At 41.7% G+C, this 216,685-nt stretch overlaps 5 protein-coding genes and 1 long non-coding RNA gene across 16 annotated transcripts; 5 read left to right on the top strand and 1 right to left on the bottom strand.

Moving 5' to 3' along the window:
- The first annotated feature begins 7,366 nt into the window (after positions 1–7,366).
- On the top strand, positions 7,367–9,391 carry LOC147322383 (uncharacterized). The gene is made up of 6 exons (XR_015131075.1): positions 7,367–7,600; positions 7,691–7,743; positions 7,875–7,920; positions 7,997–8,065; positions 8,150–8,212; positions 8,367–9,391. It is a non-coding gene; the product is annotated as an uncharacterized LOC147322383 (long non-coding RNA).
- A 28,542-nt stretch (positions 9,392–37,933) lies between these two features.
- On the top strand, positions 37,934–67,462 carry LOC147322382 (gamma-aminobutyric acid receptor subunit rho-3-like). Its single transcript, XM_086306824.1, has 10 exons — positions 37,934–38,422; positions 45,955–46,067; positions 57,732–57,799; positions 59,184–59,407; positions 61,008–61,090; positions 61,249–61,386; positions 61,778–61,930; positions 62,909–62,970; positions 63,617–63,748; positions 64,890–67,462. Exons 1-10 carry the CDS (start codon positions 38,286–38,288, stop codon positions 65,190–65,192), a joined length of 1,413 nt encoding a protein of 470 aa, XP_086162950.1. The 5' UTR covers positions 37,934–38,285; the 3' UTR covers positions 65,193–67,462.
- Positions 67,463–70,321: 2,859 nt separating this feature from the next.
- On the top strand, positions 70,322–80,136 carry LOC147322381 (la-related protein 4B-like). 8 transcript variants are annotated; one of them, XM_086306818.1, is made up of 15 exons: positions 70,322–70,429; positions 73,001–73,138; positions 73,239–73,361; positions 74,385–74,433; positions 74,696–74,832; positions 75,120–75,223; positions 75,396–75,506; positions 75,719–75,988; positions 76,192–76,271; positions 76,348–76,548; positions 77,495–77,564; positions 77,636–77,731; positions 78,225–78,298; positions 78,509–78,578; positions 79,193–80,136. In XM_086306818.1, the coding sequence occupies exons 2-15, from the start codon at positions 73,042–73,044 to the stop codon at positions 79,211–79,213; spliced, it is 1,503 nt and encodes a 500-aa protein (XP_086162944.1). In that variant the 5' UTR covers positions 70,322–70,429; positions 73,001–73,041; the 3' UTR covers positions 79,214–80,136. The 8 variants fall into 8 exon arrangements, 6 of the variants coding, with proteins under 6 accessions (XP_086162944.1, XP_086162949.1, XP_086162947.1 ...); XM_086306823.1 differs by having other exon boundaries at positions 77,636–77,772; XM_086306821.1 differs by having other exon boundaries at positions 70,343–70,422.
- Positions 80,137–81,417: 1,281 nt separating this feature from the next.
- LOC147322380 (disco-interacting protein 2 homolog C-like) lies at positions 81,418–158,909 on the top strand. Of its 3 annotated transcripts, none has more exons than XM_086306816.1 (38): positions 81,418–81,865; positions 107,263–107,334; positions 107,960–108,064; positions 108,755–108,880; positions 111,787–112,056; positions 112,411–112,533; positions 113,450–113,596; positions 115,418–115,537; positions 117,260–117,457; positions 119,534–119,625; positions 121,409–121,519; positions 122,434–122,557; positions 123,913–124,022; positions 125,806–125,908; positions 126,045–126,109; positions 129,859–129,952; positions 130,088–130,207; positions 131,617–131,731; positions 132,185–132,324; positions 134,185–134,321; positions 134,402–134,610; positions 136,533–136,647; positions 136,901–137,102; positions 137,191–137,291; positions 139,312–139,392; positions 139,789–139,912; positions 140,008–140,129; positions 140,310–140,421; positions 141,876–141,985; positions 142,360–142,490; positions 144,306–144,474; positions 147,039–147,209; positions 148,423–148,484; positions 148,570–148,627; positions 152,775–152,849; positions 153,102–153,276; positions 153,359–153,482; positions 155,145–158,909. In XM_086306816.1, the coding sequence occupies exons 1-38, from the start codon at positions 81,787–81,789 to the stop codon at positions 155,395–155,397; spliced, it is 4,845 nt and encodes a 1,614-aa protein (XP_086162942.1). In that variant the 5' UTR covers positions 81,418–81,786; the 3' UTR covers positions 155,398–158,909. The 3 variants fall into 3 exon arrangements, with proteins under 3 accessions (XP_086162942.1, XP_086162941.1, XP_086162943.1); XM_086306815.1 differs by having other exon boundaries at positions 81,419–81,865; positions 111,766–112,056; XM_086306817.1 differs by lacking the exon at positions 107,263–107,334 and having other exon boundaries at positions 81,419–81,865; positions 111,766–112,056.
- Positions 158,910–161,176: 2,267 nt separating this feature from the next.
- LOC147322379 (uncharacterized) lies at positions 161,177–162,719 on the bottom strand. Its single transcript, XM_086305045.1, has 4 exons — positions 162,388–162,719; positions 161,981–162,263; positions 161,701–161,847; positions 161,177–161,599 (listed from the first exon to the last, which is right to left on the bottom strand). The coding sequence occupies exons 1-4, from the start codon at positions 162,717–162,719 to the stop codon at positions 161,177–161,179; spliced, it is 1,185 nt and encodes a 394-aa protein (XP_086161171.1).
- A 2,411-nt stretch (positions 162,720–165,130) lies between these two features.
- Positions 165,131–216,472, top strand: LOC147322378 (vasoactive intestinal polypeptide receptor 2-like). 2 transcript variants are annotated; one of them, XM_086306814.1, is made up of 14 exons: positions 165,131–165,591; positions 176,078–176,177; positions 178,743–178,850; positions 180,104–180,207; positions 202,870–202,967; positions 205,490–205,628; positions 206,683–206,833; positions 208,592–208,652; positions 208,885–208,954; positions 212,134–212,225; positions 212,661–212,799; positions 213,502–213,543; positions 213,644–213,734; positions 215,050–216,470. In XM_086306814.1, the coding sequence occupies exons 1-14, from the start codon at positions 165,535–165,537 to the stop codon at positions 215,100–215,102; spliced, it is 1,305 nt and encodes a 434-aa protein (XP_086162940.1). In that variant the 5' UTR covers positions 165,131–165,534; the 3' UTR covers positions 215,103–216,470. The 2 variants fall into 2 exon arrangements, with proteins under 2 accessions (XP_086162940.1, XP_086162938.1); XM_086306812.1 differs by having other exon boundaries at positions 213,644–216,472.
- Positions 216,473–216,685: the final 213 nt, after the last annotated feature.

Here is a 216,685-nt window from a genome sequence, read left to right as displayed (position 1 = left end):
TTGTAAGCGCGCACATTTAGTTTACTTATGTATTCATACTACTTCATTTCTTTGCTTTCTGACTAACCTTTGTCTTTTTATTTCTTACCTGCCATCATCCCTGGGAGTTGCCGGACAAAAGATGGTAGCCAGGGTTTGAAACCATTAAATACAAAGGAAGATAATTGGACCACACCACCACTTCCTGCTGAAGGGGGGAATGTGTGTTTTCTTTACTTTAAAAACAAAGTATTTGTATTTAATTAAATAGTTGAGTTTAGGGTTTAATGGGGTTTTTGATTTTCTTCTTTAGTGTTTAGTTTATTAACAAACTAGATTGTACTGCATCGTTTGTGATTTATGATTGTGTTTTGTTTGTTACCCCTCATGTGTCACAATGGTCTGATCAGCCATTATATATACCCTTGTATGTCATTTCATGTTTAGGTCAATTATGTATGTTTGGGCAGTCATTTGGGTTGTTAAGGTTGCAGTCGTTGCATGAGTTCAGTTTTGTTTCTTTGACCTCTTTTATGAGCTCAACATTTATTAGTAGTGATGGCCAAATGAAGCTTTCCGAAGCACTGAAGCTTGTATTGAAAAACGGTTCATTACTCGAAGCTTTTCAACACAGTCCTCTCCGGTGACATCTGGTGGTGAAAATTTTGAAGAGCAGCTTGAATCTGCAAAATAAAACGGACTGCTCAATTATCACTGCTCACTCAAGAGTGGAGTTCTCTCTGATATTGGGCCACCGTTCCGTTGCTTTGAACATGTAATTGGTTTTGTTTTCTCGATTGGGGGGCTGAAAAAAATGTAATGCGTATCTGCGTAATACATTTTGATCAATAAACTTTCCCTATTTAAACATGCACTATGGTGTGGCCTTTCTTTGCTCATAACTCCTTGATGTTGGTAAATACAATAAGTGAGCAATATATATAATATACATATGAGAATGCACAGCACATTATGGAGTATGCCCCTGCTGTGAAGTCCTGCCTCCATCTACTTGTCGTTTAATCACTGGACAGCTGGACAGGTTCATACAAAATATTAGATTAGGCCAATTGTCCTATACATATTTTTGACCTAGGGGTGGGATTGATTGTGAACTGGAAAGGGAAAATGCTTAGGGAGCTGAGTAGGGCTGCATCGTCACTGATTTGTAGAATCATTTTGATTCGATACAGGATCCGATTCAATTTGATTGGAATCTGGAAAGTTTTGCCTCAGTCAGAAATATTACAATTCTGATCATTTAACAGTATATATCCATAATTTCGTATCTATTAAAAGAAAGCTGACACATGTGAGACTTAATTAGAGATGTAAACAGAGAGTTATGAAACCTGCAGCTGCAGAAGCCAGCGGGGAAAAAAAGAGGCAAACACAGCGCGGACCCGCCGACACATCAAAATCTGACTCTGACGCGTCGGGTCCGCGCTCTGTGTTCACGTTTGTATGCAGAATCCGTAAACCTGCTCCCAGTTACTGTTTTAGCTGTATGGTGTTTGACGACATGTTGTGAGGTTTAACCTGAGATGCTGGCGTTTCAGGCATAATAACGTTAATTTACAAATCGACACGGGATTTTAATGAATCAATATCACTTTATTCAATTTAGCATGGATTGTAATCAGAAAGGCGATAATCAAAACCCACCCCTAATCAAGAACTTGCAAAGTAAAAACATGCTCTATGTCAGGTAGCCCTTTTGTTATTTACATTTAAAAAGAGGATTAGTGTTACTGTGCGCTGGCTGAGTCTGTTCCTTTTCTTAGAAATAGTTTCTCCTGCCCTGGAGAAAATCCACTTGCATGGAACAGAAGAGGCTGTGGAGTGCAGGAACTACACTGCAAGCTGGTAGATATGCAGGTATTCCTGGGTCCTGCAGACTATCACCTAAAAACAATAAACAAAATGATTTTCTAAACTGTAGCAATGTAATGTACGTATAGTGTCAAATACATTGTTGTAGTCTTCATTAGCTTTAATTCACATGGAAGTGTTCCTAAAGTCATATGCTGTAATGATATTTACATTATGAAAACATGATTTTGGACATTTCAAGTTTTTCACTTCGGCAGATAAAATGAATTGAGCAAAATCAACTCAAAATATTCCCACACGCCAGAATGTCCTCTCTTCCTCGCTGGCTCCATATCTGTCAGTGGAATGATCACCTCTTCGCTCTCTGTCACCATCAACACACTCCACGAATCCCGTGGATGATTCACTTCCTTATATCCGTTTGAATCAGGTACCGAAGCAGTTACGTGCGTAATGAAGCTTCGGACGTCACTGGTCACGTGACTTTTGCCAAACGAAGCAAGCCTCGACACAGTGCTTCTGAACCAGTGTGTTGTTTTTTTCGACACACGCTCCGGAGCGTCAGCTTCAAGCGGGCCATCACTATTTATTAGTCTTGTATATATAATTTTTGGGGGTTAAATAAATGGAAACTATATTTTTCTAATAATTCCTGGGCTCCTCCTGTTTTTCAACTCGGTCCATCACAAGAATCCAATCCACTCCCGATTCTACACAAGAGTCAGCACTCCGTGTTGGGAAATCTGAGCAAAGCTGGTCAGAAAGACAGGCAGGAAACAATCACTTTTGCACACAAGTAAATGCAACAAGGTCAAGAGCCAGGTACCATGAACTGTGTCAACATGTCATCAACACCCGATGTGTGATTAATGGCAGGTGTGTGGGGGACACAAGGTGGGAAATCTGTCCTACAATGCAGACAATGCAAACTGGCACACACACACACACACACACACAGCTTCACTCAGGCTCACATAGATTCTAGTGAACTCCTCTGTTTGTTGTCCTGTGGGACTTTTTGCCGACATGGTCTGTTACTGTTTGAAATAAGCAGCATTAATAATGATTAATATTCCTGTTGCAAAAATATTATTTACTGTATCCAGCACAAAGCAGAAGAGGTGAGCTTCCTTTTCATTTTTGGGGCTTTCCTCCTTTTTCTCCCCAAAGTAGGTTAAACATTTACTCCAATAAAATCCTTGCTGTAAAAATGAATTTTTACATAACACAGTACACAGGTAAGGTTAAGGTCATGACCTTAACCTTACCTGTGTACTTTCTTCAAGGTCCGGGGATTGACATAGCAAGATTTAAGTCCTTTTGATGATTTTCTTTTCTTTTCAAAGTCATTTAATGTGTCTTTGTTTGAAGTGTTTTCAGATCTGAATCCTCACAGTTCAAATCATGCCCGATAAAAATTTATTTCTTTTCACCATAACATATAAACACACACATAATTTATACATATTTAGACAGTGAAGAGAAAGGGAGTTCAAACATGATTTTTACTGTGTTAGGAAAATCAACCAGTTAAAATAAAACCAGTGTTAATTCAGATGTCTCAGTTTGTACCACAAAAACAAAAACATTGTCCAAATTGAACAAAATGCTGGGAGTTTCCCGACGGTACTCCAAATAATTGAAAAAAATTATTTAAATATATATCAAATTCTTGTAAAGTGACATATTTAAGCACACGCTTATTAAAAAACTTGCAAAAGATCGTTAGTGACAATTTCGAAATTATTTCACAACACTGAAATCTTGTATCTGATTCCAAACCTTCATGAGGCTGGAATGGGATCCAAGACTGTCAGCAAGTCGCTTGTCGACAACGTCACAACTGTTGATGCGATTATTCAAAAAGGGAAGAAATATGAAATCTTCATCAGTCTCCCCAGCTCCATGCGAGAGTTTGCCTCATGAGCTGAGGACAATCATGATAAAGGTGGTGGATCAGCCCTACAATGAAGGAGCTTGTCAATGCTCAGAAATCCAAAAAGACCTTAACACATACTGGACTGAAATATTTCCTCTGCTCAAGTTTACCATTCAATATCTAAATGATTCATAGAAGATTCAGGAGAAGGTCCTGAGGTCAGATGGAACCAAAATCAAAAATTTGGCAGCAGCTTGTCCTGCTTGAAGGAGAAATCGTAATGAAACTTAAGCTTTGAGTTGCCAAGCCATGAAAACTAAAGGATTTACAGAGTTTCTGGAAAGATGAGTGAGATAAAATTCATCCTAACATTTGTGCAAACCTTCAAGAAGTGACTTACTGCTGTGCTTGCCAACGGGGGTTTCTCTAAAATAGTAAGTCATGTTTTGCTTGTGGGGTCAAATACTTATTTAACGATATGCAATTTAATTTATATAATGTGTTTCTCTTCATTTGGTTTATATTAATTCTATTTTTATTAAATGAAGCTATTATAAAAACGAGACACTGTTCATGTACTTGTGAGCAAACTGACAAATTCAGCAGGGGATCAGATAATTATTTCCCTCGTATGTAACGAGATGTAAAATATTGAAAGCAACTTTCCAAATAATATGACTGTAACTGTGAAAACATCCTCATGTCAAAATCATCAAACTTTATGCAGATAAGATGTCAGTCTAATGGAATTAACTGTTTGTTTGTTTGTAATTAAAAAATGTGGAATGTATGGAACTACAGTTGGGATGGGTGCTGGGATACTCTTGAAAGGGAGCCTCTTTTGTTGCTTCATGACTTCTTTTGCAGACTGTTGGGAGCCTAACTGCACCCCCTCTGTCTAACTGTTACAGAGTGTGACTAGGTGTGAATATGTGTTTTTTAGAAGTATCGCAGTTTATTTCTAAAGGGATACATGTTGTTTGCGGTGCTCTATTTAAAACTATTGGCCTGTGAAACTTTTAGAAAAGTGAAATGCCCCTAAAGTAGTTAAATCATCTATGTGTAATCATCGAGTCTAACTGTTGCAGACTAGTAGATAATTATAAGACTAGTTGCATTAAAGCCACATTGGGGTTGATACAGCGCTAGTGTGAATATGTACTTTTAGAAGTATCACAGTTTATTTCTAAAGGGATACATGTTGTTGTTGATGTCAGTTTGTAAAGTGTTGTTTTAAAGCCTGAACTCCAGCTTGGCTTATTGGAGCAAGATGCCATAAAGTGAGGAGGGACACTACACAGTCATACATTAAATGCACAAGATAGACTCACCCTAAAGAATACACTGCATTATCTTATTTAAATGAGCCCATAATAAACACACTCTATTAAACAAAACTTCAAACTCAAAGTGGAGGGAGAACCTCAACAGGAAAGTGCTTTCCTTGACATTTTTCCTCCTCCAACCTAAAGTAAAACAATAGCAGACTTAATGAGTTCAGTAATTAGTCTTTTTTTAATACATTAATTTATTATGACACATTTAGAAAGAGGTCTAGTATAATTCATGAAACATGACTCTGACGATCACAGACAGATTAACATTAATCTCTCCACGTTAAAACACGAGCGTGTCGTTTCAGTCACATCATTGAATTATGTTTACATTCATTTTTATAACTCATCTTGTAAAGAGTCCTTTAAAGTTCAGTGATGTTAAGACAGCAGGATAGTGTGGGACAGGTTTCTTTTCACCTCTGCTGGGGTGTAAAATCTTCCACTAAAAATCACACAATGGTACAAATGTCTCGTTAATCTTTTTTTCTCCATAATAAACTTTTATACCAGCAGAAAGTGGCCAGAACGTTCAGGAGCTATTTTGAACGGACTACTGACAGTCAGTTACAAATAGCTTTGGCTTGCTAGCTGCTATTACTACACTGCTAAAGCATGTGGAGCTATATATGTGCAAACACCATCCAGATAACTGGTGTGTGAGATGACACCAGGTCTCAAAGCTATACACAGCAGGCACTTGGTTTGTTTCTGTTGTTAAATAATAATTAACAATAATTCCTGAGTATCCTCCAGAGCAGGGCCTCATTTGGTGAAGGATCGTGATCTTCAATATAGTTCAGAGCCTGTTTTTAAGGCGAAAGTGGGCATCTCGATCACTCAGAGAGTTTTCTGTGAATTTTTTAGTTGAGAAGAAGACATTTTTAGGCATCTCCACAAAAAAACATTTCTGTAAGAACACATCGAGTTCCTCGCTGTCTGGATGCAACTTTGGCTTCTGAAGAAGAAAGTATCCGTTCATGCAAGCACACAGACTTGCCAAACAAAAGTATCCAGTAGTCTTAGAAAATAGAAAAATAAAGTGAATCTCTCTAAGAAACTCCTAGTTCCTCTTCAGTGTGTAACAGTGTGAGTGCTGCTTGTGTTAGTATTTCGTCAAAGTCTGGTCTCAGGGCTGTTTTGTGGCACTCCGGAGCGCTGATTCTCACTTTGTGTCTCCATCTGAAACAGGAGAAACACAGGAGAAGGGTAAGAGGATGGATACTTGGTCTACAATTGAATCAGTGTACCTGGCTACAGCAGTTTACCCAAATAAGTTCATCTCTAATTATCAAGATACTGCATATTTATAAGGCTGTTAGTTTAAGATAGAAGAGCCTGTTTTTTCTAGACATGAGGATAGATCAAATTTGGCCTTTAAAAAAAGAAGAAAAAAAAACACACTCCAGTTCTGTTCTGACATTTGTTTAGGCAACAAAAGTCACCTTTGTACCAACCTTTGGCTGAACGCAGCTCAGTGGCCTCTTCTGGATCTTTGCTGGCCTCGGTGTTTCTTCCTGCAGACAGAAGAGAGAATATCAGCAACACTGAATAAATAAATCAGCAATGGCTTCGGCTTACAACATTTCTGTACACAAGGGCAATACACCTATGGCTTTTTTGCCCCCCACCCCCCAACAGCCCATTTAACTAGTTTAGGGTATTTTAACTAGTTAGGAGCATTTTGCTTTTTCTTTAGTGCTATTTAGGAGCAAATAGTTCTCAAACAGAGCACCACAAACAACATGTATCCCTTTAGAAATAAACTGTGATACTTCTAAAAAACACATATTCACACCTAGCCACACTAGCGCTGTATCAACCCCCAACGTGCCTTTAATGCAACTAAACCTCTAATTATCTACTAGTCACAAACACCCTGCAACAGTAAGACTTGTTGATTACACATGGATGATTTAACTACTTTTTTCTTTAGCGCTCCGAAAAGACACAGAGGCTAATAGTTTTTAAACAGAATACCACAAACAACATGTATTCTTTTAGAAATAAACTGTGATACTTCTAAAAGCGCATATTCACACCTAGCCACACTCTGTAACAGTTGGACAGAGGGGGTTGCAGTTAGACCCCCATCAGTCAGTGAGCGCTGTTATTTAGACATAGATGATTTAATTTAATGTTGGTTTATGTTGGTTTATAATGGAGCACTGTAACAAAAAATAATTTCCCCCAGGGATCAATAAAGTATTCTGATTCTGATTACAGTTAGGTCCCCAACAGTCAGCAAAACAAGTCATAAAACAATAAAAGAGGCTCCCTTTATCAAGAGCATCCCAGCACACATCCCAACTGTAGCTCCATTATCTTACCATCTCAGAGGTCAACTGAAACCATGTCCAACAGAGTCTCCAAAGGCTTTCCACCTTTCTTCTTTACAGCCTACTCTTTTATCTCTACATCTCAGAGGTCAACTGAAACTAGCCCCACCCATATAAAACACCCTAAGCAGACACCCTGTATTTTTCCTCACTACTTCACATTGACCCTTGAGAGCATAACACTTCGTTCATCAGCAAACCTAACAGCGTTCTTTTTAACATGGACAACATATATGGTAAGTAAAACAAGACTATTAATGGATTCTTAAATGTATACCCCAGTATATCATAAAATATTCAAACTGTTTTCTTTTTCTAAACAAAAGCCTGATTTTTAGGAGATCGGCACAACGGGACACCATACTTACACTTACACAAGGTTTGTGTTTCTTCTTCTTTTTTTAAAAACAGTCATCAGCTCACACAAAACAGTCTCATTGTTTTAGAAGCAATATTACCTGCTTCTCACATAGTAACATTTAAAATGTATATTTCTCTTTCTTTCTACAGGATCACAAAGCTATATTGGGCAAACTACACCTCTAAAAAACACAAGGTAAATACAGTGTTACACATGTTTTAAATATATGCGTGTTTGTTTAAACCTTGTATTAACTGGGCTTATCCCCCAGTCACAGGTTCAATAAGTTGTCCAGAAAAACCTACAGAAGCCGGTGCAATAAGACCAAGCCATACGCTAGGTATGTATACAAGTCTCTATACATGACGCTCAATTTAAAGGAAAAAAAAGGTTTTAAATATTTACAAATGTTCTAATACGCCAGGCCTGAGACAGAGTACACAGCGTGTCAAGAATCGGGGCCATCCGGAATAACGCAGAACAAAGTGTGAGTATAGGCATAAATAAATCAAAAGAGCCAAACACATCCTGTTTTTGAAATGATACACCATCTATACATACGTGTATATATATATATATATATATATATATATATATATATATATATATATATATATATATATATATATATATATCCACAGCGATCAAGCAAGAAATAGCAGCTAAAGTCAACCAACATCAAGAAGCAACACCGGGGAACTTGCAAGAAATAGCAGGGGATCTAACTAGTATCCAGCAGACAATAAACAATACCTCGGGTTTATTACATCTCATAAATACCACCGTTCTAAATAGGTGACTTTTAAAATCCACACCATGGATCCACCCCGTAAATTATTCAAACACAATGATGGTACCTCCACTCGAGCTAAATGGTTTGACTTTGACGCTTTTAACCAGGCGGTTGCACAATTAGTAAGCAACTATCAAGTTTTGCATGCAACACTTAGCAGTCTCGCTGCAGCACGCAGTGCTGTGACTAATGAGCGCGCTTGTCCAACTCATTCTGAACCCGTTGCTGATGATGCTGTTGATCAACCAACCGAAACACATCCAGATTTGCCTGTAGTTGTTGTTACTCAAGCTACCGTCGATTGTCTTATTACTGGGGCTTCTGTCACGCCTGAAAGGGTGTGTGCACCTAGCACACATGCTTATCGGGGTGGTGCTGACGCTACTGCATCTGTTGCTGCTGCTGCTACTGTAGATGCTGCTGCTGCTACTGTAGATGCTGCTGCTGCTAATGTAGATGCTGCTACTGTAGATGCTGCTGCTGCTACTGTAGATGCTGCTACTGTAGATGCTGCTGCATCACCACACAGCCCCTCAAACAATGGAAATTCCTTAAGTGTTAACCATTCACAAACAGGTGCTGCAGCAGTCGGACCCATTGTTCAGTAGTTTGTATCCGCACTCTGAGGGTCTGCTGAATTGTTTTTTAATATGGCACTTTTTGACGAACTGCAGATGATGAAATCCTCTTTATTGTGGAAACTGTCCCTAAGCTAATGTTGCTCATACTTACTAAGTTCCCTAGCTACTTCTTTACTATGTCAGTAAACTCTTTGAAAGGAAAGCTGTTGTAGATTTAAAGAAACATCTTAATTGAAGCGAAGGCTAAAAATTGGAATGAATTTTATGTGACTGTTCATATTAAAGCCAACAACAAGTGAAAATCCAAAACCGACTCCAATCCTTTATTAATGATCCCCCCCCCCCCCCCCCCTCTCTCTCTGTGTGTGTGTGTGTGTGTGTGTGTGTGTGTGTGTGTGTGTGTGTGTGTGTGTGTGTGTGTGCCCTCACAGAAGGAAGGTCACAGCAGGAGCTTTTCTCAAACGCATTTCCAATCAGTTTATTTTTTACAAGAAGTGTATAAATGTATTCTTTGCGATACTTTATAAATATGAAACTCTAAAGATTTTGAGTTCAGACACATTGTGAATCAAGAATCTAAATATTTGTGTCACAATGCTTTTATAGAAATCATTGTGACACAAATATTTAGATTCTTGAGGGGGCAAAAAAGCTATAGGTATATTACTACTGACAATGTCTGCTTCTGACCTTGTCACAGACAGGTAATAGTCAAATATTCCAAAACAGCACTTCCTTTCTCTTTGCCTGCTTTACTTAAGCTTGACCACAATGAAGATCAAGAAAAGATCTGAACTAGTGTTAAAACAGAGAAACAAACAAAAGAACTGGGTTAAAAGAACTGTGATGCACAAAGAACACAAAGCACTCACACAAAACTACTTAAAATGACACCAGATATCTGCAGTGGTGAATTCAAAAAGTTCAAAAGATGGAATAAAATATTCAAATTTTATTTTACTACTGCAGTAGACATAAATACGTAATAGTTGCTGCTAATTCCAAAGGCTGAAAATCCACTCACTGGTCAGTTTTTAGTTACACCTGAACAGCTGCCCCTTCCAGCTGAGCATCAAAATGAGAAAAGAAAGTGATTTAAGTGACTTTGAACGTGACCCAGTTTTTGGTGACAGATGGGTTGGTCTGAATATTTCAGAAACATTTGATCTACACATCCAGCTCCATCAAGAGAAAATATCCAGTGAGGCACATTTCTCTAGTGAAAATGCTTTGCTGATGCCAGAGGTCAGAGCAAATAAGCACTCATTACAACCAAGCTATGCAGAAGAGCATCTATTCACACAGGCGCTCCAACACTGAATGACAGAACAAAGGAAAAACATTGCCCGGTTTGAGGAGTCTCCATTTAAGCTGCAACATTTAGATGGGAGGGTCAGGATTTGGCATTAACACCATGAAAGAGCTCGCAGCTGACAAACCTGCTGCCACTGTCCAAAGCTATCATGGCAATAATGACCTCCAGCACTTTGCTAACTCTACGTCACAAAGAATTAAGCAACAGTTCAATGAACCTCACTTTTCTTTGTATTTAAATGATTCAACTATCTCCTATTATTGCTGTAATTTAGATAATCCCCTCGGTTAGGAGCTTTCCTAAAAGCAAAATTGACAGTTACCCAAATAGAAATTGGCTGTTGCAGCTCCTCCAACTAAACACGAGGATACAGATGACGTGCAACGCACAAAAAATTGCACCAATTACAATAACAAACTACAACATCTGAGTATGATATTGATTAGTGCTTTAAACTATACATCAAGTTGCAGTCAAAATGCGGTCAAGCTGCGGTCAGCGGAAAGTTTTCCCTCATGCTCGCCCTACTCAACATCAGGTGAGTACAACCACATTTATCATCTAACACACACCTATGCCCCACAACTGTGCACCGATACAGTGTGTGCATGTTAACCAACCCTTTTACTCCAAAAAAGCAAAAACTCATTTGGCTCCAACGGCTGGGCCCAGATTTCTTACCCAGATGTCTTAAATTGGTCAATATAATAAGTGTGTTGTGGTTTGATTAGCTGACGCGGTAAATTTCTGAGACAAACTTGAATTCTTTAAGATTAAAAAGTTAAATATTTGCAATAAAAACTCAGAGATTCATTTTAATTGGAGGTTAAAAAAACAGTCCAGCTTGTTTTAATCTATTTATGTATATTTATTTGTGTTTCTTTTAAGTCTTATGTAAAGGCCACCATTTCTTCAAACTAACTTCCACTTAAAACATCAGTATGAGAATCAGTTAGCGCTAAAATGTTTCAAGTTCTGAGTGCAGTAAAGTTGTTGTTTCACAGCTTTTCTTTCAACTGGAGTCCATCTTTACCTTTTAGCTTCCGGTAGACCAGAATCCCTCCCAGAGACAAAAGCAGTAGTCCAACCACCAGGCCCAGAATCCACAAATATGATGGACTGCCTTTTGTAGTGTTCTTATCTGCACAATGCAACAAAAATAAAAAAAAGTAACAGAAACAGGTTAATTTCAACAATACAGATCATTATACAAAACACTCAGCCTTAAGGGGTATTTGTTATACTCAGTTTGTTTTTTACCTAATTAAACACGGCCAAGGGTTTAAAATAATGAGGTGAGAATATGTTCAAGTCATCTCTGTGAATCAAAAGCTCAGGCTGAAGTTTGCTCTTAATGCTTAATATCCAGGCAGTTGTGGCTCTGTAACCTACACTACTGGTTGCTGCTCATGTGGTTGTCTCAGTCACACAGCTCTGGCTGTGATCACAGAAAACCCCGCCCACCTGTTATAATATTCATTTTTTGTGAGGGGCAGCCAATCAAAAGTAAATTGGTCTGAAAGGGGACGCGTTAAAGGCTTGTCGCTTGACTTAATTTGAACAGAGGGCCTTAAAATCATAAAATCAGCAAAGCCTCTGTAGTAGAGTCTAAGATTTTAAACTATGGAGCTGGAAGTGGTCATAATGGGGCTTCTTTTTAAAAATACAGTAATCAGCTGTTTTTAGAGAAAGAAAACAACATTACATATTACATTTATCTGTTTTTAAAGCCAAATAATGTAGCGTGTGGATGCACAGATAAGATCATTTATAAAAGACAATTAAAAATTATTATTAATTTAAAAAGCACATTGCTTAACCTTCGACATATCCCAGTGTTGGATGTTAGATTGTTGATTGTTTGATTGATGTTAGATTGTTGAAATCATTTTTGAAATCATTTCCTGTGTCTGTAACCTTACCAACAGGACTGCCGATGATGATGTCACTACGTTCAGTGTGCGTGCCGTACGGCATGGATAACACACACGTGTATCTGCCCGTGTGCTCCGACTCCTTGGGGTCCATCAGTCTTATTGAGCTATCTCCAAATGAGACCTTGAAGGGGTCCAGCTCCGCGTGGCTCTTCCAGGGCGGTGAGGAGATGATGTTTTCTGACCGGCTGTCATAGGTTAAGATGGTTGAAAGGTCCTCGCCATTAGAGAAAGTCCACTTGAGGGAGGGTTTGTTCATGTAACTGGGGACGGCGCAGGGAACTGTCAGGTCTGTCCCTGGAGATTCTCTTATTTCTACAGGAGAGACACAAATAGGATTACTGCCAAAATAAGGTACACGTTGCATCTAAAAAAAATAAAGTATTTTGCTGTTGCTTTGTACACTTTTTTACTCTGTTGGAGTGTTACGTTTCGGTGTGTCAGTGTTTTGTTTTTGCATGACTTATGTATTTCCTGCTTTACTTTGAAAGTCTGTGTTATCTTAGTGTGTTCAGTTTACATTTTCCCTGTCTCGTCAGTTCTAATTTGCCCCAGCTGTGTTTCCCTCCTGTGGTCCATTTCCTGATTGCTCCCTCTATGTATTTAAACCCTGTGTTTCAGTGTGTCATGGTCGCGATCTCCCCCGTGTTGTAAATAGTTTGGTGTTTTGTTGTAAATAAATAGTCTGTTGTAAATAGTTGTGAATGGGTTTGTTAATACTTTCGTCATGGGATATTTTCGTTTTGGGATTTTGGTGGAGAGCCTTCGTGGTTTTATTTTCCTTATCTTTGTTTTTCTACGTTGCACCCCGGTTGCCTAGGCCGGGGTGTAACATATGGGGGCTCGTCCAATCGCTGAGGGGTCCGAGGACCGCTTCAGCCTCCGTCTGTCTTCGCTGGAGGGCCCGGGGACCGCTCCAGCCTTCATCCGCCTTCGCTGGAGGATCCGAGGGACCGCTCCAGCCTTGTGCAGCTGGTGGGCTGCGTGTCCGTGTGTGCAGCTGGTGGGCTGCGTGTCTATGTGTGCAGCTAGTGAGCTGCTCGTCTGTCTTCGCTGGAGGATCCGAGGGACCGCTCCAGCCTTCATCCGCCTTCGCTGGAGGGTCCGTGGGACCGCTCCAGCCTTCATCCGCCTTCGCTGGAGGGTCCGAGGGACCGCTCCAGCCTTCGTCGTCTGCTGGAGGGTCAGTGGGACCGCTCCAGCCTCCATCAGCTTCGTCTGCCTTCGTTTCAGCCTTCGTTTGTCTGAATCAAACTTTTCACTTGGGGTTACATGTTTGATTTTTGGGTGGGGGGAAATGTTACGTTTCGGTGTTGTCAGTGTTTTGTTTTTTGCGTGACTGTCATGTATTTCCTGCTTTACTTTGAAAGTCTGTGTTATCTTAGTGTGTTCAGGTTACGTTTACTTGTCTCGTCAGGTCTAATTTGCCCCAGCTGTGTTTCCCTCCTGTGGTCCATTCCCTGATTGCTCCTTCTATGTATTTAAGCCCTGTGTTTCCGTATGTCATGGTCACGATCTCCCCCCGTGTTGTAAACAAAAAGTTTGTTGTAAATAGCTGTAAATGGGTTTTGTCAATACTTTCGTTTTGAGACACTTCCGTTTTGGGGATTTTAGTGGAGAGCCTTAGTGGGGTTTTTTTTCGTCTGCTGGAGGGTCCGGGGAACCGCTCCAGCCTTCGTTTGTCTTCGCTGGAGGATCCGAGGGACCGCTCCAGCCTTCATCTGCCGTCGCTGGAGGGTCCGGGGAACCGCTCCAGCCTTCGTTTGTCTTCGCTGGAGGATCCGTGGGACCGCTCCAGCCTTCTGCAGCTGGTGGGCTGCGTGTCCGTGTGTGCAGCTGGTGGGCTGCGTGTCCGTGTGTGCAGCTGGTGGGCTGCGTGTCCGTGTGTGCAGCTGGTGGGCTGCGTGTCCGTGTGTGCAGCTGGTGGGCTGCTCGTCTGTCTTCGCTGGAGGATCCGAGGGACCGCTCCAGCCTTCGTCCGCCTTCGCTGGAGGATCCGAGGGACCGCTCCAGCCTTCGTCCGCCTTCGCTGGAGGATCCGAGGGACCGCTCCAGCCTTCGTCCGCCTTCGCTGGAGGATCCGAGGGACCGCACCAGCCTTCGTCCGCCTCTGCTGGAGGGTCCGTGGGACCGCTCCAGCCTCCATCAGCTTCGTCTGCCTTCATCCGCCTTCGCTGGGGGGAGGGTCCGTGGGACCGCCCCAGCCTTTGTCGTCGCTGGAGGGTCCGTGGGACCGCTCCAGCCTTCATCCGCCTTCGCTGGAGGGTCCGTGGGACCGCTCCAGCCTTCATCCGCCTTCGCTGGAGGGTCCGTGGGACCGCTCCAGCCTTCATCCGCCTTCGCTGGAGGGTCCGTGGGACCGCTCCAGCCTTCATCCGCCTTCGCTGGAGGGTCCGTGGGACCGCTCCAGCCTTCGTCGTCTGCTGGAGGGTCAGTGGGACCGCTCCAGCCTCCATCAGCTTCGTCTGCCTTCGTCTTCAGCCTTCGTTTGTCTGAATCAAACTTTTCACTTGGGGTTACATGTTTGATTTTTGGGTAGGGGGAAATGTTACGTTTCGGTGTGTCAGTGTTTTGTTTTTGCATGACTTATGTATTTCCTGCTTTACTTTGAAAGTCTGTGTTATCTTAGTGTGTTCAGTTTACATTTTCCCTGTCTCGTCAGTTCTAATTTGCCCCAGCTGTGTTTCCCTCCTGTGGTCCATTTCCTGATTGCTCCTTCTATGTATTTAAACCCTGTGTTTCAGTGTGTCATGGTCGCGATCTCCCCCGTGTTGTAAATAGTTTGGTGTTTTGTTGTAAATAAATAGTCTGTTGTAAATAGTTGTGAATGGGTTTGTTAATACTTTCGTCATGGGATATTTTCGTTTTGGGATTTTGGTGGAGAGCCTTCGTGGTTTTATTTTCCTTATCTTTGTTTTTCTACGTTGCACCCCGGTTGCCTAGGCCGGGGTGTAACATGGGGTCTATTGGAGTACTGGGGTACGTAATTCTACTTTAAAATGTTCTCCTTTGTTTAAAAAAAAAAAAAATATCTCATACTGAGTCTTGGTGTAAACCCCTCAGTTCATCCATGTTGTTTTAGCTCCTCCCCTTTAACCCAGCCTTTTTATGATTGGCTGCCACTTTAAAAACAGAAGGTTTGAAGCAGGTGGGTAGGCCCAGTATGTAGTATATATTAAGTGAAGGGGTCAAAGACTACAGTTCTTTTGTTGTTCTCAGTGAGGCCTTTTGAACTTTTGGACAATCCTTTTAGGTAAAATATTATAAAATGTGCTTTTATGTAGCTCGAAGGTTAACATGTATTTGTAAATATTTCAAGTAGATGAGGTGTGCATTGGCAAGGAGTAAAGTCCTTGTGCAATTTCTACAGACTGACTGGTGTAGTAGAAGGCTGAATCACCTTGCAGACCTAATGGAATGAAGTCTGTTGGTTTTTCTTGCCATTTATGTATTTGTACTGTATTTTATTGTGTATTTAATGTTTTAATGTTTTATGAATGAAGATGTTTTACTTCTATTATGCAGTTGTCAGTGGGCAATGGACTACAAGTTGGTATTGTGTGAAATGTTTTAATCCAAAGAATTCAATTTGTTGTTTGGACCTTTAAACATATTTGGTGATTTGTCCTGAGCATACACCCTACAATTTTTGCTTCTAATGAGTCTATTACTATCATAAATGGAAATGTTGAAAGAAAGAAAATATGTTCCTCTATAAAATGATTTCAGCTTTATCAAATTGTCCCTCTCGTAAAGTCTGCAGGTTTACAGTTTAGCAACCGAGTGCAATATGAAATCCTTCCACTAGATGCTGTCATAACACTCCCCATGCAAAGTCTTCAAAAAGCCTGAGTGCATGTCATAAATCACCGTAGGAAATATGGAATTTTTTAACTTAAATCAACAAAACACAAAAAAAAATTACATGAACTGAAGAAATAAGTGAAAGGTCTGACTGCGGCATGTTTTCCTCCGTCCACAATGGAAACTGCACCCATCATGACAGAGAGGTGGAGTAGTGGAATATATTTTAACACACGGTGGCATCATTCAACTCTTACAACTATGAAGAATGAATCACCTCGCTGTCTTATCGAAGCAGTCCAGGTCTGTCCACTGTAGAGTCTGGTGACTTTGCAAATGTAGATGATGTCCGGCAGTCCTTTCAGCTTCTTGAGACGGCTGTCCACACTGTACAGACCCATCTTGTTAGGTATTATGCGCGTGACTGGTCTGAGGGATTCAAATGTTGGGGGTTCAGTCTCCCAGGTTACTCGAGGAGCTGGGAAGACATTGTTAACGGTGCACTTCATCTCCTCATAGCCACTCATCCTAGACTGCTCCAGGATCAGGCCTCGGATTGGGGCTACACACACACACACACACGGGAGGACATAAAAACACAACATGGTAAATACTCCCTAAGAAACTGCTTTAGCTGATATCATTCCTATATAGCCAACGTTGCACCTTTGTGACCACAATACACAAACACAGGGAGAATATCAGTCCATGATAAAATATAATAAAAGAGAATAGGCAAACTTAAAAAGACTGGTTTTAAATGTAGGGAGAATGTGATAGGTTGCGAATGTGGGGTGGCTCAGATGAGCAGATGTCATAATGAGATAAAAGAGCTCAGAGTTCAGGAAGCACTGTGCTGAAGAACAGAGAGGTAGGGAGGTGTGGGATTGTGGACAGACTTGAAAGTGAGAAGCAGAATATTAAAATTCATGTGATATTTCAGTGAAGCTGTTGAAGAATTTGAGTAATATGTTCTATGACATGGACCTGCTGAATCTGTGGTTATTTTGCTTGTTATTTTATTAGCATTATTAATGCATTGATTCATTGTAATAGCTGCAAAGATAAATGGAAAGTGTAGCACTGAGAGCTGTGAGAGCACAGTAATTTCAAATTCCTGTTTATGATCTGTACAAATGGTTTTTGACAATAAAGCTGACTTTGACCTTGACTTTGAAAGACAGTCTATAATAAAAACATTTATTTTACAATTCTTAGAAGTCTGAAAGTCAATATTTGGTATTAGCAAACACCACCGGAACTGTCTTGGGCAAGGTTTCTTATAATTTCTTTAAGTAGTCTTCAGGGATAGTTCTCCAGGCTCCTTAAACAAACAAATCATAACAACAGTTGCCTCAAGGTGCTTTCATTCCTGTCAAACTGCTTTAAAACAGAAAGAAAAACCAAAACATTGCTCCGAAAACAGTCAGGTACAACGTACTGAAAACAAATGACAAAGCAGCTGATGTGCAGCCTGGGGAACTATTGCTCAAGACCACTAAAAGTCTCACTGCTTTAAAGCAAACTCGAAAAACATAAGCAGTGATTCTTTTGCACAAGGCTGCATCTGGAATCATTAAATATCTAGTTGTGACATCGAATCGAAACTCACCTTCTATCTTCAAGATGACTTTTGCGTTGTGTTCACCCGCTGAGCTGTTTACGTGACACCTGTACATGCCCCTGTCCTTGAGAACGCTGTGCCTGAGCATCAGGGTGGCATTGCCGCGAGACAGCAGAGGTTGAAAAATGTGGGCCCGTCCGCTGAGATGATCATGATTGAAATACTCCTGATGATTGAAATACTTGTAGACCACCACGTCTTGCCTGAACCATTCAATGGTCTCGTTGCTGCCGGGCTGGAAGCTGCAGGGGAGCAGACAATCCTCCGAAAAAACGCACATCACATTCACATCTGGAGAAGAAGAGTGAAGATGAGAACATGGTGATTTTCATTGAAATGTTTGGGAATGAGTCAACATGTTAATTATATGTCACCAGACTAGGAATCCTCTGCAACTGAAGTAACTCAAGTTGAGATACAGCTTGAATTTTTCCTTGTCTATCTTAGTTTATGGAACTGAATAGCTAAAGCTGGGTCCTGCTTATGGAACACGGCCTGAACTTACATGCTATATAACAATGTACACTACAGACCACCTTCAGACAGCATTACTACAGTCTTTAATGACTTATCAAGACAACATGTTCACCCCTTCACACAAAAACTCAACATGCGCTCAGCAGATTACAACAACCCCAGAAACATGGAATATTTCAGTATGTTCTCATTCTGCGGTGTCACATAACTCTGTTTTGTCTGATTGCACTACAGAAACACTTTCTTTTGGCATCTGTGCTTTTATACAATATTGACCACCAAGAGTTCTTCTTTCAGCTGCTCCCCATTGATAATTGGTGGTGACATAAGTTGTACGTTTGCAAGGAGAGTGAGGTGTGGGTGTATTTTGCGCTCGGTGTCTCTTTTATCCCAGGGTTTAATCTTCACTCACTTTTAATTTAGTTTTCAATTGCTGTTTAGGTTTAGGCATAAGAAACAACTTGGTTGGGCCTTGAGAAAAACATAAACTGTCACTATAGTAATCTTCTTTCTTAAAGAAAGGACAAGTTGGGAGACACACCTGCCTCAATAAAGCCATGACATAAAAATAAATAAGCACAAAAGAATAGCACAAGGCTACTAGCACAAAAGAACTGTGCTAGTAGCCGTGAGAAAAATGTGTTATTTTACACGAAACAGGCTGGAAATCTTGCATTAAGTTCAGCACTTTTTCATTTCTGGATCTAAACCAACCAACTCTTGGTCCTTAAAGACCTCTGAAGAGAAACATATGGAAGAAATCTGTAATACTAATGATGTGGTTGTCCTTTCATTATTAAGCTGCTCAGGACATGACACATTATTTCTTCAAGTATGACGCAGGTGTTGCCAAAACAACAACAACCATGTCAAATCAAATCTGTTTTCAGACAGAATATCCCACTCGGTTTTTTTTAGTTCCTGTTCAGACAAAATATAAAGAAAATTTATATATAAAAGTATACATATATATATATTTTTTTTTAAAGTATATATATATTTATATATAAAAGGTTCATAGACCGTACTCCTCTGGTTGACCATCATTATTTAACCTGCTAGGCTCCAGGGGTTTTCTGAGCTTCCCCCTCAAAAATAAAATGCCCAAAATAAAAGGAGTATTTCTCTGCAATTACAAACTCTGTGTAAACAGTCTCGGTACCAAAATAAAGCTAACACTTGTGAGCTTTCATCAGAGGTGTAAATAGTACTGCCAATGTTATTATGTCAAAGTCACTGTGACTCAAACACAGAAAAACTAGATTTTTTATTTCCCTTGCCTGATTCCCTTAAAAATATTTTATGGCAAATAACACCTTTGAAAATGTGCTTTGGTTCATATTTAACTCCAGGAAATCATTTAACTGTTCTTTGGTGTCTTTGCTTTGTTTGGTGGGTGTAGAAATGGTTTATATGAGATTTTAACAGAGATTCAGAGGTTTCTGTGGCTACTACACATGTTGGGACTTGTATTTTTGACCCCGTGTTATAACCGATTAGACGCGATCGCCTCCCTTTTGCCCCCTGTTCTGGGGGCGTGGATGCTTAACTAGTTAAACACTAGCAAAACATGGTACAATAGTCAATATTATTCCCACTGCATGGCTGCTGCAATATCCTTTTTAACAGAACTGTATTATATGTGTATTCTTAATTTTATATTTGCTATTTTATTCTGGGGAATGAGTGATTAGTGCAAGCATGTATATGATTGCATGTTCTGCTGAAACGTAAGTTTTGCTCCACTTTCACTGAACAATGCCCAAGTGCAACAACAATAAAGGAGTCCTTATCTTTATGTTCATCTTTTATTTTATTCTTGATATTCATCTTTATCTTTATTATTTCACACCCCTCCAAAGGCCTGCTTTAGGCTTCTCAACTTAGACTAGAAGTACTTCAGGTTTCAGGGAGTGGTGCTTAATTGTGACGGTTAAACGTTACGGTTGAATAACTGTTGAGTTCAGGGCATTTGGGTAAGCAGTTTGCAAGAAATTTGCAATGTAATCCTACTTGTTTTCTACGCAGTGACACACAAACACACACTAAGTGATCATATTCTCGTATCTTTTTAAAATAGTGATACTGATACAAAAAAAAACTGGGTTACACTCGCAGCTCTGCACTAGTTCACAAGTTCCAAGAATAAGGTGCAGCTTAACAGATATCGGTATCATTCTGTTGATGTTTAGTTGGTTCAGATTCAAGGTAAACGACAGCCTGGCTCTCTGTATCCTCACCTGATCAAACAAGCCAAACTACAGGGTGGGCCATTTAGATGGATACACCGTGATAACATGGGAATGGTTGGTGATATTAAAGTCCTGTTTGTGGCACATTAGTATATGTGAGGGGGCAAACTCCTCAAGATGGGTGGTGACCATGGTGGCCATTTAGAAGTCGGCCATCTTGGATACAACTTTTGTTTTTTTAATAGGAAGAGGGCCATGTGACACATCAGACTTATTGGTAATGTCACAAGAAAAACAATGGTGTGCTTGGTTTCAACGTAACTTTATTCTTTCATAAGTTATTTACAAGTTTCTCTTTGTTCAGAGCCATTGACATGTTGAAGAGGTTAACATGTGAGGAGCGGACTGAAATTGGGTTGATATCTGGTGAACGCAATAACCGGGTCACTGCAGCAGATTTCAATGCAAGACACCTTACGAGACCACCCATCTCCTGTGCTACAGTCAGCAAACTGCTTGCTAAGTTTCGTGAAGCTGGTTCAGTGTCGGATTTGCCAAAATGTGGACGCAAGAAAACTGTCACTAATGAAGAAACATCAGTGGCTGTCCTAGCTTCATTCAGCAAGAGCCCACAGCGTAGCACTCGCCGCATGTCACTGGAGAGTGGCATTAGTCGAACATCCCTTCGGTGGATATTAGCTACTCACAAATGGCTCCCTTACAAACTCCAGCTGCTGCAGCATCTCAACGAGGATGACCCAGATCGGCGCACAGAATTTGCAGAATGGGCAAAACAAAAATTGGAACAGGACCCTCAGTTCACGCAGAAGATTTTGTTCAGTGATGAGGCAAACTTTTATGTGAACGGTGAAGTTAACAAACAAAACCACCGCTATTGGTCTGACACTAACCCAAATTGGATGGATCCCTCCAAGACTGTTGGAACAACAAAAGTGATGGTTTGGTGTGGTATATGGGGCACAACGATACTGGGTCCATTCTTCATCAATGGAAACCTCAAGGCCACTGGATATTTGAAATTGCTACATGATGATGTGTTTCCCTCTTTATGCACTGAAGCTGGCACGTTCCCTGAGTTTTTCCAGCAAGATGGTGCACCACCACATTATGGGTGCCAGGTCTGAGCATTCCTAGGTGAACAGTTTCCTGGAAAGTGGATTGGTCGTCGCGGGCCAGTTGAATGGCCCCCAAGGTCTCCCGATCTGACCCCCTTAGACTTTTATCTTTGGGGTAATCTGAAGGCAATTGTCTATGGTGTGAAGAGACGAGATATGCAGCACCTGAAACTACGGATACTGGATGCCTGTGCTGGCATTTCTTCTGCGGTGTTGTTATCAGTGTGTGAAGAGTGGGAGAAGAGGGTTGCATTGACAATCCAACACAATGGGCAGCACATTGAACACATTTTATAAGTGGTCAGAAACTTGTAAATAACTCATGAACGAATAAAGTTACGTTGAAACCAAGCACACCATTGTTTTTCTTGTGACATTACCAATAAGCTTGATGTGTCACATGACCCTCTTCCTATTGAAAAAACAAAAGTTGTATCCAAGATGGCCGACTTCTAAATGGCCACCATGGTCACCACCCATCTTGAGGAGTTTGCCCCCTCACATATACTAATGTGCCACAAACAGGACTTTAATATCACCAATCATTCCCATTTTATTACGGTGTATCCATATAAATGGCCCACCCTGAACAATAGGCACACTCACAAAAACACACTCTGGATGAGTTCCATCATCTTTTATTCACTCGCTCATCTCGTTGTCAGAGTCTGGCACATTGAGAGTTTACTCTGTTTTGCATTAATGCCCTGCAGTTTATGTTTAACCCCAAAATGTGAAAAGTGTACACTCATTGTGTGATGATGAATTTGCCTCTGATACCATTGTACACAGGTGTTGATGTGCATGTTTAAACAAAGTAGTCAGTGAGAGAGAAAAACAGCCAAGCTTTGGAAATAAAACACCAAAGAGGAGCATCGAGCACTACTGGATCATCACCGGATAAGAAACATTTTATTATCAAATATTCGTGACAGCGGCAGAGCGAGAAAGCTGCTGTTCACCAGTGAGACACGATCTTAACACCAATCTTTAAACTGTTTACATGATCTCAAATGAAACCTAAATCTCATTTTTACTCTTGTTCAAAACACAAAGTGGGAGTAACAGGAATGTCTTCATTTTCACTCTAATGGCATGAAGCCAGTGCAGGCAGGTGGGTTATTCCTCTGGACAGCAATGAATAGACTGCAGTAATGTTTACCACATGAGGTGACTCAAACAGGAAATCAAACTGCATTCGTGAGAAATACAAGTTTAAAAAACTAGCCTGTTTCTTGTTCCTACATGCCCTCCTGTCATATACAGTCAGGAAGTTTGAAGACATTCCTGAGATAAGATTTTTTTTTTTGATACACAAACAGCATTAATAATAAGAACAATGGGCTATGGCTCTCTACATCCTCTTGCAGACCATTACATGTGGAAACCATTTGAATACAAGCGCGCTGATCCACACAGGTGTACACACGAGTGTTCACTGCTCGTAGACTTAAATTACACCTTTCTTGGCTGCTACTTCAAAGCACATTGTGCGCTGTCTGTCCTGCGTGCTGCACAACAACATTGAATATTTAGTATTTACTGCTGTTTACACTTAGCTAGATTAATGCGATGGTGTTGTGTTTAGTATGTTGCTTTGGGGGGTTTTTTTTGCTTGTTTTCTATTCTTCTCCTCTCAACAGGTGATCCAGGAGATTTTTTTTCCTCCCCCCCTTTCTCACTGTCCCTCTCCCCTTCTGTTTTTCTTTTCCTTCCTCTTTCTTTCTCCCTTTCCTATCCCTCACTCATGTCTGTCCCGTCTGTAACATCTGAAAATAAAATAAAATAAATAATAAAAACAAAGGTCGATCAAATGGACCAATACGGCAATGCCACGATGATCCATTTGGCAAAATGAATCCATTGGGTATCCTTGTTGGTCTTCAGACAACAATTCTGACGGCTAAAGAACCAAATGGGACAGGCAAAAAAAAAAAAAAGAACAATGTTAGTGCAGCCAGTGCTAGTAACTCGTCACAACTTAAATGTCTCGGGTTTGGTCATTCTTTATGACTGCTGAGCTGTGATTGGAAGAACAAACAGCTCAACTGGCACTGAGTGGATTCACAGGGTCATCAGTGAACTCCACAAAAAGCTCGAGAAAACGAGCTTGTTGTCTGTTCTCGTTTGGACTTCCTTTATTGGACACGTACAGTTGCAATACACTTAAGTTTTAAAAACCTGCTCAGTGATCTCCTAAAACAGACCAAAGGCTGCTGTTTTTAATTATATGTCCAGAAACTGGAGGATTTAGTGCATTTGTCCCAGACTGTTTTCTACAGCGGATTAATGCATTTGTATTTAATACTGCTCAAACATGCTGCGTTTATTCACAGAGAAACCACTGAGGATTTCATCACCATCAGAAGACTATTTGAAAAGAGCATAACTTTTAGTTACCACTGATGCAGTGATATTTATGAATCCTTTTTTTCCACAGAGTATTATCATGTAAACATTGTTATCAGCTAATATCTGCCATTTTATTTGTCATTAGCCTGCTGGGAAATAACAGTGGGCGGTGTTTATCTCAGATTCAGATAAACTTTATTAATGCCCAAATAAGGGCAATTTGTTTGCAGCTTACCCACATGACCTACTCTCACACAACCACCAATCACAAACACTGTTCCATGTCAAGACAAACAACTATAAGGTCAATAAATAAACCAATAAATAAATACATTAAAAGAAAGAGTAAACCATAAAATTAAACATCCACAGAAAGATTGATCTAAATGTATCCTGTCAGCGTTAAGTGAGCTAACAGCTGAGAGAATGGAGGATTTTAAGTATCTGTTTGTTCTGCACTGGAATGTAGAACAAACAAAGGTAACAGCAACCTGAGAGCAACTTCCTGAACTCAGATGACAAAACATGTTGCCTGACGATGTGATTTTGGAGGAGGTATTAATAATGCTGCAGAGGGGTTTCTGTCCTTAAAAAATAAAAACACTGAAACAGCAGATAAAAGAAAATTCTTACAGCCTTTTAATTAATGAACAATAGAAGTTACATAAAATGTTCTTATAACATTAACAGAGTCCAGCCTCCTTTACAAATATGTTCTCTGTTGACCCTGTTTCACGATGGACTTTGTGTTCACATCGAACTTTAGTTGATGGTCAAAGACTGAGCCTGAGATATTTATAAGACTGTGCTATCTGGGCGTCCATGTCATGAACTGCATCGGCGTTATACTCAATGTTACAGAGTCAGAAGTCAATAATCATTTCCTTCAGATTTAAGTTCACATAGCTGTCATTGCACCGCTTCACAAATTCAGGTAAAACAGGACCAGAACCTTGAAGCAAATGCGAGAGGACAGAAGGACAGCGTCATCAGGAAACTTTTCCCGTAAGATGTCAGCTGTTGGTGTGCATAATAAGTAGAAGGCGTGACAGAACATAGCTGTGAGGCAAACTGGAGCTTGACACAATCCTACTGGACATTTGCTGGGACCTGTTGGGCTGTTGCAGTGAGAAAGTTTAAAATCAGCATCAGGTGCTGATCTGAAAGTTTAAAAGGGAATGCTCTCCATCAGATGATGAGGCTGAATCCTACTGAAAGCAGAAGAGAAATCAACAAACAGAAGTCCTGAGTCAGGACTGTGTTTTCTGAGCTGCTCATAGACTCTGTTTAATATAAAGAGGTTGTACTTGTACTTGGCTGATAAACAAATTGCAATGAACTGGTCTGGTCTGAGATCAGCCTTTATTTGAGTTGTTTTGTTTTCGGAGTAGGTATGTTAGTGGATGTCTTCCAGATTGTGGGGAATTGTCCACTATCAAGATACCACTGAAAAACTAAGATGATCAGCAGAGTTCAGAGTGTGCCCACAAATGGCATCAGGACCCGCAGCCTTTCTTAACCCTCAAAGACCCAAACTATTAAAAAATACCCAGAAAATTCTGATTTTTTTTAACTGAGATGTTTATTAACCCTTATAACAAAATCCACCAAATATTTTGTTGCTATATCACGTTTTGTTTCTTATAGATTTATTATATATTTTTGTATCACATTTCTTACACTGGGCGTTTTTTGCAACTTTTTGATAACAACAATGTTAATTTTAGACAAAAAGAAAGTTTTGTCCATAACATTTTGAAATTATGGCAAACATGGATCGAGGTCTCAGAAACTCAGGTATCAAATATGACACTAAGGGCATTATAGGATTAACTTAACCCTCCTAAATAAGGCCGTGATTTTTTCCTGAGATACTGTATCACAGTCTCTGTAAGAAGATTAAGAGGTTGTCTGTGAAGGTTCTCAGTCATCCAGGTCATCGTAGTCAAAGGAGCTTGCAAAGAAACCAACACCAGCTGTCTGCCATCTATAATCCAGTTTTGAGTTCCCTCCCCAGACACCACTCACATCCTGGGCCATCTGACCTCAGGAAATCACATGATAAGAGGTGGGGCCAGGTTTTACAATGCGCTCACCCGAAACCCTGGCTGATTGGGACCCACACCCAGTTTCACACCTTGGCTCAGGTGATTAGAGGATCATCAGGGGGTCCTTTTGTCCCTCTGTGGGGGGTCACCCCCACTAGGTTTAAATCTGGGACTCTCCACCATTTGACCTTAGAACTGAAGAAGCTTCTCGGATGAGAGGTGAAACGTCTTCAAGTAACTTAAAGAAGTCCAGACGCTTTTCTTTGCAAGCTCCTTTGTTTAAGATTAAGAGGTTCTTTAAATACAATTGTATTTCCTTACACGTCAGACCTTTCAAGGGAGAAAAGAATGAGATAACATTTTATCTGTGTTTGAACTATGTTGTGGGCCTTATCTGACAATTACAATTTATAAAGATATCTTTGCTTTTATTACACAAAAAAGAAAAGCAAATGAGTGTATCCACAGATTCCCATCAACTCTCCCTTAAGTCTGCAGGAATGAGGACTTCTACAGTTGTATTACTGACATATGACAAATGCCAACTACTTGCGCCTATTGTACAAACATAACAACCTCTGAATTTATTTCCTCCTCTGGAAACACCAACTGTTTGTAAAGCTTTCATCAGAACTCCACCTTCCTAATTTCTGAGAAAAGCACCTCCAGTCTACTTTCATTTTTAGTACTCCATTGCTGTAAGGCAAGGCAAGGCAAGGCAAATTTATTTGTATAGCACAATTCAACAACAAGGTGATTCAAAGTGCTTTACAGAGACATTAGAAACAAAAACAAATAAAAAGCATGATTTAAAATTGATTAAAACAAGCAAACAAACTAACTAACTAAACACACACATTTCACACCTGTTCGCGCGATCTGAACCCTTATCGTAAGGGGAGCTACCAGTCCTTCTGTGGACGAGCTACTTTCTATTTTAAATTCCCTGAATTTAAAATACCCAAGAGTACCCAAGAGTATGCTCAAAGCATGATTGCTGCTTGTTTACTTGGGTGAGATATGACGATCATACCACTGCTCCACATCTGCATTCATGTCCAGATAGAGAAAACAAGGGTTTGAAAACTAGGTGTACCAAACAAGGAAGTACTGCGGCACGCCACAGGCAGAGAGATCAGATCCTAAACCTCTTAAAACCATATCTTTTAAAGAGACTGTGGTCATGCAAAGCCATTAAGGTGAATAATTCACAAAAATATCAATGTCCAAAAAACACACTAAAGGTCTTCCAAGAATGAGTATCTATAAACACAAGGAAACACAAATATAGAAAAGAAACACCTTACTATAAATGCTTGTTACATTTCGGTGTTGTCAGTGTTTTGTTTTTTGCGTGACTGTCATGTATTTCCTGTTTTACTTTGAAAGTCTGTGTTATCTTAGTGTGTTCAGTTTACTTTTCCTTTTCTCGTCAGGTCTAATTTGCCCCAGCTGTGTTTCCCTCCTGTGGTCCATTCCCTGATTGCTCCTTCTATGTATTTAAGCCTTGTGTTTCAGTATGTCATGGTCGCGATCCCCCCCCCTCCCCCCCGTGTTGTAAATAAATAGTTTGTTGCAAATAGTTGTGAATGGGTTTGTCAATGCTTTCGTTATGGGATATTTTCGTTTTGGGATTTTGGTGGAGAGCCTTCGTGGTTTTATTTTCCTTATTTCTGTTTTTCTACGTTGCACCCCGGTGCCTAGGCCGGGGTGTAACATGCTAACAACTTGATCTTGCCAGTAAAAGTGTTTCAAATAGTTAGAGGAAAACTGAGGCTGTGTCCACATGTACATGTGCATTTCATTTTGACAGAAACTGTCCAGTATAAGCAATAGTCTCTGAATTCAAATTGGTATTTTAGTCAACTTTTTATTTATTTTGTTGTCTGGGGGATCAATGCTAACACAGCTCATTTGTATGAATTTTAATAAGACTTAAGGTAAGGGGTGTGGCCACTTTGACTGCCTGCTAGGCTTCGTTTCAACTTTCTGGAGTCAGTGAGCTGGACCTGTATAGTTAGCAGCTCGCTAAACAAGTTTGCTACCATTAGCCAACACCCTTTCACTCAGCTCTGTGGTCTAAATCTGCAGATTGCACTATTTCAAATGTGTAGACCACAAACCAATGGATGCCTCTGTCCATCTTTTATATGCAGTCTGTGGAGTGCAACTAAAAACTTCATTGGAAAACTTGTCTGGAAGAACTGCATCAGTAGGATTCAGTACACACTTTGTAAAAAAAATCCCACGTGGATGACAGGATTAAAGTTGGGGAAGTTGAAAGAGGGTGGGTGCTCAAGCGTAGTACAGATTGCCTAATTATCCTGCTCAGAGATGGCTTTTACCCTCCAGGTTCAGTCAGGGCGACTGTTGGGACAGGTCTGAGCCAAACCTGGAATCAGATCACTGGACTGTGCCAGGAGATTGTTTGTTTATTTGGGGGATTTTTCTCAAATTCAAATCCGTGTGTTTGCAAAATTGTGCGACAGTTACTGCCACTGCAACATTCAAATAACTGGAGGGATTAATCGTTGCTTTATCACTTGAGTGTTTCTTTCATCACCCTCTCCACCTCGGGCAGTATTATGATGGAATCTGCTGGCTCATGCTGCCGCTCTTTTGGCTCCTTCTTCCTTTTCTTGTAAATTTCCACTTCGGGAGCAGCAGCAGCGTACTGATTCAGACTGCTGACTCGCACCTGTGCAATGTAGCAGGCAGCTGACCTGCATGAATGCTCAGTGATATCAAAGCCGGCTCCTGTCACACAGTGAAATGACATTTTGTGCCCTTGCTGAAATGTTTGCAGTGAAACAAATATGTTCTCTCTATGTTATCTTTAAAGGGTGAAAATGGACTTCATACATGCATTTACTGAATGAAATAAACACTCAGCCTAATATAATTACGCACGTTAACTGATAGGTGAGCAGATTAAAACATTAAATGGGATTACAAATATTAGCAGTACAGTTAGCCCGACTTCCCCTCCACCTTGAACTTGCTTCTAAAATCTGATGAGTCAAGCCTTAAAAGTCCATTTCACACTATTCATATTCTTAGTTTTTAGATAGAAGAGCTCATCTAATGTGTTGTCTGTATTTTTCTTTTAAATAACAAATCATCATATCTCAGTTAAGGCCAATAGCTTTTGGCTTCAGTTACATGTGGCTCTCTAAAGCCTCGCTGCCTGCTTACCCAGTCAGCGTGGCAGTTCAGCGAGGGAGGCAGGAAACTGCCTGTTCCACGTTTCCACGTGGAATTACACAATCCAGAACTGAAAACTAGAAACTAAAACTGTCAGATCAATGAAACTTATAAGTCAAGTAAACTACAAGTACAGACAAAGTTGTGACATTTGGTGAGGGGTGTGCCACAGGTCCCAACCTCTCCCTCTGAAATGTTTGTGGTGATATGATTCTGCAGAAGTATTTTTTTTTCTTTTGGATGCTTAAAAAGATAAGGACTGCAAATATTACTTTAAGCACTTTTCAAAGCAGTTATTCAAATTTGTGAAGCCTTACATAGTGGAACCTTCCTCTTATGTCCCCTGTATGAAGTCACAGGAGGGCTGTCGACTCAATGTTTTCTCCATCAACTTTCTACAATTAATTTCTGATCAGATAGTCTGATTTTCAGCTGGGTGTAAAAACAGAATAGAAAAGCTCTATATGAGAACCAGTTTCATGGCCATCGCACTTTGAGCTCTGAGGCAATACACAATATTTTTAAATCACGGGAAAAGCATCCACATCCTCAGCACTTTGATATAGACAGCTCGGACGATGTTTACGAGGTCCTTCAGCTAGTAACAGCCAATCCCAGCAGACCACTGATACCAGCCAGCTAACAAACCAAATTTTGCTCACTGTCAGTTAGACTTCCTGCCTCCCTCCAAAGAGGAAGACAAATCAACTTGACCTTTTTGTAAAGTTCAGTTTGGGGAAGAGAAAATACTTCTCTTAGAAACACAGCTGAGATTTTAACAGCTAGCTGCGTTTCTAAGAGAAGTATTTCTTTCCAAGTTAGTTTCTTCAGACCAGATTAAAACCTTGCAGATGTCAGCAGCGAAGTCACAGATCAAAAGTGATCTCAGAAGTTAGCAACGTTGCTGTGAGCTGTTCAAACTGTTTCCCCTGTAGGTTCAGCTGCTCTTTCACTTGCTGTGGCCGGATTTTTTCCGTTCTCTGATGTCACAATTTAACTGAGAGGAAAAAACTTGAATCTGCTGCCTGACTAATCCAAGAGTTTCCTTTTCCAAGAAGAAAAATTTTGCAACATGCAGTTTTAAGATTCATTCATTCATTCATTCATTCATTCATTCTGTTTCTTCTTAACAAACTGGATCTGTGTATCAGGTGCTGCAAAGAAACCCTTCAGTCCTTTAATCCGTGTGAGTGGATCAGATTAAATGAAACAGACAAAGAGGCGTTTGTGTCTTACCTGGGGTTTTGTCCTGTGTGGTGAAGCTGATCCAGAGGAGGAAACAAGCCCAGGTGTATATCGCTGACATGATTTCCTTTCAGCTATGCGCATTTAAAACGCAAGCAGACACACACACATACAGTGTGATGGCACAGAGAAAAGTATTCAGGCCTTCAGTCCAAAATCCTTCCACTGAGTGATTCCAGCCAAATTTTGCCACTCTTCTTTTTTTCCTTTCAGCAGTTTTTTCCTTGAATCTCTCTGGGTGGTTTGGTGTAACACAAATACTGGGGAAAAGCAGGAGAAAAGGCATAATTAGAGAAGCATTCATGATAACATGGAAACAAAAAGATACAGAGTGGAAAACGTGACAGAACATGTTTTTAGGGAAGAAATTCATCAGGTTTGATGTTTTCATAAGAAAAGATAAGGACAATTAATTTATTCAGCACATTTCTTCACAAATTAATTCCACACAGTAGCTCATCTACAAGAAATGGGACATAAACAAGCAGTGAAATGTGCTGTTTCAAAAAAGTTCAGAGCTTTTTCCACATTAATAATCCCCCTTTAAACTAAACGGGCTGTGACTATACCTTAAGTTAAACTCAGCCTTGTGAAAGCTGGTTTAGACGAGTAAGATGGGCAAAGCAATAACCAGTTGTGTTTTGGTGGGGATCTAATGGGGCATTGGCAGGTTTGTACCAGTGCCAGTGTGGTTTCTATTACTCTTTGAACTCTAAATTTGTTTTGTTTGGGCATTCTCATATTACAAAAAAGAAGCCTACCAGACAAATAAAGAGAGGAGTCCATAACCTACCATAAAACCCACTACCCATTTACTTCACTGTGAACCAGATGAGGTGATTCATTGCATTTGTAGACACAGAGTCACTGCAGAAGCAGTGAAGTGGCTCAGTAATGAGAGAGTTAATTTCTAAACAGTTGGCGCTCATCAAAGAGTGCAGATTGCAACTCCCTCCAAAACGACGCCATGCACATTGTGAGCACATGTATCCAGCGAGGCATCTGGATCCAGGCTTGCTTCTTTAGATCAACAGGCCATCTCTCCCAGTTTTTCTTTTTGCAGTTTGATATGTATTTGATATTTATTTGACATAAGAAGCTAAGTTCAATTTTTCCTTATCTTTTAATGGTAAAGAAAACTGCAAATGGTTTCACAAGCTGAGCAGAGCTGAGACATTTGGTCGGCATTTGTGTGGAAATCTGGCCACAACTGTTTTTAGTAATCATACAAACAAACCGACGAACTAAATCAATCAAGACGTGAAGTACCATCTAAAATAAATGTTTTTAACCTTTTACCAATATAAACACAGAAAACATGGACATAGACAAAAGTGCATCATTTCAAATTAAGTGTGCACAGAAGAGACAAATACCAATTTAACAATAGTTCACCTGTCATCATTACCCAGCTACAAAGTGTCTCATATCTTATCTCACATCTAAGATGCTATGGTGTAAGTTTGCGCTGGCTGATTAGTTTTATGAATGAAGATAATGGACATATTATTATAGTCTTGTTTCAAAGCTGCTCTTAAATTACATAAATCGTTTTTTTCCCCACACAGACACAGAAAGCTCCAGAGTTTAGCTTCTCTTAGGCTTCAGAGTTGTCACACAGTCCTTAATGTGTGAAAAAAACTTGGCAGATGTGGTTCTAGTGTCTATATATGTGCAATAAATTATAGAAAAATAAAGCAACAAGTACTTACAGGAATTTCAGTAAACAGTAAACCTTATTTTAGCATTAGTCCAAAAAGTCAACTTTGTAAAGAGGTGAAGCCTGTCAGAGAAGTGGTGATGAATCAGTGGGAAAGCAGGGAAACACCAACCCCGGTGACTTACAGTGACTCAGCTCCAGTTCAGATGAAATCCAGCAGAAAGAGGAAGAGATAGAGGGCAAAGCAAGAACCGAGCTGATCTGAGCCTCCAGAGACTGAGCGTTAGCTTGACTGGCTCAACAGGTTATCTAGAGAATAGGCTGTACACAGACACACTCACACACGGAGGCACACTTTTCACCCTTCACACAGCACCGTCAGACACACACCCTCTGAATGGGTGGAGTTTGGTTGTAATTTGGCAAACACACACAAACACACACATCACACATGCACACAGGCTTACACACACAGGCACACAAGACCCTCGCAGCAATTTCTCTGCTTCTGCTGGCACAAAATGTCAGAGGGGTTTGTTTTCAAAGTCCAGAGCTGTTTTAGTGGGTGTGCTGTACCATGTGCTATGTGATGTATGCCAAAACGTCCAACCGTTTGACACCTGCTGAGGCAAACACACACACAGAGAAGCTACAGTGCAGCCCCTGAATGTTTGCTTCTAATTCTGGGCTCCAGTCTCGAAACAGAGCATCGGGGCGAAAGAGTCATATAATGATCTCAGTGTATGAACAGGCGATCCCTGTGATCCAAAGTATGAGTGTTAGGGCTGCTGTAAATGCTCCATTTTCCTAATATGGCCACTTCAGGCAGGCACACACACACACACACACACACACACACACACACACACACACACACACACACACACACACACTTTCTGTTCTGTTTAGATGAGATGGAGAGAAGCAAGCTGTTTGTAAGCCACGGCCAATCAGAGGACGAGGATGGACTTAAAAAGACGTGAGGTAAGCAGCTTGTTTCTGACACAGGACAAACTGAGGGGCTTCACTCAGACCTGGATTTCAGACACTTCTTTTATACTCTTGACTCTTTATGATGTTGTATGACGTTCTGTTTGTGAGAGGCAGCCAATCAGAACAAGGCTGGCTTTAAGGGAGATGTGTCAAACTGACAGGGTTCAGCAAGGCCCAGTAGAAGATAAACAGAGATTATTTTGAAGCATAGTGCTAAAAAATGTAGGTGGAAAGAAATCCCTTTTAAATGTACTTTTAAGTCATATTGTTTGCAGATACACTTGTGCTCTTGTCTTTTTCCAGAAACACACTTACTCACAGTCACACCTGGAAACTGGACACCGGCACAGCGAGCTCCTCTGCAGTAGAGTAGGGCTCCTGTTTCATGGGATAAAGGCAGGTAAGTGGTAATAAGTGGTGATAAAGTTCTTTTCCTTTATCTCTTGTGCTATTTACGAATAGAAACCTTAATCTGCATTGTGGACAGTTACACAGACGAAATGTCTGAACAAGTGCAGTCAGGCAGCAATTACCCTATAGCATAATCCGGTTGATCTGATATCCTCGTGTTGGTGTTGTTCCCAGATCATCATACTAAATGTTGTTCCAGGATCAACATTGCAAGTGACCAATCAGAATGTTGTGACGTCATACTTTTGCAACTTCGGGAAAAACCGGCGTGAAAAAAAAAACTGTACTAAAGCTGCGAGAAACCGCCTCTGTCTGCTGATCAACGGACCCTGACCCTAACCGTAACCCTTTAATAAACAGTAAGCAGAATTGATATTGTCCTTGCAACATTGGAATTTCATAAATGCACGAATGGCTTGGCGCGCAAAAGAATAACGTCACAACAATGTGATTGGTCACTTGCAATTTTGATCCTGGAACAACATTTAGTATGATGATCTGGGAACAACACCAGCACGAGGATATCAGATCATCCATGTCTGTATATGTATACATATGTATATTTAGTGTGTACATGTGTGTGTGTACATGTCTATAAATAGGAATAGTAGTGGTACAATAGCTATATCAAGCTATATAGTTTATGTCTTCCATATTTCCAACTATATCCATAATCACATACTGTGTATGCTACCATTGTATATAGTGTATTATCTTACTTTTTTTCATTGATTGTACTTATTTGTATTTTTGTATTTCCTTCTGATATCTGTACCTGAGCTGAGGTGACGCAAAAATTTCCCTGTTGTGGGATCAATAAAGTCTTATCTTATCTTATCTTATCTTATCTTATCTTATCTTATCTTATTGTGAGTATTGGATGTCATTAAAACATGCAGAGTGTGCATGGAAATGTTGATGAATGTGATTTAATGTGATGGATTAGATTAAAAAAGGATTCAGATCAGATTCTGCAAAAGAAGGCGGAGCTGTCCTTACACTCATGTTTGTTGTTAGTTAATGCAATTAAATGTGTCTGGAAATCCACAGAGAGTCTCAAAGTGGGCCCTTCTTCAAATTCAGCACCATCTTTATGTTTTATCGTATGCTGTTCATTCAGTGGTACGTTATTCCAATTAGCTTTCTGATATTGATGTTAGAAGCATAATTTTAAGACTAAAAATGTTGTAAACATTGAAATTGCTCATTATTCTATTAATAGTCACTTAAGAACAACCAGCTTTAAATGTTGGAGGGGGGGAATGATTAATAGACTCGTGTGGTTCTTGGAAGAGGACAGTACTACATGATCATGAGATAATGGTTATTGTATAAATAAAACAAGTAATGACTCCAAAGTCCTTTGCAGCACATCTCCCCACTCCAGGTAACGCCCCCATGCAGGTATTTACTCCATTACCATGCATCAGTGCAACAACACCGTTGGCTGGGTGTTTCCTGTTTTCACTGTCATAGCAGAGATAACTCAGGGTGGGAAAAGTGCCACATGAATGACATCCTTGACATTATGGAATTTTCTCATGCGCCTCTATCAGGAACTCATTAGCTATGGCTGACTGAATCTTTTCAGGCATTTGCGGCTCAGCTGGTAGATCAGAGTGTAATTACAGTGCCAGCGGTTTGTCCCTCAGCTCCTCCACCTGTCCACGAGTCCTTTATTAAGACAAGGAATCCAAAGCTGTTCCCAAGTCTCAGTTTCTTCCTGATTGTGTTTCCACTTTCAAGTTCTACTTTTGCCTTTTTTCAGGGAACCAATCATATATTAGATGGGCGACAAGAAAAAGACGAGGAAACAAAAAGGTGAACTTAAGGCAGCAGCTTTATTGCTGAGGAAATCTTCCATAAACCAAAACTCATAAAAAAAACAAACTAAAACCCTGAGCATGACAACTAGAAACAAAACACTGGGAAACTAGAAATGTGGAAGGAAGTAATGAGGGAATGGGAAACAGGAGGAAAACACAGCTGGGACTAATTACACATAAAGAAACAAGGAGAAGCGAAACTAGATATGCTGACATATGACATGGGACCGTCAGAGGAAAACAGACCAGACACTGAGACATGGAGACACAACTGACTGGGGAGACATGGAGACAAAGGTGACTAGACAAGGAACACAGGGAAGGCAAAGTAACAGAAACCGAAATCCTGGAAACTAAAAATAAACAAAGCAGAAAACCATGAATGACAATAATCTAAGAATATAAATTAACCAATAAACACAAAACCCTGTTAGTTGATCTTCATTCTTACTCCTTGTCCTCCAGTCTTTCTTGAACATATTTAATAATATCTGTTATCCTTTATCACAAGCATTAATTATAGATCGTAGCTCCATGATGTAGTTTTAACACATGTGTGGAGACGTGGAGACACAACGTGGAGACACAAAACCCATCCTCAGGGGGTCACAAACTACCTCAAGACCCAAATGGGAGGATTGCAAAATCTGTATAAAAATGAAACATGTGGATCCATCTGCAGTGGTAATGCCTCGGAGAATGTGGGAGCGGCCGCATACATGCACAGTATGTAAAAACGAACACAGACACTCTGACATCACACACACTGGTTTTAGTATTTTGGGCACCACCACAATGGGTCGGGTTTTTTGGAACCAGAAATGATCAAATTTGGTCAAGATAGTGGTGCAAGCATGGTTAGCACCCATACACTGTACAGGTGCAACACACAGTAATAGATTGTTAACATACAACAATTTCATTCACCAAACACTGGAGCACAGATTTTTTGGAGGCACCATAAAGCACTAACAACACAAACACAGTTTAGGGACAAATGCTAGAATACAATTGCCGGCTAGAGCTGCCTGTGACAAGATAATTGTCAAACAAGTGGCCACGCCCCTAACTTGAAGTCTATATAAAGTTTAAAATGGTGCAAATAAAAAGATTTAAAAAGAAAAAGAAAAACTATAAATAATGATAACAATAAATATGTAACTGTTAAATGAAACCATGTTGCAAATAAGACAAGAGATTATGTAGATTTAGACACTCAAAGCTTTGAAACTTTAAATTGGATTGTAGCGGGGTGTGGCTTGTGGTGCCGTGCAGGGAAGGTGGATGCACCTGCACGGCATCCACAGTCATACTCGCCGACTTAAACATGGTACTGGGTCCTGCAGTAGGGAGGTTTTTCTCAGTGAGTGTAGCTGGCAGAGAGAGAGAGCTGCAGCTAACAGTGTGTGAACAACAAACCATTATTAAAGAGATGCTGCAAAACATGAACGTGCACCTGGGTCTGCTGTCGGTTTGTTACATGGATACATTTAAATATTAAATGTTACCATCCCATAGCCTCACTTTGTTTGACTGTAGATCAAAGTGAAATTATTTTATTCAGTGATCAGGTTTTCTTGCCATGCACAGTTTGGACCGCTTAACTTGTACATATAAAACATATTGCCTCATACTTAAAACATACTGTGAATAAAATAATCTGTGAAAACACTGAGATTTGAGCTCATTTTTAAAACTCTGCTGCTCTGGCCAGGTTATGTGTCCAGGATGTGTAACCATGGTGATTTAGCCAGGCAGGTAAATAGAGCAGCCTTCATGAGACAGAAACTCTAATTTTACTCTAACCCATTTATCTCACTTTGTAGTACAGACGGTTACAGCCTGATACTGAAACAGTTTAGTTCCTCAAAATGGCTCGAGTTAATTAAAAATAATCGGTCTAATTAAATCAAAGGAGAACAAATGTTGTGAGAAGTGAAGCATTAATTTTGTGCTCTTCCTGCTTTAAAAACATGTTGCTGTGGCAGTGAACATTAACATTATTATTAGTGATATTAGAGTTCACACTTTTTGAGTATTTCAGACCTGCTGAAACTGTAAGAGGATATGTGTCATGTTGAGATCACTGAACTTTGACAACTCCCATGCAAAGCAGGAAATTCCCAAAAGTTGCTTAAATTACCCAAAACACATCATTGAAAAATGCAGTTTGTGTGCATTTCTGTGTTGCTGCACCGTTTGTGTGTTCAGGATTATGTCTTCCAGAGGTGTAAGCTGAGGAAGACGGTAGGTAAAGCGGGATTAGACACATTTCCCTCCACTCTAGCTCAGATTAAACCGCGGCTGAGCTTGATGAGCTATTGTTGTTTGTGCCGCTTTCAAACCCGTGCTTCATTTTCCCTCACAAATACTCCACCTATACAAAGTGGAGGTGTGCGCTAACCTCGTGCTTCTTTTGTCATTGTCCCACTGAGAAAATCCTGATTACTGATGAGTGTGCGTATATGCATGTGTCTGGCTGTTTGTAGGTTAGTGAAAGATTGCTGTGGCTGTAGATAAGAGGATTAGGGTGGAATTAGTGTCATTCCTCTATCGCCGCGAGGAATAGATTCATATCGATTTTAATCAGGGATAGAGAGATCCACAAAACTGCAGAAACAAACAGACTGGGGGAGAGAGAGAGGGAGAGGGAGTGAAAGTGAGAGAGAGGAGAGCAGTAGATGATTTGGAGGGAAGGCAGAAGATTCCTGGAGATCATCGAGCTGGGATGTTCAGCTGGAAACTTGGGAGCTGCAGAGATCTACGCTGCAGAGACACATGAATACTTCAGGAACTTCCTCATGTTTTTGTCCTGGTTGGAAATCTCACTGACGTCCTGGAGGTCTCTGGTTGAGGAAACGTCCAGCTGCTGTGGGATGTTTGACCAGCGTTAGTCAGCAGGACTGGAGGAGAGATGGTCGGGATGTTAGAGCTGTGTCTGCTTTGGCAGGGAAACCTGTGAAGAATGAAGGTGGACGTACTCACCTACCTGGCTCTGGCAGCAGTCAGCTTTGTCGCCATGGTGACTGGTGGCCGCAGTTCAAGCCGCAGGAAACACAAGGATGTCTTCCTCGGGGAGAACAGCAAGTTCAAGTTTGGAGGGTGAGACAGACTCGCTGTTAGATCTGTGTGTTCCTACTGAGGCAGTTTGAGCCAGTAGTGCAGATGAGATGAGAGCTGACTTATTGTTTGTGTCTTATTTTGCTTTTTGGGACTTTAATGTAGATGTGTTGAATGTGCCGTCCTGCTGTTGGTGTTCAATTCAATGCTTCAGATCTATTTATGCTTAAAAATGTCTTTGTCTACTTGATTCGTGTTGCAAAGTAATCCATGAGATGTTTCTTCTGATTATGAAGAAAAACTAGAACAGTAGAACAAATAAAGAGGCAAATAAAATAGTAAAAAGTGTCTCTCACAGCTTCCACTAGTTCCAGGGTGCATAGAGGGGTTAAACTCCTAAACACAGCCCGTTAAACGTAGCCGTTCAGTTTAAGTTCAAGATTTGATGCTATCTGTTTTCTCAGTGATGGAGGGAGGGCCTGAAGCCACATGACCATAAGCCCAACCAATCAGTGCAGATGCTTTTTCTTTTTTTGTGAATGTCTCCAATTTGTATTTTTGAGCCTGAAAATTTTGCCTTTTTTAACATCACAGATCACAGAAACTGTGGTGATGTAAACTGGCTGGCTGAAGAGGTTTCTGTTTCTATTGTTGTGTTGTATACACAGCAGAACTAACAGCTAAAATGTGATATGGGCCCTGCACAGGGTAGAAAAGGTCAGACTGAGGAGAGCTGCCATACGGTTTTATTGGTACCTAAAGGAAACCAGTTGCTGCTGGACTTAAACCATAAAGATCCAGCTTTATGGTTTAAGATCCTTTTTATTAATCACTTATAAAATATGAGAGGCAGGATGATTGCCAGTCAGTCACATGGGCAACACACAGTGATTGGCAAACATTCAACCCTATGGTCAATGATAGAAGTGCATGCATATCTCTGCACTGTGGGAGAAAATGCAACCTCCTCACAGAAAGGCTTCAGCAGGCTTTCAGATTTGAACAAGGAGCCGTCTTCCTAAGAGACAACACTAACCATAAACATCTAAAAATGAATTACTTTTAGTCTGCGTGAACAGAACTATTATATTACTGCCTGCTGCGGTGGCCTTTTGTGATGAGGGAGCAGCTGAAAGTAGCTTATGTGGCTTTGTATGAGTTTGTATGACATTGCTGAGTGATCTATTGATGCTTTATGAATTCTTTTCACTGTTACAGCAACACAATTATTTAAAGTTACTAGAGCTGACTGAGGAGCAGGAAGCTGAAGTTTCTGCAGCATCAGTTTAGGGAGAGCAGAGACTTACAGGAAAGTCTGTGGTTGTCAGGAAGCTGTGATTCACTTCTGAAGCACACGTCACAAAGAGGTTCCCATATGGGCTGCTGACTCTCACATCCCAGTTTTACAGAAAAACCACAGAGTCGGCTGCAAAGGAAATTTCACTTCTGTAGATTTCCTTTCATTTGCTTAAAATAAATAATAATGTGTAAAAGTAACGCCAAGGTTCCCTGCCCTTCACAGCGTGGCAGGATTATTTTTAGTTAAAAAGTAAGACTGCAGCACTTCACAGTTAAGTGGAAAAGCTGCTCTTTTTGCTTAGTCTGCTGTCTGCAGGAGCACCAGCCCACGGAGGAGTGACCACTGCAGGTTTAGCATATTGCAGATTTTGAAAGCTTGCATCTCAAACAGGTTTTGAATGGAAAAAAACCAGTAGCAGCCAGTTTTCCAGAATCAGTGAATGCAGCTTCTGTTCTGAGCAGCTCACGCTGTTTAATAAGCTTCTTCAGATTCCTGTAGGAGAACCAAATATGTAAACTGCCTGAATGGACTTCACTCTGTCTAACCTAACATACATTTAACACTCTGATTTCTTTATCTCAGCCAAATTCAATATAAATATCTACTCAATATGTACAGTAGTTTGCAATCTGAAGTACAATTTGTGCATAAAAATGTTTCCAAAGCATGTCCAAGCACAGACAGTTATAATAATATTAATGACTCTGCATTTATTCCATTTAACACACTTAAAATAAACACATAAAGCAAATAAATGCAAATGCAATAAAAAGAGTCATGCAATAAAGCAGTGACTGAGTTTGACCCTTTGTCGTTTACACCACCTGAGAGCTGATGTATGTGTTGCAACAGTGAGATAACAATATGACCTTGATCCATGTATATAATACCATAACGCAGCCCTCACTGTTTGTACAGCAGGTAATCTCTGTGAAATTAAAGTGCAAAAACAGCCGAGTGAGTACACAGCAGAGCTGAAATTACTGCGATAAAACTAAATCGGCCTGTGATTGATGTTTGAGGTCACACTAAAAATTTTCTTTTACGTACATATGTGTTGAATATATATTACAATAAATGTAAAGAAGGCGTAAATGAAGGTTTGTAAATGTAGCACAGAACTGCATTGAACACTTTCCAGTAATGCAGCAAATAAGCCAGTTTCCAACAGCGTTTCCTTTAAACGGAGAAGATAAAATCCCTAAATTAGATTTGATTAGTTGTGTGTGTGTGTGTGTGTGTGTGTGTGTGTGTTCAGTGGAGTATTACAGCGGCAGTTGTGGGTGAATCCTGCTGCTGACAGCAGGCAGCCTGCCCTCATCTGTCGCACTGACCTGTGCTTTTGTGTGTTCATCTATCTTTGTGAGGACCAAATGTTTCCAGCAGTAGCTCACAGCTTCTGCTTAAACTATTTTGCTCATTTCAGGCAAAATATTTCATTCTTGGACTCAACTTGAACAGCTTTGTATGAGTTACAGGGGACGACCCGGGGGTGTTAAGCTTTCACTGGGAGTGACCAGAAGGGACAAAATTAAGAGGAGTAAATCAAAGGGATGGCTCAGGTTGAGTGTTACAGCCCTCTGCAAACCCCAGCAGCATTCCAAGAGTCTAGGTGTTGCCTTAACTGGCGACACTTAAACCTGACAAGGTGTGGAAAACAGCATGCCTGAGTTTGAGCAATGCCTTCATGATCTCTGGGCTGTCATTTTGAGCTGAGGTTATTAAATACTTTATTTATTAAAAACTTATAAAATAAAACACATTTTTCTACAAACTCTTGTGTTAGTCTCAACATTATTCTTTTGAGCATAACAGCAAGACTGAGATGGGTTTAGATGTGCAGAAGGATGGATATACTGGAAATGTTCAAAATAGTTCAGCTAGGAAGAAGAAGACCAGAGAGAAGGTTTAAGGTTGTAGTGAAGGAGGAGATGAGACGCCGCTGTGGCGACGTCTAAAAGGAGCAGAAGAAGAAAGACTTTAAGACAAGTAGGAGCATTGTGTGTTGTTGAAAGCTCCTGAAAAAACTGAAACACAGTTGGTGCATTTTTAAGATTACATACAGTGTCCCTAAAGCCAGTTTAAGTAGCTAGGAATTGCACCACTAAAGCCCCCGCCTTCAACTGCTGCCCAATCCACAGAGCTTCTTTAAACTGGAAAGGCTTCAGCTGAGGTGGCTCCACATCTGATTAAGATGCCTCCTGGAAGCCTCCTAGCTGAGGTGTTTTGGGTGTGTCTAAATGGGTGAGGGCCTCAGGCTTTGCGCTCTTATGCATCATTTATCAATATGCTAACCTCCTTGTATGATAAGAACAGGCACAACTGTAACTGTATATATTTAACTAAATGTAGTAAAACCACTGTGCGCATCTATGAAAAGTACAATCCCTGTACTGGAAAGGTTATTTTTATTAAGGCGTAAGCATAACGAGAAGGGTTTTTTTTTTCAATTATTAAAAAGGAAATTATTATTTATCACTTTCATTCATGCTCATTATTAATACTCATGAATGCGTTTGTACCAGCATTTTCAACTTTAGCTGATTAAGGTAGAGTTTTTCTCCAGAAGCAGATCAGAGGCTGAGCTCAGGTTTGGAGACAAAGTTAGAGAAGTGAGGCTGACATGGTTGCGACATGTGCAGAGGAGGGAGCTGATACTGGTAGGGTGAGATACCATCTGTCAAAGAGAGCGGTAAAAGAACAAAGAAGATGAATGTCTTTCTGTGGTTGCGCTGTGACCTGTCGAGGGGATAATGCTCCAAATCAGCTGAATCAGACTGTGAATGTTGGTTTTTAAAAACAAAATATCAGCAAATAGTTCATTTTTTTTTAATCACAAAAGTAAAATGGACTGCTTTTGTCACTTTTTCAGTCACACACATCGGTGACCTTTGGATTTAGTATCATCCCCAAGGACATGCGAACCAGGAGAGGGAGGAATCAAATCACAGTCCTGCTAAAATCCTCTAACCTGCTCCGCCTGCTAAACCACAGGGACACCCACTGTGGCAACTTCACAATGGAGGTTTTATCCAACCAAATTTCAAAAAAAAAAAAAAAAAATTAAGTGATTTGAGCACAAGACCTGTACTTTCAAAGGCCATTAACGAATACTGAATTGTGTAGTTTTACAAAAAAACAAAAGGAACTTTTAGGGGAGAAAAATTTGTGTGAGTCAGAATTTTCAGTATCTGAATGCATTTCCTCCTCCAGCCTCTAAGATGTCAGGACTTTAGAGTTTTATGTCTAAAACGAGAACTCTTTATTTCATTTGAGCAACATTTTTTTAAAAACATCCAGGGTTGATTGTTAGTTGATTAAATTAGCTTCAGGCTTGAGATTAGCGCTACATTAGGTTTGTTCTGGCTGGATTTTGGAGTGTTAGTCAAGGTTAATTTAAAGGATTATAGAAATAGGATTTGGCTGAAATTATTTTTTTTAACCTCACAATAACAGAGGAATGAATATGTGTTTGTGTGTCTGCGTGTCCATGTGTGTTCTCCTTGATGTGTGTCGAGGTGTGTGATTTTTAAAGAGGCTTTTCATCCACGAGCGGAGAAGATCTCAAACAGCTTCCATCGCTTTTACCGCTGCATGTTCACCTTTGCACCGCACATCTGTGCATGTGATTACCACGTCCACACACACACGCATGCAATTCTGCATGTATTACAACTGAAAGTCAGTTATGCTTGAGCTATAATTACACTTTATGCATCCTAAATGTCGTCTCTCTGGGGCTCCCTGTTTGAATGTGGGTCCTGCATAACACTATCGCCTGCACTATGACTTTGTTCTTTGTCATTTGCAGACAGTTTCAACCAAAAACACTCGACACCATTGACAAGCTGCTACATAAGAACCTTGCAGAGTTCCTACAAGGTTGTGTGTGAAGACTCATTGTTCACTGCTTTCTCAAAAATCTGGTTAAAAGCTCTGTAAACATTTCAGCCACATATCACAGACAGCATCTGTCTCAGCATCAGAGTCCCCTCCATCCAAAATCCACACGATAAATCCAGAAGCTTTGGAAGTCCCCTGATATCAACAAAGCCTCACAACAACCTCATGATGAAGGTCATAAGTTGCATAAAACAAGAAAATCTTATTATATATTATCTACAGTTTGATTAGATTTAGACTTTAGGCTTCATAAGCTTTCTACGCGTGTGCTTATGTTTTGTTTGTTTGTTTGTTTCGTAAATATTTGAAGGCGTTTATCTAATTGTGTGGTACTTTGCGTGTCTCTTTTAAGCACATCTGTTTTGGATTGTTTGTATGCTTACATGTAAACATTATTTTCTCCTTGTGGTAGATTCGTGTCCTTTGTCTTGTGTGTCTCTCTGTGGTCCTTTGGGTTGTTTGTGGGTTCCTATGTTGTGGTCTGGTTTAGCTGATTTGTTTAGCATTGTGGTTGTTTCTTTTTTCGTTCGTTTGATTAGTTTGTGTGTTCAAATGACGTCATCTTGTTTCTCTTTTGTAGAAATTTTCCATTGCGTTGCAGTATTGCATGGTGTCACATGTGCCTCTGTGCTCTGTGCCTGGGGTTATTAAGCCTTACCAAATTGAGCATTAGTTCAGGCAGGCCACAAAGTCAAACCCACCTGCAGTCCAGGCCAATGTCACTCTGATCTCAAAGCTATGCAAGGCTATGCATCAAATTCTCACGTAGATTGTGTTGTTTAAGCTGCTTAAGCCTGCCCGTATCTGCCCCGTGTCTTTCAATCTGCAAACCACTTTGCAACCCAGCTGCTCTGAACTAATCCACATCTGGGGGAGATGAAAGGGTAGGAAAGCACACACAGAGCACACATACAAAATGTATCCATTTAACACTGTAGATTGAATTTTCCCAACATCCTCTTTGTTGCATCGCATGAGATTTAATATAAAACTTTGACAAAGACCAAGCAGCAGCCTGAGAGTCAGTTCCTCAAAGTGAGTCAATCCCCTCAGGCAGCCATGTAAATAAAAGGTCCGTTCTTACAGTAGAAATGAAACTGTGTACAGCTTGGTTGAAACAGTTCCGGTGTCACAGCTGTTCTGCTCTGGTCTCCCCTCATCCTGCTGTCCTCGAACAACTGAACCACACTGATAAATACACATTTCTGCAGGTGGAAGTAACGATCGCTTACTGGACCGGGCTCAATTATATGAGTATTAGTGTTGATGTAGCAGCTGTAGAAGTTTTGTTTGTCCTTGCTGTCTTAGCATGATAAACAATAGGTTTTTATTGTAAATTTTAATTTGATTATCACAGTCCGGATCCATGCTTGATGGCTTAAATGGTGATTCGAAAGTAGCCTAAGGTGTGTCCAGACAAAACAAACTGTGAGTGTTTTCAATTTTTATATATTATTTTATGTGTTATTAGATTTTTTTTACCATAATGCTATTCATATTATGATATATGTAGTTTAGTATTATATATGTTGTAGTTTAAATTCTAAACTACTCTACACTCTTTTTATACTACCGACACTTTATTCACCTTTCAGTCACTTTAATTTTAAAACTGTATATTCTGTGTATTTATTATCCCACTCTCATTGCCTGTTCTTATTGTCCTTATCGTCAACGTTATGCTGCTCTGTTTTATGTTAATTGCCCCTTGGGGATAAATAAAATCTTTCTGAATCTGATTCTAATATTATAATAATAACAAATGAATTCAAATAATACTGAAACTAATAATAAAAAGACTTTAGAACATTAAAAACAAAATTGAAATGATAAACCTCACTTTGGATACTAAACTGAGCCCTGTTGTTTTTGCCATGTACTGTAAACATTTTAAGCCTTTTATATTATAATGTGTGTTATAATTGTATGGAGGATTAGTCCTGACTTCTCCGTGAAGGCCAAGAAGCCACCTCTAATGGTCCATGCAGCTGAAAATGCTCATTATCTGTGTTTGACTGTTGACTCTCAGCAGCTGTGTTTATCAGGCCTGCAGTAGCATCGAGGTTGTTTTGGAACATAATAAAATGCTTTGTGTTTTAGTTAGATGGGGAATATTTGCGAACATGTGTGTGTGTGTGCACGTGTGTTATTTTTTCATGAAGCCCAGACATGCCTTTGATTAAGGTTTTGGTTTTAGAAGGGCTAGAGAGAACTGCATGATGGGAAGAACAAAGAGTAGGAAGAAAACTACAAATTGCATTTTTTTTTCTAATCAAAATGTGCAATTAATTCAAGGACATAACTAATCACTCAACATGATGTGTGTCTATGTGTGTGTGTGTTTACGTCTCTGTGTGTGTTCTCTCTGCAGACGTATTGACTACAAGCTGAAGAGGCAGGACAGCACCAAAACTTTACTAATAAAAAGTGAACAACTGCTGAGGATTGAAGAGCACGACTTCGCCATGAGACCAGGCTTCGGAGGTCAGGCGCACACACACACACACACACACACACACACACACACACACACACACACATAGCCAAAGAGACAAAGGCACTCCTCATTTCATCTCTGATCCCTGATGATTTAATCCGTTCCCTCACACATCGCCTAACAGAGAAAAATCACTCCTCGCTCGCTGTGGTTTGATGTGATGATGGCCATTGGGTCACACAAACAACGGATGTGATAAAAACAAAATATTACCCCAGCACTGACCCAGATATCACCATCGTGCAGCAACACCAGCATCCGTGTGTGTCTGTGTGTGTGAGAGCTTTGGAAATACAGTAGGACTCAATGTGCTCTCTCAGATGCAACTGTGCATGTGTCTGTGTGTGTTTCCAGAACATAATGAGTGTGTGTAGATGTGTGAGTCGCGGGGGTTCGAATGCATTAATCTGGATTATATTCCAGGTCTGGAGCAGATGGAGGGGTGGGCAACAAAGTGACGTCTGCAAAGAAAATCATCGCTATCAAACACACGACAATGCATTTATCCACACAGATGGTTCATGTGATTCCATCATATGAATTCAAATATTAATGTATGAACTTGGAACGCTCCGTGTGATCTGTATTGTATGTATATTAGTGCCTCTGTGTGTTTGCATTAAGGGATCAATGTACTGATGGTTATTATGCAAAACCAGATTTGGTGTTCAGCTCGAGTTCTGTGATTTTCATTGTTGACTTTTTAGGATTTTGTCAGATTTAGATTTGAGAGAATCTACTGAAGGTGCACTTTTTTATTTCGTCATCATCTTTTAAAAAACTCTTTAAAATAGACACTTAAAAAACTGCACTTCCTTGAATGTCCACTTAAGGCTGCTGCCAAAAGCGAGTCAGTGCCCATCGACTCCCATATTAAAATGTCCAACATTAGAGGAGAAATAAACATGTTTACAGCCTGCTACAAGAAAGGTTTTGATCTTTGGTGACAGCTTCTCCCTTTGTGGCATTTGTGCAGCAGGTGAGTATTTTAATGACTCGTGTGCTTAAATTACATTTAGGTTTAAAGTGTGGATTGGGCTTTGAATAAATTTTATGTAATAATTTCCCTTTCTGCTCTTTTTAGTCTTTTTTTTAATATTATAGTTTGTTATAAGGTTATTTTACTAATAGAGACCCTCCAGGATGTCTGTGCCTCAGATTTGGATTTTATTAGTTAGTTACTCAGCATTAATGAGCCGTGTCTGCACTGTATCCTTGCAATATACAGCAAGGACTGTTTCCACTGGTTTGATTTAATCCAAACCATATAAACAAACTCCGTTGATGATGAAGCCAAGCATGTGAGCTTAGAGCTGGTCGTGAGCAAGATTAATGTGGAGGCAGAAACGCATCAGGAAGCGATTTTGCTGGAACATCTTTGTGAAACTGAATATGCTGATCATCAAGAATGAGATTTCCATATTGGATTGATCAAGGCCTTGTTTAACAACAACTGGGGAAAGACAGTGGGTTTACTGACACAGAGAAGGTTCATGGATGCAGTGAGGGAGGACATGCAGAGGACTGCTGTGGCAGAGGAAGATGCCGGCGACAGGGTGAGATCGAGACACGGGGCCCTGTAGCGACCCCTACATGAGCAGCCAAAAGAAGAAGAAAAGAGGACAGTATTAATTTTGTGTATATGAACAAAAAAATCATCTTTGAGGCCACGAAAATAAAATCAACAATAATATCGTTACTGCCGCCTTCTGATGTAACACATCCAACGTGGAAACATTTTATTTTTAGACAAGAAAAAGTATTTTCTTAAAAAAGTCTCGAGCATCATAGTGTCAGTGATGACTTTTCTATCTTTTGTCATCAGCAGTGGGAAATGCGTTTTTCCATGACTTGACTTCTGGCTGGTTGACATGTTTAACACATAAATACTAAGATCAGACAAAGCCCTCTGCTATGGATGGCAGATGTTTGCATGTGTTTTGTCAGGATGGTGATTTCTCATCATTTAGATAAACTCTCTGTGTGGAACAAAAGCTTTAGTTGATTTATTAGCGCTGGCTTTCACACTAAAGGCAGAATTAAAAGAAGCCGCTGTTGACAGCTGTTTGAAGCCAAGGTTCAAACTGCGGTCTCCACCCGATCCTGAAAGGTTTGTTAGAGGTTTTTAACGTCATTATTTGCACGACCACAAAAGGCTGCGCAGAGTGAAAATCTAAACACAGGTCTTTTTGACGTTTTAAGGACAATGCAGGCATTTTTCTGCTGGTGACAGTCTCTTCCTTTAATTCTTCCACTGATCATTTTGTTCTTTTTATTCTTGCTCTAAACTTAACTCATCTTCACTCTGAAGCTTTTACTTTGAATATTTCCTGTGGGTTTATTTCATAGATAATCACAGTTTTTGTGAAGTTATTTTCTCAATTCAGGACTTTTAAAACAACAAAAAGTAAATGTAACCATGAATCTACAAAATGAACCGTGTTTCTAGGACACACCTTCACAGACACACAGCCTGCTTGCTGCTTTTGTATGTTCCTCTATATGCCTGGTCTGCCGGCGTCTTTGTGGTCCTGCCTGCCATTCAGGGTGGGAACACCAAACGCACCACTGTCTGCCCCATGGCCCTGCGGCATTTCCACGGACTATAATTTTATACAGAGGGAAATATCAGCATTTTTCTCCCTCAGATAAGCCTATAGCTTCTGTGTGTGTGTGTGTGTGTGTGTGTGTGTGTGTGTGTGTGTGTGTGTGTCTTGAGAAGCTGAAGAGCCAAAACCATCCCCTCCTCAGAGTCCTTGAAGGGCAGACCAAACTCCAGAAATACTCCTTATGGCATTTCTCGATACCTCTTTCTCATGTTTAGAACTTTTACTGTTTCTAAATCAAGGTCAACCTTTAAAGGATGTCTATAAACTTAAACTTGTCCCCATAAGCTTCACACATGTGTTCCAAATGACACGTCATGTTGCCAGATGCTTGCGATTTACTATGAGGGCTTGGATTATGCTGGTATCCAGTCAAGTGGTGCTATACTTTGGCTGCATCTTCCCGCTCTGTGCGCTCACTTGGCTGCAGTGTCAGGTACAAACCTGACATTTTATTGGCAGATTCATTGCTGCCATCATAACCACACCTCGGAGCATAAAACAAAAGAAAAGGTTTTGATTGCAGGTGTATCCAAAATATTTGATGACTTCTGAAACAAAGTGTGGCTGCTGCTGAAATGATAGATTATGAAAGCTCATTTAAATGGTTTTCTTTTTGTTTTGTTCTTCTACAGCGTGGAAGTAAATGTTCCAATACTTAATGTCTGTGAAGGTTCTCAGTCATCCAGGTCATCGTAGTCTAAGGAGCTTGGAAAGAAAAACGTCTGCATTTCTTTAAGTTGCTTGAAGATGTTTCACCTCTCATCCGAGAAGCTTCTTCAGTTCAGCTTCTTCAGTTCACTCTTTCCAAGCTCCTTAGACTCCAATACTTAATGATGATATGAGCTGAAATGGGATACAGCAGGATAGTCATATTAAATGTCCTTATATCACAGCCACATTGTTTTGTTGTGCTGTTGTTCATTAATACAGTAATCGGTAATCTCAAAAACATATATGGTCACACTGTACAGGACCACAGCAGGACTTTTGTAAGTTTATAGTTCATATTTTCTTTAGTTTTCATTTAAATTTAATTCAAGTCTGCCTCTGTCGCGAACCAGAATCTGATAAATTATTCAGACCGGCTTTATTTTTCTGCTGTAAATGTAATGAAACCTTTAACTCTTAGGCTACTGTTTCACATTTTCTGCTGCCTCTTTTGCTTCTGCCTCAGGAGAATATCTATCCTTAATCCTCCTTACAAAGCTCTGATTATCTCGGTATTTGCACAACAACAACAAAAAGTCGTGGCCATCACCTGACAGCATATTTGAGCGGAGACTAGGAATTCAGAGGGAAAATGCACCCTAACTGTACAGCGAGGTTTCCCTAAAGGTCAGCTGTGATTTAGGGCACATACACCGAGAATGTGCATAGAGACAGAAAACCTGTTTTCAAAGCCTTTTGCTGTAAATTCTGCAAATGTCTTAAAGTGTTTCAGACAAAGATGCAGCATTACACATGGTTAGGCTTCGGCAGTATGGATTCTGTAGTCTGACGCTCATGTTGTCTGAAAGCTGCCTAGAGATTCACCTCTTAATCCCTGTCCACCTCTCACCTTCCCCCTCGTATGATTGGCGCCGATGGAAAGTCAAATGAGAACACACATGCGGCGATGAGGCTCCAGAGAAACATCCTGCCACCTTAAAACTGCATTATGCCGCTTATGACTGCATGGATTGATCCATCTGCAGCGTTGTGTTTGGGGATTAGGGCGACTCGTTCTGAAACGCTGAACACACAAACATTATGGGGCAAAAAGCTGGCCGTTAAAGCTGCACCAGGCAAGGTTTCATGTTAAGCTAAATCTGGAGCAAATCACTAACCGAGAAAATCATAACACTACTCGAATAAAAGTCCAGAGTGAGATTTAGCGGCCAGCAGGACAATGAAAGGAGAGAGCAGAAGTGAGGTGGAAGTTTGCTGCCATTAAAGGTCGCATGTGGAAATATTCTGGTTTTAAAGGCGAGGTAAAGAAGCAGAAGAGCTCACAAGAGACGTTTGCTGATTGTTCCGGCTGATATCACCTAAAACCACCAAAGCACTGATAGCATCACAGTCTCAGTGTTGCTAAACCAGGCTCAACAGGGACTTAAGAAGATGTTTTCTCCCTCTTTCCTTGTAGCAGAGCTAATCACATGAGCTGATAAGAAAAAGAAACAAAAAATATGTTGTGCAGGTCAGAGAGGCTTTGTGACAACAAGCGTCCTGCATGAAGCCAACGAGGAAGTGGCAGGGTCATGGTCCTGGGTCTTTTGATCCAGTGCTTTGTGTTTTTTATTATTATAATCTTGTGTTCTAGTTTGCTCCTGTTGTGTACTGTGGTTTAGACTTTTTAGTTCTTTGAGTTTGGTTCTGTGTTCCCTCTGTTTAGTGTCTGTACCATGTCTCTGTGCATTTCCTGTTTTATTGTGAAGGCCCGTGTCTCATGTGAGTGTATTCTGTTTGCTTCCTTGTCTCGTCTTCCCTAATCAGCTGCGTTGCCGCCTGTTCCTCGTTCCCTCTTGTGTCTGCCTGTGTATTTATACTGTGTGTCATCTTGTGCTCGTCGCTGGTTCGTCTGTGTTAGTTCCCTGCGTCATTTCCTCGCATCCTGTGTTGTCTTCCCATTTTTCCCTGCGTCTCTGTGTAAAGGTATCAGGTCTATGTTTTGGTAGCTTGCCCAGTATAGGTTGTCTTAGGTTCTGCACATCCCATCATCACACGGCTTGTCCCGCTGGCCGTGACAGGCAGAAAACCGCCTGAGGCTGAAAAACAGTTCAATCCCAATCAGCAGCCTTTCATTTTCAGCCATCTCGCCTAAAACATTTACTGCTACTATTTGTTGAAACCAAATCTGAACACAAAACAGATCTTAAACACGGTAAACTTTATATCCTCCTTCGTGTATGTTATCTTGTTTACTAAAACAAAAGTGTAATTCCCTCCATTACACCTGTACTGGTGATGATACAGGTGTCTGTACTGCTAGCCGCATGCTAAAACTATCTTCTGCTAAATAAGTCACTGACTTCTTGAAGTTGATGCCTTTTGGAACATTTTAGAATATATCAGATAAGTGAAACAGCTTGTTGTGTGGTTATTTGTACCTGGAAGGTAAGACTGAGCAAAAGCTGTGCACAGCCACAGCTGGCCATAGCCACAGCTGGCTGCACGGTCACCCCTGAGCCATGGTCACCCCGTGGCTCAGGGGGTTGGGAAGCGTATCTGTAACTGGAAGGTCGCCGGTTCGATCCCCGGGCTCTCTGTCCTGGTCGTTGTGTCCTTGGGCAAGACACTTTACCCTACCGCCTACTGGTGTTGGCCAGAGGGGCCGATGGCGCGATATGGCAGCCTCGCTTCTGTCAGTCTGCCCCAGGGCAGCTGTAGCTACAACCGTAGCTTGCCTCCACCAGTGTGAATGAATAGTGGCATTGTAAAGTGCTTTGGGTGCCTTGAAAAGCGCTATATAAATCCAATCCATTATTAAAATGTGAGCAGATCTGATCTCCTGAAAGCGTGGTGGTGAGTGCCACACACCAAAACTGCATGTGGATTTTTTAATTCATCACCTTTTCAGGTCTTCACCCGTATAGAGTTATGCCCTTTGGTTTACGTAATTTTTCTGACACTTTGCAGCGTCTGAAGGTTTCAGACAGTTGGCCGGCTGGTTTCAGGTCTGCAGCATAACTGGTGGTCCAGGAAGAATCTCCAGCATGTATGCATCTTGTTTGATACAGTTCAAGAAGTCAGTATCATGGTTAGCACTAATTAGCAGATATTTGTGTCTGAACTCACACAGTCTGTAAACGTGTATTGCTAACCAAGCTTGGCAACCTTAGCTGATCATTTACATGCAATCACAAGGTAATGACCAGCAGCAGCTTCCAGAAAGGTCAGTGCCAAAGTGCTAAAAGCTGCAGTTTAGACTCATGTCACAAACAGGTGAACAAATGAGCAGTATGGCAGTCTTGCAGCAACAAAGTCTCATTAAGGGACAGCAGTCAAAACAAACAGTCAAGCCTATTTGCACACAGCTGACCAGAACCTATCCAAATATACATACTTTACCCAGCTGAAAAAGCCTAATGTGCTCAGCATACAACATAGTCAAGTACCTTTCGCATCAAGGGTTGGACTTTACTGCTTAATGATCGCATTAAAATGTTTGTCGGCAGCTCAAATAAGCCCGAACTTGACCTTGGTGTGCAGTTTTAACATTCTGGCACTCAGAGGTTTAGAGGATACATTTCCTCTCAAACAGCATTGAGGAAATTGTTCAAAGGTGTGAGTCTGTTCTACGTCACGGTGAACCATAACCATGTTTTTAATTACAAATGATCAGATGAGGACAATACAGGTGCAATTCCAAGAGTCCAAGCTCTTTAACACGGTGTTTAACAAAAAACTGTAGCGATAGCTTGTGCTGGTATTAGCTGATAGCTAATATTCAAATATATTAGCTGTCATTTGTTGTGTCATTTGTTGCTTTATTTAAAGAAAAATGTTGTTCAGATTTTTATTTTATTTTTTTATACAGTATCGTTACAATAGTTCTTCAGAGCTGATATCAAACAATAAGACAGGGTTTAGGTTATAAATTAGGGTTGAAGCTCCTTTGCATAGCACAAAAGTGGAGAATCAGCTGTGGCCTCGCTTTGCACGTCTGCCTCATATGTACTCGGACTGGGTGTGATGTGGGAAAAGGAAAGCAGTAAAGAGCCAGGAGAGGGAGAGCGAGTGACCTTCTGTTGCAGGTTTTTCTTCCTGACAGCAGTCGTTGTCGGGGCTACATTAAATTTTTGGTCTCCACTGGTTTTATTAAGTCACACAGTCACAGTGTGTGTGTGGGACTGTGCAAGAGAGAGTTTGTGTGTCTGTGTTTGTGCATACTCAACTTTTCAAAGATTTCCAGCAAGGCAGTTTATTTTGCATCTAAACTGGATTAATGCAACGAAAGAGCATCGCCGGACGAACTCTTCCTGAACACTGATGACTCATGTCTCCCACTGTGATGTTATCCGTTGGTTTACAAAGCTTCAATTTAGCAAATTTCCCATCTCAAAGGAAAAACATAGCCTGGGTTACTGTCCAAAAAGAACATGGTGTTGTGTAAAGTTTTAAAAAACTAATGACTCAGACCTCATTCTCCTATGAAGATGGTGCACAGCTGGCTGCACTCAGCGATCCTTCAGCCCTCAGTATAAAAGCTGGAGTAGAGGAGAGAGCTCTGGCAGTTTAAAGGTGGCTCGCCCTAGAGAAACATGTGTGCCAACCTTGTGAGCTGTTAGTAACAGTCACCTCCTGCCAGCACTTTAGCTTTTTGCTGTTCCACCCCCTCATGGCCTGGCTCTTTTTGGGGAGGATGGAACAGCTGTTTCTCACAGATACCTGGTGCAGTTTTAGTTTCAAAATTCTTGGTTCAAATAGGAATTTTTGGAAGCAGTGACACAGATTCTGCCTGATTCGCAGTAACAAAAAAAGCATCAAAAGCAAATATTTGAACTGGACCTTTTGTATTTTTATATTTTTTGTGGTCATTACAATAACTGTTCTGCGAGGTCTGTCAGTCTGCACTCAGAGAAAGTAACTTACTGTGTTTTAGGGTACAAGGCTTGTCACCAGCACAGTATCCTTTGAGTCAGTGGTGTCCAAACCCAGGCCTCGAGGGCCGGTGTCCTGCAGGTTTTAGAGGTGTCCTTGATCCATCACAACTCATTTAAATGTCATTGGGGGGGGGTCATAGACAGACAGAGAGCTGGATTGCATTTGTATGGAGGTGTGGTCTCACTCCTGAAATTCAGATAGATTATCTCCAAAAAATATGGCCTTAGTTTCAAGGTCTGAATAGTGACATCATTATTGTAACACTGCATTTGTTTTTGGTTTTTTGGCAACTAGGGAGCAAAACCTGAAGACTTCTGATCTCACATATCTGTGGGAAAATGGCCCCAACCTCTATAAACACCCCTCGACACCCCGTCATTCATTTCCGGTCAAACTGAATAAAACACTGAAGTTCATTAACTGTATTCTAAGTGTCAGAAAGAAAGATTGCCCAGGATATGCTCATTGACTTGATATGTGAACATGAGGATTCACAGGTAGCCAATGCAGTTATAAGTTTGCTGCTATTAAATGTGTTTCATTGCTATGAAAACATGTCAGGCAAAACTGCAATATGATGGGAATTTTTAAGACCACCTTTTTAACCACTCTCTGCTTCCAGCCTATAGTTATACGAATGTAAGTATGGCAGGACTTTGAAAACAATAAAGTGGATGATAGTCTTCTTCATTTAAAACTCTACTACTGTATATGTAGCTTGACTCATACTGAAGCTTTTAAATCATGAATTATGGAGCCTTATTCATGTCAAGAAAACACTACCCACACTAACATTCCACCCACTCCAGTCACAGTGCAACAGCAGAAATGGAAAGTTCACATATTTTGAGCAGTTTTGCTTGAAAACAGCTGTTTTCTATACCGTAACCTAGATGTCCTAAGACATTCCCATTTAATCTAAATTGGCCCGGATTAAATAAAGACATCTAAGAATGGCAACACACGCTAACAGGCTGAAAGAGTGGTCGGAGCTGGTTTTCCTTCTGTGCATTCTCCTCGTTGTTAACCTTTTAACATTACCTCCAAATGAATGGAAACATTTTTCTCCAGCAGAACGGCAGTGAAATCATTGTTGTTGCTTGTGGTCGGCGCAGGAATGAGCTGTTTTGTCTGCAGGTCGCAGCTGTGGATATATCCTAAAATTAACAGTACAGAATTCCAAAGGAGAGCACGGCCACTAGGCACTGTTATGGGATGGACAAACTTCTTTCCTAAACTTTGTCATGATTGCTTTGTGGAGCAAACAGTGAGCGAGTAACCATAATTTAAGTGCTGCTTTTTATGATCATTGGTAGGTCGCAGAGCCCTCCAGCTATGTGTGTTCTGCTTGCTTATGTGCGTTCAGCCTTTTTAGGAGCCGTTAAACAATCTGCTGATGAGGAAGATGGGGTGGGGCGGGAGAGATGAAGACAGATGTCAATGGCTGCACAGGTGAGTTGGTGCCAAAGACAAAGGATGTCACAACACAAAATGAGGTTTCCAGGTCAGGACGGGTGATTGGATTAAAGCAATAAACGAGAAGTGACTGATCCTGATATGCTGTTAAATTATTATCGGTTTTTATTCTATCCCATCTCACTGTAGGACATCAAACAGACACTAATATCTTTTCAGGCAGGCTTCCGGTGCTGTTAAAAAAGCCTCTGCCTTAAACATACCAGTACTGAGCCCACATTAAAAATAGTATTTTTATTGTTATCACAGGATAGTTTTCTATTCTTTTTTTCCTTTAACTGTGAAGGCATGTGGATTTCTATGAGCTGTGTTTCTGTTTGCACTCCACTGTGTGTATTATGTGTTTCACTAAGTGAGAAACTTAAAAAAAATTTCAGTTGACAAATTAGATCCGAGATTCCAGGATCGTCTGTTGCTGTCGTATGACAGTATGGTCCAGCCCTGCAATAACTGCATGGATTCGTCCAACTTTATTGCTTAGAATTTTTTGTTGACAGTTATATTACATTTGTCTTTATTGCAATTTGATAATGTCAATTAAAGCTGCAAGCAGCGATTAAAGGGCCCTTGCACCTTGGTGCATGCAAACATGGGTGTGTTGCAGTCGAGGCATTTCCTGCATTCGTGTGGATGTTTTACACCCTGGATTCTGACTGACAGCAGCACAACCTTGTTCCTTATCAATTCCTGTGCGCATTATCTGGCATTCAGGAACCACTAATCATGTGTCATTGATGGAACGCACAATAAATAATTGTGTTTATTGCCAAATGTTGTTTTTCTTTTGCCTCCCAGTGGTGATACAACTGTGGCACCTAGATGTCTCCAATCTGAGGTTTCTATCAAAAATGTTCAGTCTGTCCTAAACTTGACAATCTACCTTTGAGTTATGAGATGATTTGTCAAATGATAGAAATACAACTTGCTGGCAAGAACATGCTTCAACAAAACCACAGCTCATATTCATCTGATTAAATCTGTGGGTGGAGTTTGTGTCCTGGGTTTGTGGGTTTGTGCCTGAAAACAGCAAAACTGTCCTGGGTGTTGATTCAAACCCAGGACTTTCACAGCCTTTCTGTGGGGAGTTTGCATGTTCTTCCTTTGCTTCCTCACACGGATCAAAGACATGCCTCTTAGATGTGGATCCTAAATTCTGTTACAGCCCGAGGCCTTTCGTGGGGTGTGTGTGTGTGTGTGTGTGTGTGTGTGTGTGTGTGTGTGTATGCGTGCGTGTTTGTGTTTTGATGCAGGAGACTGCAGGAAGTGCCAGTGTTTTGCGAGGCTAGTTAAATGTTGGTTTTGTGACTCTCTTCTTTGTTGCAGCCAACAGGCTGGTTGTAACTTGACTGTTGATGGTGTAAGTAGCTTGGAAAGGAAAGCGTCTGGACTTCTCTAATTTTCTTGAAGACTCTTCACCTCTCATCCGAGAAGCTTCTTCAGTTCTAAGAGCAAATGGTGGAGAGTCCCAGATTTTAAGCCCTTTGGGAGTGTCCTTCTCAGAAGCTTCTCAGATGAGAGGTGAAACATCTTTAAGAAAATTAAAGAAGTCCAGATGCTTTTCTTTCCAAGCTCCTTAGACTACAACAAAACTGGATGACTGAGAACCTTCACTGACATGTTTGGCTGTTGATGGTTGTTAACCCTGGAGTAGACGATGATGAGGGTCCAGGGTGTGTCTTATCCAGTGACAGCTGGGATAGGCTCCAGAAAACCTTAAATTAAATGGGTGGTGCTTTAGAATCATTCTGTCACACCCACTTGCGAAACCCATGAAATATGACCCATGTGTCGAGTCTAAGTTTATAACTTTTTACGGTTTACACCATTCACACACCCCACTCACACACAGAATTGTGACACCCATAAAATATGTGCAGAGGTTGAGCTGCACAGTTCTGACTGAGTTTCTTTACTAGCACTGATAAATAATTTATGAGTTAATGGCATTAAAATGAAATACTTTCCATGCCTTTGCTTTAGGTGCGCCCATCCCCGTAGGCATTGATGTGCAGGTGGAGAGCATCGACAGCATCTCAGAGGTCAACATGGTGAGGATTTTTAATGGCATGTCACAGAGGAAAGGACCCAAATGCAAGATGTCACAATAAAAGTCCAAAAATCAAAAATAGGAAAGACAAGAAATAGCAAGATCCATACATGAAAGGTAGGGTTTTGAAGGAAGGCGAATAAAAACAGCTAGATAACCTGATTTAGGAAAGTGGCAAATAAATCCAATAGAGAAAAAAGGAAGCCCGGGAAGTGAGAGGATAACTGAACACAGGAGATACTAATTGGACCAGTAATCAGAAAGGGAGTGTGACTAACAGGAATGAAGGAAGGTCACAAGTAAATAATCATAAAAGAGGCTGCCTAAATATATTCCTGAAAATGTTGGTTAAATGTCTTAATACAATAGTTTTTACACTGTAAAATAAATAAACAGATTAGTAGATTAAATAAACTATTGGGGTGTTTAACAGAGGTTTGCAGAATCAGGGCCAAACAGCTGGCGCTGTTCTTAAAAAGGCCTCAAACCATTTGTGTCAAATGCTGAATGGAGCCTGTGGCCCAGATATGGCCTAAAAAGAATCCAGTCAGACCTGCTGGACTGCTCTGCACACAAAGAGGGCTTAAATTATGAACTTTTCACTGTATTTTAGATCAACAGGCTTTATGCTGCCAACAGTGGCTCAATAATTTACACATTTACTAAACAGGCAAACACTTCCTGCTTTTGTCTCTCCTCCCAGGATCCCTCTGGGGTTGCATCAGGAGGGCCATCCAGGATAAATATATATATATACATATATATCTGCCAAATTAATCACATAGATCTAACCAGTGTGTCAACCTCTTTGTGCATTGTGCTGCAAATCATTAAGAATTTATTGCGTTTTAGAGTTTGGTATTAAAAGCGCTGCCAGACCACAGCTAAATAAGATCATATAAGTCATTCTGATGAGCCAAAAACAATGTTCCTAAGACAAATTACACCAAAAGCTGTCATATTTTTCCCTTCTTTCATAACCTTTCAGTAAAAATAAAATCATGTAGACAAACTGAACTAAAGAGATTCCTTAAACTGTAGTTTTATGACTTTATAGTTTTATGACTTTATAGTTTTACTGACGTCACTGTTTGTCAGTTGACTCTCTGGCTCTTGATCCCTCAAGTGGCCAGCTTTGAAGTCAGCGCCATGTCTAACTTAAAAGTTCTTCCAGCCAAGAGAGATGAATGAGAACAGGACGGTGCTGCAATGACAGCCTGATCTAAAACAATGGAAGTGTTGACACCAGGTTCAGGCTCTGCCTGGAACCACATTTTCTGAGCCCCCAGATCTCCCATGAATTCAAACTTGCTTGAAAAACATGAATAAAAATTAAAGAAACATAAGAAGTATATGTTTCTCTGGTGTGTGTCTGCCGTCTGTAGGACTTCACCATGACTCTGTACCTGCGTCACTACTGGAAGGACGAGAGGCTGGCGTTCCCGTCTAGAAACAACCAGAGCAGGACTTTTGACTCCCGGCTGGTGAAGAAGATCTGGGTTCCCGACGTCTTCTTCGTCCACTCCAAACGTTCCTTCATCCACGACACCACCATGGAGAACATCATGCTGCGGGTTTACCCTGATGGAAAAATCCTCTACAGCGTCAGGTAGAGGGCAGGTGTTCAGGTGGATGCAAAAGTGTTAAGCTGCAGAGAAGACGATGAAATCCTCTGAAGCTTAGTGCAGCCAATGTTTACTTTATTAAATATATGTGGTGTCAGGAAAACATTGATTTATTAGGGTTTTTTTCATATAATAAAATAAGTAAGTAAATGTCACGGTCCGGGGCAGCGGCCGTGTGAAGAGTGGAAAGGAGGACTCAGATGCAGCACTTACTCAGATGTGAAGGTGATTTATTGACAATACTGAACATAAAGTGGAGATGGCAAAACAGAACTAAGGACGAACTAAACTGGGAGAAACTACACAAAGGGAGTGGCAAACCTGAACATGAAGGGAGAACAGCAGGGAGAGCACGCAGGGGATTCACCGGGTATGAACACAGACGACGCGACGAGGAGCAGAGGAAATCACACACTATAAGTACACAAAGAGACACTGGGAAATCACACACAGGTGGGGGAAACAGCTGGACCTGATTAACCTGACGAGACAGGGGAACACTAACACCAGGGACCAACAGAGGGAGCACAAACCCAGAACCCAGTGTCTAAAATCCCAAACACAAACCATCCCAAAACAGCCCAAGAATAATAATGAAAGTAATAACAATAAAGAACATAAACATAAAGTCACTGAGTCATGGTTGCAGGACCATGACAGTAAAGCATCCCATCTTACACTGTGCATGTCTGTAGCATCCCTTATGAACCAAGCGTCCCTTAAACTATTCAGAAGCCTCACTGATGGTTTATAAGATGACCAGGAATTTCATTAGGTGCACCTGTTCTACTGCTCATTGACCTAGACATCTGATCAGCCAATGACGTGACAGTAACAGTGACATGGCAACCTGCTGAAGTTCAAACTGAGCATCAAAATGAGGAAGAACGGTATTTAAGTGGCTTTAAATGTGACATGAATGTGAAGGTGATTGTCTGCAGAAGACAACACATGCTTGAAGCAGAGGGGCTACAGCAGAAGAGAGAAGAGAACCCGATCAGCTGCCACTCTGCTCAGCTCTGCCCAACGGGAAACTCAGGCTACAATTCACAGACAATAGGAAAAATATGGCTGGTCTGAGAAGTCTCAATTTCTGATGCAACATTCGAAAACGGCATAAATGTACAGATCATTCCATCTCCACAATGACCACATCTCTATGCATGGGATGTGTTAGAGCAGGAGATCTGATCACGGATCTGCAGCCAGCTAATTTGCAGGAACGGCGGGAAGCTACCGTGTCAACAGCTTCACACAATTGGACCAAAATCTCTGAGGAACAAATTTCTGCCACGAATTACATTATTTTCTGAAAAAAGGAGGTCTGGTATTAAGCAAAGTGTAACTATCTGAACTATCTGGTGAGTGTGTATCAGATGTGACAAACTGACAAAACAGAAATTGTTGCAGCTAGGAAAAAAAACCTTCTAGATTCCTGCTTTAATCTTTGTTTCCCTGCCCTATTTTCACTTTTCTGACTCTACTTTGGTTTGCTTGAGTTTCTAGGGAGTAAACTGTAAGAACGAACAGTCAAGGACAGTTGCAGGGGAAGCTGTTTTATATCTGTGTGTGTGGGTGTTTCAGGGTCACTGTGACGGCTCTCTGCTCGATGGACTTCAGCAGCTTCCCTTTGGACACACAGAACTGCTCGCTGGAGTTGGAGAGCTGTAAGACGCATTCAGTATATACACACAATAATAAAAACTTCACATTCTTTAATCATAAAGTAACACATAAATGAAAGGTGGATAATGTCAGCTGACCTCAGTTCTTGTCTTTCTTCTGTTTTTCATCTCCCTTTGTTTCTAATTGTTTCTCACTGTAGACGCGTATAACGAGAATGACCTGATGCTTTACTGGAAGAATGGCAACGACTCTCTGAGGACGGATGAAATCGTATTGTCACAGTTCTTCATTGAGCATTTCCAAGCCTCCAGTGGCCTGGCTTTCTACAGCAGCACCGGTGTGTATAGCACAGGTTGTGTACCTGTAGCATCTGCGGGTACTCACGTTTAGAGACAAAACACAAGTCAGATCATTATGCTCTAAAGCAGGGTCTCAAACTCCAGTCCTCAGAGACCAGTGTCCTGAAACTTTTCCATGTGTCCCTACTGCAACACAGCTGAATACAATTAGTAGGTCATCAGTAAGATTGTGTCATAAAATAATGGAAGTGGGAGCAGATCATATTCAGTAGTCACAAACATATGGACACGTCTGTCTCTTTACTTGTAGATATATTCTTTTAGATTAGAGTGCTTTTAGAGACTTTGGGATGAACAGGAACTCCAACCTTATCATCAAGTGTCACAGTTTGCTGAAAAGACTGAAGTTTTTCTGTCTCTCTTTGTCAGGCTGGTACAACCGTCTCTTCATAACCTTCATCCTGCGGAGGCACATCTTCTTCTTCATGCTGCAGACGTACTTCCCCACCATGCTGATGGTCGTCCTCTCCTGGGTCTCCTTCTGGATCGATAGACGGGCTGTTCCTGCAAGAGTGTCTCTGGGTATCATTCATTAAGCAAATCCTAAGTACAACCACCTCAAATCCCAGTCTTTCTGCTCTCTCCTGGCTCTTTAACCACATTTAAAGAGGCACATTAAACCTGTAAATAGTGCTGTTTCGTTCTGTTCCTTTATTGGGGTGAAGCCTAATGACTTCAGTGATGCTCTAACATTTTATTTTACACCATCATTGATCTATTTTATCCTACACTGCAAGACCAATGATACTGCCAGGATAACATTTATATGAATCTAAAACCTACTGCATCAATATCAATTTGACACAGTTGATGGATATTTTTGATATTTATTTGTATTTTTCATCACATCTTATACAGAGTTATATAAACCACAGAAGACAGAAAAACCGGGTCAAGTTGAAGCAAGTGTATTTAGTTTGTTCTGAGTCAAAGTTGCAATATTAACAGGTGGAGTGCTAAGTTGATGCTAGCAAGCTCCATCTATAAACTGTGTGAGTGAGATACCTGTTAATTTGTGCTAACAGACCAATTAAAAACTAGGATTTCACATCCTCAGACTGAAGAACAAACATCATGGATGCTCTGTACTTCACAGCAACATGACGAACACAATCACAGTCCACAGGTTCACTTCAATGACTCCAGCTGGTGGAGCCAAGGCTCAGCAGACGGTTACCACCTTACACCTCTGTGTGTCAGCACACCTGCTCATCAAAGTTATAACAGTAAATGGATGGGTTCCAAAGAAATGTCACCCTCTGAAGAGTTGCTGTAATCACGTGTATCTAAAGGCTTTAACGTGGCAGTCTGTGGAGGAGGATTCATTTTGAAGCCAGCCTCAATGCAAATTTAAAGAACTGCAGTTTTTGGCTTCTTGGTGTCTACACTCATGTCCAAAAACAAAACAAGAACAGCCAGTCTTCACCAAACATCACACGTTATTTGAAAGAATTTGAATGTCATATGTGAAGTCTGTCTGTGTTTTCTCGTCCCCTGCAGGTATAACCACAGTGCTCACCATGTCCACCATCATCACAGGAGTGTCCGCCTCGATGCCTCAGGTAACAGCTGTTTGTGAGAGTTCAGCAGGCCTATGTTGGCTCTGGGTGACCAAAACAGATGATCAGAAAGGAATTTAACAGCATATCAATGCCAATGTCAAATTTCTTTTAAATGTTTTGCATTTGCAGTATTTTTATTTACCTTATGTGAAGCGAAATAGCCCAAAAGATCCTTCTTTGACTTAAACTGAACAAACTTAATCGTGGAGGAAAAGTGCAAAGATCAGGATCATATTTGGGAACTGAAAGTTTCATAATTTGTATAAACACAATGCCGTTTGCTATTTGCCATAATGCCATTTCCTAAATATGTGATAAAACCAACAAAAATGTGTTATGAATTTACAATATATACATTTTGCAGCTTATCTTTAATATTGATAAAACTAGAATTATGCAAAATGAGGAGCTGGGATGGCAATTTTGTCACTTTTTTCTATTTTGTAACTAAAGTAGGAGGATATACCATTGACTGTACATTGCTTTGTTTTTGTTTTTAGGCTTTTTTATAAAGTCTGTTGAAACCCCATTTTAAAAATGGCAACAAAGGAAAAAAACAAGGTTAAAATATAAATAGATAAATGACAAAGGGGTGAACCATATTAAATGTGGCCCTGTATATGTGAAAACGTGCGATGCTTTCCAGGTGTCGTACGTGAAAGCGGTGGACATCTACCTGTGGACCAGCTTCCTGTTTGTCTTCCTGTCTGTGATTGAATATGCAGCTGTGAACTACTGCACCACTCTGGAGGAGATGAGGAAGATGAAGAGGGGGAAGGTCAGCACAGGGGGGAAGGGGGATTATTACTGTGCAAAGAGCGAGGCAACATTTTGCTTAATGTCTCACTCTAGTGGCCAATCAGGGCCATTACATGTGCTGCACAGAACCCTCCAGCTGCCTCTTGGATCTTTACTAAGATTTACTCAAACTTTGAAATTTTCGTGCAAAGCGTGAGAGCCTTTTTGGAGCCAGAGTATCGATTCAATTCAATTTTATTCATACAGCGCCAAATCACAACAGTTGCCTCAAGATGCTTTATATTGTAAGGTAGACCCTACAATGATACATAGAGAAAGACCCAGCAATCATAAGACCCTCTTTGGGCAAGCAGTTTAGCAACAGTGGGAAGGGAAAAACTCCCTTTTAATTGGAAGTAACCATTGGCTGCAACCTTCCCTTTCATGTGTGTGAAAAGTCAGTCATTGAGTCAATAGGTTTCAAGCAAAGTGGCCTCTCAAAGCATTAACAAAGTACTTCAGAATGTGGAGCAGAGTTTAAGGTGGAGCATATTTTTAAACAGCTGAAATCACTACTTTATTATTTGAGTTGTTTTAATCATAAATATCAAAAATTCAACCTAGCTTTTAAAATATGAAAATCTCCAGCCGTTACTTTCTTCAGGAGGTTTTGGACTGTTGAAGGACTCAAGAGAAAAAGAATCGTCCTGGTGAAACACTGACACCTTGTGGCAAAAGCAAGCATTACGTTTTGCAAAAATATCTTTAAAATGTCAAAAGTAGTTAAAAAGAAACTGCAGTCAGGTGAACATTTCCTGTCATTTCAAAACATCCACAAGTTTTAAACTGCTTTGTGGTGTTATTACCTTTTTTTAGTAAGTATCCGACATAATCAATTCATGTTGGAATTTGGATTTCTGTGTAAATCTGAAACAAACTAAGTGTCCACTGATGCATTAAAACGGCACATGTTTGATCACCACTCAAATCTGATTTAGAGAAATGATTAAAACGTTTGTCTTTGCCACAAAATGGAATTTTTAAGAGATGTCCCCCTTTTATTTATATATTACCTCTTTGCTTTTAAAGATTAATCCTCGGATTGTAATTCAAGATTTTTGAGTGCCGGGTCTCTGTCGGTGAAATCTCCACCTGCTCGTTTCCTTTCTTTGCCTTTAAAGATCCCATCCACCTTCAACGCCAGTCAAGCAATGGCCTTTGACGGGTGTTTCCACGACAACGATATTGAGCTGACTACATTCCCCCGTCTGGCACCCACCTTGACCTCTGACCCTCTGACATCGCCAACCCAAAGCTCAGACATGCGCCCCACGGAGGGGACTCGGCTTCGCCGGCAGCGGTCTGTACGTGAAAACGTGGACCTGCTGGTCAACAACAGCTACATGATCGACTCGTACTCTAGACTGGCCTTCCCTCTGTCCTACCTGCTCTTCAACACCATCTACTGGAGCATGTACTCCTGATCCAGAACCAAATACTCTACAAATTGAGTCTGAGTGCGGCAGAGGAGATTCCTCATCTCGACAGAGGTCCAAAGAGACTTCACTGGAATGGCGCTCGGTTAGAGGGGCCTCAGCTACATCCAGCTGATGTTCTTTGCTGAAGAGCTGAGATACAAACCCTCGAGGACCCTCAGCCTGAGTACGAACTCTGTAATTGTGCATTTATCTCATCAGAAGGGCTTCAAATCCTGAGAGTCAGACTTTTTCTGTTTGGACGATTTGTACATGTGTCTTTTCTTTTTTGTGCGTCATCGTAAAGGTCATATCAATATCTGCTATTGATATATGATATCTTTATCGATTTCTTTAGCTACAAGATATTAAATTAGACATAAACAGCGTGACTGCGTGCTTCTTAAAATATCAGAACATCTGCACATGTTTGAAAAGTGTAATTTGATGTGTTTCTTGATTAATTTCTCTCTTGTTCGCAGTGTTGGAGTGTACGGGCAGAAATATTTAGCTGGATGCATTTTTATTTGAGAAAAAAATATGGCTTATTACATATTTGCGTTAACAAGAAAATATTGTTAGGTACAACAGGTGGTGGTTGGGTAAAACAAGCAGTATAGTGTAAAGGGTTAAAAGTTGTATTTTGTTAACTTGTCCTAAACAATAAAACAGAAGTTTTATGTAAAGTTGTCAAAAGATCGATTTACGGGTTCTGCAAAAACTTGGTATTATGGTTGTACCTGGAAAAAAAATACATGAACTATACTAAAATTTTGAGTTTTAGTGTTTGAGCGTGCAGTACGTCTTCTTCCTTAAGGGCCACCTCAGCAAGTCATCTGTCTCATATCATCCTCCACTGTTGCAGCAACCATGTCCTTCACCACATACATGACTCTTCTCTGCAGTCTTCCTCTTGTCCTCCTGCCTCGCCGCTCCATCCTCCACATCCAATTTACACAAGGCCACAAGCCAGTATATGCATAGTGGAGATTCCAAGCTGATGATAATGGAAAGGCATCTGTTGATATATTATACTCTATAGCTATATTAATCTGGGGCATCCATAAACTGGCAGCCCATTTTGAAATCTGAAAAATGTCTACAGCCCACCTAACCCCTCAAACTCTACTTTGGCGTGATCTGACCTCGTGTTCCACACCATAACATATGCATTGTACAAAACGTTTGTGAAATTAACAGTAAAATTGTGTAAAATCTTGACATCAAAAAAGTGTAAATAGAAAAACAAAGAAAATTTTAATTTACATCAATATTTTCTAAATAATCCATTTACTTCTATAAAATAATGAACCATACAAAACTGTTAATTTTACAGTAAGAATATGTTTTAAAAATCGTGTCCTTGCTGTCGTAACATGACAAAAAACTGTTTTTCTACATGATAAAGAGATGCTGCTAGTAAATAAAAGAAATATGTCAGCACGAGTCTTTAGGCTTAACCTGTAGTAAATAAATGTAAAAAATGACAGAAACTCAGTCATGTCTGAGATATTTGACCTTATTATTGACAACAAGTTTACTATCTGACGGTTTATGGTCTTAGATGCCTGTCCTCCATGGTTCTACAAATCATGACCGCCCTCTTCCAGCACCGTGTCTGACCTCATGTTCAACACCATAACATATGTGATTATCTCTTTTTTTTTCTTTGTCTGAATTGTTTTGATTTTCTGACAGTTTGCTTGTTGAGGTTGTCATTAAGAGCCTTACTTGGGAGCTGACAGCCAACTGCTCTGTAAAAATTACAGGTTTGTGTATATAAGATCAAAACAAAATAAAAATAAACAAATAAAAGAGATTTTAAAAAAGAAACAGCATATATTATAGCATAGGTGTCGAACTCCAGGCCTCGAGGGCCGATGTCCTGCAGGTTTTAGATGTGTCCTTGATCCAACACAGCTGATTTAAATGACTAAATTACCTCTTCAACATGTCTTGAAGTTCTCCAGAAGCCTGGTAATGAACTGATCATTTGATTCAGGTGTGTTGACCCAGGGTTAGATCTAAAACCTGCAGGACACCGGCCCTCGAGGCCTGGAGTTTGACACCCCTGCATTATAGGAACACTGATGCAGAGATAAAATCGAAAAATAAAGAGGATTAAAAATGAAAAGCTATTTTTGACTTTTAAGGTTAAATATAAAAGGCAAATTTAAATTGCACAATAGAAACATTTTTTAAAGGGTTTTTTGTTTGTGTATTTGTTAGTTTACATTTCCCCCTATCCTCGCCCTTATCAGAACCAACTAAAACGTGAAATGATAACCTAACCCAGACCTTCCCAAAGTGTGGGGCCCGCCCCCTAGTGGAGGGGAGTGGGTGGGGCCGCCCCCCTAGGGGAGGGGAGGGGGGCGCAGAGCCATGGCAGGGGGGGGGGGGCGCAGTGTGAAAAGAAAAACCAACGCTTGGACACTGGTAGCACGGGGCGCCCACCAGGGGCGGAGCGTGGGGGTGGCTTACTGGGCTTAAGCCCGGGTTGTTTTGTCAGAAGCCCGGGGTCTTTTGGAGTGTAATTTTTTCATAGTTAGATGCCTGGCTGACAACTGTATAAAACAAAAAGTACACACAATATTCGAAGCACATAGTGCACACTGTGGGAATTTACGACTGTGCGTGAATCCCCCCTGATATTGGTATGATCCGAGCTCAGGCACTAAGCGACTGAGCGAGGGGGCGGGGCAGCTGCTACCTGTTAGTGCGCTGTTGGAGAAACAGAGCCAGCCATACTAAGGAGAGCTCTCCTTAGTATGGCTGGCTCTGTTATTTTATATATTGTGCTTTGTATGTTGTTCAGTATATTTCTATGCAAAACAAGAGGGATTTCAGTACACAGCAGGATATTTACATTTGTAACCAGATATTTACATACACTTTATGGAGAAAACATAAAACATTTTTACTGTACAACATCAATTTAGAGTAAACTTTTGTTTTAGATAAATATTGAAATATCTTTTGAATTAGTTAAATGTCAGAATAAAGAGAGAGAGATCTGTCTATTTATTATCACTTTCATCAAATTTAGGAGTACATATACACTAAGTTTGTTAATTAATAAGAAAACTCCAGACGATTCCATTCTGAGCTGAAGAAGCTTCTGATAGGTTAGTAGAGTCCATGTGAGTAAACTGGTGGCACAGCTGTGGATGCATATAAGGCAAAACACAGAGCCTGTTTCTGTGACATGGGAAAATCAAGAGATGTCAACCAAAACACCAGGAAAAGAACTGTGGAGCTCCATAAGTGTGGCTCAGTTTGAATACAATTTGGTGCCATTTGCTATTAAGAAATACAGATAGTTTCTCTCTTTACTCTTAAAGTTAACAAATATGTTTTTATATTTATCAATCTAAAAAAATAAACATTTAGTCTGATTTGATGTTACAATTAAAAAAGTGTTTGTTTTGATCTGAAGAGTTTGTAAATATCTGTATATTTGATGATTGTCAGCACAAAGAGGGAGAGAGAGGAACAGAGAGAGAGAGCAGAATGAGGACAGAACAGAGATGAACAAGAGCAGGTGAGGCACACATGTTAGTCAAATAGTTGTTTACCAAAAGTATCACCGTATCATAGGTCCTCATGTATCTCGTACCTAGTGTTTCTTTTTAGGTTTGCTATTTTTCAAATTCTATATTTATTAAGTTATGCAGGCTTGTTTGCACAACAAGGCCAAAATAATTATATAAACTTTTCTCAATCTAAATATTGTACTTTGGTAGATTTAAAAAAATAAGTGTAGTGCAGGTCTATGATGATTTTTAGTGCTACTATCATCTAGTTCTGATTCTGGTTCTGTCTTGGTTAAGTCCTCAGTAGTCCTGATTTTGAACTGTTGTAGTCCTGTTTTAATTCTGGATCAGTTCTGGGTCTGGTTGAATTGGGGTTTAGTCCCTGTGTCTTGATACAGCCCCGACTTCGTTCTGTCTTGCTGCTTAATTAAAAAACTAGTTTAAGGTGTCCTGCATGTGTGATATATATATTTCCCTATATGAAGTCATTCTTTTTTGAACAAAACTCAAAACAGAGCCTATTAATCTTTCAGTCATTTCTAACCCCACCCCCCCAAAAAAAAAAAAAATCCCACATGCATACTACCCTTTAGGGCTAAGCCCCGGGTGTTTCAAATGTCTGGCTCCGCCTCTGGCGCCCACACAAACGCAAAGCAGGAGACGAAGCATCGCTGAATATGTTTCCAAACCAACTTCATTCTAAGACAAAGACTAGAAAATATGGTGAAGCAAATCTTCCCTTTGGCTTCACCTGCACAAGTGCTGAGGTAGGTCTCCCCTGCAGAATTGGTTTTCCCTGCATCAGGAGCAGCGCTGGGCTCTTCAAATCACGGACAAACAGGATCCCACATTCTTGATTTTTAGTTCACAAACACTTGTTGTAATGACTAACTACTCCTGACATTTTGGAGATGGTAGCTCTTTATACAGTAAAGTTACAGCGGGATACATATAATATCAGGCTGATCCTGCCAGACATTTCGGTGTTTCAAAACGCCGTTTACGTGTGGACGAAACAGCTGCGTTTTCAGAAATACCCGTGTAGGTGCAGACGTAGCGTAAAAGAGTTAGTAGATTATTTTCTTACTGCCTGTAATTTATTGCAGATTACTTGTATTTGCTTAATTGTTTACTAAATGTTTGAGGTGTGAAATAAACCGCAATGGAGCAAAATATGGGCGTGTGTGGTTGGAGGGTGCGTGCGTGTGCGTGCGCGCGCGCGCGGGGGGGACATTTTTCTTGTAAAACAAAGGGGGCACAGCAAAGAAAGTTTGGGAACCACTGGCCTAACCCAAATTTTATTAAGATAATATCTCTAAATATCAACTTAGCTTTGCTTTGCAATTTTTTAAACTTTATTTCATTTTTTCATTTATTTAGTTTTTGTCAATAGTTTAAATATATATTTTATCATTTTTTACAATATCGAAATATGACAACATACTATTATGAATAGGCATTATCATAATTTATATATTCATATTCAGACGGATATTTAACAGTGGTTACTTTTCACAATTGCATAAACATTTGGTGAGAGTATTACAAACATTTATTTTTTATACAGGAGTTAAAGTGAGTTTATTGGAGGGAATAAAAGTTGTTTTTTTTTCATTTTGTAAGCACGGTTTCCATGGCAGCCGCAAAGTTCACGGAGCAAAATAACTTAAACCTGCGGAAGAAACTCCACCGGGAGCAGAGCAGAGGTAACGGGTGAGTTTCTGTCTCACATGATGAAAACACCTCAGAGACGGTGAGCTTATTTGTGTACAAGCTAAGCTCCAGCAGTGTGACATTAACGAGGTTAAATGTATATTTCATCGTTTTTATATCGAAATATGACTACATAGTATTATGAATCTGCATTATTATATGTTATATATTTATATTCAGATGGATATTTAAGAGTGGCTACATTTCACAAATGCATAAACATTTGATGAGAGTATTAAAAACATATTTATTTCATGTCATACTGGCCGTTAGCACCGTAAACGTTAAAGTTAGCTTCACGGACGTTAACAGTGGTTAACAGTTCTTAACGTCCACGGTTCGTGTTAAACGGATGAGGCTCTGATCCCTGCAGAGGTGTGTGTCTTTAAAGGCCGGTGTGGTCAGTTTCACTCCGCCCATCGAGGCTGATTTGAGGCCGGAGCGCAGAGACGTAACATCAACACGCCCAACTCAGAGACTTTGAGTTATTTTTTAGATCAAGGTTTATCGCTAAGGTTCATGTTCAAAGTGCTGCTTTTTATTAACGTGTTTTTCGAAAGTGCTAAAAACACGTTTTAATTCAGCCAGAGCCCTTTTTCCTGGACCTTTTATGAGTTTTGGGATTTTTCTTTTATTGAGGCAGTGAGTATTAAATATGTGTGGGGATGTTGGTGAAATGATGAGGCACCGTGCACAAAAACACGTATCTGGGGATATGATCTACTTTGTATTGCCTTCTTCATTTGACACCGTGTAAGCAGAGATGTTGTTTTCTAATCAAACTGTGATATGCATGTTGTGTCTAAGTGGTATTTTGCTCTGTTTTTGTTAGCATGAGCTCAAAGATGGGGTTTACATGGGACAGGACGGTTTTAATTATTTCAATGTTTTAACTAGTGATTGTTTATGTATCTTCCCCAAATTGCAGATCCTGATTTATTTCTATTTACAAAAGAAATGTCTGGAAATTTCAGTCTTTTTTTTAATTTAAAAGTTCAAAAATTGCCTCAGAATTTAGCGTGTGGAGGAAAAATAAGTCGAATTTGCCTTAAAATCTCTAGAAAATTATTTGATATATGAAGCCAAAATTTCACAGCAATCATTTTATACATGACCAGGTTTTAAACCATAAACTTTTCAGGGACATCAGAGGTGGCTGAGCAGAAAAGGTTGTGAAAATGTGATGATTTGAGATGTAATGACCCTCATCAGTTCAGGTGTATTTATACAGCACCAGCTGAGCAGTCGCCCTGAGGTGCAACAACAATATTCATTTGGGTCTTTATCTTTATACCCAATTAAGCAACCCACTTATGAGCGATCACTTGGCGGGAAGGAAGAACTCGGGGAGTGGCAGTGGTCTCCCATGACAAAGTGGAGGTTGTGGGGAAGGGGAAAAAAGGGGGAGCATAGGGAGGCAGGACAACGCACACTATGGGGGAAAGAGGACGAAGAAAAATGAAGAAAACTCAGAACCACTGAGATTTCATTTTCAGGGCGCGTAGATTATTTTTTCTCTACACTATTAGAAATAATTACAGTAGAAGAAGAAGACAGACTCACCCATTTTTAAAGGTTTTCATTATTAAGTCATCCTGAGATCAGTGGTTTCAGTTGGCTGTGGACAACCACACACAGCAGCAAAGAGGACTACACCTTGGCTACCTTAGACCCCAATCAGATCGATGTTTATGCTTCAACTTCATCTTACGAGATCCACTTCCTCGGTCATGAACCTGCTGCTGCTCCTGAGGAGGTAGAGAAGGAAAGAGGTATAAGTGATGGTCTCTAAACTGCTGGGAGACGATGCAGACTCCTTCATCTGTCTTCTCTGCCCCCACTCCTGGATCGAACTGGGTCTGGAGGTGAACTGGAAGGCTGAGCTCAGAGGGCGTCTGAGGCCGAGCCTGGGCAGGGTGAGAGCAGGAAGTGTATCGACACAGCAAATCCCAGAATCTGTCTCAGAGCTCCAATCCTCTATGGCTCTGCTGGGAGCTTATCCCTACAGCACAGTGATGCCTCAGGGGACCTGCATGTGGGACTGGCACACAGATTGCATTCAGTCTGTACGTGTTCACTCAGTATGCCGACTGACTGGGCTGAGCGATAACATTCACATGCTAAATGTTTGAAGAAAAAGCCTGTAAGAACAGGATTTGGTTCATGTGTCGTGGTTTCATTCAGATACAGGCAAAAATTGAGCTACCTACAACTGGAAGCAGCCATTGTGCATTAAAAAGTTACATAACATGTTACTGTTCATACAAGTGTCCTTGATGCATAAGCACAGTCTGACTGAACGGTGAGGTACATAAACTTCTGTTAATGCTTTGATATCACAGGATCACAATTAGTAGAAACATTTGAGTTTCTACTAAGTGGATACAAGGTTAACATTTGAGCTACATTTCTTTTTGGCTTCATGGATTTTGTTGATCTTTGTTACACCTCTGAACCAACACAACAATTATTCTCTGCCATCTTCTCTGTGGTTCAAATAACAAAGGTGTTGTATTTGTAGGTTTTAATAGGCTCATAAATATGGTGCACATTTATGCATTTTTATTATAGCAACCTGCCACCGCTCCAGGCCTCAACAATAATCCTGAAATATGGACCACAACAATTTTTACCTGAGCTACCCTGACTCCGCCTACCAGCAGGTTCAGCAGCCATGGCTGGTCCATGACAATCTGACCCTTCAGGAAGGTAGGCTAGATCTGCTTGTTTTCCATACACAAGCATTTTATTGGCTGCTGGATATTGTTCGGTTACTATTTATTATTTGGTTATTTGTGTTCTTTTTAAGGATATATACCAGTGTTTCAGCAGGAGAACATGGTCCTGGGTGATCCTAACGCACTGGAATATCAGACACTGAGAGCCGACACTCACATATTTAACGGAGAGTCCTGTGACCCACCTGTGACAGGTACAAAGCTGAATTAAGTTTCTCTTTGAAGTCCATCCAGCTGTGTTTTTAAAATCCGGTATTTCTCACACACACGTTGGCTTTACTTGGGCTGCGAGCTACGTTCAGGCAAAATGTGTTTAAAAAGAGACAATTTGATTCAAAGCTCCCTTTATTCTGAAATTTCTCAATTTCCTGACCAATTGGCTCATTGGGCGTGTTGCTGTGGCACGGTGGTTAGCACTGTTGCCGCACATCAAGAAGGTCCTGAGTTCAATTCCCCCATCAGGTCTTTCTGTGTGGAGTTTGCATGTTCTTCCCGTGTTTGCGTGGGTTCCCTCTGGGTACTCTGGCTTCCTCCCACAGTCCAAAGACATGCAGCTTGTTTCTGTGTTAGCCCTGCGACAGACTGGTGACCTGTCCAGGGTGTACCCCGCCTCTCGCCCTATGACAGCTGGGATAGGCTCCAGCGCCCCTGCGACCCTGAAAAGGATAAGCGAATGGCGTGTTACTGTTGTGGTGGAATCATTTAGCTACTCCTCCAGAGGGGATCTCCTCTGGTCAGGCAGACCCCCAACAACTGGAAACAGTAGTCCTCGTTCTGCTCTTGAGATTATCACCACCTGCAGGTGGAGAACTAGATCGTGTGCTGCTATGCTGAGCTAATGGAGGCACAGTCACAGCATGAGAGACTCACTGGAATAGGAGTTTAGTTGTCACACAGTATGTACATTTAAATACAAAAACAGGAGTTAATCATCTAAAAGCATTGTTCCTTTAAAAAGCGTCCTTTTGCGACACACAGGCACACAGATCAAGGGTGATCTAACTGAGGGGTTAAAAGTTAAGAATAAACAGCATTAAATATACAGTGACCTATTTAAAGGTTAAAGAACTGAACCAAACAATTCCTGCTGCCTGTTGCTTTTACCAGCATCAGTTCAGTCAGTCGAATCGAAGTCTGTGGGAAACACTGAAATTCATCTTAACAAAATCTCTCAAATTCAAAGTGACAAATGGGACCAATGACTTCTGTGATTTCAGATGAGATCAGACAAGAGCTGAGGACCGTTTTGGAGTCCTACCTGAACAGGTATTAGCTTTGCACACATACCCCCTATTTTACAGATCCACTACTTGTAGTTGGTACAAACTAAAAGACATATGGTTTAGTATTTTTGCTGTGGTTGTAGTTTAGTTTGACCCGTTTATAAGTGCACTTATATGTAAACCTAAATACCCGAGTGGGACATTTAAATTTCTTTAATCTGACAATATATGCACTGTGATCTTTGGTAACCCCTCCATCGCCAGCATGTATCAGTGTTCTCAGCAGTTCTTCCGTCCCTCCTCAGAGAGCACCTCAGCAATGACCTGTTTCTCAAGACTCAGATGGACAGCAACCAGTATGTTTCCATCTCTGCTCTGGCCTGCCTCGACCAGATCAGGAATCTCACCACAGACCTGGACCTCATCTCCGATATTCTCAGATGTCAGTGTTTGTTTCTGTGGGTATAGGTGGAGGCAGAGTAACAGTTTGTGTCAGTTTTGAGTTATAATATTTAATGTACATGGATCAGACTTTATTTCCTTTGCTACAAAACCACGGGATCGTGATAGGGATTAGTGAAGAGGAACGTTTTTTTGTTTTTGCGTTCAAAAACTAAATCGGGTATTCTGACGATGCACATTAGAAGGAACTGTTCTAGTGTAGAGATGAGAGTGATGAACGTGGTTTATTGTTGTCCTGAAACACACTCTGCTGCTGTTCTCCCACAGCCATGCCGCTGGTCCAGTTTTCCCCGTGCGGACAGAAAGTCCGGCCCAGACCTAGCCGGTGCGTTTTAATCCTGAGGGAGATTCCTAACACCACACCTCAAGCGGTGAGACTGCACAAAATACCCCAACGCAACCAAAATCCTCAGTTTTAGTTCAGGTGTTGTTCTTACATGTACCTGCACGTGCGGGGATAGAGACGTGTGTTGTTATTTAAAGGAGTTTTAAAGGTAAATTGTGTATGTTGGCAGCGTTTTTGATATTGCTGTTGCTGTGCAGGAGGTGGAAGCTCTCTTTGAAGGGGAGAACCTGCCTAAGTTCAAGACCTGTGAGTTTGTGAGCAACGATAACTGGTTCATCACCTTCAAATCAGAAGCCGATGCAGAACAGGTAGAAAAGGGCCGGTCGAGGAGAGAAGTAAATTAGCTGCTGCTTTTTTTGGGCACATTTTTTTGGCTAATGCCATTTAGGTTTGTTATACAGTCAATATCTACAAATATGACTACCTGAGAGCAGTCCTGTTAAAAAGTGCTCCTGTTAGCCTTCTTTGTTAGGAGATCTGATAATACAATAACTGAAATAATCGGAGTCCATGTTTTCAGACCTACAAGTACCTCAGAGAACAGGTTCGAGTGTTTAAGGGAAAACCCATCATGGTGAGGATAAAGGCCGAAACAACAGCAGCCATTGCTTTGGCTCCCACTCAAAGCTTCCGACACCCCCAGCCGGACCAGTGCAACAGCTATTATGGCTTCTACTCCCCCGCTACCACCTACCAGCAGTCCTGCCAGACCCACGTGTCCACACAACAGCTAAACGAAGTCCTCGGTGAGGTGTGGGCTGCTGCATCTGGATACCAATACTGGGCCGAAGTGAGTTTGTTAAAGATGAATTTGTGCCTGGAAAATGTATTTATGACACTTAATTTTATTATCAGTGTTAAACAGATTAGCATTTTTGTTTTTGTTCATTTCCTGTGATTTGTGGATGTCGTTAGTGTTAACGTGTTGTTTAATGTGTGTGAGGAGCTCTCTGGCTCCTCCTCTGATTAAGCGGTTGTTGTTTTCATCATTAGCCTCCTCTACTGATGAACCACTTCGTGGATGACTCCACAGCAGCTTCTGCTTTCAAACCGTACCACCCACACAGCCACAGGTAGCTCCTTTTTATCCTCTTATGTCATGACACTTTATGATGTCATCAGTGTGAAGACTATTGTTTGTTTCTTCAGGAGAGGCTCGAGATGGTCAAACTGTGACCGTTGGCAGTCCCAGCAGCCTGCCTCCTCGCACTCATCTGAGCAGCCATCTGATCGTTTCTCTTCTCCCACATGGCCCGGTCAAGGACGGTCACGCGGAAAGGTGCGCCTTCCGAGTAGAGGCGGAGGAAAGGAGCCCAACAAGCAGGTCACGTCTCCCACTGAGCAGGGAAGGTAACAAAAGATCAGTCCAGGTTTCAGATCTCTCTTTTTTTATTCTCTATTATTCTCAAGTCCTGCTATGCCCAGTTCATTAGTATAGTTCATGTAGTGAAGATAGGATATGACATAAGGGCATGTTTTCTTTATACTCTTACTGTTCATTGAGTTCAGAGACGGGGTTAAAATGGTAACCTCTTCCTTCTGGTTCATTTCACACTAATATGAAGTCAGATGGAGCGGTAACTCATCGGACAGTTTTGGCACTGTTATCATGGAACCCCGCAGCTAAAAATAAACTCAGTCATGCTCCACTTTACTCCCCCTAATGTCCTTACTTTCTTTTCACAATAGGGTCGAGACACTGTCCACGAAAAGTTGTGTTTAACAGATAGAAAAAACAGCAAACAAATAGATGTGTATTCTCTGTATGATATTAATAAACCAGGTCTTAACCTTTGGAAAATGTACTTTGAAGGGCTCAGAAAACACAAGAGAAACCTAAGAAGTTCTCTCTTTGAGTGCCCTGTCTCTTTTATAACGTCTCTGCCATAATCAGCTCGTTTTGAGCAGACACAATCGCGCACACATTCAGCAAGTGTGTTATCGTCTCCTCTTTTCAAAACAGTAACTCACTGACTGCCTGTATCAGACATGTTCAGGGGAATTAAAATCCAGATTAAGCCAAGAATTATGCGTATGGCATGAACCTGACCTGGAAGGGTGGAGGTTTGACAACAGTAGCTTCAAAGATAACAAACTGTAAGCAATAAAAAAATAGAGCAGCAAAGACGAGTTACAGCCACAGTAGGCTAAAAAGACTCTATTTAAACGTCGTCATCATCAGGTTCTCAGACTATAGGCAGACCCCTGTCTGTCACATTTTTTACACTTGTAGGACGCTTGTTCTTTAATAAAGTTATAAAACAGATGTTCGTCAGAGCTCTGTGTTTCCCTGAAGGAGAGGAAACTTCAACCAGAGGAGGAGAGCGACCGCAAGGTCCTGGGAGCGACCCACTCGAAGCAGTCAGGTAAGTCACCACTGAGCGTTGTGTATGTGCACTTTGTTCAGAAAGCGTACTGACCATTTCTGTTTGTGTAGAATTCACAGAGTCAGTCCCCTCCTCGTCAGCCGTCTCCCCATTTTGAGCTCACAATGTTGAACTTCCCTCTTCTTCCTCCTCCAGCCTCTACCATGGCAAGTCTTCCTCCAGCTAACAGTAACACCAAGGCAACCAGGTCCCTCTGTATTACACACACACACACACTGCTCACCTGGGCTCATGGCCGTCAGAGCAACTGAGGCTCTGTTCACTGTCAAACTCCAGCCATACTGACCATATGTGGACAAAGACACAGTGTCTGTAACTGTGATGTTGTCTGTTAACGTGTAATCTGACCTTCTTGTTCTTTAATGTAGCCTTTGGTTTGCACCTTGGCTGTAGTTTGACAGTTACACACCTGCCTCCTCAAAGATGTTCTTGATGTTTAGATGTTGTTGTTTGTCTCAACCATGGATCGCTTTAGTCGTCTTCTGTGGTCTATCAGGCTCGTTCATGTTGTGTCGGTCAGTGCATTCATTCTTTATAAGAATGAAGCAGATTATCTCGATTGTCACATTATGTACTTAAAGCACATGAATGAACATGAAGTGATGAATAAACAGTGTTTTGTTTTTCTTTTTTTCACAGAGTGAATTACAAAGCAGCAGCTCCTGCGCCTCAGAGGCAGCGCCTTCACAGCAGCCTCAGCTGGTCTCAGAGCAGTGAGTATCTCTGACACAGCAGCTGCACGCTCTGTGTTCTGTTTTCACATGTAAGGTGTCTATACCGCTCACTGTTACAGTTGATATGATTAACAGTCTATGGCTCAGGCTTCTACAGTTATTTCACTTTGGCTCATGAGATATCTGAAAAGTAGAGAAGCAGCGGTTTTCCAGCCGTCTGTGCTGAGATAGTTGTGTTTGTGTTTGCAGGGCTGCGAATGAAGCCTCAGAGATGACCACTGAAGAGAAACCAGTTCAGCACACACAGGAACCAGTAACTGTGAGACTGCTTTTCAACGTCTTTGTGGTGTTAAAATTCATTTTCTTAACTGAATTACTATTTCACTACATAACTTTTATCTATACTACAGTATTGGAATCTTTTTATTTCAATTAAAGAATGAAGGAATTGGCGCAGACTTGCTTCTGCATCATTCCAGCATGTCCGCTTTAAATGCTGTTCTGCACCCACATCTGTTAGGTTCACCTACCAAACACTTGGAAGGAAACAGGAAGCCAATTTTTTTTTTTTTTTTTTTTTTTTTTGATAGCTGGTGTTTGGTAATTCTAAACTGTACGTTAAAAGCTATAAATCACAAAAAGGGGGTTGATGGCTACAAAAGATAAAAATACAACAAATGAACTTTTGTAAAGGAAGTTAAAAAAAATCAAAAGTAGCACAGGTGCAGAGTGTTAGAGTCATATTTCATTTTATTTTTTTAATTTAACCTTTACTTAACTAGGAAGATCCCATTGAGATTAAAAACGTCTTTTTCAAGGGAGACCTGCCCAAGATAGGCAGCAGCAAGTGTCTCACAGTTACAAAAATGACTCAAACACATGTTGTAAAGCTGTAATAGTGAGTTTGACCCCATCTTTACTCTGTTTGGCCAGGAGTCCAGGAAACTGACCTAAGCTGAGGTCTGCAAGAGAGGCTTATGCAGTAAGTCGGGTCCTGCCTTCACAGAACTGGGGTGATGCACCAGAGCCAGCACAGTGGAAACGCTGATGAAATGAGATTATATATACTACACTGAGTAACACATTTAACCTTTAAATCGCCTTAATCCAGGTCTGGATGTTTGGCGTGGGCAGAGGGCTCCGACTGTTTGGCAAAACCAACTTTTCAGTTTTTTAGACGGGAAGATCTGTAAAGTTTGATCTGCTACTTTCATTTCTGTTTTATTTCTTGCTTTGTAGTTTAGGTCTGTTTGTTGAGAGTGAGCTTCCATTTTGTTGATTTCTTCTTGCTTTCCTGATGCATCGCCAATTATTTTCATCCGGTTTGTGTGTGTTACATGTTTTCTTAGTTGTACAGGACGTTCCGCCATGATTGTGAACTTATTTTAGTGCTGTTGTTTTATTTCTCCACCCATACATCTGTGTTATCTATGACTGCTGTGGACACACATGAAGCCTTTTCCATTAATATCATTGCTGATCAGCTGTATTATTTCCATTTTTAGATACCAGAGAGCTGCAAGGGCCAGTGTGTTTAATGGGATCTGATTTGATCTTTCTAGTTCTGGGATTAAATTGATCAAAAGCATGTTTCCCTTACTTCAGAAAAGTTTTATTTATTTTAAACAGGAGTGCATTTCTTCCCTTTTGGCTGGGTGGGTACTTACTGTGTGTCTAGAAACAACATTGTTTCAGCACTTGAACTGTATGTGAGAACTTGAATTTGATTGTAATGAAGCCATTTTTCTTTTCTTTGAAATATAAAGTTTTAAATGTTAAACAGATGTCATGGAGACAGAGTGGGCACGGTTGTGGAAAGTTATTTTGTACAGACTGTACACATTGAACAACTATTAAAGAAGTGCCTTTGAAGTTAAGTTTGTGTATGTATTTATTCTGCTCTATCCGATCACCCTCTCCATGATTAACATTTAAATATAGTCGGCACCCTTTACGTTAGTTCCTTCTTTGGACCAGCAGATGGCAGAAGAGTAACATCACAACACTCATTACTCCATTATCTGGCACCACCACTTGTTTACAATGAGGATGATTTGATTCTCAGAAGGCTATAGGCCTAATGAATGAGATGAAGAATACTAATGAAACACACAGCATTCTGCAGACAAATTGATGCTCAGTTATGTGTCACAGGCACATTATGCTCATTCAATCATACTGTGCTTAATTGAAGGGCGCTTGACCTTTAATATTAATGATATTATTCTGCTGAGGCTCAGTTTTCACACACAAACATGGAATATAGAACAGCCACATTAAAAGTAATGGCTAATGAGAGAAGGAGAAGAAAAGCTGTGCTAAACTGGAAAAAAAATCACTACCCAAAATGCAGACAGCGGTTTGACTTAAAACTTAACAAACATGACTAATAAATCTGCACTTTTAGAATGTAAGCTATGCAGTTTGATCAGGCAGCGCTTCCTTAGTTATTCAAAGTTATTCAACTTTTGTTTCCCAACAGAAAACTGTTTTAGAAATCTACGATGTAGTTTCTAATAATTTTAAATTCATTAATTTAAAAAGTGAGTAATAAAAATAAAGTTGGCACTGAAACTTGATATGCCACAAATTTTTTATTGTAGAGTTTCAGCTCTACAATTTTTTCCCTCAAAACTTTGAGTGTTGTTGGGGTCTTTGAATTGTTTCTAGGAACCAAACAACTTTCATAATATTAAGGTAAACAAAATTTGCATCGCAAAAGACAAGCAGAACAGGCACAAAGTATTTCTAGGTGGTAGAGTAAACTTTTCTTGAGTGCTTTTTTGTGTATCCTAATTTTAAACCATTTAAATGAAAGAAAATATAGGTTACGCTTGAATGTTATGTTTTTTTGCAAGAAATCTACAAATAAAAAAATTGCAGTTTTTATTTTAAAGGGTTCAAAATGAATACAAGTGAAATAATTACCTAATGTTCCTAATGTGAAAGAAAAAAAACATTTGAACTTATAAATAGTAATAGATTAAATAATCATACAATTTTTATTTATGTGTAATTAAACCAGGAGTTTATTTATTTATGTATTTATTGTGCCACTTTTGGGCTCCCATACAGGTTCATTTGGGCGTTGTAGGTGTGGTTGGTTGATGCGCCCCCTGCCGGTGATGAGCGGAGCTCCCTCCCTTTTCCCTCCTTCCTCCGTAGAGTCACGTGACACCAGCGGCAAGAAGCTGCAAACGGCTCTGAGACCGGGGCTGCGCGAGCCTCATCATCATCATCATCATCACCGCCACAACCGCCGCAACGACAGCATAGAGAGCCGACCGAAACCGGGGTCTTTACCGATTCAAGGAGCGGGCGTCATGGCGGGCCCCCGTTAAACCAAGAGCCACATTTATCCTCTTTGTTCTCGCAGTCTTCACGCGCCTCCGCCGAGGAGGGGCCGCCAGGAGAAGCTCTCCTTTTCCGAGCGGAGGAGAAGGAGGAGGAGGCAGGAGGAGATACAGCAGCGGCGGCAGCGGAGGTAACAGTCGAACCGGGGACGTGCTTAATACGGTACGAGCCGAATGGCGGACCGCGAGGCGTCGCCGATACCGCTGGAGATCCGAGCTCGGCTGGCGGAGCTGGAGCTGGAGCTGTCAGAGGGTAAGAAATGGATCAAAAAAACACGAGGGGTGCGAGGGAGAAAAGCCTCCCCTCTCCTCCCCCTCCTACTTCTCTTCCTCCTCCTCTTCCTCTTTTCTCTCGTTATCACGTTATCTCATCACCATCACCATCCACACCGGGAGCCCGTACCTACTAACGGAATCTAACCGTTCATTCCTGCGGCCCCGTCCTCCACCTCCTCCTCGTCCCCTCCCGCTCCTCCCATCCAGATGTTTGTCAGTCAGGGGACCGGCCTGAGCAGCTCTGTGTGGCCGGGGGAGGATGAGGGCTGAGCGGGAGCAGGCTGCGGGATTCTCCCGCTGCTCTTTGTCTCAGCTGCGGAGGAAACACACACACACATACACACACACCCGACACGTCCTGTTCGCCCGTTTTGGGTCCGAAAATCGAGCCATTGTTTGACCTTGAGATGTTGACACAGTCAGCCGAGCCTACCTGTGTATGTGTGTGTGTGTGTGTGTGTGTGTGTGTGTGTGTACGTGTGTGTGTGTGTGTTTAATAATAGCATTGCGATGCAACGCTGCGTGACAGCGCAGCACAGAGGGGGGCAGCTTGGCTTTTGATGCCCGTGATCGCAGACTCCTGCTTGCATCCCTGCCTCGCTCTCTCTGTTTTTTTGGGCCTGAGGATGAGGAGGAATATTCTTCCCACCACCACCATCTTCTTTTCACACACACACACACACACACACACACACACACACACACACACACACACACACACACACACACATGCACACTCTCCTCTGTATGGGCCACTGAATCCCAATCACAACATCCCACCCAGTTGTTATCCCAGTGCCAGTGAGCATCTCTGCCTTATATAATGTGGAGGGCATATTTTATTTATACAGGCCTGAGAGGGTCTACATTGCACAGGGAGAGATCCTGGATACATGCTGGATGTGAGCCACCCTTTTTTGCCAACAATTTACTGCTTGTGTGCAGGTGTGCGTGTGTGTTATGCTGCCAAAATCTGATGTGTTGAAGGTGATGGAGATTGTGGTGTATATGTGTTTGAAAATGCTTTCACGTGTTCTCCGAGGATGATGAAGACTGAGTGTAAATTGTGGGGCGAGTGCCGAGTAATTAGTCCAGACAAGCAAGAATCTGCGGCTTTAATCTAAAAACATCGACGCGTGCCTTTGAAATCCCCTGAAAGCAGTCAAACCTCGATGCATCAGACTGTCCCATTTCTTTCTGATCAGCCTCATCATTCATAAAAGGCTTTATTTTCTCTCTGCAGTGACACACATGCACGCACACACACACATGCTGAGGTGAAAGTGTGGCAGCTGCAGGCCGACTGGAGCTCCTAATCCAGCCGAGAGTGTTTATCAGAGCAGAACCTGCTGCTGGCAGATGTTATTAATGATGGAAACGGCAGGACGACGAGGAAACGTCACGCCCAACGTCAGCCAGCCTGAAAACATTCAGGTGTGTGTGTGTGTGTGTGTGTGTGTGATGGAGGGATTGGTGGAGTTAGTGGTGGATCACAGCAGGTTGAAGGATGACAGGCCTCCTGATTGTGCGACGGACATGTCAGTGTGGGCCTGTCACGTGTACTGATCCAAACACGGGGTGAGAACAGTGTGTGTATATATGTGTGTGTGTGCGTTGGATCATTAAGGGATCGTGTTCCTGTGGTCATTACAAAACAGGAGCGCGGCGAGCAGCAGATGAGGCCGCTCAGATGGATGGCGTCTCTTCAAAGAGATTTTAAAAACTCCAATTTGTTAACATCAGCTAATAGGAAACAATGCTTTGTGTTCTTGTTACTTGCATAAAAAGTGTAAAAAATGGACATAGCCACAGCGACGTCACCCACTGGTTTTGGAAGGCCTTGATTACTACCTTGTTGTTTTTTTAGATCCAAAAATGTCCACATTTGGAAGCTAGGGTGGAGCGTTAAGCTGTCAGCGTAACCACGGCCCATTAATAAACTGCACGGGTGAGAAAAGCAACACACTAACCAATTAGTTTCAAAGTAAGAAACAGTCCAGATAAAGTCCAAGTAGAGAAACTTGAAACCTTATGTCTAAAATAATAGCCTGCCTACAACAAACAACAAGCATTATGTTGTTTTGTTTGTGGTACGTGAGTTGCTCTGCTTTGCTAAGAAGTGAAACAAGCCCTGGTCTTCTACGCTTTTCCGACTTTCCTACTGGAAATCACTAAATCCGACATCCAAAGTAACTGGAACGTGGCAGTAACCTTGGAGTTCTGAAATGAATGTTCTCAAACAGGAAGTGATTGAAACAAGTTGTTAGCCAGCTGGTTAATACTACAGTCCCACTCTTTGCATGAAACGCCTTTTGAAGGCCACTGGTGTCGGGTGTGGACATTAAATTTAGGGCCAAGACTTTGTCATAGTGAGTACCTCAGACCACACAGCAGCAGATTAAAAAGTTTGGCTTATTTGAAGTTTGCTGATTTTGTCTCAGGGACCATCAAGGTGAACTTTTACTGAGTGCAGTTAAACCCTCGTCCTACAGTTTCCCGGGCTAATGTGTTTTTATTATCCTAATCATAGTTCTGTAGCTACTCACCAGGTCGCACATTGTTACATGTGCTTCACTAATCCTCCAGACATCCTCAGTGTGTAGATTTTCGTGTCTGTTTACGACCTTTTACCTACAGCGGTGCTGTACGTTTTTGATTGTTTGAACCTTGTGAAGCAGCCGGGCTGTTTTCCATTTGAGTAAAAGGAATTTGGATTGTTTTACCTCTGGGTGGTGAGCCAGTGACTGTTTGCTTTTGGGAACTGATCGAGCATTTGGGCCCGGAAACAGATAATAGTGTCGCATGTACCAAGTGAATTTGGGGATGATGTAGTCCTGCTAGGTGGCATCTGTGTGTGAAGTGGTGTGGATGAGAATTAGCACCTCCAAATCTGAGGCCACAGTTCTCCAGCCAGAGAAGGGTGGATGCCCGCACCGTTTTGGGGATTAATCGCTTCTTCAGGATCTATTAATGCACATAACTAATCCACGGAAAGTGACATCACATCCGCTGGCACAAGCTACTCTTCGGTGTTGTTTCAGCAGTTTTTGTATCCTCGCGTTGTTGCTACAGTTTGAAAAGATGAAACTTTCTTTGCTTCCGGTTCTGACTTCTCCCCCACATACGAGATGTGGAGGTTTTATATGAGGGGCGACTCCTGTGTTTCAGGAGAATGCTGCAGGGAGCGTTCGCGCCTTCAGCACTAGTATGTTTCAGAGCTGTGGCAGCGTCACTGTTTGCGCACAAAGATCAATCAACATAGCAAACAAAAACGGTCCATCAAGTGGAGGAGTGAGTGCGGAGAGGGAGGTCTAAACACGTATGTTTTGACTGGCGCACCTGTGACTCAGATAAGGAGGTTCAGAAAAATAGATGAGTGGATTATGTGTTGTTTGTGAATAAGGGATTAATTAGTTTGCAAAAAAAACCCCTGAAAGTATCGATCGCCTTTATTGATCGCCAGCCTCAGTTGTTGTTAACTGATGTTTGAAAGGCTGATTTAAAGAACTCCATTTCATCTCTTGTACAGTCACTACATAAAAAACTTAAAGGGGTCCTATTATGCTTCATATTGAATTACCCCAACGAGGGACACTAAAGAGCATTACTAGTCTATTCTTAGTTTCTTAGGTAAGTACTGAGTTTTTAAAAAAAAATTTGTCTTGGCTCTGTATGATGTCATAGAGTGCGTTGTACCTAGAATGGTCATCTCAGGCACATAAGTGCCACCCAGCCTCCATTTACACTTGGCAGCCAATCAGGTGAAAGTTGCTTTGAGAGGAGGACAGTGGATGAGCTGAGGGGCTGCGTCACAGCCTGGTATAAGATACTTAAGGATTATTTAGACTTGTGAATAACGCAAACTACTCTAAGAATAAAATGTGATGCTGGAAATGAGCAGAATTGTTCTCCTTTAAGAAGCTAAAACATGCCGCAGATGATATTTGTCTGATTTGTGGCAGAGAGGTAAAGCAGGTATTCTGCCTCCTAATAAAGGTGTTTGAGGACGCCGTGCCTTTACAGTTATTGTGCAGCAATGAAAGTCAGGCTACAATTTCCTGCTGCATTTAGTGAGTATAGCTGCAGGATGAAACTTCAGTCTTCGTCTTTGAGGAGACGGTGCGGCGCTCCACCTGTTTATTAGATAAACGCAGCAATCAGCTGAGCTCTGGTAGATAAGCCTCTCCCTCACTCCCTCACTTACTGTCGCCTAAATCGCATCATCTCTGCTGTATTGCTGTGACCTCTAGGCATTAAGGAGCCATTCTCAAGCGTTTTGCGTTCGCTCTTATGCAGAGTGACTTGCAGATGGGATGCAGCGAGCTGTCGGTGGATGATAGGAGCGTCAAAGGACGGCCGCGTTAACCGCAGAGCTCTCAAAGTCCAGCTCTCCTGCAGTCCCTGAACTAACTGTTAAAGTGCTGTAGAATGAAGCTGTGAATGTTTCTGGTGTGTTTAAGGACGTCTTGAGATCACGCTGTGAGCTGTGGGTCCAGTCTCAGGTGTTAAAAGTAAAACGCTTTGACCTGGAGAAACAAAATGAGGGGATGTCCACACACTCGTTCATGTTTAATCACCAGAGAGCTGCTCAGGTGTGAACCCAGCAGCAGCACATTTTCTTCCTCTTGCTAAATATTTCACATGGTATCAAAGCTTTTGTTCATTTTTTTCTTTTCTTTTTTGTATTGAATATTTATCAGGAGCTGGTGAGGGTGATTGTTGCGTTTCACTTCTAAATTCTTGCAGATTTGGGGGTTTTGTAAAATGCCATATTGCAGTTTTTTTTCTCATTAACAATGCAGGCCTAGATTCTGTGTGTGCATGAACACAACAACAACAACAACAACAGCGTGCATCTGTGGCCTGAAGCCGTACATTTCAGGTCAGTGTAGCCTTGTTGTTTTTTTGTATCTGCAGTGCCTCACGCGGCCTCTTTCCCAGGGATGTTGATGAATAATTAATGAGTATTTACACTATTATGTGTGATTAAGTTGATCAGGCTTGATGAATGAAGCACTGCTGTGGAGGAGAGTTTCCAATCAGGATGGGATGCAAAGTTCTTCTTATTGTACTCCATAGATTTAGGTGTTTATAGTTCCATCCAGAGTCCAGGGTCTGTCACAGAACTGACATATATAGACAGACAACCACATTCGCACCTACATACAATTTAAAATCAACAGCTAACCTAGTGTATAGGTAGTGTATGTGTTTGGATTGTGGGAGGAAGCCAGAGAGAACCCACGCAGGAACAGGGACAAGATGCAAGCTCCACACAGGAAGGCCCCAGCCAGCTGGTGGGTTTGAACCTGAGACACTCTTGCTGTGAAGCAACAGTGCCAGTGACCACACCAACATGTCACTCAGCATATAGTTGTTGTTTGAAATTTCAAAGCACTAGATTATGTAGCTTTTGAGACCAGAAGTAATGTTGTTCAAAAAAGCCCAAGAAACGTGTAGTAGGTTGCTTTGGGTGTCACAGTTAGAGGAGCACAAGTCCAACTTGGATATCTGCCAATCCTGATTATGGATCCAGCAGCAGTGATAAATTACTGATCTGTATTCCTCACTGTGAGGACACGATTGGAAATGATTCTTTATTGTTTAAAAGCAACACACTTGACTTAAATGTTGCTTTGCTAACTTTGACAAAAATCCCTTTAAGAATATAAATGTACTGGTTTTTGGTATTATTGCAATTCATAAGGGAAAACTGCTCTGCTGTTATTTGTGTAAGTTATTTACACTAGGCTCATTTCACTACATCCTATTCATCTTTTTCTGACATTTACAATTGGATATCTCCAAATAATTATTAAAGTCTAGTTTTTTTTCTTGATCGTTTAATAAAATCCTCTTGTATTATTATTATATTTCATGTAAATTAGGGTGGCAGAACCTGGCAGAGTTTTGTTGCCAGAATGCTCAAAGCAGATGCACTGCTCGATAGTGAAAAGTGCACTGACATGGAGATGTGTGAATTTAGTGAAAATGGGCTTGTTGTGCTCCTAAGCTCAGAAAATGCAGAAGTATTAATCTGTATTCATAACCTGTAATTATATATCAGCTTGTTGCAGATGCTGAACAAGATTCATTTGTTTTAATAATTAAACCACACACACACACACACACACACACACACACACACACACACACACACACACACACACACACACCCACTGGTGTCTTGAGCTCTAAGTAATGACAAAGCAAATTTCATCTATACTGGTGAGTCCACATTTGCGTCAGATAAGTATTTAAATTTTGACCCCCCAAAAAACCGCAGTTGTGAAACTCCTCTTTGCTTTGGTATGATGTGACTGTAAAGTTGGACTTGAAATTTCATTAAAAATTCTTTTAAAAGTTGTAAATCTTAGTAGACATAAGCTGTTCTTTCCTAAAGATAAATTTTGTTATATCTGTGTATATGCAAAGTCCTGCTGACATATCTTTGGTAATATTTAAAAGTTGTTGGGTTTGTTTTACACGTTAGAGCCTAAATAGTAAATGATGAGAAAATGTCTTCAGGCATTTAATGTATTCAAGTTGAGTTGCAGTTCAGGTTTTACCCTTCTACACATCCAGTTGGTAAATCTCTTATTAGTGGTGTTTCAGCCACCCTATATTTGCCTCTGCCACTATAAGCTGCTTTGCAACCCACCCCCGCCCCAGGCCCTCCTTTCTAGCTGTGTCATTGCTCAGTTCTGTAATGATGAGTCTTGTAGTTGCTGCCTTGTTGCAGCCAGATATAAATAAGGGCAGGTGAAAATGACAGTCTTCTTGTGACTGCAGTCTGCAGGGTAAAACATCTTGATATCATCTGATGTAGTATGAAGCCTGGTAGAAAAGGGCAGCTTGACTCTCTGACATGGACGGGATTATTATAAGTCTCATGTATGACAGCATGAAACCCGCCTCAGCTGGGTTGACGTTTGTCTCGAAGCTTTGCTTGATGATTTCTAGCTTTTCAAATTGTTTCTGATTGATCTCTTCTCTAATTGGCTATCTGACCCTCTCTGCCCTACAACAGTCTGACTTCACTGTGCGTATTGATTATTGGGGATCTTATAGGTGGAGGAGAACATGAGGCATGCTACAGTCCTTTATCTTTGTCTGGTCTAAGTAAAGGCAACATGTTATACAAAACTGTTATGATAGAAGTTTTTGGACAAAGTTTGTGTTCTCCATTCTTTAAGCACCGGTTCGAGCACCGTTTAAGCACAGGCACCGTTTCAAAAGTACCGGTTTGGCACCGGTATCGGATAAAACCTGAACGATACCCATCCCTACTCACAAGGCAGGGTGACAAAGGTTTGATTGGCACATAGTTTCAGGCAAGTTAGGTACTTGTTACTGATATTGTTCATATACAGGAGGCTAATTAACTTATCCTTCATTTTTAGCCGCACAAGCAACGACCTGCTCTCTCAGGATATTTTCAGAATGCAGTCGTCTCTGGGAAAACTTTCTCTGTGACAGTCAATAACACTTCCCTGATCTCTTCATATGAGAATTATCCTCCACTATCATCCTCCTTTGATTCAGAAAGGAGGATGATTGTGGGTATACCCATTGGTTAACTTGACAATCACAGATTCTTGACCAATAAGCATGCAGTTTCACAGTCTGATGGAGATGGCAAAAGTTCTTACGTACGCTGTAACTGTCATGACTTGATGTGCACATCCCCAAACGTTACTGGCCGTGATTGGCCTGTTCAATACCGTCTTTTTCTCCAAGGCATTTTCTGTTTCTGGCATCATTTTTCAAATCGACTGGAAAGAGAATAAATCAAGTCAAGGAGATAAACTAAATATAAACTATTGCCGACTACAGTTTTGGTAATTAAATTGCACAGGAGCGCTGGCCACTTGCATAGACTACTTCACAGGCTTTACGTAGCTTCAGCACAGACATTTAAATTAAGCTTCAACTTGACGCTTTGCAATTGGACTTTCTCCATTTTATACCATCTACTCTATCAGCCTATTCAAAGTGAAATGGGAATTAAGCTTGAATCACGTCCATGTGAATCCTGTACCTCACCTTTACTCTAGACGTCAAAACAAATTAGCAGCAAGCAGCTTTAATGTGTTGTGACTATGTGATGGTTTCACAGTGTTGTTTAAGGAGTCCTGATGTCTGATCATCAGCACAATCCTGACATTGATTTTCAGTCAATCTGAACGCTTCTGATCTGAGTCGTCTTCATTGAGCAGTCAAATTGCGCAACACGCCCACAGAACTGAGGCCCACAGTCTAGTTTTGCTTGCTGTGAGACTCAGCGGGCATGTGATGGAGACAGACGTCATTTCAAACACGCTGCATGACAAATGACTGACAGCCCCTCTATTCTGATAACACTCCAACGCACCACTCATCGAGCTGTCACTGGTCTGCTTCCCATTTTTAACCGGAAACCACGTGGCTATTGTTCTCCGGACTTGTTCTGTCATCCAGTACTGACTGAAACGTGTCAGCAGCAAAAGCTATTGTATAGTATAGCTTTCTTTTAGGACAGTTTTGTACTTAAGTTACCAAGTAATTCATGCTGAGTTTCATTGCTGCTTGTCTGTTTTGTTTGTGTTAAGAAGAAAGTTACATCATCGCCTAAATCACTCATCTAAACTCCCAACTTGGCATGACTTTAAGCTGCTGGACTCAACTAATTCTCAGTGGTACTACTTTTAGTATCACTTAATTTGCCCAAGAGTTTTTTTATTTAGTCTGGAGAGTGAGTGCATAGTGAAGACTGTGAAGTCCATGGCTGGATTTTAATACTTTAAAATTACATCCAGACCCAGTACTGGATTTTAAATGTGAATAATGGTGTCATGGTATCACTGATTGTGAGTTCAGCCTTCCCTGCACCGTCTACTGGACAAACTACTGTGTGTGAATGCACTGAGTGATATTCCACTATTATCCCCAACTTTGAAAAAACTAGAAACACAAGGTTTTATTGAGTTGTATTAAAAACTTGCTGTGCAAAGATCATGATTTGGCATTTATGCCCACAGAAGCTGCAAGCTCTTACATTTAGGAGGTTTGAATAAAAAGGTAAATAATTAGTTAATCAGAGTTTAATTTGTCTAATCATTTCCAGCCCTCTTCAATCAGTATATTAAAAAGTATTATTTCTTTTATTTCATATATACAGTTATTTGTATGATGTCTTGAAGCAGGTGTGGAGAACTCCAGGCCTTGAGGGCCGGTGTCCTGCAGGTTTTAGATCTCACCCTGGGTCAACACACTTGAATCAAATGATTAGTTCATTATCAGGCCTCTGGAGAACTTCAAGACATGTTGAGGAGGTAATTTAAATCAGCTGTGATGGTTCAAGGACACATCTAAAACCTGCAGGACACCGGCCTTTGAGGCCTGGAGTTTGACACTTGTGTCTTAGTGGGAGGATGTCTCTAAAATGGTCATCTCAGGTAGGGCTGGGCGATATGACCCAAAATTCATATCTCGATATTTTTTTAAAGCCATAAAGTAAGAACAAAAAGAGAGTTCTTAGTCAAAGCTGTGTCCCAGATGTCACACAGGCACTTTAATTAACATATGGCATAGATGTACATGAAAAAAACTACTCAAAAATAAATTATGAGCATTTATTAAATAATCATGCTCCATAAATAAAAGAAAACTATGTTGTTTTTGTGCATAACAAAGAGCTCACAATTGTGCAGGCAAAATGTAAACTAAAAGACACTGAGCATAATAACATAGACAGATTTCACAGCTGCTCTGTTCCCAACCTCTACTGCGTGACTGACAGCCTGGAGTTTGAAATCTATGGGCTCAAAATGTGGTCATAAATATTTTGTACTTGTAAATCAGGATTTGTATGTGTAAAAAAAATTTGTGCGTGTGTAAAAAAGATTTGTGCGTGCGTAAAAAAGATTTGTATGTGTAAAAAAAATTTGTGTGTGCATAAAAAAGATTTGTGTGTGGACTTAGCCAATAAAACCCTCCAAGTTACAAGTACGAATTTTGACCCTATTTTTCTTCCTTTAAGCTGATTGGTCAATGTCATGTCAATCACAAATTAAACAATTCAATCAGAGAACAGATGGGTTTGGCTGTCGGAGGGGCACTTTTTTGAACTGCAGGTCCTTGCTGGGCTCTGTGGGTTTTTGCAGCAGCTCTACCTGTACTAGATGCACCTGCTCCTTGTTGTTTCTATCTCTGACTTTTTGTCCCCTACAAGAGTTTCTGGGGTTTTCTTGCTAGTTCTTCAAATGTTCAATAAAAACATGTATGCTAATTCATAACGAAGAAAGCTTTGTAATGAAGACTGTCATTTCCAAAACACTGCCCCCCCCCCCCCCCCCCCCCCCCCCCTGCGTCCGCAGCGCTGTTGAAAAGGCTGTGGAAGTCCCTGTATTAAACACGTAGACCTGTGACACAAAAATCACCAAACTCAGACGACCACAGACTATTTTCCTTCGTGGTGATGAAGGAAAACGCTGGGTTGGCATGTAAAAGGGCATTTATTCCCTTCAAAGACCTGCAGTTCAAAAAAAGCACCCCTCGACAGCCAAACCCATCTGTTCTCTGATTGGATTGTTACATTTGTGATTGACATGACATTGACCAATCAGCTTAAAGGAAGAAAAATAGGGTCAAAATTCGTACTTGTAACTTGCAGGTTTTTTTTTGGCTAAGTCCACACACAAATCTTTTTTACATACACACAAATCTTTTTTACACACACACAAATCTTTTTTACGTATACAAATCTTTTTTACGCACGCACAAATTCTTTTTACACATACAAATCCTGATTTACAAGTACAAAATATTTATGACCACATTTTGAGCCCATAGAAATCCGCTTCGTAACCATGTCTCTTAACAGGTGCCATGTATGGTCCTTATACACACACAATAGGGTAATATTACGTTGAAGCACAGTACGTATCACTCCGCGAGGCTCCTCGGTAGCCGTAATGCTCCGACAATCCATCAAGCGGTGCAGCTTCGTACCTGACCAAAGTCGTACTAAAACATTTTTTGACAGATTGCTGAGCGCCGTGTTCCACATAAAATCGGTTCGCGGTCATCAAGCACAACCAGAATTCATACATAAGGCGCGCTGTCGATTTTTGAGAGAATGAAAGGATTTTAGGCTGCATGACGTTAGCGCGGTTAGCTCGTTAACACGTTGACGCCGTCCAGCCCCACGCACGGGGTGATGCGCAGTAACTCGTTAACGGAGATTTGCCGTGTCCATCCTGTCGCTGCCTGCAGGTGAAGCGATGGGGGAGGAGGGGGAGTTGTGTTCAGTGAAGGAGAGGTGAGGCCGAGTAACGTTGCGTAGAGACAAAAGTGGACAAAGAGAGGCAAACTTGTGGCTCCACAAGTATAATTATAACGTAACATAGACTATATCCATATAAAGGATGTTGTCACATCTTATATCTCGTATAAAAATATATCGATATTTTTAAAAAACTCGATATATCGCCCAGCCCGAATCTCAGGCACAGAAGCCCCACTCAGCTGTTGTTCATACCCATAGTCTTTGCAAGGCACCAAGGCCCAGTATAACATGCATAAGGATTATTTCAAATTGTGAGTCATGCAAAGCTACCCTAATCGAGTTTAAAATGGTAAATACGGAGAAGGATGCTTATCATTATTTACGCAAACCACAGTGACGTCTTCACATTGCTTGTTTATTATACTCCATTGATGCTAATCACTAAAACCAGTCAAATCCCAGTTCTTGAAAAGTGGAAACAAGCATTGGTTAGACATTTGTGACCAATAACTGAGCAGAACTGTTGAGCTATAGGAACAATTACATGCACTGATGATGTCAGTGTGAGAATCCAGAATTTTTCTCTGCAGGATTTTTGTCCTACATAGATGATTTTTTTTTGTGTATTTTACCCAAAGAGGTTTTTATTTTTCTCAAACAGATTTATTAACTCCTCGGGCATATTGCATATTTTGGTTCCTCCAAGACTCATCGGCTTTTACATGGACTGATCCCGTTAAATGTTGTCTCACCCCAGAGGTCCCTTCATAGGCAGGAAAAATGTTGCTTTGCGTGTCTGTTTCTGCCTTAATTTGACAGTTTAACCTTTTAATTAGGTCAGAGTGAGGAGCAGCAGAAACAGAGAGAGAGGTGTCACTACAGCTCAAACGCTGAATGGATTCAGTGTTGAACTGCAAATTGAGTCTAATTTTGAACAGTTAGTGTCATTTATTGAGTGAGGAGACCGAACATTTACTCGATTAAGCCACTTGAAGCAAAGACGAGCTTGTAGAGTTTTTTTCAGTGTGACTGCTTGTTTACAAGGTGCCAAGTATAATGAAAAGTTTGCAGAGCACAGTAATGCCATCGAACGGTTTATTATCCAGACTGTAGATACACTGATTGTGAAATTGCAGACCGATTTTCTTGTTCTTTTTAATTTTTTAATATCATTTATTCCCAGAAATAAATATTATTTGGATATGGATCAATGGATCAATAAAACCAGGCACTCAAAAATGTAATTACAAGTCAATTTTCCTTGTCATTGTGTTACATAAGTACAATATGAAAACAAATTACATTAAATCAATCATTTGTGATGTGCTTTAAATCGACATCTTTTTAAAAATAAAATAGGCACAAGTGGAGTCATACACAAAAGGAAAATATTCATTTCTTCTACATGGACACAAATAAGTACAAATGAGACCAGACAGATCTGAGCTCAGGCACAAAAATAAGGTTGGAAAATTCATGTCCAGGAAGTGCAAATCAATACATGAGTGACTGTTTCATAAACCGTGTTTGAGCGAGCGAACGATCAGTCCTGCAAAATTCAGTCAGACGACTCTGGTTTGAAGTAAGTGACTTATTGCAGCAGCAGAATACCGTCTGGCTGATGAGGCTGCGAGCTCATTACCCCTCAGATATGTTACTGACAGAAATTAGGGAGTGACAAGTAAATGCATCTCTTAATAGAAGTAATGCATTAATAATAGATGCATCTCCTCTGATAATAGATTAGCCTTTTATCAGAAAATGTATCTGCAATTATGATATATATGTGTAGTTTTCTGCCTCCTCTTTGTAACCATTTGTAGCCTTTGTCTGTGTTTCATATCCCGAGCTGAGTTTCTTTGGACTGTGGGAAACTGTGATGGACGCGTATCACTGTTTCCCCTCGGACATGATACTGTATGTCCACTGGTGGCATCTTAACCCACTGCTCCGACAGGGCGCCCTGGTTTTCTGCTTTTCTGCCATTGTGGACGTGACGCTTGGCTGCTGCTACAACTGTGTGTATATTTAGACATATACTGTATAAATGTGTGTGTTTCTGTGTGTACCCGTGTTGTCCCTGGCTTTGCTGTGGACACACAAGTTGTAAAGCCAGAGGACGCCCCGCCATCCACACGGGTCCCTGCATGTGAGTGTGACAGCCCAAGGTCCCCAAAGCATGACGCATGCTTTAGTCCTCCTTTATGTGTGTGCGTGTGTGTGTGTGTGTGTGTGTGTGTGTGTGTGTGTGTGTGTGTGTGTTTGAGTGTGCCTGCTGGAGGTAGATTTGGTTACCATGGTGGCTTTGTGGGTGGACTGGCTGTTTATGATTATGTGATAAGAAAGAGAGAGATCAAGTGAAAGCTGGATGTTAAGGAAAAGGACGGCAGAGTAGAGTCCAGCCAATAGAACGGTTGTGTGTAATGCAGAGCCAACAGTGATGCTGTGCATCTAGATTTTGCTGCAGCCAGTTGACAGGAGAAAAGGTTCTACATCCTCTTAATTATTTTTTAAGATTTTTTCTTAATTTAAGAGATGTAATTATGATTTCCCACCCAGGCACCCCTTTTCCATCAGCTCATAGTTCCTGATATATTGTTAAAGGTGCAGATCATCGAGCTGAATGACCTAAAAGGAACCACCTGAGTCACTCATTTCTGGTCATACTGAAGAAAATATTAAGTTCGTCTTGTAAAATGTGGTTTTTCAAGTGTAAGAAAGGAGGCTTATCCAGGATAGCCTCATTGGCTAATCATTCACAATCACAAGTATTCAACACCGAAATTGGGATGACAAAAAAATTTGGCTCGAGGCTTTCATGATGTTACCTATCTAACAGGTGACATCTAGGTCGCCACATCCGTTCTTTTTTACTGCTTATGCGTAGTGTTGAACTCAGTGTTAGCTTTTTGGCCATCACTGTTTTTTGGTTTTGGTTTATTTGACCAGATTTAGACCAAAGAATGATCAGAATCAGCTTTATTGACTTTATTGAATGATACGTTATCAGGTAACATTAAGAAAACCGCACTGATTGGGTGCATGGTCTGCTAATCAGTGCTAGCCCTGACAGCACCCTCACCGCCATTGCTGTGACATTGGCATGACAGAGGAGCGTAGTCAGTAAATCACGCTCCATCCAGCACAGCGCCACAAGGCATTACCGATGTAGCTTATGTGCTGTGTGGGTGGTGTTAGTGCGTAGCAGACACACGTGTTTGTTTGCTCATTTCTATACCGGTTAGTGTTGCTTCGTCCATGTGATCCACTAGGACCACTTTAGGGCGATATTGCTTACCTCTGCTTCTCCAACTTCCTTTCTTTCTCTGACCACGCCCAGGATTTACTCGGTAGCTTGGAGATCGTTTGGGGGGTGTGAGTCGTGTAGCTGGTTAGTGTAGTAGCAACACTTCCATGTTTGGAACGATAGATCGGGGTTTGAATCCTGACCAGCCCCTGCGTCTGGTAGGGGTCCTCATGCTAGCATTAGATGTGTATTTTAGGGTTTTATTTACTCCTATGATGAGTAATTTTGGATTTTGGACTGTAAACGTCTGGTTTTCTGCTGTGATTAAAAAAACAAAAGATAATTCTTGGTTTTGCAGCACTGATCGAGCCAAACACGCAACACAAGCACACAAGATATTCTTTAGGAAATTGTAACTACTACTCGTTGTTTTATGGTTTTATTAAATCAAGTGATTAATTGAGACTGTTGAGACTTTTTTTGTTTTTTGTGACTGACATGATTATATTGTTGCAGAAAAAGTTGGTGGTAAAACATCCAGAAATCTGGAATGTGTTCTCTGCAGACTACATCACAGGTTTATGGTGAATTTGGTAAAATAAGTTTTCATGGTTCTCTCTCACTTGCTCTCTGGCACTGTTTTTTTTTTTTTGCCAAACCTTTCAACTGCGCGTTGGCGTAAAAACTCCAATTTGCAGTCAGCCGCTATCGATCCTCTCTCAGCTGTGTGCCATTAAAACAGGTGAGCGTCGAGGAGCGGGGAAGAGAGGGAGCGGCGAGACGAAGGAAAGTAATTAGGCTGCCAATACAGGCTGCTGCGACTCACACACACACACCTCGCACAAACACACACCTCACAGACTCGAACATATGCACTCCCCCTGGCAGGTATCATTAGCCCACTTCTCACATCTGATGCTCCAAATCCAAGATGGCCGTTTCAGGCCTTCTCCAGGAGAACCGTTGCTAGGCAACTCCCTCCCTGCTCTGCTGCGCTGCAAGTGGAAGATGGCGTCTCCCTATGGACCGCTCGTGTGTGTGAATTAGAGAGAGAAGAAACCAGGAATAAACAGAGAAAACACCTCAGTCAGATGTAACACACACACACACACACACACACACACACACACACACACACACACACACACACACACACACCTATCTATCTATCTATCTATCTATCTATCTATCTATCTATCTATCTATCTATCTATCTATCTATCTATCTATCTGTTTTCCAGCCACATATGTCAAACACGCCCACCTCACAGTGCCACAGCTCTACAATAGTTCTGTTTTTTTCATGATTTTTTTAAAATTAGTTTGTGTGTTTATTAGAGAGTTAATTGGGTTTAATTTTAATTATGATTTCTTGCAGTGCACAGGAGAGGTGAAGAAAAGAGTGTAGGCAGGGTGGGGATGAGCGCCAGTGGTGATTTGATTCAACAAGAGTAAAAGGGAAGGTTTGCAAAATGGTAGAGACCTGCTATGAAGTAATGCCATTAGAACAGGTGAGTGCCAATAAAAAGACAGGAGGCTGAGCTGGAGGTGACAGAGTTGGCGATGCTGAGATTTTCGCTGGGAGTGAGCAGAATGGACAGGGTTAGAAATGAGAAGGAACAGTGCAGGTTTAGCGGTTTGGAGACGAAGTTATAGAGGCTGGATGAGCATGGACATGTGCAGGTTCATGGATGTAGTGCAGGAGGATATGCAGAGGGTCGGTGTGACAGAGGACGAGTGAAGAAGAATTTCATTTATGGCTTTTCCCACTTTTGATTTTTGCACTTCTCATAAAAGCCCAAATTCAAGCCAAGCTAATGGAAAGAGAGCCTTCAGATATTTCCTAGATGAAGGTGATTGCCATGGTATGGAAGGATGTAATCATCTGCACAGTATCATTTCAGTCAGTTTTATGGGTCCCAGTAGCTTCCAGTGTCCAGTTTTTATTCTGTTTCGATTCACTGCATAGCTGTAATAACCCTAGCTCATTGTCGTTCAAGCTAAATGTGATGCAGCTCATTTTGGAAGCATCCATGGACAGTATAAAACGCAGAATAGACAACTCATTGGGTTTTCAAAGCCTCAACGTTATCAGCCGGGTTGTCTCGTTTGATTCTTAGAGCCAGATTTGACCATATTTGCGTTAGAGGTCCCCTTGTCAACTAATTTACTGTTTTGTTTAAACGACTGAAAAAATGAGACTAGTTGAATACTCTACAAGTTAGAAATAATCTTAAAAATATTGAATAGAATTAATGCAGTTAAACACTGACCATACAAATGTTGTGTGTGTATTTAAGAGCTATATGAAACTGTTAGTCACTTTAATTTTAGGGGTGCAACGATACTCGTATCGATGTTGAACCGTTCGATACAGTGCTTTCGGTTCGGTACGCATATGTATCGAACAATACAAAATTTTTAATTTATTTTATCAACTTTCCTTCTGACGATGCTGTCTGTGTTGAGCGCTCAGTGGATCTGCGCTCGACAGTGCAGCCTAGGCGGAGTAGTCAAACGCAGATTCACTGAGCGCAGGGCAAGCTAGCGAGACAGAAGCTAAGCTCTCCTTGCAACATGGCAAATTGAACCTCCCCCACCCTCATTCAGATGTGGTGTTTGGAACTATTTTGGTTTTCATGTGACGTATGACCCTGAAGGTAAGCGCGTCATGGACTAAAGTAAAACAGTATGTCGGATGTGCCACGGAATGCTCAATTACATGGGTGGGAACTAGTGTGTTAGCGCAGTTAGCTCGTTAACGTGTTGGCCGTCCAGCCCCATGCACGGGGCGATCCGCGGTAGCTCGTTAACGGAGATTTGCCGTGTTGTGGCGTTAACGTCATTTCAGATTTTTTTTTTTTTTTTTTGCCTGTCCCGTTTGGCTCTTTTGCCATCAGAATTATTGTCTAAAGGCAGAGAAAGATGCCCAACGGATTTACTTTACCAAATTGACCATCCCAGCCTTGCCTTAATGGTCCATTTGATTCACCTTTTATTGTTTCTTTTATTTTCACTTGCTGAATACGGGACAGACTTGACTGGGGGAAAGAAGGGGAGAAAGAAAGAGAAACAGCTGAGAAGAGGGACGGGGGAGAAGGGCAAAAGACAAAAACCAACAGAACGGGCAGAGAAGAAAAAAATGCATATATCAATCACCTGGGTCACCTGCTGAGAAAGAAAAAAGAAAACAAGCAGAAGAGAACAAGAGCAACAGAACAAACAACATCACAATGATATATGGGAATATGACAGCAAATACCAAATGTTAAACATCATTGTGCAGCACATAAGATCAACAGAACACAGTGTGCTTTGAGGTAGGAGCCAAAAAGGGTGTAGTTTGTGGGTGTGATCACCCGTGTGTACACCTGTGAGCATGGACGCGCTTGTTTTTTGTTTTTTAAAAGGTTCCTTCTTGTAATAATCTGCTAGAGGGTGTGGGGGGGCCACAGCCCCGTCCTCCAGGGCATGAAGCAGGTATGGAGGAGATCAAAACTCCAGACATCCAGAGGCCCCCAGAACACAAGAGACCAAGGAAGACCCACAGAGGGGCAGCTGCGCCACTGTCCCAGAAAGAGCTGAGGAGAGTCCCAGATGAGGGCTCACTCAGCAGCCGCGGAGCAGAAGCCAGGGGGAGTTGCAGTGACGCGCCCGTGAGCTCCGCCGGCAGCCAGCCGTGCCTGAGTGACCGAGCCCCAGGCCGAGAGGCCGGGGGCACCCCACCTCCAAAGTGGCCCGAGCGAACCCCAGGCTCCAGGCCCCGATAAGCGGCCACCCAGGAGTGAGCCGGTGTGTACCTGGACGCCCATCCCCAGACACAAAGAACCACCAACACACCGATGTCTGAGGGGGTCCGCCACTGGCAGGGGAAGTGGTGGTAGGGGGAGATAGGCCTCCAAACCTTGGAGGGCCTGAGATGTCCCCAGAGAGGTGGCGCCTGACACCCAACCTGACATATAGACACAGACATACAGGCACACACAGACACAAACATCCATTCCCACCCTCATGCTCTCATATGCACTTACTCCACACTCAACCAACGTGGAGACAAACATAAAGAGACGCTGTACACACGATCACACTCCCCAAGCGTACTCTACAAACCGGGTCTAGGTACCCTTGCCCCTGGAGGGGGGAATTGCACCCAGACCCAGGTGGTGTTACCCTTTTCCCTGCGGTGGGGAGAGGCAGACCACCCCGACTCCGCAGCAGCAGGGAGGCCCCACACCCCAGACCGCAGTCGGACGGCCAACTCCTCCTACTAGCCCTCCCGCTCCAGCAGGCCGCAGAGAATGGGGGTGGGAGAAGACTCCAAACCTCCCTCCACCCGCTCATTGTAGTGTTGATGCATATGTGTTCTAAGGTGCAATTAAAACCCAGGAGGGCATGGAGCTACCTGCCAAGGAGCAGCAGGTAAGCGCATAGTCCCTCCTGCTAACCCTCAATGTCTACGTGTATTTAAAATTGAGAGGTGGGCAACGACGCCAGGGGTGGGGTGTACACCCTGATGGTACTTTGGATTCCGTGTATCGTGCCCACCCCCAAGATCCTATATGTATGTGTAATGAGAGTGTGAGTAATGTGAATGTCTAAGTTGTGGGATAAAATTGAGGCAGAGGCAGCCAGAAGGGGACAGAGGGGGGGGAGCCTCCTCTGCACCCTGGTGACATACCCCTACTCCAAGGTCCTGCATGTGTGGGTGGTTGTGGTGGAGCGGGAAGAGGGAGGCAGCTGGAGATGGGGAGGGAAGGAAGGGAGGGGCAAGTGACGTCATTTCAGATTAACGCTGACAGCACTAGTGGGAACACAACGAATATGACTGCACATTTACGCCGACATCATCCTAGTGCAAAGACAAGTGGAAGCAGACAAAAACAACAAGCACGCATGCTACAAACTTCACCCGAGTCATTTAGACAGCCGTTAGCACAGGATTCTCCTTATGGGGACCTGATATGTTTAATATGCTGCTGAGAATATAGCCCAGAAGAAGCGGATAGTATAGCTTTTATTTTGGAAAGAGACATTTCTCTGTAATAAACTCTCTTTTCCAAAGATGAGTGATTTCTCCATCAGATAGATTTTTTTTTATTACTTTGTTGTTTCAGCAACATTAAATTTAAAAACTGTACTTTTGAGTTAAAATATATATTTATAATTTTAATAAATGACAAATTAAAAAGGCATGAACATTTTTTTTGTATCGAAAAAATATCGACCCGAACCATGAATTTTGTGTATCGTTGCACCCCTAATTAATTTATAATAAAGTCCTATTTAAGTGTTACTGAAATATAACATGCAATTGGATATGTACAGTTGCTTGACAAAAAAGCTTTATTCTCCATCTGGTTGGTCAGTAGTTGGTAGTGGTTACAGCTTTTTGGTCACAAAAAGGCATATGGTACTCGAGAGAAAAACTCCTTCCAGTTGTTTTGTTTGCAAACACGTTGCTGCAGTCACCCATAGTTTGAGTGGAAGACATAGACTTGTCTTCAAAGGTGTAGCACCCTCTGTGACCAAATTCACCTAGCAACAGCCTGCAACCTCTGGCAACCATTTGGAGAGTAAAGCTTTTTTTATAGTAAGTATATGTTACCAGGGGATTGTCTCTAGAGCCATATTTCTGAGGCCTTACAGCGAAGAGTATAGCTAGTGTTAGCAGAGCTAGCACCAGCAGCAGGTCTTGCAGGCTAGAAACATCTTGGATTATCTGTATGTTACTGCAGTCTGTATAATTTATTTCCATTAAAAATAGGACCGTAAAGCCTTTTGTAGACTAAATGCTCTGTTTCTGAAAATCTCCTGGTGCGATTTGAAGCTACAGGATGATAGAAAAATACATGTGTTGGAGATCCGGTATATTTGCACGGTCACTCTGAACATCCTGATGAAGTCCATACGATGGAAATATATCACTGACCCTTTATAGGGGAGAATTTTGACCATCGAGAGCCACTTACTTACACTCACACAAATCACTGCAGTTAATAGGGCTGTTCGATATAACGATATATTCGGATGACGATATAAAAATGTCTATTGTTTCATTTTACTCTATCGTTTGTTTCGTGGTGTCGCAAAATAAACTGTTTACGGCAATATTTTTTCATGGTTTTGATGGTCACTGTAGTGGCTATACTAATTTCTTAAAGTTCTCTCTTTCTCTTATATTTAATATAACCACACTACGGACGGACAAGCGCCTGTTTTTATGCGTTGTGGTTAGCAACAACGACGGTAACAGCATCGTTCCACATAAACCTTTCACAACTTATGTCTAAAAATGTATCGTTTCATGCATCGGTTAAAACACTCGACTCCAGCTACATGACGCGCAGCTGGAAACACTTCACGCAAGACGAGCTGCCCGAGATTCACAGAATTTACAAAAATGTTACATTTTTGGGATTTATATCGTTATCGGACGATAGATGTCTTATATCGGGATATGAGATTTTGGTCATATCGCACAGCCCTAGCAGTTAACAATATTTCCTGGCTTGTATGAGAGGGTCTGACTGCACCAACACTGGACATGGAAACTGCTGTCATGATGTTTGCAGGGTTGTTTTGTAAGAAATGGATAAAGCTGTTGGGAATGGATTAGCAGCCAGCGTGAGCTCACTGGACCTGATTTGTGGTCCTTCAGAGACTTTCTTGGAAATATATTGTTTACATCATAATAAGGTTCTCTCTCTAGGAAGTGATTTTTATGGAAACTGGATTCACTACACTTCCACTGTTTGTTTGTAGCCATAAGTTGTTTGTATTCATAGACGCACAATCACATCTGTGCCCTGAAGTCACGCACTGGAAAAAAAAAAATCTGTGTGCAAACAGCTGAGCTCATCTTTTGGTAAATTGAGTAGCACTCTCCACTCAGGTGTGATAAATTCACTTTTTACAGAAACAGCAGCTTGAAATAAAGCAGAAGACTGCAGATAAAACTAGTGAAGCAAGATTTCTGAAAGAGCCGAGCGTCTTCTCTCCTGGCAGGTCTACGATTTCCTGGTGCTCCACATGCACTCTGCCCTCGAAATGTTTATGAAAGCTTTGCTTAAAAAACAAAGCCGGGATGTTTTATGGATGTCTTGGTGTGTTTGATCTCTAAATGTTATTGTATTATTGTATTTCTGGTCCTTTTATTAATGGCTTTATTCTTCTGGTGTTGCTGTGTTTACTGGGTTTCGGTAGTTTTGTATTTGTCAGGGTGCTTTTATTTGCCTCAGTATTTTCCTTTGGGTTCCTCCCTCTGTCCTCTCTCTCTGGTGGTGCGTCTGCTTGATCCCTTCATGTTATTATGAAGTCTTCTTGTTTCAATGTTTTTGTCTTTGTGTCCCCTTTTGTCCATGCTGACTGGTGTTTTGTGCTTGCTCTGGTTCTGTTTGTTCTTCATGCACTTCAAGCTCTGGAGTCTTTTTCATTTGGATATTTTCATTCCCAGTTTGGACTTCCTGCTGTGCTGCTTCCACTGAGGGAAGTCTGAGAGTAGAGCCACTGGACTGCTTGCAAAGTGTGAACATTTCAGAGAAGGATGACACTTTACTACTATTAATGCTACTTCTCTATATTTCTACTAAGAAGAAATCAAGACGTTTAAGATAAAGAGCCAAAAAGAACGTTTTTGAGTTACGACTTGGTAACGACAGTCGTTTGATAGAAAGTGGAACAACATGAGACACATTGTTGGAATGTTTTCACAAATAGCTTTTACTTCTATAAACTTTAAGAAAGGAATTTTTGATTGATTTTCCTGCGCCGGCCCGCTGCTGATCAGATTGGACTAAGAGTTGCCCGTGGACTAAAAAGTGGTTGAAATGTTGAATTTAGGCTCTCGCTTAGTCATCGTCTCTTGAGCTAAACGGAAGTTTAAGTGAGTTTGAACTTCTAGGAAAAGCTAAGAGCCATGGCTCTAAAGACAAGTATGTTTGATGTGAACTTGATAGCAAAATAAACTTATTAAAGTAATCATTATTTGCCAATCTTTTAAATATTTGATTTAACTTTACTCTTAGCTGAGTTCGTCTCTTTTCTATTCTCAGTCACTCATTTTTTTATTCTCTTGGCTCTCTTGATGTCATAGAGAGGGGAGATGGAGATGAGCAGAATTGATGCTTAAAAAATGAAACTAAACAAAAAATAAGCTGAATGTTGTATAAAAATCTTTTATATAGAGACAGAAAAGCTGCATCATTGGTTGATTTTGATGTTTTTCATGACATTTGATGACTTTAAAGGCATCTGCTGCGGTGTAATACTTTCACTTGTCTCAGAGCGACTGATATTGTAGCCTCCCGGCGTCCTTTTGTCTTTGGATTTGATTTGTCTCCCGTCTCCGTGGCAATCAAACAACAATCAATAATTAGCGAACTGGTGTGAGCCAGTTTAACAGCATTTAATTGGGACAAACAAGGAAGTATTAGCACATATTATCCCTGCAGCGAGGACCGTGGGGTGCTGTGATTGATCAGCGGCCGTGTTGGTTTTGCTGGGGGTGGGGGGTCGCCTAGGCAGCCACGACCTCCCTTAGGGACTGTAATGAATTTCTGCATCGCTGCCTCTCCACGCTGACCTCTGCCTGTCCGTCCATTAGTCTCTGCTGCTGTCACTAATCCACACTAATACTCATACTCGGTCTTAAAATCATCATGTAGTCACATAACAGGAGTACTGATGGTGTCATTTCACTTGTCATGTAGTTTATATGAAGAGATATGTTACCTACAGCTATACTATATGTTTTTCCTCGGTGGTCAGCTATTCATGTACGCGTGACTGATCTGTGTACAGTCAAATTTTTGACAGAAATCAATGAATTTTCTACTATTTCTGAGTCTTTTATAAAGAAAAAGCTACTTTTATTCGAACTGAATTACTAATACCTCAGATGACTCCCATGGTGGGAGTGCAGAAAGGAAAAGATCAAACCCTGCCTGTTGACGGTCACAGTATATACAAAGACTGCTGGGTGAGGTGCTTCCTGAATCAGATGTGATTCAATGAGCAGCTTCTTCTAGTTGCTTTCTATGGCCTTGGGTGATGTTTTGGACATGTAGTGTACAAATGATAGCACTAAGTGTATTTACTCGTGTTCCCTGCTGGACAGGAGTCCAAAAGCCAAGATGAAATTTCCTTCCCCAGTCATCCATCACGGGTCTCTCCAGCTTTGTTTCTGGTCTTTCAGGTTTTCATTTGGGACCCTTTATCTCCAGAAATATAAACGTGACACCCAAGATAGAGGCTCCTCCTGCTGTGGTGCTTAAACCCGACATGAATGTCAAGCATTGATGTTCTGATGCCAGAAAGCGAACAAGACCTTGGTGTGCTGCAGAACAAAACAAAGAATAACATTATAATGATGATCAGATTATCATACGACCTTGAAAGCTTCTGTATGCATTGGGGAAAAAACATCATGTAGCATTTGACTGTTGAACTGCAGAGTCTGTGCAGTGCATAACATTATTCCCGTTCTCATATTCATCATCTCCATTATTCATTATTCATTTCATGTTGTTTTATTTATGTTTATGTTCTTAATTAACAGTTGGATAGAAGCATTAAAAGGCTGTGAGAGACAGAGGAGGCTGGGTGACATGAGACCAATGAGGCTGCACCAGCTTATATAAAGTGGACCTGTTATGCTTTTCCTTACTCTCTGTGCTGTAGGTATGTTTTTAACATGGCTGAAATACTACTGCCTGCTAAATACTGAGGTCAGTGCATGCACAGGTAATCCCAATAAAGCACCATCTCAGGAGTTTTGGTAACACTTTATCATAACGATCATTAATAAACAGTAAATTGTTAAATAGCTATGTGAAATTTAGTATATAGCTATTGGGGTGTTAACAAACAATTAGATTATCCTGTAACTCCTATTATTTTATAATAACCGGTGTTATTATTGTGTCATAAAAAGTTGCTGGCACCTCAGACACAAGGACAAGGCTTGTGTAAATGTTGGCCCCTTTGCTCATGTGGCCACAACAGTGAGACAGATCATCCCTCTCACAGCTTCAGATTCCACCTGTGTCCGACTTCCTGCCCACTCCTGTGAAAAACAGATCTGATGCCATTTGAACAGAGAGCCATTTCTGGGATCCTCTCCTTGAGAGGATGTGATCAACTCTCATGCAGCCACGCCCAGTGTGTTCTCTGACTGTAATAGCTTGTAATTGTATCCAGCATGGCCACAATGCCAATGTTTATTTATACGCTCCAAGCCCAACATGAACAGCTCAGATCAAAGCAGACACACTGCAACGCATGTGTAACGACACACATATTGCTCTTTACTGTCATAACATCCAATCCACAGTGTTGTCTAACAGCCTGACAGCTAGCATACATCAATATAAAGCAGTGAAAATATCAGATACAACTTTACAATAATGGAAAGTCCATGTGAGGATTAATAAACTATCAAATTTCTAGTTATTCACAACTGTTACAATAAAGTGTTACCACCATTATGATGTCAGCAAAAGCAGATTTCCTTATATGGTCATGTTAGGCACACAGCTCGAGTACAGAAGCCCCACCCACCTGCTTTTGAAAATGTCTCTTTACGAGGGGCAGCCAATGAGAAGAAAACTGTATCAACAGGAGGGGAACAGCTTATTTCATACACTGACGGCTGCAATAAGGCCCAGTACTGTGAATCAGGGTTTAAAACAAAGAGTGGGAAATCAGCATAATAGGTCCTCTTTAAAGGAAAACAAAAACCGTATAAGCAACCAAAACGTGTTTGATGGACACAATTTCTGGGGGAAAAAAAGATGAAGGGAAACACCCACGCACCCTCCGCTGGCTCTCTCATTCTTTATCTATCTCTATCTGTTCGCAGGGGACATCACTCAGAAGGGTTATGAGAAGAAGAGGTCCAAGCTGGTCAGGGCATATGTTCCACATGCTGGAGGTAATTTAGCAACCTCTGACTCCCCCACACACTCCCCACGCCGCGAAAATATTCCCATACCGCTAGTAGAGAATCGATCTGGTATCATGACAAATACAGTGGCAATGATACTGTACTCGACTCTATCGATTCAGTCTTCAGCCGCCGCCATTAGTGAATGTAGGTTAGGACTCCCTAGAGCTCAGCTTGGGCCTGCTCCTCTTTATCTGAACGTGCTGCAGTCGCTGTCTTCAAACACACACACACGCCCTACAGGCTCTCCTGCAGCTAAAACACACACACACATATGTGTCACCCAATCTGGTTTATCCTTATCGTATATCGGATGATTTAGCAATAACGGCTCACTGGATACTGAGGGATGTTCTATCAGAGAGCAGAGAAGCAACTGCCACATTTTTCGAATTATTATTTTTTTTACCTTCTTTTTCTTTATCAATTCTTTCATTTTAAGATGCCAGAAAAATCTAATTTTTCTGCTGAGTCAGATCATCTCCATGTTTATTTTTCTTTGTTGGCCCTCCTATCTTTTGCTTTTGTCAAACGTATTTGTGCACGTGTGTGTATGTCTGTGTCTCTCTATATATGTATGCATCTGTCGCTGCTTGTCTGCTTGCCTCTGTAGGTATGGAGGGGCCAATGTCTCACCGGGCCCCCCTCGGCCCTCCCTCTGCGGCCCGTTTCCACCGACGGAGAACCTCCGGCACCAGAGACGAGCGCTACAGATCAGGTACGGAAACTACAGCTGCATAAACACCACCATCGGATCACTGAGGCTTCTTATATAGTGTCCATATTCACCTCCTCTTCATTTTCTCTCATATTTCCTCTTCCAGCAGTGGATACTCGTATTAAACAAGGTGAAAGCTTCAGATATAATGAAATCAGCGTATGTACAAGTAATCCCTGTGAGCCTAGTTCAGTATTCTTAGTATAAGATGAAGAAGGATTGTGTAGTATGCAAAGCTACTATAGCAGAGGCCAAGAATAAAAATACAGAGCTGGTAATGAACAGAATACATTCCACTTTAAATGCATTAAGAAAAAATGAATTCATAAAGCAGTGTAACCATGTTACTGCACACACTTGGCATTCAGTACTTATGATTAGAAAAACAGAAGTATATCAGATCGCGCTGCTGGCACTGTGGTAGTTAAAATGAACTTGTTGCTCTTTACTGTGAATTGAAGGATGATTACAGTCTGGCTTTATTCATGTGTAAACTGTAATTTTCAGTTAATACATTACAGGGACTTGCAGTGTAATCAAAATGGATGGGACTTCAGCGGGTTTGTTTGTTGGAAAAGACATAGATGGAGGGGACGGTGCACTTTTTCCACTTTCATTTTTTAGGATAACTTTCTCCCTCCTCCTTTGCATGAATGAGCCTGTTTACCTGTCTCTCTCTCTCTCACTCAGACGTCCACACTGAGGCGGTGCAGGCTGTGTTGGCGCGACACGTTGAGAGGAAGGTGGCGGTGCCCATGCCCTCCAAGAGACGCTCGCTGGTGGTGCAGACCTCCATGGATGCATACACGCCTCCAGGTGACGACACACAGACTGAGACACACACCTGTATTTGTCCTCCATGTATTTTTCTGATTGAGATGTGAAAAAATGAGACAACATATACTTGTGACGGTGGATTAAAACATTAAAACTGCAAGCTATAACAAAATACGTCAATAAAGTAGAGATAAAATATGACAAACTAGAAAAAACCCCAAAGTAAAATATAATAAGGGAGCTCAGTAATTTAACTTATAAACAGAATGTGTGAAAGTGGCTGCGTAAAGTTACACGACTTAACAATATTGAACTAAGAATAGCTCAGTGGTTCAGTTTAACAGGTCATGTGATCTTCTGATGTGCACTTTTGAGCAGGAGATTAGAAGCAGCTAAGCGTTGGATTGTTTTTTCATGTCTTTAAAATAGTGTTTAGTTTAAAGAAAAAAGTACCCAGAAGGTGCACACACTCATACACACACATGCTGTGGTTATCTCCGCTGAAATGGGTTGCACTAAGCCGAAAATTTGACCCCAGAGAGGCAGGCCCGGCCCAGACGGGATTATGTTGTAATGCCGTGTCTCTGCTTTCTCAGACGTTTTCCATTCTGACAGAAACACACTCATCTCTCCAAAAAACTGCAAACATGCACATTTCCTGAGGCGCTGATGGTTTTACAGTGAAAACAAACCACAGACAGATGTAACGTTGCACGCAGTCAGCTACTGTAAATGCGATCTGCCATCAGAAAAAGGAAAAACACCGATTAGTAGCTGACTATTCTGCGTATTTGCAACTGCAAAAAACATGGACGAAGGGGGAAAGTCGGAGCTGACCTTTACTTCAAATATGAGCTCATTAGATTGAACATAATTGGAGTTGACGGTATAATTTTGCTGCTGATTGGATTTTAATGGAGAAAATGTAATAACTTTGTTCACTGCCAATTTGCTTTTTAACCTTTGAGAAAATTCTTAAGCGATCCCGACATCACCCCAAAGGCTCGTCTTACTCATGAGCCTCAGTGGTCGACACGGGACACTTACTTGCTTCCTGTTATAGGAAAGTCAGAGCGGAAACTGAATCCCCATGTTATGTTTACTGCTCCTCCGTGTTCACACAATGAACTCGTTTAAAGAAGTAAATTCAGCCTTTTTCCTAAAGTGCAGCCCAAAGCCAGTTTTACCTAAATTGGTTCTCGTGGTTGTTACTACCTTAGCTGACTAATTATTGACATTTTCAGCTCTAGAGCCTGCTGTGTCGCCCAAAGCTCATCAAACTTCAGTGGTGAACAGAATTAATCATGGTCTCCAGGCTTTTTCTGAACCATTGTAATACTGACTGGAGACAATTGTCTTAAAAACACTCAATTCAGATCTGTTTCTTATTACCAGGCTCAGATGTGGATCAGTAGTCATGGATTAAATGCCACGCTGGGTATAAATGAAGGGATGTGGGGTGGCACAGGAGTGGGACCTCAAACAAGGGAGGCGAGCAAGCCCACAGGAAATCAGAATGTTTGATCAGAAATAAATCCAGCGTAGAAAATTGGTGTAAAACACGATTTTCAGGCGCATGTGCAGCCACACGGGTTAGGTGAAAAATAATATGCATCAAGAGATTTGTATGCTTCTAGTTTTTCTTTTGCATAAATAGATATGTATAGATATATTCTATTTATCCAAAAAGTCGGAAAATTACTATGTAAAAACAGCCAAAGCATGAAAAACAACCCAGCTCAAAATGACCTTAATGTGACCCAAAAAGGAGCTTTGTGAAATGGAAAAAAGTGCAGGGCTCATTGTATCAAGACCTAAATATAAATACAGGAAGAAGACAAAGTGCCTACTGGTTCAGTAAATGTTGTATGAGGTGGTTTGGGGTATCCATTTATTAACCATAGTCTTTCTTCACAAGCACAGTTATGTGGATTATCTCTGTGTTAGCTGAATTCAAACTGAATGATGAAAAAACAATTCCCTTGGCGAGTAATATAGACACATTCCACAGCTGCAGTTCAATAATCAGGCCAGAAAAACATGACTTCACAGGAAAACGTCCACGATTACATCACTTCGAATAACAAAAACAGTGCAATTGCTGTACTTAGGTTAACATCCCGCGCTCACTGTGTTCCCTCTGGGTCTCGATTAGCTCTGAGCTCATCGTTGTCCAAATACATTCTCCATGATTATCGCTGGAACCTACAGTTTGTATTTCCCCCTCTTCGTTCTGAAGCCCTGCTAACTTCTCCGTAACTCACACATCTCGTAGTGTCATCAGCTAGTGTCATGAAGAACGTAATATCAAGAAAAACCACAAACAGACATGCAAAACTAAAAAGTTAGCAATTTCAACCTTGCATAAAACACATTGAGCAAAAACAACTTTATCGCGTTATTTCTTTACATTTAGCAGCACAAACTTGATGCAACACAACCTGTCCACTTTGGTCAGAGCTATTTCAAATCCCATAAACAAATGACTTAACCAGTTTCTTGCTAAGAAGAATTTTAATACCATTCTCATTCAAGCACTTAGTTAGGGCACGGTTAGCTTAGCGTAACAATAAGAAAGTGAGCCTCTAATTCACTAAATAAGATGTTTTATCTGATTATTTCTCTAGAAAAACAAAGAACCAAAAAGGATTAGAGCTGGGACATTAACACAAACTTTTCTCTTGAGCTAAATTGGATGCCGAGCTAACCTAGCAAACAAATGGCTCTGGCGTCATAGCAGTGTTTATCATTTAATTTAGTTGGAAGAAGCTAGTCTCCCAAACTGCTGAATTGTTTACTAATATTGTTTAAAGGTCTTAAATTGTGTTAGCACTCATTTCAGTTCCTGCTTATTTATTATTGTTAGTTTTATGCTGTGAAAGTTCTGTTATTAACATATAATGGTGGCTACTGACCCTCACTAGGTCTGTCCCCCCTGTGCTCAGACTCCTCGTCGGGCTCAGAGGAGGAGGCAGGGCCAGGTGACGACATGTCGGGCATGGAGCACTGGATGAGCCGCCCTTCCCAACTAGGCCCCGCCCACCTAGGCTCCACCTCCTCCTCGTCCTCGTCCACGCAGAGCGGAGGCAGCGGTAATGCCGGACGGCTAGCCGACTCGCTGGCGCACATGCACATCTCGCACCTGGCGCACGCGCACCTGGCGCACCTGGGCCAGTCGCACCACCAGCAGAGCCACCTGTCACAGTCGCACCACGGTAAGACTTCAGTCCTCTCGTGCATTTTTCCTAATACAGCTCCAGCATTTTGAATTTTCACCTGTGTCTTTTAATAAAGGTGATTCCTAAAATGAGGAAATTCATATAATTTTTATTATAGTTTAACCCAATGATTATTACTGATAAAGCATTTGGTCTACAAAGAGTGAAAACAAGGTAAAAGAGATCAAAGAAGTCAGTTTTCATTTTCTGACACAACTGAGGTTGTAACAAGGAGGACTAGAATTTCGTGGGTCTTGCAGTACCGTTATGGCCCAATAGGAGTGCAGCCCAAGAGTCTTTGCAGTAATACACAGTATTTGACTGTGATACAGCTGTTTATTGCTCCTTCAGGTATCGGCCACCTGTCTCTGAAGAGGAAGGGAGCGCTTAGTATAGCAGAGAACGGCGGCTCTCTGCGACGGTCCTGTGAGTTTGGCTCCGACATGCTGTGGCCTCCGCCGCTGGAGTCAGAGGGTAGGTTTCACCTTTTTCAGAGTCTCTGAAGATGCAGAATGCCTGCAGAATGCCTTAGTGAGTATAAACAATCAAAATAATGCAGCCTTTAATCACCATTCATGATAAGACATGATAGGTGGTAACCCCAACCTTGAGTTTGGAGAAAGGCAGAATGTGTGTGAATGTGTGATGTGAACAGTTTAAAATTACACAGAATGACTCGGGGGAACTGTTTAAGTAAAGGTTAGGGTTACATTTAGAGTTGGAGTCACCACGGATGGCCGAATAGACCTCAGCAGGTTAAGAGAAGAAATGTCAGCTATTCCCAAAACAGTATGTGGACATTAAATCGTTTTCTTATCAATTTCCGTTTTTAAAACCTTTGAAAATGCACTAAATCACTCCATAAAATGTGGAAGAAGACTGTGAGGTATTGACTCAAGTCGACTTGATGCTTAGCTGCAATTTTGTGTAATACCAGTGAGTCAATGCAACTTCTCTTTAGAAAATAGGTTTGGCTGAAAAGAAATATATAAAGCTAAACAGCTGCATATCTTGAAAAAGACTGCACACATGTGCTGGTAAAATGCTGCCCCCTGGTGGTAAAAGGTTTAGTTTAATTCTGTACAGGATAGCTACAAAGTGCACCTTTAATATGACCAAAAATGTCTGTTGTTATTGATGTTTGGAGAAGAAGTTTTCCGTTGAAAGCTTTACACTTGTGATGTTTTGAAGCGCAGCTATTCCAGACCCTGCTGACTCCTGTGTTTGTCAGGGCTGTGACCCAAATCAGCAGTGAAACAAGATGACCATCAGAACGTGTCTAATTGCCCGTGGACTCTATAACACACGGCACTTGACAAACAGAGCAGTGATAAAGGTGAACAGTGAGTCACCGCTGTCTGTTTCAGCTCTCTCTCCATCTGCCTCACAGAGAACCACTCGGCCCCGCCGGACGTGACGGGATACTCGTCGGACTCGTCCCACTCCCACACTGAGCGTCACCACATGGCCAATATGGGAACCATTGCCAGGAACACGCAGAAATACGGCAACGCGGAGCGCATGGAGACAGGCGATGGTAGGAGTCACCGCCAACGTCACACCTTTAGCCAGCTCCCAGCTGGAGCCTCTGAATAAAAATACTGGAGACCGTCTGATAAAAATAGCAACTCTTTAATCAGGAAGTGAGCTCAAATTGGACCAGTGCCTCAGAGAACTGGCCAATTACACGGTTTGTGTTGATGTCAGTCCCCTGGAAGACAGATTGGACTTTTTTACCATTTATTTTTCTAAGCAGAGCTGACAGAGCACCTTTGTTGTTCTTTCTTCAGCATGTTTCACAATCACACAGTCAGTTAGAGAGCTGAGAGCTCCTCAGAATAATCACAGGCTGTGGTCCACTTAGCAGAGCCTTGTGCCAAAAATACAGAGTTTCTAATTCAGTGCCTTAAAGGGAAGCCAATCTGCAAATTTCCATCTTCATACATTTATTATTGGCTTGTACTTGATTAGTATTTTATTATTTACAGTCCAAATTAATCCATATTTATCATGTACCAGGCTCTTGGTGCAGCACCCAAGTTCATCTTCTGTCAGAAACAACCTGCTTTAGCTCCTCCCTCTTTAAGCCAGCTTTCCTCAGACCCGTGTGCTCGAGATGACCTTATAAGGGATATTCTCACATGACATCATACAGAGCCAGGAGTCTAAAAAACTGTTGAAATGCAATGTTTAGACTGTAGATTGTACAAATGTTGCAGTGCTTCAAGCCTGCATTCTGTTTAATAGACCCAGAGGGGGGACGCCTCCAGGTCCAAAAGTACCATATTTCACTAACCTTGAATGGTTAATGGTTTACGTTGGCTAGAAATGTGTTCCCCTCGTGGTTAAAAATCGAGGCCCTCTTGCTTCTTATATTAAATCCTCCATTAGGAACCTTGGTGTTACAGTTGATCCAGCTCTGACGCTGGACACACACGTTAAATCTTTGGTTCGCTCTTGTTTTTACCATTTAAGAAATTGCTGAGTCCCATTGTGTCACGTTCTGAATTGGAAATGATTATTCATGTTTTTGTTTCATCTCGCTTAGACTATTGTAATTCCTTGTTTAAGGTTTAAGTAATGCCTCCCTTGAATGAATGCAGGGTGTTCAAAATGCTGCTGCTAGGCTTCTGATAAAGCATCACAAATACTCCCCTGCTGATTCAACTGCATTGGCTCCCTGTCAAGTTCAGGGTCCAATTTAAGATCATAATCATGACTTATAGGGCCCTGCACGGTGTAGCTCCAACTTACATAAGTGATCTTCTTCTTCCTTATTACCCCAGCAGGTCCCTGAGGTCTTGTGACCAGGGGTTGCTGGTTGTCCAGCATACAGGGTTAAAAACAAAAGGTGACAGAGCGTTTGTATCAGTGCTCTCAGACTCTGGAGCTCGCTCCCTTTGAGTTGGAGATCTGTGGACTCAGTCATGTCTTTTAAAAAGCAGTTAAAAACGCATCTGTTTAAACGCGCTTTTGGTTGATTTTGTTTTGTTTGAGATTTTAATGTCTGTTTTCTGCCTCTATAAAGCACTTTGTGATTTTATCTTGAAAGGTGCTATATAAATAAAATTTTACTTTACTTACTTTACTTTACATCATTTATATACAGTCTGTGGTTTAAAACATTCTGAAGCTTGAACTGTTTGCTTACAGGACTGACAAATTCTTTATTTCGCTCTCATATATAAAAGAACGTCAGAAGAAAAGCAGGATCGTTCATTCAGTATTTGTCCAGGGTTTACATCACAGGCAGCATTTTAGTCTCAGTCTTTGCAACACATCATGTAACACTGGAGGTTTATTTTAGTTTTCATGATCGTCTTGTAAGCTGTTCACATCACCACTTTCCTTTTTGCAGGTGTTCCGGTCAGCAGTCGCGTGTCGGCTAAGATCCAGCAGCTGGTGAACACGCTGAAGCAGCCTCGCAGACCTCCACTCCGAGAGTTCTTTGTTGATGACTTTGATGAGCTTTTAGAAGGTAAAAACAGTCTTTCTGTTCATTTTAAAAAACTATCCCCAAGTGATTCATTTAATAAATCACTTTAATAAACACATAATGAGCTTTGCTACAGGTCAGTGTGCAAAATCAGCTTTTTCAAAGAAACACAGCTCAGTGCTGAGGTGGCATTCATGCATGCAAATAAATGAACTGTGAATGTTAATTTTGCAGGTCTCAAGAAATTTTGGAAAAAGCTGAACGTCGTGTAAGCTGGTTAAGTCCCAGAAATTGCAGTTCCTTCAATGACCACTCAAGGCAGGATCCATGTGGGAGTAAATTCCCATAGACTCCCATGTTAAAAACATTACAGCAGAAATAAACCTGTTGGCAGCTGACAATAAGAAACAACATTAGTCAGTGTAGCTAATTTTCTCCTTCATAAAAATTGCATGGGGCTGAAAATGTTTTTAAACAAACCATTTTAAATTTTATTAGCACTTAAAAGTTATGCAGTATTATAGGCCACACTGATTTTTGCAGAACAGTGCGCCCTCAGGCAGGTTTGTGCTGGTCCTGTGTGGTTCATAGCACTAACATAACATGTAATATGTCTCAAATTCATAACACGTGGTAAGCAAAGTTCTTCTCTTAGTATCTTATTCCATCAACCCCAACTGTTGGCGGCAAATGGCGTCCCGTCCCTGAGCCTGGTTCTGCCAGAGGTTTCTTCCTGTTAAACGGGAGTTTATCCTTCCCAGTGTCGCCAAGCGCATGCTCAAACAGGGATGTGCTCTTCTCTCTATTATTTTAGGGTCTCTACCTTACCTCTACAATATAAAGACCCTAGGTAAACAAGTGTGCTAGCCTTAGCACTCCAGCCTTTTATGGTCCACTCTGACTCCAGAAACATCAAGCTGTGAACAGACATTAGACTGAATTTTGACGCTTCCAAACAGAGTGGACCATAAACTTTGTGCAGATCAATAATCATCTGCTACCCTTTAAAAAGCTCTTTCTTTGAATTAGTTCATGACAGTTAAAGAACTTTCAGAATTTAAAAATAATGGGAAATGCAGTCAGATTTTTAGTTTTAGTTAATAATAATGAATAAAATAATACAGGAAGATGCTGGGCAGTGGTAACCAATGTGACCAAAATCTTCATTAATGCTGAGAACAACACTCACGTCCATGTAAAGAACTGTCTTCATGTGGACACTCCAAGTCATGGGAAAGGTTCATATAGAGCACAGATGTGTTGTTAAAGAGTTAAAATTGTAAACGTACTGAAATATTTCCTGCTCTTTGCTCGCCTCTCTCCATCTGGGAGTGTTTTCTCTCTGTTTCTTCGACTCTCTGGGAAACTCATACTTTTGTCCAGTTTTGTGGTCTTTTAAATCATATCCTGGAGTCATTTGACAGTGTGTTGTAAACATGTGTGTTATAATCATACAACAAAATTTTGAGCTTGGGATTGATGTAGCGGTTAAAACTTCCAATTGACTCTAATTCTATTTTTTATGGCACTGGCTGAAGATTGAATCCAGTCAAATCCCTCCCCACTGCTGCCTCGCTCTCAGCCTCTCTGCAGTCTGAACTCAATATTAAAAGAGATAAAAGATTGTTCACGTCCCCCTCAGTACATCTGTGTTCATAAAAGTTGTTTATGTGTTTTTTTTTCACGGCCACACTTGATATCAAATAAACAGTAAAAGTTTGTGAGCTGTGCACTCATGAAACTCTCGGCCTCATCCTGTTACAGTCCAGCAACCCGACCCTAACCAGCCTCGGCCGGAGGGGGCGGAGATGATGCCAGTGCGAGGAGAGCCGCTGGGGGTGGTCACTAACTGGCCTCCTTCTCTGGAGGCGGCTCTCCAACGCTGGGGAACCATCTCCCCGAAAGCCCCCTGCCTCACCAGCCTGGACACAGCAGGGAAGCCCCTCTATGTGCTCACATATGGTAACCACACACTTAGTGCTCACTCATTCATGTCCACCAGAGCTACAGTTGGATAAATGTTTTGCTAGTTCAAGAATTTAAAAATGCACAGACATGCATGCTGGTTAGGCTGAATATGATTCACACCAGGGGTGATGTACGGCCGGCCGTATGTTGCACACTCCTGATCTTTATATTTATAATTCTTAACTTGTTTCATCTGCTGCTCACTACAAACAAGAACACGCATTACATTTGGACTCTTAACTGTATTTTCATAACTTTTCCAGCTCTTCCTGCTGATAAAAACCTCTCTCATGGCTATTCATCTTTCTTTGTCACAGCAGCTTTGTCACAGTTAAATATGTGACTTCTTCACAATGACTGAAAGGGGAGTTTAACTGGTCCGGCCTGCTTAAGATCAAAGTGGGCTGTATGTGGCCCGCAATGTAAAATGAATTTGACACCCCGGCTCTGACGCTGTCTGGAGTGGCCCTGCTGTCAGACCAGTAAATACATTTGGGGCTATTTGGCGTCTGTTCTTGTTTGGTTACGGTTAATTTGCCATTTGTCAACTTGTCAACAACTCCGGTGACACCTTAACCCCATTCGCACATACAGAGGGTGATAGACTGAAGTCTGCTGACAGAGAGAAGCTAGTGCAACCAGAAATCGGTGAAAAGGGACCTAAATGTGCCTAAATAAACTTAATATAATATTTTAATTTTATTATTTTAATCTCTGAAACAAACTGCATGAAAGTGAAGTTGTCATTAAACCACTGCTTCACTTTTTTACTAAAGAGAAGAGGAGTGTGTCATGCAGGAAAGTGGTGGAACAACACAAGATAAACCATCCACAGAAGCATCTGGTGGTTTTGTTGGCCCCTCTGTGTCCCCCTGTCTCTGGTGTCTGTGATGGTTATTTATCTTTTTGGTTACTTTGAAGGTTTCTTCACTTCCTGCTCAGTATCCCGCCCACCCTCATTAGTTTCACCTGGTCTCCTTTTCAATCACCGCCTGTTGTGTGCATATGCAGTCCCCTCTTTCCTCTTTTCTTTATGAGATCATTTGTTTGCCCTCTGTTGGTCTGCCTCTTCATGATTCCTCTTTTAAGAGTCATGTTGGGTTTTTGATTTGATTTCGTTTGATTTCTTTTGGTTTTAGCAAAAAAGGGGACAAAAAAGTTTGAACTCTTCTGTTACAGCTCTCATAGCAAAATAAATCCCCCTAAAAAAAAAAAATATATATATATATATAAATGAAAATCCATCAGAACAGACACATCTTAAGTACTAATTACACATGAATAGTTATGTCCATGACTCTGTTATAAAGCTCTTTTATTGCCTGACCTTTCTTTTCATTTTTTCATTCATTTTTTGTATTAATTAAACAACATCATGAGTCCTTTTTTCCTAATTGACACTCGGTCATCACAACATTGAGAACCTCTGATGTAGACTATAATGAGACACTCCCTGAGACTAACACACATAATGACCAGACCGGGCCATTAAAACCAGCAGCCTAATGATCCTGTGGGTCCTGCTGTGAACTGGGCTTCTCCTCGATGCTTGATCGGATTGGGATCTGGGGATTTTCTTAGGACCCGGGATCTCGACAACTTAAAGCTTTTTTTTTGCTGTTTCTCAAGTCGGTCCCGACCAATTTTTCATTGTGTTTGCAGCTTCTGTAACAGTATATGACAAGGCTGCACAGGGAAATCACATTATGCAAAAGAAGTAGCGGCATTTTTTGAATATTCTATCTTTAATAAACTCAGAGCTGAAAGTGTGCAGGAATGTACCCTCCCCCCACCATTTTTACATGATTTCCTCTTTCCTGTGCACCTGTCCACCAACTGTGCGTTAGACACTTGCTTTTAAGTATAATCCATCCATTCTCCAGACGTCAGTAGTGACCTCTCCTGACTGCTGAAACCTCTTAAATGTCATCACTTCAGACAGTTTTTTTCCTCTCTTATCGACTGAATTGCCTCAAAATAGAAGTGCAAGAACACACAAACACAATCTCAGTCTCTCTCCCTCCCCCTCCCTCAATCGCACCCTCATATCCTGTGTCCCACTCCCTGCAGGGAAGCTGTGGTCTCGCAGCATCAAGCTTGCCTACAACATCCTCCACAAACTGGGCAGCAAGCAGGAGCCCATGGTGCGACCGGGCGATCGGGTGAGTCACACTCGCCCACCACTGCAGCTCTCACTTTTCACTTTTTTCTTTTTGTTTGTGCTCACTTCACTCCAACCCTTTGATACTTTGTTCAGCCAAGTTAGCTTTTTTTAATTTTAAATCTATTAAAACAGATAATTATATATTTGCTGGTATATTTATGATGATATGCAGTTTTTATTATTTATTTGACCAAACAATGTCTCTATAATAAAGCTCCTGTTGTATTCCCTTGAGAATGAAGGGGATACTTCACTGAGATACTGATACCACTGTAATGTCTGTAAGCAGAATATTGAGCTGCAGTCTGCAGCTTAGCACAGCGAGCAGAAGCAAATCTAACCTGACTCTGTTCAGCACAAAGAAAAAGCTTTTAAACCTGCACTTAAGGTGCTTTTGACCTCCTGTAGGTTTCTGTTCTGTTCAGAAAAATACATTTGCTGGAATAGCAGTAAAAGATTGCAAGAAGTACATCATCACATGCTTACAATTCCAGTTTGTCCGCTTTGCATATGCAGCTGATGCATATGCAAAGCGGACAGACCACCAGTGCCAGTTTCAATAAATGGGAGGTGCTCAAGCAGTGGAAATGACACCAAAGCAACGTGAGGCTGTTATCAACTTTTCATTAAAAAAAGCAGTACCAACAGCTCTCTGTGGAGTGGAACAGAAAATCCTCTAGAAAAAGTCGGGAGATGTGAGGCTGGTGTCGGGGTTAATGGAGCACATGTCACTGTGTGGCTAGCTCGCTGCTCTTCTTTCATTGAGTCATTCCTGGGGAGATTTTTATTAGGAAAAGCATAATGGGTCTGAGAGGGTAGTGGTGCAAAGAATTTTGATATATCGAACAGTGATAAAAAAAATATGTGCAGCATAAATGTGAGAAACAGCAGCAGGATGCATAATACAGAAGTGTGTGTGCTGTTCAGCTGTGGCAAAAAGAAGGGCTGTTGTTACGTTTGATAGAGAACAGAAGGGATGATTTCTTAAAGTGTTCTTAAATAAAAGGAGTATTGATCCCCAGCACTAAAGTCTATCATAGCCTCAGTTCAGCCTTCCACAGTGCGGGAAGATCAACTGATTTCAGTGCCAGGCCACGTCAGCTGAAATTCTTCTACATCTCATATTGTTCGTGGTTTTTTCAAGCAGCTGTAGACCTCCTACAGCTGCTGTGCATTTGAAAGCTCCTCCTGTTCGCACAGTTTCTGACTTAATCAGTGTCATAACTACTCTCACTGATGGCCGACTGCTCTGTGCTGCGGTCTTGGATCACCCTCCGCCCTTAACTGCTCTCAGATAGTTGAGCACACTTGATGCCAGCTCTGCCTGCCCGTCACAGTTTATACTGGGCCTCATCTCTGTTCATTCAAAAAGAGCTGCACACAGTGTTTTTGCCAGATGTAGCCACGATCACTTTTTCTTGTAATGATTATTAAACTCACGCACATGCCCAGTGTTGGTGATGTTATCCTCACCGTCACGTTTCAGTGGTGGACATAATGATCTGCTCTGGATTCATGTTGAGTGCACAAACACAAGACTGTTATCAGTCTCCTCACTCAGCTCTCAGTGAAAAGCAAATAAACACTGAGAGCTGTATATTAGTCATTCTAGCGAATTAACTTGTGCTGAGCATACAGATAAATGTGCTGGTGACTTTACATGAACTTGCGTGTTGCTTAGAAACTGACTGCAATTTTCACTCCTTGTGTTGCTTTCTGAGCCTTAGAAAATGATTTCAGTTCTCTGAACCCCAGTGCTGTCTTCTGTCCTTCCCTTCTAGGTGGCGTTGGTGTTTCCGAACAACGACCCAGTGGCCTTCATGGTGGCCTTTTACGGCTGTCTGCTGGCAGAGGTGGTCCCTGTTCCCATAGAGGTGCCCCTAAGTCGCAAGGTACTTCAGAGCACTGCAAATCAGCTGTCTTTAGCCGTGGCTGCAGCTCTCTGGTTCCTTTCCTTTAAATCTGTTGCTGAAGCTGTTTTGTGCAGGATTAGTCTCTACTGGAGGTTAGGTAATTAGATTTTTCATAAACCTGCTGTGGCCACATCTGTATTTCACCTCGCCCCCCCAGACCTCCAGACTCCCGCTGCGTTTCATTTCAGTCGTGTTTGCACAGAGGCCTTATCCATACCTCAGACAGTTGATAAAATGTTTTGGATCTTCAGCTGCAGCCTTTTACCAGCAACAAGTATTTCTGAGGAAATAATCACGTCTAAGCAGAAAGCAAAAAAATACAGTTGACACACAAGAAACGGGCCCTCCTGCTGCGCCACCGTCACACAGGAAACACATCAGCTCAGCTACAACTGCTGATCTCTCACCTTCAGTGACCTCAGATTTCAGCAGCTTCTTTTTTGGATGCCATCCTGTATCGTAGTTGTTTCTGCTTTAGTCTCACTCTGAGACAAAGCTGCTTGTCTTTGCAGCGCAGTGGCCAGCATAGGGGTTGGCATGGTTACACAGTGATGACTTGCTTAGCAGAAATGCCTTTTGCTGCATGTCGGTAGCTTCTCTTGAACCCCTTCCCCCTCCTGCATTTGTGCTGCAGGATTTTCCATAAAATTTACGTTTGGGCTGCAGCAGCAGTGCAGCAAGAGTCACTTCTAAACCAGCGCTGCATGTTCACAAGTGTAACTGCAAGTTCACTGTATACGTGCAATAACATTAAAGGGCTGTTCTGTTCTATTCTGTGCTTCAGTAGAAGTCTTTTACAAACATATAGCTCTGCATTTACTGTAGTTATGAGATATCTGAACAGCAAAAGCATCAGCTTTATTTTTTTCATCGTGTTCTGTATCATCCAATAGGATGCCGGCAGCCAACAGATTGGATTCCTGTTGGGCAGCTGTGGCGTTACTGTGGCGCTGACCAGTGATGCCTGCCATAAGGGTCTTCCCAAGAGCGCAACAGGAGAGATCCCACAGTTCAAAGGTGAGGGAAAGTCATCAATCATAGCTGAGTTGTAAAGGCGTGATGCGGGGTGGGGGGATGGGTGGCTTTGCTAAATGTGCACAACGAGAGAAGAGAAAGGGTGTTCATTCAAAGTGAGCACACTGTCACAGAAACATCTTGTCACTCTCCAGAGTTTTACTGGCTTGGAAAAAAAAAGTTCATTTGAATCAGACTGCTGAGTGGCTTTGACTAATAGTTCATCAGTAGATTTTTATTAATAATCTAGATTTACAGAGTAATTAGTAAGCTTGTGTTAGGCTGTCACTGTGTAAAACAAAGCGAGCGTATATGAAAGCAGCTGAAAAGATTGTTTTCTTTATTTTGAACTTTTCTGCACAGGTGGTTCGATTCTACCGTCGCAAGTTTTTGTGGTAATTACAATAACAAAATGCTGAGTTCTGCAGCTGTAGCTATAACCATCTCTTCACTGCAGCTCGACCATCTTAACTGCAGTTTTTGTTGAAAGAAATGAAAACTCCTTCGTGCTGAATCTCATCATATTTTTATGCTCCAAACCACATTTTACAATCTGCATGCATCTATTTTCAGTCACAAATGTGAGTGAAACTCCCTGCACTACTATCATCGCCTTCCTACACTGTGTTAGTGCCAGTAAGAATCTTCTCTTTCTTTCAGCGGCATTAAACGCTTCCATGGGTGTGAAAATACTAACTGGGAGGGAAAAAAATGCTCGTTAGTGAGGACTCTGTTAAGCTGTTTTGCTTCTGTGATTGGTGGAAGCGCTGTCACTGTCAGAGCAGCTGGCCAATTGAATTGCCCGGCATACATGAAAGGTAAAACTAAACAATGGACCAGCCAGTGCAGACGGAGGAGGTGATAAAAGGAACTTGGATAAAACATAATTTGAATTTGACAAAGACTCACAGAAAGCATTTGGACCTGAGTATAAATATTCACAGAGAACCGATAAACACAATCAGGGTCAATCATACAATTACCCAGTCCAGTAATGCTACCACCGCCCACACCAGTATAAAGACAAGGGTGTAGCAGCTGAAGTGAAGCCTTGAACCCCGGGCATCCTTGTTGTTTTCTGTGGAAGTTACATTAAGCTCCATGGAGCAGGTGAGGAGGGCAGCAGGTCAGACACAGGAGTGCCACACAGCACCCAATCTTCTCCAAATACAAGATCCTGTGCAGGCTAAATGCTCCCAGTGTGGCTTTCAGCTGTGGGGAGGACTCAAAACCACCAAAGAAACCAAGATGACTTTCAAAATAAAACAGCAAATATCAGCATCGTGACAGTCATATCAGAACTCCTCTGTCTCTCTTCATTACTTATCGTACCTTTTGCTTCTCTCTCGCCCCTGCAGGTTGGCCGAAACTGCTGTGGTTTGTAACAGAGTCGAAGCACCTGTCCAAACCGCCCAGAGACTGGTTCCCCCACATCAAAGATGCAAATAATGACACTGCTTACATAGAGGTGAGGCTAATACACACACACACACACACACACACACACACACACACACACACACACACACACACACACACATGCAAACACAAAGGCACAATGAAACTGTTGCCTGTGGTCCATCTCACCAACCGCTGGGTTGCTGCTTGTGCTGTTTGTTTGCACTTTGTGCTGATAGGATTAGTGTTACAGGCTTACTGCATATGTCTGCATTGACAAATATTTGTGGTAAACATGTTTGTTTCCTTTCTCTGGTGGAGAGAATAAAATCTGTAGGTGTAAAGGTATGTGTTTACATCGGCAACCTGTGCCAGACTATTTCTGTCGAGAAGCATCTGCTTCCTGCTGACAATCTCATGTCAGGTTTTGTACTCAGTAAGGAAATCAAACTTGTGTGAGCTTGAAAGGAGCTGGTAGCCAAGTTTGGATTTTCTCTCACCTTTGGTCAAAGCCAGACTGGACATACACTCAGCTGAGACTTTTTCCACACGACCTTAATTCTTCCATAGATTCAACAAAGTTCTACAAACATTCCTCACAGCTTTTAGTCCACATTGACATGACAGTGTCACACATTTGCTACAGATTTGTCAGCTGGTAAAACAATAGACAAGATGAGCAATGATGCTGAGGTAGGCTGTGGTGGTTAAATGATGCTTAGCTGGTACTGAGGGCCAAAGACCATGTCCCCCACACCATTACACTACCAGCTGCATTTTTGTGGCCAAATTTTTGTGAGCGTGTGCAAATTGTAACCTGAGTTTCCTGCTCTTAGCTGACAGGCATGGCCACAGTGTGGCCTTCTGCCGCTGCTGTTGTCCATCTGCTTCGAGGTTCAATGTGTTGTTCATTCAGAGATGCTCGAAGCAGTCTGGCTGCACTCTTCTGACCTCTGGCATCAACAAGACATTGCCTCCCAGAGACCTGCTCACTGGATGTTTTCTCTTTTTCTCACTATTCTCTGTGAATCTCAGAGATGTTTCTGTGATCAGCAGTTTCTGAAATACACCAGCCTGACACCAACAAGCCTGCCAGCTTCAGAGTCAGCTCAGCTTGAACTGGTTAGATATTAATGTTAACAAGCAGCTGAACAGGTGTACTGAGTGAACAGTCAGTTTAGTGTATAGGTGGGAGTAGCTATGCTAATTGGGGGGGGGGGGCAAGTCATCTACGAATTTTCTTTTTTCAAAGCATACTCTGCTTTATCATCTGTTTACATGTGACCATGAGTCAAAGGCTCGCCTCCTGCTGGTCACAGGAAGGAAGCCAGGTTTCATATTTTAAATGCCCACCTTTCTCTCAAGACTTCTTTTAGAAAGAATCTGATTTCTAGGCTTGGATTGAAATGGGTGTGCTATTTCTATAGTGTTTTTCTCAACATGTTTTACATTAAATAAATAATAAACGTGAGAAAACAGGTTATATATGAAACATTAATGTGACCTACTCCAGTTGCTGCATGTAGCTGCAGACATAAAAGTGGCGTCAGTCTGCGTATGTAGGCCAGAAAGCGATAAAGCACACTTCCAAATATCAGCATGTGGTATTTTATATTGTTTTTAAAATGAATGTTTTTGCAATTATCTGGATTTTTACGAACTATAAACAAAGGAATAAATAATCAGCAACATTTATCTTTAGTAATAATCTATTTGCAGAGACCCACGAATGTGATTTCTTCAAAGTTGAAATGAGTTTTTGTACTGAACGACAGGTACAGCAGGGTTGAGTCTGTCACTTACAGCTTCCCTCTGCTTTGCTTTCAATGATCCATCTGTTGTTTTCCTCCCAGTATAAAACCTGTAAGGACGGCAGTGTGCTGGGAGTCACTGTGACGAGGATCGCTCTGCTCACACACTGCCAGGCTCTCACTCAGTCCTGCAGCTACACTGAGGGTAAGGACACACACACACACACACACACACACACACACACACACACACACACACACAAACACATGCAGACACACTGTGCAGTCTCAGGGTTATCTATAAGTAATTTAACCCTCTTCTGTCCCATCTCTGCCTGCAGCTGAAACCATAGTGAACGTGCTGGACTTTAAAAAAGACGTGGGTCTGTGGCACGGCATCCTGACGGTAAGATCTGCCTGTAAGAGGTCATAGGTCATGACACTAATGTTGGTTTTAGCTGGGAGAAGGTCCGTCACTTTGACCTTTAGTCTTCAGACTATTCCTCTTTAATTTCCACTATTTGTAATTGTCAAGCAAATATTTTTCACAATGGGCGTCCTAATGGAGTCTGAAAAAATCTGAAAAATGATCAGTAAGACTTTATATCAAGAGCTGGCAGTTCGTCTTGTAATCAGAAGGTTGCCGGTTTGAGCCCAACAGTCTCGGTTGTTCAATTCAATTCAATTTTATTTATATAGCGCCAAATCACAACAAAAGTCGCCTCAAGGCGCTTCATAGGTACAGAGAAAAACCCAACAATCATATGACCCCTTATGAGCAAGCACTTTGGCGACAGTGGGAAGGAAAAACTCCCTTTTAACAGGAAGAAACCTCCGGCAGAACCAGGCTCAGGGAGGGGCGGCCATCTGCTGCGACCGGTTGGGGTGAGAGAAGGAAGACAGGATAAAAGACATGCTGTGGAAGAGAGACAGAGGTTAGTAACAGATATGATTCAATGCAGAGAGGTCTGTTAATACATAGTGAGTAAGAAAGGTGACTGGAAAGGAAAAACTCAATGCATCATGGGAATCCCCCAGCACTCTACACCTATTGCAGCATAACTAAGGGAGGATTCAGGGTCACCTGGTCCAGCCCTAACTATATGCTTTAGCAAAAAGGAAAGTTTGAAGCCTAATCTTGAAAGTAGAGATAGTGTCTGTCTCCCGAATCCAAACTGGAAGCTGGTTCCACAGAAGAGGGGCCTGAAAACTGAAGGCTCTGCCTCCCATTCTACTTTTAAATACTCTAGGAACAAGTAGGCCTGCAGTGCGAGAGCGAAGTGCTCTAATAGGGTGATATGGTACTACAAGGTCATTAAGATAAGATGGGGCCTGATTATTTAAGACCTTGTATGTGAGGAGCAGGATTTTGAATTCAATTCTGGATTTAACAGGAAGCCAATGAAGGGAAGCCAAAACAGGAGAAATATGCTCTGTCTTTCTAGTCCCTGTCAGGACTCTTGCTGCAGCATTTTGGATTAGCTGAAGGCTTTTCAGTGAGTTTTTTGGACATCCTGATAATAATGAATTACAGTAGTCCAGCCTGGAAGTAATAAATGCATGAACTAGTTTTTCAGCGTCTCTCTGAGACAGGATATTTCTAATTTGGAGGCCAAGGTAATGCCATCCAGAGTAAGAATCTGGTTAGATAACATATTTCTAAGACTTTCAGGGCCGAGTACAATAACCTCAGTTTGATCTGAATTAAGAAGCAGAAAGTTAGCGGCCATCCAGGTCTTTATGTCTTTAAGACATTCCTGCAGTTTAACTAATTGGTGTGTGTTATCTGGCTTCATGGACAGATAGAGCTGGGTGTCATCTGCATAGCAGTGAAAATTTATGCTATGTCTTCTAATGACGCTGCCTAAGGGAAGCATGTATAATGTAAACAGAATTGGCCCTAGCACTGAACCCTGTGGAACACCATAATTAACCTCAGTGTGTGAAGAGGACTCTCCATTTACATGCACAAACTGGAGTCTATTAGATAGATATGATACAATCCACTGCAGTGCAGTACCTGTAATACCTACAGCATGTTCTAATCGCTCTAATAGGATATTATGGTCGACAGTATCGAATGCTGCACTGAGGTCTAGCAGGACAAGCACAGAGATGAGTCCACTGTCAGAGGCCATAAGAAGATCATTTGTAACCTTCACTAAAGCTGTTTCTGTGCTGTGATGAGCTCTGAAACCTGACTGAAACTCTTCAAATAAGCCATTCCTCTGCAGATGATCTGTTAGCTGTTTGACAACTACTCTTTCAAGGATTTTTGATATGAAAGGAAGGTTGGAGATTGGCCTATAATTAGCTAAGACACCTTTTTGAGTAAAGTTGTGTCCTTGGGCAAGACGCTCCACCCGTTGCCTACTGGTGGTGGTCAGAGGGCTCGGGGGCGCCAGTGTTCGGCATCCTCGCCTCTGTCAGTGCGCCTAGGGTGGCTGTGGCTACAATGTAGCTGCCATCACCAGTGTGTGAATGACTGAATGTAGTGTAAAGCGCTTTGGGGTCCATAGGGACTCAGTAAAGCACTTTACAAATACAGGTCATTTACCATTACCATATTTAACATGATTATAAACATGGTTGTTATTATGAGATATTTGTGTGAATGGGTGGATGACTGAGTGCGTAAAGCGCTTTGGGGTCCTTTGGGACTAGTAAAGCGCTATATAAATACAGACCATTTACCATTTTAAGTATATTAACGAGCCTTTAAGTATAAGTTAACCAGCTTATAGCATCATTAAACGTCCTTTCCTTCTTGTGTAGAATAAACACATATTTGATGAAGCATTGATCAGCGCTTTGGCATCCACCCTGTCCAAAGCAAAAACAGTGCCTTTGCAAGATGAATAAATCTCTCAGTATGAAAATAACAAGCGTTTTCATTGCTCTGACATCTGGAAGAAGAACTATATTTCAGGGTTGATTAAATACATAAATGATAATTGTGTTTTTAATTTTAATTTTTACACTTTATTAAGTCAAGTCAGTATTTTTAAAACTCACAATTAATATATAAAGTGCTACACAGAAAACAAGAAAAACAATCAATAAAATAAATAATTACAAGATAAATAAAAGCAAAATTATGATCCACGTAAAAACAATTCAGAAGAATAAACTGGGAACAAAGAAGGATGGAAAATTAAAAGTAAGTAATAGGATTCACAGAAAGACAAGTCCATTACATTGATGTATTGAACTTGCGGAGCTCTTTAGCTGTGCTGAACAACGGGTTATGGAAGAAAAAGGCCAATGACGTGTAGCCGGACATCAGTGACCCTCTGCATTTGTGCAAAAGATCATCAAAGACGACTTTTAACACTTGGTTTTACGACACCGCGCCCTGGTGTCAGTACGCAGGTTAAACGTGTAGAGGCTGGTCTGCTGAGCTCTGTGTAGCATCTGAGTGCTGTAAGTGTTTCCTGCAGCAGCTTGGGCTCAATTCTGCCTCAAGCTTTACTCTGGCAGTCACCCGTCTCTCACACTCTGCCTCTTCTGTTCCCAGTTGCTTCCCAAAAGCAAAAGGATCTCCTCCAGCTGCCGATGAACTCCACTGTCCTTGTTCTGTTCTGCTAAAGTCCAAACTAGTGTTTCCGTCCAAGCAGGTGGACTTGGGTTTAGTCCAACAGTGGGACAGGATCCTTTATCTGCGGGGAAGCGCCTGAATTATATTAATGACCTGCACATTAACAACCTGGCCAGTGAGCTGGTTAGTAAAGAAAACCAAAGAGTGAAGGGGCCAGAGCAAGATGATTAGCAGTGAATGGACTTTCAAAATAAGAGCAAGAGAACCAGCCTAAATTGGGTGCAGAGGGTTTTTCTTGCAGACAGATTTGAAAAATGTAAAAATACTAAAATGAATCACTCGGCTGGGACTGATGTAGCTGGCGAGCTGCCCGAGTGAGGTCTTTGTGTGGGAAACACTGAAGCGTCTCATAAGGGATTATACCTGTCTTACCTAATGCACAGATATCTTCGTAGCTTACCTGGTTGACTTCACCTCAGGCTTTCAGCCCACGCTCCCCAGCCTCCTGCCCATTTATCATTTATGATCAAATAATACATAAAAAACCAGAAGAGTTTTATTCCAAAGATATTAACATGAAGCCTCACCTCAATGTCTTTTTCTGTGTGTGTGTGCAGAGTGTGATGAACATGATGCACGTGATCAGCGTGCCCTACTCGCTGATGAAGGTCAACCCTCTGTCGTGGATCCAGAAAGTCTGCCAGTACAAAGGTCAGGCACACATACTGACACACACACACACACACACCTGTCACTCATTAGTCAAGTCCCTCCATTCACCTGCCTGTCAAATAGATTAAATGCTAATTTCACTCTTTTTCTCTGTACGCGCATCTCCTCCTGCAGCCAAGGTGGCCTGTGTGAAGTCCAGAGACATGCACTGGGCTCTGGTGGCCCACAAAGACCAGAAGGACATCAACCTGAGCTCGCTGCGCATGCTGCTGGTGGCCGACGGATCAAACCCCTGTAAGGTCGCGCTCAGCCTTCACAGCCGAGCTCTTTCACTAACGGGGGAGTTTAGCGAGGTGTATTCCAGATAGAGAATGTCAGGGAAATGAGAAAAAAGAAAACTCTCGGGATTTCAGGAAACTGGGTCACTTTACAGGAATAGAGCAGGATGTGTCCGACTGCGCAAACTTGGTACATGAAAAGGTTTTCAGCCTAACATGACACAAAAATACAACAGCTTGGAACCAGGAAGTGATGTTTTCACCATCCAGACTGATGGTTTGTATCTTTAAGTTCAGTAACTGTTTAACTGGTTTAGCAGTGACCACAGAAAACTGGTTTTTCTGCATTAAGCTGCAGTGACTTGAAACTTGCATCATGTTGCATCATGTTTGGCACGAGGCAGGATTTTCAGGTCATAACATTTATTCTGAGCAGGTGCTGTCTCATGGTGCCTTCAGGTGTGCTCTGACATTAGAGGATCAGCCCCAGGATATCTGGATCTGGTTGGTGATATTTATTTGAAAAAATCAAAAGAGTTTCTCCCAAAGTTTCTCATTTCAGTGTGATAAGCATTTATGAGACATGAAATTCAAACTTTTCTATCTCTGATGAAACCTTCCTGAAATTCCCCACAAATAATGTAGAAATTTGGAGACAAAACAAATCAAAGGAGAGGTGAAGCAGCGAGAGACACAAGTGTGTCGGTACACCTTTAATCTTAGCATATCATAAACACTCAGAAATCACACAGGTTTGTCTGTCAGTGACAAACATTTTCATTTGTAGTCAAGCACACAGATGGATGCACGATAAGCACTGTGGACTGTTGAAAGCAGTAGTGATAGTTGAAGGGAAATGTTATGTTAACGACACAAAAAGGTGTTGATTTGTTTTTTCAGTTTATCTCTCTTCACAGTTATGAATACACACTTCATTTTTACCATTCATTTACCAAATAGATGCAAAACACACAGCTTTCTGGCAACATTACTGACTTTTAAATGCTCTGACATGGTGACACATGTTAGCCTGAGTGCGCTGGGATGAACTCATATTCCTGCCCTAAATAATTATTTCAGCTGATCCCTGCATACAGCTGCCCTCCAATGAGAAAATAAGAAACCCAAAAACAAAATATGAAACCAGCCGTGCACTGTTACCTGTGCTAATAAAATAGAAAGAAATGTCCAGCACCTGCCCAGAGACGTGGTCATAAAAAGGTGACTGGCCTGGAACATTTTAAAACTTCAGTACAAAAGGTCTTTTGAGTGTTTTTTAATCACATTCAGGGATCTGGTACATGTGATTAAAAGCCTTTCACATGACAGCTCTTTCAATTCTGCACGTGTCAGGAGTTTGTGGGAAAAGTGGCTCGACACCTGAACTGAAGCTGTCCTGACTCAGTTATTGTTTCTGTCTGTCAGGGTCCATCTCGTCCTGCGACGCCTTCCTCAACGTCTTTCAGACCAAAGGGCTGAGAACTGAAGTCATCTGTCCCTGCGCCAGCTCCCCCGAGGCCCTGACGGTGGCCATCAGGAGGTACGTAAACACAACCTCCACGTCACAGATTATGCAGAGATGTGCAGCAGTCTCACATGCATGCAGCCAAGTTTCATAGATTCACCTGAAGAAATGGGAATAAATGATGTGTTTAGGCAGCTAGTAGCAAAGTGCCTAAAGATTCAATTTAAAATTGCTATTTGTCTTTGATGTGTAGATACAACACTGGTTCATCATTTGAGGCGTCTGTTTTATGCTAGAACAATCCAAAGGTCGGTGTTTAGTGGAAAGAGAATGATGGGGCAGGAGGACTGCGACGAGAATGAGTGAAACAGCAGCTGCTGTCTAAAGAAACACGTGGAAGCTAAATTGAAATACACGAGCGGTTTGCACAGTAGTGTGCTGTACTGCAGTGTGGCGGTCTGTCAGTTTGGACAGATGCGAGCTGTGTCAGAGGATCACCTGTGTGTGTGTGTCGGGTTGTGTGTTCAGGCCGGTGGAGGACAGCAGCCAGCCTCCAGGTCGGGGCGTCCTGTCCATGCAGGGCCTGAGTTACGGCGTCGTCAGGGTCGACACGGAGGAGCGGCTGTCGGTGCTCACTGTTCAGGATGTGGGGACCGTCACACCCGGAGGTACATCGTTGTGTGTGTGTGTGTGTGTGTGTGTGTGTGTGTGTGTGTGTGTGTGTGTGTGTGTGTGTGTGTGTGTGTGTTGTAAGAGGAAGTGTGGTTGAGCTGGTGTAACTGAGATTTATATCAGGAAAATTACAAATACAGACCTTTAGTGTCACAAATGTTGAATTTTAATCATGGAAGCAAGAAGTCGGAGGTGGGATACGTTTAAACAGCAGTATAATGTATCTTGGAGAAGACAAGGGTTTTAAACAGTTTCCTAAAATGATTGCGAGCTTCACATATGCCTGACTTGGGTTTAGGGAATTTGTGTTTCTACAAAATAAAAGCGGGGATTGTAATCGAAATGTGCAATTCAAGCAAAAATGTGACTGAATGTTGACGTAAGGAGCCAGCAAACTTTTCAAACTTTTTTCTCCTTTCTAGTTTTCCATCTATTGTAATTGAAGTTCATTAAATCGTAAAATTAGTTTAAGACCCAGCTTCTCTTTTTCATCAGTGTCCGGTCTTTAACCCCTTTCTCTCTCCCTGCTCATGAACGAGCGAGTTAAGCGTTGTTCTGCTGTACATTATGGAAACTCAGGAGAGTTTTCAGTACGGCTGCAGAGCCTGTAATCTGTTCTAATGAGCCGAGTTTTCCCCTCCAGGGTGAAGCCCACACATAGTTTAAAAAGGTAACACAGAACATTGAAAAGCATTTAGGGCCAAACATCATCCGTTCAGGTCTTAATGAAGAATCCACAGACACCAGTGGCATTATTTGTTTGTCCCGTTTTACAGCAGATGGATTAGAGTAAAAATCTTCTCACTGATTAGTTTTAGTGCAGATTAGTCTGCAATTAGAGTCGTGAATAAAAATGCAATCCACAGTTAAATGTGCTCATTGAGCTGCAAACTAAAAGATTTTAATGTTGATAATAAGCAGTTGCACTCAATAATAAAACTGTTTCATCTCATGGGTTAAAAGTAAACGAGTCGTCATTTTGGAGCTTTTCTTTAGTATTATGGGAATTTGATCACCTCTTACTGTGCTGCTTCACTCAGTTAGGAACCTTCCCAAGATAAAACTGATGCTCCAAAATAAAAGTTGGTCCTTTCCAGTCGGTCTGAGTGAGCACACAGGCAGCAACAGCCTCTGTGAAGTCGCTCTGCCCAGCGTTCACCACAGAGATTATACGTGCAGCACCACAAAGGAAACTAAACTAAGGAGCAAAATCTGTTTCCTTCAGCTTCTGTGGAATCTTGCATGCATTTCTCTTTGTAATGACTGAAATAAGAAGATGCTGAAGCACGGGGTAAAAAGTGTTTGCTGAGTCACTTCAAACTGATCTAGATGCAGCATTTTATAGTTGTGCTGTGTAACGTGATACTTATCGCTGTCCGCACAGCCAATCCTAGAATCAGAAAGCTCATGAGAGTGTGTCACAGGTACTGCTGTAGCTCCCTGGACTGAGCAGGCGACCAGTCTGCTGTAGGGCTAATGTAGAGGCTTGGCTTTGAACCCAGCCCAAGGCCATTTACTGTGCATTGCTGCTGGTTTTTCTTTCCTGCTCTCTCTCCACTAACATATTACAATTAAATCTAAGAAGCCCAAAATATTTCTTTAAAAAGGGACTACATTGTCACCAGTTCAGTTTTACACGGGTAACCTGGTTTTGCTGTGACACAGACGGGAGGGGACGTCATCTCGGGTTGGAACAACCTACTTTAAGCTCAGAGTTTAGCTTTGAGAAATGAGAGTCTCATAAACAGGTGCGTTTGGAGTGAATAATGTTCCTCCTCATGCCATAAATAACTTCTTTTTAAAACAAGCAGAGACATTTCAGGAGTGTTAACCGTGTGTGTGTCTCGTCCTCCCAGGCCTGGTGTGTGTAGTAAAGCCGGAAGGCGTGCCCCAGCTTTGTCAGACCGATGAGATCGGCGAGTTCTGCGTTTGCTCCATCGCCACCGGGACATCGTACTACGGCCTTACGGGCATGACCAAGAACACCTTTGAGGTGAGGCGAAGTGAAGACATGAACCCAAACACTAAAAGCCAAAATAAAAAAACACTGTAATGCTGTAATGTCCTCTGCAGGTTTACCCGGTGAGCTCCAGCGGGGGGTTGATCAGTGAGTACGCCTTCGTGCGGACTGGCCTGCTGGGCTTCATTGGCCCCGGCGGCCTCGTCTTCATCACAGGCAAGATGGACGGGCTCATCATGGTGAGCGGGCGGAGGCACAATGCCGATGACATCGTTGCCACTGCACTCGCAGTGGAGCCAATGAAATTCGTCTACAGGGGCAGGTGAGTGTGAAGTGGGTGGGGTTTGAGGGTCACAATAGACTGTATATAAAAGATGAACGTAGGTCCATCCCTCGCTTGTTGTTTCAAAACAACAAGATGGCCACAGTGCACACGCTCAGCTTCACAATTCAAACAGAAGGTGTCTTAGTGGCCATCTTTTACCTCCAGTCTGTGGTCGTCGCCATGAGTCATCATAACTCTCCATTAACTGGAACGGCTCCTGACAGAGATCAGAGGTTTCCAGCAGTTTGTGACCTTTCAGTTCTGCCACCAAAAGATGTTTTATGTGTATATAAAATGTTAATGACAGACAGTTCTGATTAATAACAGCAAATTTGGTTTTGGAAAAGAAACAAACCTGAAAACAGTTTAGCTCAATTTAGCTCCAGGTTTTAAAATGTTAAAACACAAAGACTAAAGTTTGCTGGACTTGAAAATGTAATATTGCAGTCACACATTTCTCAAATGTCACATGACTCGACCGCCAGCGAATCGGTTTTTATTTTATTATCTTTTTTATCATCGTTCCTATCGACAGAAGCTGAAAACCAGCGAGATGTCCGACATCGGTACGTTGGCTGATAAATGCTGATACGCTGATAAATGAGCAATGCCATCGCTCATAATAAATCTAATAAAGTAGAGCAATAGTGGATGAATCCAGAAACAGTAATAGAGTGAAGTTTAATTGTGTCCACGGCCACCGAGCAGGAAATTCATCTTTTACCTGACAGCCTCTGATGACGCTTCCCGGAGCTATTTAAAGTTTCTACTCAGGGAGGAAGCAGCTGCAGAAACAGTCTCAGGAAACATGAAGAAGAAAGGCTGAAAGTCCATCAGGTTTCATTATACCAGCATCCATGTTTGCCTTTAGTTTCTGCTTTTGGGCTTCATTACAGGAAAAACGAAGACGACAGAGAAGAAGAAAATATGTAAAGAGAGGAAATATGCAGTGAAACAAGGAAAGGAAGCAAAGGATTGAATAAGGATGCAGGAAATAAGGTGACAAGGGTAGAAAAGGTGATATGCAAAAAAGAAGGAGGAAATCAAGAAAAGGACATGTAGTGAAACAGGGAAGTAAGAAGGAGTCATGGAAACAATATTTAGACATTTAGAAATAAAGGAAATAAGGAAACAAAGATGTTTAAAAGTATATAAATAAGGATGAAATGAAGGAAATGAGGAAAAGGAAAAATAAGGAAAAAGCAAAGGGATGAAATGAAAAAACAAACCAAGGGAATGGAAACAAGCACAAGGAACAGAATGAGCAAATAAGGGTGATAAGGAAGCTAGTTATAAGGGCAGAAAGAAGGACACATGAAAAGCCAAGGAGAAATGAAACAGACGAAGGAAGGAAGGGAAATAAAGAAGAGCGACGAGGAGGAAGAGGTTATGAAACAAGGAAAGCAAATGAAGAAGGATCCATGGAAAAAAATGAAATTGACAAACAAAGGCGATAAGGAAAGAACGAAGACTTGGGAACCCACCTTCATCAAACTGTCCATCTGCAGCGACCTCTCAGAGTTTCTCAGTGACCACTGCTGCGCTCCTCGCAGTGTGACATCACACACTCGCAGTGTGAAAAAACTAAAGGAAACACATTTTTCACGTCTGGACACCAATCTAGATAATCCATCATAAGCTGTACTTTATTTATCCTTCGTGAAATAACTGTGTCACAAACAACAGGAACCGACCAGTCAGCCAATAAATAACAGAATGGAAAAAATAGATGATAAAACTCGTCAGAATAGCTTAATAAAATAAAACTGCTCTACTAGAAAGAGCTCAATAAATAGAACAAAATAAAAGACAAAGAAAGCAGCTTGATGGGTAAATCAAGATGAATAGAATTAACACAGTGGAATAAAACATTATTCATGTAATAGAAAACAAACAGGTTGGTGTTGCTGTCTGTGCAGGATAGCTGTGTTCTCTGTGACGGTGCTGAGAGATGAGAGGATCGTGGTGGTGGCCGAGCAGAGACCGGACTCCACGGAGGAGGACAGCTTCCAGTGGATGAGCCGCGTACTGCAGGTGCTTTCCCTGCACGTTCAAATGTGATGCAATGCAGCCTTATTGCATTTAGATCAAGTCTTATTTGAAATGTCGTTTTCTTGCGGTTATGTTGGACACTGTGTAGGACACTTGGATCGTGTACTGTGTTTGGTGTGTCTTACTCCACTTAGATATGTGTGTATTGTGTTAGACTACTCTCAGCAAAGCGAGTTACCCCATGGGGACGTTAAATCCCATCTGCAGTCTGACCAAACTCCCTCATGACTCTCAGGCCATAGACAGCATCCACGGGGTGGGCGTCTTCTGTCTGGCTCTGGTGCCGGCCAACACCCTTCCCAAGACTCCTCTGGGCGGCATCCACCTGTCGGAGATCAAGCAGCTGTACCTGGAGGGGGGGCTTCACCCCTGCAATGTCCTGATGTGCCCCCACACCTGTGTCACCAACCTGCCCAAACCGCGGCAGAAACAGCCAGGTGGGTGAGGGTCTGCTCAGGGTCTTTAGGTGGTAACCTTGTGGGTAGTTGTAGTTGTTGATGTGCTGATTGTGTCTGTGTGTGACAGAGATCGGTCCCGCCTCTGTGATGGTGGGAAATCTGGTGTCAGGGAAGAGAATCGCTCAGGCCAGCGGCAGAGACCTGGGACAGACTGATGATAACGACCAGGTGAGGCAAACAGCTGCGTAACAAAGTCTCAGCTCAAGAAATAACATCACAACTCCGTTTAAACCAAGCTCTGCCCAAAAAAAGGTAACTTTATGTTGAAAAGCCGAGAGATCAGAAGATCATTGAGTAAGCGACAAGTTGACTGACAGGAAGAGTAATCTGCTACACTTCTGATAAACTATTAATAATTCAGTCAAGCAAAATCATCAAATCTCTTTGACTCCATCGTCTAGAACATTTTTCATCTCTTCTATGTTTGACATCAAACAGAATATTTTGTATGAAAAGTCGTGTCAAGACTTCACCTTCACTTATGACTCAGTAAACTCTGATGGAAGTTGTTCAGTCCTCCATAAATATTTGCCAAACTAATCGTCTGCATAGTCGAATAACCACAAACACACAGACACTTGGACTCGTGCACGCTTTGTCAGGTACACACAGCTTCTGGGCTGGAGCCTCTTTTGTCTTCACAGATGCTTCATGCTTACATTAAACAAGGTGCTGCAATCCTGCTGGATCAGCAAAGATCAGAAGATGGGTACACTGCCCATGTCATAATAGCATGAGCGTGGTCAGCAACAATACTCTGGTAGGCTGTGATGTTTAACTGATACTCAGTTGATACTAAGAGTCCCAAAGTGTGCAAAGAAAATATCCCCCACAACATTACACCAAACCAAACAAGCCAGGATGGATGCCTTTGTGTTTTTGTACCAGATTCATCAGACTCAGACCGGAAACATTTGTCCAGTCTTCTGTTGCCACTTTTGGTGACTGAGTATGAGCTGCAGGGGCACCCAGTGTGGTCCTTTGTTGCTGCAGCTCATTTTCAGAGATGCTCTTCTGCAGACATTGGCTGTGACGATGGGTTATCTGAGTTAGTGTTGCCTTCCTGTCAGCTGCAAGGCAACATGGCATTTTCACAAAGAAACCTGCCACTCACTGGATATTCTCTCTCTTTCGGCTCATTCTCTCTAAACCCAAGAGAGGGATGTGGAAAAATCCCAGCAGATCAGCTGCTTCTGAAATACTCAGATAAGACACTTAAAAACCTTTCTTCCTCCGTGATGCTCAGTTTGAACTTCAGCAGGTCGTCGTTTTTGTGACTCCTCTATACTCTGTATCCTCCCTCTCATGGGTGAATATGGTGGTACGAGGTTTTGGAAGCTGATAAAAACACATTTTAAAAAATCTATTATACAGTACTTTTAGGTAATTAAAATGTTGCTTAAAGTTTTAATCTTGCTGAAACAAGAAGTTGCTCCTCTTTACTTTAATAGAAATATTTTGATGTCTTGTTTTTAGGAAATCTGCTGAAATGTTAATGAGCAGCTACAGAACTGGGAGAAGTTGCAAATTTGACATTTTATGAAAACAACACATCTAGAAAAAACTGTTTTTATGAAAAGGACAAATTGATTTATGAACATAAACTGACAATTAACTTTCTGAACAGGCCGCCTACTTTTTCAACTGCCTGATGGAGCCAGATTTTCAGCATCATTCAAGTCAGTCAGTCTGCATCATTTAACTGCCTGTAAATATAATCTTTAGAGGCAGTTTTTTGTTTTTTTCACCTGCTTTGAAATTTCGCCGCCTGTGATATTGATTAAACTGCTTTAATGTGCCGGACAGAAGGCAGAGACTCAGCAGTAAAAAGCAGTAAGTGGTGAGTAAGCACACGTTGACATGGAGTTCCTCGATGCTAAAAACTTTTTGTACATGCGCTGCACTCCCTCTGTGCTATCAGCTCTGTTTCACTTTAATGTCTCTTGTCTGCTTTGCAGTTTTATCTCAAAATGCTGATGTTGCAATAATTGAAATGATGGGAGAAATGTATCATTTTATTCTCCTTGTAAACGTGTTTGATGCACCTCTGCTGTTTTTTGAATTACATCAGCAACTTGAACTATTTACAGAAATCAGATCACACACACACACACACACACACACACACACACACACAGATTAAGCTGTCAAAGTGTGTGTAAAACAAGTGTTTATTTCTGTTTTGCAGTTTCTGTTCCTGTCCGAGGTTTTGCAGTGGCGAGCTCAGACCACACCGGACCACATCCTCTACACCCTGCTCAGCTCTCGGGTACCAGCACACTCGCGCACAACTGACCACCGTAAAAAATTGTACATTTTGAACCGTATAACCTGCTGCTGGTGAACTGTAGGTGAAAGATCTGTAGATCAGTCATCACGTCTCTGTGATGTTAAGATGCTGAATGCAAGGAGAATAAAAGTGGATTATAATCGATACCAAAACGGATCTTTATCCATGGAATCAGTGGCTTAAAATCAGGAATTTCAGGCTTCATTATCATGGTTAATTTAAGTAAATAAATAAAAACAGGTTAACGATGATTATGAGCTAATTCAAGCAAGTAGAAAACTGAACAATAACAAGATGAACTGCAGTTTTTGTCCTTTGAGTGTGGCAGGTTGCTTCTTGATGGCTCACACCGTTCCCCCCTCTCACCTCCCGCAGGGGGCAGTGTCCAGCTCTCTCACCTGTCTGCAGCTGCATAAGAGGGCGGAGCGAGTGGCAGCTCTGCTGATGGAGAGAGGCGGTCTGCAGGAAGGAGATCATGTCGCTCTGGTGTACCCGCCAGGTGAGAGACGATGCAGATGTTCAATGTACTTTTCAGGTGACAGCACCTGGACACTGCAAGCATCGTTCACACCTGTGTGTCTGCTTCTTCTGCAGGTATAGACCTGATCGCAGCCTTTTACGGCTGCCTGTACGCCGGCTGTGTTCCCATCACAGTGCGACCGCCTCACCCTCAGAACATCTCCACCACCCTGCCCACTGTTAAGATGATTGTCGAGGTCAGACTCTTAATTTGTCTGTTAAACCGATGCGGTTTCTCTTTCAGTCAGACCTCCAAGGTTCAAGCTCTCGCTCCCAGCTAATTCCAGACTCGTATGGCTCTGGCTGACTTCTGATCTCCTCTGAGGAAAAAAGGGAGCTTAATTTCTTCTTCTGTCTTTCTCTTTCTAATTGTGCAGGTGAGTCACTCGGTGTGTGTGATGACCACCGCCGTCATCTGTAAGCTGCTGCGCTCCAAAGAGGCCATGGCCACGGTGGACATCAGGAACTGGCCCCCAGTGCTGGACACCGGTACAGCGTTTCATTCATATCCGCACTGGGAAATCACGCTACTTTAATTTAACATAAATGCAGGTCGTGCACAGCCGCCTCACAATGCAGTCTGAGTAGTTCTGGTTGCAGATATAAACCTAAAGAATGCACATTAAATGAAATCCTCTGCTGTGATGAAACCTGCCTTTACAGCTCCATCACTCTGTGATTTATCAGAAAATAAAAACTCGCTGTAGCTGCAAGTCTGTTATCAGTTTATTGAATTGATGCGTGTGGAAGTGTCTTTTCCACACCCCTCAGTCCATATCGCCGCTAGTGTTTGGTCTGCTGTCAGCACGGGTCTGAATCGAATTAACTGAATTACAATTTTGGCTTCCAATTATTATTAAAACAAAAATAATTCTGTTTCTTTATGTGTGTGTTATAAATCACAGACACTCTTTCCCTTTGTTTTTGCCCTTCAAGAAAAATCTCCAAATCGCTCTACTGAGTTCAGCTGAGCCAAGATGACTAAAAGCAAAGAATAAGATCTAGATCACCCTTTAAATAGAACAACTGGAACACTTAATGTTTTCTTCAGTGAACCCACTAAAGAAATTGGTTATCTGCACCTGCTGTGGTTTTGGGATCACTTAGGGTTCACTTTCATGTGACAGTTGGCCGCCTGTTTCAGCTCCCTGTCCTTCGTCCTGTGGTTGCCATCCAAATCTCCGGCTGCTTAAACTCACCCCAGAGAACCAAACCTTTCACAGCCTGCAGTCTGGAGGTGCAACTGCCTATTAATGAGTGCACAGACCGGACAGGCTTCATCTAGGCAGGTCAAAATTTCAAGACAGGTGCGGACCAGATTAAATGTGAGAGCCTTGAGTTTAGTGCACGCTGTAGAGATTTTCTTACCAGCAACAAATCTCCAGCTAGTCAGAAACTGGTCAGATGAGAACATGTGAACTGTGCATGGATGATCATTTAAATATGAAGTTTGTAGGTTTGTGAAAAATATCAGAGGGACCAACATATTCCCTGTGACTGCAAAACAGAGATACATATTCAGATGAATATTCAGATACATGCTCTTCTCACACACATACACCCGGTGGGTGAGTGCCACTGATTATAAAGGAATATCTCACCCAGCGTAACGCCGATACTCAGTGATGTAGGACAGGGATCTATCAGGCTGCAGTTGCACACACAGAGCTTGTTAGCACTGTTCGTTGTTGGTTCTGTCTTCCCTTGGGATTTGTTAACAGTGAGAGAAACACAGAGTATCACCATGCTTGTGCTTTAAAGCGGTCTCTTCTTATATGTGAGACATCAGTCATGTTGCTGTGATTCTGCTGCAGCAGAGTATTTGAGGCCCTTTTCTCTCTGGGTTCAGCTGGAGGTCAGTGTTTGAAATGAGACTGTGCTCTTGAGTGCAATGAAATAAATATATATGTGTGTGTGTTTGTGTGTGTGTGTGCATGCTGCAGATGACCTGCCAAAGAAGAAGCCTCCAGCTCTCTATAAGCCCACCAACCCAGACGGCCTGGCCTATCTGGACTTCAGCGTGTCGACGACCGGCATGCTGGCCGGAGTTCAGGTCAGCTCAGCCCTAATCCTCACCAAACCACTGCCGCCTGGTCCCACTCCCCTCCTCTTCCTCCTCCTCCAGTCATTACTTTTCTTATTCCAGAGGGAAATTCAGCCATCAGAGCAGCAGCAAAATGAGTAAACAGAAAGCAGAATGAAAGCACATTTGGCTCACAGTTGAAGGGCTTAGTCCAAACACACAAACCGCTTCTTCCAACTAAGATGTCGCTCGCTTTTCAAAGATTCATTTACCGGGGGGAAAAATGTGAAATGTTTTACTTTAAATTTAAATTCATTGTGAACCTTCCTATCTTGCTCCTTGTTTGTCTTTTTGTGTGTTTCGTGTGTCTCTCTCCCTCCCCTCTCGTCTCCTCTCTGCTCCAGATGTCCCATAATGCAGTTGCAGCCTTCTGTCGGTCAGTGAAGCTGCAGTGTGAGCTGTACCCGTCCAGAGAAGTTGCCATCTGTCTGGATCCCTACTGCGGCCTCGGCTTCGTCCTCTGGTGTCTCTGCAGGTTGGTGCAGCTCCTAAATGCATCTCCACCCACTTACAAACCATTAAATATGCATTTTACACTCTTTGAGGATCCTCCAGTCATTTCATTTTGCACTTCTTTACGTTAAAGAATGGATGGTCCAAATCAAAGCAGCACAGATATGAGCTTGTACTGTATGTAGCTGCAGTAACTTAGTATCCCACTTAAGACAATGTGCATTATTCAATCAGATTCAACATAGCTCATCAAGCAGCTCAGAGCAGATTAGGAGGACAGGAACTGGCAGGAATGGCACAGAAAATTTTTAGTCCCTATTCAAGCTAAGCACTCTGAAACACTCCCGCCGTGGTTTGAAGGATGGAACAAAACTATGTCCGAGGTGCAAAATCAAAGGCACACCCACTGTACTCCCAAAGTAACTCCCAGGTTTCCAGAAAAGTAAATAAAAGCAGATGTTTTGTGAATCATTAAAGCCCTACATCTGTTTTAAGGATTAATACTCTTATTTACCCTCTCAGGCTCAAATTGAGTTTTTGTTGCTAATGCACAACCGAGTCCTGCAGTGGTACTCCTGAGTAAAAACAACTCATAAAATATGTACGTGGGGTAATCAGGTTGTTAGTTTTTAACTGTTGCAAATCAGCAACACCTGCCTCGAGAGGGTTAATATATATTTATGTATTTAAGTTCATTTTAAAATGCTTTACTTCTGTTTCATGACTTCATCTTTCTTTGTTTTTTTCATTTAATAATGTGTGCAGTGGGTTTCAAACCTGAGCTGCATGCACCACGAGTACTGCAGCACGCTGCTAAAAACAAGCTTGCATGTTGTTATTTTGAACACCCTCCTGTTAAATGGGGGGGAAGGAAAACCTTAAGTTGAACAATGCTTAAAAACTGCTTCACTATATGGATGTAACATGACACAGGCTGGGAACTACAGATTGGAGCCCCCCCCCCTTTCTTTTACTCTTGCATTATATTGCATGAACCTGTGGATGCAGTGACTCATTGTGTTTGCTGACAACACTTAGTGGCAATTTAAGAAATTCATAAATAAATATAACTTTTTTATGTTGAACATTTAAAATATTCTAAAGTATTTGAGCATTTCCTGCCCAGATAACCTGAATCCACGTCCTGGAAGAGTTGGGTCGAGTTGTAAATAATAAATTGTCTTACTCTTTGAGTGTAAGACAATTTAAGTGTTTATTGATGTATTTTCAGTAAAAGGGGGGAAAATTAGCTTTTTAACATGGAAGGTTTGGTTATACTCATCCCTACCTCACCCTCTTAAAATACAAGAACAGTGATTTATACTTATTGATAATAATAATAAGTAATATTAATGTTTAAAGGTCTCCGTCTGAAACTCGACAGTCTTTAAATCGTTAAATCTTGGCTCCAGCCTGCAGGTCTGCTTACTTTCAAATCTTCTTCTCATAAATACTCAACTCGTCTGGAGCCGATATCTGCTGCTAAATGTCTTCGGAATAAAACAAATCATCCTCGGCTTGAGGATTTCACGTCGTCCTCGCTGACAGTAGCTCACATTTACATAAGATTGTTACACAACCCTGTGGTGCTGGTTGGCCGGTTTCTCAGGACAATAAATCATAGTCTTAGCAAGTGTGACTGGTTATAGAGTGAGTGAATGTTAGTTTTACTGTCCAAACCAGTGCAGTACATAACCAGATCATCAACACTCGTCAGTCTCCTGATGTTGTTAGTGCTTGTAAGCATGTCGTCCATTTTAAAATTTGTGTTATTGTTCTGAGTCGGCACATGCAGATCCCCGACACACACACTGAAAAGCCTTTGTGTTGTCTGCAGCGTGTATTCTGGCCACCAGTCCATCCTGATCCCGCCGGTGGAGCTGGAGTCCAACCCAGCGCTGTGGCTGCTGGCCGTCAGCCAGCTGAGGGTGCGAGACACCTTCTGCTCCTACAGCGTCATGGAGCTCTGCACCAAAGGACTCGGCCTGCAGACCGAGGCGCTCAAGGTCAGCACAACAGTGAGACGAGCAACGTGTCGGTTTCAAGTTCTGTCTGTTTACATATTTAAGTCCATTTTCAAATATGGGAGGTTTTGCAGAAGGCTGCAGATGCAGAAGAGCGGGCTGCAAACAGTCCTTCAACAGTAGAGACAGAAATCCCTGATATAAAATATCAATACAAAAATGAACTTTTTGTTCTGATGACATTTGCAGCTTCTGATAAACATCATGTGTCCAGCCTCCAGTTTGCTCCTGTGATTAACTGTAGGACAGAGTCTGATGGCTGTGCTGCCTGGTCGAGGCCATCGACTGAAAAAAAAAACATTCTATCGACATGTTTTTCTTCATCTAGATGTGATATCTTCAATGTTTTTATTACTTTGTGTGCAAAAGAGAAGCTCTGTCATGCCCTGGTTTTTGTTTTGTTGGATTAGAGTTCAGGCTTCAAGTGTTTGAAGAGTTCATTTCTGTGTGACGAGCTTCAGTTTCCAGCCTGTGTTTTGGTTCTTGTGGTAGTTCAAGTTCCTGCTTGTTTTTCCCTCTCTCTCATCTTTATGCCTCTGTCCCCATGTCTGCTGTGTGTCTTCTTGTTTCCATGTTTACTGTGTTTTCCTTTGGATTGTTTCCTCTACTCGTGATAGGTGGGAGTGTTCATGTCTGTATCACTTTCCTTTGGTTACTTCCTTTACTTTTCACTTTTGTTTTCTTTCACGTCCTGTGTTAGTTTTGCTTCCTGTCTCCCTCTGAATGTCCTGATTGTCCTGTTACCCTCGTGTTGGTCCTTCCCTAATCAGCCCTCCCTGTCTATGAATAGTCCTGTCTCCCCCTTGAGCCTCGATTATACTCTGCTGCAGACACAGACAGCTGGAGACACAACAGTCGCGCAGTCATTCCTGTTGTACTTCTTTAATATTCACCTGCTGGACACATGCAGGTGGTGCATTGTAGTGTAGTCTCTGTAACAGCATCTGCTATGCTCCAAACATTTATTTATTTGTTTCTTTACTTTCTGACCTCTATTGTTTTGGATTCTCTGTTAAGAGATGTTAGCAGTATTTGGATCCTCACCCTTACAATCCACACATCCTGACATAAGAACAATGGACAGCACTCGTATACATCACACAGTGAAAGAAAAAGCCAGACTCACTGTAAATGTTTCATGCAGCTTGCCTGCCTCGTCCACAGTGCTGCAGGCACTGTGAAGTTCTTGTTGAGTAGAGTAACTACTCCGAGCCTGCAGGTGGATCTGCTTGGAGGAGTCAAAAATAAAAAATGAAGACTAAGAAAACACAGCTTGCTTGGTTTTAACAGGAACCATGAAAATAGAAATATGACCGTCGGTATTTACTGAGCTTCCCTAAAAAATCGTATTTGTTTTTAGTACTTGTGGCTTATAGCAAGACAGGTTCAAACCTCTAAGCTGGCCTGTGTGGAGTTGAATGTGCTGCGTGGGTTCCCTCTGGCTACTCGGGCTTCCTCCCACAGTTCAAAGACATACATGTTAGGTTAGTTGAGTCCATACTGGCCAGAGGTGCGAACGCAGAGTAGTTAAAGCACCTTAGAGAAGATAATAAAGTGCTGTGTGAAAAGGTGAGTGTGGGTTGGAGTGTAAATTGCTTTGAGTGGTCGATCCCCTACAGTTCAAAGCCTGCTCTGTAAAACATGGCCTTCTAATAGATATATATGTTTTTCTTTGGTCCATACAGATGTCAGGACCGTGTTTTTCCCAAAGTTAGACTCAGTCAGTGAGAACATGTACAAATATGTTATCTTGCAAAAGAAGGCACACCAACCAAGTTCCTCTAGTTGTTGCTCTGTTTATCAGCCTCTGTGAGTTTGTTGTGTCAGCATGTAAACAAGCTCCCCACCTGCTGCGAGTACTGGTTAACGTGGATCTTGACGTTTTACCAAATCTCCAGAGCAGAACTGTTGTCTTGTGCTCTCAAAGATGTTTGAGTTGTCTGAATGTGGTCACAGTGGCTAAACCTTCAAAATAAGACGACGGAACAGTAAAGTGACACAGCTGATAAACCCACAGCCTCCATGTGAGTGAGCAGACAGCAGCTCCACCAAGTCTGACACTGCTTAGCTCACTTCCCTCACGCTCTCCTCTGCTCAGCGGTAATAAACTCTGTCTCCATCTGCTCAGCCCGAGGACACATCTGAAAGCTGGAGTTACAGACACCGACGCCTCTGATTGGTCACGGATAGAAGCCACAGAGTTAATTTTAGTGACTATCTGTCTTTAAGTTTCCATGGAGACTGAGCGTTAAACGCTGAGAGAAAAGCAGAAACAAAGCACTTTTTTCTTGTCTCCTTTACAGCTACAGATGAAGCAAACTTTATACTTTTGTACTTTTTTATTTTTAGTCACAGTTTTTCTTTTTTATGTAACACCTACACAAGAAGGGATTTCAGCGTCGTATTATTCTGGTGAACTAAGTAGGTTAAGGAGGCAGAAAGTCAGAAGAAAAACTTTATATTTGAAAGGGTTTTTCTCTCATTCCAGCAGTCCACAGCTGGACTCTCTGGGATTAGATATAATTTTCCTTTCGTCTCTTTCGCAGGCTCGGGGTCTGGATCTGTCCCGGGTTCGAGCCTGTGTAGTGGTGGCAGAGGAGAGGCCCAGGATGGCGCTCACACTCTCTTTCTCTAAGCTCTTCAAAGACCTCGGCCTTCACCCGCGCTCTGTCAGCACAGCCTTCGGCTGCAGAGTCAACCTGGCCATTTGCCTGCAGGTAAAAAGCAAACCAGCTGCTCCTGCAGACTATTCTGTACGTGCAGTTATCACAAAAACTTGGTAGAGTTCAGATGGAGCTTTGCACTCAACGGTTTTATCCTTCTAAGTATTCTGCAGCTTAAATTCTTTGAATTTTTATCAGTGGGTTAGGGATGTTCCTGCTCACTGATTTCTAGTCCCTAAGTAGGAAAACTTGGACAAGGTTAAACTTTGTCTAAAGAAATACTTGAAACTGTTAATCAGATGGTTTGACAATAAAAATTATATTTTCTAAGCCACTGAAAGCTGTTACATTGCACATACGCAGTGTCAGGTTAGATTACCAAATGCACCGAGGATGAGCAATGCACACAAGTGGCCGTATTTCTGATTTGCATGGAAATCGTGCAGATTTATTATCCCCAAAGTCGGTCTGTCTTAAGGTGGAGCCGAGGTTTATACAGACAGTGGTTAATGGATATCAATTGTAAGACTTCCTCCTACGTGCACTGGTAATTGCTTATCAGGAGATCTTCAGACAGACTACCTTATAGTAAGAAATCATAAAACAAAAGCCCAATCATGACAAACTTACTTTGTGAAAGTCGCCAGGAAGTCGTCCAAACTAGCGCTCCCATCGTCATTGTTTGGGAGCTTTCCTCATGATATCCTTGCATGTGAAAGCAAAATTAAATTGAAAACTTGTAATAATAAATCAGTAGATTTAACCCAGTTAGTGACCTAATCTTCCTCATCTTTAGAGTTTCCTTTTGAAATGTCCTGGATTTGCTTCCTCTGTATATTCGCATAAAGGAATCTGTTTGTACCTCCTTTCCTGTGCCTCCCCCTCCCTCCTCTTGTGTCGGCACCGAACCCTTTGTTTTGGCACCACAGTGGCTCATGTGTAGTGCTGTTGTCTGACCCAGGAGGCTCCTGGTTTTAAGCCCAGGTCAGGGCTGGGCTCTTCTGTTGGACTTCAACAGGTTTCCTGAATCCTGCGACTATTAATAATCCTCATATGAGGATCAGTTAAACGTAGAGAGCAAATATCACTGCAATATCCCACTTAGCTTCACTTCTTCTTAGCTTCTTAAACCAAAAATAGTATTTTTTTAGCTGCTTCTCTCCCGTTTAAGTTGTTCACCCACTGTACAGTCAGCTCATCGCTCCAGTGAAACGCTGTCGGAGAGTTTGGGAAACTAAATCTTTCTGATCACTGTGATTGGCTGCAGGGCACTTCAGGGCCGGACCCCACTACTGTGTACGTAGACATGAGAGCGCTGCGTCACGACAGGTACGGTAACCTGTCAGTAAGTCCCGTCAGCCGTCTTCCTCTCGCTTTACTGCAAAAAGTTTTGACGATAACACATTTGTTCCAGGGTTCGATTAGTGGAGAGAGGTTCTCCTCACAGTCTCCCCTTGATGGAGTCTGGCAAGGTGAGTGCATTAATATTTATACATTAAAATTTGCATGTAGTTTCAAATCAAATCAAAGCATCCAATCAGCATAGTGCTAAGAAGTACAAGAGGTTTCATTAAACCCCACAGAAGTTCAAGTTCCACATGAGAGGCGATTCATGAAATTTTAGGTGAAACATGAACCGACACTGAGCAGCTGACAGCAAATTACCAAAGACACGCCGGGATGAAGATGTAATTTTAATGGCAGCACGTTCCAGGACTATTCTCTGCTTTTCACTGCGTGTCCTCCCACATTCAGTGAGTCAAAACAGACAGCAGGTTTGAGTCGATGACGAGCCTTCAAATGTTCATCCTCCCTTTCTGTCGGTGGGCATGTGGGAGGAGAGAGACGACTATTAGATAGCTGTCAAACATGCGTGCTTGTCCATTAGTGCAACTGCAGAGCTGCCCGACCCGAAAAGTTTTACAAGTTTTAGATTAGGATTCATGTGGATGTGAGGAGGAAGCCTTAAACGTACCCTAGAAAACCCAGACCATTTTTATTTGCGATGTCTGAGCCTTTTCCAAATCTCTGCCTCAAAAGACAATTGAAAGATTTCTTTGTGGAGGCCTCTGGGTGAATTTTATGCCAAAATCTAAAGGATGCGATGCTTACGCTCAGTGCCTCTCAGTTCATGCGCGGTTCGAGCTCAGAGTTGGAACTTTGCCACTTCTACAGCCTTCAGAGTGACTTTGAGCCCCAACAAAGTCTAAAACAGACAATTATAAAAACGTGTCACCCATCATAGAGTTGAAGTAGCCACAGAGACCAAACCCCCTTTTTTTTATAGCAGGCTGTGCGCATGAGGTTAGAGATTGAGTAACTTTTTGAGCCAGTCCTCTAACGTTAGAGGAACTGTAATTTTTTTTAACTTCCATGTTCATTTTTCAGTCTCTAGAAACTCTTACTTAGCTCAGCAAAGCTGCTGTTTAGTCACTTTTTACGTGTAGCAGGAAATAAAAAGGGTGTCTTGTAATGATGGCTATATTATTTAAATAAAAAAGTTTTGACTCTCACATGTGTTACCATGACAATGTATACCATTTATTATATAGGAAACTATTTACTTCTTGATGTACAAATAACTGTGACAAAATGCAAAAAAATAAAGACATTGCAGCTACTCATGTGCACCTGGCAGATGGCAAAGGAAGAAAAAATCATAACCTTTGGTAAACGGCTCGCCCACATTTAGTAGCTGCAGACCAGTGAAACCAGGTTATTTTTAGAGTACATTTAAAAACAGCAGATGCTGAACAGCGTGTTATTTGAAGCTTATTTCTTTGCATTTGTCTTTCCATGTATCAGTGAAAGGACAGCTGCTGAGCAGCCTTTTTGGCTTTTGCTGCGGCAGAAATATGAAACTCACACTAGGATATTTAGTGAGGTTTAAACAGTGATTTCTAATGCTGTAATTAGAAGAAACATCAGTGGTATAAATGTTTAGCAGACTAATAAAATTAGTTTGGTTTAAGTCAGTTTATGTGGTGAAAAAAGCTCAACATGCCACGTCATGTTTCAAATCACCGTGAGCTTTGCAGAGTCGGTGAGGGTCAAGTGTTTGGGACAGTGCCATAACATTTCTAATAAAGAAGGCAGAGGGCACCTGACTTTAAACAGAAACCTATGGAACCGTGCTCATTTTCACTTATTCATTGTTGCTTATTATTTGTGTTTTACGGTGCTGCATTATTTCTCTTTACATCTGTTTATGGTTTGGCACAAAGGGAGTAACATCGATTACTGACTCCAGACTTCATACAGCTTGTAACATCATGCTCCTCTATAACTCACTCCTGCTTCTGCCCCTGAAAAACATAAATTGGTGACAGTAACATAGATCGTATGTATGTCGCAGATTTCTTGGTGTTTTAAGAGCAGGTGTGACATGCCTGACCTACAGCGATACACAGAAAACCCAACAGTCAGATGAGCAAACACTTTGGCAACAGTGGGAAGGAAGAACTCTCTTTTAACAGGAAGAAACTGGGACTGGTTGGGGATGGAAGACACGTTGTGCAAAACACATGTTGTGGAAGAGAGACGACTCCAAACTGGAATTTCTTTAAAATCAGAGGAGTTGCCACTGGTGGCCATTGGAAAAGGTAACAAAGTTGTTGCCCATGACCTCTGGAAAAAGGTTAGCCTTTCTCATATGTAGGACAGAGCAGGAAATCTCCAGCCTCAGATGTGTCGTGACTACTGGAAATACTCTGGTTTAGCAGAGAGAGATGCCTGGAATGAACCTGCAGAGGGCAGGACACATGGCACCTGCTCACTGTGAATTCAGAGGACTATCATTTGTGTTTTTTCTCATATGGGCTCAGTCAGACTTAACACAAATGTTTAAACTGTTGAAATGAAAGCTTTCATTTCAGATCTGTCAGATATTTGTGATTTTAGATAAAGAACCTTTCAATATGTTCTAGAAGAGTTCAAGGCTGCAGCATCTGTGTGAAAGTGGCTTTAAAGTGATTGGAATGAGCTTGATGCTTTTAAAGGAATGAAATGAAAGTGGCGCTCTGGCACTAAGGACGGGTTTTTGGTCCATGCCGCCCCCTTCTCACTCTCTGGCGTGTTTACTCAGCTCTGTCAGCCTGATAAAGACATCAAACCTCCCTAAAAAGCTTTTAAAACTGGTGTTGGCGTTGAAGGTCTAGTGATACGTTCCTGAATACAGAGCTGTACTACAGCAACTCGGATCTGCAGAGATACTGATGGCTGAGCAGCACTTACTTCAGTTTCATTACTGAGCTCTGAGCAGTGAGACCAGCAGGAGGACTGACAGCAGTGCAAAATGTCTAAATATTAAGAGGCAGCATGTCTGAGGGATTTGATTGATTGACATGTTGAAGCTCTGAAACTAAGACTAAGCATACAGAGTCCAGTGTTAAGATGTTGATGTTAAATTAAAGCTGCCAAAAAAAACTGTCTTCGGTTGAGACAGAAGATTCTAGATTTCTGTTATTTCCATCTTCAGCTCATTTATATTTGGTGGTTTGTCTCCTGTGGGAGCTGCAGCGAGGGCTCAGTGGAGAACAGAGAGAGATGTGGGATGGAGGTGGTTCCACAGCAGCTCGCAGATGCACAGAAACTGTTCGTAGGCTGAAGCAGTTTAAAAAAGGCACCGAGAATTGTACTTTACAATTGGAAGAAGAGTGTCAGCTGACAAAACAACTGCTGTGGGCTACCACTGAGATCAGCTAACACCATGATCAGTCTGTTAAAACCTTTAGTTTCTTTATTCATTCAGGATATCTCAAGACCAGAACCTCGGAAACCAGCAGTCCACAGAGAAAGACTTTTCTTGGTTAAATACCAAGACAGGGGTTTCTGAGTCTGTCTTCATTTTGATCAAAAGTTGTGAATTTGAACATTTTTCATGAGTTTCTAACCTTGGATGCCTCCTAGACCTAAAATTTTACAAATGAAGAGTAGCAGCTTTGTGGCCACTTACTTAAGACACAATGTGACATTGACAGAACGCTTTGAAGCTAACATAGTCCTCAAATGCCTTTCAGCTCTTAGATTTAACAAACTGTGCTTGGTTTGATGTTTTAAAGCTCGCTGAAGCTCGTGCTTTTAGCACATGAAGTTTCCTAAACTCTCCACTGTCCCGATCTGTCCTGAAAGCAAACTGATGGATCTTTTCTTGGAGCTCGCCGAGTCGTTCATGTCTTCTTCCCCCACGTTGACACACAAAGAGAGGACGTCATGATTCAGGGCTGGTCATCGATCGGCACGCTGTTGTTTTTGACTCACTGCATGTGGGAGGAGGAGAGAAAACTAATGATTGCTTTCCACTCAGTCCATCGCTTCTTTTATCGCTTCACTGACACGATGTTCGTTGTGTACGTGCAAAAACATCGGAGGACTTGTGCTCGGTAAACATAATAAATGGCTGTTATTTGAAGTGCATTCACATCCGTTTATAAGGTTGTTTTATGTATTTTATGTCCGAGCAGCTTTAACAGGCGATGGTGTGAACCGACAGTGAAATGTAAAGTGTTTTTAACATAAACAGCTGCTTCTATTTGTGGGGCTGTATTCCTGCATGAGTCAGAGTGAAGCAGGAAGCAGGGAGATTGTTTTGATTCTTTATTTTTACATCTTATTTTTCAGATCCTGCCCGGAGTTCGTATCATCATCGCCAATCCGGAGACCAAAGGACCGCTTGGAGACTCACATCTCGGAGAGGTCGACAGACACGACCCGTTTCTTTCTTTTCTGATTGTCTTCTTTTTCTTCTTCCTGTTCTTTCTTTGTTTTTGGCATTTTTGGGGCAAAATTGTTGAGCTCCTAACTCAACCTAAGAATTTATGAGCAAGAGTCCTGTGATTTATTCCATCGCTAGGCGTTCAAAGTGTGATTGGTTTATTAAAAATATATATTTTTACCGACCAAAGAGTAAACTCAACACAGCTAATCGTAAATTTTACTGGTATGCAGATCTGGGTTCACAGCGCTCATAACGGCAGCGGTTACTACAGCGGTTACGGTGAGGAGGTTCTTCAGTCCGACCACTTCAACTCCAGACTCAGCTTCGGAGACACTCAGACCGTCTGGGCCAGGACGGGCTACCTGGGCTTCCTCCGCCGCACCGAGCTCACGGACGCCAACGGAGGTTGTTTGTCTCGCTGTGTGCAACGTGTCATCGCCCTCGTCGCACCGTGACTAACTGTGTGTCTTTGCGTCTGCTTGAACAGAGCGACACGATGCTCTGTTCGTGGTGGGAGCTCTGGAGGAGGCCATGGAGCTGAGAGGGATGAGGTACCACCCCATCGACATCGAGACCTCCGTCATCCGCGCACACAAGAGCATCGTGGAGTGGTACGTGTAACAACAGCAGCAAAGTCTTTGAAGGATATTAAACGACCACAAATAGCATGTAACAGAGGACGATAGTTCACTGAGACAAGCAGTGAATAATGTCAATGATTCACACAGTGCTCAGTCGATCGCATTGTAATGTTACAGGTAGAGTAAAGATGGGAAACCATCATCAACAAATCCATATTCAAGAGTTTAGTCCTCAACAATCACCAGAGCATCACTGAACAATAGCTGCCTGGTTGTGAGATGTGTTTCTACCAGTGTGTAAGAGAAGAAGCTGCAAGAGGAAAATCTCATTAGCAGTAATCAAGCTACTTTAATCAGATCCAATATCCTGCAGTTTAGATACAACTAAAAGAGACCTGCAGTAAACTTTAAGGTGAGTCAAACCATGACAGTTCTGCCTCTGAACTAAGTGTCATTTAAAATGCATGCTGTTGATGAAATGTTCATTTTTCATTTGCAAACAAAACTTTTATCTTTTTTTGTTCCTGAACCAACACAATCGGGCACGCGAATGCCGCCAAATGTGAGCTGAGAGATATATGACAGATCAGATGTTATCTGTCCGTCCACTGAGCTCCTCGTCCCATAGATGGCAGCGCTCCTCGTTCTGCTCTGCAGCCTTAGTGAGCTCGTCGTAGAGACGCATACACCGGTTTTCCAGTCATGCTGCAGGTCGTGGTTAGAGCGACCTAAGAGCAGGCTTTCAGAGCAGAGCAGAGACTGTCGTCAGCAGCTGCTGTCCATGATGGAGGAGCTGGAGTCAGTCCAGCTTCAGGATAAAAAGGTTTAACTCCAGTCTGGTCCCTACACCCTTCCCACCCAGTGGCTCCTCCTCCTCAGTCTTGCGGCTGCTGAAGGGTTTCCTAATGAAGGCGTGGATTAGAGTCTGTTGTGGACACAAACATCTCCAGACATCACGAACGAGTGATTACTAGTTATTCCAGGTTTACTTTTTAAAGCTTGAGCTTTAGTCGTTGCCCTGCGCCTCGCTCTTGGCTTATTGCTTTTATTACTTCTTGGCCTTTGTTATTGACATTTAAAGCAGCAAAATAGAAACTAAAATCAGTTCTGAATCTGTTTTTGAAAACATGAGCATTAATGTGCCATGAAAGGCACTGGATTTTGTTTATTACTGTAGTTATGTGTAGTTGTGTGTTGGACACACAGTGCTGTGCATCGGTGCAGAGTCAGTGCAGGCTTTGTGGCTCACTTCTACTGAAAGTTTTTGGTTTGGGCGTTCCAGGCGAGCAAGCAAAAGGAGTGAAAGTTACAGGATGAGGGTTTAGAGGCTGGATTGGAACTGAGTTTGAGTCTCGGGTTTACCACAACAGGATAACATGAGAAAACTGTGCTAGCTGATTAGCACAGGCCAAGCTCTCTTTGTCTTTACGCTGATACTTATTAGCTGCTGAAGCTCCACCAGCTTGTTGTTGTGGAGTTTTTCTTCCCTCAAGTGGCTGAAAAGGGAATGAAAGGAAAATTCTGTTTCGTTCAGCCTGTTTGTTTTTCAGTCATGTGATTCTCTGTAGAGCTCCAGAAAAATGAGGCGTGGCACGTGGCCTTATTTACACACAGCATTTCTACTTTAATGCAGCTTTGAATTGAGAAACCACTCCAGATGTTACACTTCCTGCACGTCTCTGTCTCCATCAGTGCGGTCTTCCCCTGGACCAACCTGTTGGTGGTGGTGGTGGAGCTGGAGGGCTCTGAGCAGGAAGCCCTGGACCTTGTTCCCATGGTGACAAAGGCGGTGCTGGAAGAGCACTACCTGATCGTGGGCGTGGTCGTGGTGACGGACATCGGCGTCATCCCCATCAACTCCCGCGGCGAGAAACAGCGCATGCACCTCCGCGACGGCTTCTTACAAGACCAGCTAGACCCCATCTACGTGGCCTACAACATGTAGCCTGAGTGTGTGCGCGCGTGTGTGTCTGTGTGTGTTTAAGAGAGAGCGAGCATGCGTTTGTATGCTGTGCATTTCGCCGTTGTTGTTCATTTATTTCCCAGAATCAAGATGTACTGTATTTTTGAACCTGCATATGGTGTGGTCTTAAGTCGTCTGTTTTCTTTCTAGTCGTGTTGTGCTGGTTGATTGATTGATCGGTTGGTTGCTCAGTGGTGTTGCGACCATTTTTACACCCCCGCTTGACCTCGTGACCGTTACCAGGAGCTCGTCACTGTAGAAAGCCTTAGGGGAACACTGTGTAGGGGGCGCCGGCTCCCACCGTCACACCGCGTGTCGTTTTAGGAGGTAAACGTAGAGCGAGAGAAGTACTAGAGCCTGTACCTGTCATCATGTTTTACCGGTTGAATTAAAAAAATCCTGGATTTGTGGTATTATTTCAAATTAGAGCAGGGGCAGCCAGATTATTGTAAAAATATAAATATTGTACATAGACATAATAATCTATATGGAGAGGTACTTAAAACACAATGAGGTGTAGTAGCCCCTTTATGCAGCTCTCTCCGCCCACACCCTCTGCGCGTGTGTGTGTGAAGACTGTGTGTGTGTGTCTCTGTGTTCATGTGTGCAACAGGGACATTTTATGTCGTTTCAATGTGAATCAAACACTGATTTTAAACAGATTTTTATCCTGAGACGATCAAAGAAGAGACATTTATGTGGAGACTGGAAACACACTGAAGACATCCAAAAAACGGAGAGAAATTCAGTGGCTGTGCGCGTTTCGGTGTCCAAAGTCTGAGAAAAAAATACACCGATTTATCTTTTTTGGATCTAGTTAAGAAAGATTTGCGTCTTTTTATCTTGTGACCTTTCTGGCTAAAAAGAAAATACCACAAATGCAATTTTAGCAGCTTTCTATAAAGTGTCTCATTTAAAGCAAACGTGCGGCAAATTTTGTAACATGCACATTAAACGTCTATGATCATCTTAGCTGTCAACCAGTCCTTCAGTTACCTTCCTGAATTACTTGCAGTCCCTATAGCACCCAAAGCATGTCAAGCAAAGTGCACTGTGTGAATATCAAAGAAATGTTGTTATTATTATCGTTATTTAAAGGGAGTTTAAGGGAAAACTGTGCATCATGTCAAAGACAACAGCATCAAGGTGTTGCTGCAGCAATTTTACATTTACTACCTTCTGACCAGCGGCCAGCAAGACTCAAAGGAAACATTCATTATCTGTAATATTATTATTATTATTATTATTATTTTCAAACTGACCAAATTTGTATGGGACACAAAAAATATGCCAAAACAAATAAACGAATAAATAAAATGTGAGATTTAATACAGCGAAAAGAAATTTTATGAAATTTTTAATTTTCAAAAAACTCAAAAATAAATTAGTAATATGCAGAAAAGCAAGACAAAGCATAGAAATGATAAATAAAGTGGAAAATTCTAACGGAAACGTAAATTAATTGAAGAATTCAAACAGAAATTGAATATGCAGGTGAATAAACATAGAAACAAGTTTATGACGATGTAATAAAGACGATAAAATTCAACCTTTTTATTAGGTTTAATCTCATATTAATTCATTTTTGAGATACTGTTTTATTTTTGACTTTGGCAGCTTTTGTCCTTCATATGTCCCATATGAACTGGCACACGATGGCTAATGACAGAAATTGGATGAACATAACAAAATATATATGATTTTGGCAGCTTTGGATGGAGACAGGTGTTTGTTTTTGAAGGTATCTTTGGTCCTCCATGTAAAGAAAATGGATAATTGTAAAAAATAATTGTGGCTCTCCATACATATGAACGGTTAAATGGATTGAAAAAAAATGTGCTGCATAAAATATCCTTCTCCTGACATTTATAATGAAATCCACACACGTCCTCGGGCCTTTTTTTAATGAACGAATGTGCAAACTTGGGAGACAATAATCACTCTCAATCACAAAGTAAACACTTCTCCGTCTTATTGCCAAAAAAGACGGGTGCACCCAATCATTAGTGCGGGTAATAAATCAAGTAGCTGCTTGCTGTCTGGGGAAGTAAATGCGGATGTAGCTGCAGTAACATCTGGAGTCTGTTGGGACGAAGGGAACTCCAGATAAAGTTTACATAGAAAAGCTCCTATTGTAGCAATAATCCCCCAGGGACGTTCTTTACCGCAGGGATTCAGCTGCTGCCTGTGTGCACTCTACACATATGGGATAATTATGTTTAATGATTGTTCCAGTATTATAATCTCCCAACTTTAAACATCAGACACACAGCTGTGTAACCTCTGTATGTCGTGGAATTCCCAAAGCTTTTTCAGGCCGGCTACATCACAGAAAACAAGAACGAAGTCTAAACAGACTTTTAGTGTTTTTTATTGAGTGTAAACTGAATGAACTGAGAGGAAACATGGATCTAATGTGTTTATGGCCAAACTGAAATGTTACTGTGTTGTTGTCTGTGTTAAAGTCGTCGCTCAAAGTACGATTACAAAATAACTCTGCCTCTGTACAACACCACAGTAGATCCTGCTGTAAATGTGATGCAGACGATATATGTTTAATATGAGCGTCCACCAGTGTTTGGCAGCAAGTGCAGAATTAATAATATATCAGACAACAAACATTTCCACAAGTTAACAGCTCAAAAAAGGAAAGTAAGGAGTCCCACAGCAGAGTGAAGAATCCCTGGCAGAGAACGTCCTCGGAGCTTTGGTACAACAGCTACCACCTGATGTGCACTGACTTAGACACTTCCTCATATGTACTGAGGGTATATAAGATTTAAAGACAGATAGTTTAATAACTCTATGAAAAGCTTTTAAAATAATCTATATCAGTTCACGCCGAGACTCTTGGCTAACTGTGACCTATGGAAGCGTTGAAACCTGCGAGACACTCCGCAGGTTGTATAAAAGGTTTTATTCAGAGCGTTGCCGTTGTTTAGAGGAAACAGTGAAGCGTCGTTTGTTTACATCCCCGTGGCTGAATCACGTGTGACATCATCTCTTCGCTCTTCTTCTTTGTTTCACTTTGAGTTTTCTCATCAGTTTTCCTCCACGTGTTTATGAGCAGAAAACTTATTTTTATGCATATCAGAAGTTGCTTAGCGCTTGTTTGGATAACTTAGCAGTTTGGGTTTGTTAGTAGCAGCGTAGCGGTCATGTTTCAGTCCCTGGGTGTGTGTGTGTGTGTGTGTGTGTGTGTGTGTGTGTGTGTGTGTGTGTGTGTGAGGTGGATAATGTAGATCAAGACGGAAACCCCATCAGAAACTCGGAGGACTCATCTCGGGGATTGATGGGAGGGAGACTGCATGGTGTGTGTGTCTGGGTGTGTGTGTGTATATTGTATGTAAATAGTGTTGATTTTGTACGGTACAAGTGTGTGTGTGACTTGTTTTGTACACATGATAAAAAGATTAAATGACACTTTTATAAGAGCCTGCTACTGGCTCACCGTCACACTATACAGTGCAATAAAGTGCTTTGATTGGCTAAAACTCAGACTCGGGTTGTTATTATTTGTCTGTACAAACTCTTCACTCGTTAGTTAAAGAAAAAGCCAGATGTCTTACTTTCCTCACATCATCACACTATAACTAAAAGTCAGTTAAGCTTCAGCCTCTCCAGGAAACATAAACCATTAGCAGGTGGTGGGAGCAGACTTCTCTCTTCATCCCTCCCAGCTGATTTTTTTCAGGTTTGACTTTTTCATAATGTCTTTGTTACCGCTGGTAACACGAGGCACTACCTGCAGCCTGTTCAAGTAGCTCAGATGATCCAGCTCCTCCGGGATGGCCTCCAGCCTCGAGCGCGTGGAGGAGGCCGCAGCAGACGGGCTGTAGAAGGCCATCAGCCCGGTATCTGCCCCACCACAGCTGCCTGCTAATCTTTTCAGCTTAAACTCGGCTTCTGAAATGTGTGTTCGTCTTATTTGGATGGATGATGGGTTGTGATCTGTGTCGTTACAGTTCCGTATTTTAATTTTATTTCATTTTTAGTTTTTGTTTTCTATCAATTTCAAGTTCAGTTAGTTTCCAGAGTCTGTTGCACTTTAGTCTTTAGTGTCAGTGTTAGTTTTAGTCTTTATGATTACTGTTATGGGGGTCAAACTCATAAAGACTTAACCTAAACTCTAGCCACATTTTATTTCAGCTAGTTTAAGAAGTTCACAAAATTATTTATTTCTTTGTTCAATTTTATTGTAGTTAACTAAAATGTTTTTTTTTCACTTCTAGTTTTAGTTTTTAGTTAACTGAAATAACCTTGTTTGGCTGGTGGGGCTGATTTTTGCTTCCTCCTCTTTAAGGTCATAAGTATCAGAAGCTTCCATCTATTAAAGGAAATGACTTCACCTGCTTGGCAGTTTGTTTACGCTGGTTTTCTTCCAGCCTGGCTCTGTCTCTCTCCTCCTGGAAGGTTGGTGCCTCTCAACCACCCAGCTTGGTTTTCATTTGCTTTGCTTTGATTGTTTTGTAGTTATCGAGAAGCTTTTAGGTTAGCTCCTAGTTACCATTCCTTCAGTTTTTCTTTGAATGCCATTAAGAAGTTTTGAGTTAGTGAAAATTATCACTGTGTGGTTATACATGCTCTGTTATGTCTGAAATGAGCCGGGCATAACAGGGTAGATGTGGACAGATTGAGGACTTTGTGTTATTGTTGCCAGCTGCTATTTCTTGCAAATCTCTGAAGCTTTGGGCAGTTATGTCTGAAACTCACCTGGTTTCTGGAACAGGGCTCAGATTTCAGTGTGCGCGTACTTATTCTCTTTAAAACAAGTATGAGCATCAAAATAAAGGTTTTATCCAAGAAAAGAGACCGAAGGAAATATGAAAGTAATGCAGAAAAAACTACTGAAAAATAAACATTTTTGATACCAAGCCATGTATTCTGCAACTGTTTTGTTTGTTTGAAGACCCTGTGATCTTCACTGTCTTGAGGGAAAAAAATGTTGTCCTTCTTTCTCTCGTCTCCATCTTTCCCAGAGGTTTAGCAGATTTGGGTTTCTTGGCTCAGTCGCCAGCTTCCTCTTACTCACTCAGATTATTAGCTGTAAACAGTATTTAAAGAAGAAAAACTTATGGACAAACAGAGTAGAACTTCAATATAAACCTGTTTCTAATTTCTGTCCTCTCGATCTGATCCAACATTGTAATCAGTGAAATCTTCTCTGAGGATTTAGAGTCAGAAATGACAAAATGATGTGTGGGGTCGACGACGGTGCTGATGGATGGGGTTTCCTCCCCTGTTCCTCCAGCACGTTACAGTTTTTCTCAAATGCTAAAACACATGTCACAAACGTTACCACCAGGTCCCCCAATGTCCAAACACAACACCCTTCTCTAAAGCTACATAAACACAACCACACCTTCCCACTGCAAAACTCAAACTCCCACACCAAGAGAGCAGCTCGAAGCTGTCAAAACTGTAAACACTATACACAGCATTACACACTACAGCAAAACAATTGAAAACACAATGCTCAATTTGTGAGAAGGTTCTTTGGTTCATAACTGCCAATGCATATTTTTATAGACTGTACAGTAACGGATCATCATAGAACCCTGCAGAGGATTAGGCATTTAGATTTGTGAGTTTCACATGAAGACTATAAATCTATAAAAACATCCTGCATGTACGTACACTACTGTAACACAACTCAATGCAAAAACAGAATCTATCGCACACAACAGTACTCTTGGAAACACGATCAGGGTGTGAAGTCTTTTTTATTGTCTACACGGTCATTTTACAGTATTACACACAGTCACTGTGCGGCATCATGTCGCCGAGCTGCATTGGGCCACATCACCTCATCCACATCACAGGCTATATTGTCCCTTGCTAGGCACCGCGGGAAAAATGCCCTGGAATGGCGAATCCATCCCCGGAAGGCCTCCACTGGGATGTCAGCACAGGCCAGCTCCATTGCCCGTACGAGGTTCTCTCTTGTGTATGGCTGTCTGTCATACACCTTCCATCTCCATGATGAGAAGAACTCCTCTATAGGGTTCAGGAAAGGGGAGTAGGGAGGCAGACAGACGTTTAAAAAGTGGTCACTGTTGGTGGTGAACCACTCTCTGATTTGGTGTGTTTTGTGGAAGCGGACGTTGTCCCAAATGATCACATACATGTGATGTGCTAGCCTAGGATGGTGTTGTTGACGGTCCAGGAGGATGTCTTTTAGCTCCTCTAGGAAGGTGAGGAGACGTTGGGTGTTGTAAGACCCAAGGACAGCATGCCGGTGGACAAGCCCCTCCGTACCCATAGCTGCACAAAGAGTAATATTACCCCCCCCCGTTGGCCAGGAACCTCAGTGATGGCTCTTTGGCCAATGATGTTACGGCCTCTTCGCCTTCGTTTCTGGAGGTTGAAGCCAGCCTCATCCAGGAAGAGGTACTCATGGGGTCTGGCCATCGCGTCCAACTGCATTATCCTCTGTGAACATGGAAAAGCGTAAAGGTGTTCAGAACAGTCAATCAGGTAGCACAGTATTGTCCAGAAGTAATGTAGGCCACTAAGCAACACAGTATGTCCACTAACTGTACTGTGGACATGGATGTATACGTACTTGCACATACTCGTAACGTTGTCCTATGTGTTGCGCAGAGTTGCGCTCAAAGGGAACCCTGTAGACCTGTTTCATCCTTATCTGTTGGCGCCGGAGAACTCGGTCTATTGTGGACACGCTGACAGCATCAATGTTCTCAAAGTTTACATTATCTGCAATGACTTTGTCTCTGATCTCTCGGAGTCTAATGCAGTTGTTCTCACGGACCATATCTGCAATGAGGGTTTCTTGTGCCGCTGTGAATATGGCAACCCTCCCACCTCTATGTGGCATTCTTTCAGCTCTAAAGAAAGAAACATGTGTTGTCAATTGACTGATTTATATGTAAAACTACATGTAAAGTAACAGACCACTTTCACAGGCCTGTAAAACTGTAGTGTGACAAAGAAAGCAATAGCGTACTATACCTGTTGTGTTGTCTAAATGCCTTGATAATGGTGGCCACGGTGGACCTACTCAGGTTTGGATGTACTCTTCGTCCCGCTTCAGCCATTGTCATGCCATGGACAATGACATGATCAATTACTGTTGCTCGCATATCATCTGTTATGATGGTGCGAGGTTGTCTTCTTCTCCCACCTGGACCTTCTCCTCTCTCTTGTTGGCCTCCTTCTCTTCCTCCTCTACTCCGAACTCCTCTTCTTCTTAGGCCTTCACCTCTTCCTCCTCTGATCTCAACCCCTCTTCCTCTTTGGCCTGCAGCTCTTCTCCTTCCGCACGCTCGAATGCCTTCATCCATTGTGATTGTTTGGCATCTTCACCAAACTATGCTTTCATAGGTGGGGTCACATCATTAGCAACAGGTGTCTTCAATTTTGAGTCATTGTGTGTAGTGACTGACGCCAGGTGTGTTCCCTGTTTTCACAGATTGGTGACTGTGGCAAGCATTTTGCATCACATGGGCTTTCATTTGAGAATATGAGCAGAGTTGTTTTGCAACATGTGTTTTAGCAAGGAAAAATGTGTTTAGATTTATGAGTACAGAGGGTTGTGTTTTGTGAATTGTGTCTTCATGTGACATGTGTTTATGGTACTGGAATATGGTGGCTACATTTAGTAAATGTATTTAGACTACTGGTCATTTGGGTTACAGGATTGGCTTTTGTGTTTTAACATTTGAGAAAAACTGTAAAGTCCATGCGAGGCTGAGTTGGTTTATTTTGCCCTGTAAATAGTTGCACAAACAGTCAGTGGGAAAAAGCTCATTACTCCCAAAGGAAAACACATTTAGTGGATGCAGGTTTAACCTCCAAAGGCCTGAGAATTCAAAGGGACAGCTCACCACCAAAATCAGATTCACATATTTTTTTCCCCTGGACCATCCACCCATTTTCTGCTGCTTACACAGGTTTCAGACTTTCTCCAGCCACTTCCTCCAGCTCTTGATGGGACACCCATGAGCCCACCTGAGAGACATAATCTGTCCAGCTTGTCCTTGGTCTGCTTTAGGCTCTGCTCCTTATGGGATGTAAGGGAGGTGTCAGCATCCTAATCAGATCATGCCGTAAATCAACCCCCCTCAACTTTTTCCACTGGACTTTAGAGTCGTTTATCTTCTGATATTTTTTTGGTGTCAGCTGCCAAGTTTTTGAGAGGGCTGCATTTTTATTACACAACCTAATGACATTTCTTTTGAGTTTTTTAACCCTGGAGAACCAATGGGGTCAAATTTGACCCCATTGGTTTCCCTAGAAAACCAATGGGGTCGGCTCTGACCCCATTGGTTCTCCAGGGTTAAAGTAAATAATATTAGTAAATAATACACATATGTAATATCAATAATAGCATAACATAAATAATATCAGAGAATAAGTAAATAATAGTTAATCACATTTGGGAAAGTTTATTTAACTATCAATTTAGAATGTATTAACAATTGTTATTATAAAGTGCTGCGTTGCATTAAGAATGCTTTTCACGGGACAGTGTGGATGAAGAAGGATTAATGGGATTAAAAAAGTAAAAGCAGTTGTGAGACAGATGTTTATCTTCTAAAATTCAAAGGCAAACTGAAAGCATGTAATCCCTGATGTGAAAGACGACAGGCCTCATGCATTTGTCCTATGAGCAACTGATCTTCAGAAACTTTTTCCAGAGCGACACAATGGAGCACAAGTTAACGGTGGTCTTTGCTCGTTTAGAGAGAGTGCCTGTATGTATTTTTTCCTTTTAGACATTGCAAAAGTTTGTAAATGAAGCGACTGACGGAGCCCTCGGGTCTACGAGCATCCAGCTGGCAAACTAGCGTCACATTCTATTATTGTGTAAGATGATCGGTTTTTAGCGCCTTTAAAATGTTTCAAACTTATTCTGAAAATCATGATGCAAAGACGTCAGATTTCAATTTTAAAATTCTGTTAAAAGCCTTTGTCTTTAGTCTCGTCTTTCCTCGCGAGAAGATTCGTTTAAACTCATTTTTGCTCGATTGAGTCATTAAACGAAAACGAAATTTTGTCCTTAGTGGATCCATTTAAAGGAGCTGCTTTTTTTAGACATCTGTAAAATTAGTATGTTACATTACCATTCAGTTTGAGGGTTACAACAGAAAATTATATATTTATTGCTCACGGGGTATCAGATGGGATTATTTTAACAAACCATTAACATTTTGGCTGATAACTATTTTATTCTCCTGTAACTTTACTATATAAAGAGCTAAATCCTTCAAAGTTTCAGGAGTAATGCGTCATAATAAGAAGTGTTTGTGAACGAAAAATCAGCAATGTGGGATACTGTTTGTCCGTGATTTACACAGGGGGAACAAATTGTGGCAGGATCAGCCTGATATTATTTGTATCCCACTATAACTTCGTTGTATAAAGAGCTAACATCTCAAAAATGTCAGGAGTAGTTAGTCATTATAAGAAGTGTTTGTAAACTAAAAATCAACAATGTGGGATACTGTTTGTCCGTGACTTGGACAGTCCAGCGTGTGCTCCCGACGCAAGGGAAACAAATTCTGTTGGGGATACCTAGTTTGGCACAACACCTGTCGGCAGTGGTTTCCACATCCACAGGAGGTCGCTGTTCGCTTTCAATATCAACACTCACTAGAAAGCGCCTTCAGATTGTTGCTGCTTGTGCTCGCGTTGGTTCAGAGACAAGCGAGGGACGTGTGACGGGGACGCGCTTTGCTTTGAACATGAACTGGGAGTGAACTCGGACCACCGCCTCACTGGAACTCGGATCACAGGACTAAACACACCGGGTTTCGGTCCCAACCTGCAGCGGATTCCTGCCAGTTTGGACCCTTCCAGCTGCGACTTTAGTGCCTTTATTTTTCTGCACATCGGGATAAACATTTACCTCAAACTTGCTCTTCTTTGGAAGACTTAAAAGTAATTGTTTCCTGCACCAAAGTGAGCCCCGCTTGTGTGCGCTGAATGAACCTGTGCGTAAAAGCGCGTGCAGCAAAGCGCCTCGCTCTCGATCTAAAGACTGAGGTTTGGTCACTTCTCATAACATACGTGCTTCCTGCAGAGGATGACAGTCAGATGAGCGCAGAGCTGCTGTTCAGGTGGGTTTAACCCTCCGCTGCTGGATGAGATGCCACCATGTCCTTTACGCACCGACTCGCTCTGCGCCTTCTCATCTTCATCTTCATCCTCACGGTCAGTGCTTCGCCTATTATCATTATTAATGCTTATTTTTCTTCAAATATCAATTGAATCAAAATGCTTTTTATGTTTTTATGACTGATTTTATGGTCTTAAAATATTACCGAGTTACCCAGTTGGCGGTTTGACGTGTTTTATCCCGTCATTGTGTTGGAATATCCATTAACTAGACGCACAGTGAGTTCATAAAGTCTAACAATGTATTTATCACCCACAATAAAATGACTTCACTGTTGTTTGGAACAAGGCTGTGACACGTTGGGAGATACCAGTCGAGCTCTGGGCATTGATCCAGGTCTGGGCATTGGTTTATTGATTAATTTCACAGTAATGTGTAATTAAAAGCTTCCTCAGCGCTCAGACAAACAGTGATTTAAATGTATTAAGACTGAACTCATGTGAGACCAGCTTTCAGTCCTCGGGTAAAAGTGTGCGTAATTAACTTTCATTTTACTTCACAAAGCCATGAGCAGGAAACGAGTGGAAGGTAAGCAACAGGAGTTTGTTTGGCAATGATTAAATAGAGCAGGGAATCAATGGGTACAGCAGACTGACTCTAACAAACCACCCGCAGAGCTGCAGCACACTGGCATATAGACTAAAGTCCATTTCTGTCCTTACAGGGACCATGAATGACCTTTTTGATGTCTATAAAGGGCAAATATATATTTCAGAGCAATATTAGGTGCAGATTTGCACATATTTTTTCTTTAGATTTTAAGGTGACTGTTTGTATTCAACAAACTACAACAAGACAAGTTTTACTATTCGAGTTAATAAGCAGTTCATAGATTAATTATTTTTGTATCCGAGTGGTTGCTGGGTCAGCGTTTGGCACGATCTCTCTGTGCCAGATTTGGTTTCCTCTGGGTGCTTTGATTCTCTCCCACAGACCAAACACATGCTTGTTACAGTAGGTTAACTGGTGACTCTAAAATGTTTTATGTGTGGATATTAGAATCTCCAAAACCTGTTCAGGGTTTATGCCACTCATGGGCTGAGTAGTTAAGAAAATACTCTGACAATTTTCTTTTTTGTGCAGAAGTTAGCGCTGTCACCTCTCAATCTGGATATTTGAACAGGTCACTCTTAAAAATGAGATTTACATGTTTAACTGAGGGTGAAAACCTGTCATGGTGCAGGAAAATCTGAACTTGGGCGTACAATACAGTATACAATATTTGCAGCCATGACTTTCACTTTTTTGAAATCAGTAAAAAATAATTTTCATCTCTCATGGAAAAGAACAGAATCTTCTCACTTCTTGATCCTCAGTCATGTATTTGGCACTCATTGCGCTTTAACTGCAGCTGATTAAACATCACACGATAAAGCAGCATTGTAACGTTTTCATTTGCAGGTTTCTCATTTGGCATTTTGTTTGACATAAATTATAGATTCACTTTATGGCTGCTGCTGCTTCTCCTGAGTTAATTTTTCATACTCATGCCTGAGTCACCCTCAGGCCTGTACATATAGACACTGAAGCCCAGGCCTCATTTATTAAAATGGGTCTTTGTGGGTTTGGATAAACCATCAGACACCTCAAGTGGATGATGTCCTTAAAAGTGTACGTCATTGAGGTGACATCAATGGTCCAAATGCACTCAAGTGAGAAACGGGATGATTTTTATTTTAAAGTGAGGGGAAAAAAAACTTTGTGTAAAAAAAAATACTCAAGTGAAGAGAGACAGTCTTTTCATTTTATATGTATTTCTCCAGAACTAGATGAATGACATTTTATCTGATCAGCATTGCAGCTGTTTCGGCAAAGCTCACTGATGCAAACATTTATTTCCAACCTTTCAAATGTGTGTCTAAGTTTTGTTTTCTGCTTGCATTTATTCCCAGACTTTGGACGATGACACAGGTCTGCTGTGTGTGTTGAATGACTTCTGCTTCCTGTATTGATCAGTCTGGCTGCTCTGTGTGCAAAAAAAAATGACAAGACTTTGGATGCAGGAGTTACTGCACACAACGTAATTTGCTGCTAACGTGTGAAAGCTGCAATTAAAAACATGCATTTGCAAACACAAAATCAGACATGTATCACATGGCATCTCTCACTGTGATGCATAAAGCTAAGCTGTGATAAACCCTTGTAATCGCCTCCTGTATTTGTACGTTTAACTGTCAGCGCTGCCTCGGGCGACTCTGCAGAGACAGTTGAACTGAAATCCTGCAGAGTGACGTCAGGAAATGGCACTTGTGTTTACGAACCACGCTTCTCTGTGAAGAAAGAGAGGTGTGTGTGTGTGTGTGTGTGTGTGTGTGTGTGTGTGTGTGTGTGTGTGTGTGTGTGTGTGTGTGGTGGGGCCCTCTCAGCTCAAACTGTTGCAGAAGGAGTGAAAAGGTCAGTGGCTTCTTCTGACCTTTGCAGACTACGGACAAGGTTAGCAGGGTTAGTCGATTGGCTGAAGCCGTGAGTTCTTCAAAAACTGCATCAGATGTATTTTTTTAAAATGCAGAAATGTTAATGTGTGTGTATAAATAAATAAAACAAAATAAAATAAAAATGCTGCTTTTCCACCTGACCCTCAGTCCCAGCTTTGAAGTTGGTTTCTTAGCATTTATCTGGTGGTGAGATCTGCACTTTGTGCACTTTGTGGTTGCACTTTATGGCTTACACAATGAGGGTCATGTTCATCCTGCATTATTAAAGCAGTTTATAGCCCAGCAGCTGACATGGTGTTGCACAGCTCACTGTGTAAGACACGGACTGCTGCAGCGTAAAGTTTAAGAGGTTTTTAACCAGAATTTCATCATAATTATAATTTTGGATAAAGTTGTTGCTTTTTTCCATCCAGTTTTGCTTTAAAGTCCTAATTTTTGTCTTACTTTATAAATCATCAGCAGTTTAGTTTCACCCCTGCTCAACACTACTTCACTTACTGCAAGCCTGAGCTGTTTCATCGTAAACTGGCTTCCTTTGGCTGGTTTAACTGATGATGGGTAAACCAGATGATTAAAGCAGCATTAGAAAAAGTACAGCAGTTTTCTGTCTACTTTTATATTGTAATAATATTTGGCCGTCACAAATTCCATGGCACAACATTTGAGAAATCACAGCTCTCGCTCATGCAATGTAAATATGTACTTAAGGGCTCTAAAGTTCCTTTATGCTTATGTTTCTATTGTTCCAACAGCATATTCACATGGAAATATAGTCACTGAAGTGCAAAGACTGGTAAATGACATAAATATATCAATATAAAATGTCATATTCAAGTTTCTTTAGCCTTCTTATCCTCACTGCTTCCCCTGCAAGCCACTTTGCAACCTACCCCGGTCCTTGTCCATGTCTTGTTCCATAAGGGACTTTCAGACTCCTCCCTGTAAACACATGAAAGTGTCTGAAAGGGTAAGAATAAAGCTGTAGCTTCAAATATAAAATACTGCAAATGAGTCCAGAGCTGCGTAGTCAGTGGACTAAATAGACAGACCTTTTTAAAACATACCCCTGACCTTGATGTGTTTAAATGTTCAGACACTTGAGTTCAGGCTTCTGTTTCAGAGCCGACTCGGCTGCTTTTACCGTTCTCAGCGAGCTGAATGAGTCTGACGTGGTGGAGTCAGGTCAGAGGAGGAGGAGGTTTGGGATTACAGACTGGTGGAGAAAAAAAAGCGTTCTTTTGTTTAGTTTAATCCAGAACATTTTATCCCTTACCTCGTAATGGATCTGTGTGTCTCTGTGTGTATTTGTGTGTATTAGTGCTTATTAGATGAAAGAGATTATGCTGTTTGTTTAGATGGCAATGGATTAAATAAGATTGTTTATCTTTTCCTTTTGCTTGTGTCTATTTATAGTTTGTTTGTTTTGAAAAGCAGGAAGTGAGAACAGGAAGGGCATAATCCAAATCTGTAGCCAAATTTCGAGTTGAAGAAAGCAGCACCTCCATCTGGAACATCGGGACTTTAAAACAATAGTAATGATGTCAATCTGAAACTGGAGGCCTGCACTGTGATGCAGCGTTTGAGGGCCTAAGTTATAAATTCAGGTTTAAAGCTGTTTTTTTTGATTGTGATCAAGGTGGTTCACTTCTTACCTACATGCAAACTTCACCTGCAGGCCTAACGTGCTTGATCACCATGACTGTGCAGATGCATTCAGATAGTACATGAAGCCACTGAGGTACTGAAAAGACTCGTCTTTTAGTGTTTTTATGAGGCAACAAGATTTAGATCCACTGACAAACGATAAGATAAGCAGGGCTTGAATTTGCTTGGAGCCCACCTCCTCCTCCTCTTTAAGGCTCTGTGTGGATTTGCCCTGTTAGCTTGATTTTACTGAACAGCTGCAGTGTCACAGCAGCAGGATCCACATTAAGAAAGGGCCTGTGTACATTTTAAGCAGGCGGTAACTTCATTAATTATTTACGCCTTCTAATGTGTTCCTGTGAAGTCACGTAGCCTTATTAACCCAAATGCTTTCCCACATAGCGACGAGCCGAGCTGCTGCACACATTTGCAGCTTCCACAGCAGGTTGAGGATGATCCAGGCACCATCAGACACCGTCAGAAATACCATTTAAGAACAGATTGTTTCATCTAACGCAAGGATGTCAAAGTCAATTTCAATCGTGGGCCACATGCATGCACAGCTACTTTGAAAAGTCCACTTTCCACAGTATGTATCAGTTTTTCTACATGACAGAGAAATGCTGCTGTGGTAACTGAAATCTGTTGGCTCTCTGGACCCACGGTAAAAAAACTAAATGTCTTTACTTGATAGTGTAAAAACAGGAAGCTCTATTTGTCATATTATTGTTTATTTATTGCACAGTTACTTTGGTGTATGATAAATAGCCATGGGAGAGGTTTTCTAGCTGTAGGAAAACCCTCCTTCTCATTTGTCAGTGCCAGATTACACCCAGATTATAGTCTTATTGTCATGGTCCTGGGTCATTTTGACCCAGTGTTCTTAGTTTTCCTGTGGTTTTGTATTTTGTTCCTTATGTTCATTGGATTGTTTGGTTTGGTATTTGGATCCCCCCTGTGTCCATGCTGTTATTGTGGTGTTTGTTCTGGTACCGTGTTCCCGTCCTTTGTGTTCTGTGTTCTCCTCATCCCCTCGTGTATTCATCCTTGTTCTCTGCCTCTCTGTGCTCATCTTTGTGTACTGTGTTGTGTTCAAGGTCCACATCTTGGTGTCAGTATTTTCAGGTTCGTGTCCTCCCCGCTCTGTCACGAGTAATTGTCCTCAGCTGTGTTCCCCGTGTGTTCCCACTTCCCTCATTACCTTCTGTGTATTTATGTCAAAGTATCCCTTTGTTCCGTGTTGCGTCGTCCCTCTAGGTTGTGTGCATTTCCCGTGTCTTCCCAGCGCCTCAGCTTTAGTTGCTCCCAGTGTAGTTTTGTATGACTTCTTATCTTCCTGTTAATAAAGACCTGCCTTTGAGTTCATCCCTGTGTGTCTCGAGCCGTGCATTTGGGTCCTCTCTCGCTTTCACGCAGCCGCCCCATGACACTTATAGTCTTTGCCGAGCTGATTCTGGATCCTGGGCCTTATGTTTGACAGCCTGGCTCTAGAGAACCTCGATATTAAGAATAGCTTTAGTTTAGACAGGATCTAATGGCTGCTGTTTTTTCTTTTGCTTTGTTGCTCAGTTGTTTAATGTGACTCTGGCAGTAACTTCCACAGAGAGTTTAAAAGAGGGACGTAGTCTCCATCATGTCATTTGTTAGTTAAGTCTAAAGTATTAAACTTGGACCTGAGCGTTTCCAACTCATGGACGTATAATTGATAGTTGATGATGAGCATTTCCTGGATGAGGTTTGCCATTCTAGGAGTCGGATATTTACTGTCTGACTCCTGGTATGAGGGAGAATGTAGGTTTAATGCACTTTACATCAGCTTTATGTAAACACAGTTTTTGAGCTTGTTTGCTTTTATTTTGATTAGATGGTGGAAAGAAGACAGGAAACTGGGAGATGCCCAGGGGCAAAACGTACAGTAAAAGGCCTTGAGGTAGACTTGAATATGGGCCTCTCCATTAGCCTTGTGGCATCTACTCAACCCAACGAACTATAGTGGCTCCCATTTTAACCCGATGTCCCAACCTTCTGCGTAACCTGAGAAATGTAACTGCATGTTGGGTCAATATCACAATGACTTGAATGCCGTGGACAGGTGTGGTGTAGGGGTAAAAGGAGTTTCTGGTTACTATATAAGTTAGGCTAGGTTACGTAGTTTGGTGGAAAAAGGCTAAATTTAGGCATTTAAATTTAATTTCAGACACATTATTCTGAAAATTCACCTGTTCAGCATTTCTTTGCACAACGATACTCAGCACAATCCACATTTAATGAAGACAAGTTGCGTGCAGTAAGGGTGAAGCCCCTTACTTCACTTAACAAGGACCGCCGCTCCTCTCACGTCCTTGTTTAGCACCTAATCATTCTGTAGCTGATTTCCTTTCCGTACTGGAATCGGCTCAAGTGATCGTTCATCTTATTTGATGCAGCTGTTGAGGCCTCTGTGCCTACATGTGTGGAAGTGTTGTTTGAAGTCTGAGTCTCTCCTTTGATGGGTCACTTAAAGACAGAAGGAAAGTGATGTTTGATTGGTGAGCATGATAGGTGATATCATGGTCAGGTTTTTGGCTAAAGACATTTTAGTGTGTGTGTGTGTGTGTGTGTGTGTGTGTGTATAAACAGACTGACAGATCTGAAACACTGTGCAGAGTGACCATAAATCCAAGTGTAAACAGACCTCCCAACACACACGCACATTCGCGGTATATCAGTGAATCAAGTTGACACATGAACTTGTTCTGTTTGAGTGTTTTTCTTTGTTCATGTTGCCCTTTGTGTACAGTCTGTTTGAGTGTGTGTCCATGGCTACCATCAGCTGTACCAGCACACACACTCACACATATGAGGGTTTGACGGTGGCAGCAGGAAAATGTGGGTTATGGTTCTCATTCAGTAGCACTCGAGTCGGCACAGTCAGTACGAACGAGGTGAGGCTAATTAATGAGGTTCAGATTGAAATCTGTTTTCAAAGGCAGCTTCTGTGCAACTGAACCAAACTGCAACCAAATACTTTTCAAATATATAAATGTATTTCTAATTTGTAGTTAATATCATAACTGCTTAAATTTGTTATTTTTTTCTCGAAGGTTTAACTAAAATTGAACTTTCCCCTTACTATAAAAACCCTTATTGAGTCTTTTGATTTTAGTGTTACCTGGATGACTGAGTTGCAGTAGCAATACCTTCACTCAGCATCACCTCATGTTGCTTTAAACTACAAGGTAAAGACCCTACATACCTCCGACAGAGCCGGGCTCCAGAATGGGCAGCTATCTGCATTAACTGATTGGGGTCGATGGGGGAAAACAGGAAAAAAGACATGCTGTGGAAGAGAGCCAGAGATTAATAACAACTAATGGTTATATAGGGCTTTATAAGACAGCCTGATAATAATAAATTCCAATAGTTTAGCCTAGAAGTACTAAATGCATGCACTAGTTTTTCAGCATCACTTTGAGACAGGATGTCATTGCACAAATGCGAGCAGCAGTCCTACATGTTTGTTTAACACATCCTGATCAAACACATAATGACACCCAGAGTAAGAATCTGGTTAGAATCTGTATTTCGAGGATTTTTAGGCCAAACCACAATAACCTCATTTTTATCTGAATTTAGAAGCAGAAAATTAGAGGTCATTCAGGTTTTTATGTCTTCAAGACGTTTATGCAGTTTAACTAACTGATGTGTGTTATCTGGCTTCATGGATAGATTGAGCGGGGTATCATAGCAATGAAAATGTATCCTATGCCTTCTAATGACACTGCCGAAGGGAAACGTCTATAACAGCGGTCCCCAACCCCCGGGCCACGGACAGGTTTGGTACCGGGTGTGAAATTTATGGATTTCAGGGTTTTTAGTGTTAATTTGGTTTCCCTGGGTCTTTTCCCGTGTTGCAGTTGTGCGTCTTATTTTGAAAGAAATGTTTACACGTTACCATAACGACCAGAGAGCATTAAGGGGCAGAGAGGAGGATGTTACTCTCGATGTTGTTGGGGCATTTCAGGAGGATGCTGCTAATAAAGTTACACAATTACACAGCGAATTCACGTTTATTATTATATTTACAAAATACCACTGTTTTTGTCTTGGTCGTATCATTTTATTTAGTTGTATTTATCTTTGACACCTTAAAAGTGCAAAAAAGGTTGGAGACCACTGGTCTATAATATATATAGAATTGGTCCTAGCATGGAACCCTGTGGACTCCATAATTAACTTCAGTGTGTGGAAAGGACTCTCCATTTACATGCACAAATTGGAGTCTATTTGATAGATATGTACCAGGACCTTTAATACCTACGGCATGCCCTAATTGCTGTGATAAAATTTTATAAATAACAGTGTCAAATGCAGTGCTGAGGTCTAGCAGGACAAGCACACAGATGAGTCCACTGTCAGAGGCCATAAGCAGATCATTTGTAACCTTCACTAAAGCCGTTTCTGTGCTGTGATGAATTTTTAAACCTGACTGGAACTCTTCAAATAAATCTTTCCTCTGCCAGCGATCACTCCGAGAGTCATTACTCTCAGCCCACGTCACACTGTGACTGTCTGCAGAAAGGTTGCCTCCTATCAGACGACTGCAATTGCGTTCCGATCAAAATTGTGCAGCTCTGGGAAACAATTTAGTCATCACAAAGTCAATATAATCACCAGGCAGCCCCTGCTTTTTTTGTTTTGTTTTCTGTAGATGCAAGGAGGTCGCTGTTTTATTTTTACTGCATTAGTTTACTCTGAATTAGGAGGTAGCTTTGTCACGCTAAGTGGGTAAATTGTTGGATGATTTTTGGTCGTTTAATATTAGTTTGCTTGATGGACATGATCTCATTTTGGTGCATGACACGAGCCTATTGTTTGTAGTATTTTTATGTAATAAAGTATCAATATTTGGTGTCCCTTTTTTATTACAATATCATCATGCAAAATATCCCAATACTGTGCTGTATCGATCCAACCACCACACGCCCCCAACCCGAGGAGTCAGTCTTACAATCGTTGGAAAATAAAAAGTTCTCACAGGCCTCTGTGCAGCCCTGTGATAGGCTAATTACACCACATGATTGAATAGGTGTCTCGGTTATAGAACCTCGTTTAGGAGCAATAACTTTAATTAACTGCTTTCTGTGGGACTTTATCGGTTTCTCACATGGTTGTGGGAGAATTTGGGCCTATACTTCTTCACAGCGTCACTTCATTTAATTGAAGTTTGTGTTCATTTGTTCATGAACAGCTCTCACCACAACATTTCAATCAGCTTGAGGTCTCTGGGTCACTTTGCAACTCGTTGGTTTTTTAACAGGCTGTTCATCAAACTCTGGGTATCCTTCTTTCATCTGGACTCACTCACACTAATCCTAACACCGACAATCAAGATAAGTGGTCACACAAAGCTTTCCTAAATTGACCGAAGGATTTCCCAATTTAACTACAAGTGTGCTCACTTGAAAAGGGTTGTGGTGACAGCATCTAACCAATCACAAACATGGAAGAATGTACTAAGATTACACACACACACACACACACACACACACACACACACACACACACACACACACACACGATACAGGCTGGAAGTAACACAGCTGCTGCAGACAATCAACAGAGTGAGTGGGTGTGAGAGGAAAGGTGCTGTAAAGCAGTTTAGTACCAGGGTGGTGTGAGATTGTGTGCGAAATTTAATAAAGTTTGGTCAGGTCAGGAAAGAAAGCTAGCAAAATAAGCTAACAGATGTTTCAGTATCACAACTGTGTCATTAAAAGACAGGATAATCTGATGGATTATACTCAAGTACTTCATTAAATAGTTGTTGTTATTCCTTCAGCTGTAGCCTTGGTGGGGTTTAACGCTCTGAGAGTAAAAATTAAATACAAAAACAGAATTCACATAAAGATTTGGAGTATCTGCAGATTTGATGCACAAATTAGAATATATATATATATATTAATGCTTTTAAAACAATAAAACTGTTGTGAAACTGTTTGCAGCCAACATAGAATAAAATAAAGGACCAAACTTGCCGCTGAGACTCTGGACTTATTACCGATGCTCTTCAGGGAAAGACAAAGATTATAGAAACTTCCTGCTGTCTGCAGAGGCCTCTGAGGGATCCTTCATGAGTGGTGACACTGTTTTATGGAGACTTGATTGTGTCATACACGCTGATCTCTAACGAGGAACCTAACCTGCTTTGGTTTTTGCTTTTAGCAGAAGTGTTTTTTTGTCTTCCCAAATCATCACCACTGCCTAAATCCTCCCCCTGAAAGCTGCAGATAGGAGTGAAAGGAGAGCAGATCGCAGAAACATGAACTTTACTCCAGAAAACTGGAGCACGTATGTCAAACACCAGAGTGCACAGCACAACCTGAGACAAAGAGCCTGACGCAGGAGGTTTGTTCATTTTGGAGATAATATTCATAAGATGTATTTCCCTTCATCCCGACAGGTTAATGGAATGTTTTCTCCCTGCCAGTTCTACTGGGAGATGCAGAAAGCAAAGAGTGACTGTCAGACAGAGCTGCAGCCGAACAATTCCACTCATGCAGGTACGCATGCACTGAAACACACACGAGCAAGTGTTTGGAAATCCCCATCCAAAGTATTTTACGATACGTCTGCTGCGTGTGCAGGAGCAGACGCAAAATAATCTGCTGTAAGAGCATCACTGAATATTAGGCCTCGGAAAAGTATTCAGATCCATATCAAGTAAGGAAAAGTGTGTGTGTGTGTGTGTGTGTGTGTGTGTGTGTGTGTGTGTGTGTGTGTGTGTGTGTGTATGTGTGAGTGCACTGAATGAAATCAGTTGATGTGAAGTGGTGTGTGTCTCTGGATGCTATTTCAGACGGTGTTGCAACACTGAGCTGTTTACCTTGTGAGATCAAACACTCCACAAAAAGCACAAACTCACACATACACGCACTCACACAAATGTACACATGTACACATACACAAATGCTAGCTATAAATGTTAAAAAGGCTTCTTCAGTTACCTGCTTGGAGGGTGGATCGAAGAGAAATCAAACATACCTCTTTTCTGCACTTGTGCTACAATCAGATGATTTAAAAATGATTCATTTTGATCAAGAAAGGATAAAAACGTGAAGGCAAAGTGAAAACTGTGTGACCTGCATGCTGCAAATAACAAAAGCATTGAGCAGTCAGACTTGAAGACTTCATTTTTCCACATCTTTGATATGCCCTCATTAGAGTGGAAGTCACCACAGCAACATCCTCCTCTGTCAAACCAACCCTTTGCATGTCCTCCTTCACTACATCCATGAACCTCCTCTGAGGTATTCCTCTTTTCCTCTTGCCTGGCAGCTTCACAATCAGCCATCTTTGTCCAATATACCCACGTTCCCTCTGCACATGCCCAAACCATCTCAGTCCTGTCTCTCTATGTTTGTCTCCCAACAGCTCCACCTGAGCCATCCCGTTGATGCACTCATTTCCAATCTTGTCCAATTGGTCATTCCCAGTGAGAATTTTAGCAGTGCCACAGTCTCTAAAAGATACAGCATAGCAGGTTTCCCCATCTTGTAAACTTTCCCTTTCTACTCTTCCTGCCATCCATCCATCCATCCATCCATCCATCCATCCATCCATCCATCCATCCATCCATCTTCTTGCACTTATCAGGGGCAGCAGCCTAAGCAGAGAAGCCCAGACCTCCTTCTTCCTGGCCACACCCTCTAACTTGTCTGGTGGAACACCAAGGTGTTCCCCGGCCAGCCGAGAGATATAATCTCTCCAGCGTGTCCTGGGTCTGCCCCGGGGCCTCCTCCTGGTGGGACATGCCTGGAACACCTCACCCAGCAGGTGCTTGGGAGGTATCCTAGTCAGATGCCTGAACCACCTCAACTGGCCCATCCAGAGCTCCTCCTGCATGGCTGAACTCCTCACCCTATCTCTAAGGGAGAGGCCAGCCACCCTTCAGAGGAAACTCATTTCCGCCGCTTGTATCTGCAATCTCATTCTTTCGGTCGCTACCCACAGCTCGTGACCATGGGTGAAGGTGGGGACGTAGACTGACAGGTAAACAGAGCTTCACTTTTCACTCAGCTCTCTGTTCACCACAGTGGACCAGTACAGCATCTCCATCACTGCAGCAGCAATCCGTCTGTCGACCTCTCGCTCCCTTCTCCCCTCACTCGTGAATAAGACCCTGAGATACTTAAACTCCTTCACTTTGGCAGGAACTCATCCCAGAATGAGCCACTCTTTGGAGGTGCTGATTTTCATTCCTGCTGCTTCACGCTCGGCTGTGAACTGCTCCAGTGCGAGTTGGAGGCCTGTTATCCTTCTGTCACAATTTACGTCTGACAGTATAGAAATAAAGTAAGGTAATGCATTACTTTTTTGAGAAGTACCCCGGATGGAAACACGCATTAATTCATAAAGTGATGGTAACGTACAAAGTGACACCATGGATATGCCTGCTGTGCTCACACAAACCTCTGTGTGATGCTTGAGCTGACTGACGAAGCAGCTTTGATTTTTAACCTCTTGTTTTTCAGCAAGAATAAAAGGCTCAGAGAATAAAAGGCTTGAAGGACTGCTGCACACAGTCGGCATCAGTAGAGTCTCCAGATGTTCACGACGTATATTAGGATGATTTCTGTGTGAAACCACAACACGAGTAACCAAAGACTGACGCACAGACATACAGAGGCTGTTTGTGAACGGTCATGTGTGCGAATGTTTGAGCACAGAGATAATAAAATGTGTTTAATCTGTGTGGTCTCAGCTTTCAGACTGTGAGCTTTTTCTCACGCTGCTCTATAGATACACATGTGTGTTTGATGTAAAAGGACAGTACCAGCATTAGTTACTCTCAGGCCTCATCAGGCTACATTTATTTTTAACTTAACTATTAAGAGGCCTTCAGAGTGTTACGTGAATGTCTTTGTCCCTCCTGGCTGAGCAGTAAAGCTAAATGTCCAAACCTCACAGGCTGCTTTCATGTGGGCTGGATTTATTGTCCACGTTCAATCAGCAGCTCGCACAGAAGCTCCGCACAAGTCGCTCAGCCAAACAGGAAGTTCTGTGCAGGCAAGTTCACACTTCTAATGTCTGTGTGTGTGTGTGTATCTCTGTATATGTTTGTCCAGGATGTCACGGCGAGTGGGACAACGTTTCATGTTGGCCGAGCGCCGCGGTCGGCGATGTGCTGACCTTACACTGTCCCACCCCCTTCCTGCTGCTTTTTCACAAGAACGGTGAGCTTCTTCTCAGAGACACACTTCCTCCTGCTGCCCTTCAATCATCTTTGTTAACACACACACACACACACACACACACGCACACGCACATGCACACACACACACACTTGACTTGCTAAAAAAAACAAAAAGTGTGTTCTGGAAATTATACAGACTTTCAGTTAAAGGAAGCTTCAACTTCCCCCGACATGTAAAACATTTTAAGACAGCTGACACTTAGTATGACCCCGCCACACAAAGTCTGAGGACTCAGCACTGTGCAGCAGTTTATGGACTGTTTAAAGACTGTGGCATACTCAACATTTTATTATTTATTATAATTTAGTTTTTGTGTGCTTGAAAACTTTGAAATCTTCATCTTGTTGAACTCTGATACAGAAAAATAATCCTTTTTAAGTATCCAGTGGATTCACTCAAATGCCACCAGTCTCAACACTAATAAGAAGGAGTGATTAAGTAAGCTTAAGTGAAAAGATGTTTGCGTTTACTACCACTGAAATTCTTTAATACTTATTTTCAATATAACAGAACTTCTTTGACCTCTTTCTTTTTTAACTTTCTGCCATTTCTCACTTTGACTTGTGGCTCTTTTATCGTCTCCATCCAGTGCTTCTTGAGCTGCTTCTGTTAATGTTTGTGATCATTTGCACAGCGGCTGACGCCATCTGTCCAACCCTCTGTGATTTCCTTCAGTAGCATCAGTGAGCGGCTGGTTTATCCTCCTCTCGCTGCCTCTGCAGAAACACACAGCATTAATAGATGAGCATCACAATCAGCACCACAGACGAGAACAGTAGCTGCTCAGTATCAAAAGTCCTCACTGAGGCCTACGCATGTGCCTGCCTCTGATGACAGCTGTTTGAGAGGGTAAAAATGGACATGTGTCATCATTATGCTGATTCTTTGAGTGTCCAGGTTCCTGTGGCTTCAAAACAAGCCCAAATCATGAGCCCTCCACCACCATGCTGACAATTGTGTTTGGTTTTCTCCAAATGTGGCGCTCTGATTAGGAACAAACATCTCCACTTTGTGTTTGTATGTCCAGGCAACTGCTGCTGTGAATCTGACTGCACTGGTGTTATATAATTGTTATTCCAGTTATCCAAATCTAAAATCTGTGGACAAATATCACTGAAGCTTTAAAAAAAAAATCAGGGCAATATATCTTTATATGCAGCACTGATGTTAGGTTTCATGAAATCTACTAGTTCAGTTCTAAAAGGCTCTAAAACCAGTCGGTTTTCTTTCAGGCAACCTCAGCAGGAACTGTACAGAGAGTGGCTGGTCCACCGTCTATCCCGACTACATCATCACCTGCACGAGCACCTTAGAGACCCCAGAGACAACCAAAAGGGCAAGTTTGACGTCTGTGGTGTGTTTACGTTTGTGCGCCTGTGAGCGCAGTTATGAGTTATATGAAGCACCACTGTGATTGGAGTTGTGCTGCTTGTGAACAACTCTTTTAATCCTTTTCCGGCCTGAACCTTTTTAGCTGGCGAATTCATTCAGTTTTCTCATCCTCTCTCAGTCCAATCTCAGGTAATGTCTAGCAATTAGAGCCTTTACATGATAACATAACATAATATCGAAGAAGGACTGAATTTTTTGTCTTTACAGTGTAGAAACTGGTGTGTGTTTGGAGCCTGATCAAAGTTGTGTGTTTGGTTTTCATATCTACTTTGTAGCGGCTGAAACTCTCAGGTCTGTTGTCTAATGAAGCTGAAGGCCTTGGACCCGTCGCTGTTAATGCAACATTGTCAGTATTGGTTTATCAGGGTTCTTGGATTCTCAGATGAGGTAGAAGATTAGTCAGAGCGGTTGCAAGGTGGTTAATTTGAAACTGCTTGGATGGTTAAAAACATGCTAACTATAAAGAAAACATGAAAATATTAAATCACTCATGGATCAAATATCATTGATACACCACAGCTGTTGATTTACGATGTATTTACCTCCATGTATAGCTTTTATGTATCAACTACACGTGCATACACTTAATCATTTGAGGGAATAAAACTATTTTTTTATTCTTTTTCATCCCCTCAAAATGATATCAAATTATAACCAAAAAGGTTAATGTGTGTGTTCATCAGTGTTTTTATAGGACATAATTAGGAAACAAAGGAAGCATAAGGATAAAAAACAAATAAAAATCAGTTGTTGAAGCATCTTTTGACAGAAAAAAAATGTTTACCTGTTCCTAATAAATGTAGCTTCTGGCTCTTTACTGTAGCAGTTCACGTGTTCATCTGACAAGCAAAAGGTCTTTGGTTTGGTTCTGGGAGGAGACCCAAATGCTTCTGGGGTTGCATCAGGAAGGTCACTGTAAAAATCTGCCAAATCAAACATGCAAAGCTCCCTGCCAGGCTGACCTCTTTCAAATAAGGGAGCAGCTGAATGTAGCTTTAATCAAAAGAGTTTAAAGTTTAGTTGGAATCCTTTGAAGTGAATTTTCACAGTGCAAGTGAAACTGTTGTGTACAGGTTTTAGCACCGTTTTCCGTTTGGGTTCTGATCACAAAAAATGTATGTGCCACGTCCCACGCAGCACATGCTCGGCCTGTGGATGATGTTGGGAGAGTTTGTGGGCTGATTTGACCCACTTTAAAATGCTTGCATTGCAAGAGGAAGCAAACCAACCACAGAACAGTTGCAGATAAATCATTTTTACCGGATTTGATTGGGAAAAAGCTGAACTCTAGTTTCAGTGTGCTGTTAGTTGGTTTGTTGGAGACGGGGAAACTCTTTGTCCAGAGGCCTGTGCTGCTAAGCAGGCTTTGAGGTTTAGCGAGCCACCCACAAAGGTGATGCAGCTGTTACCTGGGTAAATCTCCATGGTAACTAACCCATGGTTTATGTTAGAAATCAGCACGTACAAATCACTTTTCGTCTAAATGATGTCCCCATTTCCAACATTATGAAGAATAGACTAAAAAGCAATGATAAAGGAGCCCCCTGTGAGCTAAAATGTGTAGCGTAAATTATTTATAACTCACCTTCAGAATGATAAATCACTATTTTGTAGCCTGACAGCACTGTGGACGAGTTTGGGGAGACATCGTCTTAAGTAGAAGTTGTTGTAACACCATTTCTGATGCTGCAGGCTTTCAGCTGGAGTTTTGTGTGTAGCATGAATAAGTAAAGACCTACATACCCTCTGTAGCTCAAATCAAAGCTATTTGTCTGCAAAACTAATCATTCATATTTCTTTTTAGTATTATACAACACAGTTTAACTGTTGATTCTAAGCAGCCAGCTTCCACTTGCCTGACACTGGCCTCTAGCTCTTTCTCTGTAACCAGTTGTCAACAAGAACAGTGGAAAATAAGACAAATTACCACAACACAATCAGCATATTTTGCAGTATGAGGATAATTAAATCTGTGGTTTTATGTGGGCTGTTTCAGAGGAAATACAACAAAAAGTAGCCAGACTTGCATGCAAAGATGTGTGCAAAAAGAGGTTCTGGAGCTTCCAGTGAGACACTGAAAATCATTGAATCAGAACAGACTTTATTTAAGCAAAACAGAAGCTGTGCAGGAATCAGCAGCTTTATTTAATTTGAACTGAAATAAAAAAAAAAAAACAGATCAAACGTCTCCACTCTGTGGTCTGATCTCAGCTCAGAGTTTTCTCAGATGCTCCAGCACAGCGGTGAAGAGAAGGGCTGATTTCATATCAGCATCTCTGTATGTGTGTTTGTTTATCTGCCCACAGATAAACGCACAGAGAGGATGGAAAGTTCACTGGGTGACACATCTGATCACTGGTCTCTGCTGCTCTTCGTGTCTCCCCTCAGATAACTCAGACCACCGTGAAGTCGCGGCCTGACTGTGCTGGTGTGCTTTTCTGTGATTAGGCGGAGCAGATGAGTGAGAATCTGTTGCAGCGTTTTGCTCAGTTTATCCAACTGACAAACAGAAATGACACAGCTGTACTCGCTTATCTATGCAGATACTTTGAGCTTTATTTGTGCATCTCATTGTTGTCCAGTTCAGTGCTCTGGGGTTCAGAGGAATTTAATTTGTGGTGCTAAGAAATGTAAACAAAAGATGCAAAGGTCACAAAGGTAACAGTTTTTTTGGCTGCTTTGCAGATGACTCCATAAATCTTTCAGCTGATGATGAACACCACAAACGCATCATGTTTGGAGGTCAACATAATTACATAATAATAACATATCCAAACACAGAGAGGGTTGTTAGCCTCGATTCGATTTAAGCCTTGATTCTGTAGCTCTTCTTCTGCAATATGTAATATAATGAGTGTTACATTCTTTCTACTATAACTGCAAAAATGCTCAAATGTTGGGTCATAATTTTGTTACAGACTGAAGCATCAGTTGGACTGAGTGCTGTGAAATTTGTTTGAGATGTTCATTTCCCTACACAGTATCTTTAGTAATCCTCTAATCTTCCCCTTTGGTGGTGAAGCAGATCAAAAATGTTTTGAAGGCACTCTGTGATCTTTAATTTTGATTAACTCCCCAAAATCTTCTACAGATACTTCCCATCAGATTCTTTTAGGATAAAATGTTGAGGCATGTAGAAAACAGCAGACCGTGACGATTACCAGCAAACGTTTCTGTGTTGAACCAAAAAAGAACAAAGAAGAAAGAAAAATCAAGGGTGACTCAGACTCTCAACCTCCTGCTTTGATGCTCGTGTCTTACATGCTTTGCTTACCATGCAACAAAGCAGTTTACATGCACATAAATGACTTAACATGCTGCTTACATTGTGCTAGTCTATGTATGTGGAGGACTACGTTGCAACCAAATAAGCAGAAAGTTGAACAAAAAGTCAGATGCATTTAATTCCTTTGTTACAAACTGATCTGCACATCTCTTCCATGTTTGCCACTTGGTAAGAGAAACTCTGTCTGGACCTTCACTCTCTGTGGAAGCAATAGAAACCGCCGCCTGTCTGCGTCTGTTTTTGCTGTCATACCACAATCTGACTTGAGTGGAGGGATAATAAAGAAAAGGTTTGTACAACAGGAAGGTGGAGCACCAGAGTTCACAGCCAGAGCTGTGTGCCTGAGATGACCATACAAAGTATACTCCCTCTCTATGACTTCATGCTGATGCAGAGATCTATGCAAAGCTGGCTGGCCCTTTATAAAAGTTACAGAGATGCAGGATGAAGCCTTCTGCCTGAGGTCTTAAACTTCCTCATCATTTCCACTTAAGCTCCTCTTTAACATCAAAAAAGACTTTTTTCCTCTTTTCATAGGTATATGAGAAATAATGCAAGTGACCAGAGAACATGAGAAATCCACTGGATTCAGTCTTCTGCATGGGTCTGTTCTGTATCTGTTGTGGCTAGACACCGGCTTAAATTCCCAGCTCCTCCAACAGAGTTGCGGGGTTCACTTCCCGGTCTTGGCACACTGTGCTCTCTAATCCGGCCTCATCTGTTCCCATATCTGCTTCATCACAAGATGAAGGTAAGGCTTCTCGAAATTCTCCCACCCCTTCAGCTGACTCAGAGGAGGATTAGGAACCTGAGTGACACAGGTGAGTATTTGAGCTGAATGCTGCAGGTGCTCGAGAAAAAAAGGCTTTTCCTGTTCTCAGAGCGGTATGCCTGCTCTGCTGTTTTTTTTAATGGGCGTTTGAGTGTGTATGGGGATGCGTGGGTGTTTTCTTGTTGCTCAGAGGAGTCCAGCGTGACGCCATGGAGCTTATTTTCTGACCTCATAGTTATTGCTTGTAATCACGGCTGCATTCCTGGACCCTTTCTTTTATAATGAGCTTTAAACAAGCGAGTAACAACCAGGTTTAAGAGAATATCCGGGAACCATTATTGGGTCCACACTGTCCCTGAAATAATGCCACACACTTCTCTTGTTTTTTCACTACTTGCTTTTAAAAGCAAGTAGATTTATTGTATGAATTAGGATGAAGTAAAAATATGTGATAAGAGCAGTATTTTATTGCATCTTGATGAATTGCAGAGTAAATGTGGAACAAATTGAAGAGGATGTCTCCTTTTTGAGAGATGTATGCTGACCATACTAAAATCAATGAGCTGCTCTACTCGCCAAAGTTTTGGGTCACTCCTTCGATTTTGCAAGGAGATGGAATATAGGTGCAAAAACAGAGTTTGTACAATTCTAAGATGAATGTCAACATTTGGTACAACCCTCTTTATTCTTCATCACAGCCTGAACTCTCTCTGTCACCTTTCTCCGCTTTCTTGTCATTTCTTTAAGTCGTTTTCTGGAATAGCCTCCAGAGATACTCCAGTCTCTTCTTTAGAGACAATCGATGCCTTTTCCTCCGTTCTGTCAAAATGATCCCACTCGGCTTTAATGATGTTGAGAGACTCTGGGGAGGACAATGCATGACTAACAGTGTTCACACTGAGCGGTTTTCTTTTTTAAAGTTATGCTTTTGCTTCATTGACAGTATGTTTGGGATCTTTGTCATGCTGAAAAATTAAGATCAGTATCTGATGGTACTTTTCTGTGTTCAAAATTGCATCATTTCTGAGAAGATCTCCAACACGCTGAATGGAACGTAGTTACAAACCATGACAGATCCTCTGCTGTGTTTTGCAGATGTCTGCAGACCTTGTTTTACTTCTCCTGACCTCTTTGACCTCCAAAACTTTAATTGGGTTCAATTTGGATTCCTCACTCCATAAGATCTGCTGACACTGATGCTCCATTTCTGATGAAGCTCCAACAGTAAAGGGATCAACTGAAGGCATGCATCTCTCAGTTCCTGTGTCAGGTCTTTGCTGGATATTTTCCCATTTGTTAAGGACTTGACTTTCACATACTCTTCATCTGCTGTAGATGCTTTTTTAGGCGTACCACTTCTTTTGTTTGCCCTCCACTTGTCCGGTTTCCGACACACTGCAAACCATGTTGAGATATGCCAAGTCTTCTAATAATAGCTCATTTTGTTTGTGTAGAAATCTGTTTTATGCCTGTCAAACTGTGCTATTGACATTTTTCATAGATTCAGCTAAAGAAATGGAACAAATGACATGTTTTCGTGACAGGCTGTAAATGAAGCAAACAGAGTGTAAAGAAACTGTTTGGGTCTGTGCTGAGTTGTTGTTATGCGTAGACACAACAGTGGCTCATCCCCTAAGTGAGGTGCCCTTTTATGCTTCAGTTATTCATAGGTCAGTATTAAGTGGCCCAACAGACAAAAAAACAAAAAAGCCCCCAAAACATTCCTGTGAAAATGGTCACGTGCAAGGACTGGACTCAAAATGAGTGAAAAAGCAGCCAGTGTCCAAATAAAAGTTTGAAAGACCCTCAAATGCCCCTCACAGGGCCTCAGTACTACTGAGTATTTTATGATATTGCCATAACGTGTAATATCATGTTCTCTTGGGTAATATTGCCCACTTCTGGTCAACATAATTATCACAATGAATAAAACATTAAGCGAGTTTTGTAAATTATTGACATTTTAAAAATCCAAAAAGAAGACATGCTGTCTGGCTAATGTCTGTTGACCGACTTGTGTGTGGTTTCACAGTCCTGTCTGGCAGCTGCCTGCCATAGCTGAAAACACCAAGACGGTGACAACAAAAACGCTGAGCTGGAGGCTTTGAAGCAGAGCTCCACGGGATGATGTCCTGTTGTCCAACGTCATCTGAAAAAACAACATGTCATAATAACTTTTGCTAATGAATAGAAAATCTAAAATAAGAGCAGAATATGTTCTGGTCGTGCAAACCTTTCATTCTCAGGCACGTCTCTATTGAATTGCCAACGTTTCAACACTGTCTAATACTATAACAAATAATGTTGTGGCAAGTAATATAACAAATACAGAACTATGAAAGCGTGTACCTGGATAAGATCAGAATCTCGTTCAGGCAGGTTGGCGCTGCCTCAGGCACATCTCATGAACTGGCAAAGTTTCGACATTGGCTATAAAATATAACATATAATATTATCATTATGCCCAATAATAAAACACATTAATGTGAAGATGTGCATCTGGAATAATATAACAAATAAAATAATGTGTAAATGCGTACCTGGATAAAGTCAGAATATGTCCTGGTCCGATATTTGGCTCATTATGGGCAGCTCTAAGAACAGCACGTCACAGAAGCTCAGAATCTTTGCACTTAGCTTAGCGAGTCTATTATTCTGTTATATAGATTTTTTAGCACTTTAAAAGCTCAGCTGTCCACTTAAACTCTTCGTACTAACAGTTAAATCATTTACAGTGTCATATAGCAGACACATGCATTACTAGTTGTGCCCATAACACACATCTCTCATGAACTGACTTTTGTCCACCATCTCTGAGAGAGGGCGCCACTGAGACAATACAGTGTCACACATACACGGATAACAAATTGTGTTTATCGTGACAAGTGGAATCACACACAACATAAATACTGTTACATTTATATAACTCTATTATAAACAGCTAGTAAATACTGTGTATTGCACACAGGGATGGCCTGAAACAATAATTCAAAATGGGAATGTGGCTCCATCCCAGGCCGTTCTGTTAATCCAAACCAACAGCCAGGCTGTATCAGAGTTTCCTATTATGACTATTGTGGCCACAGTCCATATAGAAATTTAGAAGACAAGAACAAGAGTGACATTAGTCATTTATTAGCAAATACATTACCACTGCACTATTACAGCTGGGATAAGTCCCTATGATGGATGGGTGGATGGATATCTAAGGGAGCCAGAGTCACTATACATAACCACATTGACTTAACATTAAAATTTTGTTATCTGTATACAGTAAGACTCTTCACTGCATACTGGGATGAAAATTGTGCCACTTCCATATCAGGTTACCTAAACATAAAGCTTCCAAAGTGTGCTATAGCCATGGATTTACACTCAAAACCTCACCATTCAAAGCACATACAAATGTACAAGGCCAGGCACAAACAAAACAGCGTAGGCCCCAGTCACACAGGCCAGGACACTGATTAGCAACCATCTGGAAACCACTAGTTGCAAGGGAAAAATGCATATTCCCCAGTCAGTGGTGAGTGGTTGTTGAGGTTTGCTGTCAGTCACTGTGCAATCAATACCAAAGCCCCAGTCCCTGAGGCCTAGAGACCAGTTGGTGATCCTTTGGCAACCAGGACTCCTGCTTGTAGGAGAAAATTGTGTATTCCACAACCACTTGGCAAGTAGTTGCAGGAGGTTGCTGGCAGTTGCTAACTGTTGCAGCCCCTTGTGATTACTTCAACCACTAGTAGAAAAAGTGCAACAATTGTTTGCAGACAATCCAGCAATTTATGGGAGACATGGCACTCCGGCCTTTCCAGAACAATAAGGTGGATTTTTGTGCAGTTCCCGCATTGCCACAAGCCCCTCCTGTCCAGCTCCAACCACTCACCAACTGGTCAGAGAATACATATTTTTCCCTACCTGTCCAGGCCTGTGTCCCTCAGATTTTACTCTTAAACAAAGAAATACAACGATATCACAGAGTTTGAAATAAATACATTTATGTCAAGTGTCATAGAAAAACATGAAAGAGCTCTATCTCTTTAAATCATTGCACATTACACTGCGTCCTCTGCCTTGCAGAGAAAAAAGAGGTGTCCTTGTGGGTTGTGTAGTTTTCTGTCACGTGCTGTTGAGTAATCCCAAAGGTCAACAGAGCAGAAATGCTCCTCAGGCCACCAGAAAACATCTGGTACAGCTGTAAACATTGTTTGGATGACTGCTATGAAGCTATAACCGATGTTTATACAACTTGTTTTAAACTTGTTTTAAAGAGAGTTTAAGTGTGGTGATGTACAGTGGGGCAAAAAAGTATTTAGTCAGCCACCGATTGTGCAAGTTCCCCCACTTAAAATGATGACAGAGGTCAGTAATTTGCACCAGAGGTACACTTCAACTGTGAGAGACAGAATGTGAAAAAAAAATCCATGAATCCACATGGTAGGATTTGTAAAGAATTTATTCGTAAATCAGGGTGGAAAATAAGTATTTGGTCAATAACAAAAATACAACTCAATACTTTGTAAAATAACCTTTGTTGGCAATAACAGAGGTCAAACGTTTACTATAGGTCTTTACCAGGTTTGCACACACAGTAGCTGGTATTTTGGCCCATTCCTCCATGCAGATCTTCTCGAGAGCAGTGATGTTTTGGGGCTGTCGCCGAGCAACACGGACTTTCAACTCCCGCCACAGATTTTCTATGGGGTTGAGGTCTGGAGACTGGCTAGGCCACTCCAGGACTTTCAAATGCTTCTTACGGAGCCACTCCTTTGTTGCCCGGGCGGTGTGTTTTGGATCATTGTCATGTTGGAAGACCCAGCCTCGTTTCATCTTCAAAGTTCTCACTGATGGAAGGAAGTTTTGGCTCAAAATCTCACGATACATGGCCCCATTCATTCTGTCCTTAACACGGATCAGTCGTCCTGTCCTTGGCAGAAAAACAGCCCCATAGCATGATGTTTCCACCCCCATGCTTCACAGTAGGTATGGTGTTCTTGGGATGCAACTCAGTATTCTTCTTCCTCCAAACACGACGAGTTGAGTTTATACCAAAAAGTTCTACTTTGGTTTCATCTGACCACATGACATTCTCCCAATCCTCTGCTGTATCATCCATGTGCTCTCTGGCAAACTTCAGACGGGCCTGGACATGCACTGGCTTCAGCAGCGGAACACATCTGGCACTGCGGGATTTGATTCCCTGCCGTTGTAGTGTGTTACTGATGGTGACCTTTGTTACTTTGGTCCCAGCTCTCTGCAGGTCATTCACCAGGTCCCCCCGTGTGGTTCTGGGATCTTTGCTCACCGTTTTCATGATCATTTTGACCCCACGGGATGAGATCTTGCGTGGAGCCCCAGATCGAGGGAGATTATCAGTGGTCTTGTATGTCTTCCATTTTCTGATGATTACTCCCACAGTTGATTTTTTCACACCAAGCTGCTTGTCTATTGTAGATTCACTCTTCCCAGTCTGGTGCAGGTCTACAATACTTTTCCTGGTGTCCTTCGAAAGCTCTTTGGTCTTGGCCATGGCGGAGTTTGGAGTCTGACTGTTTGAGGCTGTGGACAGGTGTCTTTTATACAGATGATGAGTTCAAACAGGTGCCATTCATACAGGTAACGAGTGGGGGACAGAAAAGCCTCTTACAGAAGACGTTACAGGTCTGTGAGAGCCAGAGATTTTCCTTGTTTGAGGTGACCAAATACTTATTTTCCACCCTAATTTATGAATAAATTGTTTACAAATCCTACCATGTGGATTCATGGATTTTTTTTTCACATTCTGTCTCTCACAGTTGAAGTGTACCTCTGGTGCAAATTACTGACCTCTGTCATCATTTTAAGTGGGGGAATTTGCACAATCGGTGGCTGACTAAATACTTTTTTGCCCCACTGTAAATCACAAGACTATGAAGTCACCGTTTAGATTTGTTTTCACCTGCTGGTTGTTCAGGTTTAGGCACTAATCGCTTTGGTTTAAGAGTAAGACTGACTATCCATCCATCCATCCATCCATCCATCCATCGATCGATGGATAGATAGATGATTTAAGTAGCTATTTACTGAAGCTTGATTAATATCGATTTCGTCTCAGGGCACAACCCCTCTTTTGTACCCCGAGGTTTGAATTGCTTTACCGTTTCTGGATGTGAGTTTTTAAAGTGTTTTCTTGCTGGTTTTGAGGCCATTCCAGTGCTCTATGTTTTTGATTCATTTTGGGATGTCCTCTTTTTGATTACTTATCATTCTTATGATATTTTATCAAGTCTCTTGCTGTTTTCACATTTCAGTTTCTAGTAATAAGTTGAAGGTTGTGGATTAACCCTTGTCTGTTATTCTAAGTCATATTTTCCTCCACACTTCCCATGTTTCCCAATTTCCACATGCCTCCCTCTGACTTGTTTCAAAGACTCAGAAAACGTGTTTTCTTTTGTTTTGCGTGTTAGTTTTGCTTCCTGCCTGTCTCCCCTAATTGTCCTGATTGTCTTCATTTCTTCTGTTGGCCTGTCCCTCTGTATATAAATATTTGTCTTTGTCACAGTGGCTGCAGTACTTTCCTGTCTGCAGCTGAGCACCCTGCATACCATGTTGTTATGCCGTACGTTAGGATGCTCTCTATGGTGGCTCTGTAAAATGTCACCAGCAGCCTCTCCTCCAGGTTGTTCCTCCTGAGCACTCTCAGAAAGTGGAGACGCTGCTGGGCCTTTTTAACCACCGCTGTAGTATTTGCAGTCCAGGAGAGGTCATCAGATATCTGCACGCCCAGAAAGCTCATGGAGTGTACCCTCTCCACACAGCTCCCGTGAATGTAAAGTGGGGCCGGGTCTGTTCTGCCCTTCCTGAAGTCCAAGATAAGTTCTTTAGTTTTCGTGGTGTTCAGTTGGAGGTTGTTAACTGAACACCACTCAGTCAGTCTGTTGACCTCATCTCTGTAGTCCGACTCATCCCCCCTTGAGATGAGTCCAACCACTGTGGTGTCATCCGCGAACTTTATGATGGTGTTTGAGAGATGGGTAGGGGAGCAGTCGGATGTGTAGAGCGTAAACAGGAGGGGACTCAAAACACATCCTTGTGGAGACCCGGTGCTGAGTGTGATGGTGCTGGACCGGTGGGGGCCGAGTCTGACAGACTGTGGTCTATTTGTCAGGAAGTCCTTGATCCAGAGGCAGATGGGGGTGGAGAGTCCCAGGTGAGACAGTTTCTGGACCAGGATCTCCGGGATGATATGATTGAATGCTGAGCTGAAGTCCAGAAAGAGCATTCTCACATAGCTTCCTCGGTGCTCCAGGTGACTCAGCGCAGTGTGGAGCGCTATGGTGATAGCGTCCTCGGTGGAACGATTTGTCCTGTAGGCAAATTGGTGGGGGTCCAGAGTGGGAGGCAGACCGGCCCTGATATGCTGACAGACCAGTCTCTCAAAGCACTTCATCACTACAGGCGTAAGTGCAACAGGCCTGTAGTCATTTGGGCTGGCCACAGCTGTCTTCTTGGCGATGGGGATGATGGTGGAGGTTTTGAGGCAGGGCGGGACGGTGTTTGATGACAAGGAAAGGTTGAAGATTTTAGTGAAGACTCCGGTCAGTTCGTCAGCACATGCTCTGAGAACCTTTCCATGTATTCCATCAGGACCTGCCGCCTTCCTGGGATTCACTGACCTTAGAACACACCTCACTTGGTGCTCCCTAAGTGTTAGTGTGCCAGTGCTGGGGGCGGGTGGAAGTGGTGTGGCAGCTGAGGGCTTGGTCGTCTCAAAGCGGGCGAAGAAACGGTTTAGATCCTCAGCCAGTGAGGCATCAGTCCTAGATGTTGCCTGGTTATTGCTTCTGTAGTTGGTAATGTGATTGATCCCCTGCCACATTTTTCTGGGGTCGTTGTCAGCAAAGTGATCTTCAATCCTCCTCCTATAGGCAGCCTTAGCTTTCCTGATGCCTCTACTCAGGTCTGCCCTGGCCGCCCTATACGCAGCCCTGTCCCCTGACTTGAAGGCAGTGTTGCGGCTTTTTAGGAGGGATTGCACTTTGCTATTCATCCAGGGTTTTTGATTTGGAAACACCCTGACCCTTTTGTTGACGGTGACATTGTCAACACAGTTCCTGATGTACGAGAGTACAGTGTCCGTGTACTCCTGGAGGTTGTGGCTGGAGAATAAATCCCATACAGTTGTTGAGAAGCAGTCCTGCAGTTGAGAAAGGGCTCCTTCAGGCCAGGTTTTTATTGTCTTTGTCTGGGGCTTTGTTTTTCTCAGCAGGGGGGTGTAGGTGGGGGTGAGGGACATGCAGAGGTGGTCAGATCCAGCCAGGTGGGGGAGGGGTGTCGCTCTGAAAGCATGCCTGATGTTTGAATAGACATGGTCCAAAGTGTGTTCTCCTCTCGTAGCAAAGTCCACAAACTGGACAAATTTAGGAAGCACAGTCTTTAGGCACGCTTTGTTAAAGTCGCCGGCGACAATAAAAACCCCATCGGGGTGGGCAAGCTGTTGTTTGTTTATGGTGTTGAGCAAGAGGCTGAGAGCCGTGCTAACGTTAGCATCCGGCGGTATATAAACAGCTATCACAATAACTACTGTAAACTCCCTCGGGATGTAAAAAGGTCTGCACGAGACTGCCAGAACCTCCAAATCAGGAGAACAGTGTGTGTGAATGATCCTGCTGTTACAACACCACTCGTTATGCACGTAAACACATAGCCCCCCTCCTCTGCTTTTACCTGAGTTGCTGTTTCTGTCATGCCGGTGTAGCGTGCGGCCTGCTAACTCGACTGCAGCGTCGGGAATCAGCGGGTGAAGCCACGTCTCCGTAATAAGAATAATGCTGCAGTTACGTGCAAAGCTTGTGTTGGCTATCTGTAGCTCCAATTCGTCAAGTTTGTGGGTGATGGATCTGGCGTTCGATAGGAAAAGGCTCGGAAGTGCTGGCCGGTGTGGATGTTTGCGTAGCCTAGCGTCTGAGCCCGACCGGCATCCCCTCTTCTGCTTTCTTTCCCTCCGTTGCCTTCTACGCTTGCTGGGCGGGCAGACCATCCACGGTGACCCTGGCGGTCTCGCTATCTCCACCAGGATGTTGTGTGTTCGCTGATAGTCGCCAGAAACAGACAAACTATATTTAAAACCTAGGTCAATTAGGTTCTGGCGACTGTAAGAGATGGCGGCGTTGCAAACATTCAAAAATATCCACATTAAAAGTAAAAACGAGCACCAAACTGGAGAGCTAAGAGCCGCTGCACCCGTGCGCGCCGCCATCTTGGCATTAGTCTCTGATTTGATGAGTAAGAGCCACCATGTTGCTTCCTGTTGAAAGCGTGTTCTTCCTCACTACTGTCACTAAGGGCTGTTCTGATACTCTGTAATATTGTACCGTCTTTAATGTGTGTGTGTGTTTGTGTGGGTGTTTGTGTTCATCACTTTCCTGTTCTGGTGTTCTGGGTAAACCACGGCCTGAAGCATGCCCTGGGGTCCTGCCCCCCTCCTTTTCAGTTTGTTTGCGACCATTGCTGCTGCTGCTGCTGCTCAAAATTCAGTCCGTCCTGGTTCTGACCCCAATTGGGGCAGTCCTTTCTCCAGTGTCGATGTTCACCGCAGGTGAAACCTGCATCTTCTTCTGTGTTTTTGTCCATTCTGAGGTGCCTTCTGTCCTCAGTTACTCCTCTTGTCTCGGTCACGCCCTTTCTCGCCACCCGATCATCCGTGTTGGTCCATCACTGTCCTGCACAGTGTGAATGCAAAGTTATCAAGGTCAGCATTCTTTCGCTCGGCCTTACTTTTCATTCGGGCTTGGCGGGCGTCTCGTCACAGCTCTGTCAGCTGACGCAGTCTGGGAATTTTCCCCCGTGTAGTGAAACGGGCCTTAGGTTTAGTGCTCTCCGTCTCGGCTGCATGAGATCACATTCCTGCAGGTCTGTTGACATTCTCAGGTCGTTGTTGTGGGTCCAGCTGTTGCAGCATTTGGTCAGTGTCACGTATGGGGGAGAGCAGGAGTCCAGTCAGCCTCGGCTTTCAGGGCCGGCAAAGCAGCCTGTAATTAAATATGTATAGAAAAAATAAAAACAAAACAAAACAAAAACAAACGAACAGGAAAATGATGTTGTGTTGGCTGTGTTATTCAGAGGGGAGACACACCGGGACCAGGCCCTGTGTCAGCCTTCTCTCCCCCTTTTTTTTTTGTTTTTTCTCTCCCGATATAATCAACTCCTAACCCACCAAGTTGACAGGACAACACAAGTACATATTAAAATTCTTAAGATCATGTTTAAAAACCCAAAAAAGGAATTTTCTTTCATTCAGTAATCACTTTTATTAATCAATCAACAGAAAACATGTCACAATTTGAATCTTTTAACCACTAAATTTGTTGTGTCTTGCCTGGTTGGTTAGACCAGTGTTCCTTTTTTTTTTTTTTTTTTTAGTTAAATTGTTGTCCTGCAACCCAGAGGGTTTCTTTGTCAGTAATGTATAGACTTCATCATTTAAGTATGTTAATTTTTCTTTAACCTTGCTGGAAAATCTTCACGTGTTCATGAGTGTAAGCTGTTTCTTCATTGCGTGTATGTGCGTTTGTAGGCAAGCAGGTTAATTTTAACTTTTCTCAAACTAGGCGTTACCTTAAAAGGAGCCTTTCTCTCAGATTTCTCTGCTTGTGTGTTTTTGTTTCACCTTTTTGTTGTGATGCTCCGGACGCCTTCCCAACCTCCACAAGTCCGTTGGCCCCAATTTTATGTGTTAAAACTTCTCTTAATTTCTCCTCTAATTCTCTCCTCGCTGCTGTCTTTTTCACAGCTGCTGATTCGTGCTGGGTGTGGTTCCCATTACCTATAATTTTGCTTCGGCCGCTGTGCTTGTGGGGGCAGTTGGTCCAGGTCCGCAGCTTCCTGTATTAACACACTAAGAGATTTATTTAATTTCATTTTCATCACATGTTAAACAGATAAGCAGGCAACACGCCTACCTTGACAGCGTAAACTGTACGCCAGTCTCCCAACACATTCCTCTCTGTACTCCTCCATAATTCTCCACTGCACACCTCTTACTATCTCTCCTTTTTATTTTTATTACACCACAGAGTAATACACCCAATTATGCCCGTCTATCTCTATGTGGCTCCAAATTCCCTCTTTATTTTAATTTCACACTCGTCAGGGGACAGGCACACAACAATTTCAACCACTGAAACGAGGAATTCAACCTTTTTATATTTCTTTACTAATCTAGACTCAACCTTTGTTCGCAAAATGTGTCTTGTTCTAGTCCGGAATAAATGTGAACCCGTGATTACACGGCCGTTCCAGTGTTATTTCCGTAGCTATGCGGGGGCCCTCACCTCCCCAAGTCACCACCTTGGCACCCGGACGACGCCGGTCCTGGCCACGCGTCCACGGACAGGAGGGTCGCCACTCCTAGGGCAAAATGTTCCACAGGTACACTAGGCATCAACCTTTGATCCTAAAATGTGTATTTGCTCTAATGTCCTCCTAATCAAACACATCAACCGTCACTGTCACTGTGTTCACGCTTCACACTTCACACAAAAAAACACACTCAGAGCGCGCCTCACTCACACTCTCACTCAGTGCGCGCTTTACCCACAAGACAGCACCCAGAGCGCGCCTCGCAGCTTCACACACACTCTCTCACCCAGAGCGCGCTTTCACACTCACACACACAACACTTTTCCTCAGCGGGAATTTTACACAGAAACCTCTGAGCTCAACTATTAGATCTTCTTAAAGCACACTGCACCATAGACCAAAATACCCCTTTCTCTGCGCTTATGACCGCCACCACGGGGCAAAGTCGCATCATAAAAGTGATGCTTGCATCCCCGAAGTTATACCTGACATCATAAACCAGGTGTTGCTCTATGTACTTAAAATTTTACTTTGTATTATGACCGCAGCCCTTAAAACTCGACTGACGCCACAAACCACCGTCAAACCTCTATCCAATGTACTAAAACTAGCACCAACCACTACTGCACTTCACGGCCGCACCACCGGAACACGCCGTATCATAAACCAAACCTACGGACGTGTTTCGCTCTCGCGTTGCCAGCGTTCAACCGCACCGTGAAGCCAGCATCTGCTTTTCCTTAAATCAACTTCTATTTCATAGCCGGCAAAAGCCAGGACGTCACTGACACCATAAACAAAATAAACAAACCTCGACTTCAATGTACTGGACTAATGGCCGCGTCTTCAGAAGAAATTCTAACGTATTATTGCTACAGAAGCCAGTATTAGACAAAATTAAATGTGGAAGGTAAAGTGGCTGCAACTAGTCCAACGTAGTATGTTATTAGTATCTCGGTAGAAGCAGTTTATTTAACACACTGGAATTCAGCCTCAACTTATGTTGTTAGTATCTTGCGCCAAAAACCAGACACCGACAAATTTACTGTGAAAATACATGTGACTCAGCGAACAGATTAATTTGGAAAGCCCAATATGCACATTTGGTATTTATAATACAACAGGCTGTGCTTACCTTTCTGTTTTAGGCCGGCCTTCTGTTCACTTTGCCCCACGATCTCACCAAAGGCCAAATCTGCACCTCCTCAGCACACCAAAGATCCGGGTCACACGGCACCAAGTTGTTGAATTCTCCCAATTCTTTGAATCTTTGGGCTGAAGGAGGGACAATACTCAGTGTATAAATGCTCAATCAACAATCATTTATTTCCATACAATTCAACAGTCAGAGCATTACAACGTCCGGACGGGAGAGATGCTACCAGAGGGTCAGGCACATGTCTCAAAATGGTGACGGGTTGCTCAGCTTTTTATAGTCTCTAGTGGCCCCCAGCTAGTCGTAAAAGCCAAAACATCACATTTTTTCTCTGTTACAGCGCCTAAGTTATGACCTCGGCAGTTGTTTCTCTGCTTTCTGTAAGGTGGGGGTGTGGAATGTGGTCTATCTATCTCCCCTGTCTTTAGACACAGAGTCTCCTGCTTACAACCTTCTCTTCATGATTCAACAATTAAGCATGTCAAGAAAACAGTGTAACACATTCCCAGCAGATCAAGGATACAGAGTGATGCACATTTATCTAATGAACTAATATGTGAATATGTTCTGTTAACTCAAAAGTATAATGAGAACTAAACTACATACAGCTCACACACTCTATATTAAAGGGTATAATGTGATCTACAGCAGTATTCTAATTCAACTACTTTGATTACATATATAAGGTAACATATAATAACAGAATAATCTAATACTATACAATAGTCCCTTGAGCTGATGGTTGTTGACACCTCGTGCTACATAAATAAACCTAAAATGAATTTGAACTTGATAGTTATGTTGAAGTTATCTGGGCGCTGTTCCAGATCTTTCTGTCTCACTTTAACCTCCAGAGATAAACCACAAGCGCACATTCACACACAGACATGGACAGTTGGCTTAATTGTGATCCTGTCCAGAGCTTCAGGTGTAGCTTTTTGCTTTTTAGTAAAGCTTTTCTTCGTGTCCTGTGGGAGAGATGAAGGTTTTCCATCTGGAAAACATTCTGTTGAAGCCAGACGACACCACTGGCACTGAGCTCACACCGACTGCAGCGACATTCATAGCATACAGGTGACAAAACGACGGCCTTCATCCTTGTCTGGACGTCTCAGCGTTAAACCCGCGGTTTTAAGTTTGTATTAGTCCATCCTTCTTCTGGGTTTTCATTGGCTTCTGTATACATTGCTTAGTCAGTATTTAGTTTTCTGTTAATAATACTATTTGTTAACCTTGTGTGTATGAGCCTTGTTATTTGTGACTTCAGTTCTTAGCTTTAGTTTCTGATGACTTTAGGTTTATATTTAGTGACATTACCAGTGTTTCCATTCAGTTCCTTCTAACAGTCTCATCTTTGTCTTCATGTGTTTCAAAGTAGCTTTGTGTTTCCTAGTTCTGTGGTTTCTAGTATTTCTTGAAAGTCTCCTGCCTTCAATCTCTTTTTTTGGACTTTTGGATTCAACACCATCAACAGTTGAGCCTATGTTCACTTCTGTCTCCTGCATCCTGCATTTGGGCTCCAAGCAATCCACAATCCTGTGTGTGACAGCAGTCCACGGCACACAGACTTTTATACAACTTAACCTGAGGAGTCGCTCTCTTCAGGCGTGTGGAAAAAATGTTAGTTTAACTCACATCCACACTGGTTTCACTTATCCATGCTAATGATTTCTTTTTAGAAAATTAGGGTTCTTGTCTTGAGTGCAATCACAGAAAAGGATCAATTATTTCCTTCAGACTTGGTTGTTTCCAGTTTTCAGTTGCAGTTAGATTTAGGCTTGGTTAGATTTGGGAAACAAAACTTCTTGAACTGGTTTTCCCAACGGGCTTTAGAAAGCTTGTGCACCACAGTGGCTTTCCGATAGAAGGAATTGGAGACAATGAAACCTCTCCTTTGACCATTCCTTCTTCTTGAGTTAAAACAACATGAATGATCAGTTGCAGGGACGACCTTGGAGCACTGACATTTTCATGATGTTGTTGGAACAACACCAACACGGTGATATCATTTCATATTTAATGTGGTGGCTCTGAGAGCCCAGTGACAGGGGAAGAAGAAAAACAACAGTTCTGTGATATAGATTTGTTTTATGACTTTTTCTTCTGTTTGTAATTTATGTGCCTTAAATATTGCATAATGCTTTGTGCCTCAGACAAAGAGAGAATCTTACATATGAAACATCTCACTGGTGGAGCTAATAAATGACCCAGACTATTGTCTGTAAGAAATCAGAAGCCAAATATGTGTGGAAACAGAGTTTTAATCTGAGCAACGAGGTGTAATTTATAAGCTCATCGTGCATTTTTCTTTTTGGAATTAAAAAATAACTTCTGACCAGAGGAGTCTGTGCACTGATTTCCTCTTAAAATGCAGCAATTAGATGGAAAAATAACACAAATATAGTAAAAAAATAAAAGCCTTAAAATTGAGTTATGTTCAGCAATCAACACAAAGCTGCCAGGGTTCAAAACAGACTTTGAGATGAGAAACATTTCACTGCTCAAAGTCTGCATCATGGTTTCACTTTGTCAAAGAGCATGCATCCTGTTTCTGTCATGAAAGTGAAGAACGCTCATCTTTGCGACCAAAGACATTATTCACACAGAACAACTTCTCCAACTTTATTTATCTGCCAGATTAAAAACGAGGGAATGGCAACATAATTATGATTTGTATCATATGCAGCTTACTGAGAATTCATTACTGTCTGGTGATATAACTGTACTTAGGTCCATCATAAAGACTCAGTCCTGATTTTAAGATGTGAGTAAGCTGTATGTCATTAGCTGTTGAAATAGTTTTCATACCTTTATGAAACCTTTATTACTTGGTAGTGTTTTGTGAGTGCAGTTGAGAGCCTTGTCTTTGATCAATGCTTTTTTATTTAAATACATCATTTAGAAATTATTTTTAAAAGCAAACAACTAATTGAGCTAACTGAGATTTAACAGGAATATTTTTAGCCTAAAATGAACAGGGCAGGGGTCTCTGTCCTGCAGTTTTGATTTAACTTCCTAGAACCTGTTGTCCACATTTGTGGACATCACATTTTGGGTTGTCTAGACCAAAATACTAAATTTTGCTCTACAAAGGCCTGATGTCCACTTACAAGGACATTGTACAGCCACTGTTCTATTGAATTTTAAAGGAATATCCTTATATGTGCATCTCATTTTTGTCAGAAACAAAAATCAGGGAAAACAAATGTGGCAATTCTTTGTTTTTACATTCATCAGGTCCCAATTTGCCCAAATATCAAAGAGAAATTAAAAATGCATGCCATGAAAGAGTTGGGGTCTTAGGAGATTAAAACTCTACAGGAGCAGAAGTCCTGTAGATTTAATCTGTAACCATGGCCATGAAGATACCCAGCCTTAAGTTCAGCATTGTTTTAATCCTCCAGTGTCAGACAGGACGCAGAAATGGAGAGTGAATGAGCCAGAGTTTATGGATGGAGACGATGCATTTGGACATAGAAGGCAGTGCGGCTGCAGCAGACCAGAGCCAGCAGGTCATCAGCTCCCAGCCAGAAGGCCTGAGAATCGTGCTGAGGAATGAGACACCGATGCCAGGCTGCGACCGTCTGTGTATGCTCAGATATTTGTCTCTGTGTGCGAATATTTACAGTGGACAGACAGGGACCGAAACTCTAAAAGTAGAAACGCCACAATGGAAAAAGTCTCACGCGTTCATATATTTTATTTGCGTCACCTCAAAGCCTGCAGAACAGTTTCACTAAAATGTAAATATTGAACATTACAAAGACATTTAAGCTCTATTTTAGGAGTCATTAGACTGAAGTACATTATCACAATAGTTCAAATATGAATGACCATCGATTATCAAGATGATCCAAATAAGTTAGTGAACAAACTTTATCAGAATGATGGAAAATCTCTGGACTACAGAATGAAAAAATTTGGGGGGAGGACGTGATAGATCATTAGGCGGTGAATGTTGTGTGAAAAACAACAAGCGAGTATGTAAGAAAAATGAAAGATAAGAAATAAGAGGAAATGGAAAGAGTGAGTGATTGCCAAAGATAAAAGAGACAAATTGATAAAAAAAAATTTAAAAAGAAGAACAGAGAGAACATGAAAGTCTCCAAAAATGGAAATCGTGAAAAATACAAATGTTTCAAAATGACAACTTCCACTTACGTCCCGTACTTCAGGAAATCCATCTATGTGAGGACTTTAGACCTTAAAGAGGAGACATTTTCTCTGTTTTGCCTGAAACCCCGTCCTCCGGGTGCTGTTAGCCACATTTCCTGCATAACTAGCATGTTTTGTTAGTGATTTATGTTTGTCTTACCTACATACTGGGTTTGTAGACCCAGTGTATGTCACAGTACTTCAATAAACACACCAACACACCAAAACAGGACATGGAGTTGTTTAATGGCATCAGGTAAAAACTACAACTGACTGGCTTGTAGACCTGATCAAGACAACCTGCTGAAGTTCAAACCGAGCATGACAATGGAGAAGGAAGGTGAATTAAGTGACTTTGGCTGTAACATGGATGTTGGTGCCAGATGGGCTGGTCGTCTATTTCAGAAGCTGCTGATCTAATGGGATTTTCCCACACAACCATCTCTGTGGACCTTTTTCTCATAAAGGAGAAAATATCCAGTGAGTGAAAGTTTTCTGGGCAAAGATGATGCATTCATGTCAGAGGTCAGAGAAGAAAGGCCCGACTTCTTTGTGCTGATCGGACGGCAACAGTTACAGTCAAGATATGCAGAAAAGCATCTCTGAAGACAGATTAATCCAACAGATTGAACCTTGAAGCAGCAGCAGAGGAGCATATCGGGTACCACTCCTCTCAGCTAAGAACGGGAAGCTGAGGTTAGAATTTACACAGGTTCAGAGAAATTGTACAATTGTAAGGCAGTCCAGGCATCTGATTTGGATGCGTCCTGGGTGCCACTTCCAGGAAGAGAGAAAGGAGCTGCTGGATATATAAATATATCTCAGCTGACTTGGGAATGCCTGAGTGAGGGAGTTCTGGGTTTCTCTACTGTCAGTGGTAGAAGATGGATGGATGGATGAATGGATGGATGGAGAAGGGTGTCCACCCTCAGCATTGTGAAGCGATGTTAACCTAAAGAGGTCAGTGAGTATATTTTATATAGGCTAGATGTAGATGTGCAATGTGTATATCTGGTTAATTGCCAGATGGTGTGTCAGAGGTGGAGAATGTTGTTTATACATGATGAGATAGCAACGAACGCCAGGCACTGACAAACCCACACATTGCGAGCAGCATTAATGCTCTGCGGGTGTGTGTTGGCCAGAGTCAGAGGAGAGGTTTGAACTGTTTTGAGAAGGAACAGATCCTCATTCTTATCTGGACCCTCCCCTTATTGTGAAAGAGCATCTCCACTCTGGACAAAGAAGCAGTGGGCAGAATGAGTGCCGTGTTTCATCAGTGTATCATCACCGCTTCGTGGTGTGGGAAAAATTTCCTGGACAGTTATTTCTCACACCACGATTTTCCTCCTCTGTGATCAGACTGTATTTATAAAAGGAAATACCCTTGTGCAAGTTATGAAATCCTCAGTGGCCGTTTATCCTTTTTCGGTCGAACTATTTTGGGATTTTACAGGGGACTAGAGAGTTCTTCTTTACTTATTCACTATAAAACTCAAAACATCAGAATCACAAGTACAATAAAAGTCAATATCTGTCCCTGCAGTTACAGCCTACATACGTGTACTGGACCTCTATGCGTACCTTTATGTGGACCAAAGGAGTAAAAGGTGCATATTTGTACAACTTCTTCTAAATTTAGAGGTGCCTAGAAAAGAAAGCAATAGATTCATGGCAGAAGAATAGGACACACATTTATTTTAATTAATTTTACTCAGCAGTCATTAAGGCAAAGAATGTCGTTAAAATCTACATGAACATTTGAGGTGCTCACAGGATCCACTGTTACACTCAGGATGGGGACCCAGCTGTGCTTCACAATCGATGTGACAGCAGCTCCATTATTTATGATTCGATAAGCAGGAAAATAATAATAATTCTGTTTTGTGTATGTCTGCAGCTGGTCTTCTACAAGGCGGTGCAGATTCTGTCCAATCTGGGCCACAGCCTGTCAATCATCACTCTGCTAACCAGCACCATCATCATCTGTTTGTTCAGGTAAAAACACTCACTGACCACAGCTCACAGAAGCACTGTTTCAGTTTAATTCATGGTGACCAGAATTACAAGTCATCTCAAGGCACTGTATACTATAAAGACAAACAACACTGACAGAACATTAGTGACCACATAGTCAGAGAAAAAAAATCCCCATAACAGGGACAAAAGCACATGTTCAGAGACCACAGCGCTGTCACCACTTGTTTGATGAATGGGAAAGTGGAGGAAAGAGAAGCATAAAGGAAGCTGTGGAGTCACAGACAACCAGGAAGTGCAAATATTGAGCTGTGTAGAGTTTCGTCTGATGCAGTAAAAGTAGAAATAAAAACTATGAAAGCACCTCATTACACACAAAACTTTATTATTGTCCAAAATTCAAAAGTAAAATGCTTCTGCTGCAGATGTTTAAGATGAACTCAGTTTAAGTGTTCTCATATAAATATGTAATAATATTAAATATTTAATAAAACAGCTATTAAAAAGCTACTGTTAAAAAACATCTCCTGTAACTACAAAAACTGCAACTCTTTTACTTTACACGTGATTATTCTGATAATTACTTGCTAATATTTGTTCTTTTTCCATCTAAAGTACAGATCTTATCTGATCCTAGAACACTGAAAGCAGAGCCGCAGACGACTTGTCTAGTGTCCTGATCACCCATCAAAGACGAGACATAATCCCCAATATGCATGTTCAAACAACCAGAAAAAGCAGCTGTGCTCTCAGTTTGCCCAGCTGCAGGCGCTGATGACAGGACACAAACACACCCATTAATTTGACTCTCAGTCAAGCAGACTAAAGCAGATCAATCCTACTTTAAGATACTTTAGTCCAATTTGATTTTAATCAATGTCTATTTTTAGATTTCACTGGACAAGCATTGATTGCCTTGCTTGTCCTGATGGTGCCATTAACTTCATCAAGGCATTTACTCAGGGCATAACATGTTCCATCACAGTAACCCTGCACAATAGTATTTTTACCTCTTCGTAAAGTCGCCCTGAGAGGTCAAATGGACACCAGCAAATTAAAAAATGCTGCAAAAGCACACAAAACACAACTAAAGCTGAATGAAGCAAAATGGAAGTAGGAAAAAAAAGCTAAAACTAAGAAGCAACTGATAGTATTGGATGCTTCTCTTGGCGGTCAAAGGGTGCATTAGAGGGGCTTTTATTCTTCGCCTCAGGAAGAAAGCGTGTGTTAGGCAGACTTGCTGAAACAAGCGAACAGGTTGGAGAGGCACAGAGAGGACAGAGAACACAAACGCAGTGGTGGCATCTAAGGACATGCTGTGGAAGAGTGGAGACAGGAGAAGTTGTCGCTGCTTCGTGGAAAGTCCCACAGCTGCCTGAGCCTGTGGCAGCATAACTAAGAGATAATTCATGGTCACCCGACCCAGCTTTAACTATAACTAACTATAACTAGAAGCTAAAACTTCTACAAATTGTTGCCTTTGGATGTCATGATTTATAATGTTGTGTGCACATGGACGGATTCAAATTTTCTTACTTACCTAAAAGACAAAGTAAAAGTAACAAAGACAAGGGCGATGCTTTTGAGCTTAACAAGGACACTGCTGGAAACATCCACAGGGGTGATGGTGGAACAACCTAAAATAAACATCTCTTATATGTAAATGAGGCTTCTTATGAAGGACAAACAAAGGTGCCTCACACTTTTTCTATTAATACAATAACCCTGAAAAGTCTGCAGAAACTGTCTTTCTCTTTTTAAACATAAAAATATGGTGACGAATGTAAAAAAAAACCCATGAAACTTCCCTTATGTAATTTTGAAATAGGTTTGTAAAGTTAATGATAATGACTAATCTAACATCTCAATTTAAATTCCCTGAAACACTGAAAGTTGGTATGTGAAGAAATCAGAAACAGATGATTTTGTCTTCAGTTTTACATCATAGCTCCAGATTTCTATTCTTAGACGCTGCCAGAGTGACTTTGCACAATTCGTAGTCTCATGCTGGGCCCTCGTGCAGCCCCTCAGGTCATCTTTTTAAAGAAAACAAATACAGTGTTTGGAGAGCACGTTTCTTTAGAAAACTCACATTTACTACACCAGCAGACTGCAATCAGAGTTTGGGGTCATGGCTCTGACCTCTTCAGTCTTCTCACATATGTTGAATGAATCATTTTTGTTCTTCTAAAGTGCGGAAATCCTGAAAAAAACGTGAGGTGTAAAGTCAGGCAGGGTCCAGCGCTGAAGGCAAAGTTATCAGTCTTGTTGTGCAAATATCCTGAAAAGTCAAGATAATTTGAACAAATGATGTATTCAGAATCGGGTTATATAACACATTTTTATTTATATACTCTTAACACTTCCGAACATACGGAGCATGATAACAGTTTGTAGAGATGTGCGAAGCTCAGTCTGGATGGACTCCAGCTGCTCACTCGGCCGCTATCAACATGTTTAGATACCGCATCCTTCAGTCAATTCACACCCAGACACTCTGTAAACACACTTCTCTATGTTTGCGTGTGTGTGCGTGTTTACAGGAGACTCCACTGCATGAGGAACTACATCCATCTGAACTTGTTCGTGTCGTTCATCCTGCGCGCCGTCGCAGTGCTCGTCAAAGACACCCTGCTCTTCTCGTATGGTGAAACCACAGACTGCAGCCAACAGCCCTCGCTGGTAGCCTTTCACGCATGAAAACACACACACATTTTTTACTTCACCGTTAAACACATTTACTATATGTACAAAAACCTTTAGATGAACCTTAATTAAAGTAGAAACAGGAGGAGTCTGTATTGGTGATACCAACGTTCACCTTTAAAAAACTTTCTGGGCTCTTCCAAGCATCTTGGAGATGAGCACTTTATGAGGCCATCTGTTGCAGGACTCTTGTAGCTGAACTGAATGTTTGGTTTTTTATGACTCTGGCTAAATGTTTGGACTCTTTGTCATGCAGAAGCATGAATTTGGAACCAGTTAGATGCCTTCCTGATGTTTTTGTGTGTGTGTGATGGATAAGAATCTAATCTATCTAAATGTTTTGCACGGCACTGAGGGTCCTTAGGCAGATGGCTATAAATGACCTCAGAGTGAAGCATTGGAAACCATTCACATAAAGAAGCAGCTTTAGTTTAGAAAACTGTGGGTGGCTTGCAAAGTTTACCTCTATATCTGCATTTTTTCCAACATGTCCACACATGCTGAAGAGAGTTTTCAAATTTGCATTTCTAGCACCGTTAATCCAGGAGTCATGGGTTGGATATACAGTCCTGTGCAAAAGACATCACTCATTTCTTCTTCCAAAAAGCCAGACTTGTAATTTATAAAGTGGTCTTGAGCAATAGTTCTCCAGCTTTGAATGTTCTACCATGTGGATCACCGTTCATGGAGCGGTTAAAAACAAATGTCTTTCAGTTCTGAGAAAAGTAAATTAGTAAATTCATTGGAAACAAGCGCAGATTTTTTTAATACACTGGCTCAACTGCACATTTACACAAAACATTTGAGAAATCTTTTCACAGTGTAAAAACAGTCACCCTAATGCCAGTCATCAAGGTTCACAATGAAGTTGGTGATTCTTCTAATTCTTTGTGAAAATGTATTTCTTTGTGGTCAAATTATAATATTACATACAGAACGTTACTATGCAAACTATAGAATGGATGTAACAAAGCATGTTGCTGTGTGTGTGTGTGTGTGTGTGTGTGTGTGTGCGTGTGCGTGTGTGTAGGTGGGCTGTAAGGCCAGCCTGATCTTCTTCCAGTACTTCATCTTAGCTAACTTCTTCTGGCTGCTGGTTGAAGGTCTTTACCTTCACACGCTGCTGCTCGTCTTCCCCACCTACTCCTTCCGCCTCTCCATCTACATGCTCATCGGCTGGGGTAGGTTGAACCACAATGAGAGCACCGTAACTTTATGTTGTCTTTACAGTCTTATTGGCCTGGTCTTATGTGTAACCACTGATAATGTTCCTATCACCAAGTTAATGTCTTAAAACCCACTGAAACATCTGACGATCATGCATTAAAAACACTTTATTAAAACTGAATAGAAACCAAAGACAATGTAAGACAGTCTAAAGATGATTAAAAAAAACGAATAATAATGGAAACCTCAGACTCCTGGTGAAAGTTTAGAGCACTTGTATTGTGGACTTAGTTTGGTTTCTGCACAGAGAAAGTTTAGAGTTATCTGACATGAGTGCAGTGAAGTAGAAACAGTCCATTAACATCACTCAGCTAACAAAGTGGTCGAACCATCAGGGAGCTGAGCTACTTGGAACTTTCTCTTTCTTACAAAGTTTCACATACTATGCAATCCAGTGAAAAACGAATTACATCCATGATTTAGTGACTTTTAAAACCTTCTTTATCAGCAATAGCTTGAAGTAATACCTTTTTGAATGGCTTTATCAGTCTCTTACATTGCTGTGGAGAAATTCTGGCACTCTTCTTTAAAATATTACCTCGGTTCATTGAGATTTGCAGGCATTTGTTTATACACAGCTCTCTTAACGTCCTCCCGCAGTGTTTCAGTCAGGGTGAGGTTGGACTTGCTCATAATATTTTGTCCCAACATTTTTTTTCACATTTACCATCTGCTGGCCAAAATCTGAACTATTTCCAAACAAAGCGCAGTCTCTCTCTCTAGAGACGAATTGAGTTGTGAAATTTGTTCCATCATTACCACTCGGTTGAATTAATCCTGTGCTAAACTGACCCCTGAAACCGTTGAAGATTAACCTTATGCTTTAATATGTTTTTGACACGGATGGCTTTTGTTAAGCAATCTACTTAATGTACAGTAACTGGGCTAATTGTTAATTTTAACCTTTATGTGCACATAAAATGAGACTAGCTGACCTGCCCAAGCTTAGCTGTTGGCAAGTCAGTGCTAAACAATGTACAAATGACCTCTTCACAATGAGCAAACACACTTCTCTGCTACATAATGTCTGCCACTACCCACACAGCACATATAGGTCGGCAATACATCACTGCGCTCTTTGGGATTCATGCTAGGTTAAATTTATCACAGGAGGTGTTGATGCAAAGCAGATCGAGCCCTTAAGAAAATCCCTGCAGAGAATTAAGCTCCGTACGAATGAGGCTGCGAGAGGTCAGGAAGACCAGAAAAGTTTATGAAAATAACAATTCATTCAATGTTCCCTGGTTGCAGTTAGCGTGCTATTAACCCTGCAGTTAAAAAAAATCAATTATATTGATAAATTTAGAAATTTCATAGACAGCCCTGTTGTAGCACCCCTTTAGTGTGAGCCTCTGCAAAACACAGTGCCAGCACTCAGACAACCAGCAGACAGTGCGTCACGCTGCTGAAGTGAGCTGGTGTATTCAGGGAAAGTCCGGGCAGTAAACACTCTCCTGGCCTCTGCGTTCGCTCTCTTCCATTCTGTCTCAGCTGCTGCCTTCTGACACCTTCCTTCCACTATCCATCTCCACTTTACCAACAGTTCCTCCCCAATGCATCACCGTTCAGCCCCAGATGTTTAATGTGTGTGTGTAGACGTCATATTTCCTTTGTGGCACTTTGCGAGGATGTTCTGTGCCTGCCAGATAGAGAACCTAAACAGATCCTCTTCTCCTCCATATCTACCTTCCTCTCTACTCTCTGGTTCTCAGGAATCCCTCTTGTGTTCATCGTGGCATGGATCATTTGTAGGATATACATGGAGGACATGGGGTGAGTCTGCAAGTGTTTAAACATTGTTTTCACAAACTGTGTCAAGGTCAGTGCAAAAATCAAACGTTACAAACTTGCAGGCGGCACATTATGCTTATCCTTAATTTCCACCACATGCATGCAGTTGCATTGGTTGAAGCTTATATCAAAAATAATGCATCTTTGATTTCATTTAACCATCTCTAGGTCAGGAAATATTACAAATCTCACTGACTTATTTACTCACTTCCAGGTGTTGGGAGATGAACAACACCCCCATACCAAACAGAGTGATCAACTGGCCCATCATGGCATCTATCATTGTGAGTTTTGTCCCAGGATAACCTTGCATACATCAGACAGAGTTTTTTCATGAATTAAAAAAGCACTTCTTAAATGTTTTTTCGGCATCCTGGACACAATCCTTATTAGTTATAAACAGTATAAAGAATTGACCTGAGTAAAAGTGAGTGGATCTGTGGTCAGGATGATTGTACACACAGCCCATTATGCCCCACCAGTGGGTATAACACAGTCTAAATTAATAGGTCAAGTCTGTTTCGTCTGTTTTTTGTTGTTGTTGTTGTTTTTAGTCATTAATCTGCAATTTGAACTGAAATCCATTTTCATTTTCACCTGCTTTGTCCTTGTTTTCATTTTCTCATTTTATTTTGCTTTCTTCTACTAAAATATAAAACATTGGATCATTATTTTTATTTTACAAATAAATATTCACCATATTAAAAATGATGCACTATTACAGAGCCTGCACAGCCACACATTGGTTTTTAGAGTCACACACTTACTGGACACATCGTTTAAGTGCTCCTGTTCAACTGATGCTAAATGGAAACATGCCATGCAACATTCAGATGGCAGGATTTGGCATTAATGACATGAAAACATGGATCCTGCTTTTTATCAAAGGTTCAGGCTGTTGCTGGTGGTCTAATGATGGCAAGAATGTTAGCTTCACTCACTTGGTACAAACTCAGCATCATTTAAAAACTACAAAAGTATTGCTGCTGATCTGTTTTTGGTCAGCAGCAATACTTAGTACTTTTCTAGGGAAGATGTTATATACAAATAACGAATGACTATAGCATTCACATCTTTATAAACCATACCAGAGTCAATCTGCACAATGAGTCCTTTTAATTTTGAAGCTTTAACACACATAGATGGTTATACTTTAACTCTTGGGGACTGAACCAGAGCACTTTGTACTGTAGTTTTTATTTTGGTAATAGAGTTTGCTAAAGTACTCACAGATAATGTTTCTTTTTAACATACTGTTTATTGTTGGGTTTCCAGGAGAAATGTTTAAGGATCAAAACTAGTTGATGAGGTTTAGCAAAAGATCACAGATTGGGATAAAATATTCTGATTATGTCAAAAGTGTCACAGCCAGAGTGATCTAAAACAAACAAGCAGTGCAGGCATAAATCATCCTTCCCATTGAAATCCGTTAGTTTCAGAGTTGCAAAGTTACTCCAGCAACATTCATTTCCATACGCAGCATACTAAAAAATTACAGTGTGACATATTTTATCGCTATTTTTGGATTTTCTGTGAGACTTGGCCTCAGATGGTGGATCTCTTTATTTACACTGGAAATCCCAGACACAATTATATCCTCTGATACAGACATACAGGAGAAAACATCTGCAAACAGATAAGTTTTAGATAAAATTCAATCAGTCAGCAGTCGATTTCAAAACATGCGAACCAGCAGATAATCCATCAGAGCTGTCATGCTGAACTTTTCTATTTTTACTATTTTTACTTGTTGCAACAGTGAAGCTCTGCTTGATCCGTTGTGAGCGAACTGCTTACTGCTTGTTTTTGCGAAGCTCTATGTAACTGACGTTGTACGATTCGATTGTTGAGCATTTTGCAATAATGTGTGCTCTAATATATGCTTTGTGCCATCAAGTTTCCATTTATATTTGGCTATAACTACGATTTATAGATGTCTTCTAAATATATGAAATGCAAGCAGTTGTAAAGTTATTGTTCTGAAAACGCATTCATCTGTAAGGACATGCTCTCTGAATGTGTGTTTGTGTATGTTGGTACATGACTGGGCAGGTTTTGGAGCGTAGCTTTCTCGTGAACTGCTTGTTCAAACAGTATGACTGAGTGATGGAAGTCACTTAACACAGAAAACCAGAGAAAATACACTTAAAATTAGGGGAATGCATATACAAAAAATACACCTCTGAGTGATGTTTTGTAAAAATATTTGCAACATGTCAAAAGCTTGTTTGAGGATTCAGATTTGGTTATATGGTCGAAGTTAGAGTTTTTATAATGCAGCATTATTTGAACACGCCTCCCTTGCTGGCCTTTGGTCCCACTGTGGCTAATGATCCAGCTAAGCACAGCTATTAGCTGCACTTGTTTTCATTTCGGCACCTCTCAGTTTTTGTAACCTGGTTGGCTGGTTTCTTATTCTTGAAAAAGTATTTTTTAAGTATCATCATCATATATGTCACATAAACACATGTATGTGGGTGTGAGCTCCTCCACTTACACTCATAGTGAAGAAGGCAGCTGATTTTTATCAACATATGGGAACTGCTCTTCAAAATGAATTGAAACCCAGCTAAGGCCTTTGTGTGTAGTGTTTAGATGTTCTTCCTGTGCCCGTGTTTGGTGCTGGGGCTTCCTCTCGTAGTTCAAAGACATCAAAGGTTAAAGTGCTGATGCTAAAATGGCCATGGACGTGAGATACATAAAGTCCTTAAAGTTTGCACTCTAAAGAGCTTTGAGTGGTTAGTAAAGCACTCTGTAAATGCAAGTACATCACATTTCACTTACTCAGGTCCCCAGCAAAAAACCACCAAGTGTGGAGTGGACTGTATGAAGGGTTGTTGAGCTTTACAGTGGACGAGTATCTCGTCACTTGGCTCTGTGAGGGGAGCAGAAGACTGACAGATGGACTCGGGCCATGTCTGCAGTGATGTGAACACTATACTGGTCCGTTGTGGTAAAGAGAGAGCTGAGCGTAAAAGCGAAGCTGTCAATTTACTGGTCGTTCTACATCCCTGCCTTCAGCTGTGGTGACCTAAAGTGACAGGGTGAGGAATTCAGTTATTTAGAGGGACAGATTAGAGCTGCTACTCCTCCACATTCAATGGAGGTGGCGTGGGGATATCTAAGATTATGACCTGAGTGAGGAGGCCCTGAAGTAGACCCAGGACATGCAGGGGAGATTATGGCTCCCAGTTGGCCTTGAAATGCTTTGGTGTTCCTCAAGATGAGCTGGAGGAGGTAGCTGGGTGGAGGAAGGTCTGCGTTTCTCTGCCTAGGCAAACTTATCCAGACAGCCTGGGTAAATGTGAGAAGATGGATGGATGGAGTTCGGAAACACAACTGTACAGTCAGTTTTTGGACTCTTTGCTCCTGGACAGACAAATTTCATAGAAATTTGTTTCTAACCTTTCTACACTTTTCGCTAATATGACTCCTCTTTCTTTCTGCCGTGTTTCTCTACAAGATCAATTTCATCCTGTTCATCAGCATCATCCGCATCCTGGTGCAGAAACTGCGCAGCTGTGATGTGGGCGGAAACGATCAATGCCAATACAAGTACGTCAAGGAACTGAGGAGTCATATTTTTACCTCCGAGCTCTCGCTGATTAGATTCATATGCATTTAAGAGGGCTTCCTGATAATGTGGTGACGAAAGCAGCAGTCATATCAAATCTCCTCGACACATTAGACAGGAACCATTATCACATTATCAGCTAACTGTGTTTAAACTTGGACATCTTAGAATCAATCTTCCTGCCTGTTTCTGCTTCTCAATCTGGAAACAAATGATTTTGATTATTCTTTCTTTACCAAACAAATAATAGCCATTCCTTCCTCATTGTAACTCTCCTTTTTAATATCCAGAATAAACAATTTTTCTGCACTGTTGAGAAAAAGTGAAAGAAAGAGATTTCCCACTGATGGTCTCGCAGATAAGTTTTAGTCTAAATGTATTGTGTGCATTGAGTGAGTATTATGTGTGTTTATCAGGCGCCTGGCTAAGTCCACACTCCTGCTGATCCCTCTGTTTGGGGTGTATTACGTGGTGTTTTTCTACCTGATGGAACCGGAAAATGAAAACGTGAAGCAAGTGAAGATCTTCTTTGATCTCGGCCTCGGATCATTCCAGGTACTATAAGACATTTAAAAACATAAAATTCCTAAATAAAATGATTTGCCTTTTTTGCTCTGGTAGGAAAATGACTGTAGTGGAAGATAAAAATGTCATCAAGTTAAGACCCAGCAAAGGAGAGAACCACATCAAGAATTTTGACCCTTACAAGATAGTCATGTATGATTGGGAGCTGTAGTAAGAAAAATAAACATTGCATGTTCTTTTTTTAGCTCATTGACTGTGTCCTAGTTTAATGTCCGGCTCTGTGTCTGCACACAGTCTCCATTCTTTCCCCACATCCTTGACTCTTCTCTGCGGTCTTCCTCTTTTCCTCCTGCCGGGCAGCTTCTGTCCAACATATCCACCATCTCACCTCAGCCTTGCCTCTCTAACTTTGTCCCCAAAGACTCAGCCTGAGCTGTCACTCTGATGTGCTCATTTCTTGTGCTGTCCCAACAAACCAGTCATTTAAAGTTGCCTCCACACTTCTGCCTTCCTTTCTCTCTCACTGCCTCTAATAAAGGTAGAAAGAAAAGAGGAAGACAATGCAGGAGATTGATGAGTGTAGTGAATGAGGACATGCAGTGGGTTGGTGTGACAGATGAGGATGCTCGGGATAGGTGGTGACCCTTAAAGGCAGCATCCTTTAGTATTAATATAGCCTTGTTTCTGACACGTTGGCACTGATCTGTTATGGTGGTATTTGTTTCCTTTTAGGGTCTAATTGTAGCGGTTCTCTACTGTTTCCTCAACAGTGAGGTGAGCCTATGCATGTGTTCTTCGTAACATAATTTACAAGATTTTTTAATATATAATATATTTAATATAATTCTACTTCTTCTTTTTTTTGCACATAAAGGTTCAGAGTGAGCTGAGGAGGACATGGAAGTGTTTTTCTGTAAAGCGCTGCGTGGGACAGGACTTCAGGCTCCACAGCGTGAACCAAAATGGTACAGAAAGCTCGACCCAGTGTTCTAGAAACTCCCGAGCCCAATCCATCCTGCAGACTGAGATCACCGGGCTGTGATCTGCGACACAAACAGCCTGTTTTGTTAAAGACTTTGAGAACGGGCGCTCATGTTCGGTCAGTGTGGAGGAATTATACTTAACCTCGCTTTTATAGACATATCGCCTGATGCTGCAGGGACTGAACTTGTGGCTTGCAAATGTTTTTGAGGTGAAAGACTTCGTTTTGGACCGTCAAACCTCCCGGAGATATTTTTTTTTTTTTCCCACATCGGCGTGAGATTTCACAATGATCTTTAACATTTTTAAACACATAACGGATGAAACAGTGCCTCCTATAATGTTTCCAGAACAACAAATTCATTTTTATAATTATTCTCCACATCCAAAGAATGACTAACTGACTTGAAAAAATAGTTTTCAAATAGTTAATGCACAAATTAAGACTTACATAAAAATGCTAAATCCATATTGGAGAAAGTAACCATACATTTTATATACCTGAAGGTAGATGTATACAGAAATATTCATATTTTATGTTTAGTTTTGTAGGGCTGATCTAGTTCTTCCTTTCATATAAGCTTTTCTTTTTTTAACTGATATGCAGAGTATGTTTGGTTAATAAGGTTCATCCATACCTGCTGATTAGTGCTAAGTAAAAAAAGAATCCACCTCATAATAAAAAAGCCGTACCTATATTTATATGGCTGAGTTATCTACAGTTGTACAGTTGATATGAAGGAAGAAATTAATTATAGAGACCAAACGTGTTGTTCATATCAGGCTGTAAACATGCTTATATGTGCCGTGAAGTTGGGCATTTTAGCATGGCAGGCTATGGGGATGTGGAGCCAGCCTCACGTGGCCAGTAGAGGAACTGCAGTTTTTGGTGCAGTTTTTCAGCTCTGTTGGTTGCTACTGTGACGTAGTAGATGTTGCAAATTATGTTGCAAATATGCTTATAGGTAAGCATATTTATTCCTGCTTTTCAGTTCGGTCATCTCACAGGCTGTTCAGCTCATTAATATTGTAAGTTAAGACTCACTGTCCAAGAAAAGATTCAGGAAATATGCAAGGGAAAGTTTTTGTTTAAAAATCTATTTATGTTTTTTTTTTAACGAAAACAAAGCTGAAAAAATAAAAAATAAAACCAAATAACGGCAGCTCAAATCCCCGACCTCTCACTTTGAAGCCCCACTGAGCGAACTGATTCAGACACTGAGCTGATTATTGACATGGGAAGCAGAGACCACTACTGTATGTGGAAACAATGTCAACATCTGTCTGTTTTTGGTGCAGATGGGCTACTGCAGCAGAAGAAGACCATACCCGATGGCTCTCCTGTCAGCTAAGAGCAGGACACTGAGGCTATATTTCACACGGGTTCACCAAACGTGGACAACAGAAGATTGGAAAAATGTTGCCTGATCTGATGAATCTCGATTTCTGCTGCCACGTTTGGATGGTAGGGACAAAATTTGGTATAAATATGAAAGGATGGATCCATCCTTTCTTAGATCGGTTCAGGCTGGTGAGCACATCCCTTCGTGACCACGGTGTACCCATTTTCTGATCGCTGCTTCCAGCAGGATAATCTCAACCTGGATTCTTGAACATGACAATGAGGTCACTGCACTTAAATCGGCTCCACAGTCACCAGATATCAATCCAGTAGAGAACCTTTGGGATGTAGTGGAACAGGAAATTGGTAGTGGATGTGAAGCCCACAAAACTGGAGTGACTATGTGATGCTATCATGTTAATATGATCCTAAACCTTAAAAGAAAGCACAGGAGGTTCAATCAGGTACTAAGAAGGGGTTATTATTAGTGTTAGGAGCAGGGTAAGTTACCACAGTGATGTAGCCACGTAAACAGAGATCCACCTTCACCTCCAGACTTTAAGCTCAACATACTGCAGCCTTCTGATCTATTACTGTAATTTCACTTTGCAGTACACCCCTCTGTTTTGACTGGCAAGATATCATTGGTGTTTCCTGGGTAACTGTAGCTCTTGTCACTCTTCATTTTTTCATGTTTTGAATGCATTTGATAACAATGTGTGTTTAAGTTGGTACCAAATTCAGGGCTCAACAAAAACGGCTGTCTGAACAGCACGTTATCGTCAGTAATTTCACTATGATCCTCTTGAAGTTCAGTTTTTTCCTGAAAGTCTATCATGGATCATTGCTGTTTTACATGTAATTTAATAAGGCCTACCACACCTGTTAAATGTATTGTTTTTTCAGTAACTCCATTTACTTTCCCTTATCACGTCAGCAGGGAATGAACGTGATAGCATTCAATTTGAGATAAAATTAGAATACAGATACTTCACTTTAAGGGTGATCAGTGTTTCCCACACACAGAATGTTCTCATCCAAACGAACTCACTTTAACAGAGTTTTATCAGCGCCTTGAGGTGACAGTTTGGATTTGGCACTATACAAATAAAATGGATTTGATTTGAATTAAAGCCAAAAACCATGCTTGCCTTGTACATAGACTGTTTTGTATTATTTTTCTTTCTTTTTTATACAGTGGAGAGTATATCGCTGGCTGATTGTAAAATGTAGAGAAAGACATAGTTGTTAAATTTGTAAGCTTTTGATCACAACTGTAAACCTGTGATTCCATATGTTTAATCCATAAAAGCTTTTTTATCATGGAAATGAAGCTCTGTTTGTTCAATCACACAAACTGAATCCTTTTAAATGTTTTTTCTTCCACATTTGCAGATATTTTCTCATCTTATGTTTATGTTTCTGTGAAGTAGCATAACATAAGCAGCATGAAAGGTGATAGTAAGACAGCATCTGCAGACAGTTCAACTTTCTTTTAAGTGTCCTTTATTTTCTGGCGTCGCCTTTCAGCAATTATCTCACAAAAACGTCAGAAGCTGTGAGTCAAAATCTCACCTGCTTTATATAAATTCC

This window comes from Aulonocara sp. 'chitande type north' Nkhata Bay, linkage group LG9, assembly GCF_057382095.1.
Source record: "Aulonocara sp. 'chitande type north' Nkhata Bay isolate Kocher_YH1m ecotype deep benthic linkage group LG9, A_spYH_male_GT1.1, whole genome shotgun sequence".
NCBI classification, from domain to species: domain Eukaryota; kingdom Metazoa; phylum Chordata; class Actinopteri; order Cichliformes; family Cichlidae; genus Aulonocara; species Aulonocara sp. 'chitande type north' Nkhata Bay.
Note: the sequence above shows the minus strand (reverse complement) of the source record. Positions and strands in the feature narration are given on the sequence as shown.

Bases quoted from the DNA above. Each gene is read 5' to 3' on its own strand.
- LOC147322382 (XM_086306824.1), top strand. From the start codon at position 38,286: ATGAAGGTGGACGTACTCACCTACCTGGCTCTGGCAGCAGTCAGCTTT. The intron at 38,423-45,954 runs GTGAGACAGACT...TTCTCTCTGCAG, and splicing joins AGCAAGTTCAAGTTTGGAGG to ACGTATTGACTACAAGCTGA. The intron at 61,091-61,248 runs GTAAGACGCATT...TTCTCACTGTAG, and splicing joins CTCGCTGGAGTTGGAGAGCT to ACGCGTATAACGAGAATGAC.
- LOC147322381 (XM_086306818.1), top strand. From the start codon at position 73,042: ATGGACCACAACAATTTTTACCTGAGCTACCCTGACTCCGCCTACCAG. The intron at 73,362-74,384 runs GTACAAAGCTGA...CTGTGATTTCAG, and splicing joins CTGTGACCCACCTGTGACAG to ATGAGATCAGACAAGAGCTG. The intron at 75,224-75,395 runs GTGAGACTGCAC...GTTGCTGTGCAG, and splicing joins CTAACACCACACCTCAAGCG to GAGGTGGAAGCTCTCTTTGA.
- LOC147322380 (XM_086306815.1), top strand. From the start codon at position 81,787: ATGGCGGACCGCGAGGCGTCGCCGATACCGCTGGAGATCCGAGCTCGG. The intron at 115,538-117,259 runs GTAAAAACAGTC...ATCCTGTTACAG, and splicing joins CTTTGATGAGCTTTTAGAAG to TCCAGCAACCCGACCCTAAC. The intron at 122,558-123,912 runs GTGAGGGAAAGT...TCGCCCCTGCAG, and splicing joins AGAGATCCCACAGTTCAAAG to GTTGGCCGAAACTGCTGTGG.
- LOC147322379 (XM_086305045.1), bottom strand. From the start codon at position 162,719: ATGGATGAAGGCATTCGAGCGTGCGGAAGGAGAAGAGCTGCAGGCCAA. The intron at 162,264-162,387 runs GTATAGTACGCT...TTCTTTCTTTAG, and splicing joins GCATTTAGACAACACAACAG to AGCTGAAAGAATGCCACATA. The intron at 161,600-161,700 runs GTAATATTACTC...ACCTTCCTAGAG, and splicing joins TTCCTGGCCAACGGGGGGGG to GAGCTAAAAGACATCCTCCT.
- LOC147322378 (XM_086306812.1), top strand. From the start codon at position 165,535: ATGTCCTTTACGCACCGACTCGCTCTGCGCCTTCTCATCTTCATCTTC. The intron at 165,592-176,077 runs GTCAGTGCTTCG...TCATCCCGACAG, and splicing joins TCTTCATCTTCATCCTCACG to GTTAATGGAATGTTTTCTCC. The intron at 213,544-213,643 runs GTGAGCCTATGC...TTGCACATAAAG, and splicing joins ACTGTTTCCTCAACAGTGAG to GTTCAGAGTGAGCTGAGGAG.